At 39.1% G+C, this 288,358-nt stretch overlaps 1 protein-coding gene and 1 pseudogene across 1 annotated transcript; one reads left to right on the top strand and one right to left on the bottom strand.

The window, feature by feature from the left end:
• Nucleotides 1–21,124: 21,124 nt before the first annotated feature.
• ZC3H3 (Zinc finger CCCH domain-containing protein 3) lies at nucleotides 21,125–130,594 on the bottom strand. Its single transcript, XM_067142302.2, has 8 exons — nucleotides 130,473–130,594; nucleotides 128,310–128,389; nucleotides 111,188–112,748; nucleotides 110,560–110,735; nucleotides 100,342–100,582; nucleotides 62,075–62,230; nucleotides 32,834–33,029; nucleotides 21,125–23,509 (listed from the first exon to the last, which is right to left on the bottom strand). Exons 2-8 carry the CDS (start codon nucleotides 128,350–128,352, stop codon nucleotides 23,087–23,089), a joined length of 2,796 nt encoding a protein of 931 aa, XP_066998403.2. The 5' UTR covers nucleotides 128,353–128,389; nucleotides 130,473–130,594; the 3' UTR covers nucleotides 21,125–23,086.
• LOC136857674 (zinc finger protein 397-like) lies at nucleotides 99,060–99,949 on the top strand (annotated as a pseudogene).
• Nucleotides 130,595–288,358: the final 157,764 nt, after the last annotated feature.

Genomic DNA, 288,358 nt, shown 5'->3' on the forward strand with positions numbered 1-288,358 from the left:
GCCTCAATGATTTTTAAGCTATGTTTCTCTCCAAAAAAGTAATTATTCCAAAGAAGGCAAATGAATAGATGTTTAGTAAGTATTGATATATTTGGGACAAGGTATCAATTGGAATTTGGCAATTTAATATGACTTTTGGTAGTAATGATGCTGTTCAACACTAGCGCTAATTATGTGCACTATTCTCTGCTGCCTGGTTAAATTCCTGTAAGGGCAACAGATGGCAGGCACATACTATTACAGTTTTCTTACCCCAACAATACGACTTGCGACAGACTTGAGAGAGAGTGGCATACTGCGCATGCCTACACCACGGATATTCTTTTCTGCGATATCCAGGTCTTGCTTTAATGCTGACAGACTTCCCCCCGCACCTCACTGGTCCCTTCGCCTAAGTACGGACGGAGATGCAGCCTTGTATGGGGGTTCATTCCAGACGAGTCTCCAGCCACAGACTATGCGCAGCTCACATGAATTAAGAGCCAGTACGAGTATATTACGGACAGATGGGCTTAGCACGAGCTTTGAGAATGACAAGGGAATCGTGAAAATTAAGTAGCTGAGTACAATTTGATATAAACTGGAGGTGCATTGCTCCATTGCGCTATACCAGAAACCGCCACTGCCCCATCCCCTCTGCCAACGATACGGAGTAATATGAGGACTTTCAGTTCTACATCACCACTACTACTGAACGAGTTGGCTACGTGTTTCGCAGTATATAGCTCTTAGCTTGCATTCGGGATATAGTGAGTTCTAATTCCACTGCCGACAGCACTGATAGCTGGTTTTCCGTGGTTCCCATTTTCAAATCAGGCAAATACGGGGGATGCTGTGCCTTAATGCCACTGACACTTCCTTCGCAGTCCTAGCATCCCATCGTAGCTAAAAGGCGTGTCTGAGTGGGTGCTACATAAGGCAAATAAAAATCGGCGTTACCATAATCTTCTTCCAAAGATAATCGAAGTGAATTATTCAGGAAAGTTAACTTATGTGGTTTAAGATCATTATCACAAGAAGAACTGTTCTCTTTTTCAACAATTATTTCAAATTGTTTATCCTACAAATTCTTGTTATTTTATTATTATTATTATTATTATTATTATTATTATTATTATTATTAAGGGATACTTTATTGCACCATTGTTCACTTCAAACCTTGTACCCCACGGCTCTAGAATACTTATTTTTCGTAAATTATTATTAGTTTTACGTCCTATTAACTACTTTATCGGATAAGCCGAGGTGCCGGAATGTTGTCCCGCAGGAGTTCTGAGGGATATGAGCACCTTCAAATACCATCGTACTGAGCCAGGATCGAACCTGCCAAGTTGCTTAGTGTTGGCTCCTTGGCTGAATGATCAGCGTGCTGGCCTTTGGTTCAGAGGGCACCGGATTCGACCGGGTTGAGGATTTTAACTGGGTACAGGTAGTCGACAGTTAATTACTCTGGATCCGGGACTGGATAACCTTCTTCTTCATCCACACACAACAGAACATACTACAAACCACTACAAAAACATGCAATAGTAAATACATCACTCCACCTAGGGTCGGCGTCGTCAGGAAGGGCATCCGGTCGTAAAATTAGGCTAAATCCATACAAAATTCCAATTCCAGGTAAATGGAAAGATACTAGGATTTATTATTATTATTATTATTATTATTATTATTATTATTAAAGTTATATGAATTATTTCTCGATGTTATATTACTTTGCTCAAGGTTTTCTGTTCTATATTATCATTCCCTGTAAGTGGGTCTAAATTTTTGGCAATGTCTTGTGATTTGTTTTGTAATTCGGACTACTAGAAATGCGCTAATTTTCTTTCTTTATACAATATGTAAGTACGTAGCCTGTATCTTGTATTTTTAATGTCCTTTTAAACACACATTGCGCATCTTTGAGTGCTTCCCTAATAAAAAAACTGTGAAACGGTATTTATTCCCGCAGCCTCTGTACTTGCTTCATCACAAGCCCACTCGATTTGATCGCTTACAATATGGCGGACGTGGCTTTCAAGTAGATTCAAATATGGTGGTCGAATAGCCACTCTATAGTCCTCTTTCTAGCTCGTTGCCACAAGCTAATGGGCATGGGAACTGAAAAGGACAGCAAGTATTAAAAAAGTTATGACCTCACATCTGTGTTGAGGTTACATTCTATGACCCTTATATTAAGAAAATCAATCAAATACTCTACTGAAATGTTAGTGGGACGTAAAACAATAATATTAACATATATGGAACTCTAGTATACTCAAACTTGAGGGTCTACATTGTCAAACAGTACCATAAATTTCACAAACGAAAACTTGTGGGCCTGTAGTGTAATGGTTATCGCGGTAGTCTTGAAATTGAAAATTGAGGGCCATGAGTTTCGAATCCAGTCATTTTTTTACTGTAAGAAAATAATAATAATAAAAATAATAATAATTTTCTTTACGTCCCACTAAGTACTTTTACGGTTTTCGGAGACGCCGAGGTGCCGGAATATAGTCCCCCAGGAATTCTTTTACATGCCAGTAAATCTACCTACACGAGGCTGACGTATTTGAGCACCTTCAAATACCACCGGACTCAGCCAGGATCGAACCTGCCAAATTTGGATCAGAAGGCCATCGCATCAACCGTCTGAGCCACTCAGCCCGGCGTAAGAAAATTCTTCTTCTTTATCTGTTTACCCTCCAGGGTCGGTTTTTCCCTCGGACTCAGCCATGGATCCCACCTCTACCGCCTCAAGGCAGTATCCTGGAGCTTCAGAATCTGGGTCGGGGGATATAACTGGGGAGGATGACCAGTACCTCGCCCAGGCAGCCTCACCTGCTATGCTGAACAGGGGCCTTGCGGGGGGCATAGGGAGATTGGAAGGGATAGACAAGGAAGAGGGAAGGAAGCAGCCGTGGCCTTAAGTTAGGTACCATCCCGGCATTTGCCTGGAGAAGGATGGCCACTTCCAGGATGGCTGAGGTGGGAATCGAACCCACCTCTATTCAGTTGACCTCCCGAGGCTGAGAGGACCCCGTTCCAGCCCTCGTACCACTTTTCATTTTCGTGGCAGAGCCTGGAATCGAACCCGGGCCTCCGGGGGTATTAGCTAATGACATGAACCACTACACCACAGAAGCGGGCAAGACAATATTTCAGTGTATTACAGGCATAGGCTTGAGCACCAGTCCAACTAATTTCAATACGTGTGTATGGTAATGCTTCATGCATAAATTTGTGAAAGATACTTTAGGAAATTCTGAACACTTCTTCCTTGTCAAGAACATCCTAGTTCACTCACCGTAACCCCAATGTATTATAGATATTATGTATTTCTGTCTTCAGAGGTAAAACAGAAAATTCAAAGTACAGCAAAAACGAGAGAGCAGCGTGAGCTGAGTTCTCCTGTAGCATTCGGGAAGATCGGCCTATCGAAGAGGAAGAAGAAGAAGTCAAAATAATGGATCAGAACTCCTGTTCCTTAATTACAGCTTCTCTTTCCCAAAATTGTTATAAATCATTGATGTTGTTAAGTTATCTGCCCGCTCTGGCGCTTTGGCTGAATGGTTAGCGCTTAGTGCCCCCCCGTTTTTATGATACCTTCATTCTTCGGAGTGTTGGATCTCTTCCATTTCCCTTCTGATTAGTGTCAATAGAGGATGGCTGGCCAGTTGTACTTCCTCTTAAAAAATAATCACCACCACGGACAGGTCAGCATACTGGCCTTCGGTTCAGAGGACCCTGGTACGATTTCCGACTGAGTCGGAGAATTTATTCGCGTCTGTTATTTCCTGTAGATCGGGGGCTACGGGTTTGTGTTCGTATTCATACGCATCTTCAAATATATACAACACATCACACGAGAAACAACCACAGAAACACGAGGTAGTGAATATATATCCCTCCACATACGATTGGTGGTAGGAAAGGCATCCGGCCGCAAAACTAGGCTAAGTCCATACAACGTCCTTCGCCAGGTTAGAAAAACTGGAGAGAGTAGGTAGTTGTTAAATATTTCCCCCAGAGGATGGTTGGATCCTCAAACAAATGCTTCTTTTAATTTTCAAGACATAGCGAAAGGTACGGGTAACATAATGCTCGTTTGGAGGTTTATGAAAGAGGCATTTCATATTTTAAAATGTCATTCTTAATTATTATGATTATTCAATTTATTATTTTAACAAAAATATTTCCAATGAGTGTAGTGCATTCCTCTCAGCTGTAGCATAGACGAGTATGCAGTTCACACCAACACGCTAGATGTCACCACCATCGCTGTTCGCACTCGACTCAATGCTTTTGAGATAGAGCTGTCCGGTATTGGTGTATTAAAGTATTTGGCCTCCCGTTATTCTAGCTCGTTGGGACTACCAAATTGAAGTGGAACTCAAATACAGTTTCATGGGCCCAAGTTTGGCTGAAAACACTGTACATATTAAACTACTGTCGTTACTTACAAAGAGTCTCTAGAAGATGTTTAATTCTATTGGCAGCTGCCATGACTCAGAATATGTCAGATAACTTCATCCCAATTATAGGACAACTACAAGTCTTGTTCTTTCAAAGCTTTCACAAACTTCATTAATCTTAACTTAAATACGGAGTAGTGACAGTAAACATTTTTCTTTCCATCAAGGAGATGAATATTCTCCACTCTGATTCATTTTTCACCTATGAACCAGAACCTAGATGTCTCTTTCACAAAGAACTCTAAACAAAGTGGATATTGATATATTTAACTGCTCATTGTCAAAATTTAGAAATCACTTACATAATCTCCAGAATTGACTATTACTTTCCTGTGCTTACTTGTAATATAACCTGTGCACATATCTGTACATATTTTTCTACTTACTCCATTGAACTTTCCTTTTAGTGTGTTTTGTTTTGTCTATTCTTCTCTACTGTTATGGAAAATGGTATTGCCATTAATAAAGTATTATTAAATTCCCAATCATTGTTTGGATTACATTTAGTTTTCACTGTATTTTACTCTCAGCCGAGTGTGCAACTTTTGTTGCATTAGAGGGTTTTTACTGGAGTCTTTACTTTCAACAATGGATGTAACGAAATACCTCGTACTGTGATTTTAAACAAAAAATTTGGAAGACAAACGCTACAAGGTTTCAATTTTGCCTTCCTTTCTTCTCTTGAGCAGGCAAACCATTTTCCTGGAAAAGTCATAATAAAGATTCTTTTCTTGATTTATTCAAGTACCTACTAGCTGATGTACCCGTGCTTTGCTACAGAATTCTACAGTGTATACAGGATTTTATGTTAGGTAGTGTACATGCGAATAAGATTGTATTAAACTGCATGGCTCTTAACGTTATCCCAGAAACGCGATGGGGATGTCACCAAACGTCTTTTCTTATGTGAAGACAGGGTTAGGAAATTTTGATCGTAATGGTAGGCCCTCTTGCCTACCATCAGCCACAATCAAGTTGGGGAGTTCTCATTATAATCGCAGACACTTTCCACCTGCATTTTTCAAATCCTCAGAAAAACTGCCATCATGGTTTTCCTAACTGAATTCAACATAGGTCATTACAGTGACACCAGTAGGAATGTCACAGTTAAAATCAATGCTATCATATGAAATACTCGATCAAATGAAAAACCACACATTTTCTCACTTTTAACGAACAGTACTCCAAGGGCAAATTTTTTTCTCCAAGCCAGAGGAGAAACCCTCTCTTCGCTGCTAATTTGGAATAAAATGAATGTAGAATTTAATAAAAGTGAAGAGGAGGAAGCTTTTCTTAAGAAATGTCTCTTTTTAGAGTTGTACTTTTGAGTTATTTAGTGAATTGTGGTGCTATAATTTGGAAGAGGCCCAAATTGTAATTCTAGACCAGGTCATAAGTGAGCCTCTGCCATTATTTCATTAAGTACGTACACTATTTATTCCAATCAGCGCATCTGAGTAGGGATCAAATAGCTGTAATACTATGATGAACCAGTGTGTTATGTACCAGCAGTATCAGAAAATGTATGAACCAGAGGATTGGCATGCTAAAGCAGGAGGTCACCCTTCCTCAGCTATTTCCCGCCAATATTCAGGCAGGCTGTTATACTCGGTACATAGCAGTGATCCCATCTATTGGAGACGAGTGGCAGCATAAGAGACAAAGAATATCACAACCACCAATGGTCAATGTAATGTTATTCTTGATCAATTTTATGAGCCTTAGATATTGCAGGCCTTCGCTTTTAGATTTCTTCCAACTCTGAAATAACACTCTTATCTTAGTCGGTATGGGAAAACTGAATAAAACATAAATGATCAGAAATTGTATTCTCTATAACTTTAGTTATGTAGTACTTTGACAAGACCAATAACATAGGTATTTAAAAATTAAATTTTAGGTGCCTTCCCCTGAACTACCATTTCATCCAGGGTGAATAAAAGTGTTTAAACCTTAGACTGTAGTTTCTTATTCCCTGACTCTGTATACTGATTTTCATTAAATTCTATTGGAGAAGATCCTACATCAAAATGATATACAAGGGCAAAGGGGGCATGGGAGATCTAGACGCGTACAGACGTGTGCACTCGAATGTACTCTTTTCAAGGTAATGACCAAAATTCTCACTGATAGGCTAACAACACTTGTGGATAAATATATACCAGAGCAACAGTTTGGCTTCAGAAGAGGTAGATCTACCATGCAAGCAGTGGAATGTTTGCAACAAGATATTGGGAATGCACTAAGAGTACCAGGCGGGAAGCTCCACACAATCTTTGTTGACTTCTCTAAAGCTTTCGATATGCTCAATAGGAACATATTCCTGGCAAAGATGGAACAGTTAATTGGTAAGAGTCACTACTTGACGGTTATAATTACAGACATTCTATCCATCAATACAGTGTTTATATAGGATAACATACCAATATCAGATGCAATAGCGCAGACCAATGGTGTACTACAAGGAGATCTGCTAAGTCCTCTTCTGTTCTCAATAATCACTTCGGATGTGACACGGTGCATCAAAGATGGTGTAAAGTTGTATGTATAGTCTACTGCAATGGTGGAGAACTAACAAGAGTTAGTCACTTCAAATATCTGGGAGTCATATTGCAAACTAGAGGTGACGTTTTCACAAAACACATAGAGAATAGGACAATCTCGGCATTTAAAGCAGTGAACAAAATCAAAGATTATATGTAAGATGTCAGTTAAAGCAGCGGTACAGCTCTTCAATATTAAAGTTGTGCCTATAATCACCTATGGTCTACAACTCATCTGGAAATACCTAAACATTAATAGACTACGACGAATAGAGAAAGTCAAAGCCGCATACTTAAAGAGAGCTCTGGGGCTTTCGAAATATACACTATCTCAACTTCTATATGTTCTGACGAGGGAATCTTTCCTGATTGAAGAGCTACGCTTCAAGATGTCATTACCATCCATGACAAATTACGACTGACTACTTACAGAACTGAAACAGAAAAGAGAAGACATTTGGTTAGAATTCCATACAACGGATGCTATGACAACGTGGGGATGGATGGAAGCGAACTACGAATTAAGACATAAGTGACTAGATTGGCCGTTCATGGTTTTCACTTTAAGCTTTGCAGAACCAAAACATTTCATGAACCTGAATTTGGATGCATATGTAAACTGTGCGATCGTGAATGTGATAGACACCACGTCTTAACATGTCCTAATAGAGGGAAAACGTTGATTAAGTTCTAAAACTATTATTATTAAATTCTGTTCACCCATTATCTTGTGGCTCAGCGTTGATATGGACTTAGCAACAAAAATGCAAATTCATGAATATCTCCATTATCATAGCCAGTACAGCAAAAATGTATAAGACATAAATGATCGGAAATTTAATTCTATATATAACTTTAGTTATGTTATTATTTATCGATAGGACCACTAATAATATAAATATTTGAGAATTATGTTTTAGGCCTTCCCTTAAATTACCATTTCACTCAGCATGAATAAAATTATTCATAGCCTAGATTGTAGTGGCTCATCCCCCGACTTTACATACTGTACTTCATTAAATTCTCTTAAGCCATTTTCTCCTGATGCACATACGTACATACAGACAGAAATTACGGAAAAGTAAAAAGTGCATTTCCTTGTTACTGTGGACATGACCAATACAGAAATACCATTCTTTTTAAATTTTGAGCAACGTACAGACAAAACTCTTATTTTATATATATATATAAGATTGCTTTATATCGCCTACTGTTCCATCCGGCATTGGTGGTTTGCCACCTGAAAGGATATCAAGAATGCTTCTAATCCTACCCTCTAGCTTTCTCATGAAACTTACAAACTGCCAGCCTTGCTGGTTATATCCCTGTGTGGAATTTCTTCACAAATGTGACAACAGAGCATATCTGTGAACTACCTAACACCACCTCAGCAAAAGAATGAAAGACAAAATAAGGGAGAGAAGACCAATGTCTACGTAAGATAGGCAGTGCAGTGTGTCACTATCGTCAACCTTATGGTTACATGTCACCAAACTATTTTCCTTCTTATTTCAATACAGTGAAACCTCGGAATGCGAGTAACTTTGTCTACGAGTGTTTTGCAAGACGAGCAAACGTTTTCAATAAATTGTAACTTGATAAGCGAGTGAGGTTCCGCAATACGAGCGTCCCATGTGCCTACGTTTTCCCCTCCCCTGTTCGTTTGTTGAATGGATGAATGAGGTCTTTGGTCCTGTAGTGAAGAAATACCTTTTAGAACATAATCTGTCGCTCAAAGTCTTGCTGGTTATGGACAATGGTCCTGCTCATCCTCCAGGCCTTGAGGACGACTTACTGGAGGAATTCAAGTTTGTTAAGGTTAAGTTCCTTCCTCCCAACGCTTCTCCACTACTCCAGCCTATCGATAAAGCCTGGGATGGAGTCACCAAGAGAACTCTCACTTCTGCTTGTGGAAAGCTGTGACCTAACTGTGTTCTTGGACGTGACTGAGGGGATTGTTGGTGACAATGAGCCGCCGATTGTCGATGAAATTGTGTCCTTAGGGAAGACTATGGAGCTGGAGGTGAATGACGTGGACATTCAAGAGCTGGTGGAAGAACATAGCCAGTAACTGACCACCAACGAACTGATGGACCTGTATCACGAACAACAGGAGGAAGTTATGGGGATTTCGTCCAGGGAAGAGCAGGAGGAAAAGTCAATGGAATCTCTCACTTCAACTGAGATTCAGGATAAGTGCAAAATGTAGGAAACGGTGCAAAATTTTGTAGAAAAGCACCACCCGAATAAGGCTGTAGCAGTGCAAGCGATGAATCAGTTCAATGACAATGCAATGTCACATTTTCGTGAAATCCTCAAAAAGAGGCAAAAGCAACAGTCATTGGACAGGTTTCTCGTTAAAGTTGCACGAAAAGAAAACAATTCCAGTAGCCAACAGATAGCAGCGATTCCGTTAGTGAAATTTGTGCTACACAGTAACTCTTCTCAGGTCATCTCTAGTCTCCCTCACACCAACAATGATTCTATTGTAAGGAAAAGTGCACTTTAATTTATTTTACGTTATATTTTTTTTAGAAATGGTATGCAAATATTATATTTTTTGTGTGTGTGTGTTTTGGACAAATCATCCGCGGTTCAACTGTTTCTTTGATATATGAGCGCTTTGGATTACAAGCATGTTGCCGGAACGAATTATGTTCGCAATTCAAGGTTCCACTGAACTGGAAACAAATTTTTTGTCATAGTTGTATGTTTCATAGTTGTACATTTAAATAAATATGAAATGTTTATCAGGCCCATTATTATCTTTTCATATACAGACATGGACAAAAGTATTCATACCTTCCAAAACAAAATGCTTTATTGCTGGACCAATACGGAGTACAGGTCAAAATTACAAACCCAAACGTATAGCTTGTACAGCAATGTACATTAAAAAGCACAAAATAAACTGGAAGTAAATAACAGTACATAACAAAGCAACAAAACCGTACTCTATGACACTACTTATCTGGACATAAATATTCATACCGCATTTCAGAAGAGTTCACAACGCAGTGAAGAAACGGATATTACCAACTTGATCAGTGACGCATTTGTTTGCCTTTCCTGTATATTACTTCTTTTAACCTGCTGGGCATTGAGAACACCAGTTTCTTTGTTAGTTCAAACGAAATGTTCCCCCATTTTTGTTGTAGTAACTGTTTCAAGTGTGGTTTACCTGTTTTGTGGTGTTTTCTTAGTCAGGACTCCAATTCACTCCATAAATGTTCGAAGGGGCTGGTATCCGGCGATTCGGGAGGCGTATTTAACTACCCACAAACGAACAATTTCCACCGTATTGTCGTGTTGGAAGTAAAACTCATTGACAATCCCAAGTTCTTCGGCGCTTTTGCGAACGTTTTCTTTCAGAATGTTCAAATATTGAAATCTGTCCATAAATACCAACTCCTCGACACCTGAAGCGGCCACTGAGCCCCACACCATAACTTCACCCCCGCCGTGCTTCACAGTGGTAACGAGGTTCTGCTCATCGAGCTCTGTGTTATGGCGTCTCCACAGTAAAATGCGTCCATCACTTCGGAAAATATTAAATTTACTCTCATCTGTAAACATCACTGTCGACCAAAACGAGTTATATTTCCTCACATACTATTTCGCAAATTGTAGTCTCTTCCCTCGATTCACTTCCGTTATGTCCGGTTTCTTTCTTGGGACCCTAAATTGATACCCAGCACGATGAAGGACCCTCCTTACTGTTTTGTGTGACATTGCATGATGGATATATTCTGCCAGCTGCGATGCTATTGCCGAAGATGTAGTGTGTGGTTGTTTTTTAACTGTAGTTACTATGAACCTTTCTTCTCGTGCAGTCAGTTTCTTCGGACGTCCACTTCTTTTCTTGCTTATAAGAACATCCTGTCCTTCTAACCTTTGTATGATGCTTTGCACAGTTAGTTTACTTCTTCTAATGATGTTTCCGATATCGAAATACGATTTTACTTGGCGGTGAGGGCGTAGAATAAGTCGTCTCTCTTCAACAGACGTTTCCCTAGTTTTCCTCGCCATTGGACTAGTACCGTCTATGACTAGCTGATCAGCCCGTCTCTGTCTGCATCCACTACACAACTAATGCTACGGAACAACACAGGTTTCTGTTTACTTGTTCAAACCTCAATTTTACACGCAAGGTATGAATACTTATGTCCAGACAAGTAGTGTCATGGAGTATGCATTTGTTGCTTTGCTGTGTACTGTTATTTATTTCCAGAGTATTTTGTGCTTTGCAATGACCACTGCTGTACAAGGTATATGTTTGTGTTTGTAATTTTGACCTGTACACCGTATGGGTCCAGCAATAAAGCATTTTGTATTGAATGGGTAGGGGGTATGAATACTTTTGTCCATGTCTGTATGTTTATCCCCAAAAATCACTGCGTGTGTCCATCCAAATGTATGTATACACATAATGCCAACTTTCCGATTGATATTTTGTTTTATGGGTCATTAACATTTGGATCAAATACTACCCCACCACTACACCTAACAAAAATCATTAGTTTCCTACATGATTGTTCATCCAGGGTATTCTTTCAAGTTTTAACATTCTAGAGAATTTTTCTCCCCAGCTAATTATATAGCAACTTGCTTAAAGATAATGCAACAGCATAACAGAGTATCATCAAAATTGTGTGAAATTAGGGACAAGTTGGAATTAAATAACCGTAAAGTCAAGGCATTGAGGTAAATAAGTAAACATTTATTAAAAATTTTTAATACAATTGTAAATAACACAAAAATATAAAATCAACAATAAAAATACATTTTATTACTTTGTACAGATATTTAAAAATAACATCTACAATTTGTACCTTCATCACGACTGGATATAATGAGCAGTGATAATCACAAACATGAGTGTCTTCATGATCTTCTTCAGTGGCAGGAGAATAAACAGTTTATTTTAATACCAACTCAATACTACTTCTCAGATCTATTGAGTGTAAATGTGCTTAAACATTTAGTACACTATTTAAATTTAAAAAAATAGAATACGGTACTGGGTTGTTATTTTTACACTGCATTTTGTCTGAAAACAGGCTTTTGTTAAAGGGATGGAATTCATTAGAATAACATTACTCAAGAAAACTTGAATACAATAGATCCGAATTTTCATTACTTACAGGATTCAATAGAAAACCATTAGCATCAAATTAACACTACTTATCTGATATGAATGAATGCACAATAATTAAGAAGTCTCAAATGGAAGGGTTTAATTAAAAAGGAAAGCAGCATAAATCACATAAATATAAGAATTTTCAAGGTGGAAATTCAAAGAAAGTTTTTATATGGATAGGGAGGAAAAATTGATCATTCAGGTGCCATACATTTTATAAATGATAACTCTGAAATCGAGGGCTCATTCTGAGTAAGGATTATCGTTTTTACAATGAAATCTACAACATGCACCATAGCTGAAGGCACCAATCCCAGTATCCACAAGGAGAAAGGGGAAAATAAGTTTAATTTCAATTTATTTCCTTTTAATTCAAGATTAGAATAGGAAAAATGATTGTTGCCTTTTGAAGAAATGGTAGCTAAAATACAGAATATGTCAAACCTTAAATTATTATATGACAACAAGCATATAACAGAGAATAGGATAAGAATTATTATGACAAAATTCTGTAACCTATTGCATTATTTTGTGAATCTGGTTCTTGTCAGGTAAAACTTTTCCATGAACTACAAACTATTTCTGGAATGCACGATCGGGGCAGAACAGAATTTTTAAAATCCCATTCTTTAACCAAAATGCTCTTCTCATTACACAAATAGAATCTGATATGTGGTCAAATTTTGATTATCGTTTGAAGTATTATTTTTAAACAGTTATCATTAGGGATCAGACTTTTAGGTAAATACATATTTTTTTCCTAGTACTTACGACTTCCATACTTACAGGAAAGCCAAATTGAGACCTCTGAATTCAAAATACCAAGTTTCATATCACATAAAAACACATCATTTCGATTTTTTTATTTAAATAAATATTTGTGATAAAGTAAATAGAAAGGTAGGGGTAGACCAAGGTATGAATAAGAAAAGCAGATTAGAGCAGATATAGGATGCAGTAGTTATGTAGAAATGAAAAGGTTAGCACAGGAATGGGTAGCATGGAGAACTGCATCAAACCAGTCTATATACTGATGATTCAAACAACAACAAATATTATTACACATTTTTGCCATAAAAACACTGATAAATGAATATTATGACTGTTTTTTAAGTTCTGCCACATTTAATATTATAGAGCTGCTGTTATCCTTCCAGCCAGTGCAGCAATGCAATGCTTGCATCATTATTGGGACTTCGCATATCAGGAATACCCGACGTCACATGTATCTCTAACCCACTGCTTTGGCATTGTACCAGTCAGTTAATGAGTTTTCAGTAATCAAGACGTTGTTCGCGGTTCAGAATGGGAAAAGTAAAGAATAGTGATGCTACACGTTTACAATAATACATAAGTGAATTCAAAGGTATATTCAGAACAGACAAAATTCTTTTCTGTAAGGCGTGTGTAAAGAACGTGGTTGCAAAACAACGTTCTCAAGTCAATCAACGCTTATCATAATTTGCTAAATATTCCACACATATATTCAATGCATTTATTTCCACTGACATTCTGCTTTCAAAAATCAGTTATCCAGTATTTAGGGGCTTTCTTCAGAAATATATGCATATGGATCCTCCAGACAAATCAACATTACGTAAGTACTACCTACCTAAGTGCTATGAGGAAACAATAAATAAAATGAGAAGACTGTGTGAAAATGAAAACCTTTGGGTGTCATTTGATGAAACAAGTGATAGTAGGGGAAGGAAAATTGTTAAGTTATAATTGGAGTTCTAAAAGACGATGAGGTGCTGTCAGCTAATTCTTTTTCCTTTAAAATGTTAAGAAATGTTTGCAGTGAATCACACAACTGTAGCATGAGTCTTCAATGATGCTATGGATATTCTCTGACCCTGGTGGTGTAAATATGATAATGTGTTTGTACTAGTTACTGATGCTGCTCCTTATATGATTAAAGCTGGAGAGGGACTATCAGTGAGCTACCCTAAAATGATCCACGTTACGTGTTTAGCGTATGCTGCGCATAGAGTCTGTGAAACAATTAGTGTACTTTATCCAAATGTGGATAAATTGATTGCTAATACAAAAGAGGTATTTGTGAAATGACCAAGTAGAACAGAATTATTTAAAAGCAGGGTGCCTAATATTCCACTCCCTCCTGCCCCGGTCATTACCCATTGGGATATTTGAGCAGACACTGTTAAGTACTATGCAATGAATTTTGAACAGGTTTATTCAAAATTCTGTGATTAAGGAACTTGATGGAGAAGATGCATCTTCAATTGCATTACTGCAGGACATATTTCAAACTCCGAGTGAACTAACCGCACTTAAAACTGATTTAGCCTTCATTAGTGCAAATTTCTGTTTTCTCTCGCACTGCATTACTAAGTTGGAAAAAATATGTCTAAAATTGAAAACAAAATGAAGTCTGTGGTTCAAAAGTCACTTTTGATCTATTTCGAACTAATGGTACAATAGCAAGGTGAAGCAGTCATGTTTTTCAGTTATATAATGAACCAAGACCATACTTTAAATTTTTACCCGCCAGATGGCAAAAATTCTTGTTACTACTGAAATACAGCCAATTCGCTTTCAGATTTATAGTGGGTCAAGTTCACTGTAGGTTTCTCATGCGAAAGTATGTGTTTGTACACATGATGTATTTTGTGATTTAAAGTATTTTTATGAACAGTTACACATTTGATTGCCTTTTAGTAGTTTAAAGCACTACTAGGACATATAAGAATGTCATTGGATGAAAACTGATTTAGCCTGTGAAGGTAAATTATTAAATTTATGTTTGGTACTTTCAGGTCAGGTCTTGCTGAAAATACTGATGTATTCTTGCTGCTTAAAGAGTTTATGCTCCCTAAACACTCGTAAGCACTGTATTAAAGGTTATATAACATTCCCTGAAAACTTTCAATTTTATTTTAAAGTAAAATTAGAAGTTTATAAGGCAGTGAACTTATTGATGATACAATTACGAACACATATGCATTGAATATTTGTAGCTATTAAAGTCAATGGAAATTTTTGTTAGTAAAGTCCTGTATTTATTAGGCAAGGAAGAAAATGAGTTAAGAACATCTTACCACCAACCAAACAAAGTAAGCAAAGTCTTCATGTAAGTATATCTGAGAAAGTATGGTCACCTATACCAGAGCCAATGACAGCCTGTAATGAAATTCCATTTGAACACATGCAGAAACAAACCAATGTTGAGGGCAAGGCTGGGATCAGAGATCTCAACAGAGTGTCATGGTAGAAAAAGGGCTAGAAATGAAGACCACTGGGTACAGAACAAAACAAAGCTAAATCGCAATAGTGATAAACCATAAACTACTAAAATAAATGCTTTGGTTCTGTGAAGGACATTTCAAAGGAATTTCAATAACCAGGAAATGTCCAGAAAATTTTTTCTAAGGCAGTTTTGGAAATGTTCTCATCATTTTGAAAACTGGAAGATTATAAATAGAACGTGCTTTTTTGCACGGTATAGTGCAGAGCTTGAAGGACATCCGATGAAGTGACGGAGAGAAAATGCAAGATCATAATGGGGCTCTTGGCCCAATACTTGGAAGGATGATGATGATTAATGTCTGTCTGTAGATAAGATGACTGTAAAATACTATGGTCATAACAGCCTTGAGCAGTTTATTTGTGCCAAACCGGTTAGGTTCGGCTACAATTATGGACTCTTTGTGGATGAAGTGGATACTACTTCAATTTCAGACAATATTGTGGTAAGGACCTAACAAGTAGTGGTTCAAGGGTGATTCTAAATATGCTGGACTGTGTTGAAGGCCCAGATAGTTGCTGTGTCTGTTTTGACCTTTCTTTTTTTAACAAGCCATGATATTATGGTGCATCTTCGTAGTACAGTGAGGGAGAAAAAGTCCAGATCCTACAGCATAAAATCCACTACAGCCTTGTGCATTCAGTGCTTTGCACCCTACCACAGCAAATGAAGACATACAGTGGACAGATGTATGCAACTTGTACTGCAATATGTTATTCACAGAAACTAATGCATTTTTCGTAGTACGTAAAGTGAATATTGGTAGCCTTAAGGCCCAGTGTCCTATTTTGAGTACAGCACATACTTCTTGAATTGAGGAAAAAAGTTCAAAATTGTATGTATTGTGCAAGTAGCCATAATAATGTAAACTCATGTTCATAAAAAAACAGAACACCTTGGGCACTGGCATTATTCTTTTTTTTTTAAATGTGTGCATGTTCCCTTAGCAACGCCTTGTTTATCCCTGATCCCGGGCGCCATGCTTGCGCATGCCTCCCTTTCCTTGATCTTTGGTTCAACCATATTTTACCTTTCGCTTTTTTTTTTTTGGAAACCATTGTCGTGTGGCATCTCACGGAATGGCTGTGTATCGCGATCTGTAAAGACTCGTCCTGTTGATATGGATATCAAATAATTTCTTACTTTGGGCTGAGGTCTGCATCATGGTGTTATTCTATTTTGTTCCTAACATAACAATTTCCTTTGTTATGTTCTGAATAATTGTATTTTATAAATGGTTGAACCTGTTGGCTTGATCACATTATGGGTCCAGGTTAGGCGGTCAAGATTACGAGCAACAACAGCAGTATACACACTAGTAAGTGTCTGGCTGGCGAACGGGTAGGCTTCCTCCGCTTCAACACTTCATACTAGAAGAACATATTCAAGGACATAACAGGAGGTTCGTTCTGCTCTGTTTAAAAAATCCAGCCCAACAACAGTAAAGCCCGACTGCATCTGGCCTGATAGCAATAATACACAACTAAATCTTAAGGTGTTTTATGATTTAATAATAAATCAGTGCTTCCTAGAAAGGATTTTAACATCAACAAAATTTAAATTTGACAATAAGATAGTTGATTTTTAATGGGCCTACGCTTAAATGGCAACAACAATTCAAATAGTGACAAGAAACTGTTTATCTGTGGCCGATTCAACTAGTAAATCCATCTAAGGTTATGATACATATTTGTAAGAGTTGTACAATATAGGAGGAATATTTAAACTTTTCACGAGTGTTTTAAAGTGTTCTAGTATGTGTGAATGTGTTACATTACAAACTACATTAACAAGAAATGAACAGTGTGTATATATATATATATATGGGTTAGAATTAATATTAAATCAGTTCTTCCCAAAAAGGATTTTAACATCAACAAGATTTAAATTTGACGATAAGATAGTTGATTTTTAATGGGCCTACGTTTAAATGGCAACAACAATTCAAATAGTGACAAGAAACAGTTTATCTGTGGCCGACTCTGCTAGTAAATTCATTTAAGGTTATGATACATATTGGTAAGATTTGCTCAATAGAGGAGGAATATTTGAACTTTTCACGAGTGTTTTATTAAAGGGTTCTAATATGTGTGAATATGTTACATTGCAACAGACGTTAACAAGAAATGAACAGTGTAATATATGGATCAGAGTTAATATTATATAATGGCAATGTTTAATGTAAAGACTCCCAAAATATGTACGTGTGAAACACTGTAAAAAATCAAATACTGATAATATATTGACAGGGCGGACTAAACAATCACCTGTTGTACATTATTGTTACAAGTCAATACGGACCAATAATGGTCAAATTTGTCGACATTATGGGTAGGCACGATGCTGTGACAATAGTGAATAGATTATTAGGCTTATGTATTGTTTCCATCAGGGCCTGTTTTCTTTCTTATTTTATTTCTTCCTGATTTTCATGTGGCCATTTACTATTTTGATTTAATAATTACCTGTATTTAATAAATTTTGTTTTGTACTCAGTGTTGTTATTGTAGAAGTAGGAGAGGTAGCCTTTTAAATTTTACCCTTTTGATTTAATAGGCTCGAGTTCAATTCATGACTTCGTCTCTGGTTATTTTCGACCTAATTCACATGAACATGACAGCTAAGTATTCATTTATTGCCCTGTTACCTCCGGTTGATTTTAGCTTCCACCAATTTTTTTGGTTTTGATTTTGTTATTCATTTTCCGTTATCTTCCTGCCTGTGTATGTGTTGTGTTTTCTGGCTATTTATTCCTCGGTGCTCATCGCGCCCAGACCGGCCGTGGGCATGCGAGAAGAATAACATGGGGCTGGTCTAACATAACAACATATCGCATTCATCATATAAATCTACTGGATTGCAAGGGGATGCAGAAGGCATATAGGAAACACATTTTTACAGTTTGAGGAACATAAAAAAAATCTATTAAACTCTATTCTGCAGGTGCACAAAGTGTAATAGGCCTATGTCTGAGATTAACATGTTAATAATAATAATAATAATAATAATAATAATTTCCCTACTGGATGAGTTGGCTGTGCGGTTAGGGGCGCGCAGCTGTGAGCTTGCATTCGGGAGATAGTGGGTTCGAACCCCACTGTCGGCAACCCTGAAGATAGTTTTTCATGGTTTCCCATTTTCACACCAGCCAAATGCTGGGGCTGTACCTTAATTAAGGCTACAGCCGATTCCTTCCCTCTCCTAGGTCTTTCCTATCCCATCGTCGCCATAAGATCTATCTGTGTCGGTGAGACGAAAAGCAAATGCTAAAGAAAAACTCACTTTGACCAAAAATGTGCTGTACAGTGTTGTTCGGTGGCATGCTTCAATTATTAGGAGACACTAGTATCCTATTTAAAGCAAGTAGTAGGAAAATTCATGGCACTAGTTCTAATTAGGTGGAATAACTGGTTTCAGGCTGTCTTTCAATTAGATATCTACTTCTGACATACTGTCACTTTTCAAGTTAACAACTATCAATAACTTACTGTAGCATTAGCTACAACAATAAGTAAGACTTAAGACAGACTAATGATCATCCACAGATGATTTTTGTCAAGGATCATGCTGATTTCTCTTCTCCCACTACTTGCTGTGTCCCAATATGTAACTTTTCATCTACTACATCCCAAATTTGAAAACCTAGATGTTAATTTAGCTGCAGTTTTTGAAGGGAAATATTCTGTAGCAACTGATAACTCATGATGCTTGTTGTTTAAAGGGGCCTAACATCTAGGTCATCAGCCCCTAATGGTACAAAATGAAATGACAAATTAAAAGCCCAAAAACATCTACTGACCACAATTCAAAACGTGAGGAGGAAGAATGGATGGATGGATGGATGAATATGAATTTAAAACGATCAGTGGAACCGACCCACAGTGCCTCACATGCACAGAAGCTGGCGTAGAACAACAGAATTACTGACCAAGGGACTGCTTCCATAGCACAATACTGAATCGATGATACTTGTAGTTGAAAGGAGTCTAAAATCAAAGTCAGCGGCCCCTCACAATGGTACTTATCACTTCAAAAGTAGAACCATGGTATTTGTCATGTTGCGGTACTAATCAAGAGTAGTGTAAACTCGTGGTATTCAACACATTATGGTACTACTCACAGGTAATGAAATTTGCACATGTATTACAGACCTACGCTGTTTCGCACATTGCGGCGCCATTTATAGGCAACGCAAACCTAGGGTGTTCATCACATAAGGGTACTAACCACAGGGACTCTTACTATCCTGTGGTGTTCCTCATATAGTGGGTACTAATCATAGGCAAGGCAGAACCATGGTAGCTATCATCCCATGGTCTTGCTCATATGGTGGTACTAATCACAGGTACTGCAAAAGCCGACCGCATGGTGCTCCTGTGTGCTACTAATCACAAACCTAGTTGGTACCTAATATAGTGGTACTATGCGCAGGTAAAAGCGACCCATGATGTTCTCCACATGGTGGTACTAATCACAAGTAGTTTCATGGTTCCCATCGCTTGGTCGTCACTTTTAGTCGCCTCTTACGACAGGCAGGGGATACCGTGGGTGAATTCTTCGTCTGCGTCCCCCACCCACAGGGGGTACTCGTGGAGTCAGCCTACTCCTTAAGAACAAGGGGTACGTAAAGATGCAAGGAGTAATGATGTTAACGATTTTGCATCCAACCACTTTTAGAGTTTTTGGAAACACCAAGCTGCCAGAAATTTAGACTCACTGAGTTCACTTATGTGCCAGTAAATCTACTAAAACAAGGTTGCCATATTTGAGCACTTTCAAATACTGTTGGACTAAGCCTGGTTCAAACATATCATCTTGGATTCAGAAAGCCAGCGCTCCACCATCTGAGCCATTTAGCCTCACTGGAATTTCTGCAACAACAGTTCATGTACCCCCTAAAGTCACAGTACAGAAAGGAGTAAACCAAATGCATCATGTTACCTTTGCTGTACACAGTGTTTTTAAAGGACAGCTGGCAATACTCTTCTAGTATATTTGGCATTTTCACAAAAGCATTCCCGTAACTTCACACCTAACAATTCAACCACTGGTAGTGTGAAGAGTTGCCGATTCAAAACTGCTAGTAACTTTTCTTTGGAAATAGAACAGCTCAACAAGCATACCATGTTTTAAAAACAATCTGTTTTATATTTAAGTGACTTTAAAGAAATAAAGAAAGCAAAGGATAGTGCAGTTCCTACAGCAATTCTCTTCCTTCCAAACAACACACATGTATACACACCTACTCAACCCTGATGTCAGGGTCATGACAGCTGAGTCTGTTGGCACTAACTTCTTACCAGGGCATCTGTCAATGGATGTGTAGTTTTTAACACACAAAGTCACAAATCTGTCACTAAGATTCCATATAAAACTAGACGTCCTGTGATCATTGTCACTAAGAGTTAGTCTCTCTGTAACTTGGTCCTCCCTTTTCCCATGTATAGAAATGATATAGTCCAGCTCCATGGCTGAATGGTCAATGTATCTGCCTTTGATTCAGAGTGCCCTGTCCGGCTCCATGGCTAAATGGTTAGCGTTCTGGCCTTTGGTCACAGGGGTCCTGGGTTCGATTCCTAGCAGAGTCGGGAATTTTGACCATCACTGGTTAATTTTGCTGGCACGGGGACTAGGTGAATGTGTCATCTTCATCATCATTTCACCCTCATCACGACGTGCAGGTCGCCTACGGGAGTCAAATAAAAAAGCCCTGCATCTGGCGAGCCGAACATGTTGTGTAATATATATATTGATTCCCATAAGGAACCTGAAATATTTTTACCGAATGAGCAAATTTATAATTTGTCATGTCCTCGGACACTCCCGGCACTAAAAGCCATATGCCATTTCATTTTATTTCATTTCAGAGTGCCCCAAGTCTGACTCTCAGCTGTGCCAGGGATTTTAGCCACATTTGGTTAATTCCTCTAGCTCAGTGACTGGGTGTTTATCTTAATATATACCTCTCTTCATCTACACAAAACACACCAGTCCACCACCACAGAGCACATAACACAACTGATTATATTTATTTTCACAGTGGAAGAAGAAGGAATTTTTGTTTGTTGTACAAGACATCTAACAGGGGAAATTTTCCAAGGAATAGACAATATGATACATTTCCTCCAATAAAATTACTTTTCATATAATCTCTATACAAAATAATAATGCAATATATAATTAATTTTTAAAATGAAATATAGAACTCTGAAAACACATACATTACATACTTAATAAAGTAATAGGCCTATATGTTTCATGTTCCTTCAACTATTGTAAATTAATTTTGTTCTAACATGTCAGTAAATCTACTGACACAATACCTTTGCATTTTTCTTAAATGCCAAGTAACTACACTGACATTTGATATTCCAAACTTGAGTATAGAAGGCAAAAATCTAACCAACTTTGCAATGCAACCGGTCAGGTATAAATTACTGTGCCGGACATGTAGCTCACCACATGTACATTTCTATGTCTCTTGTATGTTATGAACTTGTTAGCGAGTAATCTACACATGATGTTGGGACATACATTACTTTAGTTAACACTCACATAAAGCATTAAAAAATTACTATTTTGTTCCAGTACTGTGGGACTGACTTTGCATCAGAATCCTTCAGGTTTACATGTCATTTGCCTTACTATCCTAGACAAAAATGTATGCAGAAGACAATAGTTGCCTACCATTTGTAAGTTAGCTGTAAACAACTTAAGGATAAAAAAAAAGGAGTGCTAGAAATATCTTACCTGATACAATGAAGGTTATGATATGAACGGTACCAAATATGAAAAGTAAAAAAATCAATAAATTAAATAAATATGTTGATTCTTCATTTACAAACCTTACAAATGTGATGCATGGAAAAGCAATACTCTGATCTCACATGAACCAGAAAACTTTCAAATAATACAAGAGGAACTGAATTCTGTACATGTGTACATGCCACAAGGTCTGATAAGCTACTGTAAACCATTTACTCATAACACAAAGGCATTTTAGTTTAATTTCACAATAAACTCTTATAGAGGAAATATATCAGTACTGTTTATAATGATTACATTTCTTCTGGATCCTATGCTAAAATTTTATATATAATCAGTAGCATACAAATACCAGTAGCTATAGCTTTTTCATGTTATAAAAATAAGTATGGTACGGCATGCAAAAATACACATCAAGATACTTACAAATACTAACATGAGGAACCTTAACTTAGAACAAACCAGTATCACTTCTGGATGTGAGGGATCAATTTGCAAACAACTGAAGACAGTCAAATTTTTATGCATAAGCTGATGGTAAAATGGTGTATGCATTGTTGTACCACATTACAGCATCAAATAAGGAAAGAGACTGTAAGTTTCAGGGTATCTCATATCAGATACTGCATTTTAAATTATTCCATATTCGACAGTCCTTGAAGTACCATGATATTATAAAAACACACTTAAAAGACAAATAAAATGAAACTCCAATATATTAGGCAATATTCAAAATTGCACTTTTATTCTATTCTACAATAATTTAAAAGTTCATGTATGGGTTAAGTTCAAATCCTGAACAGACAGCATTAAAAAATAAGGAATGGGGCAGTGATGTCTTCTTCTGACTTAGCACATTGTTACTTCAATCATTACATGACTATTTGAGCAAATCATAAGCTTATTCTCAACTTCAGTTTTCTTCAAAGTGAGGCTCCTTTGAATCTAGAGCAATGTACGAAGGAAGCCAACCCATTTTTGGTCTTTTCCTTTTTGGTTCATCACCTGAATCTTCACTGAGGTGTACAGACTGACTTGAAAAGTGAGAAATATCTTCACTACTTGAATTCCTAGACTTGACATTCTTCTCATCTTCCATGAGATCTCCAACGATGATATCCTCACTACTCTTGTTTTGTGATTGTTCGTTCTGATAGTAGCGTTTCCTATCTGACTCTGGCTCTCTCCCTCGGTTGACTGATTTCTTAGATTTTTTAACATTCTTACGGATAATTTTATCACCACCTGTTTTATGAGGATAGGGGCAGTACTTACCTTTACGACAAGTGCCTTTCTGGTCAAACTCTGGACACAGGTAAACATGCCTCTTCTTACACTGAAAGAAAAAAGAGGAAAGAGGAATTGATAATAAAACAGAAAGAAATATAGAATCAGAAAGAAACAAAGTATACAAAGTAAGGGTAAGATAGTGATAGTGTGATAGTGAGTCCATGATACCATGAACATGAAGTCAATCTAGATAATCCTTTCGCTGACTATACAGGCTGGAATATAATAATGATATGCTTTAATGTCTCTGTTGTCCGGCTGCATGGCTAAATGCTTAGCGCGCTGGTCTTTGGCCACAGGGGTCCCGGGTTCGATTCCCGGCAGGGTCGGGAATTTTAACCTTAATTGGTTCATTTCTCTGGCACGAGGGCTGGGTGTATGTGTCGTCTTCATCATCATTTCATCCTCATCATGACGTGCAGGTCACCTAGGGTGTCAAATCGAAAGACCTGCATCTGGCGAGCCGAATTTGTCCTCGGACACTCCCAGCACTAAAAGCCATACCCATTTCATTTTCATGTCTCTGTTAACTGCTAATGGTCTCGAATTCTTAAAATGTACCAGTAAATCTACCAACTTTCCTTATCTCACACATCTTACAACATAATAAATAGCTTTGATTACAGAGAACAGGCTTTCTGAGCCCAAGTTATGAAGCTTGATACCAGCTCAGTTCTGTGATATTTGAAGACGCTCAAATACACCAGTCCCATGCTTGTAGATTCACCAGCACATAAAAGAACTTCTGAGGGCAAAATTCTGGCACTCTGGCATCACTGAAAATTATAAAATTAACATGAATAACACTATTATAAATCATCTATCCCAGGTGCCTTGTTCCTACTCAGGTCTCTCTCTCTCTCTCTTATATATATCCCCCTTTTTTTTTTTCACATTAGAATGGCCAGCTCACTGCCACTCCTAGAACGGCCATGGCAGCCAATCTGCCACTCAATACATGCTCGCTGATTTGAAAGATTCTATGTCTTATTTTAATAATATACCATATTTATTTTTATAACAAAATCCTAGGGTGCATCATTTTTGCAAGGAAAAATTTGTAACAAAAAACTGAGATGTATTAAAACATGCAGCATCTCAAATGTAAAATAATAGCTAACTAGTATAGTGACTATAAATAGAGCCCTGCGCAGATATACAAAATAACATCCGCATCCGCAAGTGGTTATCTGCATCCGCAAAATGGTTATCCGCGGATAATTAAAATATTTAACTACAGTATATTACACCCAAGGTATTCAAACGGATAGATCTGTTAACATAATACAATAGGCCTGACACCTGGCACCAGAACCCCTACAGTCGCAGGTTTATGAGGGATTTTCTCTTGTGACAACTACCGACGTATTGACCTTTGTTCCTTCCTTCCATTAATTGCGGGCAGGGGCCAGTTAGGCTTAGGTCAGATTTACGGCTTTATGGTTTCAAGGCTCTTTATATATCACTATTCTCCCATGCCAATGTCAAGAGTCGCCTAACCACAAACAAAAACTAGAGTATACCTGAGTGAAAATCAATAAACATTATTTAGAAATTATCAGCAAAATTATCCGCATTGCCGTATATTGTGTATCTGCCAAGATACACTTCGCGGATATCTGCATCCGTGCAGGGCTCTAACTATAAATGATATCTCGATGGTCTTGCTTACAAGAGTTAAACACATATAGCATACAGAGTATCATAACTTAAGACTGGAAATGAAGTACAGCAGAAATCAATGGTAAAACAAAACATTACCAATATTTTACTGTTACTGTCATCATTAAACTTCCTGTGTAACTTTAATACTTTGATTTATTTCTATCCATTGCAAAAACAGTGTTCATCAACACAACTGACTACTGCAGGCATTCCAACAACACCGGGTTATTAGCTGTTGAGTGCATTTTGTGCATGATAAAAACGACCAATCCTGATTAAGGTTTTCACACACTGTTGTTTAAAAACTTGAACTTGAACCCGACTCTTCCGCCCTTCATTCCTTATGACCACCAATATATACTGCACACTGTCATCCCCTTAATGCATATGCTTTTTAATTTAACTTATTCAAGACAGGCTCCAATGAGCAAAGCTCACTGCATTGGACATATGCATAATATACAAGTGATAGAATGGGAACAATTTCAAAAAATATGCAAAAATCATTGCTATCCTTCACAGAATATGTATTGTATTATCAGCACTGAGTCTGCAGCCATTAATCAATGACAGTCACAGTGCAATATATTATGTCTTGCTGCAAGCGGCTCTGTGGTTACAATGCAATATATTGCGCGTCGAAGTTCCCAGTGTCATATATTTGTTTCTCTATGTCTCTGAGCAATAATTAAAAAACATATGGTATTTGCCATCTATTGGCTACATTACTGAAGCTTGGACTTGTTGGCAACATCACAGAAAGTGCTGTAAACTCAGTTTTTGTATGTAAATGTGTACGGTTTTCAGTAATCACCCGCTAGTTGACAAACATGGCCGCTCACAGTCGTGCTGGAGTAGTGTTCAAAATTTTATTGAATGATGGAAATGAGAGTTCTGATTTTGCCCATACGAATGAAGAAGTTCATGATGACTTCTTCCTGAAAATATCGTAATTAAGGGTGCAGGAAGAAGTGATAGTGACAAAGAAGAATAACAACCACTATATGCAAAGAAGTGAAAAACCTGTATTGTGCACTGCCCATGGAAAATAATTATCCATAATAATACATATAATAATACTGCCTGAGTCTGAGTAAAAAAATGGACTGCATTTATTTTTAGGAATTATTACACAGATGGGTTATGTAAACAAATATACCATAGAAGAAGAATATCAAGTTGGCAGCCTTGTAGGCCATTGCGATGTCAAAATCGTCCATGTTGTGTCTGACAGTTGTGACAGCATCCGAGATGCACGATGTTGTTTGACTAATGTCTGCGACATTGTCCAAGAGGTGCCATGTTGGATTTGTTCCAAACCGGGCACAGAACGTAAGTTATATGGTTATTTATCAAGTTCAGACATGAGCATTTATGGTTTATTTTATTATTGTTGCATGACAATATACCACTATATATTGATGATGATGCTTGTTGTTTAAAGTGACCTAACATCTAGGCCATCGGCCCACTATACATAGTTGTTCTAAATTACCAACATTAATTGTGATTTTTTACTTCACACAAATCATGCACAGAAATGCTCTTTCTTAATGTTGCCAGCACATTTGCTACTCACTACCTTGTTACATGGTGAGCACACTTCCCTTATTTTGTTGCCATTTTACAGTGCTATTCAACAGTGATGTTGTTTCTGCTTCTTCCTTGTTACCATGAGCCATTCCTGAATCTTAAATAAATTGTGCTGTTGTTCATGGTTTGTATGGTTGTGTTACAAGTGTCTCAGTTCTTCTATGATCTGAAGCAAGAATGATTTTCGATTAACTATTTTTCCTGTGACTTCTGTGTAAAGCACAAGAGCACTGTATTTTTTGCTGTGAAGAGCCATCTGATCTACAACATCCAGTCCCTATTTTGGGGCAATGTAAAACTATGTAGATGCTGACAGCTTTCTATGGCGAATGTGTATGTCAGAGGTTTCCAAACTTTGCCTCACGCTGGCACTCTTTTACACCACCTGATTTTACATGGCACTCATCAAACAACATTAATTATTAATCATAATAATAACAATTACAAGTTAATGGTCAAAAACTTTAAAATACATTTCATGTAATACATCTTCAAGGCAAGAAACATTGCATTCAAAAATTTCACAAGACTCACAAATTTTACAGATCTCTTTTATCTAGTCAGATGGCTGACAAATTCACAACAGATTTTTTCATCTCACATTTTCCAATTTCCACATTTCACTCTTTGTATTCATTTTAGTTGAAAAAGCACTTTCACATGCATATACTGCAGAAAACTACATTCAAATAATTAGAGCACATTTAATAAGTCAAGGAAAATCATCTTGAATCGATATCCAAAAGCTGTTTAACTCTGATTCTAGGGAATTCAGTTGTAAAGTAGGGTTGGTCCTCAGGTCTGCCAGCACCTCCTCTTCAAGAAGTTTAAGTTTGCTAGTGCTGGAGGATTCAAAAAGGATTTCTTATCCAGTCATTTTCATTTATACATTAATTCATTGTGGAAAATATCCTTTCAATTCTTTCAATTGCAATAAGTGATCACAAATCAATGACTTTATATTTTTTCATTGGATGATTTTTTTCAAACATTAAAAAAATGTCCATTGCTTTCCTTAACTATATGTCTATTTTATCCTCAGTATGACTAACATAAAGAAAACTACCTTAGCTGATAACACAGTTAGAAGATGTGTTAAGGGTATGTCTGAAAACACTGAAGATACTGACATTAGAACTCATATTAATGAAACAAATGTTATGTTTGTAATTCAACTGTATGAATGCACCAATATCAGTGGCTTGCTCAACATCTTTGTTTTATTCATTCAATTAAGAAGATAACATTGTTGAGCAGTGTCTCTGATGTAAACAAATGCCCTATACCACTAAAGGAAACATTTTTGAAGCAATAAATGAGCACATTGGGATAGTGCATTTGTCATGGGATAATGGGGACATCCACAGATGGCACCCCATCAATGAAGTTCAATAAATGGACTTTCATCTCAATGGAAAAAAAAAACATGACAACACACTGTTTTCTACATAGGGAAACTCAGTGGCAAAATTGACCAGAGAAGATTCAAAGTCAGTTTTGGAAAAGATTGTTCATATGATAAATTTTATTAAAACTAGACCTCTAATTCCATTCGTATGTATTCAGATATGAGACCAATAAGGAACCTATCACAATAATCTCTTTCTCCATACAGTGGCTATCTAGAGGGCAAGTGCTTAGTCGCGTGTATGAACTAAAGGGTGCTATGTTGGAATTATCAGAGTAAGGAAATAAAACATAATTTGCAGATGCACTAAAAAATGACCTATGGCAATCTAAGCTAGCTTTACTTATGGATATATTTAAATCAACAAGACAAATGCTAGTCTATGAAATAACAGGGCAAAATCTTCTGACAGCTACAGATTGCAGCTTTAGGATATAAAATATCCAATTACCGTATTTCTCCGAATCCAAGAAGTCGTTTTTCCCCAGAATCTGAAGTGAAAAATAAAGGGTCGGCTTGCATTCATGATCTAACAGTAATGAACACTGGCAGTTACCACGGTAACCATGCTGTTTCTTTTCACCCCCCTGAGCGCACGCACATAAAACTCGTTGACAATCAACATCCGCCTCTATTTTACATTGCTAGTTGCGCCAACCGGTTGTACAGTACCTCTGTGGAACGTCACTGGATCTCGAGAAATAGTGAAGAGAGAATGACATTCTAAGAGCCTCTACAAAAATCTTTCTCAAATCCGCAGAATGGCATCAAAACATGTGAGCCTTCGAACTCTAAAAGGCCACGGCTACTCAGTGGCAGAGTTATAACGAGTCTACTGTACCGGAGGCTTAGTAAAATTAAGTTTTAAAGACAGCAGGAATATTTTCCTGATGGATCGTCGTATTGTAGACACACATGGAACAGGTATTGCCGGCAAATTTTCAACGGTTTCTCTTTGATATTATGATGCCAATTTTAAGTTAATGGTTATTAAACATGCAGAAATGAAGAATAATTGTGCAGCCACAAGAAAATACGGCATAGGCCTAACTAAAACCAATATTCGGCATTAGCATGAAGACAAAGATAGTTTAAAAAATGCATTCAGTGGCCCGCAACAAGGACGCTTTAAAGAAGTCTAGGTATGTGCATGAAAAACGCAAGGGCAGAATGGCCATACCACAGAGTAATAAACTCGTTGACCTTCGTTATTGGATTATACACTGCTAGCCGAACCCGGCAAGTGATACGTGCATGTAGCAGCCGGTTGTACTTAACGCTAAGTAAAAGTAACAGTTATATAGACAGCAGGAATATTTTCCTGATGGATCATCATATTGTAGGCACCTGTGGAAATAAAGAATAATTGTGCAGCCGCAAAAGAATATGGCATAACTAAAGCCAGTGTTCGGTGTTGGCGTGAAGAGAAAGATAGTCTAAAAATGTGTACTATACAAGAAAGGAATTCATATGATTTTACAAAGCACTTTTTAAGCCTGATTTCATTTTTTTTTTTAAGAAAGCAGGGTCGTCTTTGACTCTGAGAAGTATGATATCAATGGACATTGCCAAATAGGATGAACAGGGAATCCTCAAGTGTTGATTATAATTACGGTGTCCTATAGGCTAATATACTGGTTGAATATTATTGAATGCAGTTACATCAGTCTATTTTTAATACCAGAAGAGTCATGGGAGCTTACTATTAGTTTTGCTGCAAACTTTACATCAACTTCCCAGTACCCCTGATATTAAAAAAACACGGCACCTTTGAATTCTGTGGCACTCACTCTGGAAAGTTCTGGTCTACCTATGTGAGGAGATATATAGTACTCAGAATGATAACATTTTTGCACTTTTTCCCTTGATGCACAGTGAGAGCAGTCTCATCACGTAGGTATCAGTACTGTGGTGCTATTTCATTCACCACACAAATTCCTTACAGCATCAGAAACTTCCTGTCATGATTTGTTTACTCTAGTCACAGCACTGGTTTGCTTTGCTTTTAGTTTTTTTTGCAAGGCTCACTGACATAAAGAAATTGTTGGTTGTTACGTTTCTTCCCTTGTCTAGAAATGGAGTAACAATACTTAAAACTACATTTTCACATGTGGTTTGCCCTGATTGTCATAATTCGTCCTTTCCGAGAAAAGGAAAAGCATTCAAGACCTATTCTGATATTACATCCGTGTTAACCCAGATTTTGATATCAAATTTATCAGGTTGTTTATCATATTGTGCTGAGTACATCTGCTTTTGGTTTTAGAAGAAAATAACTGGCCATTGACGCATGTTTGCATCTGGCTTGTAGCTGAGTAGACAATTATCTATAAACTCATTCCACACCACAGAGATTCTTTTCCATATGACCTATGGAGAGGCCGTTTGCAGGTCTTTCAAGTTGATGCCCTTGGGCGACCTGCATATCTGCGAGGATGGGGCCCTTCTTAGGATAAATTAACCATGTTGACGATAGCACACATACTTAGCCCCCAACACAGAGAAAGATATTTCCCAATAAGAAATTCTTGGACCGAAGGCCAGCATGCTAACCACTTAGCCAAGGAGCGAAACACCTCTAAGATAAGCACAAACTTATCATTCTCTAGATGCTCTTTGTTGAATTCAAGTTGAAATGCAGAAATATTTTTGAACTTCTGTCGTGATATTGTCTCAAGAGAAAGATACTCTCCAGACTTTTGACCAAAGAAAAGTGGACAGATAAGAAATGCATCAGAGAGAGAGAATATGACTTCTTCAATGTGACATCATGTTAGCATAATGATTTAATTACAAAAAGAACAATGAAAACTACACGGTAAACACCACAACTGCAGTGTATATCAACATAGGTACATTAATAATAAACCAATATACATTATTTTATAAATTTTACTAACCCGATATTTCTGTATCCTGGGATGCATGGTTTCTACAGTATTATTACACACAGCAACAACATCGTAACTCAGTTTATTTTCAATTAATTAATTAAATTAATTAATGTTATTTGCTTTACATCCCACTAACTACTTTAACGGTTTTCGGAGATGCCGAGGTGCCGGAATTTAGCCCCGTGAGTTCTTTTACGTGCCAGTAAATCTACCGACACGAGGCGGACGTATTTGAGCACCTTCAAATACCACCGGACTGAGCCGGGATCGAACCTGCCAAGTTGTGGTCACAATGCCAGCGCCTCAACCGTCTGAGCCACGCAGCCCGGCAGTTTATTTTCACTAGTGACGTACTTTCACTGTAGGAATTACTACATACCATAGGTGGCATGTACTTTTTAACTCAAACCGATCTTCAGAATCATCGCCTTCTTCAGACCCAGACATCTTCAGCAATGTCTTTCAGTCAACAAAGAAACTCCTTTTCATTATGTCTACAAGTATGGTGAGACATTCTGCTGCTTGTAGTACAGAAATATCAATGCATAGGGGTAGATGTGTTTATTAGGTTGGGACAAACACTTCACTGTTTTCTTCAAGACCTACTTCAGTTGTATAAATGTTTACACAATTCTAACAAAGTATGCTGTTCCATTATTATCCATTATTTTATTCTGTAGTACTGTAAAGACATCAGAACTCTCACACAATTCCAGCACTCATGAAATATTACTGGTCAATACGACTGCTCCAGCTGTTCTAGGCAGGTGGATGATAATTACTACTGTGATTCATCTTTCAGTCTAATGATAATGTGTATATGTGGAACACAAGAAATTCATAAACCGCATGGCAATTGCAAAATTTTGCCACCAGTCAAAATTATTACTGACCATTCCAGCGTTAAGTAAAACACAGAGTTTATCACAAATCATACTTTTAACTTCATCTCAAACATAAGTTTTAATGAATTATGAACATTTGTGCTGTTCTGATTCAACATATACATTATTACATTTTGCCTGTTAAAGAAACAGAGGTCAGATTGGAAAGAGCCTGACACAAGTAAGTGGAAGCAATGCCAGAATCAGCTAGGGGATCCGTGGTCCACCAACCCATGCTCCCAAGATGAAGTACCCTGGGTCCCATTTTAATCAACTCTTAAAAGCAGTGAATACATGGGCATATTCTACTGTAAGAACAGCAACTTATTCAGTAGGAATACATTAATAGTAACAGAAAAAGCAAAACATCACAGAGAACCACAATTTTTTATACAACCTTGTCTATAAAGGGAAGAACAAGAATGTTTCACCCCATTGTTTTGTTTCAGGACACTACTGCAACTTCCTTCCAGATCTAACTGAACAAGTCATTGACATCTCAAGACCTGTACTATCAATATATATCTTCTTCTAATCAAATCTTTCTTCTTATTCCTCTGTTTTGGCCATTACTACACTCAACCCAGTAACCTTCTCAGTGTGTGTGGTTTTCTTATCAGTAGGATCAGTGAAGCTTGAAGGAAATGTCTATACCAAAGACCATGAACCGCTGCTGTTAACGTGTGCTATTCTTCTTGGACAAGTTCTGACATACAAGCAACACAGGAGATTGTGATGTCGGAATATAACCGACATAATAGTGCAAAGGGTTAATTGTTTCATTTCTGTGCAGTCCTCTGGACATGCAAGGACAGGCTTTGGATATATCTTCCCCTTGTAGTTTGACAGGTAAGACTAAATAATATATTGCTATTTCAAATATACAAGCACTTAAAGGAGTACATTTCATATTAAATTTGTCTTACCTTAGAACCATCACTGCAATAGCCTTGCAAGAATTTGGAACATATCGCTGCTTTTGAACTAACTTTTACATGCAGATATGGACAGCTATCCCGGACGCATATGCCTTCCAGAAAGTATTTGCATGTTGGCATTTTTTCTGGCACAACACTGTGAGACAGTAGACACCCTGTAATCTGGCACTGTCCTTGTAAAAACCTGCAGACATTATTACACATCAAACAGTAAAAGAAATAACTAGAAAGTATAACACGAGTTAAATATCATCCTCATAAAATAATGTGTAATTACACAAATATTAATTGGTTTATGGGTTTTCAGTTATTTATTCTCAGTTAGGCAACAACTTAAAGACAACTGAAACCTACAATCTAAAAATAAAATTCACATGAAGCGTGAAATAATTAAAGCTCTTGTTGCAAATTATCTACCAAACCAGAAAACCTACCATTACCAAAAATGTAATCTGAAAACGGGGAATAAGAAAATCATCGCTGGATAACCACTTACAGACTCGGCAACTTGTATCTTCTTCAGTCACCAGCCTGTAGTTAGGTTCCCATAAGGAGGTGTCTTGAGACAGTCCTCCTGAAATCAAGTTGTTTGTTTCTTACCTAGTAAGTGTTGAATGCACAGTAATGTAAAGTAGATGATCTAGTTTGTTAATGTAATATTTGCAGGACTAGCAATGAGAGTCTCACGTTTCATGGCAGATATTACAGAGTAATTCCAGTAATCTAGTGCAATGAAGAAAAGTAATGATCAAGGAAGCATTCTATATGAATAATGGGAGATCAGACAGATCATCAAAACTCTGTGTTATCAGTCGCACTTTGTGGATTGTAAGGACCAGAAGAAATACAAAGATGGAGAAATAGTTGACTATGTCACAATAAGTAACAATATGCACCTCTCCCACAGGATTGCATCAGCTTTTGTCAACTTCCTTATAGATTACAACAGCTTAGGGTTTCACAGGCAGTGCCTTGATGAATATGGAAGAAATTATTTACCAGGCTTGTAGGTTTGAAGAAATTAATGACTTCAATTCCTAAATTATAGATAATTGCTCAGCTAGAAATAAGGCTCTATCATCATAATTTCTTTGTGTCAGCAAGCCGGGTGCGGTTGTCTACGAGCATCTTCCAGTTTGTCCTGTCCATTCACAGATGTTGTTCATATTTGTGATGCCAGTTTATATCTCTAATTTCAAGGTCCTTGAAAATCTGCTTTTTCCAAACAGCGTAGGGTCTTCCTACTGGTCTCTTCCTAGGCACACTGTGGTCAAAGTATGCTCAAGGAGTCCAGTGGGAAGCTGTTCTTTGCATGTGATCATACTACTGCAAGGCTCTACCAACACCCACAATTTACAATTTATGATCAGGTTAACAAGGATAGCAGGTAGCCCTTGATTGAGGCAGCTCCTCTCAGGGAGTGGAGACCCTGCCCACCCTTAGTTGAGGCCTGGCATTGCTTCCACTTCTATGTGCCACGTTCCTCACTTTCATTTATCCTATCTGACCTCCCTTGGTCATCTATCAACTCTTGTTCTATTTCCGACCCCAACAGTATTAGGACTGTGAGGCCTAGGGAGTCCTTCCTTTCCATGATCTTCATGGCCCTTGCCTTTCTTTTGCCGGTACCTTCATTTTTCGAAGTGTTGGACCCCTTCCATTTTCCCTCTGATTATTGTCAATACAAATAGTTGTCCCTTTGTACATCCTCGTAAAACAATAATCACCACCACCACCACCATCTAAAAGGAGTTGGCATCATACTGGGTACACAAGAAAATAATGCAGTTAAGGCCTTTTCTGTTGTAAGACAGAGTTTTATTGATCAAGTTTAACTCAAAACCTTTTGATATACAGATCAACCACATGTGTACTCCCACATGCAATGGGACCGATGATGATATCAACAAATTTTGTGGAGATACTGAAGAAACCCTAAAAATAACAAAACATTACAAAATAACCATACTAATGGGAGATTTCAATACAAAAGTGGGAAAATGTGTATGTGAGCACATAATTGGCAATTATGGCTTGTGTGAGAGAAATGCTTGCAGGGACAGGTTTGTTAAATTTTGTCAACAGAAGAGCTTTGTCGTGACAAATACTTTCTATAAGTTACCAGCACAGAGATTGTATACCTGGAAATCAAACGCTGAAACAGAGTCAAAGATTATGAGGAATCAGACTGATTACATCCACATTAAAAAGAGATTCAGAAACTGCATTAAAGCAGTGAAGACTTATCCTGGTGCTAATGTTTCATGATATTATAACTAGAGGGTGGATCCATATGTACTAAAAACAGCAAAATATGCATGAAACTATGCACTAAAAACAGCAATATATGCACTGTTCCATACTCTGCAAAATATTTGTTTTTCCTCTAAGGCTGGTTCTCCAAATATAAACTGCTGAAGCAAAATACTTTTAGCTGCTTTTATTTTTTATTTTTGGCATGATTTCTAGTGGTTACTGGACTTCATACAATAAAGAAATGAAAGTATAGGTCATAGATCCAACATAGCGGTGGCAATAGCTCGCAATACACCAAACAGGCTTGCCAACATCGGCGCATTATCCACAGATACTGAATAACATGAAAGATGAATGGTAAAGATAGGTTAGAGATAAAATATTGGTTTCGACTGGTTAGGTCCTACTAGTGACAAGACTATAGAAAAGAAACGGGTGGCATTATTTAGTTTCAGGCTGTTTCTGTAATTCCTCTATATAAGTAAGAATACTTCTGGGGTGGGTAGGTTGGTCCCTACCAAGTATCGAGGAAGGATCTCTCCTCTCTGCTACTTCAGGTTTCGTAAAACATTATTTTTCTATGATTCCAAAATCTGAACCGAATACCAAAATGTGACCAAAAATAATTACACATTGTCAAGCTCTTTATATATGTAGGCCTATATACATACACAAAGGATTATTTTAAAAACAAAAGAACCAACCTCCTTTATTAACAGGCTGTCATGAATAACAAGGTAATATGGATCGCATGTGATGGAGATTTTACAAAGAAATAAACACAGAAATTACATCATTTTCAATATTCTTATCAATAACGACATTATGTGCTAAATAATACCAATTCCAGTTAACTCATTCCTGGTTGCCAGCGTTTCGCCCCCATGTGCTAGGCTGGACTCGTCAGTTGGTACCTAGCACACCTACCAATACGCTGGCCAGTGCATACCGTGGAGGCCACTGCGTAGGCTAATTGTTGCCACCGGCAGTGCCAATGCACTATGAGAGATTTTGTCTCATTACCAAAATTAATGCCTGCTTGGTCATCAGATGATATAGACGTTGATTCACATAGGGAATCTGAAATATTTGTTCCGCCATCAGGCATTAATTTTGGTAATGAGACAAAGTCTCTCATAGTGCATTGGCACTGCCGGTGGCAACAATTAGCCCACACAGTGGCCTCCATGGTATGCACTGGCCAGCGTATTGCTAGGTGTGCTAGGTACCAACTGACGAGCCCAGCCTAGCACACGGGGGAGAAACGCTGGCAACCAGGAATGAGTTAGCTGGAAGATTTATAATGTCCAATAACGGACCATATATATTGGTATTATAAATTTACTCATTCGGAACAAATATTTCAGATTTCCTATGGAAATCAACATCTATATCATTTATGTGCTGAATACGTGGTGCCTCAGGAGCCCAATGGAACCTTGAAGGGCTATCATAACTATTTCGTGAATGCCCTCCATGGGTAGTTGGAAACACTTCCATGTAAATACAAAGTATGTTACAAGTGTTTATTTATATATCCACCTATTCAATACAAAGAGATCTTTTTAGAAATTAAATATTATTATAAAATGTTAAGGGACATGTTTCGCCCATATTAAGGGCATCATCAGCCTCAAATCCAAACCTGTATGGTGAAAAATCAGGATCCTAATTGCTCTTACAAGCCATAAAAAGATGATATGATTATAGGTGTCAGTCTAAACATACAAAATAATAGAATGTCCTTGGCTAAAATTGCAGTATCAAGCTGCATTTCATAAGTTCACATGAATATACTTTCCGGAGTGTTGAAAAACTTGTTGGGGTAGGGCAGTAAACAGCTGTCTTTATAATGAAACAGAAATGTGCCTCCTTGAAGATGATAAGAAAAAGCAAAGCTGATACACTGTTACAGATGTCAATATCGTATGTTGTGCTAAGACAACAGATCTCTTAAATGGCTGTTCAGCTGCCTATAGTTTATTTAACTGGCTGAAGGAGTGAAAGTCGAATGTGTTATGATAAGCTAACAGTCTTCCTTACGTAATTGTGGGAGCAAGGAAAAAGCATTCGGTTGTCTATAGATGTATTTATCTTATTTGAAGGACGAAAGTCGAAGGTTTATCGACGTTGATAGAGCTCTTTGGTGTGAAGTCTGTAACAAGAGGAGAGTGAATGATTAGGAAGGTATTTTTGAAGAGAATGTGGGTTTAAAAAAAAAGGTAAAACATGGAAAATGTATAAAAACACTTACCCTTTCGTCTGTGAAGATGTAAATCAGTTATGGAAAGGTTAGTTGAAGAAAAATAACGTTATTTGTAGGTTCATTTATTTCTTTGACTGTTAATGCAGTTGCTATGGTAGCGTTGAATGACTGACACTTGTACTTCTGGTATTGTATCAATGTGAGATTGGCGGAGGAGGGTGTGGTTGAGGGGAAGGGGTAGGCGGAGCGTTAAATTTATGTGTTGTTGGTTGCGAGAGATTTACATGGTCGGACAGGGAGGGAGTCGTGTTGGGTTGAGGGAGAATTGTGGGGGCGGGCATGAAGGGAGTCAAGTTAGTTAAAGCAGTGGAGGTTCTAGAAGATGTTAACTTAAGATTTTTAAGAATGTAGTTATGTTTTGAATTTAGAGTTCGCAATAATTTGGGTAAACTTTCGTATAATGGATTCTTGACTTCAATTAAATCATTGAGGTTTAGATTTTTGTTGTAGTGTTGGTCCAAAAATATATAGATGGTTTCAAGTTCATTCATCAACTTTCCTTTGTCTACTCTTTTAATAATTGTGAGGTCTCTTTCTATTGTTGTGAAGTGATGCCCTGTTTCTTTCATATGTGAGCTCATTGCTGAAAATTTATTGTGCTTAATGGCATTATAGTGTTCTAAGTACCTAGTTTGAAAACTCCGGCCTGTTTGACCAATATAAGAGGTGTTGCATTGCGTGCGCGTGAGCCTGTATATGCCTGATCCTGAGTAAATGTTCTTGCTTGAATTGACTGTGTTGTGATTAAAAAATAATTTTTGGTTAGTGTTTGTTGTTCTAAAAGCTATACTGGTATTTTTGTTTTTTATTGGGTTCAAGATCTGGTGAACGTTTGGATTGTTGTAGATGAAGGTAACGAATTTGGATTTTTTGGGTTTGTCAGGGATGAGGTTTGTTGTTAATTTGAATTTGACCTTATTTATTAAACAGTTAATCATTTCAGGTTTATATCCATTGATTTTTGCTAAATCCATGTGTCGGCGAAGTGTCGAGGTACGGTGTAACGTGCTCCAACGATTAGTTCTATTACTTCAGTCCCTTGAAGATTGTATTTTGACTTGTAATAGGGAAATGTGGGTTTGTAGATCTGTTGTTTCTATAGGTTTACCTTTTCTGATTGGCCTTTGTGGTATTCAAAACCATACAGTTGGATTTATGATGAAGCCTTTTGGGCTGTGTTCTCTGAAGGCCATCATGTCGATACGATGAGAACTGCCGTTCATAGCCAATCCGTGAACTTTGTGAACATTAAAGGCCTTCTTCCTCAGTTCTTTGGCTATCAACGATCTAATTTGATGGTGTTGAGTATTTCCGCAGAAGTTCTCCATGTTTGCAGGATCCCAGGACATGAGCGCACTGCAGAAATGTTTGTCATAATTTTTATTGCCTCTCGCCACTCTATATCAGACAGGCCGATATGATTTCTGACCCTAGAATTTGCTGGAGTATACTCTTTGTATAGTTCTGCTCCAAGATCTTTCAGTTAGTGAATACCAAGAGGAGAATTCATGATCTCTTAATTCTTGTCAAATTTTTTAGTATGGTACAGACTGTTCTGGACATTTAAGGTTTTTTGAGCATCGATTTCTGAAATGTTGAGAAGTTTCAAACATTCCTTACTTTTTGTATGGGAATCTTGAGGTGTGAGCAAACGGATTATCGTATGTTACACCATTTATCAAGCGCTGTCGACTGTCAACAACAATGCACTGTGAAGGCTTCCGGTGGTGAACAGAATTTTTATACATTCCTTTCTTTGCATTGTTATACCAATGTGAATATCAATATACAATACTGTATGTTGTTTTATGCAAAATAATAATAATAAAAATTGCAATTATACATTTATATGCACGTATGTAAATGCGCGTATTCCGTATATATGCATTTGTTGTTGTTGTTTGTCTTTTTTTTAAGAGGCCTAACATCTAAGGTCATCAATATATGCATTTACATACACTATAAAACTGCCATTTGATTTCGAATGGTATATTTATATGCATATATGTAAAGTATATGTGCGTATTCCGTATATATGCATTTGTTGTTGTTTAAAGGGGCCTAACACTAAGGTCATCGATATATGCATTTATATGCACTATAAAACTTTTCTATTTGATTTCGAATGGTATGAATTGCATTTATTTCTTATGGGCATATTATATCTTAAAATAAACAAAACAGGGTCATATGCCAAAATCTGTCCTCCAATAATAACCCACTGGCCGCTAAAATTAAGCTGATCGGGCAAGTTGGCCATGAGGTTAGGAGCGCGCAGCTGTGAGCTCGCATCCGGGAGATAGTGGGTTCGAACCCCACTGTCGGCAGCCCTGAAGATAGTTTTCTGTGGTTTCCCATCTTCACACCACTCAAATGATGAGGCTGTACCTTTATTAAGGTCACGACCGCTTCCTTCCCATTCCCGTCCCATCGTCGCCAAGAGACCTATCTGTGTCGGTGCGACGTTAAGCAACTAGAGTCCTGAACTACATACTGCACAACTCAACGATACAAACATTAACACATTGACGACCGGCCCCAGAGATCTCCGCAGTACTGCAACCAGTGGTTGCCGATGGGCCCTGGAGATCTCTGTTCTTACACACAAGCATCGTTTGTATCTTGTTGTACTATCTGTTGGTTACAGTGTAATTTTAACTACTTTCAATCATGTCATGGAGTAGAGGGATCGTAGATTTTAGTGTCTACGTATTTGTTTTAATTGTAGAGTCTTTGTAGCCATGGAAACTTCGTATAAACTCGAGAATCATTGTACAAGATGGTGCACTCAAGGTAACGAGGCTTGTATGACAACAAAATATTTCACGATTTATATGCAGATTCATTATCTGATGTGCCTAGTGAAGTAGAGAGTGTAAATAGTGATAATGGTAGTGATAGTGGAAGCGATTTTGGGCAGTTGACATCGCCTAATCGCCAGAAACGTCTGCACGTTTTGGTGAGTGAGAGTGATTCCAGTGATGAGGAGGTAGAAGTGTGTTTACTTGGATTGGATACTAGCAGTGGCTATACAAAGGACAATCCTGATATAAATTTGGAACATTTGTTCCCGATGATCCTTATAGTATTTCAGAGGTTGTAAATTGGTTTTTTGGTGACGAGTTATTCAATATTTTTGTAACCCAATCTAACTTAATACCATAGTCAGAATGCGCATAAGTATAAAACATCCCCCAAGACACTAAAGTGGGCCGACGTTTCTGTCATTGAAACAGTTTTTGACAGTAATAATTTTGAAGGGACAGGTAAAGAAAAACACTATGAGGGATTATTGGTGTACAGACCCTTTGACTAAGACTCCTATTTTCAGATAGCTGATGAGCAGTAATCGTTGGGAGCAGATATGGAATGAATGGCATTTTTCTGATAATTCAGTACAGGATGATCCAGCAGACAGGCTTCATAAGATCAGACCTGTTCTCCAACATTTTGTGGATCGATTTCAGACCTTATACAAACCCAACCAGGAAATATAACTTGATGAGGCCATGATTCTGTGGAGAGGTCGTCTAAGATTTAGGACCTATAATCCTGGAAAATCCGTAAAAATATAGCCTACTAGTACAGATGGTGTGTGAGGCCACTACAGGTTATATTTGTAATATGGAAATATATAGTGGGGAAGAAACTTTTTTCTGTGTCGGCACCACACTTACACCTATGGCATCGTGTCTACCAGGTCAACTATTATAACAGTGTGGTAACTGTAGATAATTTGCTTGCAAGGAAGACAAAGGTTTGTGGGACTATTAGGGCCAATAGGAGACTTCCACCTGAGTTTTCAGGTGCTGGAAACGGTATGAAGAAGGGGGAACGCATGTATTGCCAGAAGGGAGATGATGTTTTACAACGTTGGAAGGACAAGCGGGTGGTGCAAATGGTTAGCACTGTACATCAAGCGTGTGGAAACTAGAAGAGGTATTGTAAAGAAGCCTGGCTGTATCATTCAGTATAATAAATACATGAAGGGTGTGGAAAAAACAGACCAGTATTTGTCATACTATACAATAGTGAGAAAAACCATCAAGTGGAGCAAGAAAGTAGTTCTCTGGTTGATCAATTGTGTCCTCTTCAATGCATTTATAGTCTACAGAACCCCGAACCCTGGAAATGCCAAATACATACCTGCCAACTTTACAAAACCAAAAATCAGGAGATTTTGATTTTTAAATCAGGAAAAATCAGGAGAAATCAGGAGATACAATTGGTCAAAATTGCTTATTCTACATGTCTTGCGCAACACAGTACTACGATATATTTATAACACTTATTGTCTCAAAGCCCGACTGTTGCTATACGAGGCTACAAGGCTAAAAATTACACATCTCTATTCCCTCACAGGAAGTGCGTGAGTGGGATGATCGGTCTCTGATAAGCCTACCGAAAATAGTATGAACTCATGCTCCAGATGTGTGAATCAGTCATGCACTTAGATGCCATAGATTAATATATTGCATCAAGCACCCGCGCAATTATGCGAAGCGTAATGCTATTTGGATCAAATAACTAGCTGATGTACCCGTGCTTCACTACGGAATTCTCAGAAAGACTGTCCTTATAGTTTTCCCAACTGAAGTCAACATCTCATTACAACGACGCCAGTATGAATGTCGTGATTAAAAGCAATGATTTCATACGAAATATTCGATAAAATGAAAACAGCACATTTTCTCACTTTTAGCGAAAGGTACTACAGTGTCAATCTAACAGTTCAAAGTTTCAGAGCTAGAATGACCAGGCTGCAGACAGTCGCAAACACTCTTGTGTAATTATTCTGTTTAAGTGTGCACACTGCTCATTCAAATCACTACCTCCGAGTAGGGATCGAATAGCTGGAATACTATGATGATCCAGTGTGTAAAATACCAGTAGTATGAGAAAATTTATGAACCAGAAGAATGGCATGCTAAAGAAGAGAGATCTAACTCCCCACTCCCCAGCTTCTTCCCGCCAGTATTCAGGCAGGCTGTTATACTTGAAACCCAGCAGTAATCCCGTCTATCGTAGATAAACGGCAGCAGAATACACAAAGCACATCACAACAAACAATGGTCAATGTAATGCTATTGTTGATCAATTTTATGAGCTTTCTATATTGGAGGCCTTCACATTTAGTTTTCTTCTGAATCTGTGATATTAGAGCATCTAATGTAAAGTGAGTCGTCCTTTCTTTCATGACTCCCACTTGTGGTATTATTCAAGCGATCGTTCCTTCATGACTCTTCATTATTATAATCTTCAAAATTTAATCACCATCACCACCAATATTATTGTAGTCAGAACAGTAAAACTGAATAAGCAAATTATCACAAAAATAATTTATTCTATTATTACCACCTATTCAATACAAGCCACGTGCTTCGTGGATGAAATCTACATAATACTATATACACTTCTCAGGGACATGTTTCGCCCCTTGTTAACGGCATCATCAGCCTGTAGGTAACCTTAAGGTCAAATGTCTGAAACATTATCTATCCATATATGGATTACAATGAAAAGTATGTTACACATTAATCCATGTATGAATAGATAATGTTTCAGACATATGAACTTAAGGTTACCTAAAGGTTGATGATGCCCTTAACAAGGGGCAAAAAATGTCCCTGAGAAGTGTAAGCTATACGAATCAATCATGAGAAGTGTCTCTTGCAAAACTGAATAAGACAAATAATCGGAAATTGCATTCTCTGTAACTTTTGTTATGTAGTATTTTTCAATATGACCACTAAGATAGGTAATTTAAAAAAAAAAAATTGGCACCTTCCCCTAAACTACCATTTCGAACAGAGTGAATAAAATTATTTATAGCATAGACTGTAGTTCCTTATTCCCTGACTTTACATACAATTCTGTTCACCCATTTTCTCGTACATCGGCGCTGATATGGACTTAGCAAATAATAATAATAATAATAATAATAATAATAATAATAATAATAATAATAATAATAATAATAATAATAATAATAATAATAATAATAATAATAATAAATCTAAATTCATGAATATCTCTGTTATCACAGCCGGTACGGTAAAAATGTATAAGACATAAATGATAGGAAATTTAATAATATATAACTTTAGTTATGTAGTATTTATCATTGTTGTTGTAGTTTGAGTCATCAGTCCACAGACTGGTTTGATGCAGCTCTCCATGCCACCCTATCCTGTGCTAACCTTTTCATTTCTACGTAACTATTGCATCCTACATCTGCTCTAATCTGTTTGTCATATTCATACCTTGGTCTACCCCTACCGTTCTTGCCACCTACACTTCCTTCAAAAACCAACTGAACAAGTCCTGGGTGTCTTAAGATGTGTCCTATCATTCTATCTCTTCTTCTCGTCAAATTTAGCCAAATCGATCTCCTCTCACCAATTCGATTCAGTATCTCTTCATTCGTGATTCGATCTATCCATCTCACCTTCAGCATTCTTCTGTAACACCACATTTCAAAAGCTTCTATTCTCTTTCTTTCTGAGCTAGTTATCGTCCATGTTTCACTTCCATACAATGCCACGCCCCACACAAAAGTCTTCAAAAACATCTTTCTAATTCCGATATCAATGTTTGAAGTGAGCAAATTTCTTTTCTTAAGAAAGCTCTTCCTTGCTTGTGCTAGTCTGCATTTTATGTCCTCCTTACTTCTGCCATCGTTGGTTATTTTACTACCCAAGTAACAATATTCATCTACTTCCTTTAAGACTTCGTTTCCTAATCTAATATTTCCTACATCACCTGCCTTCGTTCGACTGCACTCCATTACTTTTGTTTTGGACTTATTTATTTTCATCTTGAACTCCTTACCTAAGACTTCATCCATACCATTCAGCAACTTCTCGAGATCTTCTGCAGTCTCAGATAAAATAACAATATCATCGGCAAATCTCAAGGTTTTGATTTCCTCTCCTTGGACTGTGATTCCCATTCCAAATTCCTCTTTGATTTCCTTTACTGCATTTTCTATGTAAACATTGAAAAGGAGAGGGGACAAACTGCAGCCTTGCCTCACTCCTTTCTGGATTGCTGTTTCTTTTTGAAAGCCCTCGATTCTTATCACTGCAGACTGATTTTTATACAGGTTGTAGATAATTCTTCGTTCTCGGTATCTGATCCCTATCATCTTCAGAATCATAAATAGCCTGGTCCAATCAACATCATCGAATGCCTTTTCTAGATCTACGAATGCCATGTACGTGGGCTTGTCCTTCTTGATTCGATCCTCTAAGATCAGACGTAAAGTCAGGATTGCTTCACGTGTTCCTACATTTCTTCTGAAGCCAAATTGATCTTCCCCCAACTCAGCTTCAACTTGTTTTTCCATTCTTCTGTAAATAATACGTGTTAAAATTTTGCAGGCATGAGATACTAAACTAATAGTGCGGTAGTTTTCACACCTGTCAGCACCGGCTTTCTTGGGAATAGGTATAACAACATTCTGCCGAAAATCGGATGGGACTTCTCCTGTCTCATACATCTTGCACACTAAATGAAATAACCTTACCATGCTGGTTTCTCCTAAGGCAGTCAGTAATTCAGAGGGAATATCATCAATTCCAGGTGCCTTGTTCCTATTTAGGTCACTCACAGCTCTGTCAAACTCTGACCTCAAAATTGAGTCTCCCATTTCATCAGCATCAACAGCCTCTTCATGTTCCAGAACGAAATTATCTACATCGTTACCTTGATACAACTGTTGGATATGCTCCTGCCATCTTTCTGCTTTGTCTTCTTTCCCTAGAAGTGGCTTTCCATCTGAGCTCTTAATATTCATGCACCTAGATTTCCTTTCTCCAAAGGTTTCCTTGATTTTCCTGTATGCAGCATCTACCTTTCCCAGGACCATACAGCCTTCGACATCCTTGCACTTCTCCTTCAGCCATTCTTCCTTAGCTACCTTGCACTTTCTATCCACTTCATTCTTTAATCGCCTGTATTCTTTTCTGCCCTCTTCATTTCTAGCATTCTTGTATTTTCGTCGTTCATCAATCAGATCTAGTATCTCCTGAGTTATCCACTGATTCTTAGTTGATCTTTTCTTCCTTCCTAACATTTCTTCAGCAGCCCTACTGACTTCATTTTTCATGACTCTCCACTCTTCCTCTACTGTGTTTCCTTCGGCCTTTTCATTTAGTCCTTGTGCAACATGTTCCTTGAAACGATCCATCAAACTCTTTTCTTTCAACTTGTCTAGATCCCATCTTTTTGCATTCTTTCCTTTCTTCAATTTCTTCAACTTCAGATGGCATTTCATGACCAACAAGTTGTGGTCAGAGTATACCAACTACATCTAACTTTAGCCTATCCATCTCCCTTTTCAGATTCTCTAACCTACCACAACGATTCAAACTTCTAACATTCCACGCTCCGACTCGCAGAATGTCAGTATCCATCTTCCTGATGTTCGCCCCCTCTCGTGTAGTCCCCACCCGGAGATCCGAATGGGGGACTAGTTTACCTCCGGAATATTTTACCCGGGAGGAAGCCATCATCAGTACATCTTTCATACAGAGAGAGCTGCATGTCCTCGGGAGGTGGTTACGGCTGTAGTTTCCCGTTGCTTTCAGCCGTGTAGCAGTATCAACACAGCTAAGCCATGTTGAGTATTATTACAAGGCCGTATCAGTCAATCATCTAGACTGCCGCCCTTGCAACTACCGAAAGGCTGCTACCCCCCTTTCGATGAACCATTCGTTAGTCTGGTCTCTCAACAGATACATCATTTATCATTAGGGCCAATAATAACAAATATTTGAGAATTAAATTTTAGGCCTTCCCCTAAACTACCATTTCACTCAGCGCGAATAACATTATTTATGGCCTAGATTGTAGCAACTTATTCCCCGACGTTATATACCGATTTTCATTAAATTCTCTTCAGCCGTTTTCACGTACAGACAGACAGACAGACAGACAGACAGACAGACAGACAGACAGACAGACAGACAGACAGACAGAAATTACGGAAAATTAAAAGTTATTTCTCCTTGTTAATATGGCCACGACCGGTACGGAAATATCATTCTTTTTAAATTCTGAGCAATGTACAGACAAAACATTTTATTTATATTGAGATAAATTAAAATTAGTCAGAATTGTCTCCAAATGGCTTCTAAAATCTCTAGAAAAGTCACCCGTCGTTATCATTGAAATTATGTCACTATATTACTAAGAAAGCGACTAGTCTCTAGAATCGACCAAAGAGGATGGAATCGACTAGACTGACGTGAACGAACACGAACATAGCACGCGAGAACGAGAGATTGACAATCGATATGCGCGTCGCGATATACAGGTTTCAATAAACATCGCACATTCGCGCACATTTCTCGCATTAATAAACTTCGATATTTCGTTTGAAAGCGGCCATTGAGCGAAGGACTTCCGGCCACTGACGTAAAAAAGCTGAAATGGAGGGATTTGAAAACAAATGTTTGAAGTTCACCAAAAAATCGGGAGAAAAGATAGAATATTCGGGAGGCGGGAAAAACTGTCGAAAATCGGGAGTCTCCCGCCTGAATCGGGAAAGTTGGCAGGTATGCAAATATAAGTCATTCCTACTGGAGACAGCCAGATACTGGGCATCAACACAGCAGCCAGATGTTCAAGAGGATGAAGATGGAGAAGAGCAAGAAGATCCCAGGAAAACACCCACATCTTGAACACTGAAGCTGGACCATCTTGGAAGACTATCAGGGGATATGAAGAAACGAAGTGGAAGCTATAGTAGGGTCAGGAAACAAGAAATATCCTTCAAAGCCATGCAAAGTCTGCAGTGCACACAAGATGAGAAAGGAAACCCGTTACATCTGCTTATTCTGCAAGGTACCTCTTCATAAAGGAGTGTGCTTCGAGAGGTATCATATATCACAGAACTACTAGACCCTCTGGTGAGTAGGATTTCAAAGGTTCATCTCGATATGACTAATAGAACAGAACTTATGACTGTTTTAGTAAATCAGTGCATTCTAGTAGTTACATTCTGAAATCATCCGGTCCACAGGGGGGAGTGGCTGAGTCACCTGCCCGATTGCCAATGCGTTAAGAAAATAATACTGAAAGACCTGAGCGAACAGCTAACTGACCAGAATTAAATGCTGAAGGACATCAAAAACCAGTTGGAGTCAATTCAAAACAAATGTGCTGGATATAGAAAATCGTCATCTGATACAAGAGAAGCGAATTTTTAAAAAACTCACCACCATATAGATGACGACAAAATCCTTGAAGCTGCTTAAAAAACAAAAAAAGTGGAAAAGTATACAAAACTCCAGATCAGGGCAAAAACCAAACAGATAAATAGCCAATGTAAGGAAATAGAATAATATGAATCTAAGCATGACACTTTTCACATGCACAAAAAGGTTAACACACCGAGGTCGAAGGCTGTATGCTGTATGGGACTTTTGTCCCTAATTGTAGAGAACAGTGCCCGTATGATGCATGCTGTCTGGTTCTCATACTTGTTACGAAACAAACTTGCTATGTGCGTTGATCAGCACTGCAGAGTAAGATTTGGTTCATATAGTTCTTAAAAAAAAAAAAAAAAAATATATATATATATACACACTACAACTCTACGCTTCATTTACTTCTTCCTTTAAATTTATAACTGTTAGGTTCTTCAGTCTGCCAAAACTAATTCTTATGAATAAATAAATTTAGAAACTATCTGAAAAGGGAAACATATAACAGAATTATACCCGACAAAGAAACTACTATTTTTAATTAAGTAGTTTCTTTCTTTAGCCTAGTATAGGTGGACTATTCGTAATAACGACGATGATGATGATGATGATGATGACTGTTGTTTAAAGGGGCCTAACATCGAGGTCATCGGCCCCTAAAGGTACAAAATGAGATGAAATGGAATGACAAATTAAAAGTCCAAAATTCTCCACTGACCAACGTGAGGACGAACTATGAATGGATGGACATGAATGTAAAACAATGAGTGGATGTGACCCGCAATGCCTTACATTCATAGAAACTGACGTAAAACAATAGGATTACTGACCAAGGGACTGCTGCTAAAGCATAACACTGAATCGATGATGCTTGCAGTCTAAAGGGGGTCCAAAATCCAAGTTATCGGTACCTCATAACAGTACTTATCGCTAGGAAAGTAGAACCATGGTATTTGTCATGTTCCGGTACAAATCAAAGTAGCAGAGACTCGCGGTATTCCACAAATTATGGTACTACTCACAGGTTATGAAATGCAACCTATGGCTTTTCTCACTTTGCGGTGCCATTTACAGGCAACGCAAACCTAGGGTGTTCATCACATAAGAGTACTAACCACAGGGACCTGCACTATCCCGTGGTGTTCCTCATATAGTGGGTACTAATCATAGGCAAGGCAGAACCATGGTAGCTATCATCCCATGGTCTTGCTCATATGGTGGTACTAATCACAGGTACTGCAAAAGCCGACCGCATGGTGCTCCAGTGTGCTACTAATCACAAACCTAGTTGGTACCTAATATAGTGGTACTAGGCGCAGGTAAAAGCGACCCATGATGTTCTCCACGTGGTGGTACTAATCACAAGTAGTTTCATGGTTCCAAGACAATCATCGCTTGGTCGTCACTTTTAGTCGCCTCTTACGACAGGCGGGGGATACCGTGGGTGTATTCTTCGTCTGTGTCCCCCACCCACAGGGGGATTCGTAATAACGTCCAATAAAGTAAAGTCCTATAATACCATAATGATGCCCTGAAGAAAATACTGTGCATTGTAAACATGGCATATTATTGGCAAATGGTGTTAATTACCATTGAAATCTACAATTATTAAACAGTTATTTATCCTAGTAAAACTTTCCTATTGGGTTGGCAACAGAGATGTTAGAAATCCAACATGGCATGGTGCACACGACGTCAAAGTACGATGCACAAGTCTTGCCAACATCAGTGTGAAAAGACCATTAGTCTGGTTTGATTAAGTCTAGTGAGTGACAAGACCCTTGGTCTGCTTTGGCTTAGGTTAGGTCCCAAACGTGCAAAACCAGCAAAGGTTGGCTGCAGTATTCCCATGGGACAGCAGCGCATTCTGTGTTTGAGAGTGGACAACACTTTGCGTTTTCCTTATTTTCACAGAATGTGGCAGACATGATGTGAGCTCCATTGGAGACAATAGCAGACTGCTCTTCTTCACAGCCAGCCGATAGCAACACAGAAAATGGTTGCATTTTGAACATTTACATAGTCCTGTGCCCGTTCGCACGTCCACGACAGATTACAAAATGGCGCCGACTGAAGGTATGGGCCATGTAATCTATTGCAAGCAAGGAATAGTCACCTGTTGTGATGTTATAGAGGGCCATATACGTCATGGAATGGTCAAGTATTCGGGTAAAACGGACAGTGGACGGTCTACAGTATTGTTTTCAAAAAAATAGAAAAAACTTGATTATTAAAAAAACTTCATCTTGAATTTTCACAACGTAGAGAGCGGACGCAATTACCGTCAGCGGAATAATTCTTTTAGGAGAAGCAAAGGATCACGCATAAGAAAAGAAGTATTTTCCAACGGTTGAATAAGAATAAAGAATAAGTTTTCGTCAAGATTCAAAAGCAGTTCAGACAGAAAATAGACGTACTGAATTCATTATCTTACGAAATTGCGGATACGTCGGAGAGCTACGAAGAAAAATAAAAAGAAATAAAATTAAGGATTAGAGACGTCAGAGAAGAATAGTAAAATGGCTGTATACTGCAATATAATCTTCAACTTTGAGACTGACAAGAAGATGATGAAGATGATGTGCTAAATACACATGATGGACCAACCTGGGAACAATTCATCTTACCATACGACCAGTCAATGACGAGGAAGGCGACGGGTAACCATCCGACCGAGCCATGACGAGGCAAGGCAACGGGAATCCAGATAGTACTTCCAGAACGAAGGAGCGGATGATGTACCATTTGTTCAACCCGTGACCGAACCGAAGACCCAACTACATCCATTTGGGAACCGAACAGCTGAACCAGGGACAACCATGAGCGAGCTAAGTCATTCACAATATTTTATCGCATAATTTTTGGTTTGCCTACACATGTACCTTAGGTATGTGCCGATGGGCTAATTGTAGACCGATAAATATGGCAATGCAAGTGAGGATTACCAACGACGTGTGAGATAATTAAGTTCGTAGTTACATGATTTAGTAATATAGCAATAGTTTATGCTATATCGACCAGAATACTTGTATGAAGCGTGAGGTTTGAAAGAGAAGTGTGAAACAGCTGATTTTAATGACATACCGGGAGATTATGGAGATTTCATAGAAGTAATGTTTAAAGTTGACGTCACGAGTGGTTGTGCGCGGTGTAGAAAGAAACAAATGGAATTACGCATTGTTTGGTTCATAGAAAGGGCATTGAACTCATCCGTAGGTTATGAGAAGCAGCGACTTGTAAATGTTATTAAGAAACAGTGTGGTATTTTGACGTAGTCGTGAAGTTGGGAACGCGATAAATTATTATGGAGGCTACGGTGTTAATATTAGATGGATGTTGTAATAAGGATATGATTATGGTAATTGGATGAAAGATTCGAGTTATATATAGTGATATGAGAAGTTTCTCACGATGCAGGACCAACGAATACTTGCAAGTTAAGTTATGCCACACTACAAGTTTATTTTATGATTTGTTTACGTAAGATTGCCCACACCGCTGGAGCTACACAAGCCAAGGTATGAACTGGGTTTACTATTATAGATGTATGCTCGTGACGTAATCGTATGTCAGTGTAGATGATTTATAATGAACATCAGAATACTACGATACTTTGAATAGCTGTAGTTAACCAGATGCATTACGACACCGATGTTTATGAGATTATGTTTCTAAACCTCGCGGCATAGCGCTTCCATACTAATTGCGAGAGAGAAAAGTAGCTTGCATTGTAGTTGAATGTTATTGGAATATAACTAAAAAAAGGGACATTGAACCTAAAAGGACATGTGTATGACAGCCAAAGATTATGTTGAAAATTAGTTAGATAGCTCGATCGATTAATATTCTCCGTTTGAACGTACATTTCTGTAACGAACTTCAGCTAGGGAAAAGGATAGAGTAGGAGCCGTATTTACCAGGCACTAGGAAAGAATGCCTTAGTTCGTAAGTAGTTATCCACGCACAACGAGATCGTTGCAACAAAATCATGACTTCGGATTTTACTCAGAATTATCTTGATTTACTCAAATCTATTTTCGATTTCCTTTGATTTATTCAGGTTTATTTACATGTATTCAAATTTAGTCAGACTTAACTTATTAGTGTATTCGAGATGCATTTCGGCTGGATATTGTGTCCAAGTGAGACTGGTTTAATCAGACTAAAGAAAGTGAACTATCGTAACAAGTTAATTGTGTTGATGTTATACTTACGTTCCAATTGTAAGGTGGACCTCAGATGTGTCCAGTGATCTATTGTAAATGTGTAAATATTTAACTGATCCTCTTCATAATTTAAATACTAGATGTTATTTTCGTTTTATTTTACGAGCCAGCGCTGACTCATTCTCCATACTTATTTTCAGTCAATTTTAAATAATGCGTCGCATAATATGGTAATTTATTAATTAAATATTTTATTAATAAATATCTTGTTATTTTTCTTTAATTGCTTGTGTCATGAATTCTTCTCTTACTGTTTAATTCGTAAGTTAGTTGATAGCTAAGAGTGGTACTCAGTAATCAAGTGTTCCAATTAATCATGGTGAGTTCTCTCGAAGTCAATATTCTGATAAAGGTTGTCGACGATTATTATTATTATGTCGTGAGTGTCGGTAGGTGTCACCCGTGAGTTGGGATTCTCTTGAACTCACGTAAAGCGAATTCTACAGTAAGATTACATGTCTTACTTGCCATAAGAAAACCCTGAGGTATCCGCTGAGCGACTCCATTTCGTCAAACTAGGCTACCCAACGACGAGTAAAAAAATGGAGGTATCGGGTAAAGAATGTAATCCGTCTACGTAAGCAGTTACATTTAATTGCCGCACCAACGTGGGCCAGAAGAGAAAGACACCGTGGGAATGTGATACATTTAATTGCCACACCAACATTGACTAGAAGAGAAAGACACCGCGGGACCATTACATTAATTATCGTTTCAACGTGGATGATAATAATTTATAATAATTTCGTGTGGCTATTACTAGCCGAGTGCAGCCCTCGTAAGGCAGACCCTCCGATGAGGGTGGGCGGCATCTGCCATGGGTAGGTAACTGCGTGTTTTTGTGGTGGAGGATAGTGTTATGTGTGATGTGTGAATTGCAGGGATGTTGGGGACAGCACAGACACCCAGCCCCCGGGCCAATGGAATTAACCAATGAAGGTTAAAATCCCCGACCCGGCCGGGAATCGAACCCGGGACCCTCTGAACCGAAGGCCAGTACGCTGACCATTCAGCCAACGAGTCGGATGATTAAAGAGAAATATCGGAGAAAGGAAAATAAAGGAGCGCCAATAAGTGCTTACATTTAATTGCCTCTCCAACGTGGCGCAGAAGAGAAAGACACCGCGGGATCGTCAAGAAAGAGATTGAATATCAGTATATTTTAGCTAGCTCCCATACTGCAGGCAAGAAGAGAAGACACCGTGGGAACGTATTGTAATGGAATACAATAAGTACAGATAATGTGGATTAATATAGATAGTAATGTAGAAGTATTGTATGGAAAAGATTCATTAGGATTATAACATTTGCAAGACATATGACGAGAGTTTGTGAAGGAGAAGTAGGTGTAATATATATGAGTATACAGTTACATCAAATGAAATGAACAATGCTGAGGAGTAAATGAGGATTGTCAAATGTTAATTTTTTTCTGGTCATGTTAATAATAAGTTAATTTTAAGTTATTTTTAATGAATACTGCACATGTTAAAGACTATGTAGGCTTGTGAATATTGAATGTAGGTTAGATGCCTTGAGATGCTTTGAGATCAGTTCCGCAGTGAACTCAAAATGATAAAATCCGAACTCATGGTCTAGTTGTTCATGGTCTACCTGGTAAGATGATGCTGTTCTCCAGCAAGGTCCATCAATATCATAAGTGTTTGGAGACAAGAATCTTTGAACTAGTGTACCAGAATAATATAGTGGACTATTCTAGCATAAGTAGAATAAGGAATTGGTGATTGTGTTATATATATATATGTGTGTTTATATCCTGTGAACTTAGAGAATTGCTAGGAAACCTAGAGAACCTTAGGAAAAATAGGAATTTAGAGAAATCATATTAAGTAAAATTACACTTAACGGAAATATGGCGATGCAAGGAAGAGTACAGACCAGAAGGGGACAGGAAGAAGAAATGAGAGAAATACAGGAAAGACACGAGGGAACCCCAATATGGTTCCTAGAATATTTGAAAAAGCAGGAAGATGAAAGAAAAAGGCAGGAAGAAGAGAAGGAAAGAAGACGAGAAGAAAAGGAACGAAGATTAGAAGAATGGCAACAAAAACAAGTTGAGGATAGAGGAAAGGAGATACAGGAATTATATAAGAAACAAGAAGAGTGGCAAATGAAGCTAAAGGAGACTTTGGAGGAAATTGTTAGCAGAATAGAAAGCGAACATAAAGGGATGATCCAAGAATTAAAAGGGAAACAGGAAAAGATGACTGAAGAATTTTTTGGAGTCAGAAATGAAATACAAGGTTTGCGTGCCGAGTTGACTGAAACCATGGAAAATAAAAACAAAGAGATGCGAGAGCAGATAAACAGAATGAGAGCAGAAGTGGCACAGAATCCAAATATTATCACAGCACAGGTGGATGAAGAAATTGCCAAATTGTCTACTAAAATGGAGGAAATCAAAGGTAGTAATGAGAAGAAATGGGAAGTAAATGAAATAAAGAAAAGGATAACAGAAAGTCAGGAAACTATCAAGAGGTTAGAAGAAGAGAAGATAAATGAAATAACGAAGGGAATGGAAGGACTAAGCCTGAAACAACAAGATTTAGTAGGAAAATTTAATCGAGCTTCAGACCAGGTAGCTGACAAAATAAACGAACTAAAAGAGAAAATAGAAAATGATAAGGCTGATTCGGAACGGAAGATGGAAAAGACCGATGAGGAAATGAAGCAAATAAGGAAAGAACTTCAGGAGATGAGGGTAGAAAACCAATCGGCGAAATCCGTGTTTTTGAACTCAAGCGAACGGCAAAGAGCTGTGGAAACACAAGTACAGGAAAGAGAAAACACACCTTCAGTAATAATTGACTCGACCAGGCGAGATATGGAAATGATGAACGGAAGCAACCAGAGTGATAGCACTCCCATTAACATCATTAAGAATTATGATGATCGATCCAAACACTTCGACGGCTCAGCGAAGATCTCTCCCAAACAATTCCTCAGAGATATCGAGGAATACTTTAAGGGAGGGAGGATACAAGAGGATAAGAAATTACGCATAATCGAGAAGCACTTAGATGGGAACCCGAACATATGGTTTCGAGCATTTAAATACAGCTTTCGCACTTACGATGAATTCAAAGCTGCTTTTCTGAGAAAATTCTGGGATTCAGAAATACAGCAGCAGTTGAGGTTGGAACTCTACTCTAGGAAATTTTCCAATACAGGGCAAACGCGCTACAGCAATTTCTTTTCTTACCAATTTCACCGTTTCCAAGACCTAGATTGCACACCGAGTGAGTTAGAGGCGATCAAGACTATACAGAGACAATTACCGTTAGAGGTGCAGAGGTTGTTAGCCGCCACGGACATACAGACCGCTATAGAAATGGAAAAACGGCTGAGACAGATTGATTTGACATCATCATGCCTGGTAGAAAGAAACCCCAGAAATATCAGGCAAGTCGAAGCGATCAACACCATGAGCCCTGAAAGCACGAGCGGTGGAGTGAGCAGATCTGATCAAGACAGGACGGAGAATGATTTCAATGCTCAAGATAAAGCATGAAAAAGACATTGTTGTCGATGCAGCGGAGAGCAACCTGCGAGATGGGAACAAAGAGATAACAGAAGTAACCCACAATACAGGATCAACATTCGTTATAATAGAAATAGGAGCCAACCGTATCCCAGAAATAGAAGATGGTATAACGGAAAACGACGGCCTAGCGAGTATAACAGAAATGAAGAAAATAGAAGATATATACAAGAGCTCAGAGAGCAAAGGCAAAATAAAACCCGGTGGGAGGATGCCATTAGAGACAAAGATATCAATGGAGACCTCGAAGGGGCAGAGAGTCTCGAGCTCCAAGATTACAAGAGGAAAAGAGAAGAGGAGAGATGGAGAGAAAATAATACGCAGAGGGGTACGACCGATTCCGAGCCATCGGAAAGAAAAAAAAACGCCGATGGAACAGTAACTCAGCAGGAAGATGTAAATAGTCAGGAAAACAAAAACATTATCAAAATTAGCAGTTGGATAATAACACAATTTGATCACTGGGACATCCGACCAGAAGACTTGGTTCGAAATGAGACATGCGACACCAAGGAACCAGTACTTAAATTGCCAGTAATACTAGTTAGGGTAGCAGATATCAAGATATATTGTTTGGTTGATTCCGGGGCCAGCATCAGTGTCATGTCAAATACATTATTCCAAGAATTGTCAAAGAGGATGGAAATACCAATAATACCCGTATCTGGAGTTAAGATCAGGGGTGTCATACCAGATAAATCAGTAGAATGCAAGACTCAAGCATATCTAACAATAAAAATAGGCAGACACGAGTTCGAACACCCATTTCTGGTAATGAAGAAGATAAAATACAGTATAATATTCGGAATAGACTTCATGATGACTTCTCAAATGACTATAGATATGGAACGTTATGAAATTCGATTCTCTATCATGGAGAATGATGGGAATAAAATAATAGAAACGATCCAACTTAAAGACACGTTACAACCTGAGGAATACTTGAAGATTGAGGGAAAGGAAGTCGACTTATTAAGTAAAGAGGATCCAGCCTTGGTAGAGAAAGACGATGAGCAGCAATTAGACATCGAAATGGCAAAAAGGATCGAAGAAATCATAACTATGGAGGAAGAAAATAATGAAAAAACAGAGATCTGGGAGGCACTTGCTCATGCCGATGTACCATCAGAAGGAAAGCGAGTATTGTACGGAATTATCAATAAATACATCGACGTTTTCGATGATAAACCAGGGCAAATTCCGAACTTCAAATACAAGATAATAGTAAATGACTGGACTCCATACAAGGGCAAAGTATGTGACGTACCAGAGAAGTACTTCAGCGAAGTGAAGACGATTATCCAGCAAATGTTAGATGACGGAATAATCATTAAGACCATCACACCCTACGTGAATCCGATCGTAATTGTAAGGAAAAACAACGGGAAACTGAGAGTGTGCCTAGACGCGCGTGGTCTCAACGGGAAGCTAATTCCTGAATATAATAGGGCTCCTAAGATCAAGGAGATAGTAAAGAAATTTCGAGGTCAGAAGTACTTTACGACCATGGACTGCACGGCCTCTTTCCATCACATTGTCCTCGAGGAAAGGTCACGGTTATTAACCGGGTTTATGTTCAACAACCAGACGTATGCCTACTGTCGTCTTCCATTCGGACTGAAGAATAGTTCTGCTGTTTTGGTAAGAGCATTGGACAGAAGCCTTACTAGCGAAGTGAAAGAATTTATTAATTGTTATATTGACGAGATAGTTTTCGGAAGTTCCACTTTTGAAGAGCATTGCGTTAACCTAGAAAAATTGCTGAACAATCTGCAGAAAACTGGCTTCAAAATAAATATCTCGAAATCAAGATTTTGCCAAAGCCAAGTACTTTTTGTCGGACACGTAATCGATGGCGAGGGAATAAGACCTAACCCTGTCAAAATTAAAGCTATTTGCGAGTTTCCTCGACCGACAAAGGTCAAGCACGTCAGACAATTCTTAGGAATGACAGGATTTTTCTCAGACCACTGTGAGGGATATACTGAGACAGCCGCACCTCTACACAATTTATTAAGAGCCAATAACAAGTGGAAATGGAATGACGAGGCTGAACAGGCTTTCAATAAGATGAAAGAAATGATGAAACAGAGCATAAAACTAGGATATCCAGACTATGAGAAAAGATTTATAATTCAGGCAGATGCATCGGGTATCGGTGTAGGCGCATGCCTGTATCAGGAAGACGAAGAAGACCAGAAAAGAACATATCTGGCATTCACCAGCAGGAAATTAAGGAAACATGAAATGCACTACACTACCACCGAACTTGAACTTCTAGCGATAATCCACGCGCTACAACAGTGGAGAAGGATCATTTATGGGTACCCAGTGACCATAAGAACTGACCATAAGGCGTTGACTTTTGGGTTAAAGGCAGTCATGGTAAGCGAGAGGATAACGCGTTGGATGCTGTACACGCAGCAATTTGACTTGAAGATAGAGCATTGCAGTGGTAAACAAAACATCCTAGCTGACGCATTGAGTAGGAACCCTCCAGAACAAGAAGAACACATCTTAGAGATCGAGTTAGATATTCGAGAGCAAGAACTACTGAGAAAGCTCGAAAACCTAAAGGAATTCCAAGAGTCTGACAAGGAATTAAAACATATCATCGACAGGTTAACAGAGAAGGAACCGGAATCTGAATGGCAGAACAATTATGAGATTGTAGATGGAATACTGATCAAAATTATGGGCAGAGTTGACCGAAAGAGGATTATAATACCACAAGTATTGCAAAAAGAACTGATTTGGCACACCCATAACATCACGGGACATGCAGGCATAGACAAAGTGATCAATACGTTAAAAGAAAAATTCACTTGGAAGGGACTATGGAAATCTGTCAGGAACCTAGTTAAAACTTGTGACATATGCCAGCGTGTTAAACACAACAACTATGTATGCAGACATAAACCAGTGCCAATCATTCCATCAAGATCGCACGAGTTATATATGCGGTAGATATCTTTGGCAAGCTACCGACCGCAAAGAGAGGAAAAAGATACATACTAGTGGTTGTTGACATATTCTCCAAGTACATCTCACTTCAAGCTATACAGAGAGCCAATGCTAAACAAGTCATATGGGCCCTAGTGGAAAAAGTTTTTCCTGAGATGGGTAAGCCAGAAAAAATACTCACAGATAGGGGAACACAGTTTACATCTGAAATATTCCGTGAGCGAATGAAAAATGAAGGTATCAGACATACGATGTGTTCGGTACGACATCCAGAAGCGCACCCTGTAGAAAGATACATGAGGGAAATCGCCAAGTTCGGCAGAATATACTGCAACCAACAGCATTGGAAATGGGTGGATATATTAAGTATTATTGAAAGGAGCTTGAATAATACCATTAATCAATCCATCGGACAGATTCCCAGCGTAGCTCACAAGAATATACATCCTGAAAGGAGTTGGGACAGAATATTCACTATGCCCTTGGAAAGGAAGCCAGATCCACAACAAATAGAGTCTATGATAAAGGAAAAACTACAGGAACAATCACGAAAACGATTAAAGAGGATGCAAAACAAGAAATTCCATGCACCATACAAACGAGGTGATCTTGTATTAATTAAAACAGTGCCAATGTCTAGCGCACCGAATAGAGTATGTGCGAAGTTCCTACCATTATACAATGGTCCATATAAAGTTGAGCGTGTGCTAGGAAACAATGCATACGAATTAGCAAGCATGAATGGAAAGTACCGTAATGTACACAATGCCTGTAACATCAAGCCTTATTACCAAGAAAATGAGACTAATGAAACAACAGAACTAGAAGAACAAAGGGGCCAAGAATGTATAAACTACATACCAATATCAAATTATCATCCGCAAGTCATTTGAAACTTCGATTTATTACGTTTATTAAAGGAAAGAATCAGCTGATCATATGAGCACAGTTGAGTATAGCAAAGAACATCTCTAAATCAGGAGCGATAATAACCGGTCGATATTTTTAAAATCGATTAGCCAGTCACTATACGACAATGAATCTGTATAAGAAGCGAAGGCACATTTATGATTCGAGTTTAAGAAAGGAAATATATTGTGACCAATATATTTTGTCCGTGACAGGGGGCAATAAATGTGCCCGTTCGCACGTCCACGACAGATTACAAAATGGCGCCGACCGAAGGTATGGGCCATGTAATCTATTGCAAGCAAGGAATAGTCACCTGTTGTGATGTTATAGAGGGCCATATACGTCATGGAATGGTCAAGTATTCGGGTAAAACGGACAGTGGACGGTCTACAGTATTGTTTTCAAAAAAATAGAAAAAACTTGATTATTAAAAAAACTCATCTTGAATTTTCACAACGTAGAGAGCGGACGCAATTATCGTCAGCGGAATAATTCTTTTAGGAGAAGCAAAGGATCACGCATAAGAAAAGAAGTATTTTCCAACGGTTGAATAAGAATAAAGAATAAGTTTTCGTCAAGATTCAAAAGCAGTTCAGACAGAAAATAGACGTACTGAATTCAATATCTTACGAAATTGCGGATACGTCGGAGAGCTACGAAGAAAAATAAAAAGAAATAAAATTAAGGATTAGAGACGTCAGAGAAGAATAGTAAAATGGCTGTATACTGCAATATAATCTTCAACTTTGAGACTGACAAGAAGATGATGAAGATGATGTGCTAAATACACATGATGGACCAACCTGGGAACAATTCATCTTACCATACGACCAGTCAATGACGGCGTTTGCCGGAAAAGCCATCCATCTAATTTTTGATCTGATTTTTGATATGCTCTATTGGTGGAAAAGAATCTAATTCCCTCCATGGGAACTTAGAATTTCCATTTGGAATTGCTAGGCGGGCATTAATTCCATTGTGGAGTTTTATCTCCCGTATGCAGTTATCAGACTGTGCTTCATAAATAAGCTTCTGATAAGTTCACCTGCATACACCCCAGCGTCAGTGGGTAGGGTCTGACACATCCCACTCTGAAGAGTCTAGTGTCAGACCTAAGACGAAACGCTGGTTAATAGAGCAAACGCCGGAAAAGCCATCCATCTAATTTTTGATCTGATTTTCCTAACCAAGCCATGTTCACGTCACACGGAACAGTTTACTATGATACGCAGACCAATTTACAAAAAGTTATCAGAACATGGACAATGGAGTTCGCAGAACAACTGTATCATAACAACAACGATGACAACAACTCGCAAATTTAGTAATTTCAATGTACATATGCACAAATAAATTCTTTATGGAGAATTTGGTGCGGACCGCACAAGGCAACACGAGACAGCTGTTGGACTGCCGCCTAGGTGCGACTACCCGACTGGTGTGAGACCGCATAAAAATGAATAGGACAGCAATAATCACATCTAATATGAATGGAATTAGTTTTAAATTATGACAGTAGATGGCAGAAGTGATTAAGAACAGGCAGACGCCTATAGGCTGCTAACCCTATGTAAGAACACATTTAGAATTACAAGAACGCCTAAAGGCATCAAACCCAATACTCCTGCGACAGCTGTTGACGCCTTTAAGCGTCAAATCCAGTTAAGGGGTTAAGCAACAGATCAGTTTGTAGAGCAGTGCATGTCTTCAACAAGAAACTACCATTGCACATTTTCTTAAGGTCTTCCAGTCCACCATACACGCTTTCAATGTGTCTTCTGAAAAGAATGTACTTAAACAGCTTGAATTCAAGCCCATTGCTTCTGGTAGCAATCAGAAACCTAGGGAAGCTGGATCCCATACTTTCAGGCTGTGCTCGTTCCCACGGAGTTGACGCCCTGAGGGAATCGAAAGTTAAAAACATGGGTGGCAGACTGGGCAGACTGTAGAAGTTTGTTTCTAGCCATGCTCGAAAACATCCTCCCTGAATGCCACCAATTCCCATCGGGGGCCTCTAAACAGAACCAAGCTAAACCAGTTATTGCCCTGAATTCGATGTTGGACAATGCCTTAATACAGGTTGACTGAAGTAATGAGCATTAGGACTCCCTTCCTCAAATCAACTGTAATAGCAGGTAGCCCATTACATATAAAAAGTAATAAGTATAGATAAAAAAAATAATTAATAATAATATCTCCTGGAATTCGGCTATGTGGGGACCTGCGTCGTCAGGAAGATATTACTGCTGAGTACATGGGCACTCCCACCCCGTCTGGACTTTTGAGCACATTAAGAGGCCCCTCTCCAAGCAGCATGCACATCAAATTTTGATTTGGTCTACAACTAACCCTAAAGAAAATTTAAAAATAAAGAGGAGACCGATGACCACATAACCCTTTTAATCACCTTCTACGACAGGCAGGGTTTACCTGTGGATGCTTTCAGCCCCTCCCATCCACAAGGCGTACCAATACATGGTACCAAAGCCACAATCCATTTCCATGTCTAGGTCACCCCTTACGTCAGGCAGGGGAAACCGTGGGTATATTCTTCATCTGCCCCCCCCCCCCCTCCCGCACATAGGGGGTTAATCCAATTAGGATACATTCTGAAAATGAACTATGAACATTGTGACAAACAAATTTACCAATTCATGGGCATTACAGCTAACTGAATCTGAAGCACCAATAGTTTAGCTGAAAAGATTGGACTGAAAATGACAATTTTAGTCCCTCTTAACACATGAGAAATTATCCAATTACAACAGTTATATTAACAATGATCCCGTTTCATAATACAGAGATAACGAAGTAAAATCACAAAATACTCACTTCTTACATATTGCAATATGTTTTGGATCATGAACCAACTGACAGGTGCCCTTCTCATGCCTGGTACATTTTCCAAAACGACGATATATCATACAAGGTTGGTTATTTTTGCGCATTTTCCTTGTCAGTAATGCTATGCTTCTCTGTTTTGCTTGACTGAAACAAATTAGGATTGGATATTAGTAAAAGATATAAAATCTGAGAATAAAAAAATTGGGATGAATGAAATAAGAAAATCCTTCAATTATCCAGGGAGCTGTCAGCACCAAGCATATCAGAATATCTTGAAACCATATGGTCCCAAGTTACATACCAGAACCATATAACAGGGACATTCTATTGACAGTACTCAATTAGCATCATGCACATGATAGGATGCAACATGTCACTTACCTCAATGTAACTATATAAGCAACTTCAATGGAGTTTTAAGAAATGAGTTCAGCTCAGGACTGAAGATTTAGAGATTTTATCTACACAGCAAGATTTTAAAATTTTAAGACAAATTATATATCAAGCAAAATTCAAACTATGTTTCAGTTTTATATAATTAGGATTCAAATGAGACCCACTGTATCAATGTTCAATAACTTCTGTTCATAATATTACTGGATTGAAAGTTATGTACTTTTTAAAGATTTAAATCCACTGAAGGTGACTTGAAATATGCGTCGAAACATGTATGGTAATGTAAAAACGACATCTTTATAGATGAAGTATATTATAATGTATTGAACGGGAAGATACAAAAATAGTTATTATTTATAACATTACCATATAATTTTATTAGTATTTTCATTTAGCCTATTAATCTAGATATTTCCTAAGGAAGAATACAGTACAGTATCACTACAGTTTTATATTTGATCATCTTTGTAACTCCAATCATAAAAGCAGTTTCTTAGAAATTCATGAAAGTTCCCATCAGCATAGTTGTTCATACCTGCCAACTTTACCAAACCAAATTCGGGAGATTTTTATATGAAAATCAGGAAAAATCAGGAGAAATCAAATTGGTCAAAACTGCTTACTCTACACGTTTTGCACAATACAGGAGTATTATGGCATATATTATTATTATTTTTTTTGCTAGTTACTTTACGTTGCACCGACACAGATAGGTCTTATGGCGATGATGGGACGGGAAAGGGCTAGGAGTTGGAAGGAAGTGGCCGTGGCCTTAATTAAGGTACAGCCCCAGCATTTGCCTGGTGTGAAAATGGGAAACCACGGAAAACCATTTTCAGGGCTGCCAACAGTGGGGTTCGAACCTACTATCTCCCGAATACTGGATACTGGTTGCACTTAAGCGACTGCAGCTATCGAGCTCGGTGGCATATATTATAAATTATAACACTTATTGTTTCAAAACCCAACTGTTGCTTTACGAGACTACAAGGCTAAAAAAATTACATCTCTATCCCCCCACAGGAAGTATGTGAGTGAGATGATTGGTCTCTGAGAAGCCTTTCAAAAACTCATGCTCCACACGTGTGAATAAGTGAAGCACTTAGATGCCATTAAGCCATGAACAGATGAGGACATTTATTGTACAATAGATGGCACCACGTCGAGAGGTCTCCGTGTGTACTATCTACTGGCATACCAGGAAATTGCTTGTAAATGTTATGCCATTGGAATATTCTATATTTCTTAGCATCTGACAGCCATTTTGAGCAAGAGCTGTGTTACATTACCATGTAATTCTGCTGTATTTTTATTGTTAACTATTAAATTAACTATATATTGTTGTTTCTTTTTTATTCGTTTTTAATTGTTATGGAGTGGTCTAAAGTCGTGATAGATGTCCTGATTGAGGCCTACAGCAGAAAATCGTGCCTCTACAACTACAAGCCGCCCTTGTACCAGAATAAACATGCGAGAAACATGGCTATGGAAAATATGCGCGAGGCTTCAAAAGAAATTAGACCATCGGCAACAAATGGTGACAATTTATAAAATGAAAAGTTTACATACCATGCTTGTGGCAGAACTAAATAAAGTTAATAATTCAAAGAAAAGTGCTGCTGGGATGGACGTATACAAACCTTTAATTTGGTACTTCAAAAAATGTTTTTGGAGGACTATGTCCAGCCCAGAAAAGGGACTAGCAGTGCAGCTCTCTCCGGAACATACGATTCTTCCCAAGGAACAACCAGTACAGTAAGTACGGTAATTTGTTCATTTGTAAGAATAGGATATTATTATTATCTGACATAAGAGTATACCAGTATATATGCTAACTTTTTACAATATAGTAGGCCTAGTAACATTTGAATTCAACTGGAAGCCATTATAATTTTCATAAAATTAATACTAACATTCTATTGCCTATGTTCTAGTATTATATTATGAAAAATTATGGAAACTGAAGCATGAATCCAACATTTAACAGTTATTCTTTGTTTTGGGTTGAATTTACATGCGAAGCTATTCCATCCCTTGATGAAGTCCCTGTAGTTGGAGACTGGGAAGTGATGATGCCAGTTCCATCAACATCTAGTGATGTAACACCACTGTTAATTGCTTCACCTTCACCATCATCACCAAATCAACCATCACCACACGAAAGGAGCATATCAAGAGGCCAGAAAAGGAAACTAATTGTGCAAGAGGAAGACAAACTCCTTCAACAAGCCACTTCAGTTCTGGACTCTGTGACAAGGAAAAAACAGCTGCCATCTGATCAAGAGGCCAGAAAAAGAAACTAATTGTGCAAGAGGAAGACAAACTCCTTCAACAAGTCACTTCAGTTCTGGACTCTGTGACAAGGGGAAACTAGCAGCTGTCTGATTTGGATGCATTTGGTTTGTTTGTTTCTAGTTCATTAAAGCAACTAAAGAACAAAGCCCATGTCTTTCAAGGGAAGAGAAAAATATATTATACTGATGCCCGGTTTCACCAACCTTCGTCAAAATGTCTTGATGATCATCAAATATGACGGTCGATCAAGGTTTGACGATTCGTTAAAATGAGAAGCGTTTCACCAACGCAGATTGGCTTTATTTGAGGCTTCGTCAAATATGACGCTTCGTCAGAATAATATTTCGGTTTCCATGACAAATTAATGTATGTTGGCCTTTCTGATTCGCTCGTAAAACAAAAGAGGGTTAGGAAGCAATATAATTCAGTTCCCGCGAGTTATGTTATGTTTCTCTATTGAATTAACTCATATCTAAAAGTTAGTTATTTAATATTGTTTTGATAACTACTAAGAAGAAATGGACAAGAAAGAAACTTTTAAGAAAAGGGGAGAGAATTTCTCCAAAGAAGAGAAGGCATTAATGGTAAGGTTAATTGCTGAAAAGAAGGATGTAATAGAAAATAAGCGAACTGATGGTGTGACTGTAAAAGAGAAGGAAAGAGCTTGGGAACAATTAACAGACATGTTTAATGCTAGAGATTTTGTTAAAAAAAAGATCTACGAAGCAGCTGAAGTCATTTTATGACAATTTTAAGCGCAGGTCGAAACAACAGAAGGTCCAGGATAAGATCAACATGCATAAAACGGGAGGTGGAGCAGCTGAAACCTCATCATTAGATGAAACCTCTTCTCAATTATTATCTATTATCTGTGAGCAAGTGGAGCCCATTCCTAACGAGTTTGACTGCGACGCTTTCTATATAGATAAAATAGATAACACCGGTCGCGAAGGATGCTGTGGAGATGAAACAAGTGCGACACATAACCTCTCTGCTATGTCGGAGATCACACCTCATGAAGAATCAGTGACGTCAGCTGTTTCTCCGATTCCTGTTTCTACCCAGGGGGGTGCACTCAGCCGTGCGCAGAAGGTGTTGCATTTTCCTCGTTTAGCGCATGACGTCACAGTGGAACAGCTAGCCACGCGGGACCATGGTAGACCGCGGCAAATCCTTCAGTTATCACATGTATCGGATGTATTTGTTTACGTTTACAGTTCGTGGCTGTTCAAAAGAGTGTCAGAGGACCTAGTTTCTTTTTTCGTTTGTGCTGTTCGACTGTAACTTACGCGGTACAAGGTATGAGATAATTCTGAATTGAAGCCGTAAAGTGTATTCACAGAGACATCGCTTAACAGGCGGTCGTGATACGGTGGCGACGGTTCTATTCTTCTCAGTGCTCTAAAATTGTGACAAACAATGCCGGGTTGCGCTGTAGTAAACTGTAAATCCCACAACCGAAACACCAAAGAAAGTGAAATAGTTTTGCATGCTTTCCCGCGTGATATTAAACTACAAAAGGTTTGGGTATCGAAATGCTGCAGAAAAGACTCGGTAAATATTAAAAATGCTCGAATATGCTCTCTTCATTTTCAGCAGTCAGACTACATAAGAGACTTGAGGTCTGAATTGTTAAATTTGCCTCGGAAGTGGGTGCTCAAACCCGGTGCTGTTCCCTCACTTATGTTGCCATGCATTAACACGAATGCTGTTTTAGTGAATAGGAATGATAACATGCCTGTAGTTAGTGCCTGCATGATCTCGCCTACTGCAGAAGAGAGGAAAGAGCGGTACGACAAAAGACTAGTGCAGAAACGAGCTCTTGAGACTTTGAAACAACTATCACCCATTAAGAGAACAGCTGACAAATGTACTGACACACAAGATAATCCTACTACCACTTCAGAAAAGGACAACTTACTAAAAACTATTGCAGCTCTTGAAGCAAGAAACGCTCGGTTGTCTGATGTAAATATGAAGTTAAAATTACGAAACAAAGGACTTGCGAATAAGCTGTCACTTTCACAAAGAAATGTTTACAAACTAAAGAAGAACATGAGTGCTTTAGTGTCTGAAGAAGTCAAACGAATACTAGGGAAAATATTTTCACCCAGCCAAATAAGACGTCTGTTAAATGGTTCTAAACGAGTTCAGTGGAATAAGGAGGACATTTGTAAAGCGATTACTCTACGTGCTGTTTCGCAGAAATGCTACACTTACTTGCGAGAAAAAATGGGATACCCACTGCCTGCAGTTTCAACGCTAAGAACATGGATAAACCGCTCCTTTCGCTGTCGGCCAGGCATATTGCAAGACGTTCTACTTCTGATGAAAATGCAAGCTGAAAGACTGAGCGACAAAGAACGAATCTGTGTTGTATCATTCGATGAAATGAACATCGATAGCAGAATTTGTTATGACTAAGAAGAAGACAGAATAGTAGGCCCACATAACAATGTTCTCGTTGTTATGGTACGAGGGTTGTTTTCATCTTGGAAACAACCTGTCTACTTTGATTTTGACGTTCAAATGACAGCTACGCTTCTGAAAAGAATAATATTGGCCTTAGAGTGCATCTCGTACAGTGTTGTAGCTACTGTAGCAGACATGGGAGCCAAGAATGCATCTGTGTGGAAAGAACTTGAGGTAACATACCTAAACACTCATTTTTCTAATCCTCACAATGCGAGTAGAAATGTGTGGGTGTTTGCTGACGTACCTCATTTATTTAAGTTAATGAGAAATCACTTCTTGGACAAAGGTATTGTACTACCTTGCAAAAAACAAGCAACAAAAAATGTGATTGAAAAATTATTGGTTCTGGATAGTGGTGAATTTAAATGTGTCCTAAGCTTTCTCAGCATCATATTAATGTGGTAGGCAGGGAGCGACAGCGTGTACGATTAGCAGCTGAGTTGTTTTCTAACACAACCGCACAGGCTATCCGGTACTTGATGCCAGAGGAAGAACATGTTAGTGCGTTCATACAGCTTGCCGATGAGACACTAGACATTTTGAATTCTAGAATACCTGAGAGTGACAAGCCACTTGCATGTGGGTTTGGCATTCATCGCTATGAACAGGAGAAATGCCTCACAGAATTTTATGAATGTTGTGAGAACATGCGTGTTGGCTCTGCGAAACATATGCTTCCCTTTCAAAAAGGATTTTTGAAAAGTATCCGTTCCCTGCTTGGCCTTTTCAAAGACATGGAATCTTTCGGCGTTAAATACATTCTCACAGCACGTTTGAATCAAGATTGCCTGGAAAATTTCTTTTCGCGCCTAAGAGGTCTTGGACATTTTTACGATCATCCATCTCCACCTGATGTCAAAAATAGGATCAGACTGTTGTTGTTAGGAGCCAATTCCAGCGATATTCCTCTTTCCAGTGTGGCACCTGTAGCTCCTGCCGAAGGAGGAGAATTTGTTACGTCGGCTATGTTTGGCAACATCCTCCCGGATATGACTGAAGCTCTGGCGATGACTGAGGGTGACAAGGATATTAATGACATTGAATTGCCAGCTGTTGATAGTGATGATCTATCCTTACAGGAAGATACTGACTGTAGTGTGGAGGGATTCAAATACGTTACGGGGTTCATCGCATATCGCTGCCGAAAATTTGACAGGTCCCTGGGCACGCCTACAGGAGAGTTGTTGACACCGCCTGATGACCCAAGTCTGGGGTGGATACACGTGCTGTCTCGGGGAGGTTTGCTCGTCCCTTCCGATGATTTCATGGAAATGATCACTAAATTCGAACTGATATTTGCTGAAGTTCACGGACGAACAGATTTGAACAGGGAACCAGAAGTTGTGAACAATATGTTTGTGAAGCTGAAAAGCCGTTTTCCTGACGTCCATCCACAAGTCTTGAAAACATATGCTAAGATCCGAACCTTACTCCGTTTGCGTTGGTTGGCTGCAAAACAGAAATCCAAAAAAATAGAGGCTGCCCGTAAGCGAAAAGCGAGAATGTGGCATTTATCAACAAAATAAATGTTTTCAAGGTCAAGAAATGTTCGTTACCGTTGTATTTGTTATTTTAAACTTCATGTGAAAAGCCACGGGAACTTTACCTTTTGCACAGAACTCGGAAAAGAACGTATTTCATACCCTGTCTTAATTTCATCAAATACGATTCGAACTGTAGCCCTTTTGATGAAAATCGAGTAGGTAGTGAATATACTAGACTGTGATACTCTTCTTGACTTATGTAAACGGAAAGAAAGACCAACCATTTATTTGATGCTAGTGTTCCAAGACTTGAAGTTATTACATTTCGCAATGTGTCCTGAAAGTTTTCACCGTGACGTGTTGAACAAATTAACTGTGTTTGTGATATAAAACAAACCCCATTTGTCAGTCACAGTAAGGTGCAGATTCCATGCATTTACTCGCACTTCTGAGTACCTCTTATTTTGTAGCGCTACGATGTTACACATACTTTATCTTGTACAGAATGTATGTTTCTATAGAATACAATGGATGACGTTCAAAAATGATAAAATATCGCTTCGGTATATTATTAAAATATGAAACATTACCCGCGCGCTAATACAATCTGCCATCAGCGGCTACCAGCGATGTTCCATGGTGACGTCACAGCGACAGCCAATGGCAGCCCGTAACGCGGAATGACTAACCTTACTGTTCTCTATTAACCTTGTTTCTACCGAGCAAGTACTGATATCGCAGCTGACACCAGTGACAACTACTTCGAAGAATCCGTGGAGTGCAAGGAATAGGCCCAAATTAAATAAAGTGAAAAAGACAGAAGCTGCCAGAGCCCGTGAGAAACTTTCCGAACTGTCTGAAGAAAGACGAAAACTGTGCAACCTAGAGCTGAAGAACTTAAAAGAAAAACATGATTCAGAAATGCGGCTTCTTGAAATGCAGAAAGAAACTGAACACATGAAACAAGAAAATGAAAAGCTTAAAACATCTGTGTTGCAAGCAAAACTTGCCAAGTATTTGAACAAGTAATTATTTATTAATAATGTAGTATCGCTAGTATTTAAACTATTTTTTTTTATTTTTCTCTCGTCCAATACAAGGGAGTGCTAGAGAACAATAATTTGCATCTCTGCATTATGTGACAAAATACATATCGGTGAAAGTAAATTGACAAAAATTACATTGATGTAGACACAATTTAAATTGCCAGTAAATTGAAAGCAAATTAGTTAAAATGTAATAAAAATAAGTTCATATCATTGTGTAAGAACATTTCATTAAAATGCTTGCGAATTTGTTTGTTTAACTTGACTACTTTCTTAGAGGAAATGAGTTTCGACAATCCTTTCACGAACAGCAGCAGGCGCACCGTCACGAAGAACATCTACGGCGGGGACAGGTACCGCATCAAATATAAGATAATTTCTGTCATGAGCTCTTTTCTCTTGCAAATACTCACGAAGCTCTTGATCCTCCTCTCTAGTTTGTATTGCAATATTGTGAAGAATATCAGTGGCTACTATGATGGTTAATGCAGTTCTTACTTTTGTTCTTAATCCTAAAGATAGAACAGGAAACCTCCTTTTCCACACCCCATACTGTCTCTCCACAGTGTTTCTTGTCTCCACATGAACTTTGTTGTAGTTTTCTTGACCTTCAGTCCTTGGATTCAAAAAGGGAGTTAGAAGATAGGGGGCTAAACGGTAACCATTATCACCCAATAAATGCCCTTCTGGTATTCCTGTTTCGAACATCATTCTGATTTCTGAGTTATCAAAAATGAAGCTATCGTGTACCGAGCAGGGCCATCGTGCTACTACATTTCTAATCAGTAGATTCGCGTCAGAAATGGTCTGAACGTTAATGGAAAAATATTGTTTTCTGTTGCGAAACATTTCCGCATTATGACCGCCAGGAGACTGTATTGGTACATGAGTACAGTCAATTGTCCCTATTACACCCGGAAAATTACATATACCATAAAATTCCTGAATAACAGCACGTACTTCATCTGCGCTAGGAAAACAAACATAGTGATGTCTTAAATAGGCGATTGCTTCAGACACATTCTTGATATATCTACTTATTGTAGCTTTCGAAACTCCATTTGTATCTCCAATTACTATTTGAAAAGAGCCAGTAGCATAAAAACGGAGTGTCAGAAACAGTTGCTGGATAGGAGTGAGTGGTCTATTCCTATTAGTGGGATATTCAAGCCTTGCTTCAATTTGTTCTAATAATTTCAAAGTCACTTGTTTAGAAAGCCTGTACCTCATAACAAATTTCGAATCGTCCATCGTGTGGAAATGGTCATTTCGTTCCATAATTACTCTTTCAGGTCCAAGATTCTCCAACAGTCCTATATACATAATCTCAGCGTCGAAATTCTCTCCCATTTTGCACTACGAGTTTTAACATATAAATGAGCACAATAATAATTGAAAAGAAAACCGGTTTTTCACTTAGTGCACTCACGTTCTCAAGTAAAATTAAGAGAGGAAAAACATTGAACGACAAATAATTAGGGAGTAGATACAGTACAATATCAATGTCCAGAATAAAACTATCGTATTCCTCCACTTTACAAGGCACTATTTAACAACACTCCAAATGACGACTATTCTCACTTCATACGTAGAGCAAACCTGTTATCACGAAGCCATTGCACTGCACTTCAATTCATCGTACACTAGCACTGCTTGTATTGCCGATGCGCAATACCGAAGTAATAATCATCCTCCGTTGGAGCTATAGTCATAAAGTTTGCTGTTGAGATATGCGATATGCAGCGGGCCTTTTCTTGACTTCACTTGTGGTAGCTCACCTCGACTTAACGACAGCAATGTTGTTAGTTATTTATTTCGCCTGATCACACTTCCTTGAATTTACATCAAGTCTGTGACCGTTCGTCAGTTTGACAGGAGTAGATATGTCTAAATTGCAATGAACATTACCATATGTTTACAGCATGGTAGCCATTTTAATTAACTTGAGGATCGTCAAGTGAGTTGACGAACGAAAAACCATTCTTCAAAGTTGAGGAAGGATTTGATGATCATCAGTGAAAATGGATGTTGGAGAAACGTAAAAAGTGGATTTGACGGACCATCAAATATTTGACGATGGTCATCTCCCTTGACGAAGGTTGGTGAAACCGGGCATGAATCTGCAAGAAGACGACCTGAGGCTGAGTGAGTAATAAAGGAAGACTGGTTTTAGATGTTTTTAATTTAATACTGCAAGTTTTTCTTTATTATGTTACTTTCTTGTAATCACACTGATATGATTTTTCAGATACAACACAGTAAAATTAAAATACCAGCACATATAATTATGGTACATTTTTCAGCCTTGTTTTCCTTCCTATTTATTATGTTAATTTATTGTAATTTGCACTTGTATTATTTTTCAGATACAGCATAACATAGTAAAAGCTAATTAAAAAATAAAATACTAGCACCTACATATGGAATGACAGAAGCATAACTTAGATTAAAATATGAATTACGATACATTTTACTATTCTAACTTAATTAATACAAGAAATTAAACATTATGAACATTTAGTCAAATTTCTAGGAACACCACATTCCATGTAGTTTAAATTTATGTTATTCACATTTATTGTAAGTTATATTTCAAAATATACTTCTGAAATGTTAATAATTACAATTCTTTATCAACTCTCACTGCCATGGCATAAAACCAGTACAGTGGAACAGCAATTCTCTGTTTTTGGAGGGACCACGAAAAAGAAACGTACAACATGGGAAAACAGAAAATCCAGGAATGAATGAAAACCATCAACAATTTGGATAAACATCACAAAAATGAAATACGTATACAGCAGAGTCTCGCTTATCCGACACTCCGTGTTATCCGACACTGGTAGTCTTAATTTGAACTATAGGTGGATGCAATTCTGGGACACGGGGTGTGGAGGGTGCGACTGTGGGACAAGCACTGGCAGTCATGCAGTAGGATTGTTCAATGTAGTACTGGTTGGGTGCGGATGTTATAGTTTTAATATCCTCTGTGAGTATGGCGAGTAAACGTAAGAAAGTGATTGTTTCTGTGGAAGACAAGTAGAGTGGGTTAAAGAGACTGGACAAAGGGGAAACTCTCCAAAAAATGGCTTCAGATTATGCTGTTGGACGTGTTACAGTGGGAGACTGGAAACATACGAGGGAATAAATTGAAAAGTGGTACTCTACCAGAGCAACAAGTGATGTACTGAAAATTAGAAAAAAACCAATGAAAAATGGAGTACGAAAAAGTAAGTGAAGCACTATTTCTTTGGTTCACTAAAAACCAGGAAAAGGGCTTGTCAATATCTGGCCCCATTCTGCAAGAAATGGCGGTGTATATCTAGAAGGAGTTTAACACGTTGGGTGCCACGTGCCGCCATATGGCGTCACGGTGGTCTTCAAATTTGAGATGGAGTGACGCCATATGGCGGCACACCGTTCTTGAAATCAGAGTTGGCGTGACGCCATATGGTGGCACAGTTGAGTTTCAGGCGATCCACCATAGATAATCAGCTGTGACATCTATGCGCGTAAAACTGGTACTACGTGAAAGGGCGAACATCAGGTTCTATTCCACCTATGTATTTTTACTCTATGCCACCATGTGGCGCCACAGTATTCTTCCGAAGCCACTGACTGGCCAGTGGTCATTGTCACAGGTGAAAGCGCGCCAGGCATTGTTTATTCCTCGTTTACCTACGTATTATCACTCACTTTATATAGTTGTGCAAAAATATAAAAAATGGAAGATATTGGTAATAATCTTACGAGGGAACACATACATGTGTTACACTCGGATTCGGTTGAAATTTGGTAGGAATATTCGTGGGAGGCAGTAGAATGCTAAGGTGAAAACTGCATGTACCCAGCGCAAGTTTAAACACCAAAATTGAACAAATAAATAGTCATAAAATTAGAAGTGCCGCGGGAGTATCGAGGTATGGCGGAGAGGTAGGGAGGAACGAAGCAGCGGACGTGAACCAACCGGGCTGCGTCGAGCTGCGCTAGCAGCCAGGTAGCGTATAGTTAGCACGTTCCCCTTAACTTCCCAATCAGATGTGCAAAACGTAAATATGAAAATAGCACATGAAACAAGTGTACAATGGACGATGTTAGAACAACGATGCCAATAAGGTTTGAAAAATTACAACGAGTAACAAGAACTCGGGCGTGACGAGACGCATATTTTCAATGTTTGATGATGATGATGATGATGCTTGTTGTTTAAAGGGGCCTAACATCGAAGGTCATCGGCCCTTTTCAATGTTTAGAGTTATCAGAAAACTGTTCACAACAATATGTAATGTAAGTACTTGTTTTGCATTTTACTAGGTTTTCATAAATATTGCGTTAATTTGAATTAGCAAATAAATATCCCGTATTTGAAATTCGTATTGCACATTCCATGACAAAAATTTCTGTGACGCCATACGGCGTCACGCTATATTTTATATTTCCTAAAAATTGATGTGACACCATATGGCGTCACACATGACCATGGTATGGTGAGATAAAATTAACTTAGTACATCATATAAATACATCCCAAGATTATATAAACAGGCTACAACGCGTACAATTGCTTTGGCACCAGCGGAATGCAATTCAAAAACATGCCTGGCACCAGTGGAATAGTGTGCACTCAACGTGTTAATAAAGGGACCCTAATTTCACTGCCAGTGCTGGGTGGCTTGATCGGTGGAAAAAACGGTACAGCATTGGGCAGCTTAATATCTGTGGAGAAAAACTGTCAGCTAAATCCAATGAGGTTGTGAAATTTAAAAGACAATTTCAAGAAATAATTCTTGCTGAAGGATTATCCGGTGATCAGATTTTTAATTGTGATGAGACTGGGCTGAATTTCAAGATGCTGACATCAAAACTCTTGCAGCCCAAGCCAAGACGTCTGCACCTGGCTACAGACGTAGTAAGAAAAGAGTACTGCATCTACTATACAATTGAATTAATAAGTCAATAAATAGAGTCCCGTAAAACATAGTACATAATACAGTATAGCCTTCCTGTTTGTTTTAGTTCACTTTCAAAGTTATTCCGTATTATCCGACATTTTCGGTGATCCGACGTACTCCAGGTCCCGTTTAAGTCGGATAATCGAGACTCTACTGTAATTATAATATTACAAACACTCCTAAACCAAACCAAACCAAACTACATCCCCAATGGGCCTTTGCCTGCCAAGCGACCACTGTTCAACCCGAAGGCCTGCAGATTACGAGGTGACGCATGGTCAATGTGACGAATCCTCTCGGCCGTTATTCCTGGCTCTCTGTCTTACCGTTAGACAGCTCCTCAATTAAAGGTAATTAAGTAGACTGAGTGGATCTGGAACCAGCCCTCATATCCAGGTAAAAATTCCTGACCTGGCCGGGAATCAAACCTGAACCCTCTGGGTGAGAGGTAGCCAAGTTAGACCGCGGGGCTGGCTTCAAACACTAATTACTGGCACGTGAGTTAAACATCTCGATACTTTACATTCAGTTTTACCGGGGAAACTTTGTCAGTTTCCTGTGAAAACTTATTTCAGTTCAGCAAGTTTGATCAGCCAAACTTCAAAAAATCTAATAATGCCAAGCCAAACAACAACTGACCACAAGTAGTTTCTAATTCTTTAATCTAATAAAATAAAGCATAATAGATACAAAAGCGCCCAACATGATGGAAAAACCCCTTCTTTTCTTAATCTTCTGTTGTTATCTGGTCTCCAGTATACCGGTCGCAGTCAGTTTCTGGAAATCTAGAACCGCGTAAATTAGGCCTACATCAACTTTTAAAGGTTATGTTGAACTCGAGACTATGGTTTCGAATGTAAGTATCTATTTTCAAAAGTTCTCAAATGCATTATATTTGGTTCTGCCCGTCACTAATATATCATATATCATCAAAACTTCAGAAATTACAGTTATTCGTGACCTTGACCTCAGCTGAAAAGCACGCTCGCTGCACAAGTCAGTACGAGTTGGAGATGGTACAAACTATTTAAATGTAAGGTGCGCAAATAAAACGACTGCGGTTTTCATGACATTTTAACACAGAAATGTAAAATTCCCAGTCTTATATTAGGACCAAAACAGTAACAGGCAATCCCAAGACCTCCCATGGCTTTTTGTATATGTAAGGTGCAACATAATCTTATATGATATTAAAATACTAGATTTGTGTTAAGAAGGAGCAATTTCGATTCTTGCCTGAAAGCCCAGTGACTATACAGTGCCCTGAGGAAATTGCCGGAAACCTGTTCGGAAATACAATTGAAAAAATTAAAAATATAAACATGTAAGTCTGGACATAATGTGGACGTTTTACAAGTGTGAGCATTTGACGAAACTCGTTCCGTCTTTAAGTAGAGTTGTCTACATGCTGTCTTCTTCCAATTGTTGTGGCCACCCTCTGCTTTATGATTTCCTAGGATTCTCTAAACAATTCCACCTGAATGCGATGTTAAGATGGTCCCTTATGCAAGTTTACCACCGATCGATTGCTTTTCCAGTAGAGGACTTGTTCTAATTATCGCAATGACGGGGCGTTAACGCCCAAATCTAGAAGTATGCTGTAGCCATTCTTTCGTGAGATACAGTTTCTTGAAAAATGCTTAATCAAGGATTTAGCGTTGATGGGACTGACATTTCTGGATGGTTGATCCGGGAAATTGTTTCTTCGAGGAACGGATAATGCAAGATTTTTACAACGTGATTTAATTAAGATGCTCGTGGGACCACGTAATTTGAATGCATAATCTGGAAAAATGTACTTTGTGGGAATGGATAATCGAGGTTCCACTGTAGTATTAAAATATTCCTGGTAAGTATCTCTTACGCTCCTAGCATCTTCTGCAGAGCTCTGCCTCCCTACCCTCTGTAATCCTACAATATTCTCATTCCTCCATCCACCAGGAACAACTACACACTGTTCTGTATCTTCCCTCTCTTCTAGATGCCCTACATATCTTTTATTACCTGTAGCTAATAAAAAATTGTGCAGTGCACAGGCAGATAATAATATTATTTCAACTGTCTTCACAGGAAGCTCAATTTTTTTCCAGTAAAATTCTAAATCTATTGCACAATATCCCAAATGCATTTTCTGATGTACGCCTAGCCCTGCTCAAGCAATAATTAAATATTTTCTGCTGCTGAGTGAGATTCCCTTTGTAATGCTTCATGATCTTTTCTTGTAGAGGGAAAGCATAATCTGCAACTATCATAAGGGAACTTTGACAGTGCTCCCTGGTAACTGTTTTGACAAAGGGAAGTTGGCTAAATTTTTGTCCATTATTGTATGTAATATACTATTTCTCAACACATCCCCATCACTTATTCGTCCATTGCATCCTACATCTACATAAAGAAATTTATATCCTGCATCAACTAGAGCAAGTAACACTATGCTATTTCTTCCTTTGTAATTAAAATAGTATGAACGCATGCACCTTGGTGGCCCAAATTCAACATGTTTTCAATCAGAGCACCAAGGCAATTGGGAAAGTTCCGTATTTCTTCATACTGCTTTGATATTTCAAGCTACTCATTTTCTGTTGATGGCATCTGAAAAACAAAATGGCCCTGTGTAAGTTCCATTGCAGAGTATAAATATAATAATGGAGCCTACAAACTCAACAAATAATGCTAAAAGCCTGTAGCATGAAACATTCATTTATATCACAGTTGAAATAAAACATAATTTGTTTTGAAAAATATTGGTTTACATGTTGCAGAAATTAGGCCTACTGTATAGTAGGCTATAGCTGCCATAAGCTGATGAAAAATATAGATACTATACCACATATCCCTGGTACCTACTAAGCATTCTAACCTCTACCAACCTAACATGAGAATAATTACATCTGTAGACCTACCTTCAAGTATTCATCCTTCAGGCTTTCATATATAGCTTTACATGTTTCTAGAATAATTGATGAGATAGAACTCGCAGAAATACTAAAAGAATACATCAAACTTTTGTAGCTTTCTCCAATTGCCAGGAACCTCAAGGTCAGTACTAATCTGCTGAAAGGGAAAACAGTGTTAATATTTCAGTTTTAGGTTATGTAGGCCTATAAGATATAGTGTATTTTAAATATGAACCATGTAACATTCATATATGTACCTCCTTGATTCTGAAATGCTTTCTCGCATGTTGGTGTTCACCTTTATGATTTGGGGTTCTACCAAATTTAAAAGCTTTGTGAACTGTACTTCATCCATTCTCAAGAAATTTTTGTAGGATTCTGAGTCCAAGTCGTAGCTCGTTATTTAATAAGCTGTGCAATTCTCTACCATCTTCATCATGCCTTTGAATCTGTGGTTGAGTCCATCACCTTCTATTGTACCATCGTAACTTTCTTTTCCTGCGACATCGAGATATCACGTCAATAATAACTGCAGCTGCAGCGGCTATCGTCCTCATATATTCAGCGTCAGCCATTTTCTAGCAATACTTGCCACAGGAATGGTAAGCGTGTGTACAAGCTCCTGTACAAGATTGCATACAAGACAGTGGAGCAAAAAGTTGTGCCATCGCATGGCGCCATCTGTTGTACAATAAATGTCCTCTTCTGGTCATGGCTTTACGTAGCAATGCATCGATTAATATATTGCATCACGCGTCCACGCGATTTTGCGAACCCCAATGCTGTTTTTATAAATTAATAAATTAAAATTTGCCAGAATTGTCTTCAAATGGCTCTTAAAATCTTTAGAAAAGTCACTAAGCTGCTATCTTTGAAATTCTGTCACTAAATTACTACAAAAGACTCCAAATCTAGCGACTAGTCTCTAGAATCGACTAGATTGACAATCAATATATGCGTCGCAATATACAGATTTCAATAAACACTGCACATTCGCGCACATTTCTCGTATTACTAAACGTCAATATTTCATTTGAAAGCAGCTAATGAGCGAAGGACTTCCGGCAATTGATGTACAAATCTGAAATGGCAGGATTTGAAAACAACAGGATTTGAAAACAAATGCTTGAAGTTCACCAAAAAATAAGCTAAAATCGGGAGAAATAATAGAATAATCGGGAGGCAGAACAACTGTTGAAAATCAGACGTCTCCCGCCCAAATCAGGAAAGTTGGCAGTTATGGTTGTTGCTTGATACTGCTTCTCCTTAAAAAAGCTTCAACTGCCAGAGTGAAAATAGCGCATGATGAAGAAACCATGTGACAACTGCAAAACGTGTGAATAACATGATTACGAGCTGGTATGCACATGATCCCATTTTGGTGTTTGTATTTCACCAAACACCAGCAGTTACGCTGCAAGCACTGACCAGCAGTCTTATAAACTGGTGTGTTGTCAAAACTGCATTAATGCGAGAAACACCAGACGATAGCAAGCAAGTGTACAGAGTGAGAAGGAAGCCAGGAAGATGCCAAGGACTGTCACTTTACACAACTAATGGACTTTTAGAGGGGACACATAACAGGACTGAAAACAGCAGGTTAGTTGTATCACCGTATAGCCCATCATGTGGATCACTCTAAACATACTGTCTGATGCTGTTGGGAGCAGTGGATATGTAAAGGCTGGACTGACTCACGACAGATAAGGCTGACGACCACTTGACAGGATCTGACAATTATAGGCTCATCTGCCTCAGAACAACATTCAGCGTCTGCTGAACTTACGTGTTGCAGGACTAAGCACAGTACGAAACGGTGCGACACACGAAGATGACCTGACTGTGTACCAGAAATCCATGTGTAACTGACCTGCTGTTCTGCTTTTGTGATCATGTGAATTACTAATAATGTTATTGGTTTTTCGTCCCACTAATTACATTTTTAAACGGTTTTCAGAGATGCCTGAATGCATCACAGAAAGGGAACAAAGAGAAGGATATCAAAGAATTTCTAGAGATACTAGAAAAGGAGATAACTGATGTGGAAGTGATTGGGTATAATGGGAGTCTTAAATGCACAGGTAGAAAATAAGAGACCAAGAAGGGAAGAAGTGGACCATATGGATATGAGAAAAAGAATGAAGAAGGAGAGAAACTAGTTCAGTTTTGTGAGAAGAATGGAGTGACTGGGAGCAATGCATAGTTTCGGAAAAAAAAAAAACAACACAAAACTCACAAGATAATATCGGGGTGACAGAAGAATAAAATCAGTAATTGATTACTTTACGGTGGAAAGGACAAGCCACGGACAGTTGATGGATATAACAGCTTTACTAGGAGAAGAATTTGATGGAGATCATAGAGTTGTGATAGAAAAATTGAGAGTGGGAGAAAAGGAAAAATTAAAGGAGATCAGAAATTGTAAAGTAAAAGTGTGGAAATTAAAAGATAAGGAAGTATAGGAAAAATTTCTGGAGAAACAAACAATTTCCAGTAACTGAAGTGGGATATGCAGAAAATTAATGGTCCAAGTTTAAAAAGACATTTGTAAGAGGGGCAGAACATTGAGATTGAAGGAAAAGGAGACTGTGGTGGAATGAGAAAGTAAGAGAAGCAGTGATAGAAATGAAGAAATCATGGCAAGAATGGAATAGAGATTATAAAGAAAGTAAAAGTATTTTAATAATGAAAGGAAATGTAGGAAAATGGTAAGAGAAGTTGGAAAGAATATACACAAAAGATGGAAACTGATGGAGCTGGCAGTAAAAGAATGATATATGGAATTATACGAAGTAATAGGAATGAAAAGGTTTATACAAAGCTGATGAAAGAGGAAGGTGGAAAGTTGATAAAACATATCCAGAAGAAATTATGAGAAGATTAAAGGAGTAGTTTGACAAGCTGTTAAATGTGGAAAAATTGTGCAGAGGAGACTGTAGTAATACGGTGTGATGACAACAGCAGAAGAAGATATTACAATGTTAGAGGTGGAATTAGCAGCCCATAATGTGAAAATGGGGAACGCACCAGGAAATGATGAAATCAGTGTGGAAATGATAAAGGCTGCAGGACCTGTTGAACTACAATGGATGTACAAGTGCAAATGAAAACTGAAACGTGTGCCAGATAACTGGGAAAAGGGAATAATACCAGTCTTTAAGAAGGGGGACACAAAAGTATGTGAAAACTATAAAGGAATCACACTCTTGTTATCACAAATGGAACAAATGCTGGAACGGATATTAGATAGGAGAATGAGAGGAAAGGTAGGAGAGCTGCACAAGGAACAGTACGGCTTTCAAAGTGGAAGATCTATGTTGTTGTTTTTTTTTTTTGCTAATTGCTTTACGTCGCACCGTCACAGATAGATCTTATGGCGACGATGGGATATAAATGGCTTAGGAGTGGGAAGGAAGCGGCTGCGGTGTTAATTACGGTACAGCCCCAACATTTGCTTGATGTGAAAATGGGAAACCATCTTCAGGGCTGCCGACAGTGGGATTCGAACCCACTATCTCCCGGATGCAAGCTTACAGCCGCGCACTCCTAACCACGTGGCCAACTCGCCCGTTAAGATCTACTGTACAGTGCACTCAATCTTCATTAAGAAATAATTAATGGAAAACAATGGGAATATGTTTTGTTTTTGTTTTGCTATTTGCTTAACGTCGCACCAACACAGGTAGGTCTTATGTCGACGATGGGATAGGAAAGGCCTAGGAGTGGGAAGGAAGCGGCTGTGTCCTTAATTACGGTACAGCCCCAGTTTGCTTGATGTGAAAATGGAAAACCACGGAAAACCATCTTCAGGGCTGCCGACAGTGGGGTTCGAATCTGCTATCTCCCGGATGCAAGCACAGCTGCGCAAGCGAAACTGCACGGCCAACTCGCCCGGTGTGGGAATATGGAAGGAGCTGGTCATGACATTCATAGATCTAACAAAGGCATACAATAGTGTTCCCAGGGAGAAGGTTTGGGAAACCATGGTCAAAAAGAGACTGAGTACACAAACTGTAGAAATGGTGCAGGTAATGTAAAACTATGTCAGCAGCATACAGGATGATTAGCCTGTATGAAAATCATACTATTAAGAAGATTGAAGACAAGAATTCTTAAGTTTAAGATTCAGAGGGTAGTTTAGATATAAAATATTAATTTTGGGGATTAGTGAAAAGAATTTTTCTTTCCTCTGAGTTTTAGAAGAAAATCTTAATATTGGTTTACAAGACCAGTGTTTTTATTAAACTACTAAAACAATGGTAATAAATATAAGTTGAGTTGTCTTGATTTTAGTGTTTTTGATAGGAGCGTGAACTTTTTGTTCTAAACGTAAGCATTTATTATCTATATTGTTGAGTTTAGAATTTATTGTGTTGAGTTTGTTTGGGTTACTTTACTTATATTTGAATTTTTTTGATTATGAATTGTATTTTAGTATAGTTTTTTTAACATTTTCTGTCTGTGAAGGGGCTTTAGGATTATCTGTGTTGGTTTCTATAATTCGAACTCATGGTAATGATTTTTTTCAAACATTTAGAGTATTACAATGTTAAAATTTATATTTATAATTGTATTTTTAATCCCTCTATGTTTTTTAATTGATTATTGATGGGTGGTTCAGTCTTTGATGTATTTTATGACATTTATATTTTTTGTGGGTTGTACCCTATCAGGCGATTTTGGTAATTTAAGCTATAGTTTTGGGGGGGATATTTTATCTTATGGACTAATTTTATTAAGATTTTGAATTTGCGCGTTGATGATTACAGCTAGAGAGTCGGTTTATCGTGTTAAGTTTTATAATCAATTATTTCAAGTTTATGTTTTGTTTTTATTATTGATATTATACTGTACTTTTAGAAGTATAAGAATATATTTTTTATTATTTTTTTTTTTGAAAGTAGATTAATCCCTACTTTGTTTTTGATTTTAGGTTGAGGATATCAACCTGAGCGATTACAAGCTGGTGTATATTTATTATTTTATACTTTATTGGCTTCTTTACCTTTATTGGTAGGGCTATTTAATGTCTATAGAATTTATGGTAATTTGGATTTAAGTTTGTTGAGAAATGTAAGTTTGTTTAATGTTATGTTTTACTTGGTTTTGATTTTGGCTTTTTTAGTAAAAATTCCAATATTTCTCGTTCATTTATGATTACCGAAGGCACATGTGGAAGCCCCAGTATCTGGGTCTATAATTTTGGCAGGTGTATTGTTGAAGTTAGGAGGATATGGACTTTTACGTGTTTAACTGGACTGAAGACAGGGAAGTGTGCTGTCACCTCTTTAGTCTCTAATGGTTATGGACGAATTTGTAGAGGAAACAAAGGCAGCATATGGGAATAGGGAGATAAAGTTATAATTGCAGTGAAACCTCATTAGTGCGTTCCTTATTGACATGTTTTCCCGCTTAGTACGTTGTAAATTCAAAGTCCCGATTCTCATTGTATTGAATTTATATGAAAGCACCTCACTTATCACGTCACGAATTTTCGGTATTACCGCTTAGTACGATCAAATTTTTCCTAGCCCTGAAAATGTTCATCATCCCTAGTGAAAGGAACGTGATATTCAAATCAGGTAAGAGCCCTCGCAGCAGGTAGCAGGTCTGGGAAAGTTGCGTGATAACGGGGAAAGGCCTTGGAATTCCTGAACTTCACAGGGTAAGATGCACCTTTGGGGAGCAAGCCATCAGCCTTAGCAATCTTCACTTTTGCTTGGCGGTTAGCAGTGATTATGCTGAATGACCCAGTGAGCCTGTTTGTGCTTGTATTTTGCTTTCCATTCAGAAGTTAGACATTTATTTTGTGTTGAGGGGTACAGTAAAGGGTAGCGAACACTTGTCGCATGAATATGGAAAAGGTCATGAAATTCCTTACTAAGAAGACAAAATTTAAATTCTTCATCTGCATCTATGCATGCAGAGGTGGCGCGAATGTGGAAACTTGCACCTTGCATGACTCAAGTTGATTGAAGTTCTGTCAGATTCAAAATGGCAATGATTCGCAAATGGCTGAGTATAACCTCCAATTCAGTGTCCAAGATAAAATTATGTTTAACCCTTTCCTGCCCACATTTTCACTCCACTTATCACCAGGTTTCAACCTACTATTCAAAAAAAAATGATGCAGAGCACATTGTTTCAGATAAAGTTAAATATAATAAAAACTACTGATCACAATGTACTCAAATTTTCAATAATATTAGAAAATATACCATCACATCCATTTCCCTATTCATAGAGTCATACGGTTCTTGGTTCAACCCCCCCCCCCCCCCATTCAGGTGATACTCAACACAAAGGTAGGTTGCATTTGTCACATTCTCACGTTGTCTGAATCCCACTAAACCAATAATCGCATGATTTTGGAAATGGAATGATGCCCATGTATATACAATTATATTTCCTCTGGACAAGTGTCTTCCCATTCTGTATGTATTTTACCGGAATGTGCCTGTTTGAATGCTGCATTGATATATAAGCAATTTGCTATGTCACAGAATAGTTCGTCTCCTCCTAACGGATGAAAAATCAATCTATTTCTTGTAATACTCTTTCCAAATTATGGACAGGTTCAACATCATCCATATAAGCATTCGGAGTAACAAAAGGTTTGTGTTACCTGAATTAAAGCGACACTGCCATCAGGTCCGATTTCTCGATATCCGTTTTCACTTATATCATTGTTATCACGTAAACTGTCATCTTTGATATGTTATTCACTCACTAGAAATTCACCTCCACCCCTACTCAACGATTCTGTGACACCTTCTTCGCCTATATTCATCTCAGTTTCAATATCCGCAGTATTCAATCCTGCCGTGTATACGAACAAAACCGATGACCTGTGCTCGCAGAAGTTTAAGACTGTTGCCTAGGCAACTTCAAGACAGATTATCGCATTCTTTTATTTCCTATGCCTTGTAGGTTGTATTGCGCGTTCATGAATGCCTTATAAACACTTCAATGCTGAAAGAATACAGAACTATTGCGTAGATAGCAGACGTGTGAAGATAATGCAGCCGGGTGCTTTCAGGCGCAAAGGAACAGAAGGCAAACTGAACAGGTGGGCGCTTTTGGGTGCTAAGGGCAGGAAAGGGTTAATAACTCACTGGTCCAAAATATAAGGCTTCTACCAAGTTTTGTTTTAGAATGAGTGTGATCTGTAATAGTACGTTCATATTTTTATGGGCCCCACTGTAAATGTTTTCAAATTTGTTGCCTGTTGTTTTTCACAGTTTTTGTTGTTATGGATACACAACGTAAAATGCCCTCATGTCAGAAAATAATTGTATCTAGTGTTCCCACATCCCTGTTGAATAGTTTTTATTCATGTATTCAGCAAGTTTTCTCACGTACCATATTATTTTTCCATGTCCTCTGCAGAAACGTCTTAATGAGGTTTTATTTATTTCTGTCTTTATTAAGTGGCGAAGTTAGGGCTCTTGGCCCTCTCTTACACTTAACCACATACAATTTTTTTTATTTTTTACAGTATTAATCTAAAATATCATTGTAATCAATTACTGTTATTAAGATATGTAAGTCAGATAAGGAATTACAATAATACAATTAATTAAGGTTACTACTGATGAAAAATTATAGGATAAATAGAGAGTGGATAACAAAAAAAAAAAAAAATATATATATATATATCAACCTAAAGAATATATCTACAACTAGCTTAAAGGAAAACTTATTCAAATATAAGGCTAAAATAAGTTAACTGAATATTAGTATATTACAGTTGAGCGTACTAAAATCGATGTTACTATGTAGTCTATTTCTACGAACAGTTTATAGCCTTAAATGAGAGTAGTAAGAACGTAAATGGGATAGCCTAAGAATTTAAATCTAGTACGTAATTTTTGGTTTCATTCACTCTTACATTCATTCGAGTCAACTGTATGTACTCTGGAGGGATTTACGGTAGGCTGTTTTAAATGTCCTAGACGAGCAAGACTTTTTAATATCTTCCGGTATCGTATTCCATAACCTCGAAGCAGAGACCAGGAATGAATGGCTGTAGGTATTTGTTCGATGCGGTGCTATTTCAAGTAGCGATCCGGAACGAGTGTTAATTTCGTGGAACGAAGAAAGAGGCCTAAAATTAGACGATAGATAAGTGGGGCTGTTTGAAGAAAGCAACTGATAGACGAGGGTCATTTGGTGCGTTTTTCTACGGTCAGTTAAACGTAGCCATGCCAACTTTTTGTAGTATGGTGTTATATGTGCATCATGTCGGAGCTGGAAGGCATATCGAATGCAAGAGTTCTGTACACGCTGTAGCTTTGTTACTTGTTCACAGGTTAGGTCAGTCAATAAACTGTCACAGTAGTCAAAGATTGGAAATAGAAGTGTTTGTATGAGTTTTAATTTAAGGTCCAGTGGGAGAACATTTTTATGACGCTTCAAAGAATACATGGATACATGTACTTTTCTGCACACATTAGTTATATGCTCATTCCAGGTCAGAGTCTCATTTAAGGTGACCCCAAGGTTTGTAACAATCTTGGAGTATGGCATTTCGGTATCATCAATGGTAATTGGAGGAGGAGTGTGATTACTATTTAGAGCACATAGTAATTTTTTGTGTCCAATTATTATGCTTTGGGTCTTTCGTGGGTTGATGAGTAAGGCATTGTCCCTGGCATACGTTGTGAGTCGTCGTAGGTCTGTATTCATATGCTGCATCGCTTTGCATATACTATCTACACTGGTATGGTAATATACCTGTAGGTCATCAGCATACAGATGGTATTTACAGTGGACAAGTGGGGATGAAATATCATTGATATGCAGGCTGAATAATAAAGGTCCCAGCACAGATCCTTGAGGCATGCCAGATAATCAAATAGCCCATTTGGACATAACATAGTTTACTGAGACACACTGACGACGATTTGTGAGGTAGGATATAAAGAAGTTGAGCGCATTCCGGTCGACGCCAAGGGAGCACAATTTTGAAAGGAGTAGTTGTATGTTGACTGTATCAAATGTACTGCTAAAATCAAGGAGCGTGAGTACCGTCACCTGTCGCTTATCCATAGCAAGCCCGATATCATCTGTTACCCGAAGGAGTGCCGTCGTCGTACTGTGGCCCTTCCTGAAGCCAGATTGCAACAGGTCTAGCAGTGAATGATTTGTGAGATATTCAGTTAGTTGCTCGTGAATTAGTCGTTCAAGGGCTTTCGCAAGCGGAGGGAGTATTGATATAGGGTGGTAGCCTGATGGATAATTTGATGTGGTGTTCTTTAATACAATGTCTCCTAGTGAGATGTCCAGTTGTAGCTTATCCCTGATGAAGTCCGTAATTTTTTTATACACGTCTTCATCAGGTTCCTCGGCAACACCGTGCAGTGGGAGGCAGTTACGACGGCTATACTGAGCCAAATCGTCAATCATTTCTTCATGACGGGTTAGAGTCTCGTCCATCGTCGATATCTTAGTCCTTAGTTCGGCAATTTCAGTGGTCACTTGGTCCTTGAAGGTTTCAAAGTCGGCAGCCAGGCTCTGTATTTCTTGTCGTGGGTTGGTAGTAGTGTCGCCAGCACTGGTGGTCGCTGCTGCTAGGTGAACTTGGAAGTCACTTAGTTGACTTTCAAAGACAGTTATTCTTTGGTTAACTTCTTTAAGTGTCATGTTTTAGTGATATAATTCAACTAGAACACTGTACAAATGTTTTCCGTGACTGAGTTCGTACCTAGAAGCGGTTGTTCTTGCTGTTTTCGCAGGATATAACAGAGAGCACTTAACACTCACACTGCACCGGCCGCCATTACTTCTTAACTGTATTTGCGAACGACAGTGTGGTCTGGAGAATGAACAGCAAAGAAATACAAAAACAACTTGATGCAATGAACAAGAAAGTTGAAAAATATGGTATGAAAATCAATGCAGAGAAAAACAAGACCATGGTGACATCAAGAGGAGAAAGACAACGAAAAGGGATTGTGAAAACTGGGGGTCAAAACCTTGAAATTGTGGACAGTTTCAAATACTGCAAGAAATAAATTTCATAATAAATCCGTATTGTCAATCTCAACAAGAAATAAGGTCTTTATCTTAAGGAAAAGTAGAAAAGAATATTGTATTGTAAAGGTGGAGTCACTCAATCAGTAAGACCTTATTTCTTGTCAGTTTCAAATGCTTAGGGAGTGAATTAATGCAAAATAATTTTTGCTAGTTGCTTTACGTCGCACCGACACAGATAGGTCTTATGGCGACGATGGGACAGGGAAGGGCTAGGAGGGGGAATGAAGCGGCCGTGGCCTTAATTAAGGTACAGCCCCAGCATTTGCCTGGTGTGAAAATGGGAAACCACGGAAAACCATTTTCAGGGCTGCCGACAGTGGGGTTCGAACCTACTATCTCCCGAATACTGGATACTGGGCGCACTTAAGCGACTGCAGCTATCGAGCTCGGTAATGCAAAATAAAAGGCTGAATAGGGAGAATAATAAGAGGGTGCAACAGAGCAATGCATTCTACCAAAGTGTAAGAAAACTTGTCTGCAATAAGGAAGCATAAACAGATAATGTATAAAATGTATTATCCCCCCATACTGACCTATGCAGCAGCCCGTGGCCATGATTGTTAAGGCGTTGAAGACTAAATGATTTGACACCGTGGTTTATCCAGTTTCAGCCCTGCTGACCGAAAAAAATTTCACCATCAGAATGTTGGCTGGCAGGGTAGGGGAGGTAGTGGTATACAATTTCTTATCACTAGATTGCACACCAAAAGCCTGGATTAAATTCCAAACCTCTCTGCAGTGTTCATATGGAGTGAGGACAAATGACGCTGTTAATGGTGATTCATCCGTCGGATGGAGACTAAGCCTTGAGCAGACTCCTTGGTGCTACTCGACAGGAGTAGGCTATGAGCTGATACCGGGTTTCACCCTGTCCCTTCCTACTATCATATATCACGTCATTCATTTCATCTCATTAACTCCTCTGATGAGATTGATGTCAGGAAGGGCACCCAATCAAAAAACTTCCTATGGAGATTCATCTCACTTCATACCTGACCCCGGAGAGAAATGGACAAGGGTTGGACATACATAGACTTATGCGGCTGAGACCTGGACAATGACAAATAGGGAGGAAAGTAGAAAGTAGAAATACCTAAAAAGTATGATGGGAAAGACAAGGAAAGAGAGTGAGAAACAAAGTTGTTAGAAAGGAAGTCTGAATAGAAAACCTACATGAGAGAATTGATAAGAATAAACTAGGATGGTTTGGTCCTGTAAATAGGATGGAGGAGACAAGAATACCAGAAGAGATGATGCAGATGAAGTTTGAGAGAAAAAGAGCGAGAGGGAGACCTACAACAAGGTGGATTGATCCAATAAAGATGACTGCAAGAAGAAGAAACCTGGATTGGGACAGGAGAGAGGAAGGTGGTGTAGTGCTATAAGTGGTATTTCCACTGCTAGCAATGTGTTAAATCTAGTTGTCTGCACTTTCAAAATTACATCACTCACGACCAACGAACCACTCATTTTCAGCAAAAATCATTTACATAAACACTCTTCTTTGCTGTCCTAAATCACTTTTGACAGAGTTCATAAATAAACGTAATTGGTCCACTTCATCATCCATAGACTGCTCCTTGTAACATCCCAGTTTCCCTGAATAGTTTGATTTTGTTTTTTCATTCTTAATTTGTTCAATAAATAATTTTTAACCTATCCCTCACTGTGTAATTCTACCCTTAGCTAGCCATTGGTCCATTCAAACTGCTAACTGCCAAAATTTCTGAATTCATTAATGATGAAACCCACATGTACTAATGTATTTACATGAAAGCTATGGCTTGAAATATATACAGTACGACATGTACAAAGTTCTTCCAGCAGTAATGAGTTCGTAAACTCACAGCTCTTTCTATATTTACTTTCCTGAATTGAATTTAATTAAACATTATCTTGGCAGGGAATATGAAATCATTCATGGAATATCCAACTGTAAGTACAATGAGCCGTGGCATAACAAGTTTTTCTAAGCAAAATTATAAATTGTTTTATAAAATGTAACATTTATAAATAATAATGATGAGCAGAAGAAGAAGAAGAAGAAGAAGAAGAAGAAGAAGAAAGGTGCACCTAATGGGCACAGGAGTACATTACAACTTATTCAAAACAGAATTGTCAGTGATGCTGTTCTGTTGGTACATTTCATGACATATTTTTCACACATTTTTACGCACAAACCGCAAATACACTCATCCGTTGCCTCGTGGAACAACTTCAGACTGCAAATTCGGGGGTGGAAACCACGCGTTGCCAAACGTGTCACTAAGTGCCTCAGCTGGTAATCTGCTTCCATCCAGTCTTTGGTTTGCATAGCCGTCTGTGGTCATGTAAAATTCGTCTATGTTATTCCTTTTCGCTTGCAACTCTTGTGGGAGCTCCGTGTATGCAGCTGTAGCTGGCAAGAGCAATTCTAGTTTCAGGTCCTCTACTAGAAATGCTTTCCTCACCAGTACTTAAGTGTAGTACGACTGCGTGTATTTTGACAGACCTAGTACCGTTTTCAAGTATCTCGCTTTTAAGTTTTCAACCTCCGTTAATTGCTTCTTCGGTAGGTGTTTCCATATTAATTCCAATCCATAAGGAAGCACAGGAATCACTCTGACTTCAAATAATTTCATTGCCGTGGCTACAGACATTCTCGATATACGTCTGATGTCGCTTATGCTTTTTACAGCAGCAGCTAGTCTTTCCCTTATATGGATTGTAAAGTCTGATGCGGTTACTTGGATGGTGATGCCCAGGTACTTAAGGTGATTCCTTGGAGTCAGCACTTGTCCTTTGCATGTTATACTTTATCTTCTCTGTAGCCTACCTCCTTTTCTAAAAGCTACAAATTCTGTCTTTCTTTCATTTAAAGTTAAGAACTTAATTTTGGTCCGTATTGAATCTAGATTTACACTATAAATTGAGGATAATTATGTCCACCTTTTCAATACAAATACAACGTAGTGCTTGGGGTCCGTCTTGGATCGAGATATTTCTAGAACCTCAAAGACCTTGAATGTAATGCTCCAAGAAATTCCAGTTCACCAGTCCACTCCTGTTAAGTCGATCTATATTTTAAGAACACTAGCAAGACGGAACATTATGTATATGAATATTGCACAACATCATCATATAATGAAATAAGAATTTCATTCTATTCAAACCCCAAAACAGAGTGAACTTGTAATCAATTCTAAAAGAAACTGTTTTGCCCACTAAAAATCTTTACTCAAGGGACCTCTACAATGGACAAATAATGTTTTAAAGTCTAAAATAATATCAGCGGAACTTATCATTTTACTCGATTTGTTGTTAAATAACCAAACTGCATTAACGCAAGACATTGAGTTACCAAAGACTTATGCTGTAACATATCTCTACACCTAGTATAAATAGGTTACTGTTTCCAATTTGATAATAGGTCAACTCATTTTAATACATGTCAGTTTTAGGTATTTTTGACCAAAACGCACAATTGCTTTTAAACGCCTAGCAGTTATTAAAATTCTCAAAGATTGAAATTTTTTTTAACTGGATGCTAAATCAGCATTTTAGTAATATTTAAAGAACCTGACAAACTTTAGTCAAAATTGTATAGAAGTAATAAGTCATAATATGTTGCATATAATATGCTACCAATTTTAATCTTAAGTTTTAAGGACTACACCAAAATTTTTGTTTAATAGTTATGTAAGAATATGGTCAATTTTTATATATATTCATGTTGTATGTTATGTTAATATTGTACTTAAGCCTTGTCACAAAGTTTCCTATGGCTGATGATGGCATACAAATAATGCCGAAACCGGTCCCAATTTTTTGAAAGGTAATAAATTTGTGATGTGTTAATAACGTCACATTGTATTTGTATTGAAAAGGTGGACATAATTATCCTCAATTTTTAGTGTATTTCCTTCATTTATCACCAAGTCATTCTCTTTTGTTAAAAGTAATAAACTTCATTGTTAGGTTCCGTATTGAGTTGAGACTATGCTTAAAGTAAATACAAAATTTTAATATTCCACCTTCTCAATACTAAAAAATCATTTGATGTTTTTACAAAAACATTACAATGATATTAAAAGGTACTAGTTTCGGTCCACAGTGGACCATCATCAGCCTAGCCAAATTACAACAGTAAAAGTCCACTCTGTAATGAGGTCCATCACTTTCTGTAGATCTTCTGTTTTCTGAGGCGAGAGCCATATCATCTGCATAAATGTAGATGCTTGTGTTTGGTGCGCCTTCCTCGACTCTGGTGACTACTTCGCTCGTGTAGATGTTAAACAATACTGGATTGAGTGGATCGCCCTGTAGCACACCAACCGTTTGACTTATCCAATTTGATTTTGATAGCCCATCCCACACCTGTATTTGATTTTCAGCCAGTATATTTGTAATTAGTCTTGTTAGCTCTGACTGCCCTACTAGGTTCTCCAGTTTTTCCATAAGCACACCCCTGTTCACTGTGTCAAACGCTCTGCTGAGATCGATGAAGATGGCAAACATCTTCTCATGATCCTTAATGTTCTCTTGAATCTCGGTGAGTAGGTTTCCAACGGCCATCAAGGTAGATCGACCATGTCTAAAGCCACTTCTGGTAGAAGCGGGTCCATTATGGTACTCAGCCTTTGAGTCAGTAGTCTTGTTAGCAGTTTAAAGGGCTCTGATTCTAGTGCTATTCCTCTATAGGAGCCAGGTTCGCTTGTGTCACCTTTCCCTTTGTACAGTAATTTGATGATCGATTTGCACCAGTCAAGTGGAATATGGCCTCTTTTAACACACTCATTAAGGAGTTCTGTCCAGATGTTTTCCAGATAGGGTAATGATAGCTTTAACTGTTCATTGCTGATCCCGTTTAGACCATTACTTCCACTGGTGTAAAGTGCATGCCATTTTCCATTATACGAGTATCATTGAGTGTTCTTGCGCTAGTTTTATCAATTGGGCAATTGAAATCCCTGGATACGATAATCCTTCCATTGTCTGGCACAACGTTTATTGCTCTTTGTATACTGTCCATTACATCTACAGGGCTATAATTTGGTCTGAAGTGAATGCTGATGATGGTCCCTATATTTGTTCTCACTACCAGTTGGATATAAACGCCATGGTTCGATCCGTATTGAATTGCAATTACAATATAATTATTAAATTAATGTCGTAATGATCCACCTTTCAATACTATAATAAGCAATATTCTAAATTACATTAATTAGGGACTAGTTTCGGCCAGAGCTGGCCATCTTCAGCCTTAATGGAAAACATCTAATAACTAAACAAATGTACATGCACACAATTGACACAAAACAAATGAAAACAAATATATACAAATTGACATTTAAAAAAACTGGGATGAAATTATGAGTAAATGTGAAAATAACTAAAGGTTCTTGCATCTTGAGTATGCTCATCATCGAGACTCTTTCATGTATTAATATTCACAGAACTGTTAGTTTTAATACTGCTAATCATTACTAGTTCAACTGTAAATGGAAACTGGTAAATGTTGATCCCGTAGTTCATCACCAAATCTATTTGAGTGGTGTTAGCCGTATGGAAGCCATTGGATGCCGCTGTAAATAACCACCAGCTGATGGAGAACTGCTAGATGTTGTTTTAATATCAATCAAAGTAATAAATGAGATGCTCTCATGGTGCTTGTTAAATCATGCTGAAATGTTGCTGGACATTGTCAGGACGGCACAAGAAGATATGGTTAAAACAGATACATTCTGTCTGGTATAAAATTTGCAATTCATTGCAGTGCCCATGAAGTTAACGTGAATAAATTAGATAAAATTAAATTAATGAATTGAATGAGAGAGTGTGTTAGTTAGATGGCATAGGTTATATGAGACTTACCTCTCAATACGACATGTGGTGTGTGGCCTATTGTTGTGTGTGCTTCAGACTAACTGTTGTGAGATTCAAATGAAAGGAAGGGGCGGGCAAGGAGAGAGAGGCAGGGCAAGGCGTGAGGTCATGGTGGAGAAGGGAGGGGAGGGGAGGGTCGTGGAGGAGAAGGGAGGGGAGGGGAAGGTCGTGGAGGAGATGGGCGAGGGAAAGGGGGGAATTAAGGCGGGGCTGAAGGATGTGGGAAAAAGGATGGCAGCTGAGGAAAGGTGCTGTGAATATTATGAAAAACTGAATTATGACTTGCTGCTTTGACGTTTCTGAAAATGGGAATTAGAAGGTCAAAAAGGATATTTGGCTTTTCTGAAATTTCATTAAGATTATGATTTGGGTTGAAATATTGATCTAAATGTATGAAGCAGCTTTCGGTAATGTTAAGGAGGGCTCCTTTGTTAATGATTTTGAGAATTTCCATATCTTGTTTTATGTCTGTGAATTTGTGATTATAGTCATGGATATGCTGTCCTACAGCTGAAAATTTATTGTATTTCAGCGCATTGTCATGTTCCGAGTACCTTATTTTAAAATTTCTCCCGGTCTGTCCTACGTAAGAAGAATTACAACTGTTGCAAATGATCCTGTATACTCCTGATTTTGAATAACTATTGAACTTGTTTATGGATGTGGCATTATGCAAGACTTGTGTGTTTCTATTATTTGTTTTGAAAACTACTTTTACATTGTGCTTTTTAAAGATGTTGGTGACCTGGTAGATTTGTTCCTTGAAGGGAAAGAAAGAAAGAAAGAAAGAAAGAAAGAAAGAAAGAAAGGGAGGAGTTGTTTTTCTTATCTTTTTTCAAGGTGGTAGAAGGGTGGTATTTATATTTATTATTTTTTCTATTAAAAAACTGATGTATCCATTGGATTTAACTATATTACGAATAGTGTTCAAACATTTTTGAGGTCTCTTTTAGACATTGGAAAACTGAAGGCTCGGTATACCATGCTGTTATATGCTGCTCATTTGCGAATTTGGGGGTGTAAAGAATCTTGACGGATTGTAGTGACTGTTTGGGTGGGTCTTACATCTTAAGTAGCTTGGGTGCCTGATAATAGTTAGGTCTAAAAAATGTATTTTCCGTTCAATTTTGGATTCAAGTGTGAATTTATTGTGTGGGTCATTGTTATTTAGATTAATGAGGGTGGTAGCTGCCTTTGTAATGCTCTCATCCATAATTACTATAGTGTCAACTACAGATCTTGCCCAGAAAAGGATGTTTTTAAAGTTATTATTATTATCAATTTTGGTGTGTGCCAAAAAATCCAAGTAAATCTCAGTTAAGATACCCGAGGCCGGCAATCCCATAGCCAATCCTTCTTGTTGATAAATAACATTACTCAAAATGAAATAGTTGCTTATAACTAGGGCTTGGATTCGAGCATATTAACATATTTCTTTCCTGAATAGTACTCATTGAAAGAAGCCTTTCGGTGGTATTTTCATCTCTCTGGGACCAATAGAATTTAAATTTATCAAGCATATAAATGCATAAAACCGTGGTTTTCAGAACAGAAGCATATAAATGCATATTATTGTGGTTTTCGTCTAAATAGTTTGTTTTTCTTCAAATTCCCTACAAAATTCGGGCCCTGACCATCCTTCAGGTTCGAAAACAGAAATAATTATTGAAAAGCCTATCTGGTGCGAATAATAGAACCACAGGTTTATAACCTTTAGTGAGGTAATTCACACACCCTAATAAAATTGTCCTCTGCCGGACTAGAGTGCGACTCGTCAGATAAGCTCTGGAAGCCCCAAGCTTCCTTTCACTTTGAAATGTGAGGTATTTTAGTGGTGTGCCTATTTTGGGAACCAGTATTGTTTAGGTGGCTTTTCCCATGAAGTGGTGGAAGATCCGACCCGGTCAAGTGAAGTTTCTGCATTCTACTCTCAGTTCTCAGTTCGTAAATGTATCCGTACGTACCTATTGAGTTCTTGTGATTTCTAAGTACGCGATGCCCAAAGTTAAGGAATCTCTGAGTATTTTACTCCGACGATCTGCAAAGGAAGACCCAGACTAGTTTTCTGCTGACGGGGTGAAAAAGAGGTTTCTTATTGACATTTTCACATCTACGTTCCTAAAGATTTTACTGGTCAAACAGTTGAAATTTCAAATAATCCATATGTGCAGTATACAGTGCCTACCTACTAGGTAAGTAGAGAGAAGCGTAAGAATTCGGAGTGTAGACCCGTTAGATCTTCAGATTTTATATTTCCGAGGTGGAAATTGACATTTGGATTTGCTGGTTTTTCATGGGATCGTTGAGAGGGTGCTCGTATTTCTACTGCAATATTTGAAAATAATTTCATAGTCCAAAATGCTTTATTTTTGTTCATTCAATGTATTTTTTCTCACTTATGCGGACCTACCTATTTATTTTCAGATCAAGATTTCGAAGGGTTTTCAATTTTCCCAACATAAAGCCACAAGTGGGCACTCAGCAAATGTCGAAGAATTAAAAAAAAGGAAATCGAAGAAACAAGCGCTGATACAACCTTTGTTCAATCAGCAACAGCAATCGGACGAGTTTTCTTCCAGAGTTTGTAGGGCGTTCGTGAGTGCCAACATACCCCTCTACGAGGTCGAACATGCTGAGATTAGAGCTCTCTTCAAGGACTTTGCAGGAAGAAGGTTGCCTCATGAGTCGACTCTACGTAAAAAATGTGTTTCTTTAGAGTATGAAAAGGTATGAATTCATGCACGATTGCCGTATTCCGCATTCTCGTTTAAACAATTTAGTAATTTTAACATGGATCTGGCTCTGTCGTAATGAAGGTACGCTCTCGATAATAGCTTCATTCCATGAAGAATATTCATTCAGGTACTTATCTCACCAGGTTCTAAACGCAATCAGGGACGACAGCGGGAGCCACCCAATTTGGTTATCTATCGACGAGAACACAGGCAGTTATGGAAGACACATTGCCAACGTTATTGTTGGAAAACTCAGTCCCCGTGAACCGGGGAAGGGCCACCTAATTCTGTGCAGGGAGCTATATGTGACAAACCATGGTACCACTATGCGAACAGTGCAAGCAGCTCTGCGTAAGCATATTTTTGTTAATTTACTTTTCGAGCGATTTGCCAAAGAAGAATAAATACAGTCTGGCTATAATTTCAATGCATTCTACGTATGCTCAGTGAAGACTCTGATGGTTCTGATAGTTAAATATCTCTTACAGTCGTACGACATGTCAGAATCCCATTAACTGAACAGTTCACCCTTCAATTTATGCATTCCTCTTTCAGGCTTGCCGTGGCCAACCTTTTCAGATGAGGAGGTAAACAAAGTACTCGCATTGGTGACTGATACTGCTCCCTCCACGATCAAGGCTGGAAAGAGCCTCAAGCTTCTCTACTCGAAGATGTTTCATGTTACTTGTCTTGCTGATGCAATGCACAGAGTTGCTGAGGAGCTGTGCGAAAAATCGTCCAGCGTCAACAGCGTCATTTCTTCAGTGAAGAAAATTTTCGTCAAGGCTCCTTCTCGAGTCCGTGCCTTCAAGACGATGCATCCAGAGCTGCCTTTACCTTCTGAGCAAATATTGACGCGATGGGGAACTTGGATCTTGGCTGCCCTGTATTACGCTGAAAATTATAGGGCAACTGAAGAGGTAAGACTATTTGAAATGTTTAAAATCTTCTCATTTTCGAGGTTTTCTTTATCATTCTTTTCATACCTTTTATGTTTACTCCATCATACGGCACCTAATTTTGTAATTTTCTCAGTTATTCTCCTCGGCTAATGTTTTTCAATTATATTTTTTCCAGGTGTTCAATATGTGTGATGAGGCGGACATTAAGTACATCGCGAAAGCTAAGGCTGCTTTTAAAATGAAGGGCTTGATGCCATCCTTAACTTTCATAAAAGCCTATATGAGCGTCATTCCTGAGGCCATCCTAAAGTTGAAATTGCAAGGGATGGAGTAGTTTGAAGTGGTCGCTACATTACAAGGAATCATCGAAGAAGCCAACTCGTGACCTGGAGAGACTGGTAAAACCGTGAAACAAAGGATGGAGTTCGTGCTGGCTCGAAATCCGGACTGGAGTGCAGCGTTGGACTTGGAGAGGATGCTGCGTGGCAAGTCTGCACCGTCAGAGGATTTTCCGAACTACTCTGCACGAGAAGCAGCACCATTCAAGTATTTATCTCTCGTATCAGTTGACGTCTGAAGATCGTTCTCATCATTGAAACTTTTATTGACTGATTTAAGAAAATCATTCAAAACAGAAAACATAGAAAAAATTCTTGTTGTACAGACCAATGCAGATCTACTTCATTGACTCGCCTAATTCTGAACATTTTATAAATGAACTTTTAAACTGCAACTTTTATAAGAAAACTTCTCATATATATATACTTGAAACTTGAATGCGAGTATATCGCAGTGTATCACACATACAATTACAAAATAAAGCTTGTATATAAAGATATGTTATTGGTGTTTTTAGTTTCACTTTCCTTTCTATAGTTTATAACTGTGTTTTTCGAGCATATTCTGTATATTTAACAGCATATAATGTTTTTTCGAGCATATCTATCGAGCATATAACACATGGTTTTCGAGCATATCTGGAGATTTTATCGAGCTTATCGATCCGAGCCCTACTTATAACTGATTTAAGCATAGACATGAAATCCTGTTCTCCCAGTTCTCCAGTCATCAAGAACCATCTTACATTCAGAACAGAACCACATTAATTTGCTTTTCGATGACTTGAGTGCATTAAAAGCTCCCACTCCCATACCAATGCATTCTCTATGGAACCATTTAACACACACGCCATCACATCCGACTGCTTCTTTTGTTCCTATCTCCATGTTAAATGCTGGGCAGAGATAGATAGATATCGTTAGCAATACTATCACTTCTGTCCGGCATGGCAACATTTTCTTGTAGTGACTGGCAGTGATGGATACAGTTGAAGATACCCTACTCGTGTGGGAAGTGAGGTTATGTAAATACATTGAACCTTCGAGCATACAAATAGCACTGAACCTTATCAAGTGTACAAGTCCTATATCAGATATCTAGTGTTTCAAGCTTTATATACAGAGAGATCCCAACATTTGAGCAGCCTGTTAGTCACACTGGTGTATTGAACATTGCTTAGATATATGCGTGAAGGAGGCGATCATGTTGCAAAATAAAATGTCACTAAGGGATAGGTGCCTGGTTTTCATACTCGAACATATTACTTTTAAATATATGTCACTCCAACAAATCAATCGATAACGAATACTAGTTAACACACTTCTTTATACCTGAGGTGGACATTCAATATTTAGCTCGTCACTTTCATTAATTATGAGTAGACATTATCAATTGTGCCAACAGCCGATATTGCTTGGGTGGTTCATTGGTTGAGAAGAGTTTTTTTTTTTAAAGGCGGTGCTATGAATGTTGTGTCCCCTAGTATTTATATTGTGTTTCTTTTTGCTGTTTAACATTTGAACATAAAATTTGAAAGTTGCTGGGGCGATATGTCACAGTCATGTGATAAAAACGAACATGTTTGTGTTCTCTGTAATAGCAAACTGGAATCTGAGAGTTCCAGGAACACTTCCGAAAGCATGCTAATAAGGGTCAGCCTGTGAGGAAAGGAATGTCTACAACAACTGATAAGCAAGCTACTCCAGCAACTAAAATTAGTTCTCCTGGTGGTAATTCTGAAAATAATTTAGGATCTGTTGTATGTGACGTTTGTGATCAGCAGTTTAATTCCATTACTGTAGCTATTCAGCAAAAGTTAAGAAAACATCCAGACAGTGCATCAAAGCATTTTTGTCCATTTTGTGGAATGCGTTTCCAATGAAAGTCAACCACGACAAGCACGTGTTAGATCATCCAAAAGAAGCCCCAAGCCGATTATTCCCATGTAATGATTCTGGAGTTGTGTTTTAAAATGAAGAAGCTTGAAGTTATCACTCTAAGTCTACATATACTAGGATTGTGGCTCTGTTCAAAGCGGTAGCCACCCCTCCTCCCAGCAAGAAGATAAAACAAAAATAATGCGGAGAAGCACAGTCAGTGTATTACTGTCATTTATGTGGGTTTGAGTACATTGTGAAATTTAATCTGCAGAAGCATCTAGAACAGAGAACACACCGAGGAAGAACGCAGTTTAGTTCCTGATTATCTCATAAGGTGTACTACCTGTGATGCATTATTCTACAGCAAGAAAGCCTATGACAATCACAATATGCAACATAAACCACAGGATTTGTATGTAACCAGTGAAGAACAGAAGCTTCAGACTGTAAGTCGAGTCGACCAGGATTTTGATACCGGCTGCGTCCAGTCTCCTGCTGAGAAATATGTCCCTGTTTATCGGCTACGACCTCATTCAGAGAAAAAGACTGGTTTGAAATGAAAAATATCATGCATTTTATAACGGATACTTTTTTATCCGGTGGAGAGATACAAGAAAGACTGAAGTTGTGAAGGAAAACCAAGGTCTGAAACAAATTGAGATTAACTGAGAAAGTGAAAGGTGGAAGAATGCCATTCTACTGCAATAGTTTAATTGATTTATCAATCTTGTAAGCCATCATCACTGTGTTGTACAGCAAAACATCAGAATTATCTACATTATTTTGTCCATCATTCCACATAGCAAGCAGCTAGTATATAACTGATCACAAAGTCATTCATGTTCTACATCAGCAGTATTACTGACTTAACTCCCCACAATCACAGTATTGGCAATCCTATCTAGCCCAAAAATGGACTAAACAAAGAAGAATATACATGGTAGGAACTTACCTTAGTAAACTTCTGGTATTATGAGTGTTGGTCCTCATTAGTAAATCACATGATTTTTGTACAAATGTAATTCCTCCAATATCTACCCTCTTGATGGCATTTGATTTAACAGGAATAGTCTGTTGCCCATTGCCATTTGCAGTATTGACAGTATGAATACGTCGCAATGTCTTTCCTAAAGGATCCATCAAAAACTTGTTGCCTCTCACGTATACTATATGGCCACAATTACGTCTTCGCTCTGCAACCATTATTGAGAGTTACATATTACTACATAATATTGAAATCAATTTGATGAACAAATAAAAATAAACAGAACTACATAAAAATATTAGCATCCAACAAGTGTAGTTGAAAGAAAACGCCTCGATATTTTTCCACCATAAACTTAACCAAATCCCAATGTAAACCCATTTTGGGTTAAATTATGACTTCAAAATACATTAAACAACACTTTTGTGTGTATTTTTATTATTATTTTATCTGTAAGTTTGGCTAGTTAATGAACACCATGAGGTAGTTTTAACAGTTGTCCGATTTTTCCATAATATGCATTATAAGCAGCACTGAAAAAAATTATAAATACTGGTATTTCTCTGTCATACATACAAGATATTAGCCCAAGTCCATTTCTAGTGAGAGATAATGTTTACAGTGTGCATTATGTCCTATGGTATGGGTTAGAACAAATATGTTACTTCCATAGATCTGTTGTCTGTTTCATCTTTGACTTTAACAACTGAAAGTGACCAAGGTATGAGCAATGCCAGTAGCACCATTCCTTATACAGTCCTGGAAACGAGTAGTGTGAAAGTGTCTCTCATAGGATTGGTTGGTGTAATGCATTTCAGTGGGCTTGGCAAACTGATATGTAATAACACCTTCTGCCTCAGTGAGGAAAGCAATGGAAAACTACCTCACTCACCATTTACCTAGCACACCTCTTCGGTGATGTCTAGGTCATCCCTGAGCATAAAATTAATCCTTATTTTAAGTTCCCTAAGGAATAACCATCTATGAAACATTCACCTAAATCTGTCAACATCTCCCACAACTTGATCATATAACAATTCTGACAATCTACTAGATTGTGGAATATGTAGAATGCCATTTACCATGTCATGTGAAAAATGGAGTAATTGCCCAAAGTGATAATTTTTTCCTTCATAAGTGCTCAAAACTTTGCATTTTTTAAAATTTGGTAAAACAGTTATACATCCTTTTGTAAGACAAAATCTTTGAATTACTGCATAACAGGGTTTTACTATGTTCTTTTTTTTTTAACATTGCACAAACACATCGAAGATTTTGAGCAATCCTAGGATGTGAAAGCGCTAGGATTGAGAAGTAGCGGCCATGGCCTTAATTAAGGTACCAGCATTCTGCGTGGTGTGAAAATGGGAAACCAAGGAAAACCATCTTCAGGACTGCTGACGGCAGGATGTGCACCAACCATCTCCCGAATACAAACTCACAGCTACAAAACCCTATCCGCATGGTCAATTCGCTCAGTTTACTATGTTCTATGTAGACAAGAGGTGTTCATGCTGGGTTTTTCATCCCACAGGCACACAGCATATACGGTGAGTATGCATTGTAAATTATTTTAGTTCATATTGTTTCTCTTTTCTTCGTCCTCAACAACTAATTCATTTTCATTTTTCTTTACAAATTTTACTTTGACAAAAAAAAAAAAGGCATTCACACTCACTTGACTTTCCTTTTGTACATTGTTGGCACTAGAAACACAACTATTTTAAGACAGAGATTTTTAAGCTCCTTCAGTGATTCATGCTGTTAACTTATCCCAAGAGTTTGAAAACAAAATGTTTTTGTCATTTTACTGCAATAAAAAGAATAAGTGGGCCTTACTCTCATACACATTCTATGTTCATCATCAAGAGTGTTTTTAATAGACATCCAACAACATGGAACATTCTAGAATTAAAAAATTAAGTGAGTTTTTCAGTTTGACACTCAGCTTTTAAAGAATTGTAAAATATGTTTTTTGCAAGGCTTTCTCAAGATATTTAATGCACATCACCATAGTAACATGCATACATGAACAATAATAGCTGAAGGTCTTACGTTATAGAAAAGTACTATTTTTGTGTCTCAATATTAATTAGAGTTGAAATGATAGTATATTGTACCGGTACTGAATAGGTGGAACAAGATACTATTTTCCAATAGGGGAAGTTTTCCGTGCATCATCTTTTATCTCGCCTTAACTCTCTTCCACACCAATAATGAACTTTTCAACCTTAAATAGTCAACTGAATGGTTAGCATACATACATACATACATACATACATACATACATACATACATACATACATAGCATTCCTAATGTCTTCAACAGGGAACGACAGTCTGACCCCAAATTATGAAGTATTCCATCTATTATCACCCATACTACACCACACAATGTCACACTGCCAAATATGCTTAGACCCACTATACATGAACCAATAAACAAAACTATGAACAAGTGAATTGGCCGTGTGGTTAGCATCGCGTAGCTATGAGCTTGGACTCACGAGACTGTGGGTTTGAATTCCACCATTGGCAACCCTGAAGATGTTTTACCATAGTTCCCCATTTTCACAACAGACAAAACCTTAATTAAGGCCACAGATGCTACCCTTCCAATTCTAGCTCTTGGACATCGATCTGTTTGCAGAGAGATTCTGGTGAACTCAGAATATATTTTTCATAAATTTGTTGAGGCGCTTCAGCAACTCCATACATTGGGGCTATCTCATGTCAGGTCTGGACCATCCATTGTCCAGATCCAATGTTCTCTTTCTGTTGCACTTAAGGATGAGATGAGGTGAAGTGAATGCCAGCTTCCAGTCTCTCTTTGTCGAAGGGATCACAAAAAATTATCATAACAGTTAAAAACCATTTTTCACAGTGCTGGTGGTTTTATTGCAGGAATCATGTTCATACAGGAATTTATATTCAACCAATAGCCATGGAGTATAGTCATTCTGGAACTTTTTTTCACATCATATTCTGGTATCCAGCTCCATGGCTAAATGGTTAGTGTGTTGGCCTTTGGTCACAGTAGTCCCGGGTTCAATTCCCAGCAGGGTCGGGAATTTTAACCATCATTGGTTAATTTCGCTGGCACGGGGGCTGGGTGTCTGTGTTATCTTCATCATCATTTCATCCTCATCATGACGAGCAGGTCGGCTACGGCCGAGCCATACTTGCCCTCGGACACTCCCGGCACTAAAAGCCATACGCCATTTCATTTCATCAGATTCTGGTTTGGATCTATAGTAGACACTGTAGTATTTAATATCTCCATGAACTATGACTCGAAGTTCTCTTGAAATTATACCTCTGGCAGAAAAGAACTCTCCAGAGTCTCACTGATGCAAATACTTCACACACGATTGGTCTGTGCTGCGTGTTTGGTATTGGATCTTGAAAATTATGTAGAATGATGATACAGCATACTGTATTTACAAACATTATTGTTGATTTAACTTGAAATAAGGTTGAATCCTACAATGATGAATTAACCCATTATCTCACCCACACGATATGAACAGTCTATCTAGAATTGGTCAGCCTAGTATCGTACAGTACAGAAAACCTACTGACTAGGTCAAAGCGTGCTGTTGGACAGTAGTTAATATGTAAATAGTAAAACTGCAATACAAAACATAAACAGTGCAGTGTTCAGCAAATTGCCGTGATGAATTCCTTGCAATTGTATTTTTATACTGTCCCATGATATATGGGTAGTTGTGGTCATAGATTTATTGCCCTCCTTATTTTAGAGTTTTAATCCTGATTTGATCATTGGAATGGGATCCACTCATCCCATTAGTACACATGAGATCCGACTGGTATGAGGCAGTGAACCCTATCATAAAAAATAAGTCTAAGGGGGTCTTGACCATATGCTACCCTCGGAATATGATGGGGCAGCAGTTGTCTAGGCAGACCTAATTAATATCTTTTAAGGATTTGTAAGAGGCACATGGAAATATTGTTTGTATATTCAAAGAACATGACAAATTCAGAATACTTTGTGATATGGTATACCACCATGATGAGTTGTGATGAACTCGACTTCTTCTGTAAGGATTTGTACCACCAGACCTGGAATATGGGTTTGAAAATTGTTTCTGTAAGAGAGATTTGGCAAGAATTTAGAACAATTTCTATTAAAAAATATGAGAATACTTAATGGGGCTTAGGCCAGAAGAATATTATGCAAAGGAATTATTATTATTATTATTTCTTTGTTTTTTTACAATTGCTTTACATCGCACTGACATACAGTAGATAGATCTTACGGCAATGATGGGATAGGAAAGTGCTAGGAGTGGTGTGAAAATGGGGAAGCACAGAAAACCATCTTCAGGGCTGTCGACAGTGGGGTTCAAATCCACTATCTCCCAAACGCCATTGCAAGAGAATAACATATCACATACCTCAGCTAGAAGGGTGGAGACATGTGCAAAAATTGACTTTCTCTGACCTTAGTATCATGATGCAACTAGCCGAACTACAGTAGACACCCTCCAGTTCGGCTTTGGTTAGTTTGGCCACTGGATAGTCCGGCCAGCACCTTGAGTCACGCTTCTCTTCCTTATCTTGCGCCCCGCTCAGACAGACATAATACCAATGTAGTTGGTCCGATATTGGACATTATAAATTTTCCAGCTAACTCATTCCTGGTTGCCAGCGTTTTGCCGCAATATGCTAAATTGGGCTCATCAGCTGGTCAACAGCACACCTAACAAGACGTATGGCTAGTGCATACCGTGAAGGCCACTGATGAGCCCAGTTTAGCACACTGGGGCGAAATGCTGGCAACCACAAATGAGTTAGCTGGAAAATTTATAATGCCCAATAACAGACCAACTACATTGCTATTATAAATTTACTCATTTGGGACAAATATTTCAGGTTCCCTATGGGAATCAACATCTATACCATCAGACAGACATAGGTCACTACCTGTCCCTCTAGTTTCCAGTTACAATCAGTTGGTTGATAGTTACGTTAATGTGCAGACATAAGTAGTGTGCGTGTGTTTTCAATACTGAACAGCAATGAGTGTCAAAAGGAAAAGTACGTGTGTTAGTATGGAACAAAGATTAAACACCCTAGAGCGTATTGATAAAGGTGAGTCAGTACAAAGTATTTGTAAACTTCTTAATGTTTAGAAAAGCACGGTCAATGATTGGCATCGTAAAAGAAAGTATATTGAGAGTTTCTGTACTCGAATGGAAAGAGAAAAGGCACTTTCAACACATCACACCTTAAGAAAACTGAAAAAATGAATTCTTACACGAAACGTTATGGGTCTGGTTCGTGCAGGAGCGGCAAAGAGGCACTCCAATAAGTAGTCCAACTTTAAAAGCTATTATTCTACACTCAAAACTTCAAAACAAGCGGACATTTTTGGCTAGTGATGGATGGCTTACACGCTGGAAGAAACGTCATGGAATTCATCTCCTTGGCATTTACAGTGAAAAACTTTCATCTGACAACAGGGTAGCAAGTAATTTTTTCAAAAATATTTACTGACATAAACCAAGCAAACCTTACTCAAGAGCAAGTACACTGACTGGCCAAAAGTCATGGGAAGAGACTGAATGTGATGGTAATAATGAGTTGCTCCTCTGCGAGGCCTCAAAATGGCAGCAATATGGTGAGGCATCAAATCTACAAGGTGTTGGAATCATTCTGGAGGGATCTGGACCCATGCATCTTGCACTGCTACACACAATTGGTCTTGTGTAGTTTGTGCGGGGTTCATGGAGCGTACATCAGCATCGACAGCATACCATAAATGCTGGACTGGATTAAGATCCATGGTCATAACTTCACTGAAGTGCTTCTCCAACCACCTGCGTGCCACCACAGAGTGGTGACATGGTGCATTGTCCTACTGAAAAATGGCATCGCCATCAGGGCACTCTAGGGCCAGAAATGGATGCAGATGTCTGAAAGAATGTCCACATAACATGCACCTGCCAGCGCTCCCTGCAGCCGGACAATAGGGCTTAATTGCGACCATGAGAATGCCACCCAGACCAGAACCAAGCCACCTCCTGCCTGGACACAACCTTGTTGACATGCAGGATCCATATCTTCATGGGGCATACGCCACACTCTCACGTGCCCATCAACTTGATACAACTGGAACCAGGATCATCGGACCATATCACACACCGCCACTGTTCCATGGTCCATTGCTGATATTTGCGGGCCCATGCACGTTGTTGAGCTCTGTGTCGAGGTGTCAGCAAAGGGACACGACTTATAATACCAATATAGTTGGTCTATTATTGGACATTATAAATTTTCCAGCTAACTCATTCCTGGTTGCCAGCATTCGCCCCAGTATGCTAATTTGGGCACATCAGTTGGTAAATAAGACACCTACCAAGACACATGGCTACTGGGACACGATCGGCTGGTGAAACCTATGCGGTGCAGTTGCCTCCTTGCAGTCCTGGTAGAAATGGGTTCCTGACTCTCATCATTCAAATGGGTGGGGATCTGACTCTCAGTAACCAGGTGAGCGCCCAGCACGGTTCTGCGGAGGCGACGTGATGCCTGTTCGTTAAAAAGTTGTGGTTTTCACGTGCAGCGGTTTATGCAGGTGGCAACATTCTCTCTGCGATATTGAAGATCCACCCTTGAGACTGTTGACCTCGGAAACCCGAATTCACGTGTAATCTCTGCAATGCTATGACCCATGCGCTGTGCGCTGATGATCATCCCTCAAAGTCTGTTAACTCGCGACGTTTTGCCATCTTAACAACACTGGTGTCTGTGACAAACTGCTTAGCTACGCCGCAGCTAGCCACAACGCTCGGGGTCATACACAGCACATTTTCTAATAGGACACCCCTTCCCATTACTTTTGGGATAAATTACAAACTTTTGCTGGTGCTAAGGAAATTTCAGCCCCATGTTTTAAGGACAGTAAGGAAAGAATTACGGTTGCGTTATGTTTAAATGCCTCAGGGAAACATAAGCTGCCCCTTTGTGTGACTGGAAAATTGGCAAACCAAAGGCTTTTAAGAACTTGAACATGTCATCCCTTCCAATAGGTCACAAACATCAGCTTGGATGGACTCTTACCTGTTTAAAAAGTGATTTATAAGTGAATTTGTTCCTAAAGTGAAACATTACTTGATGAGCTTGAAGTTGTCAGTAAAAGCATTGCTATTGCTGGACAATGCACCCACCCATCCAGAGGAACTTGGATGCAAAGGTGAGAGTGGTATTACACTCTTATTTCAGCCACCAAAAGAAACGAGCATTGCACAGCCAATGGACTAAGGGTCATTGAATGTTTTAAAAGGAAATACCGTCGAAAGCTTCTTTCAGAGATTTCAGTAAAGCTGGATAATGAAGACAACATAAATTTGATTGAGGCCTTGAAGAAAATCAACATAAAAGGTGTGATTTACATGGTGGCTACGGCATATATGGTGAAATACCACCATACACACTTGCAAAGGCTTGGAGAAAAGTCTGGCCAAATGTACAATGATCATTGAAGAACGGAAAGAAGAAACCCTTAAAAGCATACGACAAGCCTAATCTTCAGGATTATCAACAAGATGACAATTATTATTAGCGTATGGTAACGTACACAAAACAATACAAAGATTAAATACACAGCACAAAATATTATATACATAATTACAAGATCATAACATTGAAAACAATCGTGCAAGCAAAAGGGTTCAAAGAGTTAGATCTAAGTTCTCTAGCCATTGTATGGCCTCAGAAGAAGCCACCACAAAGTCCTGGCTGGATCCAGCGAATGCCCTTCCAATGCATTCGGTGACAATATGGTTGATGGTCTGCTTAACTGCACCACAGTCACAGGCTGGAGATGATCTCATACCCCATTTAAACAACATTGATCCACATCTCCCGTGGTTAGTACATCCTCTGTTAAGGGCTACCCATGTCTTGCGGGGCAAATCAAAGCCAGCTGGAAGATTCTTATAATTGAACAGTGTCTGCCATTGAATCGGAGCTACACTGTTCCACTCTTGTTGCCAATCAGTTTTTGGATTGAAATCCCTCCTAACAAGTTCCTGTCCTGTTTGAATAGGAGGAGATCTTGATTTGAGGCGAGTGAATCTTGACGTTAACATCTTTATAGATAGGGAGATCAGGATTGGTTAATACCTTATTGTATTCTCTATACAAGTTGTTCAATCTTCTAATTCTAGGAGGTTCTATGTGGCTGAGCACTGGCAACCAGAAAAGAGGAGTAGATTTTACTGTGCCACTTATGACACGCATTGTTTCATTCAAGACCGAGTCCACCTTTTCAGTATGAGAGCTGTTGATACAAACTGAAGAACAGTACTCAGCTGTGGAAAGCACCAGCGCCATAGCTGAAGTACGCAAAGTAGATGCAGAAGCTCCCCGTGTGAAGCCAGCAAGCTTGTGGATGATGTTGTTGCGTGACCTTAATTTGGCCGCTAGGTTGGTTAGATGTTTACTGTATGATAGCGTTCGGTCGAGAGCAACTCCAAGATATTTGGGGTTAGCACTGTGTGGGAGAAGACTTCCATTAAGTGACACTTTCAAGGTGATATTCGCTTGTCGGTTATTTAAATGGAAGAAGCAGGTTTCCGTTTTACTAGGGCTTGGTTTCAAGCACCACGTTTTGAAGTATGCACACAGAACATCCAGGTCTGCATTTAAAGTTCTCTCTATCACATTAGCATCCACATGCTGACTAATTATTGCCAGATCGTCGGCGTAAGCAAATTGATGAGAGCTCGTGACAGGTATGTCTGCAATATACAGGTTAAACAGTAATGGACAGAGAACAGATCCTTGAGGTAGACCATTGTTAAGTACCTTTATTTTGCTGTGATTTGTATGCATGACTACCTGGATAATTCTATTTGAGAGCATATTGTTAATCAGACGCGACATCTGACCACACTTTGTCAGTTTAAAGAACTTATACACAATACCTTCTCTCCAAACTGTATCATATGCAGCTGTTAGATCAATAAACACTGCTCCACTCTTTAATTGCTTTTTAAAACCTGTCTCAATATGTGTTGTCAGAGCAAGCACCTGATCTTCACAACTACGTTGAGGTCTAAAACCAGCTTGTTCGATTGGAATGATTCTAAAAATTAGAGGGCTTATTCTATTGTAGATGAGCCGTTCCAAGAGCTTCAAGCAGACACTCGTTAAGGCAATTGGTCTGTAGCTTTCGACAGAATCCGTAGGTTTACCAGGTTTTAAGATAGCTAGTATCTTAGTTCGTTTAAAATCTGAAGGGAGTTGACTTGTTTGGAGTGTGTTAGAGAAAAACTGCACTAGCCAATGCAACTCTGTTATACGACCTACAGCAACTGCCTAACTCAGGTGATCTTGTAGTACAAGACATTCTGGATTGATAGATGGTGAAAAAGAACTTGACAACAAAATATTAAATGACGAAGAAATTGTGCAAGCTATTATTCAGTAAAACAAAGAAGTAGAAGAAGTCAATGATGGAGAAGAAAATGAAGGGGGTAAAACGAGTCACACTGAGAGAAGTGCAGCTTTACAATCGGCAGCGACATATCGAGCAACAGACAGAAGCAACAGCAGTTGATGTAATATTTGTAATTAAGTGGCATGATTTTACTTCTAAAAAAGCAACTGACACACACAAAATAGAAAAAGATAACCGATTTCTGTTAAGTTTTGAATTCTGCAGATTTTATGACACAATACTATACTGTAACGTGAGTTTCTTTTGTTTACGACACTCTGTGATGTTAATACGAGGTGTTACTGTATCTTTACTAACTAAATTCTGAGTTTTTGTAATATGTCTTTCTGCATTTAATTTTCCACCACGAGTGTATGCCTCATCGGGAGTGAAAATTCAATAGTGTATGGAGACATAATAAAGACATCAACTCATTTTGGGTTAGTATACTTGGTAAAGACATATTAATACTATTTGCCTTATTATAGGTTATTTATGTAGTACTGTATTTCACGTAAGCTAAATATTGGTATTTATAGCATATTGTCGGTTAATCCGACCTAGAGTCCGGTCCCGAGGTGGCCGAACTAGAAGGAGTCTACTGTATTACATTCTATTTCATCAACACTCAATGGTAATTAATATAGACATTTTTCACTCACAATCATCAAACAGCAAGCTCTCTATACCAAATAGAAGAAGTATCAACTTACTTTTTATAATAGTACTGGTACTTAATTTACGTTGTTGTGAAACAGTAGTAATAGCAGCACCAGTTGCTTTGCTTCGGGTTAACTTTGTGCGTGATGTTCTATAAAGAACTCCTCCAATTCTTACTAAAGCTGAACTATCCTGTACTTTCCTCGTTCTTGGATCTGTACTGTTACCACTAAACAAAACAAGAAATAAAACAAACAATATATAATACTTGCTTATGATGGCAGAAGTAGCCTAATATTCGTCAAATACATAGAAATGTCAATTTGAAAAATCAGTTATATTTCATATCATAAAAATCACCACATCCAGGAAACTGGAGATGGAAAATAATCATAAAAATGTCAACAATAGTTTTCTTTCTTTTTTAAGAGCCCCATAAATATATGATATGTATTTTTTGCACAAATCATAGTTATTTTGCTATAAAATAAGGTATGTTCAGATTAAACATGTTTTTGAATGTTCAAAACTGTTCTTTCAAACTGTGTATTTATAATACTGTACTGCACCCTGAACAAATCCTGTTAAATTATGCACTTAATTCTCAACGTGTGAATAAGCTACCATGACGGTTAAAGCCCAGCATAAAAAACAAGTCACAATAAACGCATTAATACTTACATTCGAGACAGCTTCCGATGAGAAATAACTATTTTCCTTGGTTTACAAAATCCAGTATTAGACCATACTTTGTTACTACATAACAGTCTATTTGCAGAGAAAAACAGACTTCCTTTATTTCTCGAAGAAAGTGATCTTCTGGATGAAATTCCATGTTTCACATTTTCATACTTTAAGGAATACTTCTTAACTTTCTTCAACCGTTTATTTTTCTGAAGCCTTCGATCAATTTTATACTTTGTGCCCAAGCTAGAAAGAGGTTTACTGACAGGAGTTGCAGAGCGGGATTTGGTACTGGGATTAGAGGCGGGGTGATTTCTGAGCCTGTACTTGGAACAAACTAATCTTGCCATTTTCATAGAAGACGACAATTTTGTTGCTACATATGTTCTGCGAGTTCTACTTAATGAAGTATATTTCATTCTTAAAATGCTTCTTCTAATAATTTTATTGGAAGGAATCAATGGAGCACTAGATGTAGATGATACAGTTGATTTAGTTTCTGATGATCGTGCAAGTTTACTGATAGATGATTTTCTTAGTCGAGATGGCACACGCACTAATTTTGTTCGACTAACAGCGAGTAATGTATCATTTTGAGAATTTTTTACTTGTCTTCGGTTAACAAGACTGGCTGACTTCATAATAACGGGCGTGACACTTTTCTTCACAGCAGATGTTGAGTAGGGTAAATTCAGTCCAACATCATTTACTAACTTTCTTTTACTACAAAATATATGTTTTCGTTCACCTTGCACTATTTTTTCCACTGGCATTTCTTTCACATTAGATATCTGAATGTTAGGAGAAGGTATCTTATTGGCTACAATTTGATCTGAATTGTGATTGATAGGAATTTCAGGTTCTGTAGACCTATTTCCTTTGCCAGACTTCATTATATGAGCAAACAACTTGGGATTTACATGTACTTTAGAGGTAGAGGGAACTGTCTGATGACAAGTAGTCCTGTTTTCTAAGCAATGCAAATCTTGTCTGCCTAAAAACTGACGATTGATATGAACACATGATGCTTTCTCTTCAACATTCTCTCCAGGGACTTGCAAATTTGATTTACAATGTGTTAAAGGCCTTATAATTGATGGTGGGACTGATTTAGTCATCTCTATTTTTTGCGTTCTACTTACACTGGGAATTGCATTGGAACTCACAGTCAAAAGGGCCTTCTCGACCCCCAATTCTTGAGTTCTGTGTTGATATAAAGGAAGAGGTTTGCTCTTAGCTGGGCTATGAAGGAGAGAGATACATCTTTCAGTTGGCTGTTCATTTAATATATGAGGCTTGCCATCATATTTGACAGGATTCACTTTCTTATATTTTGATACATTTGCTGAATTTTGCTTTGGAACAGTAGTAGGTTCAGAAACTGTGCTCTTGTAAGCAGGATATTGCATCATAGAGTGTTTCTTATTTGTACAATCCAAGTTCTCATACTTTGCATTATGCTTGTACAGAAAATTCTGTCCTTTAAATGCCTGTCGGTGAAAATTACACAAGTCAGTATTTCTTTGCTGATTGTTGTGTTTATGTTGTCCAATCAAACCTGAAAATAAAACAATCAATTAATAAATGTAAAACAAATTTAATTAATAAGCTCTTCAAATATTTACTCTGAAGCCACACAAGGAGAAAAATCTCTAATTTCTTTGAGGAAATGATAGTCTAGTTGTACTTTATCTTAAAATAATTATCACCACCACACTTTAGTTACTACTAAATACTGACTAAGCTACAATATTTTCTTAAATAGAATATTTCTGTTCATTTACTCTGAAACTAAACAATTTGGATAAGATTGGTAAAATGTAAGTTGAATGACAATTTGTCTCAGATTTGACCTTATAAAAGACAATGTCGATGAACATTTTTTTCTTTTCTTTTACAATATGCTTTACATCGCACCAACACAGATAGATCTTATGACAACGATAGTAATGGACAGGCCTAGGAGTGGGAAGGAATTGGCCGTGGCCTTAAGGTACAGCCGCAGCATTTGCCTGGTGTGAAAAAGGGAAATTACAGAAAACCATCTTCAGGGCTGCTGACAATGGGGTTCGAACCCACTATCTCCCGGATAGAAGCTCACAGCTGTGCGCCCCTTACCGTACAGCCAATTCGCCCGGTAAATGTGGATGAGTAGGTGCCACAAAACTGAAAGCTACATGCAAATGAATGAACTATCACTAAGATTTATAATACAAAAAAATCAGTATGGTATTCTGGCTGTTTGTAACACGTTACTGAAAATTCAGAACATACGTAAGGTGGAATGCCTGGCTGAACTTTTCCAAACACATTTTTGAAAATTACTCTTTACTAGATGGAACACAGCTGGCTTGACTGAAACGGCAAGCTTCTTGGGTAAATGTGTCATGCCCTCCTTAATGAGAGGTCCAGTAGTGTATACACTATATTCAACATACCACCACAGAAAAAAATCCAGTGGTGTTAGGACAGGAAATCTTGGAGACCTAGTGGCATGGCAGTTTAGTGAGACAAATCCACTGCAGGAACCTTCTGCCTCTCACTATCTCCACCATCAGTGGACCTTTGATACACCATGACCCACACGAGTTCTGCAATTCTGCAAAATGCCCAGTCAGCCTTAGCAACCCCATTATACACCCATGCTTGAAGTCACATAATTCCAGAATAGCTGCTTGGCATTGCACACACACACAATAGATCTCACATCTAACTACACTCTTCATGTTGTTAGTCAAACAAAACAAACACACACACACACTCATTACTCTCTCTCTATGTGCTGCAAAAAACTCATTCTGATAGGACAATGTGTACTGAATGCCCTATTACTCATTTCCACCCGTGGAAGAGGACACGTTCCAACAAGTTCAGGACTCACAAAGTTGATAACAGTTTCTTTGGCCTCATTTTGCCATAATCTATCTATATATATAAAATAAAAGTTTTGTCTGTACAATGCTCAGAATTTGAAAAGAATGGTATTTCTATATTGGTCATGTCCATAGTAACAAGGAAATGATTTTTTATTTTTCTGTAATTTCTGTCTGTATGTATGTACACGCATCACGAGAAAACGGCTGAAGAGAATTTAATGAAAATCGGAATGTTTTACCTTGTTCTTAGCGGCAGCCTGTAAATACAGGTCTTTCCAAAATAAATGGAAATTATATATATGGGCTATAAATTATTTTATTCATGCTGAGTTAAATGGCAGTTTAGGGGAATGCCTAAAATTTAATTTCACCGGGCAAGTTGGCCGTGCGGTTAGGAGCGCACAGCTGTGAGCTCACATCTGGGAGATGGTAAGTTTGAATGCCACTGTTGGCAGCCCTGAAGATGATTTTCCGTGGTTTCCCATTTTCACACCACGACCACTAATAACATAAATAACTTATTTGAGAATTACATTTCAGGCCTTCCCCTAAACTACCATTTTACTCAGCGTGAATAAAATAATTTATAGTCTAGATTGTAGTGGTTCATCACCCAACTTTACATATTGATTTTCATTAAATTCTCTTCAGCCGTTTTCTCATGATGCGTGTACATACATACAGACGGACATAAATATTTGAATTTTTTTTGTGCTATTTGTTTTACGTCGCACCGACACAGGTAGGTTTTACGGCGATGATGGGATAGGAAAGGAATAGGGGTATGAAGGAAGCGGCCTTGGCTTTAATTAAGGTACAACCTGGTGTGGCTGGTGTGAAAATGGGAAACCACAATACCATCTTCAGGGATGCCGGCAGTGGGATTCGAATCCATTATCTCCCGGATGCAAGCTCACAGCTGCGCGCCCCTAACCACACGGCTAACTCGCCTGGTCATATCGAGTGTAACAGCCTGCCTGTATATTGGCGGGAAGTAGCTGGGGAATTAGATAACTTTCTTCTTTAGCATGCCATTCCTCTGGTTCATACATTTTCTGATATTACTGGTACGTAACACACTGGTTCACATAGCATTCGAGCTATTCAATCCCTACTCTGAGGCACTGATTGGAATGAGTAGTATGCATATTTAATGGAATAATGACAGGAGTGTTCACGGCAGTCTGCGACCTGGTTATTCCAGCTCTGGAACTTTGGACTGTTAGATCGGCACCGTAGTACTGTTTGTTGAAAGTGAGAAAGTGTGCGGTTTTTCATTTGATCAAGTATTTTATGTGATAACATTGCTTTCAATGGCTACATTCCTCCTGACGATTTTGTAATGACCTATGTTGAATTCAGTTAGAAAAACCACCAAGTCAGTCTTTCTGAGAATCCCGTTGTGAAGCACGGGTACATCAGCTAGTGTACAATATAAAAGATGGCATTCCTGCATCCAACAACTAAAATATTATTCTGGAGTCAAATTAAGTACTTTTAAATATCTCAGGTGCCATCAGCTACAATTAAAGCAATTTGTCGATCTTGAAGGCATTAATCCCCATTGTCATATTTAAATTCGGCAAATTCACAGTGCGATGGTCCCCAAAGCCAATTCATGCAATTTACTTACTTATCACATAGCTTTTAGTGCCGGGAGTGTCCCAGGACATGTTCAGCTCACCTGGTGCAGGTCTTTCTATTTAATGCCCATGGGCGTCCTGCACATCTGGATGTTGAATTATGATGAGGTAGGGAGAGACTGAAACCCAGTGTCAGCGTATAGCCTACTCTTATATAACAACACCAAGGGGTCTACTCAAAGCTTTACATCGACGTTCGACGAACGAATCACCATCAACAGCGTCATTGCACTCACTCCATATGAACACTACAGAGGTTTGGAATTGAATCCAGGCTTATGGCACACAATCTAGTGATTAGAAATTGTATAACACAATCTCTCCTACCTTACCGGCCAACATTCTGATGGTGAAATTTTTTAGCCAACGGTACTCGAACCGGCTAACCACGGTGTCAGACCCTATAGACTTGACGTCTTAACAATCCCGGCCAACAGGCAGGCAATTCGTGTAATGAAACTGGACAAGTAATGTTAACTGCAGCATCAACAAGTGAAACACAAACATTCTATTTAATTCTGAGCATTTCAATGTGCACACTAAATAACGATTAGTTAAGATGCAGTTCAGTTCATTCTTTTAATAATACCTATGGTACTGATCATTATAGATTCTTTCCATCAGGGAATTTTAGCACTGAATGAAATGGTGGATGGCTTTTAGTGCCGGGAGTGGCCCAGGACATGTTCGGCTCGCCAGGTGCAGGTCTTTTAAATTGACTCCCGTAGGCGACTTGCGGGTCATGATGAGGATGAAATGATGATGAAGACGACACATACACCCAGCCCCCATGCCAGCGAAATTAACCAATGATGCTTAAAATTCCCGGCAGGGTCGGGAATCAAACCCGGGACCCATGTGACCAAAGGCCAGCACACTAACCATTTAGCCACGGAGCCGGACAGCATTAATAAATCATATTAGAAAAACTTTTGGTGGGGCGTGATTAGCTCAGTGGCTTAGCTGCTGGCTTCACACCCAGAAGGCCGAAGTTCGAATCCCGGTCGATCCTGGATCGAGATTTTCATCTGTAGAATCACGTGGCGTCAGGACGGGCATCCGGCCTCAAACCCCCGGCCAAAACTAAAATAAGTCTGGGAGGTTCCAGCTACCTTAGAAATAACTGGGACACGCTGAAGGAAGATGATGATACATACATATCCCACGTCGTTCCATCTTAAGCGATGGGTCGGTGAAAGAGGCTTCTCCACCAATTGCGGTCTCTGAACTTCTCTCCTTCTTCGATGCTTTCTTAGTATGTCCTCGCTGTTCAACGTCAATCTTCACCACTGAGTCTTGGTTGCCCTCTTGGTCCTTTTGTCTTCAAGTTTTAGATCATACATTTGATTTGGTAATCTGTTATCTTCCATGCGTCACATGTCCATACCATCTCAGTCGCTGCACAGTTATTCTGTCCTGCAGTCTTACAACTTGAGCCTGCTTGCAGATTTCCTCATTACAGACTCTGTCCCTCGGTGTTTTATCAATCATGCTGCAGACAAATCTCATTTCTGCTGCTTGGATTCTACTAACATCTTTATTTCTCATGGTCCATGTTTCACAACCATAGGTCAGGATTGGTACGTAATAGGTTTCATATATGACTCTCTTACATTTTGCTGGTATTTTCTTGTTCCATATTATGTCTAACTATTTTGTAAAAGTTGCCACCTGCCTGAATTCTGTGGGAAATTTTCTTGTGTATAGAACAAGTATCAGAGATAATGCTTCCAAGATATTTGAATTGATGGTTCATCTGCAACTGTTTCCCCTCCATTTCAATGTGCCCCACTGGATGTCCGTATTTCATGACCATAACCTCACTTTCCTCTTGGCTGAAGATGAGTCATATTCTTTAGCAGCTTCTGTCTAGGAGTTTATTTGGTTTTGAAGGTCTTCTTTAGAGTCTCCCCACAAGCACAGATCGTCAGCGAACAAGATAGCTTTCATTTTCTTACCTCCAATGGTTCGGTGAACTTTTCTCTGAATCTTGTTCATCACAGTGATGAAAAGAAGAGGAGACAAAACACCATGCTGTCTTAACCCAGATTTTATATCATAGGTTTCAGTCATTCGTACAGGTGTTTTGACTTTACTTCGGGTATCTTCATACAAATTCTTGATCCTGTGTATCATGTCATCCTGTATTCCAATTTTCTGTGTTTCCCACACCTTCTCTCTGTTCCCAGCATCAAATGTTTTCTTGATATCCAGAAAGGCTAACCACAAATCTTGGTTGTGTTCGTAGTATTTTTCCATTAACTGACGGACGGTAAAGATTAAATCAGTTGTTGATCTCCCCTTCCTGAATGATGATATTAGAAAAAAATTTAACAGTTAACAAAGGTGGTGGTAATAATTGTTTGTGAGGACACAAGAATGACATTACTAGGCCCTTATGGTACATTCAATAGATTAGAAATTAATGTCTAAGAAATTAATTTTAAAGAAAGTAAATAAAACCCACAGCAACAATACACTTGCCATGGTTACATCTATGAACTGAGAAAGAAAGCACACAAAATTCTTGATATTATGATCACAGTCAAGCAACTCTAGTTTTATGTGGAATCTAAACCACAACAACATGACTTTTCATTTCAAAAATTCCACTTGCATGGACCAGGATTTGAAGTGAGACCACCCCAGAGAAGCAGAGAGATCCACAATCATAATGCTGACTTCTCTTCTTGGGAGAAAAGAGTGCATGGATCTTCCATGAACTATCCTCAACCCAATTTTTTTTTTGACAATTTGTTTTACGTTGCACTGACACAGATAGGTCTTATGCCGACTATGGGATAGGAAGGGCCTAGGAGTGGGAAGGAAGCAGCCGTAGCCTTAATTAAGGTACAGCCCCAGCATATGCCTGGTGTGAAAACGGGAAACCATGGAAAACTATCTTTAGAGCTGCCGACAGTGGGATTCGAACCCACTATCTCCCGGATGCAAGCTCACAGCTGTGCGCCGCTAAGTGCATGGCCAAATCTCCTGGTCAAATAAAACTAGCCTCCCTCTCGTGAAGACCAGAAGGTTGGGAGTTCTGATAACTAGCCACTCAGACCCCCAAGCTGTCTGGATGATTCAGCACACCTGAGAATTAATATCCCTGGCAGGCACATCCACAGATCTAGGTGGAAGTAATACCACCTCCTACGTAGTATGGTAGGCTAATTCATTTAAAACTTGGTACAAGAAAGCAATGAAATGTGGTAAAGTACAATACTGTTATCAGGCTGTGGAGTTAAGTTCAAGTGCAATAATCAGTACCTTCTTGCCTCGCATAGTCCCGGGAAGCCGACATCATTAACAAGCATTTTTGAAGATCCTCACATTACACACTCCCCTTGTTCATTAATGATTCCTGGAACGTCCTTCTTGGAACCTGTTTCTGCCTTAAAATACCTATACATACGCTTCCATTTTTCACTAATATTTGTATGACTGCCAATTATGCTTGCCATCAAGTTATATTTAGCTGCCTTCTTAGGTAGAGTCAATTTCCTAGTAAGTTCCTTCAATTTCTCCTTACTTCAACAGCTATTTCAAGTTCTCGAATGCATTATACTGTATTTAGTGGCAGAACTATAGAAAGGGGCATGCAAGGATTAGTAACACTAGTTCTGCCAGTCACTAATCAAAATCAAATTGGAAAGAGAAAAAGTATCATTAACACTTCCGAAATTACGATTATTCGCGACCTTGAGCTCAGCTGGTAAGCGCGCTCGCTGTACAAGTTGGTACGAGTGCGGAATTATAAAGTTTTCAAATGTAACGTGCACAAATAAAACAACTGCGGTTTTTGTAACATTTTAACACAAAAACGTGAAATTCTCAGTCTTATATTAGGACAAAAACAGTAATAAGCAACCCCAAAACCTCCCATGGCTTTATGTATGTGAGGTGAAACATCTGTTCTGGTGTCGATAACATAATCATACCGGTATACGATAATATTAAAATACTAAATTTGTGTTAAGAAGGAGCAGTTTCGATTCCTGCCTGAAAGCCCAGTGACTATACTGTCCCGAGGGAAATGCTCAAAACCTGTTCAGCGACACACTCGAAAACAAAAAACAAAAAAAACAAAAATCTAACCCTGGACATAATGCAGATGTCTTGCAAGTACGAACATTTGACGAAACTCGTTCCGCCTTCAAACAGAGCTTACAAGATATTAGAATCATTCCGTATTGACGGTTTTCACTTTACAAAGGTGAAAAATGAGAGTATCCTCCTAATTCAATACAATAAATATTCCGTCATTAGATGGAGCAAACAAATTCAAACATGTTTCGGCTCGTTTGAGCAATCTTCAGTGAAAAATGAGGGGAGTTTGAAATAATTTACATAATATAAGTTGAAAAAATGCTAAAAACCATAATGAAAGAGCAAATGAAAAAACAAACAAAAGAGAGCCTAGACGGAAACAAAATTAGCATAAATATAGCCTACAATATTTACATCAATATGTGGAGCAAAAAACAACTCACTGAGACAAAATTCAGTGAAAAGGTGTTAAGTTAAAATAATAATTGAAACTAAAATCTCTCTTCACCTTTGTAAAGTTCAAACAGAGGTGTCGAAATGCGCTCTGTCTCCTTTGAATTGTCGTGGGCACTCTCTGCTTTATGATTTCTGAGGATTCTCTAAACAATACTACCCGAATGCGATGCTAACATGATCCCTTACGCAAGTACACCACCGATCGCTTTTCCAGTACAGTACTTCTTCAAATTACCACAATGACGGGACGTCAACACCAAAATCCGTAAGTATGCCGTAGCCGTCCTAGATACAGTTTCTTGAAAAACACGTGATCGAGGATTTGGCGTTGAAGGGACTGACATTTCTGGACGGTTGATCCGGGAAATCATTTCTTTGAGGAATGGATAATGCATGATTTTTACAACGCGATTTAATTAGGATGCTCACGGGACCACGTAATTTGAACGAATACTACAGAAAAACGTAGTTTCCGGGAACATATAATCAAGGTTCTACTGTATAATCTTCATTAAAGACTGTTTAAGCATTCAGTCTGCAAGCTTCTGTAAATTTACTTAACATTTAGTTCTATACATCTTATATCTAAATCATCAGAAACCGGGTCTAACCACTGTCATCTTGATATCACTACTTCTCTTACCCTCCATGACAAAGTCCATTATGCTCCTGGGTAACCTGTCCTCCTCCATACACTTTACATGACCCCTCCCACTGAAGCTGGTTTATACGTACAGCTTCATCAATCGAGTTCTTTCTTCGTTCCTAACTTAGCCTTCTCATTATGAGTACCTGCCTGCCATTGTTCTCGCCTGTTTGTACAAGCAATGATTCACAATACTATCATGTCTGTTACTTCTAACTTGTGAATAAAATATCATGAGTCCACCCAGCTCCCACTCCCATAAAATAAAGTTAGTCTTACAACAGACTGGTGTAAAGATAGTTTTGTCCAGGAGCTGACTTCATTCTTACTGAATACTGTTGATCGCAACTGAGAACTGCATTAGCTTTGCTGCTCCTTGATTCAATACTACCATCTTGGGAGAATGAAAATCCACAGCCTGTTTCCAGTCATTCGACCAGGTCAGGAATGGAATGAATGAAGCCCCCACCTAGCAGCGAGGATAGGAATTGTGCCAGCTGCCGAAGCCTGTCGCACTCCTCTGGAGGAATGATTAATGAATGACAGATGAAATGAAATGATATTGGAGTGTGTTGCTGGAATGAAATATTACAGGGAAAACTGGAGTACCCGGAGAAAACCCTGTCCCACCTCCATTTTGTCCAGCACAAATATCACAGGGGGTGACCGGGATTTGAACCACGGAACCCAGCGGTGGGAGGCCGGCGCGCTGCCGCCTGAGCCGTGGAGGCTCCTCTTGGGAGAATACACATTCTAAATACTTCAAATTATCTATCAGTTCCAGCTTTGTATTCCCAACCTGACATCCAATTATTTTAGGTTTCTTATCTACTGATAACGCTTTGGTCTTGGAAGGACTTTTTTTCATGCGCATTGTACCTATTTTCTAGTTACAGACCTTCAGCACAATATGCCATTAAGACCTAGGGAGTTGGCATAGGCCAAAATGCTTAATACAATTCAACTAAAGTGAATCCTACCCTGCCACTTTCATTTTCTCAGTAAATGATTCAAGTAAATCATGAACAACAAAGGAGAAAGATTACAGCCTAGCCTAACTTCTGTAAGTACCTTGAACCACAAACTCATTCCACAATCAATTCTCTTTTTTCTTTGCTAGGGGCTTTACGTCGCACAGACACAGATAGGTCTTATGGCGACAATGGGATAGGAAAGGCTAGGAGTTGGAAGGAAGCGGCCGTGGCCTTAATTAAGGTACAACCCCAGCATTTGCCTGGTGTGAAAATGGGAAACCACGGAAAACCACCTTCAGGGCTGCTGATAGTGGGATTCGAACCTATCTCCCGGATGCAAGCTCACAATCAATTCTCACTACAGCCCAATTGTCAGTATAAATGCCTTTGATTGCTTTTAATAATCTACGCTGAATACCATAGTCTCGCAGTACGGCAAACATTCTTTCCCTCGGTACTCTGCCGTATACCTTCTCTAGTTCTACAGCCCAGCTCCATGGCTAAATGGTTAGCGTGCTGGCCTTTGGTCACAGGGGTCCCGGGCTCGATTCCCAGCAGCGTCAGGAATATTAACCATAATTGGTTAATACCGCTGACATGGGGGCTGGGTGATGTGTCATCTCAATCATCATTTCATCCTCATCACAACGCAGAGATCGCTGACGGGCGCCAAATCAAAGACCTACATCTGGCAATGATAAAGATGTAGATTCCCATAGGGAACCTGAAATATTTGTCCCGAATGAGTAAATTTATAATACCAATATAAATAGTCCGTTCTTGGACATTATAAATTTTCCAGCTTACTCATTCATGGTTGCCAGCATTTCGCCCCAGTGCGCTAAGTTACGCCACATTTACTTACAATAACCCAGCCATCCACCAGATCGCGAACACACTGAAGAAATATGATATTAATATTGCCTTGAGAACAGTAAATACAAATCAAAGTATATTTTTTAACCATAATAAAGTCAATTATAAAAACAGCCGTTTTTCGAGGTCTAGTATTTACAGACTAACTTGCGCTCAGTGTGGATTTAGTTATATTGGTCAAACTGGACGGAGCTTCTATACGAGATATATGGAGCATTACAATGCCTTCAAGCATACCGTAACAAATATTCAGCGATGAGCTCACACATGAGTGAAACAGGACACCAGTTTACATCTACTGAAAAGGATCTCACCATTTTGAAATGTATAGGCAAAGGGAAACTTATGAATGAATTAGAAAGTCTTTACATCTTTTTAGACCAAGCCTATAACAAAGACCACAATCTTAATGATGCCACTTAAGGCAAAAAAATCCTTTATATGAGTTACCTCCAAAGTTATTAGATATGGTGAATTCGAAACATAACACAATCCCGCAGACTTTTAGAACTTTTTGCTCTAAAGCTCCCATCACCTCGCCAAATGTTAGGCCCGCCCATCCTACCCCTAACAGCCCTCTGACAACAACACCTGCGCGCAAGGATCCGCCTACCCTTCCCCCCTTCGTGTCCTTCACCACCTCAGCCACATCATTATAATACTAGAAGTAGAAAGGTCAGTCAAGCTAGCGCTGTTGGAACAGTCCGAAGTACCTAACACGTACTGTACGAGTAAGTACCGCCTTAGGCATTTTTGACGTATGGGAAGTCTCATACACAATACCATTTAACTATCTCTCTTTAACATTTTGTTTCATGTAAACTTGCTCAATCATGATGATGCTTGTTGTTTTAAGGGACCTAAGGTCATCAGCCCCTGTTTCATGTAAAAACTCTATCATTCTTCGAATAAACATTTCAACAGGGATAACAATACCCCCTTGACCATCTTTTGGATCCAAATGATTACCATACTAACATAACTAAGCATTGACATCAGCTAGCTTTGAAACCTCAACATTTTATCATTAGCAACGTCTCCTACAAGAAATCCCATCTTCTTTTCTATGACTTTCTGATAAATCAACCACATAAATTTTAACACACTTGATACGTTCACACTTCTATTTTAAATATATTTGACAATGGTCTCATTATCTTGAACTCATGTTATGGGAGTGGAACAAATATCCCCCTTGGATGACTGTGCTTTCACACTCAAGGCCGTCATAGTCCTAATGGTGTATAAGAAGAGGATCAATTTTGGTTTTAAACGTTCACATATTTGAGATTAACCACATTATAGTTTTCAAAACTGTTAATATACAGTATTTTTAACAAACTTTCTGTGCACTGTCCTCATTTTAGATGTTATTGTATAACATTTCATGAAGTCATTGTTCCACATTTTATTCTATAGTTTATAACATTAGAAGCTTTAAGATTGATATACGCTGATGATGGAGATGCCCATAAAAAAGGGTGAAACATGTACCTATGAATTCTAAGTATTATGTATAAATTTTAACCACATGAAATAGTGGATTGTATTGAACAAGTGGATCTAATTATTATAATATTTGTGATTTACATCATCTTCAATACGGAACCAAAATGAGAATAGTTACTTGTAACATACCACTTATTACATGTTATCTCATTTTTGGTCCATATTGAAAATTTACAGTTCAACAACAATAAGGTGTTTTAATTTAATCCACGTATTCAATACTTTTATTTTCACTTATAGTGGTTACATAAATAGACTCACAGTTAAATGGGACATGTTTCGCCCTCAATTAAGGGCATCTTCAGCCTAAAAACAATCATCAAGAGTACAACTAATATTAAAAGTGGAACCTAAAAGTTCAGCCAGTTATTAAAATTTGGGACATAAAAATGTAAAAATGATACAATATATAAAGATGCTAATGGAAACACTGTCAATGATTAAACTATAATCTTGTCGGAGACTAAAACTTCTTCCATTAAAATTCAAATTAAAACAGTTCATTTAAAATGTTAGTGGAAAACCAAAGTGGTAATAATATAAAGCCAACAACATGAGTATTACCTACCGGTGCTACGGGCCACTTACAATTTTTCAACTGATGCTTCTGTCTCACTTCATGCTGACGAATTTCATCAGCGGCCTTGGATATATTTTATTTTGACAATCATGTTAATGCTTGTGTTCACGCCCTCATGTCGTTGACTTTATATTATTACCACTTTGGTTTTCCACTAACATTTTAAATGAACTGTTTTAATTTGAATTTTAATGGAAGTAGTTTTAGTCTCCGACAAGATTATAGTTTAATCATTGACAGTGTTTCCATTAGCAACTTTATATATTGTATCATTTTTTTACATTTTTATGTCCCAAATTTTAATAACTGGCTAAACTTTTAGTTTCCACTTTAATATTAGTTGTACTCTTGACGATTGTTTTTAGGCTGAAGATGCCCTTAATTGAGGGCGAAACATGTCCCATTTAACTGTGAGTATATTTATGTAACCACTATAAGTGAAAATAAAAGTATTGAATAGGTGGATTAAATTAAAACACCTTTATTGTTGTTAAACATACCACTTAGTCAAGCAGCTCATCTTCTTTCTCCCAATTCTTCCCAGCCCAAACTTTGCAACATTTTTGCAACGCTACTCTTTTGTCGGAAGTCACCCAGAACAAATCGAGCCGCTTTTCTTTGGATTTTTTCCAATTCTTGTATCAAGTAATCCTAGTGAGGGTCCCATATACTGGAACCATACTCTAGTTGGGGTCTTACCAGAGACTTATATGCCCTCTCCTTTACATCCTTACTACAACCCCTACAAACCCTCATAACCATGTGCAGAGATCTGTACCCTTTATTTACAATCTCATTTATGTGATTATCCCAATGAAGATCTTTCCTTATATTAACACCTAGATACAATGTTCCCTAAAAGGAACTTTCACCCCATCAATGCAGTAATTAAAACTGAGAGGACTTTTCCTAATTGTGAAACTCACAAGCTGACTTTTAACCCCGTTTATCATCATGCCGTTCCCTGCTGTCCATCTCACAACATTATCGAGGTCATGTTGCAGTTGCTCACAATCTTGTAACTTATTTATTACTCTATACAGAATAACACCATCCACAAAAAGCCTTACCTCTGATTCCACTTGTTTACCCATATCATTTATATATATAAGAAAACAAAGGTCCAATAATACTGCCCGAGGAATTCCCCACTTAATTATTAATTACAGGGTCAGATAAAGCTTCGCCTACTCTAATTCCATGAGATCTATTTTCTAGAAATATACCCATCCATTCAGTCACTCTTTGTCTCGCATGATCCACCCTATCAAATGCTTTAGACGGGTCAGTCGCGATACAGTCCATTTGACCTCCTGAATCCAAGATATCTGCTATATCTTGCTGGAATCCTACAAGTTGAGCTTCGGTGGAATAACCTTTCCTAAAACCAAACTGCCTTCTATCGAACCAGTTATTAATTTTGCAAACATGTCTAATATAATCAAAAAGAATGTCTTCCCAAAGCTTACATGCAATGCATATCAAACTGACAGGGCTGTTATTTTCGGCTTTATATCTATCACCCTTTCCTTTATACACAAGGGCTACTATAGCAACTCTCCATTCATTTGGTATAGCTCCTTCAACCAAACAATAGTCAAATAAGTACTTCAGATATGGTGCTATATCCCAACCCATTGTCTTTAGTATATTCCCAGAAATCTTATCAATTCCAGCTGCTTTTCTAGTTTTCAACTTTTGTATCTTATTGTAAATGTCACTGTTATCATGCGTAAATTTTAATACATCTTTAGCATTAGTCTCCTCCTCTACCTGAACATTATCCTTGTAACCAACAATCTTTACATACTGCTGACTGAATACTTCTGCCTATTGAAGATCCTCACATACAAACTCCCATTGTTCATTAATTATTCCTGGAATGTCCTTCTTGATATCTGTTTCTGCCCTTAAAGTACCTATGCATACCCTACCAATTTTCCAGCTCTATAGAGCTCATTTGGTTTTAGCAGCATCACGTCCAGGATATTTTCCCCTCTAGTTGGTTCCATCACTTTCTGATTCAGCTGCCCTTCCCACATTAGCTTATTTGCCATTTGTTGGTCATGCTTCCTATCATTGCATTTCCTTCCCAATTGAAAGTGGGTAAATTCAGATCTCCCGCTACAATCACATTCCTTTCCATGTCGTTTTCCACATAGCTGATTATCTTATCAAATAATTCTGACCCCGTGTCAGTGCTACCCTTTCCTGGGCTGTACACTCCAAAGAAGTTGCCTATTATCTTTAGAAATGAGCCTTATACATAGAATTTCATGTTTGATATCTTTAACTTTTTCGCAGCTTACAAATTCTTCTTTCACCAGAATGAATACTCCTCCTCCCACCATTCCTATCCTATCTCTTACCATACACACTCCAGTTCCGTGAGAAATTTCTGCATCATTATATCATTTCTCAGCCATGATTCAACTCCTATTACAATACCTGGTAAGTATATATCTATTAAATTACTTAATTCTATTCCTTTCTTTACAATACTTCTACAGTTCAACACTAATATTTTTATGTCATCCCTACTTGACTTCCAGATCTCTGTACCCTTTTCACCACTCCCTAGACCACCCCGTTTCCCTGAATGTACCTCCCTATTATCATTCCAAACAAATTTCCTAACTTATACCTACCACTGCGGTTTAAGTGAAGGCCATCTGAGCACAGGTCCCTATCACCTACCCACCCATTAGGATCTAGAAATTTCACTCCCAGTTTCCCACATTCCCACTCCATACTCTCATTTAAATCCCCAATCACCCTCCAATCAGTATCCCTCCTACACAGTATTCCACTGATACAATCTCCGCTTTCTTCCATGTACTAGCTTGAGAATTGTATGCTATCAAAGATATACGCCCTACGTTTTTGCAATCAAATACACGGGCTTATGGGTTTCCTGACTGACCTGCAAAGAAAACTAGATTAAAACTGGGCAAAAATCTATGGCACAGATACTGTGCTCAACAGGGAATGGATGAAGCCAAACTATGCTTTCAGACATGCAATGGCACATTATGCTGCATATGGATTCCATCATAACCATACGCAATGTGAAGAAATATCATACTGACCATCTATGCGTGTGCAAACTGTGTAACAACTACTGTGGTCGATGTCACACGCTAGTGTGTGCTAAAAGACTGTTTTCATTGACAAAATTCTGTCGACAATGAATGCACACAGCATGCTCGAATATGATTATAACCCACAGCCAAATCACTGTTTAGATATCGTAAGCAATAATGTTTCAATACTGTAGTTTCATAAAGAGTATAAATATTTTGGACACTGACTGCATTAAGTTAAATACTACTGTATGATTTAATGATTTAAAAAAATTGTAAATAAAAATGAGGGCAACTACAGTCACAAAGGGTAATTAAGCAGATAACCTATATCAAATACCTGACAACCACCATTGGTCTGATTTTTTAATATCAATTAAATTCTCTTCAAAATTTATTAAAAAGTGACCGTATCCAAATACTTACGTGACAAATAAGTTATCTGTTGAAGGAGGAATTTCTCTTCCATTTCTCGAGTTCCTGTTTAAAAAATCGATCTCTAAAACCTGGAAAAAGACACTCAAATTAGCAACCAACTATACCACATCCAAACATAGTCTCATACAACATGTCTCAACAGCCTTCCTTTGCATACAATCAAACTTTCATACAAATAATGAAGCTCGAACAAAAGTAAGTAAAGATTCAATGCAATGGTGCAATGAATACGTGATGGCCTTAAATAAGCACATCAATTAAAAACATATAACCATGGCAACATACTGTAATAATCAGAAAACTATCATCCTCTTTTCATTTTATGGATCTGGAGTATCTTAAATGATCAGCATCGTAAATTAGTAAATATGGAATGTGCTTGTCAACCTGAATTAGGAGTGTTCACTGCAGTATGTAAAACCATAATTATCTGTGTCTAGAACTGGAACAAGTGCCTGACAATCAGATCCACAACTAACTCTGAAGTAATAGGGGCAAAAGATCTTTCTAGGTCGACACCCCGAACAAATACCATTTAAAAAAAAAACCCCTGCAGCAATTGTGGAAAATTCACACTCAAGATGGCCACCACAAGTTATAAATGCAAGAACTATCAAACTTCACCTTCCCCTCTTTTCAATGCAAAATTTGTCACTATATTGGGTTAAAATTTGCTTTACATCGCACCGACACAGATAGGAACGGGCTAAGAGTGGGAAGGAAGCGGTCGTGGTCTTAATCAAGGTACAACCCCACCATTTGCCTGGTGTGAAAATGGGAAACAACGGAAAACTATCTTCATGGTAGGGTTCGAACCCACTATCTCCCGAATGCAAGCTGATAGCTATGTGATCTAAACAGCACAGCCACTTGCTCGGTACCAAGAGAAATTAGCTTCTCTATGATCTCTGATATTTATTTGTTGTACAAGGAACTGTCAACCTCACCTGTTCATTTCTAATTCTGTAATTACATTGATAGTAATCCCTATCTTCCTTTCTAAAATAAATTATTTTGTAAAAGTGGCACAAAAATAGCCTATACTTCTCAGGCAGGACTGTGATAAATTCGTAATTTCTACAACTAAGAGATTGTAATATTTAAACAAATGTAGGTGTAGTAAGTAGGTGTGTAAATGCTCCAAACCTTCATATTCACTTTTAGGAACAACAAATGCCTATCAGTATTCACAGATTGTATGTAAATAGACTTATATCCAACTTAAATAAACAGACCTACAAGCTAATGCTACTCAATAATACAGTAATGCTACAGTTTGTACGTCCCACTAATTACTTTTGACGGTTTTCGGAGACACCGAGGTGCCGAAATTTTGTCCTGCGGTTCTTGTACGTGCCAGTAAATCTATCAATACGAGGCTGCCGTATTTCAGCACCTGCAAATACCACCGGACTTAGGCAGGATCAAACCTGCCAAGTTGGGGTCAGAAGGCCTCAACAGTCCGAGCCATTCAATCCGGCTAATGCTCCTCATTCATGGACCAAAGAGGAACGTAGCATTTCTTTTCTGCTAGCTGCTACTTCTTCAAAGAGTTCCATTTCACAGAATTATTCCTTCATATAGGCCTAAAACTCCAGCAGAGATAAACTACTGTATGTGTAAGACTTGAAAGTTGTTGCAAGGGGCAGTACCAATGTCTCCTACTATATAAGATTCTATCTACAATAAACCATTAGTGTAATCGGTAAGAACATCTAAAAGGGAGACACATAACAGTAGGAAACCACAGTCGTGTTATATAATATGCTCCAACATAAGTTATGTTTAAACAAATTTATTTTCCACCAATCAGCCAATCATTACTGATCTGCATTTACGGCAGTCGTCCAGGTGGTAGATTCCCTATCTGTGGTTTTCCTAGCCTTTTCTTAAATGATTGCAAAGAAATTGGAAGTTTATTGAACATCTCCCCTGCCACTCAAACTTATTCGTCTACTAATGTCATTCCACGCCATCTCTCCACTGACAGCTCGGAACATACCACTTACTCAAGCAGCTCGTCTCCTTTCTATTAAGTCTTCCCAGCCCAACCTTTGTAACATTTTTGTAACTCTTTTGTAACGGAATATCATCGGAAAATTTAAAAAAAACTAACTTTATATAAGAAACTACAAAAAAGCACACACTCACAATTACACTTAAACAGTTCAAAAATCTCATTCGCTCAATCAATTCATCTCGTTCTAATAGCATTAGATGTGATCAGATGTTCCGAGACGACAATAACAAAATGCAATGCATCTATACATGCAATCTTAGCTTACAAGGAATACAAAGCCTGCTCACTCGCAGTGTTCTTCTTCTTGGTTAGTTGTTGGACATCGTCGTAAGACGCTACGTCCAGTCACTGGTTTGCGGGTTAATGAATATCAAATACAGTCTCTACTGTATTTGTGAATATCTGGGAGAGGTGCCAACAGTATAAGAAAGTAATACACTACGAAAGAGAAGGGAGAGCTATGTAAAGAAGCGAATTGCAACGGTTAATAATGTAACTTAGGAAAATACCAATGAGATATAGGCTAAACGATTAGGGAAGAACACAAAAACACTGGGGTACAGGGTTCTAATTCTTCACGTCTGTGTGGTCTGTCACGACGTCTTACTACAAACAAACAAGACCGGACCACATATAAGGGTGAGTATGTGCAAGTCCGGACCTAGAGGAAAGGAAAAGGTTACAAATGGATGTTACAGACAACGAAAAAATTGATGATTAAGTCGACAACGTGAAAAGTCGGTTAGTACACTAAACACGAAACGTTTAACGGCAGTTGGTAACCCTCATGAAAAAGCTTACCTATGAATTCGCGACGGTGATGTTCATATGTCTGACAGTGAAAAAAGATGGGAGTTACAGTACTGACTGCTCGGCCACATGGACAGAAGGTACTGTCAAGAAAAGTAAGGCAAGAGAGATGTGTAAGCTTAAAGACACGATTTAGGCGGAGACGGATGTGTGGAGAGCTACAATTCTATTACAATATCCGTATGTTTTACTTGGAAGAAGTGTATTGTTCCAATAAACGAAGAGCATCTACCTGGAATGACTTTAACAAATTCTTCAAGCGGACATTTTGTCCTACATCTGCTATTAAATCGTCAATTTTCTTAGAAAAGTTGCGACATTGGTCGGTATAAGTAACATTTGAATTACCGTGTAAAGCCGTGACAGAGGGAGATGCGGATAGGGTGCTTGGGAATCCGAAGGGTGCCCGTGGGGACTTGACTTCCGTGATGTAGATGCAGGCTCGTTAGAAGTAGCATGTATCAAACGCACGACTGGAGTGCCAGAATGTTCTGGAACCGTCTTCGGATGACTTAGCAAATTGAGATATGATGCCTTGTCATAACCTGGTTTAACGGGTGGGCGGGAAGGGTTACTAACCACCATAGTAAATTTACGCTTTCTAGGGAGAGTTTCTTCCGATGGAGATGGTCTATTGGGTAAAGGAGGAAAATGTTGTGGCATCAGAAGGGGGTTGGATAGGGACTGTAATGGGGCAAAATAGTTTTTCACTTCTAAATATGATTTGTTTTCAACACTCATAATGCGTTTAATTTCTTTCTGTTGTTTTTGGATTTCACAATGTTCTGCTCCCGCAGGATGATTTCCGCCACAATTAGCGCATTTAACTACTTGATGAGTGCAATCTTCCGTAGAGTGAGTAAGGGAACATTTTCCACATCTCGGCTCCCTGGAACGACAATTAGTAGCGGTGTGTCCGTACCGCTGACATCGTTTGCAGATTAAAGGAGAGAATATAAAGGCCTGGACCTCTAAAATGACTTTAAAAATGGATACACTTTTCGGAAGTTGTTGACTTTCGAATACAACCTTCACAGTTCCTGTAGGGATATATTCAGTTTTTCCTTCTTTGGATGAACGTCTATTTAGACGTTGTACTTTCACTACAGGATATGGTGAGTCTAAATAGGTGAGAATGTCGGATTCGGAAAGAGTAGTGTCTACTCCCCGTATTACCCCTACTCGCTGAATATTCGAGGACGGAATAAAAGCTGTCAATTTCTTTTCTTTAAGAATGGGATGAGAAAGAAAGGCGTTTGCAGCCCTACTAGACATGAAAGTAACTTGGATCCTATTTCTTCCTTTCCTATGGATGGCCTTGACGTCACCAATTTGCCTCTCGTAGAAAATCCTACCCAGAGTCATAGGGTGAATATGTCCTATTTTATTTTGAGATTCGGTCGATTCGACAAATACTATGTAGGGGCCAAGATGAGTGTTAGAATAGATAGATACAGGAACGTGCGGACGCTGATCCATGTCACGTATTGTATCTTGAGAACTGTCTCGTTGGGTATCGGTATTACTAGCGTCCATGTGTAAGTCCTCACTCACGGCATCTTTACCAATATCAGGAGGTCTTCCTAAAGGGCCACCGCCACTATCTACAGACATAGTACTCCAAAAGGGGATGACACTATACTAGCACCGAAACAAACACAAAAGAAAAATTACTAGGATACAAACACAAACATAAAACACTCTACTTATCTACAGACAGGAAAAACCCGCTGCACCAGTGACCGGAGCGAGACGTGTGCACTGCACAACAGCCGAACACCGAATGCACTCGCAGTGTTGTCTTGTCTTGTCTTGTCTTGCGGATATTTATTTGGGAACCAAATATATTCTTTCCCAGAACTCGCAGTGTTCTCTACAGAAACAGTGTCCGCCTGGCAGTGCGCGTCTTGACCATTGCAGCGCTAGTATACCATCTCACATCAACACTGACCAGCATTGCTAACGGGAGTTAAAACCAGCACAAATTTACCTCTACACTATGCTTCCCGTATATTATATACGTTACTGAGCAGAATAAAGTAGAAAATAATAAATGTTCACCTTTTACCCCTAGGAGTTCAATTCAGCTGTGGATTTTCATTTCAGATAACACAGATAACTGTCGAAATTTATGTCTGGCATTTGAAAATATATAAGGTCTGCACTAGATATTTTTACTAGCGCACCATAGATTTTCAGTGAAAAGGAACGATTTTAACAATTTTTCTAGCTATTTTCTTCTCACAAATTGTTTTTATTCTAAAGAAGTATTCTCAGCGATACCGTTCCCATCTGTCATGCCATTAGCGTAGTTAATGACAGAGGGGCGCAGAAACTTCTGCAGTATTATCCTGCTTAGTTCCTCAGGATGATCACTTTTCCCACACTGTAGAATAGGATTGTTAGCAACATGTGGCAACAGTATTTCGGTTAATGTTTGTGTTATTTTTGAACTGCCCAGCGTTACCGATATCATTTCGTCCCTAACTTGCCCCAGTTTCATCAGGAGTGAAACAAAACTTGGCTTTGGATACCTGAGACCTCCTCTGTCTTTGATTTTTATTAATGACGTTAATGGAGATGGACTCTGGATACTACAAATTTTATCAACATACTCTTGACATGGCATGTGGTCTTCGACAACTCTCACTAAATACCCTCCAATATTTGCCATTGCAGCACTCGACATACAAACGCATGGCGTTCCTACGGCTTCCTTTTCGATGCTTTCCAGTTGTTTGAAAATCTCTTGCTAACTCAGGATTCGTTGCTGCCGGTTCATCCGCGAGTGTGATTTGTTAACTAATTAACGGTTGCAAAAGTTGGAAAAGATTAATTTTATTTATTTTGATTCAAAAAATAAGAAAACCATTTTGAAGATTATAGGAGACCATTTATTCCTTTTCTGGTTATTTTTCACGAATAATTGAAAGGTAAAAATGAACTACTTATATAGAATGTCACTTTACGTCCCACAACTATTCCGCTCTTCCTTTCGCATAGACGAGCACATTAACTTACGCACCGTGATAAGAATGGGCAGCTGCACTCTTCGAATATTCCAAGGTTCAAATCACAGTTTAGACACTGGCAATTCTCAATGTGAGTTTCTTGTACAATATACCACGGAAATAATGGAAGTATGATAGAGGGTTCAAGTCCTGAGGTACCTACTCCAATATTTGTGCCAAATACGATGGCCGTGACACCCAAGGAGTCTGGCATTGCTCATACCTTCCCAAATAATATGCTAATGTTGAGGGATCATGTAACTAGTAAATATTTATATTCCTCCCCTGAAGAGGGAGGCGGGCTTCCTAGACGGTGACACCGTCTCTCAGACCAGGAGATTTATATCGAGATAATATTATCATCGGAACAGGAGCAATAATAATAACCTAATTTTTTGCCGTCACATGGTCTGATTATTTACTGTACCATACCTTGCCTGCTTATTGCTTTAATCCATAATTACCTAGTTGGCTCTCGGCAAGGGAATTCATTGAAACTAGTTCCAAGAACTTTATTTCTAGAGCCTTGTTTAGAAAACAGTACACAACAGTACACCATTGTAATGTAATTGACGTATTTCAACAATACGACGTCACCAGTAAGCATACCGAGGCCGACGAGAAAGACAGGCCGCAAAGCGCACGTCATACACTGAATGTCAAGTGACTTGGCCGGTCTTACTGTAGAGAATACATCCTCAGGCTCGCGAGAGACTTTCGTAGCGTGGTGAATAATATACATTTCACTGTATTTCAACCTACTAAAATAACACTACTGAACTACAGATCAAATGAAACATAGTGTCTCTTACTATCCTTGGTTGAACAAACACTAAAAATCTTACTCAGGTACAGATATGCACACTCAACAACGGTTAATGTACAAGTAATCCTATATTCGCAATAACATTCATGTACGAAATATCTTACTGAATCCAGGGTGAAAGGTAGGCCTATTGTAAGCTATTTACAAGCCTCACATTTGTTCCACTCAGTGCCTGGCTTCAGCATCATATCTAACACGTAAGTTTTGCTACCTTCGTGGAAGTTACCTTGGAACCACCCTATTCTATTGGAAATTCAATAAAATAGAGTGTATCTTACTAGCCTTGGTTGACAAAATCTAAAAATCTTACTGCAGTAAAGAGATGCACACTCCGATAAGTCAAATGTTGCTAATGAAAGTGGTTAATGTACAATTAAGCCTATATTTACAATAACATTCATGTAAGGAATATCTTATTGAATCCAAGGTGGAAGGTAGGCCTATTGTAAGCTATTTACAAATCTTATATTTGTTCCACTCCATACCTGACTTCAGCATCATATCTGATACTTGAATTTTGCTACCTTCCTGGAAGTTATCTAGGCCTATTTTAAGCTATTTACAAGTCTTGAATTTGTTCCACTCCATACCTGGCTCCAGCATCATATCTAATAATTAAATTTTGTTACCTTCCTGGAAGTTGTCTTGGGACCACCCTATTCAATTAGAAATTAAATGAAATAGAGTGTATCTTACTAGCCTTGGTTGACAAAATCTAAAAATCTGACTGCGGTAAAGAGATGCATATGTTGCCAATGACAGTGGTTTATGTACAATTAAGCCCATATTTACAATAACATTCATGTAAGGAATATCTTATTGCATCCAGGGTGAAAGGTAGGCCTATAGTAAGCTGTTTACAAGTCTTACATTTGTTCCACTCCATACCTGGCTTCAGCATCATATCTAATACTTAAATTTTGCTACCTTCCTGGAAGTTATCTAGGCCTATTGTAAGCTGTTTACAAGTCTTACATTTGTTCCACTCCATACCTGGCTTGAGCATCATATCTAATATTTAAATTTTGTTACCTTCCTGGAAGTTGTCTTGGAACCACCCTATTCAATTAGAAATTAAATGAAATGGAGTGTACCTTACTAGCCTTGGTTGACAAAATCTAAAAATCTTACTGCAGTAAAGAGACGCACACTCAGATAAGTCAAATGTTGCTAATGAAAGTGGTTAATGTACAATTAAGCCTATATTTACAATAACATTCATGTAAGGAATATCTTATTGAATTGGGGATCAAAAGTAGGCCTATTGTAAGCTATTTACAATCTGGTTTCAGCATCATATTTAATACTTAAATTATGCTCCCTTCCTGAAAGTTATCTTGGAACCACCCTATTCAGTTCGAAATTAAATGAAACATAGTGTCTCCTACTAGTCTTTGATGACAAAAACTGAAAATCTTACTGCAGTAAAGACACGCACACTCAGATAAATCAAATGTTGCTAATGAAACTGGCTAATGCACAATTAAGCTTATATTTACAATAACATTAATGTAAGGAATATCTTATTGAATCCAGGGTGAAAGGTAGGCCTATTGTAAGCTATCTACAAGTCTTACATTTGTTCCACTCCGTACCTGGCTTCAGCATCATATCTAATACTTAAATTTTCATTTTCATATATCTGTAATTAAATAGGATATGAATGTATTACCTCTAAATCCTCAGTACTGGTGTTGTAATTTATCCAACTCGTGTACTGCAACCCAACATTGATGAATAATGTGAACAACGTTGAGGTTATATACATATTTTTGTAAATTAATACTTACTTACTTACTTACACTTCCGCACACAACACTATGGATGTAAGGAACTGTTGCACAACACCAAAATATTCACATAAACACAAAATCTCCGTTATTTCCTTCCGTAACCCACTATAAACTAGCAATAACACCGCAAGAACACATGTAATAACCGGCTTCACTCTACCATTGCTGGGACTAGACTTGTCACGTGACTTTAACGGACCATGGCCTGTATTTCTCGTCGGCCCTGTAAGCATACAACGTGTAGAAATACCGCCAACTGAGGTGTTGATGTGAGGTTGAATTGCAGTGCCTCTACCGGCAGATATAGCACCCACAGGGCGGACAGCTATGAGTGGCTATTGGGCAGGCCTTGTATTACTTTGTAGACTAAGATGCAATGTATCTATCTCACCAATCACCTTCAAGTTCTTCTTCTTATCCTTCGCTGTTGATTGGACCAGCGCCGTCTCAATCTCTATGTACTGTCTGCTCTTTGACGCGAAAAATGCATTTACAGTGACAATACAGATGGCAGCACTTACCGCACCCTGAACACATGTTGGTTAAATGACAGTTCATCTATAACACCCACATAAAATGACAAACAATCCTTCTCATGTCACTAATTGAGAAGATAATGCTCGTACGGAAATTAACATTTCAGTTTTGAACTTGATGTAATATATAGAAACGTAAAATATATAAATTATCTTACCAGTAACATTATAAAACAGGTGTATCATCATCACCCCACTGCTGCATAGTGCATCACACCTTCAGATATTTTCTCCATGGTGTAGTTAGGAATGATGATGAAAGAGAAATTGATTTGCGTTATGTCAACTTCGTGATAGTGTAAATACCATGTTTACCGATGATGGTTCCCATTCTCCAATGGAATGTTAGAAGTCTCTTCTATAAAAAATATGAGGTAAAGATTTTATTTAAGGAAACGACTCCACAAATAATAGCATAGCAAGAAAAGTGGTACTCACCCGCAACTGATTTCCTTTTAAAGGATTTTAATATAGAACGGCATGATGATAATGATACCCACGCTTCTCCTAGCACTGCTTACACTTACTTGTGCCAGGCTCCTCACTTTCACCTATCCTATCCGACCTTTCTTGGTCAACTTTTGTTCTTTTCCGACCCGATGGTATTAGGTTCCCGAGGCCTAGGGAGTCTTTCATTTTCACGCCCTTCGTGGCCCTTGTCTTTCTTTGGCCGATACTTTCACTTTTCGAAGTGTCGGATTCTTCCATTTTTCTCTCTGATTATTGTTATATAGAGGATGGTTGCCTAGTTGTACTTCCTCTTGAAACAATAATCACCACCACCACCATCTCCCTACTCTTCCTGAGATTCCCCGTCAAGGCTATTGATCCCAAAAACCCGGTCACATTCGAATTCCCACAGACCAACCTATCCCCCCCCTTGCCATACCTTATCACCAGTCCACTACCACCGCATTCTCATTCAGCCCACAGACCGGCCACCTCCAAGGGGATGGACTGTACTGAGGTAAACCCTTATCTTCAATCCACCCCCACATTCTACAATACACCTCCCACATAATCATTCTTAGGCGATACAGTTCTATGTTTACCATAGACACAACTCATCATTAACCTTACCGTCTCACCATTTACAATTCATCTTTAACTATTGTAACATTTAACTCTGTACCATCACACTCATTCATAACTTAATATGTACATGTAGCTCAGTCATCTCTGAAAATGTACGTAACGGTCATCCTCATCCTGACATTGAAATTTTATCGTATGATTGTATGTTGTTTATCTGCTGAACATATATCTTTATTCTATGTGCTGAATCAGAAACGTTGTAGTATATCTTAACAAAAAACTAAAATAAAATAATAGTAAAGAAAATCAAAAAACACAAAAACGAAAGAGAGCGAGAAATGCCCCCACCACCATATTATACCTGTAATACTGTTATCCCTCCATCACGTCCCACGCACCTCTTAAAACTACCCCAGAAATCATTACACCATTCCATCCATCTCACCTATCCATCACTTCTCCCATACCACACCATCTCTCCTGGCCAGAGAGAGGGTGTTACCTTCTAGGTGGTCCGCCCAACCCTTTCAGGGTGGGGATTGAAAGCATTTAAAAATGATGATGGTAACGGTGGGGTTACCCTGTTTATTGATGCCATGCTTCCATATACCCTCTTGCCCATCCAATACCACATTCCCAATGCCTACGTTATCGGAATTATTTATCATCAAACATATATTGTTAATCTGTAGGCCTACTGTCCGCCTGATATTTATATCGCACACATCCAATGGATGCAATTTTTTCATCAGTTTTCATATGCCCACAAACTCCTTATTCTTGGCGATTTCAATTTATACCATACTCAATGGGGTGTGCAGTGTCGATACCGCTCAAGGCTTCCACTTACAACGTACTGCGCATAATCATGATTTAGTTATTCTCAACGATGGTTCTGTGGTGATGGACTACTGTATAACTTGTGAAGGTTTACAACTATCGAACTTGATATATACACTGCGACTAAACTTGTAATGGGCCGAGATATAGTATAAATTTAGCAAATATTAAAAGGGTCAGCGGCATATAAGAATGTATAGCACGTAAGTAATCAACGGAAGCCAGGAGACTAGCAATTAGGCAAATATATAAATTGTGATCGTATAGAAACGCAGAGTCCATAAAAAGGAAGCGCGCAGCTAGTAAATAAGAACTACCCAGAGGGAGTGAAAAGTGCAAAAGAAAGAAAATAATACACAAACAAGGCAATAAATATATATATTAATAATCAATATGTGGAAAAATTTAACATCTGTGATAAGATACAAGACACCCAAAGAATATTGCCTAGGAATAGCAAGAGAATAATCTCGAGAAGCGAGCGAATATATGCCACATTTACTATGTTTGAAGAATATATATGCTTCATGAAGAGAATAAAACCAGCATTAAAAGTACAATATAATGAAATCAAAAGAAATCCAATGTAAGATAAGGATAAAAATAAAGCGGAGCATAGGGAAATGGAAACAAGGATGAACTTGGGAAAGATTCCCTTCGCCGGGGTAGTATGTCGTAAAAGTCTCAGATGCGTGGAATAGTAATTCACTTCAAAAAGGCCGTGTGGATATGTAGATAAAAGTTCTCATAGTCCTGGGTAAAATCCGTATTTAACAGAGAGAAGAGTGGAGTCTGTTAGCATAATGTCAATACTGGTATAAGCTGGCAAGAATAAAGAGAAGTAGAGGCAAGATAGCCTAATAAATATGAAGTTAAAGTAATAATTTCATAGTTCTTGCTCACCAAAGAAACATCAGGTGTTATGCAGATGTACGGTGCTCCACCACTCCGATGCGAGAAGACTCAATTTGTGAGGGGTGGAGCCCATGAATATAAAGAAGCAAGGAAATGTCAAGAAGTTTACAAGAATAAACGCCAGCATGTTCGAGAAACACCACGTCACAATCACGTGTTCACAGAGATGTATACAGCACGCATGGCAATTGGCGGCGAATGTCGCAACGTCAGAAGGAGATAACGCCATGGTCACATGTTGAAGAGAGCCGGAGAGCAGCAGGCGGACACATCAGTATAGAGAGAGACGATGGCGGCGAAGCGGTCGAAGAAAATACGGCAGGCGAAGGTAGGATAAAGTGCAAAGTAAGTAGTGGAGATCGTTACAATATACCCACGTGCCGACGAAAAGCGAAGCGTGGATGAAAATACAGAATAAGTAGCGGAGATCGTTACAGTTCCCCGACTCGTTTAACACCTCCTCGTTCACCACCGAGTGCTGTTGATTTATCACTATGTCGATCCAACAATGCCTCTGTCACTACTTGGCGCACATTCGCAGATACGTATAATAGCGATCATTTTCCCATTCTCATTACGTATGGTATCGGTCGGCTCCTTCCTGCTACCCCATTCCCAGTCTACTCTGGCCGTACTCGTTCATTACGACACTTTGATAGTAAATGTTTTATTCATTCATTATGCAACAATTGGAGACTATTCCAGTGAGTTAAATTATCATTTATTATTACAAATCCTGTACAATTATCTTCATATTCATCACCCTTTCAAATCAGCTCATTACCGATCTATAAATCACCAGCATCGTTTACGGTGGTGGGATCATAAATATCACAAGCTCGTTCTTAAGAGAAGGCGATTGTTCCGAATAAACAGAAAAACTTTCTCTCCATATCACTTCTTTCGACTTAAGAGTCATATAGCTCACGCTCGACAGATTTTTAATAATAAGCGACGATACGCTTGGAAATTGTTTATTTCTTCTTTAAATGATCATATTTCCACATCACACTTACGGAATGCCGTTCGTGCACTTACTACATAGTCTCTCATACTACTAGAGTCTCTAATTGCATTCCTCTTACCGTCATAGCACCGAAAATTTTGACAGATTTCCTTACTTCGCTCACCCCCGATTATGTTGTGCCAGATTTCACCCCCCCCGCCCCCTCCCTTCATGCTCGTCTCATCACTTTTCTATACTATTACAACCTATTGAGCTAAGATGCTATATATTGCAACAATTAGAGTAAGACTTGATTATAGTGCCCATGTTCTTGGTATTGCACCCTTGTCTTCTCTGCACTCTCTCAAAATACTATACAGCATCAGGCAATCCGTATCTGTTTTAGGGCATTAGCAACCACTCCCACGATTGCCCTCTTAGTTGAAGCTGGAGAACCTACGCTTCATCTACGCCGAGAGCTCCTCGCCTTAAAGTATCTTCTGAAAATACACTGACTGACAGAGCAAATGCAACACCAAGAAGGAGTGGTCAGAACTTTATGCCAATTGCAGGGTAGACTGACGTCACTGAGGTATGCTCATGATGTGAAATGCGCCGCTGTGCTGCGCACGTAGCGAACGATAAATGGGACACGGCGTTGGCGAATGGCCCACTTCGTACCGTGATTTCTCAGCCGACAGTCATTGTAGAACGTGTTGTCGTGTGCCACAGGACACGTGTATAGCTAAGAATGCCAGGCCGCCGTCAACGGAGGCATTTCCAGCAGACAGACGACTTTACGAGGGGTATGGTGATCGGGCTGAGAAGGGCAGGTTGGTCGCTTCGTCAAATCGCAGCCGATACCCATAGGGATGTGTCCACGGTGCAGCGCCTGTGGCGAAGATGGTTGGCGCAGGGACATGTGGCACGTGGCACGTGCGAGGGGTCCAGGCGCAGCCCGAGTGACGTCAGCACGCGAGGATCGGCGCATCCGCCGCCAAGCGGTGGCAGCCCCGCACGCCACGTCAACCGCCATTCTTCAGCATGTGCAAGACACCCTGGCTGTTCCAATATCGACCAGAACAATTTCCCGGCGATTGGTTGAAGGAGGCCTGCACTCCCGGCGGCCGCTCAGAAGACTACCATTGACTCCACAGCATAGACGTGCACGCCTGGCATGGTGCCGGGCTAGAGCGACTTGGATGAGGGAATGGCGGAACGTCGTGTTCTCCGATGAGTCACGCTTCTGTTCTGTCAGTGATAGTCACCGCAGACGAGTGTGGCGTCGGCGTGGAGAAAGGTCAAATCTGGCCGTAACTGTGGAGCGCCCTACCGCTAGACAACGCGGCATCATGGTTTGGGGCGCTATTGCGTATGATTCCACGTCACCTCTAGTGCGTATTCAAGGCACGTTAAATGCCCACCGCTACGTGCAGCATGTGCTGCGGCCGGTGGCACTCCCGTACCTTCAGGGGCTGCCCAATGCTCTGTTTCAGCAGGATAATGCCCGCCCACACACTGCTCGCATCTCCCAACAGGCTCTACGAGGTGTACAGATGCTTCCGTAGCCAGCGTACTCTCCGGATCTCTCACCAATCGAACACGTGTGGGGTCTCATTGAACGCCATTTGCAAAGTCTGCCCCAGCCTCGTACGGACGACCAACTGTGGCAAATGGTTGACAGAGAATGGAGAACCATCCCTCAGGACACCATCCGCACTCTTATTGACTCTGTACCTCGACGTGTTTCTGCGTGCATCGCCGCTCGCGGTGGTCCTACATCCTACTGAGTCGATGCCGTGCGCATTGTGTAACCTGCATATCGGTTTGAAATAAACATCAATTATTCGTCCGTGCCGTCTCTGTTTTTTCCCCAACTTTCATCCCTTTCGAACCACTCCTTCTTGGTGTTGCATTTGCTCTGTCAGTCAGTGTATTTATTGTTGTAAATAACCCGTTGATTCCAAAGGTACAACTTTTGTCCACATATATTCGTCAATCCGCTACGAGGAGTAGTAGAGCTCATGCATTATTGCAGGCATATCAAACTTAACATTCATTTCAGTCGTCACTTGTTCGAAACCCCGTAGCTTCCTATTATACTATTTCTTATGATGCGCTTCATTATGTCCCTCCAATCATTATATCACGAGCGTCTTGTTTTAACATGTTACTCTATCGGCTTGTACTCCATAACTTTTACTCTAAAAACTCCGAATCTCCCTTCCTAATAGAGGACATCATTTTTATACTGATGGAGCAAAAATCTCTTGTGGTGTTGGTGCAGCTTTTTATCTTCAAATTACTAATCTTGTCGAGTCGTATCATTTATCATACCATTTTTCAATTTTTTCCCCCGAGCTTTTCCCTGTCCGTCACGTTTTATTGTACATAAAAACCTGTTCCATTCAATCTGCCACCATATATACTGATACCCTCAGTGTGTTACAAGCTTTAATGTCCTTTAAAAATACCCTGAACTGGTGTTTGTATAATGTCAAACACCTTTTATATAATTTATAACAATTAGGAGTTACTCTCACACTAGTATGGATTCCTGCCCATAAAGGTATACATACCAGGAAATGAACAAGCAGATCAGTTAGCTAACGGTGCAGCTCTATCATCCTCACCTCAACTCCAAATCGCTGTTCCTGCCTCCGATTTTTATCCCCTGCTCAAACAAGAAATGAATTGTCATTGGCAAGAGCTATGGAATGAATCTGCCGTGTCTTAGGGATATTTTTTACTATAGAATACAACCCACAAAACCATCTAAACCTTGGTATATACTCGCTACTAATACACGTCATCACATTATCAATATAATACGTCTTCGTTTTAATCACGCTCTAACCCCTCAGTATAAATTCAGATTCAATTTGCTTACACATTCATTGTGCGTATGTGGTTCCTCGGATGCAGATGCAAATCATTTAACGTTCCAATACCCTGCATATGAATCTGCCCGTGGCCCCTTTTTTCATGATTACTTAGTCTTTAGACATCCGTTACCTACGAATATGTCTTGTTTATTTTATAAGCCTACTTCAGATATCATTAATGTCCTTAATACAAATTTGGATGATGCACATATACAGTTGTAGCGTTTTTCCGGAGTTATACATTCTGTAGTGCCTTCCTCCGTAATAATACTTTAAACAAAAAAACCTCGTCACGCTTTTTCTACGTTGTCATCTGCGCTACCCCTCATGGAAACACATGTTCTACTACGCTTCAATGCGCGAGCTCCATTATCGGTTCATCTATCTTAGTGCATTTGTTTAGCAGTTGATAGTCACATCTTCGTGTGCGGTAACATTTCGCTGTCCACATGTACATTTTCTGTTCTGATACTACGTTCCACGCCCTTTCGTGTCGTAGGTGTTTTGTAACACTATTTCCCTTTCATCATTTCCTCTCATCTCCCTTGCATGTTGATCCGGTCATGTATGTGCCGTAGTAAGTCGCCGAGACGGTTCATTCTGGTGTGAAGTTTTCAACCTTGTGTCGTTGTGTTATTCCTGTATGTGTATGTTGTAGGTTTGTTAGGATTCCCTTTTTATGCCTGTATTTATACCCCTGTATATATGAGTCCGAACGTTTCTGGATGAGTGAACTGTTACAATATCTGCGTGTGTTTATTTCCCTGTGTGGTGATTGAGTACTGGCGCAAATTAATTTACATCTCACAAAGTCAAGTTGTCTGGTCCTACTAGTTAAAGACATGCTTCATTCAGGATGTCGCTTGTTAGTCTCACTTTTGGTGTGTGATGTAAGATAAAAAAACTGGCACATCCTAAACAGACAAACTGATTGGATGGTTCGTGTGCAATTGTGTTTTTATTTGAGATAGTGTTACTTGTGCTACATTATATTTTATTGTGACTGGGTAAGAACTCAAAGCCCATTAACCTTTCAAGTAGAAGAAGAAGAAAAAGTTGATCCGCCACTGCTGTATTCTTCTTTTTCTTGCGGAGAAATGTTGGTCTCCTTTATTTCACCCAGTCACAAGTCTTGTGGAAAGGAGTACACCCATTTTTGCGCCTCTATAGTCTTCGCTGTCCGCTACCTACGAATGTGTCTTGTTTATTATATAATCCTACTCCAGATATCAATGCGATCAATTCATATTTGTGACAATTCAAACATACACTTGTAAGCTAATACTTCTGGTAACAATGGAGTTCATAGCATTCCTTCTTTCTGTACTTCCTAATAAGTTTCATCAAGTGCGTTCAGGGTTTGATATCCTATGTGTTGGTACGTTTTCTAGGGTCATGAGGTCAAAACTTCCGTTGAGATTGGCGTAATGTTTGAAACTTACTAATTCCTTGTGTATCTCAAGAAGCAAGGCTTTCCGACATGTATGAGATTGGTGATCTGACCTTTTGTGTGTTATTGGTGATTTCTTGCGTCTGTGTAAATGTCCCTCTAATTATTTGATTTGTGACTGGGTGATAGTTATAAGCCCATTAACCTTTCAAGAAGAAGTAAGGAGTACGCGCGCAAAATAACACGAACAACACTTAGCACTTCACATATCAGATCACATATACGAAGGATAACCACTAATCTTATAGCAAAGGAGGGAAAAGTGAAGTACAAAAATATACACCAGTGGAAGCAGGAGTATATGACCTTGAACGTAGAAGATAACATAGAAGCTTACAAAACAATCTTATCATCATCCAGAAACTTATTGGTCGCATCAATTGTGGCGGGAGTTGGACAGTGAAGCAAACAGGAGACGCTGGTTGGGAAGGGGTGCTGTAGACGCTTGAGACGGCATAAAGAATTTGACGAGCGGAAGCATAAGCAGGGCATTGAAAAAATAAGTGTTTGGCATCCCTGTCTCGTGTGCCACATGTACATGTAGAAAGGTTGGTAAGTCGAAATCTGCATTCATATTGAGGCGGTAACGCGTGATTAAAACAAAGGCGAATAATATTGGTGATGTGACAACGGAAATACGAGCCTTTCGATGTTTAGGGGGAATTAATGGCTGTATATTATCATAAAATTTTGCCTTTATGTAAGGCGTAATTATTCCAAACCACCTGCCAAGTACGATAAGCTCTGTTTTTGACACTGGATAATAATCAGTTGGGGAAACTTATATTTGAAGCGGAGGCGTTACCAAACAAGTGGTATGTGTGGCAAAGACATCTGTTTGTTCATTACCGTATATTCCTGTATGACTGGGACTCAGACCAGCGTAAGAGAGACACCTGATTGTTGCAATGTATAGAAGAGGTGTTTAACATTGTATAAGTACCAGTTGAATAAGAAAGTACGGGATGATAGTGATTGTAATACGCTAAGAGCGTCTGTATAGATAGTAGCTTTATGAATTGCATGTTTTCGAATAAAAATAAGGGCTTGTCATATTGCAAAGTGATTTGCGGAAAAATAGAAAAAATCAGTCGGTAAATGACTTTGCACTGTTACGTGTATGTTGGCTATAAAAAAGCTCGTCCTACCCCAATGATATTTTTAGTTCCATCGGTATAGATATCAGTTCCATGATCAGTGAGGGATACGCGAATTTCCTTCGGAGTCGGTTCAATAGCTGCGAGACCGGATGGTGACCAAGAAAGACGGATAGCATGTGGGTTGATGATAGTAGGCATAAAATATAAACTAGCAAAGTAAAATTAATAAGAAGGGGCGGGGATGTTTCTCAAGATCCAATCGCGATAATTATGAAGGGATTGATAAGTAAAATATAATGTTGGCTTTCGGTAGAGTCGAGAGTTAGGGAGTTGATAGTATTCATATAGTGATGGGACCAATGGATTATTCGCCAAGGAAAATATTTTAAGAAGATATTTTGTTGTAAGGAATTGACGGCGAATTATAGGGGAATCACCAGACTCGACAAGAAGGGCGTTGGTTGGAGTGGATGTAATAGCTCCGAAGCAAATTCTTAGAGCTTGAAACTGAATTGTATTGAGGTGTGCTAGGGTAGTAAGAGGTGCTGTATCAATAACGTGTGCACAATAGTCTAGATGCGAGCGAATGGTAGTCATATATAATAACTTAGCTATAGCTGGATCGGCTCTCCAATTTCGACGAGTAACCGTTTTCAATACTTTAATATAAACATCAGCTTTATTACGTAATCGTGAGATATGCTGTTTCCAAGTCAATTTGTGGTCCAATATTACCCCGAGATATTTGTGATGAGTACAAATAGGCACTTCATATGTAGCAAAAGCAAACGGATCTGAATTGAAATTGCGTTTATGGGTAAAAACCATGGCAGAACATTTTGTAATAGAAAGTTGTAGACCATATGAGTGATGCCACATAAGTGCGGTATCCATGACGTAAGATAGATGGTTGTGGCACACATCAATGTCATCGGGGGAAAATCGATGACGAAATCGTCTGCAAATGCAAGTAGGTGAGCTGAGTGGGTAAATAATTGTTCAAAATCGCTCATGTAGAATGCAAATAGTAAGCCATTTAGAATGCCACCCTGAGGGACCGCATGAGATGATTGACGAAAAGGAATAAAATGTTGGGGGCAGATTTAAGAATGAGAGTACGATGAACTAACACTTTTCGCAAAATATGCAAAAAAAACCGAACTGGTAGTCCTTTTAGTAAGAGGGCGTTCCAGAGGAGGTGAAGAGGAACCGAATCATAATCTCCTTGTATATCTAAAAAGAGCGCAATGGTGCTATTTTTACGGTATTTAGCTAATAAAATATCAATGATGAGAGTGTTAACGGCGTCATGAGCGCTACGTCCTTTAGGAAAAGCGTATTGATTTTTCGGTAGCAGATTATAATATTCTAGATCCCACGTAAGTCACTGTAGGAGAAATTCGCCAGACGGACGGCTGGCTGGTGTTCACCTGTAGTGCAATCACCCTTGTACTGAAGTGTGGATTATTATGAACTGCCTCCAGAACGGCCTCTTCTGTTTCACCCTATGTAACGGGCCTATCGCGGACTGGTGGCGGGTTGGAAATCACGCCTGTTATCCTTCGGCATCTTTCAACACGGCGGAATGTCGTAGCAGCCGGGTGTTGCCTGTCGGGATACCGTTCCTGGTATAGACGTAGTGCCTCGCACACATTTTGTCTTGCTTGCTCATAAATAAGGAGCAAGTAAACGTATTCCTCTGTGGAAAACATGCCGAAATAGAGCAGAGATTACAGTACATTTAGGCCCTAACCAGCGGAGTATGCGCAGACTACAAGATGAATAACAGCGTCATTTTACTGTTTGAATGTGGCAGACGTGGGCCTGTATTTACGTGTTCAAAACCGAGCTCGATAGCTGCAGTCGCTGCGGCCAGTATTCGAGAGATGGTGGGTTTAAATCCCGCTGTCGGCACCCCTGAAGATGGTTTTCCGTTGTTTCCCAATTCCACACCAGGCAAATGCTGGAGCTGTAACTTAATTAAGGCCAAGGCCGCTTCCTTCCCACTCCTAGCCCTTTCCTGTCCCATCGTCGCCATAAGACCTATCTGTGTCGGTGCGATGTAAACCAAATTGCAAGAAAAAACGTATTCAAACATCACACCGATGCAAAATTATTTGAACGTTGCAGGATTCGAACCGCCACTGGCACATTCTGCCGATTGCTAGGCGAACGCCTAACCACATCCGCTAAGCTGCACTGCTGGAAACCTGCTGGTAGTACGACGAGAGCAGAGTACATACGCCATCCGTTTCAGTGTTTAAGATATTAATTACTGCACTGTTACCTAGTTCTATGCATTGATTCCCCTCTCCGTTACACCCGGTCATGAAGCACGACACATTAACATAGTTACATGGTAAAATGACGTTGCTACATGATTTCAAGGCGTCATGTTTTGCGAACGGATGATACAACATTTCGCTAGGGTTCAGAATTGTGTGCAAAATGTGCTCACTGAACGTTAGTACTATACAGTACGTCTGCAGGGGAATAGCACCTATATAACCATGTGAACGGTAGTTAGGCTGCAGCAAACGATATTGGAAGGGGCTGCTGAATCACACTGTATACGAAAGATTAAATTGAACAATTCTTCTTCTTCTTTATCTGTTTACCTTCCAGGGTTGGTTTTGCCCTCGGACTTAGCGAGGGATTCCACCTCTACCACCTCAAGGGCAGTGTCCTGGAGCTTCAGACATTGGGTCAGGGGATACAACTGGGGAGGATGACCAGTACCTTGTCCGGGCTGCCTCACCTGCTATGCTGAACAGGGGCCTTGCGGGGGTAGGAAGATTGGAAGGAATAGTCAAGGAAGAGGGAAGGAAGCGGCCGTGGCCCTTAGTTAGGTAACCCCCGGCATTTGCCTGGAGAAGAGAGAAACCACGAAAAATCACTTCCAGGATGGCTTAAGTGGGAATCGAACCCACCTCTACTCTGTTGACCTCCCGAGGCTGAGTGGACCCCGTTTCAGACCTCGCACCACTTTTCAAATTTCATAGCAGAGCCGGGAATCAAACCCGGGCCTCCGGGGGTGGCAGCTAATCACACTAACCACTACACTACAGAGGCGGACTATATTGAACACTCCAAATAGAATTTTCTTGAAAATTTCCGAGCAGTTAGTTGTTGTGTCGGTGATTTATTTATTGCTAACATCTATGCACCAGCAGGGTCCCAGTGGAGATTCACGCATAAACAATTCTATGCTAGAGAAATTACACATCTAATTCAGAAAGATACTGGGAAAATTATGCTAGGCGGTGATTTTAATGCCGTTCTGTCTGCAAAACATCTGCATGGTCGGTTTAAAACCTGTCCTGAATTATCCGAACTAGTACAAGGTCTCCAGCTAAAAGACACATATGAATTATAAAAGACAACAGATCCAGGCTATACCGACTACTGTCCCACTGGTGCCTCACGCCTTGACAGTATATATTGCACCATCCTGAGGGGGTTTCTTTGTTGCACCATATTGGGCGACCTATCAATTGCTCCGGCCATTTTCCCCTCAACCATCCATCACTTCTATAGATCATTAAATGGATCAACGCATTTAATAAAAATGATGCTTGTTGTATGTCCGGCGCTCCCTTCTCGCTCCGCCAGCCAGCTGCACGCGCGCCTGTGTATCATTCTGCTAGCTTCGACGCGCAGCCCTCAGTGCGCGTGCCTGACCATCGAGTGTACTATAAATAGGAGCTCCCTGCCTGCTCACTTGCCCACTTGCCCCGGTGTCCAGCTCCAGAATACACCCTACGTCGAGCACGGAGGCTACTCCTCTTGAAAATGTGCTTCGACCAGGTGGACTGAATTTCTGGCAGTACGAGGTTTCACCTCTGGTCACCGCTCCCTTACCTGTTTCCGCTGCCTATGTTCCGTAATTCTTTTACAAGCCATTTTCATTCCCTAATCTATGCAAGCTCCCTTAGTTTCGCTAGGTGGAATTTCTTCAATCAATTGAACTTGCTTTTTAGGAATTCAGGCACTTCAACAAACAAGGACTCTCATGAACATTTATGTTAGTGTGCCAGATAGTTCTCGACTATCAACGTGTCAATTCACAAAGACTATCTTTTCAAGATAGAAGTGTATATAAAGACTGCAAACCTGTACATATTGTATAAAGACAGACTTTTCTCAAGATTCAATATTCCTTTTTGCTTCAAAATAAATTTCAGTTATTTGTGTAAATATTATAAAGTGAAGCAAATAAAGTTGTGTTCTGTAAACTTCAACCTTGGTTACAACACAACTCTATGGCGACGAGGTAAAAAAGCAACAAACTACAATTCTTCGACCCCAGTTGCCAACTCTATAGCGACGAGGTTAACACGAAACCAACACTACAATTCAACGGGCCAGTTGTCAACTCTACGGCGACGTGCTAAACAACAACGACACTCCAACCAGTTCTGACACACAGCTTACCTTACTCTTTCTTGCACGCATCTCGCAATGGCTACTGCGGAACAACTCGCTACGGTCTTCCAAGCCTTACAGCAGCAACAACAACAGTTTATGCAACAACAACAGGCAGCATTACTTCAGGCTATTCAAGCTATTTCTGTCTCTATACAGCCATCAGCTATTCCTCCGTTCTCTGCTTTTGATCCGGCTAAGGAAGAATGGTCAGTTTATTTAGCCCGCTTGCAACAGCATTTCATCTGCCATTCTGTCACAGATGCTCAACGCCGCCGCGCACTATTTCTTAGTTCGGTTGGCAATACTACGTGTGAATTACTACGTAAATTAAGTCCAGAAGAACACTTATCTGAGGTACCCTTCACGCAGCTCTTAGCCCGTCTCACGGAACACTATGCCAAAGCTCCTCACATAGTGGCTGCTCGCTATAAATTTTTTCAGAACAGAAAGCAACCCCATCAGACACATACTGAATGGATAACTGAATTGCGTGGTCTAGCTAAACCCTGCCAGTTCATCTGCTCCAAGGACGGTTGTGGTTCATCCTACACTGATTCTCTCATTCGGGACATGATAATTTTACATACTCCTGAAGACAAAATACGTTTTGACGCTGTCAAGCAGAGTAACCCTTCTTTAGAAGACGTCCAGCGTATTGCTACGGTTTATGAGCTTACTACCAAGACTGCCGCAGCCATAGCTTCTCCACACGAAGTTGCACAAGTCTCTCCTCAGGCCCGCAAGTCCTCTGCTACAGTGAACCGTAAGGATAAGGCGCTCTCCACCAAGCATTCTCGCCAGGTTCCCTCTCGTAATGCTACACGGAAGCCCAATTCTAAAAGCACCTCGAAACTCCTGCCTTCCTGCCGAGGTTGTTTCAAGCATCATGAACGTCGTGACTGTCGTTTTTTCAAAGCTACTTGTGAACGATGTAATAAACTTGGACACATTCAGACTGTCTGTCAAAGTTCGCTCCGCCCTGCTAAGACTACTGCAGCGCGCCGGAAGCATATACAGCCCCGCCAAGACATGGAAGTTGATCAGATCAATCTTATTCTTCCCACAAAGGATTCTCACAAAATCATCATTCCTCTCTCATTCTCTGATCGATCTGTCGATTTTCAATTAGACACTGGATCACCTGTCTCTATTATTAACCTGACTACCTACCACGACTTGGGTTCCCCTTCATGCTCTCCAGCTGACATCCAGCTCGTGACGTTTAACAAGAAGAAAATTGACATCAAAGGTCAAATTAAGCTTCAGGCTAGTTATAAAGGAATTCAGAAGGCCATTCCTCTTCTCGTAGTTAACAACTACACTGCATCAAACATTATGGGCATGGATCTATTTAACTTATTTGGTTTCCAGATACATGACAACATTAACGTCGTATCTACATTGCATCCTACTTCTGACGTTACCGCTCTCCTAGCGCAGTTTCCTGAAGTCTTCGACTCTCAGCTCGGAACAGCAAAAGACTATACAGCTCACATACAGCTGAAATCCGGAGCTAAGCCTCGCTTCCTCAAAGCACGTCCAGTACCCCTAGCACTTCAAGACCAGGTCACGAAAGAATTAGAAAGATGGATACAAACTGGAATTGTCGTACCAGTTACTTCTAGTCAATGGGCTACTCCACTCGTGGTAATCAAGAAACCTGATGGTAATGTTCGACTTTGTGGCGATTTTCGATCTACAGTCAACGCACAACTCGAAACCGATATCTTTCCTATTCCACGTCCAGAAGACTTATTCCGTCGTCTCTCTGGTGGACAATTCTTCTCTCGAGTTGATCTTAAAGAAGCATATCTCCAGCTACTTTTAGACGAAGAATCTAAGAAATTTCTCACACTCAACACTCCTCTCGGACTGCTACAGCTCCAGCGGCTCCCATTCGGTGTTTCATCCTCAGCGGCTATTTTTCAGCGCTATTTGGCTCAACTCACCGCCTCAATTCCCGGTTGTGCTAACTACCTGGATGATATTATTGTTACTGGAAAAGATCATCAGGAACATCTAACCAATCTCCGCCTTCTTCTCCAGAAATTGAAAGACAATGGCCTACGAGCGAATCTCGCTAAATGTACTTTCTTTCAGCCTCAAGTTCACTACCTCGGACATATACTTGATAAGAATGGAATTCGTCCTAGTATGCAGAATGTCTCCGCGATAGTAAACATGCCAGCACCTCAGAACCTCAAGCAGCTTCAGTCCTTCATAGGCAAAGCGAACTATTATAATAAGTTCATTCCACGCTTCGCTACAGTGGCAGCACCATTAAACGCTCTACGTAAAAAAGGTGTTAAGTTTCAGTGGACTCCGCAATGCCAACAGGCCTGGAAAACAATCAACAAAGCCTTAATTCAAGCTATACAACTCACTCATTTTCAGCCCGACAAGATCATCACGCTAGCTACTGACGCTTCAGACTACGGTGTCGGTGCAGTTCTCTCCCAGAAGGATCGTCATGGACAAGAACGCCCCATCGCCTTCGCTTCGAAAACACTTAATGACCATCAACGTCGATACTCACAGATAGAGAAAGAAGCTTTAGCCATCATCTTTGGTATTCGCCGTTTCAATGAATATCTTTATGGCAACCATTTCCTGATCATTACCGATCATAAGCCTCTCGTACACTTATTCCATCCTGGTAATAAGATCCCAGAGAATTCCCTCAGAAAGCTTCAAAGATGGTCCATGTTCCTTTCTGATTATTCCTATCAGATTGTATATCGAGCCACATCCCAGCATTGTAATGCTGATGCCCTCTCCCGCTTACCCGTTGGTCCTGATACTGCCTTCGATTCTCAAGAATCTGAATGTCTTCAGTTGGACATAGAACTTGAAGATACTGTATCCAGTTTTCCTATTGATGCTACCTGCATAGCTAAAGCTACGGATAAGGACAGTACACTTGCTACTGTACGTACTTACATCCGCAACGGTTGGCCTCTTCAGAGCACACTTCCTGCCCACCTGGCACCTTATCATCGTATGCAGCATCGTCTCACGACTCGTGCCGGAGTTGTACTCCTAGAAGCAGGCACCATCTTCCGAGTGGTTATCCCACTTAGCCTACAGAAACAAGTTCTCGAATTATTACACCAAAGCCATTGGGGTATCTCCAGAACAAAGCAACTCGCCCGTCAACACTGCTACTGGCCCGGTATTGATACCGCCATCGAAAAGCTAATACGTCATTGTGAGCAATGTCAAACGAATCAGAAAGCCCCGTCTTCTGATCTTGCTTCATGGCCTCCTGCTACTACTCCATGGGAACGAGTTCACATCGATTTCGCAGGTCCTTTCCTCAATTCCATGTGGTTAATAGTCATCGATTCACTGTCAAACTTTCCATATGTCGTGGATATGCATTCGACTACTACCACCGAAGCTACCATTCGTGCTCTCCAGAAAATCTTTACTACAGAAGGTTTACCGCAAGTACTCATTTCGGACAACGGACCTCAATTTACAGCTACTGCTTTTCAGAACTTTTGTACACATAATGGCATTCGTCATATCCTAACACCACCTTTTCACCCTCAATCTAATGGTGAAGCTGAACGCTTCGTTCAAACATTTAAAAGAAGTATGAAGAAAGCTGTCTCTTCAGGCTTAACTAAAGACCAAGCCTTGCTCCAACTCTTAAACACCTACAGAACTCTACCCGGCGCTGATAATATCACTCCTGCACAGAAGCTCCATGGACGACCTCACAGAACTTTACTTTCTCTGTTACAGCCTCTTCCGGCCCAGCATAAGACCTCACCAACGAAGTTCTCCCTCAACGACAAGGTCTACACCAGGACATTCAAATCCAACCCACTCTGGATACCTGGAGTCATCTGCAGATCTTTGGGTCATCGTCTCTACGAGATACAGACTACGGAGAAACGTATCTGCCGCCATCAAGATCAGATACGTCTGCGCTACCGCCCCTGTCCAGCTATTGATGCTATTGCTAAACCAGATAAATCTATTGCTGAACGAGCCTTAGATCATTTAATAACAATGGGTTCCTTTCAGGACGAGACAGCGCCACTCCGCCCAGTTCCAGCTCCGGACATTACAACAGAGATATCAGCAGCTCCGCCCCAGCATCGCAGTCGCCGCCAGCGCCGCCGCCGTTTCACGCCGTACCGGCGTATTTAGGAGGGGAGGGTGTTGTATGTCCGGCGCTCCCTTCTCGCTCCGCCAGCCAGCTGCACGCGCGCCTGTGTATCATTCTGCTAGCTTCGACGCGCAGCCCTCAGTGCGCGTGCCTGACCATCGAGTGTACTATAAATAGGAGCTCCCTGCCTGCTCACTTGCCCACTTGCCCCGGTGTCCAGCTCCAGAATACACCCTACGTCGAGCACGGAGGCTACTCCTCTTGAAAATGTGCTTCGACCAGGTGGACTGAATTTCTGGCAGTACGAGGTTTCACCTCTGGTCACCGCTCCCTTACCTGTTTCCGCTGCCTATGTTCCGTAATTCTTTTACAAGCCATTTTCATTCCCTAATCTATGCAAGCTCCCTTAGTTTCGCTAGGTGGAATTTCTTCAATCAATTGAACTTGCTTTTTAGGAATTCAGGCACTTCAACAAACAAGGACTCTCATGAACATTTATGTTAGTGTGCCAGATAGTTCTCGACTATCAACGTGTCAATTCACAAAGACTATCTTTTCAAGATAGAAGTGTATATAAAGACTGCAAACCTGTACATATTGTATAAAGACAGACTTTTCTCAAGATTCAATATTCCTTTTTGCTTCAAAATAAATTTCAGTTATTTGTGTAAATATTATAAAGTGAAGCAAATAAAGTTGTGTTCTGTAAACTTCAACCTTGGTTACAACAATGCTAAGTGTCGGTAGCTATGCTCGCTTCTAATATTCATTGAATAAACAGTTACCGCATCATAAAATTTAAGCGATAACGTAACCTTCATTTTTCTTATCACATTTATTGATATGATAATCCTTAAATTGCCTCGCGACACCTCTCAGGGATAATTAAATTGCATCTGTGAACCGTATAATTTTTACGTGAGGTCAACTGGGACACCACATTTCCTTCTTAATAAATTACCATCGATACCATTCGTCCTCCAGAATCAATATCAAGTTTTCCAAGTCCAATAATTCGAAGAAAAGAAAAGAAAATAAATAACATACTTTTTTAATGAATTAATTCAAAATCATTTATATCATAATGATATTAGCCTATCTCCTGAAATAATAAAATCTAAATTGGATAATCTATAATTTATTTCATGATTCTAGAATCATAAAAGAAAATCTGATAATATGTATTGACATCAATTATCTTCCTCCTCTCTATAAAAAAATTTAAATTTAAATTTTAAACTATCTACGATCTGATTCATCTATTCCTCTTGCATTAATCATGCCCATCACAAAATTAAAGGATAAATTCTCTTAATTACATAAATCGAAAGTACATATTCTATCTGTTGAAAACGTAGTATAACATTTTTGGGTTAAAAAATAAATCTAAGTCCCTAAGCCTTAGTAAACTTCATAATAAATATGCTTAATCTGAGTCCATCAGTTATTGTTTCTTTCTTTAAAAATGCTTATTTTCATCATTTTCAAATTGATATTCTGCCATTAACACACGCGTTTCTTCCGATGTTATAACGTTAGCAATCGCAAGTAAGTTCCAAATATATCTCAGCTCAAAATGGCTATTCCAAATATATATCGTTCATATATTATCTATGAAGACAACAAGTTTCCCTTCTTTTATTTCCTATTTGGATATTTAATCTGAAGACAGTTTACGGTAACCCACATACGAAATCTACGATGTATTTCATTGTATTCGTGTACCACTAACCCAATATATCTCGCATTACCATATTAATATCTTGCCGCATATGTCAAACATCACCATTGGCCAGTAATACGCCGTATTGACCGCCAAAATTATCCATAAGCATATCTATCCATTTACCAATATTAATTGCCATAATATATCATTATTCATTACCACAAATATATCTCAGCGAATAATTATTCGTAAATCCACATCAACATGCCACTCAAATCATAACTTCCCTACGTAAACATTTATCATTTCCAAGAAGGCGGCAGATCATCTTAACATATCATTAATGTACTGCAACGGTACACTTTTGGGTTAGATTTCATATGTAATACACATAAACACGTTATCCTGAAAATGAAACACATATATAAACTAAACAAGTTAATATTTACTCACATGTCATCGCGTCGTAACATCAACCAGATATTAGTTACTCAGAAATCAACTATCTTCTTTAAAAAATATTAAATCTGGGATACGTCTCTTTGTATACGTTGTTTCAATCCCATAATGGTTGAAAATCACACTCTAAATCTCTCCTTGTTCAATTATAAACATTCCTATATTATGACATTGATTGTAAACTCTGGAAGAAATACCTACTCCCATAATGATAAATCAACTAGGATAATCTCATTGCAAAGATAACATCGACTGAGATTTCATCACGAAGAACTAGGTAAGAAACAACATATCAATGTTCACTACAAATATATGAATACTATATCTACGACACATTAATTTCAAGATAATAAAGTAATTCTTTGGAACTTAGCTTGCGGCTGCTGACGTTAGATGACTGGGTTAGGCTTCGATGATGTCATCTTAGGACTGCGTAGATATTCTCAACATCCATTACGTCACCATCAGCTTGTAGTTTCGGGATCCGGGATAGTAGAAACAGCTGGGCGGTCTACGTCGGAACGTCGGCTCTATCTCCGATTTAGCCTCTCATGTTGTAGCCGTTAGTCATATGTGAAAGAAACATTTCCAAAATGGCAATTAATATCACGTCCATACTCTTGAGAATGAGAATATAGATTATATCTTTGTCTCAGGTTATTAAACCAGTAATTCAATGTTAATTTCTTGTCACAGATTTTAACAGGTAAAAATCATCAAATTAGTTTTTAAAATTTTTTATCCAGCTAATCAACCTATAATGCGTTAAACTTGACTTGATATCTCGTAACGGCCTTCGGTCTATACTCCCACTACTGTCTGGATATTATTCAACTTGCTCTGATTTTCCGTCACGATATTTGCTCAGATATAGGTATAATTCAAATATTTCTTCACTATGCAGGTTCTTCAGCTCTTAATAACTGAAATGTCTTCCTTCTTCTTTCTGCGAGGATTAATTTTTTCTCGTGGATAAATTTACGTAGTAGTTTTGCGTACAAGATTTTTTTATTGTTCACCTACGTCTTCTTTTTTAACAATTTTAAAAAACCTTCTATTATTTTTTTCACGGCCGCATGGATCCTTTATAACTTTCCGTTTCACTCCGTGACCTAGGCATACTTAATTCGCCAAATGAACATCTTTGCTGTCACGTGCATGGCCTCCTTGATTTTATACGTTCGTATTATATATATATTCTGAAGTCACGGCATATTTCACTTAATATATGCGTTCTTTTTAGATGTATGGCCCAATTAAGTAATCTTCGCGATCTCATTACCGTGCATGGCAAACTTTTAATGTCGTATGATAACCTTTATTCCGTTATCGGGACGATGAAAACGGTACATTTATCCTCCTGCCATGGACAAATAAATATGCTGCTCGCAGTATATTTATTTCAATTTTTGTTGTTCTAAACTGATGTAGCTTTTCATCGGCCTAACTTCGTTCATTCGTATCATATGTTTTGGATTTTTAGTTAGTATTCTATTCTTGATCTTCTTTATAATATGTTTTCATGTTTGAGGCGTTGTATACGTTTTGATATGTTCCATCTAAATGTTCTACCATATAGGCGTTGTTCCCAAAAAACCTTCTTTACTAAATATGGACCATCATATAAATGAACGAATTTGGCGAATATTCGCTCTGAAACATTAGAGATTGGTACTTTCTTTATCATTACCAGGTCATCAACCCGGAATGGTGGGTGGAACTTCTTGTTTCGGACCCTTCTTCGTCGTTTGTTTGCCTCTTCATTTAACTTGGAGTTTACTATTTGATTAATCTCCACGCAACTAGGTTTTGGTTCTTCGTCTTTCCCTATGATTTCATCCCATGGTCGAGCTGGTCGTTCGTTCAAGTGTACGAGTCTCGGTATCTGGCCCGTTGATTCATGGACAGTGTTGATCATACATGCCTCGATTATCTTTATTACTTCAATCCATCTCCAATGACTTTGGGAGCAATATATCCTACAATATTTAGAGATCTCTCGCATGCAGCGCTCCACTGGATTGGCTGATGTATGTCTTACTGAACAATATATATTTTTGATTCCTAAAATTTGCATTGCGTCCTGGAATTCACTCGATGTAAACTGTGTTCTTCTATCAGTCAAGATTTTTTTCGGTTTTCCCATCTTAGGAATAACGTTTTTGTTTATAGTTCTCAATATTTGCTTTGTTGTTGCCCTCTGTATAGGCTGTAAGACTGTGAATTTTGAGAAGATGTCCATTGTAACAACTATGTATCTGTTCCCTTTAACAGCCGTTGGTAAACTTCCATATAGATCTGTTGAAATGATCTCACGAGGAGTCGTTGGTATTATTGCAATTGGCTCTTGCTTGGTAAGGAAAGGGCTATATTTTGTCCTTTGGCATGTATCACAGGTCTTGATCACATCTCTAATCGTTTGTCTCATTCCTGTCCATGTAAATCTTTCCATTATCGTCCTCACCACCTTTTCTATTCCCCAATGTCCAATTATTCTATGGGAGTGCCAAATTATCCCTTTCTGCAAAGACCTGGGTACTACTATTCTGGTCCTTTTCAAATCCTTGCCGACATACTGCTTCAATATTCCATGTTCCATTGTATATTTAGCATCTTTATTACTTTCCCTCTTGCCATCAAAATTACTTTGTTCAATCCTTGTTATTTCTAGCATTAATTTCTCATCTGCTCTTTGCCACGCCGATATATCCCTTAGTTTTTCTAAAAATTCTTCGTCTTGTCTTACTAATTCAATTTGATTTATAGTTTCTTCTTTTGCCACAGGATTTCTGCTTAATGCATCAGCGAGGATATTGTCTTTCCCACTACAATGCTCAATTCTGATATTAAACTGTTGGGCGAATAAAATCCATCGTGTAACTCTTTCACTTAGCATTGCTGCCTTAAGACCAAATTCCAAAGCTGTATGGTCCGTACGGATGGTAACTGGGAATCCATATACAATCTTTTTCCATTGTTACAGAGCATAAATAATTGCTAGCAGCTCCTGCTCAGTTGTTGTATAATTTACCTCATGGCTGCGTAACTTGCGGCTTGCAAATGCCAAGTATACTCGATCCTCATCATTTTCTGGTGCCTCTTGGTATAAATATGCACCTATACCAACATTAGATGCATCCGTTTGTATGATAAATTCTCTAGTATAATCCGGATATCTTAACGTGATGCTATTTGCCATTAATCTTTTCATTGCCACGAAAGCTTCTTCTGTTTGACTATTCCATTTCCACTTGTTGTTCTATTTTAATAAATCCTGCAATGGCGCTGCGATTTCTGTATATCATTTACAGTGATTAGCAAAGAACTGGGTCATCCCCAAAAATTGTCTAACCTGCTTTATACGTGTTGGCCTGGGAAATTCGCAAATAGCTTGAATTTTAACTGGATTAGGTTTCACCCCATCTCCGTCAATCACATGTCCGACAAATAATATTTCATCTTGACAAAATTTTGATTTGGCCAGGTTCATTTTGAATCCTGTAGTTTCCAAATTCTCTAATAATTGCTTCAGCTTACTACAATGTTCGTCAAATGTCTCTGTTGCAAAAATCACGTCATCGACATAACATTTCACATACTCTTTCACGACAGGTAGCAGGTTCCTATCTAATGCCCTTATTAATACTGCACAACTGTTCTTTAATCCAAAGGGCAACATTAAATAAGCATACGTTTGGTTGTCAAACATAAATCCAGTTAGCAATCTAGATTTTTCTTCTAAAAGTATGTGATGAAACGAAGATGTAAAGTCTAAACTTGAAAAATACTTCTTGCCCTTAAATTTCTTTATTATCTCCATAATTTTTGGAACCTGGTCATACTCTGGTATTAATTTTTCATTTAGCTTTCTACAATCGAGGCAAATTCTTAATTTTCCGTTACTTTTCTTTACAATTACTAATGGATTCAAATAATGTGTGGTAGTTTTTATGATTATACCATCAGCTACCATCTCTTGGATGATCTTCCTTACTTCCTGGAAATATTTTTCAGGTATGTCATATAACCTTACTTTGTATGGTGTCCAGTCGTTCGCGATGATTTTATATTTAAAATTCGGAATCTTTCCCGGTTTATCTTTAAATATTCCTGAATACTTTTCTATAATCGAATATAATTTCTGTTTCTCTTTAGGACCTAACTTCCTTTCTGCGATCTTTTTCCAAATGTCTGACTCTTCTTTTTCTTCATCCTTTATCAAGATCTTCTCCAAGCTATGTATAATTTCTTCCATCTCCTCAGTCTCATTTAACGGTATTTCCTCTTCCATTAGCTTTTGAGTCTCAATAGCTTCAAATTTCATATGTTCCATTTCTTCTGCTTTTCCCTCTAACTTTATACTTTCCTTGGTTATCTTTCCATTATCCTTAACGATTGGGAATCTTATTTCCTGATTTTTCAGGTCTATTATCATTTCCGTTGTTATTATAAAAACCACCCCAAAAATCACATTGTACTTGACTTTGTTCATAATTATGAATGGGTGCTCAAATATAAACCTACCAATCCTGATATTTAAATAAGTTTGTATTTTATATTCAACAGATTTATCTGGTATAATCCCTCTTATTTTCATTTGTGCAACTGGTATAATTGGCAATTTTCGTTCCTGATTGACCTCAACAAATAACGCTTTTGATATAACACCTATAGTCGCCCCTGAATCAATCAAACAATGTGTTTTCAAGCCATTTATTCGTGCGGTAATAATGGGTAAGTACGATTTATTTTCTTTGTTAATTTCTTGCGACTCATCTAGTAAATCATCCGGATCGACATCCCAAGTCTCAATTTAAAATACATACCAACTTTTAATTTTTTACCCATTTTTTCCGAAATATTATCTCTTTTGTTCTCTAAATCGTAATCGCCGTTTTTTACCCTGGGAATCTGTTTGATACGATTGAGCTTCTGGATTCAATTTTTGCCCTTCTCTGTCTTTTCTTTTATATCCATGAAGCTCTAGACTCTCGGCTCCCTCTATGTCTCCATTGATGTCTCGATCCCTGATCGCTTCTTCCCATCTTTCCTTTTCTCTAGTTTCTTTTCTCAATTCCTGGATATACTGTCTGTTCCTATTTTCCGTATTATTGTACCTGTTCATCGGTGCTCCATGATGCATTGACCTCTGTCTGTAACTTCCTCTTTCTCTCTCATTTCTAAATCGGCTAGGCAGTCGATGATATGGCAAAAATCGTCTCTCTTCATTCTGCCTTCCACCATCATGCCCATTTTGCCTGCATCTGCATCGGTTTCGATCACTTGTCCTCTCCCCATCATCACTAATTTCTCTTTTCCTTGAGCTCCTATCATTTTCTCTTTTCTCGGATATCGACTTCTTCTGAGTGTTTTCCCAATCTATTACGTTCACTTCTTCTTGATTGTTTGTGTTCCTATGGATTCTTGCTGCCGGATGACTCGACGTCATATCCAACTGCCTTAGAATGCTTTCCATTTCGATTGCGGAAGTCACATTTGCAGCAGCTTATAATCTTTGAGTTTCCGGAGGAAATTGCTTTTGTATTGTCTTTATCGCCTCTAATTCGCTGGGTGCGGAATCTAGATCCTGGAACCTATGGAACTGGTACGAAAAGTAGTCACTATATCTCGTTGGTCCTACTGACGAATATCTTTTCGAATACAACTCCAATCTAAGGTTTTGTTGTATCTTAGGATTCCAAAATTGTTTGAGAAATGCGACATTGAACGCATCGTAATCGTGGAAAGTATACTTAAATGCCTGATACCACAAATTCGGATTTGCATCTAAGTGTTTTTCTACTATCCTGAGTTTCTTTTCGTCAGGTATTATATTCTCTTTAAAATATTCCTCCATTTCTCGCAAGAACCTCTTTGGTGACATTGCCGCAGTATTGCTAAAATTTTTGGGCCTGTCATCGTACGTTTTTACAATATTTATAATGGCTGGGCTTCCATTTCCAATATTTCCAACTATAACATCCTTACTGCTCTGATCGGTTTCGCCCGAAATTGTCGGTGTTCCTTCCCTGTCATTTATATTCATATCTACAATTCCCTGTCCATTCAACTGTTTTGATATTTCTAGTTTTGTCGTTTGAATTTCACCTCTAATATTCTGAATTTCCTTCTTCATCTCATCGATTCCCTGCTCCGTTCTAATTATTCTTTTCTCCGTTTCATTCTTGTTCTTCTTCATTTCTTCATTTATAATTTTCATCTCTTCTCCAATATGGTCACGTGCCAATATAAAATTACCTCCCAGCGTTTTATTTGCTGTTATTACCTTCTCATAATGTCTTTTAACTTCTCTTCATATTGATTCCATTTTTCTTGGTAATTCACCCTCATCGATTCCATATTTTCCGTTAGCTTCTTGATTTCATCCTCTTTCAATTCTGGATGTAATTTCTATTTTCTGCCAATTCTCCTCTAACTTTATTTATTTCAGTATGGATCTCTTTGTTTTTATCCTTCATTTTTTCCATCATTTCAGTTCGAAGTTCGCTTATACCGGTTTTCATCTGGGAAACTTCTTCTTCAATTTTGCCAATTCCTGCTCTAATCATCTCCTCTTGCCTCTTCTCCATTCTTCTCATCTCCTCAATCTGGCTTCGATGCTTTTCTTCTTGTTTTATTTGGTATTCCTCTTGTTTCTGATTACACTCTTCTTGTTTCTGTCGGTACTCTTCTCGAAATCTTCCAAATATTTCTTCCAATTGCTCTTTCTGTCTTTCTTCTTGTTTCCTCATCATTTCTTGCTGTTTTTCTTCTTGTTTATGATTATATTCTTCTTGTTTACCTTTCATATTTCTCATTTCCTCCATCTGGTTCCGGTATCTTTCTTCTTGTTTCTTTTGATGCTCTTCTTGTTTCCTCATCATTTCCTTTAACATTTCTATTACTCCCTTCTGTTCTTCTTTCGTCTTATAACTCCTCGGTTATCTTGTTTACCTGCTCATCCTTCTGTTTTCGTTCTCCTTTTGCCTTCTCTACATCCTCCATTATTCTATTTATCTCTTCATCCTATTCTTGCTGTCTGTCTCCCTGCTCCTTCTGATATTCCTCAAATTGTAAACGAAGCTGGTTCAAACTCGTCATATTTGCGTTTACTATTATCCAACTTCCTTAAAATTCCAATCTCTAAATTTATAACTTAGAATCACTAAAAATTATATCAATTGCTCAATCAATATGGAAACCGACTATCCGACTTCCCACGCTAATCAGCCATTCTACCATCCCAGTCATTTAAAACACCGAAAATAAGCATTTTTTTCATTACTACCCTTTTACCTATTCTTAAACTGATATAATACAATATAATGATTGGGAACAACATTATAAATTATCTTAACCAATTAATTATTTAAATTATTATTGCAATCTATTTTAATAATTTTTATCCATCTCTTCTTCCTCTTTTCTTCCACAGCCCTGAATTGTTTATCTATCTCTCAACTTCTTCTTTCCTTTTTGGTATCTTCTGTAAATATCCGATGTCAAATAATCATCTATTCTTCGCCTCACTGCTGGTTATTATCTTTCTCAGCCATCCTTCTTCATTATTTTCTAAAATACTCCAACATCGAGTATCCTCAATTATGTTCCAACGGTGAATGCCAATTCAACGTTTGGGCTAAGGCAATTTCAATCTTACTTTACTGCTGGGCATCAATTTACCGTATCCTACAATTATCTTGTCACTGCCCCTGAGTATCCTCAATCTAAAAGTTATGACAACTTAATGTACGCCGCTTTAAGAATCCTCAGTTTTGTTTCACGATGAATCGATTTTTTTAAACAGCTCATCATTTTTCAAACGTTCCCGCGGTATCTTTCCCTTCAATTTCCTCACAGTTAGGTATCAATTTAAATTTGCGTCCGACTGTTACTTTGTAACTATGCTGGGAATTCTCAGTTTTGCCTCACATGGCGGCGTCAATTTTAAATGTTGGCGACCCTGAGGGAATTAATTTCTAGTAGAGTCCCCGGGTACCTTTCCCTTTTGCACCACGTATGAACATTAATTTTAAATTGTACGCCCATTAATTATCTTATCATCGGACTAGGTATCCTCAGTTTTTGCTCCAACGTTTGGCGTCATTTTTTTAAATGTGCGCCACATTGGGTATCCTCAGTTTTGCTTCACATTGCGGCGTCACTTTTTAAATGCGCGCCAAGAGATATTTTGTAATTAGGCTGGGTGTCCTCAGTTTTGCCCCAAAGTTGGGCGCCATTTTTAAATGCACCATCCTGAGGGTGTTTCTTTGTTGCACCATACTGGGCGACCTATCAATTGCTCCGGCTTTTTTCCCCTCAACCATCCATCACTTCTATAGATCATTAAAAGGATCAATGCATTTAATAAAAATGATGCTAAGTGTCGGTAGTTATGCTCGCTTCTAATATTCATTGATCGCCATAAGACCTATCTGTGTCGGTGCGACGTAAAGCCCCTAGCAAAAAAAATATTCATTGAATAAAGAGTTACCGCATCACAAAATTTAAGCGATATCGTAATCTTCATTTTTCTTATCACATTTATTGATATGATAATCCTTAAATTGTCTCGCGACATCTCTCAGGGATAATTAAATTGCAGCTGTGAACCGTATAATTTTTACGTGAGGTCAACTGGGAGACCACATTTCCTTCTTAATAAATTACCATCGATACCATTCGTCCTCCAGAATCAATATCAAGTTTTCCAAGTCCAATAATTCGAAGAAAAGAAAAGAAAATATATAAAATACTTTTTTAAATGAATTAATTCAAAATCATTTATATCATAATGATATTAGCCTATCTCCTGAAATAATAACATTTAAATTGGATAATCTATAATTTATTTCATGATTCTAGAATCATAAAAGAAAATCTGATAATATGTATTGACATCAATTATCTTCCTCCCCTCTATAAAAAAATTTAATTTTAATTTTAATCTATCTTCGATCTGATTCAACTATTCCTCTTGCATTAATTATGCGCATCACAAAATTAAAGGATAAATTCTCTTAATTACATAAATCGAAAGTACATATTCTATCTGTTGAAAACGTAGTATAACATTTTTGGGTTAATTATAAATCTAAGTCCCTAAGCCGTAGTAAACTTCATAATAAATATGCTTAATCTGAGTCCATCAGTTATTGTTTCTTTCTTAAAAAAATGCTTATTTTCATCATTATCAAATTGATATTCTGTCATTAACACACGCGTTTCTTCCGATGTTATAACGTTAGCAATCGCAAGTAAGTTCCAAATATATCTCAGCTCAAAATGGCTATTTCAAATATATATCGTTCATTAAATGAGAAATATTGGTCACCTTGACCATGTCATTCGGTTAAAATATTCAAATAACATCTTAAAATTAAATGTAGGTATCGTGTAAAGATCAATTATTATCGTAGTTCAAATAAAAATTATACCTAACATGATTTATGGTTTTACCAATATCCAATCAGATATCAAAAATTCCGTAGGAATGCATTTGGTAACCTATGTTATTTAATTGTGGTAGAGATTTAAATTATGAAATTATTCTATGAGTTAAATACATTCTCGAGACCAAACTTCAAATAATATTCAGTACAATGTTGATATATTCTCTATGAAGACAACAAGTTTCCCTTCTTTTATTTCTTATTTGGATATTTAATCTGAAGACAGTTTACGGTAACCCACATACGAAATCTACGATGTATTTCATTGTATTCGTGTACCACTAACCCAATATATCTCGCATTACCATATTAATATCTTGCCGCATATGTCAAACATCACCATTGGCCAGTAATACGCCGTACTTACCGCCAAAATTATCCATAAGCATATCTATCCATTTACCAATATTAATTGCCATAATATATCATTATTCATTACCACAAATATATCTCAGCGAATAATTATTCGTAAATCCACATCAACATGCCACTTAAATCATAACTTCCCTACGTAAATATTTATCATTTCCAAGAAGGCGGCAGATCATCTTAACATATCATTAATGTACTGCAACGGTACACTTTTGGGTTAGATTTCATATGTAATACACATAAACACGTTATCCTGAAAATGAAACACATATATAAACTAAACAAGTTAATATTTACTCACATGTCATCGCGTCGTAACATCAACCAGATATTAGTTACTCAGAAATCAACTATCTTCTTTAAAAAATATTAAATCTGGGATACGTCTCTTTGTATACGTTGTTTCAATCCCATAATGGTTGAAAATCACACTCTAAATCTCTCCTTGTTCAATTATAAACATTCCTATATTATGACATTGATTGTAAACTCTGGAAGAAATACCTACTCCCATAATGATAAATCAACTAGGATAATCTCATTGCAAAGATAACATCGACTGAGATTTCATCACGAAGAACTAGGTAAGAAACAACATATCAATGTTTACTACAAATATATGAATACTATATCTACGACACATTAATTTCAAGATAATAAAGTAATTCTTTGGAACTTAGCTTGCGGCTGCTGACGTTAGATGACTGGGTTAGGCTTCGATGTTGTCATCTTAGGACTGCGTAGATCGTCTCCAACATCCATTACGTCACCATCAGCTTGTAGTTTCGGGACCCGGGATAGTAGAAACAGCTGGGCGGTCTACGTCGGAACGTCGGCTCCATCTCCGATTTAGCCTCTCATGTTGTAGCCGTTAGTCATATGTGAAAGAAACATTTCCAAAATGGCAATTAATATCACGTCCATACTCTTGAGAATGAGAATATAGATTATATCTTTGTCTCAGGTTATTAAACCAGTAATTCAATGTTAATTCCATGTCACGGATTTTAACAGGTAAAAATCATCAAATTAGCTTTTAAAATTTTTTTATCCAGCTAATCAACCTATAATGCGTTAAACTTGACTTGATATCTCGTAACGGCCTTCGGTCTATACTCCCACTACTGTCCGGATATTATTCAACTTGCTCTGATTTTCCGTCACGATATTTGCTCAGATATAGGTATAATTCAAATATTTCTTCACTATGCAGGTTCTTCAGCTCTTAATAACTGAAATATCTTCCTTCTTCTTTCTGCGAGGATTAATTTCCTTCTCGTGGATAAATTTACGTAGTAGTTTTGCGTACAAGATTTTTTATTGTTCACCTACTTCTTCTTTTTTAACAATTTTAAAAACCTTCTATTATTTTTTATCACGGCCGCATGGATCCTTTATAACTTTCCGTCTCACTCCGTGACCTAGGCATACTTAATTCGCCAAATGAACATCTTTGCCGTCACGTGCATGGCCTCCTTGATTTTATACGTTCGTATTATATATATATTCTGAAGTCACGGCCTATTTCACTTAATATATGCGTTCTTTTTAGATGTATGGCCCAATTACGTAATCTTAGCGACCTCATTACCGTGCATGGCAAACTTTTAATGTCGTATGACAGCCTTTATTCCGTTATCGGGACGATGAAAACGGTACAATATGTTAGCAAGAATTCACAGAAATATAGTAGTAAGTTCAATCTATAGTATTGTAATTTGTAGTGTTAAGTACTTGAAACACTTAACTTTTGTGCGAATATGTATATAATGACACTGGAATTAGAAAGGTAAATTAGAAGTATTTCTTGCTTGTTGTAATGTTGTTGTTGTAGGGTAATTACGGTTTAACTTCACTTTATTATCACTTATAATGTTAAGCTAGCAGTAAGGTCAACTTATAATATTGTAAGCCATATTGTTAAGCACTGTAAATTGTGTGTGAATTTGTATACGATGTTGCTCGATTTATAATATTAAACTAGCAGTAATTCTTGTAATATTTTCCTTCCATATATCTGCTTCTTGTACTCTTGTTCTTTGCTTGCTTATTTGTTTGTTTGTTTGTTTGTTGTAGTTGGGTAATTATGTTAACTTTATTATTACATTACTGTAAGTGACCGTTGCCACCAGGATAGTTCCCATTTGCAATTTATTAATAATAATGATAATAATAATAATAATAATAATAATAATAATAATAATAATAATAATAATAAGAGTAATAATAATGAGTGACAGGGGTTTAACGTAATTAGGAAGGAATGTTTTGCGTATGATAAATGAGAACCAGGTTAACTATTGGGGGGCAAAGGCGGTCATGCGTAGCGCTAACCACTCTACCCCACCAAGTGCCAACGTTATAGATAGTGGAAGCCTTCATCTTCCACCCTTCCAATAGCTTTCATGGTTTGTACGCAGATGACTGCTTTTTGCTTTTTAAATATTAGTATTCATGTTTATTATGTTTGTTTATTCACACCCATGCTTTGTAATTCAGTGACCATGGAATGGCTCTAAATGTTGTAAATTATATTTATATTTATTTGTATTTATTTCCTTTTTCCTTATTGCACACGTTTGTTGTTATTATTACTACTACATATCGCTTAACATGTAAATAAACTAATATTTAATACAGTAAATAATGGTTATCTGTTTGGATTCATTTTTTCGTTGCATATTCTTTTTGCTATGACAACATGACTCCTTTATGATATAAATAAATATAAAATAAAAGAATATCTTCTCAAACATATTTGTTATACGTGCACCAATCAGAGAACCAACTACGGAAGTACCTCTTACTAAGGTGCATAATGTTTTTGCATACACGTTTAATTGAAGAATTGAAGATCCATATACAGGTAAGTGGGTCGCCCATGTGGTAGGCCTATTACGCGTCGTAGGAAACTGAGTGAACTGGCTGTGCAGTTTGATCACATTGCTGTGAGCTTGGTTTCAGGAGATGGTGATGGAATCGAACCCCACAGTCGGCAGGTCTGAAGTTACTTTCCGCCCGTCATTTTCATTTCAGGCTAGTGCTGTGTCTGGACGATTATTTACATTTTAAACATTTTAAATCCTAGCCCTCTTTCCTATCCCATTCTTGCCTCACAACCTGTCTTCATGTGATTTAAGCTAATATATATGTAAAAAACCGGTAATGTTGTTTGACCCATAGTGCTCCTGTACATTGGTTTCCGTAATGTTGTAAGCTTGAGGTACACCAACTTGTAATCTGAAGATATGTTTAAAATGCCAAATGCAGAAAACCGTAAAAGTACTTACTGCAGTGGCGGCTCGTGGATATGAGCAGTGGGGGGCGCGCCTTAGTTTCATAATTCCATAATATATCTCAAGTTCTTCAAACCATGTCATCAAGATACACACTTCGAACACTATACGGTGCAATGCATATGCAATTATTATTATTATTATTATTATTATTATTATTATTATTATTATTATTATTATGCGTGAATGGTCCCTTTTGGAACACACGAAGCTTTATTTATGATATGCTTTCATCTGTTGACTAAAGATCCTCTTCCTTTCTTACGTCCACTTGGTACCTGCTCTTTTTAGTACTTCATTCTCTGGAGTAAGTTCCCACGTGTCAATTTTCTTTCTATATATGTTTCGATTCAAAATGTCTTCGGGTTGAATTTGTGCGTTCTTCATGTCCGCCTTTGTATTATTATTATTATTATTATTATTATTATTATTATTATTATTAACATTTGCCTGTTCTTGTCCACGATCGAATTATGTTTACGAATAGTTTCGCTGTAGTGATCACTCAAACTAGACAGGACATTGACTTTACCAAGCATTTCAAAGTCCATGGTACTATTGATATCACCCCTGTGGTGATCCATTTATCTCCTTTCCTAGAACGGGAGAATAGCAGGCAAGGAATGCAGTAAAAGGTTTCTGAGATATCACTTCCACATATCCGCGCGTTCTTGTTATATACGTCAGGAGAATTAATTTGTCTTTGGACAGCTCTATTTTCATTTTCCTTGGTCTCCGGTCTTTTCGACGAGAAGTCTGGTGTCGTCCTACCACACTCCTTCAGTTCGACTTTCTTCTCGATAGAAAGAGAAGAAAACGTTAGTTCTTTAATATGTTCGATGGTAATCATACTGTACGAAATGCAAACATAACACTACGCCTACATATAAATCACAAACTTTCTCCTAATTTCACCTCGTCACAGTCACCTCACGAGATCATTCATCAACACACAGCTAAACATCACGCTCTCCAGTGAGTATGGCCAACATGAGTCAAGTGCGAGGAGACAGTAGTTACAGTCGTTACTCGTTTCGTTAGTTAATAATCCTAAAAACTACAAGACTATTTTAAATATATACCGGCACATTTAACTCAGGTAAGTGCCTCAGTAAAATAGTTCCTAGTTTTAGGAGAGAAATTGCACAAACTGACCCCTGTTAAATAGAAATCAAATCAGCAATGTTTCGGGTAGGTTGGCTGCAACCATGGGCCGCGGCAGAAACGCGCCGGAATCTCCGTTAGAACAACACATCTCTACTGTGCCTCTGATTGGCTCCCTCAAGGCCAGTCGAGCGAGACTCGGAGTATTTGGTCCGCTCTGAGAGAGCGCCCTCCTGCGCCGGGCCAGCAGCGCATCGGGCCGTAGTACAGTACAACTCGAGCCCTTGATAATAATAGTAAAATATTTCGCTTGTTAACATTTAAGATTAAAATTCCCTAATTTAATGGAACCCCGTGGGGGGCGCGCGCCTTAGCGCCTCCCAAACTAGCCGCCACTGACTTACTGGGATGTAAAGCTGTTAGCATTATTATTAAAAGGAAGGACATATGTCTTGTGGTAAGTCCTTGAACTTGCAGAAAACGCAATGAATTATACAATCTATATTCCCTCCCCCCTTCCTTTAAGAATGGAGTTATAGTAATGCATACATCAGAATAAAGGCAGGAAATGTTTAAAATTAATTTAAGCGAGTGAAGGAGAGAATGTATGACTAGCTCAGGTTGGCGGATTCGAGTTCGGCGGTATTTGAAAGTGCTCAAATACGCCAGCCTCATGTCTAGATCTACTGGTACATCAAGAACGCTTGCGGGACGAAATACTGGCACATCGGTGTATGTGAAAACGATAGAAGTAGATAGTAGAACTAATATTCAATTTTGCAGTGAGCTTGAAAGCTGACCTTATTTCCGTTGACGTAACTTGGCACATTAGTGTTCCTATATGGTGGGTTCGAGTCCGGCGGTATTTGAAAGTGCTCAAATACGCCAGTCTCATGTCTAGATCTACCGGTACATGAAATAACTCTTGCGGGACGAAATTTTGGCAGTAGAACTTATTACATTATTATTTTCAAATCCGCAGTGAACTTGAAAACTGACCTAATTTCCGTTCACGGAGCTTGGCACATTAGTATTCCTATATGTTTCCTGATAACCTTGAAGATATAACCAGCCTGCAGGCTGAAAATATGCCCAATAATCTCTCTCCTTACTGGTTGAAGAGAGAAAGGAATGTTCGCGCAAAAGAAAGGGAAGTCATTGGATGTCTGGAACTTTCGAAAATCACACTGCAAAGACTTATTAAATAAATTGCATTGTTTAACACGCCCCTCTTTTCAAGAATATGGTTATAGTATGCCTACTGTATATCAAAATACAGACAGATATATGTAACATTAATTTGAGTGAGAAAGGGTGTTTATTTCCTTAATTCCTCATTGAGCGTGGAAACAGACTTAATTATGAATATCTTGATTTATTTCATCTTAACTTTTATCATTTACTAGGGTAGGGAAACATTCATTATCGGTGTTTATATTGAGGTTAGTTTGTTATGGTTATGCCTGGTGATTTTAATATGTAACCAGGCAGGTTGGCAGCAGTGATCAGCCATTACAAAAAAAAGAAAAGAAGAGCATCGGACGGCGATATTTACTTTCTGGGGTATTTCCTTACGCGGCGATTACTATAATATACGAGACGCTGACGTATGCCCAGCAGAATTTTGAGATCATTGTGCTTATATATGTAAAATACGGCAACCGGCGCTTCGAAGGAACACTGCATGGAAGGAGAACGTGGAAATTTAATGAAAGTATTTTCAATAACGACGATCTGAAGGAACCGTTTGACACGAAATGGCTGGAGTGAAAGAAGCACATGCCAGGTTTTCAACATACACTCGACTGTTGGCTGAGGTATGCGAAACCATGAAACGTACAATTATTGAAAAGATACAGTGTGGAACACAGACGTCAACTTTATCACACAACGGGATTCTGCTACAAATGCTTGCGGCAGTTATACAAAGAAGACCCAAAACTTACCTTAAGGTATCAACGCATTAAGACATGAACACAACAGAGCTACTGAAGTACCTTGTCTATACCATCTAGTACGAGAATAAGGACGAGGGCATCAAAAGAGCATTCAGAAACTCGTATCACCATCGGCAGAGGAGGGCACTAGTCATCAGGAAATTAAAGATACTACTGAGGACTACTTTCATTCATTACTTGAAGATACCTCGAAGACAGAAATAAACAATCTAACTTACATAAATATTTGGATATCATCCAAGGAAGAGCAACAAACTGTCAACAAGGATATCTCATCTCCCAACTGAGAAAAGAAGAAATTTTTCGAAGCCATCCGAAAGAGCCTACCTAAGAAATCACCAGGCCCTGATAGCCTTGGTAGAGGATTCTGTCTCACTTTCTGATCATTTATACATGACGAACTTGTCCGTGCTCTAAATGATGCGCTTGAATCGCAGACAGACATAAAACACCTAAATGATGGACTGATTGTATTGATACAAAAGAAATTCAGATTAGTGAAGACAGAAGATTTTATACCCACCTCTTTGCTAAACTTTGGTTACAAATTACTTGCCAGATGCCTGAAACAAGGGATAACTACCTTCATGGGAAACGCTGTATACCAACACGCCATGTGGTGTTCCAGGTAAATCCATCATTAACACAGTGTGCGCTATTCGAAACAGAGTGGGTGAATCCTCGATCAAGAGGAAAAGCGAACTTCTAATCACTCTAGACTTTAACCTTCTTTTGATCGAGTCAATCATGCTTACCTAGCTGAAGCACTTAGAGTCCTACGATATGTAGAGAAATTCATCACAGTCATAAAGAATGTCTTGCAAGGAGCAACTTCAAGGACCTCCTTAAACGGTTATCTAACCCGACCTATAAACACTAATAAAGGTGTATGGCAAGGATGCCCAGAGTTGATGCTTCTGTGTGTCTCTTGAGCCACTAACTAGTGTTCTCACTACTACAGGCAACCCGCACGCCCTAGAGGTTTACGCCTTTGCCGACGACGTCACTACTATTGCTGACTGCAGGCAGGATTCAGAATGGTTACTTAACACAATGAATATAGTAGACATTCTAATGCCAGACTGAACACAGATAAATCGCACATGCTCACATGCATAGGACATTAGAGCTCTCAACAGTTCTTGCAGAACAATGGTGCACCCTGCAAGGAAACTGCCACCTTCCAGCATACTATGTCGTACATGAAGACAAACGTAGAACATCCACCCTACGAAATTGACTTAACCTTGAGGAAGAAGTGAGAGTCTTAAGGGATCACATATTTCAGCCATATTAAGAAAATGACCCAGGGAAACTGGGCATAAAAACTAAAGTCACTCAGAGGCCTATTGCAAAGAGAGAAACATAGATCGTTGTCACTCCATCAGGGAATACAATATGTCAACATGTTCGTCGTGAGCAAGATATGTTATTTAATTCAAATTCTCCCTATACCCTACGTGATATGTACCAAGGTCAAATCAACAATAGGTTGGTTTCTCTGGCAAGGCTCGCTTTTAATATTGACACATAACTCTCTCCCTCTTCCGAAGTCTCTTGATGGTCTTGGTCTCATTAACGTAGAAACGCATGCCAAATCTCTTTTCTTAAATAGCAACATTATGGCATAGAAATGTCTAGGACATTCGAAATCTCAACCGTTCTTACACAACAATGGTGCAACCTGCAAGGAAACTGCAACCTTCCAGCATACTATTACGTACATAATCTAGCTCCTTATACACGCATTCTAAATTGAACTTAGTTATCTTCCCTCTGATGTACTAAAGGATAGGACATCATCCAATTATATGTATATACTTTCACACCCATGTCACAATTACTGTAACTGCTTTTGTGGTTAACTGGGATTGAATCTGGAGGAACACTAATCATAAAGTTCTTCAAAACATAGTATGCGAACACTGGTTTATGGTAGTGCATGAACTAATCCCAAGTAACAACAAATTGCATCATATACGTATGATAGACAATCCAAAAAGAATGGGACACCATAACGCACTGTTTAACATGCTGCACACAATTTCAAGCAATGTGGCGGATGGCGAGAATCTTAATAAGGCAAATAATGGGCCAAAATATGAGTCGAATAGTCCCCAAATGGATCATAAGACTCAACTTCAGCCTCCAGCCAGCACAACTCCTGGCTTCAGTAGTGTTATTTATTGTTGTATACGTGTATTATGTTTCAAGTGTAACCCGATCACAGAGTGCCAACATTGTGAGCCTCCAACTAGATGTGTACGATTATCTGATTAACTGCACAAGAAATCTAAATAATAAACAAATTTTAGGTATTTATGGTGACAAACTATGCTAACATGCAAAAGAACAGCTAAAAAGTGAAATAAATCCATAGGGATTCATCAATTTTTCATAGTAATTATTTGAATCATACCATCCTTTGTTTTCATCACCGTAAGTATTCTCCTTTCTACAACTAATCTTAATATTTTACTCTTGTTATTACTGTAAATTGAATATTGATGTAATAAGAAATAATTAAAGAAAATGCATATTAAAAAAAGAGAGAGTCCGATGGTTGCTCATTCAATGAACTATGTCTACAGTATGCCCACAAGCAAAGGCTAGATGCTCCGCCTATTCGTTTATATCAGGATTAAACTCCCGTGAAAATAGTATATCTGGAGGTTAGTGAGCTACGACTGAGCAACAAGGGACATTGAAATGATCATTTCATGCATTGCTATTTTCCTCAAATTACTTCCGCTGTTGTGCATGCGCCTACTACTTACTCACTGTGAGAGGCGCAAGTGCTGCAACGTTGTGGCTTAGTCGTTAAGGAAAATGTCTCGGCAGCACAGTCTCGCAACCGGCTCTGGCTAACTAGAGGTACTGTTGCAGCGTTGAGTAATTTCAAAGCGTTGATTGCTGCTTTAATCAGCCGAAACAAACTTATAAATATACACAAAACTGTATTTTATGGTATGGAGTTATTAAGTTGAAATTTAAGATTTCAAACCACGCCATTCTCCAGATTTCTGGGGTAGACACTGTCTCATTGTCTCATAACACGCTTCGCCAATGCTTGTATGTACACACACAAGAATATAGAATGTTCATTAAGAACTCGTATTTAGTTCCTCTCAATTGCTATCACACTTTCATATTTCATATCCAATAAAATAACTTCGAATTTCTTCTTGTATATCTCGCACTTGGTATAATTCTAAATTTCCAGATATCTTGAGAAGCACAATTCCACTGTATGAATAAATTCGTGGCCGTATACTTAATAATGGTCCATTATTGGGATGCCGGGCAAGATTGCTCCCACGACGTTTATAACACCACCCCTCAGTTAGACATTGTTCTAGCGCTTGACACACAGGGGCCGTCACCGGCTAAGTTCGCGCATAATTGCCGAGGGAGCCACACCCTCCCTCTGCTTATTTTCACAACTAAGGATTTTCTCTTTCCTCTAGTTCAGTGTATTGTGAACAGAATTACACGCTCAGTGATATAAGTGGATGCTCACAATACTATTGCGTGCCCAGTTTATAATCATTATTTCTAACATCTAAGAGAAAAGGATTATTATGGAAGAAATTATCTACTTACAAATATTCATATTTTCATATCGTGTTGATGGATGCCCATATAATATTGCAATCTGATAAAATATAATATTAAAACTTTTTTATTTAATTTTAACTTTTCCGTGCTAGGATGCGTTATTTGCCTCTTACAACTGTAGCCTATATGGACTGGCCATTTATTTATACTGGAAAATTAGTTATCTTAAAAAATAGACTTACCAAATTAGTTTTACATCTCCAGAAGCGCAGAGTTTAATAATGTCGAAACGCATTTTATTGTTCCCATCGTACGATTCTTCAAGTAAATTTCAGCGCTTAAAGTTTACATTTTAATATCACGTGATAAATTTTGCACAGATTCTGTAAATAACATATTATTCACGCTCAGAATGTAAACGAATATATAACGAAAAACAGAAATTGTCACTTTATATTATCAGAAATATGAGAAACATATCTAAGAGCACAACAATGTGGCAAAAATGGGGAAGATAAGAGTACGAGTACATAATACATTTTTAAAAATTACTTCATGCTCGTGTACTGTAGGTCTGACAAGGATAAGCCTGTGCTTTGATAGGAATTTTCCTTTATGGAGATGAATATACCTATACATATTATATACTAGCTGATGTGACGGGGAAGTCACCAAACTTCTTTTCTCATATGAAGACTGGGTCAGGGAATTTTCATTGTAATGGTAGGCCCTTGCCTACCATCAGTCACAATCAGGTTGGGGAGTTTTCATTATAATGGCAGACACTCACTCCACCTGCCTTTTTACATCCTCAGAGAGACTGCCTTAGTAGTTTTCCCAACCGAAATTAACATAGGTCATTACGATGACGTCAGCAGAAATGGCGCGATTAAAACCAATGCTTTTATATTAAATACTGGATCAAATGAAAAACCACGCATTTTGTCACTTTTAACGAATAGCACTACGTTGCCGATCTAACAGTCCAAAGTTCCAGAGCTGGAACGAGCAAGCCGCAGACAGTCGTGATCCGTGAACACACTTCGTCTTATTTCGGCCGGGTGGGGGTGTCGAATATCAATCAATCATTACTGATCTGCATTTAGGCCAGTCGCCCAGGTGGCAGATTCCCTATCTGTTGTTATCCTAGCTTTTCCTAAATGATTTCAAAGAAATTGGAAATTTATTGAACATCTCCCTTAGTAAGTTATTCCAGTCCCTAACTCCCCTTCCTATAAATGAATATTTGCCCCAGATTGTCCTCTTGAATTCCAACTTTAACTTCATATTGTGATCTTTCCTACTTTTATAAACGCCACTCAAACGTATTCGTCTACTAATGTCATTCCACGCCATATCTCCGCTGACAGCTCGGAACATACCACTTAGTCGAGCAGCTCTTCTTATTTCACTCAATTCTTCCCAACTCAAATTTTGCAACATTTTTGTAACGCTACTCTTTTGTCGGGAATCACCCAGAACAAATCGAGCTGCTTTTCTCTGGATTTCTTCCAGTTCTTGAATCAGGTAATCCTGGTGAGGTTCCCATACACTGGAACCATACTCTAGTTAGGGTCTTACCAGAGACTTATATGCCCTCTCCTTTACATCCTTACTACAACCCCTAAACACCCTCATAACCATGTGCAAAGATCTGTACCCTTTATTTACAATCCCATTTATGTGATTACCCCAATGAAGATCTTTCCTTATATTAACACCTAGATACTTACAATGATCCCCAAAAGGAACTTTCACCCCATCAACGCAGTAATTAAAACTGAGAGGACTTTTCCTATTTGTGAAACTCACAACCTGACTTTTAACCCCGTTTATCAACATACCATTGCCTGCTGTCCATCTCACAACATTTTCGAGGTCACGTTGCAGTTGCTCACAATCTTGTAACTTATTTATCACTCTGTAGAGAATAACATCATCCGCAAAAAGCCTTACCTCCGATTCCACTCCTTTACTCATATCATTTTTTATATATAAGAAAACATAAAGGTCCAATAATACTGCCTTGAGGAATTCCCTTCTTAATTATTACAGGGTCAGATAAAGCTTCAACTACTCTAATTCTCTCAGATCTATTTTCTAGAAATATAGCAACACATTCAGTAACTCTTTTGTCTATTCCAATTGCACTCATTTTTGCTAGTAGTCTCTCATGATCCACCCTATCAAATGCTCTAGACAGGTCAATCGCGATACAGTCCATTTGACCTCCTGAATCCAAGATATTTGCTATATCTTGCTGGAATCCTACAAGTTGAGCTTCAGTGGAATAACCTTTCCTAAAACCGAACTGCCTTCTATCGAACCAGTTATTAATTTCACAAACATGTCTAATATAATCAGAAAGAATGCCTTCGCAAAGCTTACATACAATGCATGTCAAACTGACTGGCCTGTAATTTTCAGCTTTATTTCTATCACCCTTTCCTTTCTACGCAGGGGCTACTATAGCAACTCTACATTCATCTGGTATAGCTCCTCCGACCAAACAATAATCAAATAAGTACTTCAGATATGGTACTATATCCTAACCCATTGTCTTTAGTATATCCCCAGAAATCTGATCAATTCCAGCCGCTTTTCTAGTTTTCAACATTTGTATCTTATTGTAAATGCCATTATTATCATATGCAAATTTTATTACTTCTTTGGCCTTAGTCTCCTCCTTTATCTCGACATTATCCTTGTAACCAACAATCTTTACATACTGCTGACTGAATACTTCTGCCTTTTAAAGATCCTCACATACTCCCCTTGTTCATTCATTATTCCTGGAATGTCCTTCTTGGAACATGTTTCTGCCTTAAAATACCTATACATACCCTTCCATTTTCACGAAAATTCTTATGACGGCCAATTATGCTTGCCATCATGTTATCCTTAGCTGCGTTCTTTGCTAGATTCAATTTTCTAGTAAGTTCCTTCAATTTCTCCTTACTTCCACAGCCATTTCTAACTCTATTTCTTTCCAGTCTGCACCTCCTTAGACTCTTTATTTCTCTATTATAATAAGGTGGATCTTTACCATTCCTTACCACCCTTAATGGTACAAACCTGTTTTCGCATTCCTCAACAATTTCTTTAAACCCATCCCAGAGTCTGTTTACATTTTTATTTACCGTTTTCCACCGATCATAGTTACTTTTTAGAAACTCGCTCATGCCTGCTTTATCAGCCATATGGTACTGCCTAACAGTCCTACTTTTAAGACCTTCCTTTCTATCACATTTATTTTTAACTACCACAAAGACAGCTTCATGATCACTAATACCACCTATTACTTCAGTTTCCCTATAGAGCTCATCTGGTTTTATCAGCACGACATCCAGGATATTTTTCCCCCTGGTTGGATCCATCACTTTCTGAATCAGCTGTCCTTCCCATATTAACTTATTTGCCATTTGTTGGTCATGCTTCCTGTCGTTCGCATTTCCTTCCCAATTGACATCTGGCAAATTCAGATCTCCCGCTACAATCACATTTCTTTCCATGTCGTTTCCCACATAGCTGACTATCCTATCAAATAATTCCGAATCCGCGTCAGTGCTACCCTTTCCAGGTCTGTACACTCCAAATATATCAAGTTGCCTATTATCTTTAGAAATTAGCCTTACACTTAGAATTTCATGTGTCTCATCTTTAACTTTTTCGTAGCTTACAAATTATTATTTCACCAGAATGAACACTCCCCTTCCCACCATTCCTATCTCTACGATACACACTCCAGTGCCGTGAGAAAATTTCTGCATCCATTATATCATTTCTCAGCCATGATTTAGCTCCTATTACAATATCTGGTAAATATATATCTATTAAATTACTTAATTCTATTCCTTTCCTTACAATACTTCTACAGTTCAACACTAACAATTTTATGTCATCCCTACTTGATTTCCAGTTCCCTTATCACCGCTCGCTAGGCCACGCCGTTTCCCTGAATATACCTCCATTTTACGTTTCTAAACAAATTTTCTTATACCTACCACTGCGGTTTAAGTGAAGGCCATCTGAGCGCAGATCCCTATCTCCTACCCACCCATTAGGATCTAGAAATTTCACTCCCAGTTTCCCACATACCCAGTCCATAGTTTCATTTAAATCCCCAATTACCCTCCAGTCAGTATCCCTTCTACACAGTATTCCACTAATAACAATCTCCGCTTTCTTAAACTTCATCCGTGCTGCATTTACCAGATCTCACACATCTCCAACTATGTTGGTACTTATACCAGCTTGCCTTACGTTGTTGGTACCAACGTGAAACACTACCACCTTCTCCTTCCCCTCCTCCCTCTCTTCTACTTTCCTCAACATCTGCCTCAACCTAATTCCTGGATATACCGGGCGAGTTGGCCGTGCGCGTAGAGGCGCGCGGCTGTGAGCTTGCATCCGGGAGATAGTAGGTTCGAATCCCACTATCGGCAGCCCTGAAAATGGTTTTCCGTGGTTTCCCATTTTCACACCAGGCAAATGCTGGGGCTGTACCTTAATTAAGGCCACGGCCGCTTCCTTCCAACTCCTAGGCCTTTCCAATCCCATCGTCGCCATAAGACCTATCTGTGTCGGCGCGACGTAAAGCCCCTAGCAAAAAAATTCCTGGATAACACTGTACCCTGGTGCCCTTTCCTCCACACACTTTCCCCATGTGTCTAACGATGGAATTCCCCATGACCAGAGCCTCAACCCTACCCACCTCGTTTGATCTCCTTCCCTCCTGGTCAGCCCTATCTTCTCTCACTGCTGCAGAAGCTACTTCTTCCTCCCTTTTCTCCTTTCCATGACCCTGTTCCACCTGTCTTTTCGTATCCTCTATTCTACATTTTCCTTTCCTACCTTTTCCCTTCCTCCTACTTCCACACATCTCAGAAACTGTTCCCTGTCCCTCATCTTCCCTCTATTGTTCTACCTGGAGTGACTCGTACCGATTTCGCACAGACACCTGTCCTGAATTCTGATCCCGAATAGAGCTCTTAGCCTGCAATCTCCTTCCCCTTAGAACATTAGACCACCTGTCTTCTACAACTCCTCCCTTTCCTTCCCCTCCCTCTTGTACACCTACTGTAACCTGTACATTGTTTGAGGGAGTCCTATCTTCCTTCCTGTCTTCTGTGAGAATCCTAACTATCTCCCTCAAACTTTCCAACTCATCCCTCATACCCCTCAATGCTTCGCCACACCCACAGTAAGTACACTCGCGCTCCTTAGCCATTCTTTACGGGGAAAATAATGAAATTAAAAATAAAATAACTTATTTGCAAAAAATAAATGAACGGATGGATATATTGTCTGGGATAGTACACAACAATAAGGTAATTAATATACGACTACACTACAATACTATTAAGGCGTGCTCTATTTGTTTTTATCCTACAACCCCTGACAGGATAAAAACTGCTGTCAATTACTGAATATCGAATGTAATAGCCTACACAAGAACTACACAATTCCAAAGTGCAATTAAGCCTATTCTAATTACAACAACAGTATTTTAGTAAGAGTTTCTACGGATACCTCTACTACACCAGTGCTACACAAATATTTTACAATAATAAAATAATCACACTAAATTCTAATAGGATATTACTCGTACACTACTGTACAGTACACTACAGTAAATTTAAACTACTTTCAGACTTATCCTAATTACGATACCGGTACCGTAAGGTATGTCACTAAACTAAGCACAACAGAAGTGAAATTTGCAAGAACTACTGTACTCAAAGATAACCAACGAAGCTAAATGCTTAGACAAATTATTGTTAGTATTACGGTCTAATAGATACACACGAAAAATAATACATGAATATAGCAGGCAAGATACGGAACTATCTAAATGTACAGTATCTATACTACAATGTATCTACACTACACTACACTACACTGCGTTTGGTTAAATGCTTAAGTATCGAAAGGATTGCCGTACACGAAGAAAAACACGAATATAACTGGCAAGATACTATCTAATATATTATACCTTATCTTCTCTACAATTCTACTGAAATGTGGTTATATGATTATTACAGCTGGTGGATTACTATTATTTTCCCTACTCCACGGGACGGTAAATAAAAGTGTCCTTAATTAGGTCTACTGAAAAATACGAGATTGTATACAGTAATTTCTCAAATATTTCTATCAAAACTACTACTACTACTCCAGCGACTTGAACTGCAATTACTGGGATATATGAACTTTATTATTATTAGCTAACCGCTCACAAATACTGAAAGATCGAGGGAGCGAAATATAAATTACGGATACTTTAACTACCTACTCAGAAGTACAAATGAATGGAATACAAGGTCAGCTGATTTTTATTTATATTTACTTGACTACACTAGACCCTTTGTTCACGACTGTAGCCAACAATGCAATATTTGAATATGAGGAGCGACAATAATCAATAACAATACAACGACTGTTAACTATTACCGTGTAATCTTTTTAAATTCTTTTTAAATGGAAGTTTACAGGCGTATCGTGTTTTTTTCATGTAGTAAATTATTACCTTCGCGATAGTTTGAACGGATATCTATACGAAATACCGGAGAAGTTTGCTGTAGAAGTTACGGTACTATTCCTTATGATAATCTGCCTTTGTAAGTATAACCAACGAACCTACAGATATTTACAAATATTATTAAAGTTAATATTATTACCTAAAGTATTTCCTAAACCTAAATTCGAAACAAGGTACACCTAGCTAGCCTACTTAACCTAGAAAACTTAATTTACTGAAGACCAACTGAATTACTTGTTACAAAATTTAAATAAATATCACTACTCCCAATTTCTACCAACAAGCACTAAACACCACTATATAAACATCACTAAATGAATCAGATATACATCAAATTTAGCTATGTCAATAGGTTTTCACTACTTTATCACTACAATAATGCAAGAGCTCTCTCAACAGCCAACCGTTCTCAAGCGCATCCAACAATGCAAGCAAATATGCAATAGTGGAGACTCCCAGGGCAATAACTATGGCATTTTACTAATCTGTTTCCTAGGAGTACCCGATGAGTCGGAAAATCTCAGTTCACTACACAGGCGGCGGAAAAATCTGACTTGGAGGCAGATTTTTCCTTCAAGCTTCACTGCTAATTTGGAATTCAATTTATGCAGAATTTAATAAAAGTGAAGAAGAAGAAGAAGAAGAAGAAGCTTTTCTTAAGAAACGGCTCTTTTCAAGGTTGAATTTTGAGTTATTTACTAAAATGTTGTGCTATAATTTGGAATAGGCCTAAATTGTAATTCTAGACCAGGTCATACTACTACTACTAAGTGAGCCTCTGCCTTAACTGTGCACACTGCTCATTCAAAACAGCGCGTCAGAGTAGGGATCGAATAGCTGGAATACTATGACGAACCACTGTGTTACGCTCCGGCAGTATCAGAAAATGTATGAACCAAAGGAATGGCGTGCTAAAGAAGAAAGTTTTCTAACTCCCCAACTATTTCCGTCAATATTCAGTCAGGCTGTTATACTCGGCACGCACTATAAGACAAATAACATCACAACAAACAATAGTCAATGTAATGTTATTGTTGATCAATGTTATGCGCTTTCGATATTGTAGGCCTTCACAAACATTTACTTTTCTGATTTACCACTCTTACAGTCGCTACGGTTAAACTGAATAAAACATGAATGATCGGAAATTGTATTCTCTATAACTTTTGTTATGTAGTACTTTTCGATAGGTTCAATAATGTTAATATTTAAAAATTAAATTTTAGGCGTCTTCCCCTAAACTACCATTTTATCCAGGATAAATAAAATTGTTTATAGCTTCGACTGTAATTTCTTATTCTCCGACTCTATATGCCGATTTACATTAAATCTTGTTAACCCATTTTCACATGGCTCGTCCTTGATATGGACTTATCAGTAAAAACACAAATTCATGAATATCTGTGTTATCATAGCCGGTACGGAAAAATGTACAAGATAGAAATAATCGGAAATTTAATTCTATATGACTTTAGTAGTGTAGTATTTATCGATGGGATCACTAATAATATAAATATTTGAGAATTAAATTTCAGGACTTCCCCTAAACTACCATTTCACTCAACGTGAATAAAATGATTTATAGCCTAGATTGTAGTGGCTCATCCTCCGACTTTACATACCGATTTTCATTAAATTATCTTTAGCCGTTTTCTCGTGATGCGTGTGCATACAGACAGACAGACAGACAGACAGACAGACAGACAGACAGACAGACAGACAGACAGACAGACAGACAGACAGACAGACAGACAGACAGAGATTGCGGAAAAGTAAAATATGCATTTCCTTGTTACTGTGAACACAACGATACAGAAATTCCATTCTTTTCAAATTCTGAGCAATGTACAGACAAAACTCTTATTTTATATATAGATGATTCATGACAGCTACTTTTATAGGCATGAGTACAGACTTAACATTCAATGCATGTTAAATTACACTTGCAATTACTTTCAACTGCTTTCCTAATTTCATATATTTCATGTCTATTGGCAGATGGTACTCTCCACAAATCACCATTGCTACTAACATTGTCTGATGAAAGAGACAGTGCTTTAGTATGTCCGCGTCGTATTTCAGACATATCGGTATTACTTGTTACTTTACCTCTGTGTGAGTAAATGAGACGCTCAAAAATTTTATCCTTTATGAACCGCATCAGAACATGACGGTAATGGTTATATCCAGTCTTTTCGGGTTCTTCCCGCCCGTATAAATGTGCTTGATAACTCCACGCATTAGCTCTAAATGAATGTTGATGTTGGGACCAGCATGGAGGCGATGGAAATAGAAGCACATCTTGAAATATAAGGCAAATTTCAAAGTGTCCGGATCGCTGTTTAAATCAATTGATGCCTGATTTAAAAATATCCAAAATGCATCTGAATCTTTCTCTTAGAGCAGAAATGTTTTTAAAAAATTTAAGTTTCAGTCTGTTTTCCCCCCTTTCTTTAATTTTACTAATATTTTCTCTCCTAGCGCAGTTAACATGTCAGGAACAGAAAAGTCGAAACTTTGGAGGAAGCATTACTTGCATTCACGTATTGTAGAATGAATTCGGCCATGTCCGACATGAACACCTTAGATTCAATTCCTTTAGACATAGCCTTTTCAAAATCGACACGAATATTTCCATCACTGTCGTGACATACCTGTCAATCAGCATGAAACCTCACGGGAACCCTTAGCATTTTTAGTCGAAAACTAACAGTGTAGTCAGTGCAAATCCATATGAATTCAATCCTTGTGTGTTATCAAGGCAAATATAGTTTGAACCGTATATTTCAAACATTTTCGTCTGTGATTCGTTGATAAGAATAACGCGAAATCCTCTATGTTCAATTGAGGTTTCGCTAAAGGAATGCTTTGTGCCTTGTAGAAACCACACCATCCAGGCTTCGATATTCGTGCAATGACTTCGATATCGTACTGCCTCAGAGTTTAAATTATATTGTTGTTCGATGTTAAACAGGTCTTTGATGGTGAGAAGATGTATTTGATCTATATCGGAACAGCCTGTAGAAAATCGAACAACATCAAGAGTTATATCAAGGTCAATTTTCATGTTAAATCTTCCCGAGCTAATTTTGATAGCCTCGGACGACCCCGTTCTGGTTGGTGATCGGCTTTGCTTATTCAGAAATTAGCAATTGCTTTGCCTGATGAGTTCATTGTAACATCTATTTTCGATGGACAATGGCCGTTTATTTTATTCGTTCCTCACATTTTTCATGGCGTATATTCTGCCCCTTGGTCTTGAAATAATAATCACGATGACACAAAAAGCACTTTTGTAGAACCATAAACTGAATGGATGAAAACCATAACGGTATAAGTGACATGTAAAAAATGGAGTTAAGTGCAGGATGTAACTCCGGGAGGATGTATCCTTTCACCAGCAAAGAGATACAAGTGATAGCGGTAATATTCTGCGCTCTAGTGATGGGTGGTATAACTACAAATAGCATGCTTTATATGAGAGTTAAGATGTTTAAATGCCTTTTCTCTGAATGACCAAAATGTTTCTTATACCGTTATGGTTTTCATTCATTCAATTTTACTTATATATTTATTTCTTTTTTTTTGCTAATTGCTTTACGTCGCACCGACACAGATAGGTCTTATGGCGACGATGGGACAGGGAAGGGCTAGGAGTGGGAAGGAAGCGGCCGTGGCCTTAATTAAGGTACAGCCCCAGCATTTGCCTGATGTGAAAATGGGAAAACACGGAAAACCATCTTCAGGGCTGCCGACAGTGGGATTCGAACCTACTATCTCCCGAATACTGGATACTGGTCGCACTCAAGCGACTGCAGCTATCGAGCTCGGTACTTATATATTTAAAGCGCCTTCCAGCGTTTGAACGCCTTACTACTGGAGAATGAAATAGAAATGTCAAGTTTGTTCGTGTTATCTTGCACCGCATCCATTCTTGGGTCTAATAACTCTGAACAAATTGGGCATCTCACTTTCACTAATGCACTGCCTGAGCGGATTTACGTGCTTCATACTTGGATGACACTGCTGAAACTGGAGAAGTCACATGTAAATATCTTTCCTTCACCTGAATATTTAGTCTTTAATAATAACGATTCAAGTTTTTCTATAATTAAAGGATGAAGAACATACTGAGCACACCAAATTATGCATGACTACTTTAGAATTAAATAGTAATTTCCCTCCAATATTCTAAAAGAAAAACTAAAGTCCGCCTTTTAACAAAGATCATCTGACTTCCGAAAGCTTATCACAGATATTTTCATTTAAGAAATATTTTCATTTTATATTTAAGAAATTGTGTTACGAGAAACTTCTATTACACTCTCTCACAAGACTCTAACAGACACTTGAAGTGCGCCTGCGCTGTGAGTGAGTTTCTTCATTGGTTGTTCCCCCTCCTGTCCTTCCCCTTCCCTTCTCAAACGTAGTCTTGGTGACTGGTTGCATCCAGCGTTAGGCTCTCACTAATTATTTGTCGCTCTCTTGAGCAACTACTGGGAGGTTCCTTTCGAACCCAAGGCTTCTGGGCTGCGAACATCGGAGCGTAAGTCGTGAGTGAATGTTGCATGTGTGTGTATTGAGTGAAAGGTTAATGCTTGTGGCCGCGAATGGGTGTGTGTAAGTGGATTTGAGTTGTGCTTCTGTGTGTGCTGTGCTGTTTGGATGGGCCGGGTTCGTAGTCCAGGGGCCTATGGCCAGTTGAAGGCCGTTTCTTTTCTTTAATGCTAACTACTTGTCTCTGTTATATTTTCTGGGGATAACAGATCTCCTGTTCTGTCTTATACGTAAGAGGCCAATAGAAGTTTATTGGTTTACCTTTAAAGAGTGTTTCAGCTATAATGTTATACATAATGTTGTACATATGTTGTTGTCAGTGAATAAAAGACAAATGGATTTACAGATGGAAAGCTCCCTAACCTCGGTCCACCTAGCTTCCTCTCTGGGTATGTTCCTATATTCCGAGGCCCTAATGTTAGCACCTTCTCAGGTGGTAGCGTCCTCGCGTGGTTTCCATCAGTAAATTCAGTCTTGTCTATTATTCTTTCGTATTTAAAGGAGCAATTATGACTGATACTAGTAAAGATGCACTAGAGTCAATGGGACCCGTTAATGAAGATAAGATACGCGACTGTTTCGGTCTCGAATTGCTACGAATCGAGGAGCTGGGATATGAGTTGTGTATTAGGGGCGTTTCTCCTGCCGGTACATTAGACGATAATATTAGACTTCTTCGTTCCTCGTTACGCAACTCTGTTAGTTTATCGAGCTGTCAACCTTCCATTCTTCTTGAGAGTGCGTTAGGTCGTATCGGGGTTTCGCTGTCTCAAATAGAGTCCACGTTGGACGAGTTTAGTCAAGGTCAAAGTGATGTCACACGAAAGCAGATTCGTCGTATTAAAGCTCGCCTGCTTCATTACAGGAACCGTGTGTCTGATCTCCAGGCATTATTTGGTGATAGTATGGGCGATGATGTGAAAGCCTTATTAGTTTTGTGGTCGAATAAAATTGAGACTCTTCTGGGGATGGGAGATAGCTTGTTTTCTGTCTCCGTTGAAAATAAGCCTGCTGATGTTGCTGAACTTACTGAACAGGGACTTTCGCAACCACCGGCTGGTCACCCCATTTCATCCGGCAATGATTCATGTGAGACAGAGAATATTTCTTCAGTCGTTAATTTTGCGAAGCTACCACATCCGCTGCAATTACTTATTAAAGGGATGAAGTCTTATTCTATTGACTCTATCGAACAAGTTATTGAGTTCCTGCGCACTCTACTTGAATTTCTCGAGCATAGTGCTGTATATGGTGTCAAAGATGATCTGATATTTCAAATTATTTATCCGCATGCTTCTGGAAACTTAGCCAGTCGCATAGCTGTGGCTATGTCTGAACGTGATTCTCTTGGGGATTTCCACGCGAACTGTTACGTGAATGTATTCCTACCAGAGCACTATCTTCTCTAGTGCAGCGACATTTCTTTCGAGTATAACGAAGTAATGAATCACTCTCAGAGTACGTTCGGGACATTAAAATGTTTTCGAGACTTTTCCGCTTGAAATACTCGGAAGGTGAGATTGCGAGTTCTATTGTTGAAGGTCTGACGCCTGAGTATAGGTCTTACTTGTCATTTTAATCAAGGCCTAATTCTTTCCTTGAGCTAGGAAACGCTTGTGTTGCGGCAGAAGGAGTGAAATATGCGGACTCACTCCGTAATATCGATAGATCGTCATCTAGTAGCGCTTCTGTCCCTGTTTCGCCTTCTGTAGACAAAACACGACGTTGTTTTCTATGTAAATCGGCTGATCATCTACGAAATGCTTGCCCTCGGCGGCAGTTTTCTAACCCTAGCAGTAGTGACTTCGGTTCTCAGCCCGTAGAACGTAAGTGTTACGAGTGTGGGTCTAACACACATGTACGTCCTAATTGTCCTGTACTTCAACGAAATCGTACCCAATCATCTACAGGTGATCGCGCCAACAGAAGTTGACTAGGAAAGCTATCATGTAACCGAGTAGCAGAAGGAGTGCCGGACGCACTCAACGGTCATTCGCCGATGTTCATTCCTGAAACTGAAGGTTGTTCTGATCTTTCAAGTTTGTTTGGGTCTCCTAGTAATTTGCGAGATTGGACTCGAGTAAAGGCCATTCATCGACCTCAACTGCCCTATTTGAATGTTAAACTAAACAAGGTACCCATGTCTGCTCTAGTTGATTCTGGGAGCGTAGTGTCCTTGATTGATAAGGAACTTTATGAACTGTTAAAGAGCTCCAATAAGTTTAATAAACTAGAAGCTGTGTCTTCTATGTATGTGACGGCGAATGGCAGTAAGCTAGGTATTCTTGGCAGATTTAGGGTTTCTGAAAGAATAGCTTCCTTTTCTTGGAAATTCAGCTTCGTGGTTGTGAACGAATTATCCTGTGCAGTCATTCTGGGAGCCGATTTCGTTACACATTCTGGGCTAATTCTTAATTTGTCTGCAGGATATATTCATTTTCAGTTTCAGCCCAAGGTATTGATCCCTGTGTTTCATCAATATCCTTTGAATGGAAATGTCAAGTCGAATGAGACTATGTTGTCGTCTGTTGATGTTGCCCTACCTGATGTGTCTCATCTGACGTCTGAGCAAGCAGGGTGTATTCAGAGTTTGTGTGAGGAATTTTCTGATGTACTTACGGATAAACTAGGGCTAACAAACGTCCTCGAGTACAAGATCGAACTTACCAATCACACCCCTGTTAAATCACCACCGTATCGTTTAGCACCGCCCAAAATGAAAGTCCTGAAGGAGCAAATCCAAGCTATGTTAGATCAAGGTATCATTCGGAGGTCTACGTCTGCCTACTCGTCACAGGTATTTCTGGTTCCTAAACCACAAGGTGGGTTGCGTCCTGTAATTGACTATAGGGCACTAAACAGGAATATTGCTATTGAATCTGTCCCATTGCCTGATTTACAATCGTGTTTTGCTTGGTTCAGTAAGGCTACGGTCTTCACTTCCTTAGATCTGAATCAGGCATATTTTCAAATTCCCCTGACAGAGGAATCTACGCATTTAACAGCTTTTGCTACGGACTGGAACCTTTTCGAATTCCAGAGAATCCCGTTCGGATTGGCCACGGGTGCTTCTGTTTTGACTCGTTTGTTAGACACAGTTCTTTCTGACATCAAATTCAAGTTCGTTATAAATTATTTAGATGATCTTATTGTTTTCAGTGAGTATTTTGATCAACATGTCCATCATCTGCGTGAAGTTTTTGGCTGTCTTCAGAAGGCAGGTTTAACTGTCAAACCTACCAAGGTCTCGTTCGCCAGACCACAGATTTCGTTCTTGGGACATAATGTGTCATCTAGTGGAGTAATTATTGATCCTGATCGCACCAAATCAATAAGTGAGTTCCCTCCGCCTCGTGACGTGAAAGCCGTTGCCCGTTTCATCGGCATGTGTAATTTCTTTAGGAAGTTCGTGCCCAATTTTGCTCAGAGGGCTATTCCATTGAACTATCTTCGGAAGAAAGGAGTAAAGTTTGTTTGGGGATCGGAACAGCAAGTTGCTTTTGAGGATTTAAAATCTGCTATTGCTAACCCTCCTGTTTTAACTATCCCGGATTTCTCCAAGCGATTTATTGTTCAGACGGATGCTTCTGGGAGCGCTATTTCTGGAGTTCTTCTCCAAAACACTGAGCTAGGGCGCCGTCCGGTTGCTTATGCGTCCAGAACGTTAACCTCTGCGGAAGTAAAATTCTCTGTGTACGAGCTCGAAGCGCTCGCTGTCTTGTTCGCTTTGGAAAAATTCCGTTTTTACATTGAGCACTCTGAGTTCGACCTTGAGACGGACAATCAGGCTCTCTCTTGGGTTTTACGGAAGCCTCGTTCGACTGGTAGACTCGCTCGCTGGGCCATCCGTATTTCCGCTTTTAAGTTCTCTGTGAAGCATATTAAGGTCCGAGAATGTTGTTGCTGACGCATTGAGTCGTATGTTTTACCCTGGTACTGATGATCTGGTAGAAGAAGAAAAGGTTGAGATAGCTAATTCTGTTCTTCTAGAAATTCCCGAATTGTTCCAGGGATTGCATGAGCATCAAGGAAAAGATGAAACTCTCGCTGGCATTATCCGGAGAATTTCTGAGGGAGAAGAAGTCAAGCCATACGTCATCAAGGATGGTGTGCTGCTTTGTGTTTCTCGTCATGATCGTAAGTTGAAAGTGGTTCTTCCATCTGCCATGCTCCCCATGATTTTCAAATATTTCCACGTTTCCCCTTTAGGTGGTTATCTTGGTATCTTCAAAACTCGAGCAAAGATTAGAAATCATTTTATATGGAATGGTATGGATGGAGATATTCGTAAGTACATTCCATCTTGTACTATCTGTTCCTTAAGTAAGCCAGCTCAGAATACCCGATTAGGTTTCCTTGCCTCTGAACAAGTTAATCGCCCTATGGAGAAGCTGTTTGTAGACCATTTAGGACCTTTCCCGCGTTCCCGGTCTGGCCATAGATACGTGCTAGTTTGTGTTGATGCATTTTCCAGTTTCGTTTGGTTATTTCCCACGCGTGATGCCACAACCAAAAGTACTGTCTTATGTTTGAAACAGATTTTTGGAACGTTTGGTCCTTGCCAGTATCTAGTGTCGGACAATGCTTCAGTGTTCACTTCTCATGCTTTTAAGAAGTTCTGTTTTGGGTTAGGGATAGACCATATTACGACTTCTCCCCACTACCCAAATCCTTCATATGCGGAACGTTTTAACCGCAACTTGAGATCAGCCTTGATTGCCTATCACTCCAATGATCACTCTCGTTGGGACTCTAATTTGGAATGGTTGTCTTTGGCTTTCAACTCGGCTAAGCATGAATCGCATGGGCAAACTCCTATCAAACTCATGTTTGCGTTCTCTCCTAATTCACCATTAGCCAATCTCTGGTCTATCAATGATCTTTTGCCGGAGGTTATTGAACCCTCCTCCATCCGTGAGACTTGGACTAGAGCCCGTCGTAATCTCCTTGCTTCTCACGCTCGTGTGGAACGTTATTATAATAAGGGTCGCAAAGCTGGTAATTTCAAGGTTGGAGATTCTGTCTTCATTAGGAATTATCCTGTGAGTTCTACGGCCAATCGTCAGGCTGCTAAGCTAGCTCCACGATATCGAGGTCCGTGGGAAATTGTGAAGTATTTGTCGCCCGTCACTCTTTTGGTTCGGGATAATTCAAACGGGAAATTGACCCGTGTACATCTTTCTCAGTAAAGGCCACTTAATGCTTTATTAAGAGAATGTCTTGGTAACTGCTGTTTTCGCCAAGTTTCGGTAATATACTATTGGTCTCTTGGTAATGTCTAAAGTTATGAGGCGTTCTGCCTTTAAATATTGTAACTTATTCAGAAGCTGATGACCGAGATAGTAAATGTTTGGACCGCTGACATACAGGTCAATAATGGGATATGTCTTATTCTATTTCCATAAATTTATGCCTGAAGCTATGATTTGTCAGGTCACATTTTGTATATTGTAAAGTATTTCCAGATTACTTACTTTTGTAAGTTCTGTATATATATATATTTCTTAGTTTGACATGTCAATCCTTTGTTTTGAGGCCTCATATTAGATTAAGAATGTCTGTGTGTGTAATGTGCTGTCGTTCATTAGTTTACTACGTTTGAGAAGTATTCCTTGTTCCCCAATCCTTTTACCTCATTTTGGTGCCGCCTTTCTGCTGTGTTTGATTTATGTCGCAGGAATTTCCCTGGGAGCCAGTGTGGTGTTAACAAGACTTTGGAGAATCCTGAAAGCCGATCCTAATGGTTTGAGATGGCCAGTCGATCCACTAGGAGAAGTTTGCAGCCTCCCGCTTTGGTGCTTGGTGCTGTGCTACGTGATGTGGGGACAGCATTGTTCTATTTCTGTAACCCGCTGCCTCATCGAGGATATGCTGTGTGGTGTCCTGAGAGACTGCTTGTCACCACTTCGATCTAGTCAGCTGTCCAGTTGGTGGAGGCTTTAGTCTCCTTTGTGCAGTATGTGATGCCCGCTCTGTTTACCTGCTATGAACTCGTATCCACAGTCGTCACACCTGGAGTGTGTGTGTCGCGTGCTGGAAAAACCGGTTGGGTAACTGACCTCGTCAGCTCCCTCCCAGAAGTCTCGCTACGTGTATATCGACAGCTACTGTGTGAAGTGTTTTCTTTGCTATTCACTGCTACGCCTGTGTGTGTATTGAATCCCCAATGGACTAATAAAAACATCTGAAGTGTGTTGTATGGGCTTGGCCCAGTTTCAGGCGGGGAGGATATCACAGAAATTTTCATTTAAGAAATATTTTCATTTTATATTTAAGAAATTGTGTTACGAGAAACTTCTATTACGCTCTCTCACAAGACTCTAACAGACACTTGAAGTGCGCCTGCGCTGTGAGTGAGTTTCTACATTGGTTGTTCCCCCTCCTGTCCTTCCCCTTCCCTTCTCAAACGTAGTCTTGGTGGCTGGTTGCATCCAGCGTTAGGCTCTCACTAATTATTTGTCGCTCTCTTGAGCAACTACTGGGAGGTTCCTTTCGAACCCAAGGCTTCTGGGCTGCGAACATCGGAGCGTAAGTCGTGAGTGAATGTTGTATGTGTGTGTATTGAGTGAAAGGTTAATGCTTGTGGCCGCGAATGGGTGTGTGTAAGTGGATTTGAGTTGTGCTTCTGTGTGTGCTGTGCTGTTTGGATGGGCCGGGTTCGTAGTCCAGGGGCCTATGGCCAGTTGAAGGCCGTTTCTTTTCTTTAATGCTCACTACTTGTCTCTGTTATATTTTCTGGGGATAACAGATCTCCTGTTCTGTCTTATACGTAAGAGGCCAATAGAAGTTTATTGGTTTACCTTTAAAGAGTGTTTCAGCTATAATGTTATACATAATGTTGTACATATGTTGTTGTCAGTGAATAAAAGACAAATGGATTTACAGATGGAAAGCTCCCTAACCTCGGTCCACCTAGCTTCCTCTCTGGGCATGTTCCTATATTCCTAGGCCCTAATGTTAGCACCTTCTCAAGCTACAGATTTCAGATTGAGAAAAAGCATCATTCCGCTCGGGATCTTCGAGAACGTATCCAAAATTCTCAAATAAAATCTCAAGTCCACGTTTTAACAAACTTCATCTGACTACCGCAAACTACAGATTACGGATTGAGAGAAAGCATCTTTTCGTGCGGGAACTTCGAGAATAAATACACTACAAGAAAGGAAAGAAAGTCTTGTCTATAAATAAAGGATATACCGGTAGAACATAATGAGCACACTAAATTATTCATTACTATTCTAGAACTAGCTAAATTATGATTTCACTCCAAGCTCCTCAAAGAATTAAAGGTGCGAGGACTTGTGACTACACGATGCGTTCAGCATTATAATCCGAGTGACAACGAATATAGCCGATGACGGCTCCTGAGTGTCAGCCTCTAGACGGAAGTTGTAGGTGCGTAGACGCGATGCTTCGATCCTCCCAAAAGTTGTACAAATAGTGCCACCTATGCAACAATAACATGACCTTGGTTCAAAACTGTTTCAAATCTTTGGTGGTAATTACCAAAACGGACAATTAACAATTTATTCACTCCTCACACAAGAGTCCTTTAAAATTCTCTTAATGAATCAATAAGAACTTATAATCTCTACTTCACTCGTGTGTTATTCAAATATTCGTAATGGAATTCTGAACATCCGCATCCAATTTCTAGTCTATATTTTTCGAAATATTAATACTGCTACGTGGAGCTTTCCTAATTGTTCAAATCTCCGGAGGGAAAGTCGATGACAATACGGGGTAACATGAACATCGTAGCATAAGTCGGCGACAAATTTAATACAAGAGTTCTTAGCAGGTTGCAAACGGTATAGTTGTTCTCTTGTGGCATCAATTATTACTACTTTACACGAAGAAAATACAAGAAGGATAAGAGTATTTATAAGCCTAATTCTCATGTTTAGTAGCAGCCTTTTTTGATGATATTTTAGTGGTTGGAGGGAGGAATACACTTTTCTACAGTCATTGGTAAAGTGTTCTCCCCAGTTGCAGCTTTCGCTTATATTTACACCATGATTTCAACCAAGTTTTCATACGGAATATTTTTTACCAGACAAAGTGTGTCGAGGAATGTTTTTGTTCTTTACCTCATTAATTTGTTTCTCTGGCCAACAATAATAGCTTTAGAATTTGAGTTATTAATCAAAATATAGTTTTCATGAGCGTATGCACAAATATTATTTATGATAGAATGAGTATAACCTATTGTTTGATTGATGTCAAATTTGGAAGTGATAGCAGATTCGTAGGTCATCAACATACAATTAATCATTACAGTGTCTTTGCCATGTCGATGTGTATGTTTGAGTCTTCAGTCCATAGACTGGTTTGTTACAGCCCTCCATTTCAGCCTATCCTGCGCTAAACTTTTCATTCCGACGTAACTCCTGTATCATATAACTACTCTAATCCTCTTGCCATATCCATACCTTGGTCTACCCTTACCGTTCTTAGCGCCTGCACTTCCCTCAAAAACAAACTCGACACGTCCTGAATGTCCTATAATTTTATCTCTCTTTGTCGTCAAATTTATCCAAATCGAACTCCTCTCACCAATATGATTCAGTATCCCTTTATTCATGTGCACCGTTCCCGCGTCCAGGTGAGGATACATGAGATCCAGACTAGCTCTTGATAAATGATTCTATCTGATTAATGTTGCTGGGTTGTGGGTTCCGCTTGAGAAAGTACGCCGATGGCCTATGGTAAATCTCAACCTACGCAGAAGGACGTCTCCAACACGCTATCAGTCGGATACCATACTTGCATGTCGCCAAAATTAATCGCAAATTTCAGGTCAATACGATATCTCAACTAATTCGCATGCGTCGCCAACGATATCGCAATCAAAAAATGAGTTATTACAGTCTTACATCTAGTTCTTATACTAAGTAGGCATTAAAAGAAGTATGGAGTTTCATTACTCAACTTTTATTGACTATTCAATTCAAATATTAAGGAAATGCCTCCCATAACGTAGATAGCTTCGTAATATTATAAATATCCCAATCAGTTACAGTTAAATTGAGATAAAGAAAAATAAGTTTTGAAAACTCGTAATAAGTAGCTGAAATCTAGGCCCTAATTATCGATTCATAAACCCTGGCCTGTTGAAAATCTAAGTCATATATAAATAATGTTCGAAGAATCAATTGAAAAATTAAAATATATTAATCAAATAAAACATACTAAATAGAGTTCTAAGAATTAGATGCATCCAATTGGTTAAAAATGAAAAGAAAATTACACTCCTTACTATATACATCCTTTCAGATTATAGTTTCAAACAGAATGGAGAACGCAGTGAAAATAGCCAAATAAATAATTCATTAAGATCTGGAATCTCTTCTCGCTGAGCTGAATTGCTCCTCAAAGTCACTTAAAGTTCTGTCATTTAACCTTTAACTCAAATATGACTAGTGAAACGAATGTCACTTTGTGCTCAACCTAATATCTGTGTCCATATACAGTAGAAAATCATATGGGAAAGCAATGACTGTTTTCTGAGGACTTCAGTTAACTAATATGCTTGAAAGTTCACTTTGTTTTTCATGTTTCATAAGATTTGATCTCCATATAAGCAAATTCAGGTCCGCTCTAAGTCGTGATTGATTCCAAATTAATACTATCATATGGCTTATGTGGTTAATTCACATAATTATTATCTTAATCCATGGTTAAAATTCAATTTAAGTGCGTGTCTGGCTGAATGTAGCATTGCCAAGTGTATTTAATTAACTTTCTAACAAATTATACCACAAGTGGAAAAACTGGCATGTTAGAAGACTCTACCTTCATCTAAAAATCCGTATATGAATGACTAAGTCACCAGTGATGTGTCAACATACTCACATAAAATCAGGAATTAGGTTACCATGTGTGAGTGTACTTGAAAATGGTCATAAATAACTCAGTGAAGGCCTAAATATTATCATTATTAGCCTCTTGGCTCATCTGATGATCCTACATACTCAAACAACACTGTATTGATGGCATTGAGATCGTATCCTAACCTACTTTGTGTATCTGGGAATTAAAAAACAGCAATTGAAAGCAGTACGTTTCAATATATATCTTAGCATGCATAATTTGCACGTACAATCGTCTCACAGAAGACTACTATGACCAACCTCTCAAATAAAAATAAATATCACCATCACAACATCCGCTTATATTATTACTTCATTCACCATTTACCATTTCAAATATTACGTAATATCCATATCAATGCATTTCAAGCACCCATCTCATTAAATACGATGCATATGTGCCATAACCTTCACATACAAGAACATTATCCTTACCGTCATAGTGTCAAAGAAAAGTGTATCACAATACTAAGCTGTACTACTATATTTCATCGTAAACATTCCCTAAATACGATCTCTAATCTCGCTATTCCGATAAAGCCATCACACATGTACACTGACTGACAGAGCAAATGCAACACCAAGAAGTAGTGGTCAGAACTTTATGCCAATTGCAGGGTAGACTGACGTCACTGAGGTATGCTCATGATGTGAAATGCGCCGCTGTGCTGCGCACGTAGCGAACGATAAATGGGACACGGCGTTGGCGAATGGCCCACTTCGTACCGTGATTTCTCAGCCGACAGTCATTGTAGAACGTGTTGTTGTGTGCCACAGGACACGTGTATAGCTAAGAATGCCAGCCTGCCGTCAACGGAGGCATTTCCAGCAGACAGACGACTTTACGAGGGGTATGGTGATCGGGCTGAGAAGGGCAGGTTGGTCGCTTCGTCAAATCGCAGCCGATACCCATAGGGATGTGTCCACGGTGCAGCGCCTGTGGCGAAGATGGTTGGTGCAGGAACATGTGGCACGTGCGAGGGGTCCAGGCGCAGCCCGAGTGACGTCAGCACGCGAGGATCGGCGCATCCGCCGCCAAGCGGTGGCAGCCCCACACGCCACGTCAACCGCCATTCTTCAGCATGTGCAAGACACCCTGGCTGTTCCAATATCGACCAGAACAATTTCCCGTCGATTGGTTGAAGGAGGCCTGCACTCCCGGCGGCCGCTCAGAAGACTACCATTGACTCCACAGCATAGACGTGCACGCCTGGCATGGTGCCGGGCTAGAGCGACTTGGATGAGGGAATGGCGGAACGTCGTGTTCTCCGATGAGTCACGCTTCTGTTCTGTCAGTGATAGTCACCGCAGACGAGTGTGGCGTCGGCGTGGAGAAAGGTCAAATCCGGCCGTAACTGTGGAGCGCCCTACCGCTAGACAACGCGGCATCATGGTTTGGGGCGCTATTGCGTATGATTCCACGTCACCTCTAGTGCGTATTCAAGGCACGTTAAATGCCCACCGCTACGTGCAGCATGTGCTGCGGCTGGTGGCACTCCCGTACCTTCAGGGCTGCCCAATGCTCTGTTTCAGCAGGATAATGCCCGCCCACACACTGCTCGCATCTCCCAACAGGCTCTACGAGGTGTACAGATGCTTCCATGGCCAACGTACTCTTCGGATCTCTCACCAATCGAACACGTGTGGGATCTCATTGGACGCCGTTTGCAAACTCTGCCCCAGCCTCGTACGGACGACCAACTGTGGCAAATGGTTGACAGAGAATGGAGAACCATCCCTCAGGACACCATCCGCACTCTTATTGACTCTGTACCTCGACGTGTTTCTGCGTGCATCGCCGCTCGCGGTGGTCCTACATCCTACTGAGTCGATGCCGTGCGCATTGTGTAACCTGCATATCGGTTTGAAATAAACATCAATTACTCGTCCGTGCCGTCTCTGTTTTTCCCCAACTTTCATCCCTTTCGAACCACTCCTCCTTGGTGTTGCATTTGCTCTGTCAGTCAATGTATATTGACATTCATATTACACTTTAACACTTCACTGATAACGATTAAAAACATCTATTACTTTCTCTCACACCAAATTGATAAATTTGCGAACGGCTTTCACTGGTATATTGCGCCTACATATGGGATTGACAGTAACATCAGATGAATACCTACATCCAGGTAATTACACTTCAATATTATATACGCACGCACAATGTCACAAAACATATCAACACATAGCCAAAAAATAAAGGTTTCTACTTACGAAAAACAGCCATCTCGCTGTTGGTCATCGGGGATGGTAGGCCTCGCTCCATGGTTCTGCTTTAGGTAATCGGGTCCATCTCGTCTTCTCAGCTGACTTTCAATCCTCCTGGGTCATCAACCTCGTAAAGCGCCACCATAGTCGGAGTAGTCTCTGCCTTGATCTTTTACAACATCATAGTTGTCTCTGGTACGTTAGGAACAGAATAATACAATGTATTCGTTAATGTTGTCATCTTGCAATTGATCTTCGTTTCGTAATGCCTATGATATCAGAATAAAAATGTGCTCTGGGACGATTAGTTTCGATATAGTAGTTCTAACTGTGCTGCTATTTGTAAAAACTCTCTCGCTTGCCGAGCGAATGCGATTTTTCCGTGCTTATTATAAATGCACTTGACAGCTGGTTGGACTCTGCTGTTTACGATGTGCAGTATCAGACAAATATAAAACTTCTAAGTCCAGCCGTGACGTATTTGTTGTACAAGACTTGCTAACTCCTTTTTGCTGGTCTTTAAATTTTGCGCAGTTATTCAATCTATGAAGTTGACGTTGAGCGGGCTGCCGCGGATTTTTATTTTCCGTCAATATTTGATCTTAAAATCTGATAAGCTGGCTTCTTTCTTTGCTCAACTCCGTCTTACATGCCGTAGTGCTGAATTGTGTAGAATGTTCTAATGGAAGTCTCTCTTTTCTTAATAATTGGTTTAAATAATCCGCTTATGTCATTCTTTTCTCACAGCCTTCTAAGTGTGGTTCTTTCGGTGACTACCGGTTGAAAGGATCATCATTTCGGTTCGTACCGATGTTATTGTCTTTCACATTGACCTTTTAATGGCTTGAACGCCATTTTTGTTCCTACTGATGCAAATATAGAACGGTGAAATGGCACATTTACTCCTCCCACGTTGATTTAAATATATGGCTTGCTATATATTTATTTCATCTATTTCTAATATGATAATGGGACTTTTCACTGTTCTTTATCGGAGTTTCGAGTGCGTTATTGTAAATTTCTACAGCTCAATTCGTTCGTTCTTGCCGCAGGCAATTTTAGTACTCATTTCTTGTTTAACCGCGACGCTTGATGGACTCTAATCCTTTTGTTCTTTGAAGTACAATTACATATTTGAGGCGTTGTGTACTCCTTTACTTTTACCGTTCAAGTCGTGAACTTCGTATGCGTTGTTCCCAAACGATCGATGTATTGTAAATGGTCCATCGAATAAATGCACGAATTTTGCGAATACTTTAGTTGACACATTCGAGATTGTGGGTTTCTTTGTTAATACCAGGTCGCCTTTCTTCCATTCGGGGTGGAATTTCTTGTGTTGTATAATAACTGTGAATTTTAAAATCTCCTGCGTTCTCAACATTCTCAATTTCGCCCTCTAATCTGAAATCGGCGTTTTTGTTTTGCTTATTGACCTTTCGCTCTCTCTCCTACACTTGAATTCTTTTGTGTTAGGACTGAGAGCCTGTTCTTCCTGTCTTCTTTTCTTATATCTCTGTAGTTCAAGACTCTCTGCTCCTTCTACGTCTGTGTTCACGTCTTGATCTCTTATAGCCTTTTCCCATTTAATCTTATCGTTTCGAGCCTCGTTCAATTCCTGTATGTACCTTCTGTTATAACTTTCTTTTTCTTGGCTATCCCTAACATCTCTTCTTTCGTATCGGGGTCTTTCTCTGAAGTTGTTCCTTCCTCTGCCTTCTCTATACTGGTTCCTAAGTCGCAAATTGGGCCTGTATCTCCTGTTTCCCATATACGCTCCTTGACCATAGGATCCCTTTCTGCAGTGGCATTTTTCTTCCTCCTTTCTTCCACTTTCCTGGTTACCCCATTGTCTTTTTCTGTTTGTGTTCCTAGGTTCCTCCGGAGTATTTCTGCTCGTGTCATCCTGCGTAAGCACATTAATAGTCTCTTCACCGTAAGTGTTCCTAAATATCTTGTGGGGATGTGGTACAGTAGTCATGTCGATCTCCCTTAGCGTTGTTTCCATCTGTACTGCGGTTAATGGGTTAGCAGTAGCTAATAATCGTTGAACGTTTAATGGAAATTGACGTTGCATGGTCTTAATCGCTTCAAGTTCGCTGGGTGGCGAATCCAGATCTTAAAATCGGTGAAATTGGTAAGCAAAATAATCGCTGTACCCTGTTTGACCATTAGATGCGTATTTCCGGGAATAGAGTTCTAACCGTAGGTTCTGTTGTATGTCCGGATTCCAAAAGCGCTGCAAGAATGCTGTCTTAAAGTCATTGTATTCATGAAAGGTGTACTTGAATGCTTGGAACCACAAACTAGGGTTTGCATCCAAATGTTTTTCTATTTTCAATCGTTTCTCTTCAGGAATACCATGTTCCTTAAAATAGTCATCCATTTCTCGAAGAAAACGTTTTGGCGAAATACTAGTTGTATTATTAATGTTTCGGCCTATCGTCGAATGTTTTTTTCACATTAATTATGGTTGGACTCCCATTACTTCCGTTCTCCGTATTCATTTCCACAATACTGTGATTCGAACGCGTAACTGGTATAGATGTAGCTTCTCTCTCATTCATCTGGAATTCAACGTTTTTATGACGCTCGCCGCTGGATATCGCAACGGTTCTTCCCTGTCCTTCCTCTCGGATTTCTCGTATTTGAGCTTGTATCTGCCTAAGCCCTTCTTCAGATTTATTCATCCTCTGATTTAGTTCTTCTTTGTTCTGTTCAATTTCGTCTCTTATTTCCGTTATTCTATTCCCGATCTGATCTGCGGCTTGTTCATATTTCTTTTCCAAATCGGTATTTGTTGTCTGTATTTCATCGCTTAACTTCCCAATCTTCTCCTCACATTGTTTCCATTTTTTCCTGGGAATCTATATGCAGTCTCTCCATATTGTCTGTCAGGTTCTTTATCTCATTCTCCTTTAAAGATTGGAGATAGTTATTATTCCCTATCATCTCTTTCTTGATATCATTTATTTCTTCTTGTATCTTCTGGTTCTTCTCCTCCATACTTCCGCTAATTTCTGCATTCCATTCATCCATGTTGTTCTTGATCTTGTCCATATCTGATCCTATTTTCAAGATCTCTTCCTTCATCTCCGTCATTATTATTTTCTGTCTTTCTTCTTGCTCCCTAGTTACCTCTTCCATCTTTTCCTGATGTTTACTCAATTCTTCCTTCTGCTCCTGATGACCTTTCTTCATCTCCTCCATCATCTGCTTCTGTTTCTCTTCCTGTTTACTAGTGATTTCCTCCATCATTATCTTTGTTGACTGTTGCCATTCTTCTTTCTTCTCTTCATTCATGCTTTCCATTTTCTTCTCCAGTTCTCTGATCATCTCCTGTTGATCTTCTCTCCTTTCCTTCCTCATTTCTTCCACGAGTCTTTGATATTTCTCTTCCCATTCTTGTTTCTCTTCCTTTCTCTCTTCTACCTGCCTCTTTTCCTTCTCTTCTTGCTCTGCCTTCTGTTTTCTCTCTCCTCCCGTTCTTCTTTCTGTTTTTTATTCATTTCTTCCATCATTTCCTTTAATCTTTCCTCTTGCTTTCTCATTTCTTCTTGCCTTTCTCTCTTAGTTTCTTCCTCTCGTTTTTGGTTTTCTATCATCAATTCCTGTTGCTTATCTATTTTTTCTATCATTCCCTGTTGCTTTTCCATCATTTCTCTTATGATCTCCAACATTCCCTGTTGTTCTTCCTTCATCTTCTGTGTCTTCTCTCCATCACCCTTTCTCGCTTCTTCTGACTTCTTCCACCTTTCTTCCTGCTCATTCTGGTACTCTTCAAATTGTACTCTTAAGTGGCTTAACGTCGACATCTTGACTTAAACGTATTATTCCCGAATTCTCTATTAATCCTAATAATACTCTAATTCTGCCCTAACTTCTCTATAATTCAATTTATCCAATATTCTTATACTAATCTCACCCAACTGTACTTGTACTATGCTTAAATATATAGGCTTAACTACTCAGACTAGGCTTTGCTTACGAGGTTGACCCAATTACACTATGAAACATAAGATGTTTACTCTAATGACTGAGATTCCAAATCTTAATTCTGGAATGAATAATTAAAAAGGTTCAAATGACTTAATTTCTTACCATCTGCTTCCTATGTCTAAGTTATTTCCTAATAAATTGCGACTAACATATTAACAACATTCCATACATTCATTTCCAACTATTCATATTTACAATTGTAAAGTCAGCATACTCTACATCAGCTTCCTCTATATTGAAATTCGACTGCTTTCAGTCATCCTCGGATATTTCCTTCAGCTCATCCATCCATTTCTTCTCTCTCCTATTTCTAATTATTATTCTTGGGCATCTACTCGACTTCACAGTTCAATGTACTCCTGTGTGCTCTTCGATCCCATAATAAAAATAATTATCTGGTCAAGCGACAACTCCTTTACCAGATACAACTAAGTTTTGTACGATACTCCCATTTTCATTCAATCATCTCATCCTTACGTTCAAAATCCTTTTGTCAATCAACTCCCAAAATACCTTTCCCTCTTATCAAGATTTCCTCAGTAAGTTTTCTCTCAAACTGCCACATGTTTGCGCAGCCAAATTTTACAACACCCGACGACTATATTTCCTGACCACAATGCCTTTCTCTTCATTGCAAACACGTTGTGGCATAAAATGTACATGGTTTGACGACCAACTTCTCTTTCCCACGGTGTCTTTCTCTATTTACCAACACCTTGTGCGACAAATCTACATGATCTGGCGACCAACGGTTCTTGACCCCGGTGTCTTTCTCTTAAATTGCCACGCGTATGGGCGGCAAAACTACATGCACCGTTCCCACGTCCAGGTGAGGATACATGAGATCCAGACTAGCTCTTGATAAATGATTCTACAGTATCTGATTAATGTTGCTGGGTTGTGGGTTCCGCTTGAGAAAGTACGCCGATGGCCTATGGTAAATCTCAACCTACGCAGAAGGACGCCTCCAACACGCTATCAGTCGGATACCACCCTTGCATGTCGCCAAAATTAATCGCAAATTTCAGGTCAATACGATATTTCAACTAATTCGCATGCGTCGCCAACGATATCGCAATCAAAAATGAGTTATTACAGTCTTACATCTACTTCTTATACTAATTAGGCATTAAAAGAATTATGGAGTTTCATTACTCAACTTTTATTGACTATTCAATTCAAATATTAAGGAAATGCCTCCCATAACGTAGATAGCTTCGTAATATTATAAATATCCCAATCAGTTACAGTTAAATTGAGATAAAGAAAAATAAGTTTTGAAAAACTCGTAATAAGTAGCTGAAATCTAGGCCCTAATTATTGATTCATTAACCCTGGCCTGTTGAAAATCTAAGTCATATATAAATAATGTTCGAAGAATCAATTGAAAAATTAAAATATATTAATCAAATAAAACATACTAAATAGAGTTCTAAGAATTAGATGCATCCAATTGGTTAAAAATGAAAAGAAAATTACAGTACACTCCTTACTATATACATCATTTCAGATTATAGTTTCAAACAGAATGGAGAACGCAGTGAAAATAGCCAAATAAATAATTCATTAAGATCTGGAATCTCTTCTCGCTGAGCTGAATTGCTCCTCAAAGTCACTTAAAGTTCTGTCATTTAACCTTTAACTCAAATATGACTAGTGAAACGAATGTCACTTTGTGCTAAACCTAATATCTGTGTCCATACACAGTAGAAAATCATATGGAAAAGCAATGACTGTTTTCTGAGGACTTCAGTTAACTAATATGCTTGAAAGTTCACTTTGTTTTTCATGTTTCATAAGATTTGATCTCCATATAAGCAAATTCAGGTCCGCTCTAAGTCGTGATTGATTCCAAATTAATACTATCATATGGCTTATGTGGTTAATTCACATAATTATTATCTTAATCCATGGTTAAAATTCAATTTAAGTGCGTGTCTGGCTGAATGTAGCATTGCCAAGTGTATTTAATTAACTTTCTAACAAATTATACCACAAGTGGAAAAACTGGCATGTTAGAAGACTCTACCTTCATCTAAAAATCCGTATATGAATGACTAAGTCACCAGTGATGTGTCAACATACTCACATAAAATCAGGAATTAGGTTACCATGTATGAGAGTACTTGAAAATGGTCATAAATAACTCAGTGAAGGCCTAAATATTATCATTATTAGCCTCTTGGCTCATCTGATGATCCTACATACTCAAACAACACTGTATTGATGGCATTGAGATCGTATCCCAACCTACTTTGTGTATCTGGGAATTAAAAAACAGCAATTGAAAGCAGTACGTTTCAATATATATCTTAGCATGCATAATTTGCACGTACAATCATCTCACAGAAGACTACGATGACCAACCTCTCAAATAAAAATAAATATCACCATCACAACATCCGCTTATATTATTACTTCATTCACCATTTACCATTTCAAATATCACGTAATATCCATATCAATGCATTTCAAGCACCCATCTCATTAAATACGATGCATATGTGCCATAACCTTCACATATAAAAACATTATCCTTACCGTCATAGTGTCAAAGAAAAGTGTATCACAATACTAAGCTGTACTACTATATTTCATCGTAAACATTCCCTAAATACGATCTCAAATCTCGCTATTCCGATAAAGCCATCACACATGTATATTGACATTCATATTACACTTTAACACTTCACTGATAACGATTAAAAACATCTATTACTTTCTCTCACACCACATTGATAAATTTGCGAACGGCTTTCGCTGGTATATTACGCCTACATATGGGATTGACAGTAACATCAGATGAATACCTACATCCAGGTAATTACACTTCAATATTATATACGCACGCACAATGTCACAAACATATCAACACATGACCAAAAAATAAAGATTTCTACTTACGAAAAACGACTCATAGGGGACTTAACTTTGCTTATTGGGCCCTGTTTGCCATCTTGCTGTTGGTCATCGGGGATGGTAGGCTTCTCTCCATGGTTCTGCTTTAGGTAATCGGGTCCATCTCGTCTTCTCAGCTGACTTTCAATCCTCCTGGGTCATCAACCTCGTAAAGCGCCACCATAGTCGGAGTAGTCTCTGCCTTGGTCTTTTACAACATCATAGTGGTCTCTGGTACGTTAGGAACAGAATAATACAATGTATTCGTTAATGTTGTCATCTTGCAATTTCGTTTCGTAATGCCTATGATATCAGAATAAAAATGTGCTCTGGGACGATTAGTTTCGATATAGTAGTTCTAACTGTGCTACTATTTGTAAAAACTCTCTCGCTTGCCGAGCGAATGCGATTTTTCCGTGCTTATTATAAATGCACTTGACAGCTGGTTGGACTCTGCTGTTTACGATGTGCAGTATCAGACAAATATAAAACTTCTAAGTCCAGACGTGACGTATTTGTTGTACCAGACTTGCTAACTCCTTTTTGCTGGTCTTTAAATTTCGCGCAATTATTCAATCTATGAAGTTGACGTTGAGCGGGCTGCCGCGGATTTTTATTTTCCGTCAATATTTGATCTTAAAATCTGATAAGCTGGCTTCTTCCTTTGCTCGACTCCGTCTTACTTGCCGTAGTGCTGATTTGTGTAGAATGTTCTAATGGAAGTCTCTTTTTTCTTAATAATTTTTTTAATAATCCGCTTATGTCATTCTTTTCTCTCAGCCTTCTAAGTGTGGTTCTTTCGGTGACTACCGGTTGAAAGGATCATCATATCGGTTCGTACCGATGTTAGTTGCTTTCACATTGACCTTTTAATGGCTTGAACGCCATTTTTGTTCCTACTGATGTAAATATGGAACGGTGAAATGGCACACATGATTCGATATATCCATCTCACCTTCAGCATTCTTTTGTAAAACCACATTTCAAAAGATCATATTCTCTTATTTTCTGAGCTAATTATCGTCCATGTTTCACTTCCACATAATGCCGCGCTCGAGACGAAATTCTTCATACACATCTTTCTATTTCCTGTATCATTGTTTGAAGAGAGCAAATTCTTTTGTTAAGGAAGTTCTTCCTTGTTTGTGCTAATGTCTTCCGTACGTCTGCCATCTTTAGTCATTTTACTATCCAAGTAACAATATTCATCCCTTCCTTTAAGACTTCACTTCCTAATCTAATATTTGCTGCATCACCTGACTTCGTTCGACTGCACTCCATTATTTTTGTTTTGGACTTATTTATTTTCATCTTGTACTCCTTACCCAAGGCTCTATCCATATCATTCGGCAATTTCTCCAGAGTTTCTGCAGTCTCAGATCAAATATCAATATCAACGGCCAATCTCAGGGTTTCGATTTCTTCTCTTATGATTATGATTCCCTTTCCAGATTCCTCTTTGATTTTCTTTACTGCCTGTTTTATATAAACATTGACAAGGAGGGGCTAAACTTCAGCCTACCTCTCTCCCTTCTGGATTGCCGCTTCTTTTTCAAAGCCCTCGATTATTATCACTGCAGACTGATATTTATACACATTGTAGATAATTCTTCGTTCTCATTATTTGATCCCAATCACCTTCAGAATCTCAGATAGCTTGGTCCAACAATATTATCGAATGTCTTTTTCTAGATCTACGAACGCCATGTACGTGGGCTTGTCCTAGTCCGTGTCGATATATCATTAATATATGTATAACAAAGAGAAGTGGTTCAGGTACTGAGCCCTGTGGCACTCCTGAATATTTCATTATCCATTCAGATGACCTATTCTGAAGAATCACGCATCGTTTTCGTACGGTAAAATATGAGAGAGAATCCTAGAACTGTCTGTCCAAGGTGAAGTGATTTCAATTTAACAACCCGTATTTCTATATTTCTGTGTCAAACGCGCTCCGAAAATCAAGTAGTGCCAGTAATGTCATTTGTCTTTCGTCCATAGCATGTCCTATGTCGTCTGTAACTCTCAATAGGGCAATGGCTCTACTGTATGTCCTTTTGAAGCCCGACTCAAAAGGGTCGAAAGGTGAGTATTTACATAGTCGGTAATTTCACGTGTACTATGCTTTCCAGAGGCTTAAAGAGAGACGAAAGTATGCAAACAGGTCGATAATCTGTTATAAGTACAGGTGAGGAGGTTTTGGGAACAGATTATACAATGGTATTTTTCCACATTGTTGGAAAGAGGCCACTTGTGAGGCAGGTGTTGTATATATGAGTAATGATAATAATAGTGTCAATGGTAAATTTCTTTTATGAATATTGGTATTTCATCACATCTTATGGCAGATAATGTGATTGATATTAGCTTGCGTTTCACGTCCATATCTGTGACTTCACGCAATTCAAAGAATGGTCTGTTTGCTGGTGGTTTATTCAGAAGAGAATTTATATTCTGAGATATACAGTGAAGAAAATGGAAATTTCAACACCCAGAAGGATTGGTGCTACATTGCTGCAATTGAACATGCAGGACGAGTGTTCTGTTGTGATTCCATGATTACACTTTCAGGTCCCTCTGCCCGCAAGTTTGGACAACAATCAATACAGGATGTGCCCACCACGAGCTGCAATACATTGATGAATTCGTCGAGGCATGGAGTCAATAAGGCCCTGGATCGCTTTATGAGGAATTGTTGCCCATGCTTGCTGCACTGCACGGGTCAGTTGTTCCAGAGTTGTGGGTGGCTGAGGACGGTTGGCCAGTTGTCGACCCATCAAGTCCCACACATGCTCAATAGAACTGAGGTCCGGGGATCTGGCGGGCCATTCTAAGGTTGTAATGTCGTGGAGAGCTTCTCTGGAGATGCGTGCAGTGTGAACCCGGGCATTGTCCTTGAAACATCCCATTAGCAATGTTCGCCATCATAGGGACAACCACTGGTTTGAGTACCCTATGAACGTACTGTCGAGCAGTCATAGTGCTCTCAACAAGCACTAATTGTGATTTCACATTAAAGCCAATAGCTCCCCAGACCATAATGCTCGGTGTTGGCCCTGTGTGCCTCTCGACAATAAGATCTGGGCGGCCCCTCACCCCGGTACGTCGGCGCACACGATTCCGGCGATCACTGTGGGTAAGACAGAAGCGCGATTCATCACTAGAGACGACCCTATGCCATTCATCGACCCACGTCGCTTTCTCGACACCAGGCCAGCCTTACACGTCGCTGTTCAGGGGTCAATGGAACACCTTCTGCAGGGACACGGGCTCGTAAGCCAGCTGCACGCAGGCGATTACCAACTGTTTGTTGTGTAACGTGGGGTGCCACAGCTGCTCGAATTTGCGCTGCTGCTGCATGGGGTTCCATCCGGGCCATCCGAATGATGCGGCGATCCTCTCTCACAGTTGTCTGTCGCGCTGGGCCTGTGCCGGTCTACGAGTGTGAGTACCTTCATTTGACCACTGCTGCCATACACGTTGTACCGTAGATGCCTGTCGGCCAACACGTGCAGCGACAGTCCTTAGCGATAATCCAGCCTCACACAGCCCAGTTATCCGAGCCCTCTCAAACGGCGACAGTTGTTGATAGCGTGCTCTTCTCTGTCGTCGAGGCATATTTGACGGGGAACACTTCACTTCACAGACTGAAAGTCAACTACGCTACACCAGAGTCCGTATACTGGAGTTCATTCCTCCGCGAACAATCACGTGGGGAGACCTGTAGCAACAATCCAATGGGTCTGAAACTTTGATCGCTTACATACCTGCATGGTCAATCAATCAATCAATACTGATCTGCATTTAGGGCAGTCGCCCAGGTGGCAGATTCCCTATCTGTTGCTTTCCTAGCTTTTACGAAATGATTTCAAAGAAATTGGAAGTTTATTGAACATCTCCCTTGGTAAGTTATTCCAATCGCTAACTCCCCTTCCTATAAATGAATATTTGCCCCAGTTTGTCCTCTTGAATTCCAACTTTATCTTCATATTGTGATCTTTCCTACTTTTATAAACGCCATTCAAACCTATTCGTCTACTAATGTCATTCCACGCCACCTCTCCGCTGACAGCTCGGAACATACCACTTAGTCGAGCAGCTCTTCTTCTTTCTCTCAATTCTTCAAAACCCAAACATTGCAACATTTTTGTAACGCTACTCTTTTGTCGGAAATCACCCAGAACAAATCGAGCTGTCTTTCTTTGGATTTTTTCCAGTTCTTGAATCAGGTAATCCTGGTGAGGGTCCCATACACTGGAACCATACTCTAGTTGGGGTCTTACCAGAGACTTATACGCACTCTCCTTTACATCCTTACTACAACCCCTAAACACCCTCATAACCATGTGCAGAGATCGGTACCCTTTATTTACAATCCCATTTATGTGATTACCCCAATGAAGATCTTTCCTTATATTAACACCTAGATACTTACAATGATCCCCAAAAGGAACTTTCACCCCATCAACGCAGTAATTAAAACTGAGAGGACTTTTCCTATTTGTGAAACTCACAACCTGACTTTTAGCCCCGTTTATCAACATACCATTGCCTGCTGTCCATCTCACAACATTTTCGAGGTCACGTTGCAGTTGCTCACAATCTTGTAACTTATTTATCACTCTATAGAGAATAACATCATCCGCAAAAAGCCTTACCTCCGATTCCACTCCTTTACTCATATCATTTATATATATAAGAAAACATAAAGGTCCGATAACACTGCCCTGAGGAACTCCCCTCTCAACTATTACAGGGTCAGACAAAGCTTCACCTACTCTAACTCTCTGAGATCTATTTTCTAGAAATATAGCAACCCATTCAGTCACTCTTTTGTCTAGTCCAATTGCACTCATTTTTGCCAGTAGTCTCCCATGATCCACCCTATCAAATGCTTTAGACATGTCAATCGCGATGCAGTCCATTTGACCTCCAGAATCCAAGATATCTGCTATATCTTGCTGGAATCCTACAAGTTGAGCTTCAGTGGAATAACCTTTCCTAAAACCGAATTGCCTTCTATCGAACCAGTTATTAATTTCACAAACATGTCTAATATAATCAGAAAGAATGCCTTCCCAAAGCTTACATACAATGCATGTCAAACTTACTGGCCTGTAATTTTCAGCTTTATGTCTATCACCCTTTCCTTTATACACAGGGGCTACTATAGCAACTCTACATTCATCTGGTATAGCTCCTTCGACCAAACAATAATCAAATAAGTACTTCAGATATGGTGCTATATTCCAACCCATTGTCTTTAGTATATCCCCAGAAATCTGATCAATTCCAGCCGCTTTTCTAGTTTTCAACTTTTGTATCTTATTGTAAATGTCATTGTTATCATATGTAAATTTTATTACTTCTTTGGCCTTAGTCTCTTCCTCTATCTCGACATTATCCTTGTAACCAACAATCTTTACATACTGCTGACTGAATACTTCTGCCTTTTGAAGATCCTCACATACACACTCCCCTTGTTCATTAATTATTCCTGGAATGTCCTTCTTGGAACCTGTTTCTGCGTTAAAATACCTATACATACCCTTCCATTTTTCACTATAATTTGTATGACTGCCAATTATGCTTGCCATCATGTTATCCTTAGCTGCCTTCTTTGCTAGGTTCAATTTTCTAGTAAGTTCCTTCAATTTCTCCTTACTTCCACAGCCATTTCTAACTCTATTTCTTTCCAGTCTGCACCTCCTTCTTAGTCTCTTTATTTCTCTATTGTAATAAGGTGGGTCTTTACCATTCCTTACCACCCTTAAAGGTACAAACCTGTTTTCGCATTCCTCAACAATTTCTTTAAACCCATCCCAGAGTCTGTTTACATTTTTATTTACCGTTTTCCACCGATCATAGTTACTTTTTAGAAACTGCCTCATACCTGCTTTATCAGCTATATGGTACTGCCTAACAGTCCTACTTTTAAGACCTTCCTTTCTATCGCATTTATTTTTAACTACCACAAAAACAGCTTCATGATCACTAATACCATCTATTACTTCAGTTTCCCTATAGAGCTCATCTGGTTTTATCAGCACCACATCCAGGATATTTTTCCCTCTGGTTGGTTCCATCACTTTCTGAATCAGCTGTCCTTCCCATATTAACTTATTTGCCATTTGTTGGTCATGCTTCCTGTCGTTCGCATTTCCTTCCCAATTTACATCTGGCAAATTCAAATCTCCCGCTACAATCACATTCCTTTCCATGTCGTTTCCCACATAGCTGACTATCCTATCAAATAATTCCGAATCCGCATCATTGTTACCCTTTCCCGATCTGTACACTCCAAATATATCAAGTTGCCTATTATCTTTAGAAATGAGCCTTACACCTGGAATTTCATGTGTCTCATCTTTAACTTTTTCGTAGCTTACAAATTCTTCTTTCACCAGAATGAAAACTCCCCCTCCCACCTTTCCTATCCTATCTCTACGATACACACTCCAGTGCCGTGAGAAAATTTCTGCATCCATTATATCATTTCTAAGCCATGATTCAACTCCTATTACAATATCTGGTAAATATATATCTATTAAATTACTTAATTCTATTCCTTTCTTTACAATACTTCTACAGTTCAACACTAACAATTTTATGTCATCCCTACTTGATTTCCAGTTCCCTGTTCCCTTATCACCGCTCCCTAGGCCATCCCGTTTCCCTGAATGTACCTCCCTATTACCCTTCCAAACAAATTTCCTAACTTATACGTACCACTGCTGTTTAAATGAAGACCATCCGAGCGCAGATCCCTATCTCCTACCCACCCACTAGGATCTAGAAATTTCACTCCCAGTTTTCCACATACCCACTCCATAGTCTCATTTAAATCCTCAATCACCCTCCAGTCAGTATCCCTCCTACACAGTATTCCACTAATAACAATCTCTGCTTTCTTAAACTTCACCCGTGCTGCATTTACCAGACCCCACACATCTCCAACTATGTTGGTACTTATATCAGCTTGCCTTACGTTGTTGGTACCAACGTGAAACACTACCACCTTCTCCTTCCCCTCCTCCCTCTCTTCTACTTTCCTCAACATCTGCCTCAACCTAATTCCCGGATAACATTCTACCCTGCTTCCCTTTCCTCCACACACTTTCCCCACGTGTCTAACGATGGAATCCCCATGACCAGAGCCTCAACCCTACCCACCTCATTTGATCCCCTCCCCTCCTGGTCAGCCCTATCTTTGCTGATAGCTGCAGAAGCTACTTCCTCCTCCCTCTTCTCCTTCCCATGACCCTGTTCCACCTGTCTTTTCCTATCCTCTACTCTACATTTCCCTTTCCTACCTTTTCCCTTCCTCCTACTTCCATGCATCTCAGCAACAGTTTCCTGTCCCTCATCTTCCCTCTGTTGTTCTGCCTGGAGTGACTCGTACCGATTTCGCACAGACACCTGTCCTGAATTCTGATCTTGAATAGAGCCCTTGGCCTGCAATCTCCTTCCCCTTAGAACATTAGACCACCTGTCTTCTACATGGGATCGTTCCATATCTTGAAAATCAACACAAACAACCAATGCCTTCATGGTGTTGCAATTTAAATTTTCTTAAGTGTAATAATAATAATAATAATAATAATAATAATAATAATAATAATAATAATAATAATAAAAATATATGTTCGGCACACTTTATTTGGATGCATTTGTGTACGGGATTGAGGAGTAAGGAGGGAGCTGTCCCGATTCCGGTAGTGCAGCCAATTGAATTAAAATGAAATCTGAATTGAATCGAGAATATGATCGATCGATATGAATTTTCTAAACCGTTATTATCTTACACCAACAACTGTGTTACGTACACATTATATAACACTGTATAACATTTCTCGATGCGAATCTTGTTCCTAGCATGAATTCTATAGTTTGACTTTGCTGTGTAAACAAAAACAGTACTAGTACGTACAGTGTACGCAAGATGTCGCACAACAATGCTTAAGCGATTCACAGTTTGTCTTTCAAAGGTATCTTATGTTGTGTCGCAAATGACTGCTACTGGTGGTAGTTACCAGTTGTAATCGTGCAAGCGAAGAGGAAAGTTGTTGAGTGAGTGAGTGCTGGCATGGGGATTTCAATAGAATTGTACCGGGCGACGATAGGTCGTTGGCACGGTAGAGGCAGGAATACGAGACGCAATATGAGTGGCAGAACCGGACAGCAGGTGAGTTTGGTTTCAATTTTGATGGCTGCATCAGTGATGGCAGTGTTGCTGGTTATTGGAGGGGTCGAGATGAACCCTGGACCTGATGATGAGAATGTGGTTGGTTGGGAAGACATGGAGAAGATAAGGGAATTTAGTAAGGCCCAAACTGAACAAATCAGAGAGCTATTACGAGAGCAATCTAGTGATCTACGAGAAATGGTGAAAGAGGAGATAAGAAACGTGACGGAAAGGGCGGTCCAAAATAATAAAGAAATATCAAGTTTGAGGGATAAGGTGAGGAGAATGGAGGAAGAGATAAAAGAGTTGAGATGGCAGGAGAAAAAAAGACAATAGGAAACCCGAAAGAAAATTTTTTTATATATGGGCTACCAGAGAACACTAAAGAAGACCTGGTATTCAGAGTGCTGGAGCTAATTAACGAAAAGAAGAAGATTAGCTGCAGAGAGGCCGATATAGAAGAACTACAGAGAATGGGGAAAACAAAAGGCAAGAGACCAGTGAGAGTGAGATTTGTATCAAACCTACTAGTGAGAAAGATTCTGCATAGTACAAGCCGGTTGAAAGGTGAGAACATGTAGGTCAAACAGGAGATGGAAAAGGAAGCCCTCAGGAACCAGAAAATGCTACAGTTTCACCTAGGGAAAGCTAGACGTGAAGGATTAAGGGCCTACATAAGGCGCAACAAATTAGTGGTGGGGGACAACAACTGGACGAGGATCTGGGGAGTAGAACAGTTAAAGAATATGTACAATACAGCGAGTACATTGGCCGAGGAGGAAGGTGAACGTACCAGGCAGCTGAGACCAGCAGAATGCGGAGCAGCGAGGGACAACCAGCTAGCGATGCAAAAAGGACAGAGAGAGTAAGTAACAGATGATGAGACAACGAATAGCGAAGGCAGTCCAGGCGACCTTCAGAGGCAGCTGAGTGCGGACTCTATGAAAGAAGCAACACCGAAACGCAGACGTGTGAGTATCAAGGACATCTTGCTCAGAGAAGGTAATGCAAATGAGGGTAGCCTTGATAGAGAAGGTGTTAACGCTCTAGATGAGAACACTGAAGATCAAGGTGTAACAAGGATTACGAGGTCCAAGAAGAGCAGCCAGAGTGAGGGACAGGGGAGAAAGACATAACTAGAGATAAGAGTAGGGTGTATCAATATTGAAGGCCTTAGGAGTAAGTTACAGAATGAAGCTTTTAAAGAGTTATTACATAGCTTGCATATTCTCGCATGTGTGGAAAGCTGGATTCCACCGAAAACTATTATAGAAATAGGAGAGTTCACAGTCTATTATAAGTCAAACGAGAGACGAACCGAAAGGGGCAGATACCCGGGTGGGATAATGGTGATGGTTAGAGAGGATTTGCAAGCTAGAAAATTCAGATAGAATCAGAAATGGAGGAAATGATGTGGGTCAGAATAAAGATGTATGATGAAAATGAGTCAGATTTATGTATTGGTTTTGTCTACAACCCTCCTGAAACCTCGCCATTTGCGGAAAGGGTTTTCTTTGATGAGTTGGCATTAGAAATCAATAGAGTACAAAATATTTTTGAGGATACAGGCATTCTAATAATGGGGGATTTCAATGCGAGGGTTGCAGAACAGAAGCCGGTATACGACAAGGAGACAGAAGCTGTTTATGTAAAAAAAAGAGAGTGAGCCAGGATAAGGGTTGTAATAAAAACGGAAATAAGTTGCTAGAGCTATGTGGTACGATAGAACTATATATTTTGAATGGATGGTGGCATGGCGACGAATTAGGGGACCTGACATACATAATGGAAACAGGGGGTAGTAGCATAGACTTGGCGTTATGCTCCAGGAATGCGTTGCCTGTGATAAAAATATGGAGGTTAAGGAATGGGGTGAGTCACATCATCTCCCAATTATTGTCACAATAAAAGTTAGAGAGGGTAAGACACCAACAAACAATATGATAAAATACAAAGAAACGATAGTCACTAAATATAGGTGGAGAGAGGAGCTAAAAAACGAGTTTATGAATTATTATGATGGAGAAATAGGACAGATAGTGAAAGCTGGAATAGAGTCAATGATCGAGATTAACCAAACGAGTACAGCAGTTAAAATAATTGAAAATTCTGTAAAGATGGCAGGGGAGAAGATGAGGATAAAGGACGGGCAGAATATAATAGGAAAAGGCTGGTACAATGACGAATGCAGGCATAAAAAGTATGAAGTGATGAAAGCATTGAAGGAGTTTCGGAAGCATGGGGGAGAAAAACATAGGATGGGATTCTGTAACTTGAGAAGAGAATATAGGGAATTACTGTATGCAACTAAGTCTGAATGGCAGGAGTAGAGAGTTGTCGAATTAAATAGCAATGCAAAACAGAATGATAGTAGAAAAGTATGGAGTACAATTAAGGGGATTTGTGGAACACGGAAGCTGCCGCGGCAGACGGTAATAAGTCAGGCTATCTGGGTGGAGCACTATAAGAAGCTATTAGAGGCTGAAGATAGGTGGAGACCGAGATTAAACGATACCGGTATATCGGTAGGGCTAGGGTGTACTGTGCCGGCATTAGACAAGGAAATATCGAAAGAAGAAATAAGGGAGGTACTAGGGAAAGCCAGGAAAGGCAAATCAGGAGCGATTTCGGGTATCACTAACGAATTTTGGAAGCAGCTGGCACAGAATAAGGATATCCTAGAAAGTATGGCGAAACTATTTAACAAAATATTTGAAGGAGGTGAGTTCCCAAAATCTTGGCAAGAGGGAGTGATCTGCCCAATCTATAAGAAGAAGGGAGATAAAAATAACCCTAACAACTACAGGGGTATAACGTTGCTAGATACATTAAATAAAATATATACAGGTGTGTTAGCAAAAAGGATAATGAAGTGGGCAGAGGGGGAATCGATTCTCGAGAGGCTGCAAGCAGGTTTTAGAGAAAGGATGAGGACAACAGATAATATTTTTGTAGTGAAAACAATAATAGATAGGTATGTAAAAAAGAAAGGAGGAAAAGTATACATTACTACTATTGATTTGGAGAAAGCATTTGACTCTGTGAGCAGAGGGGCGGTCGTGGCCAAGATGAGAGAGATAGGGGTGTCCCAGAAGATGATAACAGCGGTTGAAAATATATATTCAGAAGTAAGTTGCGCAATAAAAACTATGGAGGGCGTAGTATTTGGAGAAATATTCTCTAATGTAGGATTAAAACAGGGTTGTAAATTGTCACCAGTACTGTTTCTACTCTTTATAAATTGTATCTTTCAATCGAAAGGCTTCGAGGCAGGGGTTTACCCAAGTCTTGAGAACCGGGATATTCTGGGCCTCATTTTTGCTGACGACATCCTTCTGCTCACTTTGACAGCCAATAGTATGCAAGGTAGTATAAATGTGATGGTAAATTACTGTCAAGAATGGAACTTAAAAATCAATGTACAGAAAACCAAGGTAATGGTGTGCAAAAAAGGACATAAATTATCAAAGAATGAAAAATGGTGGATGGGCGAGACGAGGTTAGAAGTTGTCAATAAAGTAGAATACTTGGGTATGATTTTAAGTTGAAACGGAAAGTGGTCAGAGCAAATTAAAAGATCAAAGCAAAAAGGCATGAGTGCACTGTCAGCCATTAGCATCCTGGAGAAGAAGATGCCCAACACAGACTACAGAGTGCATAAAAATGTTTTTAATGCAGTAGTTAAATCTAGAGTGTTGTACGGAGCGGAAATTTGGGGAGTTGAAGAAAGGGTTGACTCACTTGATACAATTACGAGTAGATTTGGGAAAATAATTATGGGTCTACCCAGCTGTACAGCTAATTGTGGAGTGAGAATGATGTGCAAAGATATAAGTCAGCGAGTGGACATTATTAAAAGGATAATAAAGTATTGGTTGAGAATGAAGTTGCGAGAAGGGGGCGAAATTTTACAGATAGCATATCAACACCAAATGAAACATCAGAACCAAGGATACTGGGTGGATGGGGTACGGAATATTTTAGAAACGACTGGAATGGGATGTTACTGGGGAAAAGAATGTATAGAGAAGTCGAAAATATGTAACAAAATAGTTCTAAGAATTAAGGATATTGAAAAACAAGACATTGATTAACAATGTAGAAGTAAGTGGTCATTAGAAGAATTTTGTAATATATATGGGAGAATGAGAATAAATGTAGAGTTTATAACAAAAAGGAGAATGAGGGGTATAATATGGTGGTTAATGGGGATACATAAAAATAAAGCATATAGAAGGAACAGGGATGAAAATAAATGTTTAATATGCTCTGAAGAGATGGGATGGGCACACCTTATAAAAGATTGCCATATGTCAAAGGAAATACGAGAAAAATTCATAGACGATGAGGATGTAAAGAAAATTGAGAACGAAAATCAGTTGTATACAATTGTAAAGTTATTGAACAGAGAATGGATGCACCCGGATAAAATTGCAAAATTATTTAACATTATTAGGGGAAGGTGGAGCAGGAAATTGAAGGAAGGAAAGGATGTGATACATGTCAGCCAGGAACCGAATTGTGCCTAAGGTAACCTAGACAATATAACTCCGTTGAAGTCTAGAGCCATTAGGTACATAGGCTTAAGGGATAGCATGAAACTACCTCGTTAGAGTAGTTCTACTAGTTTCATGTATTGTCGAGTAATAATTTCCCTTTTCTCTCTTTTCTTAACAACCTGCAAAGGCAATATTATCTTTGATAATCTGAAAAGATATCACTATAAATAGATGTTTTGGTTTTTTCTGCCATAATACTATATATGAATGGAACTCCAACATTCAGTTTATAGTAATCTATCTCTATTCAATTTCTATGCACCTGCTTTATATGAACATTCATCGCATGTACCAATTATTAACACTATTCACAATAGTTATTTAAGTTGGAAGTTATATTTTATGCTATGTCGAGGTAAGCCGCTATCTGTTTATTCTCAATTTCTGCCTGAGGATTTAAGTATAACAATGTCATTCACTTCTATTGCGAGCATAGACTTGGACACAGACACCACCCCTCCTTTCTCTTTGGCACCGACTTCTAGTTTTACTCCTCTTACCCCTCTTTCTTCCCAGATTCTCTCTTCAGATCTACCTGTTCGTAGTATTTTAGAAACGGAAGTGAAAGCATTTCCACGCGCTTTGTTGTGTGCTCATGTTAACAGCCAATCTGTTGTAGCTCACCATGATGAACTGAAAGCTATATTTGAAAACAGTTTATTTCATATAATTGCTGTAAGTGAGAGTTGGCTATGTAGTTCAATTCCTTCCAGTATGGTTGAAATACAAGGGTATCGTATTCATCGATTTGATAGGATGAGCAGGCGTGGAGGTGGTGTTGCATTGTTTTGTAAGCTTAATCTCAGGAGTACAGGGGTAAAAACTTCTACCACTACTACAAATCCTGTTCCTGAATTTATGTTTGTTGAAATTATTATAGACACTGTTAAAGTACTCATTGGGGTTGTATATAGGCCTCCAAAGGCAGGGGGCATTGGTGAGTTAGAGGACGATTTAATGAGACTTTTACCATCTTATGAACACGTGATTATACTAGGCGACTTTAATACAAATTTGTTAACTCGGACTAGTGAAACAATACGTTTTCGAAATATTTTTCTCTCCTGTGACATGACAATATTGCCCATGGAACCAACTAACCACGTTCATACTTCCACCGTCTCTTCCGATTCACTGATTGATCTCATGATAACCAATAATCCACACAAGGTTCTTAAACACGGTCAAATACTTGTTCCTGAAATATCAACTCATGATCTTATATACTTAGCGTATTCGCTAAGAGTTCCTAAATATAGGTCGAAATACGTGACTTTTAGAGACTTTAAAAATATAGATTTCAATCACCTAAAAGAAGATGCATGCAAATGTCCTTGGGGTGACATAATACTAATGAATGGCATAGATGAAAAACTGGAAAATATTAATTCTCATATTCATGGACTTTACAATAAGCATGCTCCTAAGCGCTGTGTGAAAGTAACACGGCCGCCCTGTCCGTGGCTGACAACTGAAATTAAATCTTTGATGGCTCAGCGTGATTCGTTATATAGACGTTACAAACGAAATTTATCAGCTGACACATTTGAACAATACCGTGTACTGCGTAATCGAATTAAACAAATTATCCGCAATAAGAAATTCGATTACTTCCGGCGTCTATCCAATAATATAAACGCTGGTAGTACTTGGCGACAACTTCGTTCATTAGGTATTGGAAGGCCTCCTGTGAACCATGCTAAACCAGAAATACCGGTTGACGATATTAATAGACACTTTTCAACAGATGTTTTTACTCCTGAACACGATATAGTGCAGGCCACCATCAAGTCTATAATACGACAACAATCATCTGATCGTCCATATTTCGAATTTCGAACTGTTTCAGAGTGTGAAGTGAGACGAGTACTGATTTCAATTAAATCTCATGAAACAGGGGCTGATGAAATCACTATTTTCTTTATTACTAACATTATGGATATAATATTGCCGGTTATTACTGACTTATTTAATGCATGCCTCTCCCGTAGTTATTTTCCGACAAAATGGAAAGATACACAAGTTGTCCCAGTTCCAAAAAGGTCGCCAGCTAATGTAGCATCCGACTTTCGTCCGGTATGCATTCTTTCAGCACTGTCTAAAGCTCTAGAAAAATTGATCTATAGCCAATTTGAACAATATCTGGAAAAATATTCTCTGCGTGACCCCTTCCAATCTGGTTTCAAGAAAGGACATAGCACAGGGACGGCACTGCTAAGAATTACAGACGACATTAGACGAGCTATAGATGAGCGGAAAGTGACTATACTTATTCTACTTGACTTCAGTAGTGCGTTTGACACAGTAAATATTGACATATTATTAGCGAAACTACAAAGATTTAATCTGAGTCTCTCTGCTATTCAGCTCTTTGCTTCGTACCTCTCCAATCGGCGACAACGTGTTGTCATAAACGGCACTACCACAGACTGGAAGACGAAGCAAACAGGTGTCCCACAGGGATCCGTGCTTGGACCTCTTCTGTTTACTCTATATATATCAATGATATATCTTCTCAGTTCAGTAACTGTAAGTATCATTTATATGCAGATGATCTACAAATATATTATCACTGTAAAGCTATTGATATTGAATTTGGAATTCATCATATGAATTCCATTTTAAATCTGATTAGCTCCTATTCTAATAAGAATTGTTTATTAATTAATCCTAAAAGACACAAGCTATTATAATAGGGCAACAAAGGCAGTTAAATATCATTAATAAGAAATTATTGCCTTCACTTTTGCTTTGTGGTGTAGCTATACCATTTCAGAAGACGGTAAAAATCTTGGAATTATCATAAGTGACACACTAGATTGGAGTGAGCACATAACAAGCATCTGTAGGAAAATTCACTCGTCACTTCACCCTCTCAAAACTCGCCAATCACTTCTTCCACTAAGCTTGAAAATTAAACTTAAACCCTCATATTTCCCATACTTAATTATTGTGATATTGTAATGATAGATGCCACCATGGTACAGACACTAAAATTACAGAGGGCAATGAACTCATGCATTAGGTTTATATTTTCAATTAAATTTTCAACTCATATCTCCCCCTATTATGAACTTCTCTCCTGGTTAAAAATCGATAAACTACGACATCTTCACGTTGCTACTCTCGTATTTCGTCTGCTGAATGAATCTAAACCCCAGTATTTATCCTCAAAGTTTAATTTACTCTCCTCCTCTCACGAACACAACACACGATCGACTACGACACTCTCAATTCCTGTGCATCGCTCATCTTCATTTAACCGCTCCTTTCAAGTGTCTGGTGCAAGGCTATGGAATTCCCTTCCAGTTAGTGTTAGGAATTGCACTTCCTTAGCTTCTTTCAAGCGGTCTTGCCGAGATTACCTATTAAATGTATAACCAGCTTGTATGAATGGCAGTATGAATGGAAGAATGAATGAGGTTAGGATTTATATTTTGTTAAATTATTTCATTATTCTGTTTTATAAAGTTTATTAGATATGTGGTTATTTCATTATTCTGTTTTATAAAGTTTATTAGATATGTGGTTAAGTGTAAGAGAGGGCCGTGAGCCTTAACTTCGCCACAAATGAAGGCATGAAGTAAATAAATGAATAAATAATAAGTTACTCCTTCTAATTTTGTATACGGCATGAATCACAAATTATGAAATTATGAAACGATTACAATAAATAATACCCTCTCCCTAATCTATGATTTTCGAGATTAAGGGAGACGGGTATCTTGAATCTTGAATCTTGGTGGTAGTTACTTGTCTCGGATGTCGGCTTTCTCCACGCACACACAAATCCTGCAGTTCCAAACCTTCCCTTAAGCCTTGACAAAGCGTTTCCCGCAGTTTCCGCTACTAGGAGTTCATGTCCGTCCTTGACAGACCACACTGACTGTCTTTCAAAGACCCTCTTATAATGGTGACAGTAAATATTTACAACAGCCCTCTATCAGCTGGTCTGCTACAAATATGCAAAGGAAAGTGTTCTTTTAAACTTAAATTATTCCTCGCCTGTTGAAATGTCATCGCTAGTACTGAACGTAACAAAGACTGTACTGCAATTATGTCGTGATTATTATAAGACACAGAATCTCCTATTAACATAATTGCTTGCTGTTCCACAAATTTATTTCTTTTATCGTTTAATTCCATGATAATCTAAACGACACTGTCTTAAATACTTCATATTATGATTTAATACTGTACTTATACTTGTAAAGATGCACTTTGTTATACCGTATTTGTCCACTATTCGGAGCGATTTTTAATTCACGTCTGCCCGAAGTTGACTCTCACTGCGAACTGATTTGCGAGAATCGTGCTCTCTTCAAACTTGCTCGCGTTGTGGCGGAAAGATACTCACATAGCAGAGGGAAATCCCCGATTTAAAGAGCATTTCTCAATCGTAATAAATGTTCAGTTGATTAATTGTCCAACTTTACTGATTATGGAAAGTGCTTGTCAGAACAATGATATGGTGTGATTATAGAATTGTTCGTAAACTTTTATATAACACTGATGGCGTGGGTCGCACTAATTTTTCTTACGCACTGTGGATCCTAACTAAGTTATGGCGGTAACTACTCATACCTGATATCAACTCATAGCTTAGTGCGTAGTTAATTATTTGTTATCTAATTAATTTTATCTATAACATCGCCATTACCACACTTAAGAAGTCCATCATGATCTTCAAGAACCATGCTTGCGGACCTCAGATAAATGTTTGACATGCCTCACTCGACTGGCTACATTTAACATCATACGAACACATTATCTATTGTATCCACATCCATTATTGTTGTGAAGGTACTCTTTGTCTTTGGGCAACCTGCAGCTGTTGCAGGAAGATTGTATAATAATAAATATTTGATAAATTCAAGTATTCTTCTATTATGGAATCCTTGTTAATTATTTGCAGAGATCGCAGATAAGTTGAATATTCTGTCCTGCTTCTTTCAAAATATATGAATGGTGAATTCTGATTGGGTGAGAGGTATTCGCTAGTCATTTTTACGGACGAGTCCATCACAAATCGAGGGGCCTTCGGGTGTTTTCTTTTTTGTTTTTCTGTCTCTCTTGCACTGAAATATCCTTATACAGCACCATGGAACTTTCCACTGTTACTGCATAGTACCCCTACTCCAGTTCTGAAGTCATCGCCGGGTGTTCCAAGCTTAATTTGCAGAGATAACTTTTTATCATTGAAAACAAACGTGGGCTTCAACATTAATTCATGTAATTTCTTGTTCATTTAAGGAGGCCTTATAAATATACCATAATTATGCAACTTAAATTCCATGTATGAACACTTCACTTCTGGTTTCAAATAAAACTAATTTAAGTTGCCAACAGGCTCAAAATAATAGGTGCAATAGGAGAAGGGAATTCAGGCAACATTCAGTCAAATAGTACGATTGGCCGAAAGGAATGAGCTGTAGCTGAATATGCAAACGTCTGTTTCCATTAGACGAGGTAGCCAAAATTGATTACTTATTTGGGAGACCAAGAACATAAATCAGTACAGCAATTTATATATATTTGTGTGTAATCTTTCAGGCCCATAGCAACGTATTTACTACCCTTGTCAGCGACCGTCTGAACGCAGCCGTGAAAGCAATAAGTGACATTAAGCACCTAAATAGTTTATCGTTACCTACAGCCATTAAACTTTTCCATCTAAAAGTCAACCCTGCAGCTTAGAAAATATTTAGTAATATCTGAGTCAGAAACAACTAGAAAGGTTCGAGAAGATGAACGCAACCTATTTGAAACTGGCTGTCGCTTCCAAATATACCCTCTCCTGCCTTGTGCATAAGTTGTTTAGAGAAGGTATTCTACGTGGAAGAGCTCAAACTTCAGTTGTTACTGCCAGCAACGTCTGCATATATGCAAATGTCTCGAAATTTTCGATCCAAGAAAGCCGATATACGGTGAAAGATTTACTGAACAGAAACCATGATGAATGATGAATGGAGACAAGCTGAATATAATCTACGTACCGTACATTATGACGAGGCTCTCCGTCCAAGGGTTCCACCGAAAGATGAGTTGCATAAAGATCTACCATGAACCAGGCCTGACGTGCATCTGTTTGAGGTGTGGAAACCAGTATCTATCTATCTATCTATCTATCTATCTATCTATCTATCTATCTATCTATCTATCTATCTATCTATCTATCTATCAATCAATCAACCAATCAATCAATCAATCAATCAAACAAACAAACAAACAATCCTGATCTGCATTTATGGCAGTCGCGCAGGTTGCAGATTACCTATCTGTTGATTTCCAAGCCTTTCCTTAAATGATTTCAAAGAAATTGGAAAAATATTGAACATCACCCTTGGTATGTTATTTCAATTCCTAATATTTGCCCCTATTTGTCTTCTTGAATTCAATTTTATCTTGAAATTTTTACGTTTACATGGGGATTGAGATCGATCTGAATACACTTACCGTATTGAACACGATCTCCGTTTACATGTAGTAGGCTATTTGATTATCGTATTTAATCCGCCAGGCAACATCGACGTATACGAACGATGCAGAATTGTAGTAACGCCAAATGCAGTAGAAGCTCAGGAGATAACTTTCAGTTTTGAAAGTATGTGTTGTATTCCAAATGTAATGGATGCAATAGGTGGAACGCATATTCCAATTCTACCCCCAACAGAAGATTATCGTGATTTTGTTAATCGCAAGGGCTGGCCATCTTATAATATGATTGCAGTTGCTGATCATTTATACAGGTAAATAAATATATTCACTGGCTTATAATATTTGTTATTTCGACAGAACTTTGAATATGATTTCGTCAGAACAAACATGTAGTGTATGCACAGTCGTTTTCAATACGATCTCAGTACGATCCGCGATTACATGGAACTCAATTCGAACCGAGTACGATACGATACCAGATTTTTCCTATCGACTTTGAGACTCAATACGGGAAGTGTACTCAGATCGATCTGAATCCTGCATGAAACGTACTTATTGTGACCTTTCATACATTTAAATACACCCCTCAACTTATGCGTCTACTAATGACAGCTTGGAACATACCACTTAGTCGAGCAGCTCGTCTCCTTTCCCTCAAATCTTCCCAGCTCATATATAGCAATATTTTTGTAACGCTACTCTTTTGCCGGAAAACACACAGAACAAATCGAGCTGCTTTTCTTTGGATTTTTTCCAGTTCTCGAATCAAGTGATGCTGGTGAGGGTCACATACACTGGAACCATATTCCAGTTGGGGTCTGCCATGAGACATACCCTCTCCTTTACATCCTTACTATAGCCCCTAAACACCCTCAGAAACATGTGCTGAGATCTGTTCCCCTTATCCCATTTATGTGATTACTCCAATAAAGATCTTTCCTTATATTAACACCTGGATACTTACAATGATTCCCATAAGGAACTTTAATCCCATCAACGAGGTAATTAAAATTGAGAGGACTTTTCCTATTTGTGAAACTCACAACCCGACCCTCAACCCCGCCTATCAACATACCATTGCGTATTGTCCATCTCACAACATTATTGAGGTCATTTTTCAGTTGCTCACAATTTTGTAACTTATTTATTACTCTATACAGAATAACATCATCCACAAAAAGCCTTACCTCTGATTTCACTTCTTTACTCATATCATCATTTTATATAAGAAATCATAAAGATCCAATAATACTGCCTTGAGGAATTACCGTCTTATTTATTACGGGGTTAGATAAAGCTTCGACTATTCTATTTTCAAGAAATATAGCCATCCACTCAGTCACTCTTTTGTCTAGTCCTACTGCACTCCTTTTTTGCCAGTAGTCTCTCATGATCCACCCTATCAAATGCCTTACACAGGTCAATCGCGATACAATCCATTTAACCTCCTAAATCCAAGATATCTGGTATATCATGCTGGAATCCTACAAGTTGAGCTTCAGTGGAATAACTTTTGATAAACCCGAACTGCCGTCTATAGAACAAGTTATTAATTTCGCAAACATGTCTAATATAATCAGAAATAATGCCTTCCCAAAACTTACATGCAATACATGTCAAACTGGCTGGCCTGTAATTTTCAGCTCTATGTCTGTCACCCTTTCCTTTTAAACACAGGGGCTACTATAGCAACTCTCCATTCATTTGGTATAGCTCTTCCATGCAAAAAATAGTCAAATGTGGTACTATATCCCAACCCATTGTTTTCAGTATATCCCCCTAAATCTTATCAGTTCTAGCTGCTTTTTAAGTTTTCAAACTTTATATCTTATTGTAAATGTCGTTGTTATCAGAGGTAAATTTTAATACTTCTTTAGTATTAGTGACCTCCTCTAACTGGAGATTATCCCTGTAACCAACAATCTTTACATACTGCTGACTGGTGAGGGCCTTTTGAAGATCCTCTCATACAAACTCCCCTTTTAGATACTGTGTGTAAAGTTGCAGCTGACGCCTGTAATCACTTGCAACATTTTGAGTTGGTGATTAAAGAAAAAAGATGACTATGCAAATTGTGAGCAAAAAGTTATTATTATTATTATTATTATTATTATTATTATTATTATTATTATTATTATTATTATTAATCATTAGTGATCTGCATTTAGGGCAGTCTCCCAGGTAGCAGATTCCCTATCTGTTATTTTCCTAGCCCTTTTCTTAAATGATTGCAAATAAATTGGAAATTTATTGAACGTCTCCCTTGGTAAGTTATTCCAATCCCTAACTCCCCTTCCTCTAAACGAATATTTGCCCCCATCTGTCTTCTTGAATTCGAACTTTATCTTTGTATTGTGATCTTCAATACTTTTAAAGACACCAGTCAAACTTTCTCGTCTACAAATGTCATTCCACGCCATCTCTCCACTGACAGCTTGGAACATACCATTTAGTCGAACAGCTCGTCTCCTTTCTCCCAAGTCTTCCCAGCGGGAAATCACTCATAACAAATGGAGCTGCTTTTCTTAGAATTTTTTCCAGTTCTTGAATCCAATAATCTTGGTGAAGGTCCCATACACTGGAACCATACTGTAGTTGGAGTCTTACCAGAGACTTATATGCCCTCTCTTAGTAACGATGTAACGATTACAAATAACAGGGATAAATAACAATAACAAGAACTCACAGGAACTTTAATTGAACTAGGAAAAATACGCTCCAAATGTACCGAACTGTAATAAGACCTATGATCCTCCACGAAATAGACTCTCTTTCATTCGAAGACATTTCAGCTTTTACAAATAGACTCCTTCGTATCATTGTTCCATAGAGAGATAAAACTCTCAATCTTCAAGACCTGAAGAGTCTGGCTATAAGTCACCTTCTTCATTTATTCCCAGAGGGGAAAATAAGCCTTCAAAGCTTACAAGCTTCTAGAGGCTTGAACTCGCTGCACTTATTTCTCAGGAAAGCAACACAATCTAAATTTGCTTCAGAAGGATCAAGAACAAACGGAATCAGAAGCTTCTGAAAACACAGGCCAAACAGCAGAAAAGGGGGATTCTGAACCAACTCAAGAAGTCCCATTGCACGATCACAATCAAACGCAATGGGGCAGAAGACCCGGTCATTCTAGCCCGTGATTAAGAGGGAAAACTTTAACCGCCGAACATGAAAGAAGAGAAATGTAGCATTTTAAAAAACTTGGTGACAAATAGTCAAGAATCAACAAGGGAAACGAGGGTCCTTATGACATTGCACTCACTCGGGTGGTTGATGATGAGTTGATTCAAAGGTCTCAACCATGAAACTTGGCTGCAGACAGCATAAGGGCCAGTATGCTGTATTAGAGACCCCAGGCAGTAACCATTATTGTACCAGTCAAAGTAGCACTGAGGAAAGTTTGCACGAAGGGACAGGGTTGTAACGTACTCCTGCCATAACTCTTCGATCTACGTCCTACAAGCTTCTCGAACCATCGTCGCATCTACGTCTCCATATACTCTGCAATATCTATATTTCTACTGGACTATATGCTTTCTACTGTTATTATTCTCTATGTACACTGACTGACAGAGCAAATGCAACACCAAGAAGGAGTGGTTCGAAAGGGGTGAAAGTTGGGGAAAAAACAGAGACGGCACGGACGAAAAATTGATGTTTATTTCAAACCGATATACAGGTTACACAATGCGCACGGCATCGACTCAGTAGGATGTAGGACCACCGCGAGCGGCGATGCACGCAGAAACACTTCGAGGTACAGAGTCAATAAGAGTGCGGATGGTGTCCTGAGGGATGGTTCTCCATTCTCTGTCAACCATTTGCCACAGTTGGTGGTCCGTACGAGGCTGGGACAGAGTCTGCAAATGGCGTCCAATGAGATCCCACACGTGTTCGATTGGTGAGAGATCCGGAGAGTACGCTGGCCACGGAAGCATCTGTACACCTCGTAGAGCCTGTTGGGAGATGCGAGCAGTGTGTGGGCGGGCATTATCCTGCTGAAACAGAGCATTGAGCAGCCCCTGAAGGTACGGGAGTGCCACCGGCCGCAGCACATGCTGCACGTAGCGGTGGGCATTTAACGTGCCTTGAATACGCACTAGAGGTGACGTGGAATCATACGCAATAGCGCCCCAAACCATGATGCCGCGTTGTCTAGCGGTAGGGCGCTCCACAGTTACGGCCGGATTTGACCTTTCTCCACGCCGACGCCACACTCGTCTGCGGTGACTATCACTGACAGAACAGAAGCATGACTCATCGGAGAACACGACGTTCCGCCATTCCCTCATCCAAGTCGCTCTAGCCCGGCACCATGCCAGGCGTGCACGTCTATGCTGTGGAGTCAATGGTAGTCTTCTGAGCGGCCGCCGGGAGTGCAGGCCTCCTTCAACCAATCGACGGGAAATTGTTCTGGTCGATATTGGAACAGCCAGGGTGTCTTGCACATGCTGAAGAATGGCGGTTGACGTGGCGTGCGGGGCTGCCACCGCTTGGCGGCGGATGCGCCGATCCTCGCGTGCTGACGTCACTCGGGCTGCGCCTGGACCCCTCGCACGTGCCACATGTCCCTGCGCCAACCATCTTCGCCACAGGCGCTGCACCGTGGACACATCCCTACGGGTATCGGCTGCGATTTGACGAAGCGACCAACCTGCTCTTCTCAGCCCGATCACCATACCCCTCGTAAAGTCGTCTGTCTGCTGGAAATGCCTCCGTTGACAGCGGCCTGGCATTCTTAGCTATACACGTGTCCTGTGGCAAACGACAACACGTTCTACAATGACTGTCGTCTGAGAAATCACGGTACGAAGTGGTCCATTCGCCAACGCCGTGTCCCATTTATCGTTCGCTACGTGCGCAGCACAGCGGCGCATTTCACATCATGAACATACCTCAGTGACGTCAGTCTACCCTGCAATTGGCATAAAGTTCTGACCACTCCTTCTTGGTGTTGCATTTGCTCTGTCAGTCAGTGTATTAATGGTTTAATCATATTTGGTGCTCACCCGTCTCTCGTCCCTCCCGTGTCTCACTACATACTGACTGCCATTCTATGTTTACATTCTACGGTCTACGTCAACTGCTACGTCACCCTAAACTTCTCGAAGTTACTGGGCTTTGGCGTATATATAATGCACTGCCGTGCTCGTCTCACCAGCCTGACATCGAATTGTATACAGTGTGTGTGTGGAGGGGGCCACTGTCCTTGTGCGGCTTGCTGTATTCAAGCGCAAGTCTTTTCCGTCCACCTGCAAAACATCGTATCGTCGGGACACTGGGTGAGCAAACATTTCACTTCTAATTTTGCAAGAACTAAATTCGCCCTTTCAGGCACTTGTCTGTTTATTCATTCTGCTTATTGGAGACCTTATTTTGTGCCTAATTTTTTTCGATGTTCTTTGGGCTTAAAATTTTCACGACATAAAATGAAGATGAAAATCTAAAATTTGGACTAAGAGTGACCACCGTCGACATGATATGTTCAAACCTTTTAAATAGCACAGTAGCCGGTGAAAGAACTCTAAGTATTTCGCAGTCGGATTCCTGTTTTTCTTTCATCCTTGTTATTTTTCATCTTCCTCCTTTCCCTCCCGTCCCTCCTTTGCTTGCATTATTAGAGTTTTGTAAAACACCCTGGAGGTGTTAGTTATTTAAATCGTGGCCAATAATTATGGTTGTTATGCTAAAATGTTGCTTTATGAAAAGTTTATCATTGTTATCCTAAAAAGGAGTGTTACGAGTCTACGGTATGTGTAAATCGTTCTAAAGTTTGTGAGAAGATTTTGGGTAGCAGTTTCTTCCTTTGTCTTGATTGTTCGAACTCTGTGGCTTTTACGCAGAATCTTGGCCTCATCAACCTTGTTAGGAGAATTGTTTGTTTTGGAATCATCTTGTTTTTCAAACAGCGCCGATGTTAATATACTATGCCAAAATAATTTATGTTGCAAATTGCGATACAGGGTCTCGGGAGCGATCATCAACTGGACCCACACTGGTGATGAGTGGGATACAGTGAGATAACATAAGCCATCCGAAGTTCTAATGGGGGCGGAAATATAGCATCACTGGGCGACAGAAAATGTTGGTTCTTAGCAGTTTTCAAATGTTGAGCATAGACGATAGGAGTTTTCAGCGGGGCATATAGTTAGTTGCGATGCTGGTAATTGGCACGCATGACAATAGGTTAGGCGGCTGGGGCAACTCTGTGGAATTTATGTGGCTTCAGGCTGATTTACAATTTAGACTACCGTACATAACAATTGAAAAATGGGGGAATAAGGAAATTCTTACATGTTAAATTAAAATGGGCGCACCCTAACAGTTAGTAGGGACTAATGAAGGGCTAGGGGGTAATAGGACGACGTTGTTAAATGAGAAAAGGAAATATCGAAACAAAAACTTATGAAAGAGATTAGAAGTAAATGCCTCAGAGTTATCAGATACAACATACTGACAAGGCACAAGTGAAGCGAAGATCGAATTTAAACAAGAAATAGTGGTCTAAGTATTGGCAAGCTTATTTGGGAGTAGCCAACCCGTCCACGCACACAAATGCGAATTATTCCCTACTCCTTTGGATTGCGGGAACGGTCCCACAGTGTCGATATACAGCCGTTACATTTGGCGAGAGGCTTGAAGCGATGATAAAAGCCCAAACTTGGTGTACAACGGGGGATTACTAACCAATCAAGTTTTACATGCCTTAACAAGTTCGTTAACTTTGCCATCCGTAGATTTCCAAACTAAAAACTCTCTAATCTTTTCTCTGGTCTTGGTCTTGAAGATACCGAGATGCCATCCGAGAAGTATTTCATGATAGTACTTAAAGATCATAGGTACTAATACAAACGGGATAACAATTTTCATTCTCTGATCATAGCGAGTCGGTAATTACAAAACACAGTTTCTCAGCATATACTGGACAACGTGTTTCACAGAAGATTGGGTTTCGATAATAAGCCCAAGCACAGGATCCTCACGCTGGAACTTAGCAGTATCATGATATAAATGTGGAGTATCGGAAAGAATAGCAAAAAACAACTAAGCTTACAGCAAAAGAAGGTTGAGAAATCCCTACAGTATCGGAATTACCAGTGGAATCACCAGAAAACTTTCCACTCAGACTATCAGCAACAAGATTCTCACAGCCGCGAATGTATCGTACATCAAATTGAAAAGCTGAAATACGAACAGACCAACGAGCAAGCCGTCCGGTACGGCGAAGTTTGGCAAGAAACCAGAGTATTTCGCCTCTTGGGGTGACAACGTTAGATGCACAGGCAATAGGCCCCTATCGTGTTCGGAGTCTTGTAGAAGAAAAGCTGCAAAGTCGGATGAAAAGGCGTCGGACTAGGCAAAAAGAATCCTAGAAAAGTGTGGCATTGCCAAGATTTGCGCATTACGTAGTGGTAACTTAAGGTCTTCAAAGGTAGACTGTTGGGAAGGAACCCACTCAAACTTGACACGTTTCTGACGAAGTAGATTCAACTGAGATGCCCTGTTGGAGAACTTAGTGATGCATTTTCTAAAGAAATAATCATTCCGATGAATCTAGCTACTCATTTGACATCCTTAGGCGGTTTGAAGTCACTAATTGCCTGAGTCCTAGAATGGTCGACCGAAACAATTTATTAGGAGAAACAACATGCTCTAAAAGGACACAGAGGGTTTAGCAAACGATACTTTAGATACTGTAGCTTTACAATCAGACCTGACTTCGTTCAACTGGTAGAGGTAACCGAAAACCTGGAAATACCTTTTGAGGAAGTGGCAAGCGGATACGGGAGATTATTGAAACAATGCGAAAAGATCGGCACCAGGCACCACGGGTGGATGACCAGAAGGTTCAGCAGACATAAAATTTACGAAACATGGGGGAAGTCGTTGGTGTCCAACGGGGACACCAAATTGTTGTTCATATGGGGCAGACACATGTTGTGTTCGGCTGATAGAATACATTCAGAGGACTTGTTAGGATCCTCTCCTGCACTAGACACAAGTGGGACAACATTATCACTCCCCCGGTGCACCACTTGCTTGACAACAACGAGATTCTTTGGCACAAACCCTCAGCAGCTTTAGAATGTCCCTCACTAAGATTTAGAGACAATAGATCCCTAACTCTATTACAGAAGTGAAACAGCCTAGCCTGAACACTTTTAAGGGGAGACCAACACTTTTGACCGACTATTTTTCAATTTATTTTTTCATTTAATTTTGAACGTTTTCTCTTTATAACAGTGAAACATTTTGGTTAGTATCTCCAATACTATGACCAACAACATGAAGTCCTCTCCCCAAAGTAAGCCCTTTATCAGCAAGTTTGTTGCTCGTTTTCCGTAACTTTTGTTTTTCAGAACCGTTTCCCTGATAAGTCTGAACGTTTTTAGGATATTAAAATGAAACTTTGCATTTATGCATATTTCATAGAGGAGAAGAATATATACTAGAATTATTGAGCTAGCTTCATTGTTTAAGTTTTTTTAAAATATTTTGTAAATGAAAATCACTTCTTGAAAAAAATATGTATACTTGATGGACTTCACTGGCTCTAGTACATGTTATAGCTATAGCATTATTAATCACAATAAAAAAGAATCATAGAAAAATATTCATGTATTTGGAAATTATCAGGGAAACTGCAAAATAGTGGCCGTGATACATCGCCATTTGGAATTATTAATTATATACAATGGCATAGGTTTATATGATTTCTAAATATGTAGGCATATTGTATGTTGCGTATTCAGCCCGAAGGCTGGTTTGATTCTCAACAGCTCCACCAACAGCTATCATAAATAGCCTAGGTGTCACTGAAGAGGCATACTAGGGAATTGAGGAGTGAGGTAGTTTCCCGTTGCTTTCCTCACTGAGCCAGAAGTTGCTATTACATATCTGTCTGCCAAGCCCACTGAAATTCAGGCACCAACTGACCCTATGAGTGATGTTTTCACACCATTCATAACAGGGACTGACTGTATAAAGAATGATATTACTAGCATCGCTCATACTCCAGTCGCTTTCATATTGTCAAAGCCAAGGACGAGACTGAGACAGGTCAATGAAAGTAACAAATTTATTCTAGCCCATACCAGAAAACATAGTGCACTGTAAACACTGCATCCCACCAGCAAAGGCATATTATAAAGTAATAATGTGTTTGTCATACTAAGTTTACTTTTAGTATTCATTTCCATTGATGTGGAAAGAAAGATTAATAAACCTCATTTTGCTATGTTCAAAGTTGTAGGTTACCCTTAAGTTGGTTAAGCGATGGTTTCCCAACTTAAAGAACTAACTACAGAAGCAAGTTCATCTACATTGTTGGCGATAGTGGATAGTGACTCTCCGACTTCTTTCTCCCCAACAACAGGGATTGGTGGTGGTGGTGGTGGTGATTATTGTTTCAAGAGGAAGTACAACTAGGCAACCATCCTCTATATAACACTAATCGGAGGGAAAAATGGAAGGGATCCGACACTTCGAAAAATGAAGGTATCGGCCAAAGGAAGACAAGGGCCACGGAGGGCGTGAAAATGAAAGACTCCCTAGCCCTCGCAAACCTAATAGCGTCGGGGCCGGAAAAGAACAAGAGTTGACCAAGAGAGGTCGGATAGGATAGATGAAAGTGAGGAGCTTGGCACAAGTAAGTGGAAGCAATGCCAGGACTCAGCTAAGGGCCCCGTGGTCGCCAACCCACGCTACAAAGTTCAGAGCCCCTGGAGCCCCTTTTAGTCGCCTCTTACGACAGGCAGGGGATACCGTGTGTGTTATTCTACCGCCCCCACCCACAGGGGGACAACAGGGATTGAAATCGGTAATTCTAAAGAGTCCTTAAGCAGTGACGCATCTATATAAACCGTGCCACCACGTGTGTGTCGACATCATTGCTGCTGCCAGTAAAGCTGAACAGTGACACATTAACTGAATACGGATTTAACAATCAATGTTTTGTTTCTAGGCAACGGCTTTTCTTTCGACGAAAAAAAGAAAATATATCTGTAGTGTGATTGCAGTAAGTTAAACATGGCAGTCAAAGCAGACATGAAGAAACGACATGGAATGTCTGATGACCGCTGGGTCATCAAGGACAAGCTAACACAGTATCGTGGCCTAGTCAATCTTTATAGTAAGTAAATTATCCTCAGAATATGCCATGTTCTGAATACATCAATCACTACTGATCTGCATGTAGGGCAGTCGCCCATGTGGCAGATTTCCTATTTGTTGTTTCCCAAACTTGTCTTAAATAATTACACAGAATTTTGAAATATGTTGACCATCACCCTTCGTAAATTATACCAATCCCTAACTCACCATCCTATAAACGAATATTTGCCATTGTTGGATGCGCTTGTGAATGGTCGGCTGTAGAGAGTGCCCTTGCATTATTGCAATGATAAAGTCGTTAAAACCTATTGAAATTGTTTAATTTTATGTGTGTGTGATTCATTTTGTGCTATTTAAACTCGTATGTTGGTGTTTAGTGCTTGTTAGTAGAAATTGGGAGTAGTCGATATTGGGAGTAGTGATATTTATTTGAATTTTATAACAAGTGGTTCAGTTCGTGTTTAGTAAATTACGTATTCTTGGTTAAGTAGGCTAGCTAGGTGTACCTTGTTTCGAATTTAGGTTTAGGAAATACTTTCGGTAATAATATCAAGTTTTTAATTTTTTTAAAATATCTGCAGGCTCGTTGGTATAATAGTTACAAAGGCAGATTATCATAAGGAGTTGTAACTTCCGCAGTTTTCTGGTATTTCGTATAGATATCCATTCAAACTATCTCGAAGGTAATAATCTATTCAATTAACTAACACGATACGCCTGTAAATTACGATTTAACACTGCAGTGGTCGCGCGTTCTACGTTGTAGAACAGGTCAATCTTTTCCAGCCCTCAGCGGTTGGCTAAACCTGTGGCCTTGAGTGTCAATGTACCTTCTCTCACACCCTTCCACGTATTCCAGTGCAGTTTCGCGCGTCTAGCTGTCACGTACTCAGCTTGAGCTGAACAACAATGTTGTGTTCTATTATTGTAGATCACGCGTCCACTCCCGTACCACTTGTGTTTCGTAATTCTCACGTGTATTTTTTCTCTCTATGTCCCTTTTGATAATTGAGTGGTTATATACATTTGAAAAATGTCGGAACGTGACAGGGAGCAAGTACGAATGTGATTGGAGGAGGCAGAAAGTGTTAATGAAAATGTGCTCGGTGTTGAGGATGAAGACGAACTAGAGGAGGATTTTGTAGAAGAAACTGCAGAACACAGTGATACTGACGACACACCAGGACCAATAGTAGAAGAAGAAGAGGATGCAGAACCCGTGCCGATACAGCCTGCTGTTGGGGCAACACATACAAATGCAACATCTATGCGTATACGTGAGTTTTACATTGGTAGAAAAAATAGAGAAAGGAAAGAACCATCTTGCTGGTATCTACAACCCTTAATCCCACGAACTTGAAGAACACCCGATTTCAACATAATACCGGCTTTTCATAGGCTTGGGCCTCAAGGAAATGCAAAACATGCAACAAGTCCATTAGCGTCATTGTCGTGTCTTATCGATGATGAAATGATTCGACATGTAGTTTCATACACAAACATATATATCGATAAGATAAGAAATGCATTTAGCATAGATAGAGATGCTAAATATACAGAAAGGTTGGAAATCAAATATCTGCTAGGCATTATGTATATGTGCGGTGTTTTAAAATAAAGCAGGCATAACCCTTTCAGACCGAATACGCACAATTGTGCGGGTTCGTATTTTAGTTATCCTTGACCGTATTTGATGTTTTTTCGGCGCTACACTGGACTGCAGTGATTGTGCAGGACACGTGGCGTGTATTTCAATTGATTTTAGTATGCGCTTGACCGCCAGGGCGAAGGAAGAAGAGTTTGAAAAGCACAGTTGATCGGCGAGATGGCAGGAAGCAGTAGTGCCGAAAGTAAGTATTTATTTACGGCGTTTATATTAATCTAGAAGCTTTACTGAATACCGAAATATATTCAATGAAGTGTGTGCATTGGTTAGTGAACGTAAATTTTGAAGCTACACCATCGTACGTGATACAACGAGATTTTGAATTTTGATACGCACAATTGTGTGGGTCCTGTTTTTCGGATGTTAGTTTTTATTTTGTAAAATAAACTATTAATATGTGTATTGAGGAGCATTTTAGTCAGTTCTTGACGTACAAACAAAAATTCACACCTCCAGTTTTCTTTCAGGTCTGAAAGGGATAATGTGTTTGAGCTCTGGGACAATAGTTGTTGGGCTGATTGTGAGTTGATCTATGTCACGATGAGTAAGCATCGATTCAGATTCCTAATTCGACGTTTAAGATTTGATGACGTACGTGACAGAGAACAACCTAGAGCTCTGGATAAGTTAGCTGCTATTGGGCTAATTTTCGACAAATTCATCTCAAACTCTGCTAATGTGTTCAAACCGTCTGATTATCTTACCGTAGACGAACAGCTTGTGGCTTTTCGTGGAAAATACCCATTTCGGCAATATATGCCAAAGAAACCCGCCAAGTTTGGAATTAAGGTTTATGCCCTAGTGTCTTCATCCAATTATTATACCACTAATCTAGAAATTTATGTAGGGCAACAGCCAAGAGCAAGAGCAACAAGGTAAATGATCTCGTGTGTCGTCTGGTAGAACCGATAGTTAGGTCACACAGAAATATAACAGCGGATAATTTCTTTTCATCGATCCCTTTAGCTAGAATCATTCTGCAAAAATCTCTGACTTACGTGGGGAATTTGAAAAAATAACCCGAAGATTCATGAATGTTTTCTGTCGAACAAAGACAGGGAACCTAAAACCAGCCTTTTGGGGGCCGATGACCTTTGATGTTAGGCCCCTCAAAACAACAAGCATCATCAAACCAGCCTTTTTGGATTTCAAGACAAGTGTGCGCTTGTATCCTATGTTCCACAGAAAAACAAGGCAGTGTGTGCTATATCAACCATGTACTACAACAAGGCAATTGATGGTGACACTAGAGATAAGAAGAGGCCTTGCATCTTCACAACATACAACCAGACCAAGCATGGAGTGGACATTTCAGATAAAATGAGTCGCCTCCAGGAATTCCCGCAGGTGGCCGCTAACAATCTTTTTTCATGTTATAAATGTTACGGGTGTGAACGCTATCAACATTTACAAAGCTAACAAGAATGATGCAAATATCAGTTGCATGCAATTTCTGAAGGATTTGGCATTTGAACTGCTGGAACCGGCAATAAGATGCTGTGTCGCCATGGAAACCTTGCCAAAAGAGATTCGATGAAGAGGAAATTTTTTGCTTCGTATCCCTGAATAAGCTCCAGCGCCAAGAGTGCAAGCTGGTACAGTAGGAAAATGTTTCCTCTGCGGCAGGCGTCATAATAAATCAACGCGGAAGACTTGTGAAACATGCCAGAGATGGGTGTGCCCGGATCACCAGAAAGTCATGTGTGATGATTGCTACGAACAGACACTTTCTGTAGCAAATCATTGTTCCTCAAAGTGGCATTAAAAATGGTGTTTCATTTTTTAAATTGGATATCTTTGGACACTTTTTCAGTTGTATTAAGAAAAATAATGCTGATATGACGCTTACAAAAACACTTATCGTGTATTTTTTCTACTTATATGTGTTTATAAAAATAAAAAGTTTTACTTCATAACATGAGTTTTATATCGTATATTTTACACATCAAGTCCAAAATAATTGATACAGTTATTTTAACAAGTGTAAAAAATTAACCTGTGTTCTACAATAGTAGAACACCCGACCGTTCACGTAACGCGATGAGGCGCGACTACTGCAGTGTTAATATAAGTTAAAGAGAATACACTGTATTTCACTGGATAATTACGGTACTCAACAATCTTTGGATTGTTGACGATTGTTTCTGCATTCCGACGAATGCATGCACGCGGTAGTTGTGTAAATAAAATCAGCTTATTAGGGCCTACTGTATTCCCGGCATAGTTTACAGCTGGTAAATTACTATTATTTTTCCTAATGCGCGGGACGGAGAATATAAGTGTCCTTAAATTCTGAAAAATAAGAGTTTGTCTACAATAATTTCTGTCAAAACTACGCTGGGGGCTTGAATTGCAATATTATTGGGATATAGAAATTTGATTATTAAGTTTTACTCGAGAATAAACGAAGATGGTATATTCAGGGAAACGTGATGGTCTACGGAGCGGTGATAAGGGTACAGGGATCTGGAAATCAAGTAGGGATGACATAAAAATGTTAGTTTTGAACTGTAGAATTATTATTATAAAGAAAGGAGAAGAACTAAGTAATTCAATAGATATATACTTACCAGATATTGTAATAGGAGTTGAATCATGTCTGAGAAATGATATAATGGATGCAGAAATTTTCTCATGGAACTTGAGTGTGTGTCGTAGAGATAGGATAGGAATGGTGGGAGGGTGAGTATTCATTCTGGTGAAAGAAGAATTTGTAAGCTACGAAAAAGTTAAAGACAAACATGAAATTCTAGGTATTAGTCTCATTTCTAATGATAATAGGCAACTTGATGTCTTGGGAATGTACAGACCAGGAAATAGTAGCGCTGACGCTGATTCAGAATTATTTGATAAGATAATCAGCTATGTGGAACACTACGTGGAAAGGAATGTGATCGTAGCGGGAGATCTGAATTTACCAAATGTCAACTTGGAAGGTATTGCGAACGACTGGAAGCATGACCAACAAGTGTCAAATAAGTTAATATTGGGAGGTTAGCTGATTTGGAAAGTGATATAACTAACTAGAGAGACGTGTTGCTGGCAAATCTAGATGAGCTGTCCAGAGAAACCGAAGTAATAAATGGTATTAGTGATCACGATGCTGTTTTTTGTAGTTAAAAGTAAAATTGATAGAAAGGAAGGTCTTAAAAATTAGAACTATTTGGCAGTACCATATGGATGATAAAGCAGACACGAGGGAGTTTAAAAAAGTAACTATGGTCGGTAGAAAACGGTAAATAAAAATGTAAACAAAGTCTGGGATGGGTTTAAAGCAATTGTTGAGTAATGTGAAAACAGGTTTGTACCTTTAAAGGTGGTAAGGAATTGTAAAGGCCTGCCTTATTGTTATAGAGATAAGAAGGAGAAGGAGGTGCAGATTGGAAAGAAATATAGTTAGAAATGGCTGTGGATGTAAGGACAAATTGAAGTAACTTACTAGGAAATTGAATCTAGTAAGCATAATTGGAGGTCGTACAAATTTTAGTGAAAAATGGAAGGGTATGTATGGGTACTTTAAGGTAGAAACAGGTTGCAAGATAAACATTCCAGGAATCATTAATTAGCAAGGGGAGTGTGCATGTGAGGATAATTAAAAGGGAGAAGTATTCTGTCAGCAGTATGTATAGATTGTTGGTTACAAGGATTATGTACAGATAGAGGAGGTGACTAATGCTAAACAAGTATTAAAATTTACCTATGATAACAATGACATTTACAATAAGGTTGTAAGGAAATTACGTATGCAAAGACATTCGGACCGAACATGCAAATGATTAAAATATCGTTGCCAATGAATGAACAGCGGGAGCTCCCGCACATCTGAACTGCTAATGCATCTGGTGTATACAAGGCGCGGTCCTGAATCGTATGCTCCAAGTAGCTGTTGAATTCGACTGCGCTATCTTAACGTCGGTTGTACGAATGCCACACCGAAGTATTCGTGCTCATTACGAGCAGTTGTCAAAGTTTGAAAGAGGTCGTGCGATCGTATTGAAAGAAGCTGGTTGGTCGAATCGAGCTGTCGCTGGACATTTGGGTCGAAGTGATGCGACATCAGACGGTGCTGGCAAGCGTGGGTTAGCAACCGCAGGCATCAGCGTCAGGACGGCAGTGGTCGACCGAGGGCTATATCAGCACGGGCAGACAGAGCGATTGTGAGAACAGCTGTCACAGCACCGGAGTCGTCGTTATCAACGACCAGCGTGTGACCCGCACAGATATGTCTACCATGACCATCAACAGACGCCTGAGTGAGAGGAATTTGCACTCGCTCCGCTTGTTACGCCGCTTACCACTCACGCCTGTTCATCGTCAAGCCAGATTACAGTGGTACCGCGCTCGAGCAACGTGGAACTGCGCTGTCTGGGGACGTACAGTCTTTAGTGAAGAGAACCGTTTCCAACGGTGCCCTGACGATTACCGCAGACGTGTTTGGAGACATCCAGGCCAGCGTGGGGACCCTGCCTTGACTATCGCACACCACACATCCCCACAACAAGGGGTGATGGCCTGGGGTGTCATCTCCTTTGATAGCCGGGCCCCTCTGGTAGTCATTCCTGGCACAACCTAAATACTTAAAATACAATTATCGACCTGTTGTAGATTTGTATCACCAATCCTACTTTCAATTCTGTTTAATTTCTTACCTACTGACATCAGTTTAGACTTCGAAAGGGAAATTTTCATACCATACCCATTGCACCTATTTTCAAGTTACAAGAGATCTGTAACCTTAATTTACAATCCCATTTATGTGATTACCCCAATGAAGGTCGTTCCTTATATTAACAACTAGGTACTTACATTGATCCCCATAAGAAACTTTCACCCCATCAACGCAGTAATTCAAATTGAGAGGACTTTTCCCATTAGTAAAACTCACAACCTGACTTTTAACCCAGTTTACCATCACACTATTCCCTGCTGTCCTTCCTAAAACATTATCGAGGTCATTTTGCAGTTGCTCACAATCCTGTAACTTATTTGTTACTCTATACAGAATAACATCATCTGCAAAAAGCCATACATCTGATTCCACTTCTTTACTCATATCATAGATATATATAAGAAAACATAAAGGTCCAATAATACTGCATTGAGGAATACCCCTCTTAATTATTACAGGGTCAGATAAAGCTTCGCCTACTCTAATTTTCGGAGATCTACTTTCTAGAAATATAGCCACCCTTTCAGTCACTCTCTTGTCTAGTCCATGTTCACTCATACCGGGCGAGTTGGCCGTGCGGTTCAAGGCACGTGGCTGTGAGCTTGCATACGGGAGTTAGTGGGTTCGAACTCCACTGTCGGCAGCCCTGAAGGTGGTTTCCCGAGGTTTCCCATATTCACACCAGGCAAATTCTGGGGCTGTACCTTAATTAAGGTCACGCCCACTTACTTCCAACTCCTAGGTCTTTCCTTTCCTATTGTCGCCATAAGACCTATCTGTGTCGGCGCGAAGTAAAGCAACTAGCGAATATTTCACTCATTTTACCAGTAGTCTCCCATGATCTATCAATCGCGATACAGTCCATTTGACCTCCTGAATCCTAGATATCTGATATATCATGTTGGAATCCTACAAGTTGAGCTTCAGTGGAATAAATCGAACTGAGTACTATCGAACCAATTATTAATATCGCAAACGTATTTAACATAATTAGATAGAATGCCTTCCCAAAGCTTACATGCAATACATATCAAACTTGTTGGCCTGTAATTTTCACCTTTATATCTACCAACCATTTCTTCATACACAGGGACTTCTGCAGCAACTCTCCATTCATTTAGTATAGCTAATTCATGCAAACAATAATCAAATAAGTACTTCAGATGTGATACGCTATCCCAAGCCATTGTCTTTCGTATATCCCCAGAAATCGTGCCAATTCCAGCCGCTTTTCTAGTTTTCAACTTTTGTATCGTATTGTCAATATCATTGTTATCATATGTAAATTTAATTACTTCTTTAGCATTAGTCACCTGCTCTACCTGGGCATTATCCTTGTAACCAACAGTCTTTACATACTGCTGACTGAATACATCTGCCTTTTGAAGACCCTCGCATGCACACTCCCCTTGTTCATTAATGATTCCTGGAATTTCCTTCTTGGAACCTGTTTCTGCCTTAAAGTACCCTTCCATTTTTCACTAAATTGTGTATGACTGCCAATTATGTTTGTCATCTTTAGCTGACTTCTTTGCTGGATTCAGTTTCCAAAGTAAGTTCCTTCAATTTCTCCTTACTTCATAGCAATTTCGTACGCTAGTTCTTTCAAATCTGCACCTCCTTCTTAGTCTCTTTACTTCTCTATTATAATACAGTGGGTTTTCATCATTCATTACCACCTTCAAAGGTACAAACCTGTTTTCACATTTCTCAACAATTGCTTTAAACCCACCCCAGAGTCTGTTTGAATTTTTATTTACCGTTTTCCACCGATCATTGTTACTTTTTAAAAACTCCCTCATGCCTGCTTTATCAGCCGTATGGTACTGCCTAATAGTACTACCTTTACGACCTCCCTTTCTATCATATTTATTTTTAACTACGACAAAACCGGTTCATGATCACTAATGCCATCTATTACTTCGGTTTCTCTATAGAGCTCATCTGGTTTTACCAGCATCACGTCCAGGATATTGTTCCCTCTAGTTGGTTCCATCACTTTCTAAATCACTGTCCTTCCCATATTAACTTGTTTGCTATTTGTTGGTCATGCTTCCTGTCGTTCGCATTGCCTTCCCAATGGACATTTGGTAAATTCAAATCTGCCTCTACAATCACATTCATTTCCATGTCGCTGATTATCTTAACAAATAACTCTGAAACAGCGTCAGCACTAGCCTTTCCCGGTCTGTACACTCCACACTTCTGAACAATATAAAGTAATTCGTGTGGTTATTACTAGCCGAGTGCAGCCCTTGTAAGGCAGACCCTCCGATGAGGGTGGGCGGCATCGGCCATGTGTAGGTAACTGCGTGTTATTGTGGTGGAGGATTGTGTTATGTGTGGTATGTGAGTTGCAGGAATGTTGGGGACAGCATAAACACCCAGCCCCCGGGTCATTGGAATTAACCAATGAAGGTTAAATTTCCCGACCCGACCGAGAATCGAACCCGGGACCCTCTGAACCGACGGCCAGTACGCTGACCATTCAGCCAACGAGTCGGACAGCATGTTCATTAAAATTTAGACTCGCATTCAATGAGTTAAGACAAAAGCTCCAAAATAAGTTGCCTGGGACTTTAGGTATATTTTTAAATATGACCTTAGATGTTAGGCCCCTTTAAACAACAAGCATCATCATCATCATCATCATCATCATCATCATCATCATCATCATTAAATGAGGCGTCCAGTAGCAAACTCTGAGTGCAGCAGAACATTTTTCAGGAAACACGAAAAACTTCTTACTTCCTTTGGCTGGCAGATATTCAAAGTACCTTTTTGTTGTGGATTTATATTCACTTACGGACTACTTTTCAGACAATCTTTAAAATTTTGGCGTTTTATTTCTTTAGTTTTGCCAAAAATGGTTTGGATTCACCGAGTTTTGCTCCTGTTTTCAAGGATCTAGATAGGTCTTCTTCTGTAGAGATATCATCATAAGGTCATTGTATAGAATAGGACTTAATGCTGGTTCAAATGAAAAGGAAATCATTTATTAACTACAAGTAAGTATAGTAGGTATTAGTAGTAGTAATAGTATTAGTATTAGTATTAGTATTTATTATTGAATATAACGGGCGTTCAGCCCAAATACATGTTCACAATGCAATAGCAATAATAATATAAATAAAATAAAAATCTATATACTAATTGGATACCTTAAATAAAACTAATCTAGCCCTTCTATGGCCTTACATTCTACACATATGAGTTACAACAGAATGTTGCAGCAAGGACCGCCGACTTCGCGTTTCAACATACTCACCACGTGTCCTTGTTTACTCAGCTACTTGCTTCGCATTCCTTGTTCACTGACTCATTACTCCTTGAATTCTAGTACACAGACTGTCAAAAATTACATATTACCCTGTCATATCACGATCAATAAGGCCTCTATAGTTGAAAATACCACATAATTCACATACTCCTCTAACTCACCAACTCAATACTCTTCGATATAACTTGGTCATACTTAAACACCAGGCTAAAAATCTACCTTCTCAACTATGTACACAACTCCAGTACTCCACTTACCATTAAATTTACCATACAAACTCCATCCACTGGATATCATCAAACTATTAAACAAGCCTCCAATACACACACATTACCATTCCAAACACATACCCCAATATCTCCTCTAAGCTATAATTCATCATCTTTGAATTTACGACACATACCTCCAAACCACTTATCACCAATCATTTCGTCATACAAACACACACCACAACGCATCTCCGAACTCATAACCACCTTAATTCTTACCATAAAGGCTCCAACTCCACACACCAATTCCGCCTCCTTATACACAAATCTCACTTTACATCCTTTACACATACGCATATTCATCCTATGACTCTTCGTCTTTCATCATTCTCTCGCCGGATTTTTATCGCACATAGGTACGGTACCTGTTCAACTCTCCTCCGTCTTCCCATTGCTTGATAATCCACCTTATAATAATCTGCTCATCCCCTTTTCCTAATAGTTTCCGATATTTGGCACTCAATAAACTATTTCTTATCTTACTTGTTTCTTTACAATTACCTATTAAGCGAAAATCGTCATTCACTGCCCCACATAGAACACACACTGTCTTATCCCTACCTTTTAATCAACCCTTATTCTTGTGTATACCCATCAACCACCATACCAACCCACCCCTGTTTAACCTATCAACACGTCTAATATTTATCCTCGTTATTTCCTCTACTTTATTAAAACACTAATGGAATTTCTTAGCCTAATTTCTTCCAATAATTTCTGCCTATGCATATCTCTAATTCTCCTCGAAAGCACCTTCAGCCCTCTGGCTTCTGTCTTCGCCCACACAACCCCCTACGTGTACCCCAAGCCTATCATCTCCAAATATCGTTTAATATGTTCTAGCCAGCGTCCCTTTTACATGCTCCTCAGTTGTTGTTCGTATGCGGCTTGTAACACACTCCCGCCTTCTTGTCTTTTCAGCATCATCCAGTATTTAACTATTCTCTTCACACACTCAAATTCCAAATCTGCCCCACATATTAATTCAACCCCTGGATTCGCTGTGCACTGCGGGAGCCGCATCACCGATTTACCGAAATTACTAATAATTCGTCTTAATTCCACTATTTTCCCATCCAACCCCAAAACTTCTGTCCCATACATTATTCTATCAAAAACCACCGATCTTAAAACTAACCTCAAGGTGTTATAACCGATATCCGGAAATTTAGTCAGCAAGTTTTTGACTGAGACTATGGCGGCCACACCCTTGCTTCTCGCTCTTCTAATTTGATCCCTAAATATTCCAACTTACTTATTTGTTCCAAATTTTCTCTCTTTAGGATCCATTTCCCATCCTCCTTCCTTCCTATGTGTACCTGAACAACTAGCACTTTAGATTTTTGTTTCCGTTAATTTTCAAGTCCCATTTCTTTGCGAAATCCGACACTGCATTTAAGCTCCTCTGCATCACACCTGAAGTTAGAATCATCAATATCACATCATCAGCAAAAATCAATCCCTGTATCTCCAACCCATTAATCACCGGCATGGTCCAGTTGTTTCCCCCGTGTCCCTCCAAGATATCGTTAATAAATAAAATAAACAATAACGGCGATAATTTTCACCCTTGCTTTAAACCCACCTTAGACTGAGGGTCTGTTCAAACTATCATCTCCCAATTTTACACAGCACCTGACCACCTTATATATCGCCTCCACTGCCCGTATCATCTTTTCCGAAACCCCCAACCTACCCAATTTCTCTAATAAAGCCCCTCTATTCACCTTATCAAACGCCTTTTCAAAAAGTCGACTGCCACTACTTACACCTTACCGCTTGACCTGCTCATATACTTCTCCAACACCGTCTTCACTATCATTATAATGTCCACTGTTCTTTTATTTTTTCTAAACCCCCCTCGGCAATCTGACAATACTTCGTTTCATTCGGTTCGCTAATACCCCTGTATAAATTTTACTTAAGGATTCTAACAGACATATTCCCCTATAATTATTCATACTGGTTTTGCTACCTTTTCCCTTATATATTGGATATACAAATCCTGTTTCCCACTCCATAGGGTACTTCCCCTCATCAAAAATCGTATTGAATAGTTTTACTATGCCCTCTATTATTGACCCATTTTTGCTAATTTATTTCCAAAACTTATCATTGATACCATCGCAATCCCCCGCCGATCTGCCCCTGATTTTTTCTTATCACTCCCAAAGTCTCTTCTCTTGCAATTTCCTTATCTAGTTCGTAAATTGCCACTCTTCAATTCCTCCAAATTGCTTCTTCTCCCGTCTCACTCAAACATACCTCCCCACCGGGCGAGTTGGCCGTGCGCGTAGAGGCGCGCGGCTGTGAGCTTGCATCCGGGAGATAGTAGGTTCGAATCCCACTATCGGCAGCTCTGAAGATGGTTTTCCGTGGTTTCCCATTTTCACACCAGGCAAATGCTGGGGCTGTACCTTAATTAAGGCCACGGCCGCTTCCTTCCAACTCCTTGGCCTTTCCTATCCCATCGTCGCCATAAGACCTATCTGTGTCGGTGCGACGTAAAGCCCGTAGCAAAAAAAAAACATACCTCCCCCTTCCCCCGAGTAATTCACTAAAGTAGCTCACCCACTGTACATCCTCAAAACTCGTTTCCTCTAGACTCCACCCACCCTTAATTATTCTTTTTATCCTTCCCCGAACTTTTTCAATGCTGATCAACTTACGTTCTTTATTTATGGCTTCAATTTGTTCCTCTAAACACACCTTTTTTTACCTCACAAATTTTATTTTTCTAGTCTTTCCTTAATTTACAGAATACCTCTCTTTCTGCATTTCCACCGTTTTCCTATATTCTCCTAACGCTCCCAACACCCTCTTTCGCATTCCTTCACACTTTTTATTAAACCATACTTCTCCCTCTTTCTTTTTTCTCCTTCTACAGTTTTCCGACTGAGCTATAATCTTTATTGGACGTAGCAGCAATTTCTAGGCTTTATCAATATTATTCTCCTCTAACGCTCTTTCCATCCATATTTCAGTAAGTGTAATTCTTCTTTCGCTACCATATCCCAATCCCGTTCCACTTTCTCTGTCAATTTGTACTTATTATACCCACTCCCCAGTTCATCCTTCATCTTAACTTTCTTATTTGCTTCTCCTCCCCCTTTTTAACAGAACCCACACTGCTTCCCTGCTCTGAAACATAGGTCAATTTTCCCGTACTGTCACGCTCCTTCCATCAATTCAGAATATATAAATTCCCTACTGCGCACAACTCTAGGAGCTTCTCCCCATAGTTGTTTATAATTTTATCCTCACTTCTACTTATCAACATACACCTCCCTTCTTCCATACTATGTTCCCCTATTCTCGCGTTCCAATATTCCAATAGAAACATGTTCTCTTCTTCTGCAAACTTCTGTCTTATCATACTAATATCCACCAATAGCTCTTTCAAAAAGATGCTTATTTGTGTACACGGAACTACTAGGATGGCAATATACGAATGCTATATCAATTTTCTTCACCCTTCCCTCTACCCATCTCATATTAAATCTCATCCAGATAGCTTTTTGCATATCTGTCTCGATATTCTTTATTAGTTCACTAAAATCTTCCTTAATTAGTACTACAGTCCCCCCTGGGGCGCGTCACTTATTCCTCTCCTTTCTTCTATATTTATATTTAATCACAAACCCCTTCCATGACATCTCTTTCCCTGTTTCCAGCCACGTCTCCGAAAGTGCCACAACGTCAAAACTTTCTACTACCTCCCAAATCGTTTTATTTCCTAGTTTGCTTATTAGCCCCTCAATATTCACACATTCTATTGTCCATTATAATGTTAACTTTTCCTCACTCCTAAATTTCCTCCATTCATGTATATCTCGTCCCCTCAATCCCTGTTTCCATTTCTCCTCTTTTAACATCCTTTGCCGTTCCATGCCCTCCGTATCCTCCATCCCCTTGCACACTGTACCCCACAACTTTTAGGCTCCTAGTTCTTCCTCTGTTCATAACAGCTTTACCTTTCTGTCGATCACTCTTCTCATGTCCTTTCTTGCTCTCTAAGCCACTGCACTCCACTCACACCGGTTCTCGCAGCTCACCCTCACTCACCCCTTCGCTCCTCTGTTCTTCTATATCCACACTGCATTGTCCACTTCCACCTGGTTGATCTCCACGCCTTCCTCCACTTCACCCCTAGTTGTTTCTGCTTCCTTCCTTCCTTCCTTCCTTCCTTCCTTCCTTCCTTCCTTCCTTCCTTCCTTCCTTCCTTCCTTCCTTCCTTCTTGCACTGCCATCACTCCCCCCTCGGTACTGACATGTTCGTCCATCTCCTTCAGCTTCGACACTGAATGCTCTCTAACCCATCTTCCATTCGTCACCACTGGTCTCTGACCTCTTATGCGGGCTTTTAGCCCTTGCTGTCTCGCTCTCCAAAGATACCTGTTCAAAATCTTCATATATTCACCGCCCTGTAAATTGTTGCCATTCCTTAACACAATTTCTGCCATTAGGGTAGAGAAAAACTGTACCCTAATTGGTCTACGTCCTTTAGCTTTGCCCACTCTCTACACATCGTCAACGTCAGCTTCACAGAAATTTATCTTCATCCTATCCCGCATGACCTCTACCACCTTATAGATTATATCAATCTTGCCTTCCTTCTCACCTTCTTCCACACGATATATAAATATGGATTTCTTCATTCTCTCCTGCCTTACCTCTCTGCTTCCTTCATCATCATCATGACCTCCTCTTCTAGATGTTTCATTTTCACTGTTAATAACTCTATTTCTTTCTCATTGTTGCACGCTCTATTGTTCGATTCCTCAGTTCTCGTTTCTAACCGTTTCTTCATGTTCCCTATCTCCTTTCGCTGCTCTTCCATCATGTCCTTTATTTCTTGCACGTTATCCCATTGACAATTTTCTTGTATCACTTCCCTCACTAACACCTTAAGTGCTGCCAATTTTTCCACGCTGAATTTGCCACTGGTGTTTAGGCATGGGTTTAATTCCACCCCTCCCCCTCAATAACCAGAAGCACAGATAACACTGCTGCTACCAACACCGCTTTACCCAACCTCCTCTTTTCTTATTACCAGTCCATTCTTGGCCTCCTGCCTCTGCTTCAACTGCCACCTCCCAATCGCGGCCCGGTACAACTCAATACCAACCATGCTCACGTCACGCACTGCATAACGCAACCTCGCTCCTCGCTTGCTCCAGCAAGACTGGACTACAAGTAAGTGTGATAAAAGTATATGACATCAAATGAAAGTCTCCAAGATGTAAAAAGGCGGTAACATTGCAAGTCCTGTCCTGTTCCATCGAAATTACACAGGCAACTCATTGTCTTTCGGATGAATAAGTCCTCCTCTGCATTCTTCACAACTGTTTGAGAATCACTCAGATTCTTATAAGAAGCAAGATCTTCGTTGTTTTTTCAAGTCCCCACGAAATGCTTTCTAAGCATAAAATCAATGTCCCTAACGTTGTTCCTTTAAGGCTTTTCCAATCTGGATAACATTCGGCTTCATAGACGAGTAGGCTTTGCCTCGTCTGCATATCCCTCTTCCTTAACCAGCGTCCAATCTGCAGGCCACTTCACCTCTTACTAGTAAGTTTCCGTGTTTACTCTTGGTGATCACAACCCGTTTTAGAGGAGCAAATTTGAAGTGCTACTGACCACAGGGCTTGATGACATCAGCAACTGCATCTTTCCAACACCGATTGACGATATCTTCTCCCAGCTGGAAAAGTATTCCGTGATCCTTGAATACTTCATGGTATACACTCGGTAATATGACAGTAACTTTCGTCCTGAGAACTTTTTCTATTCGACTAAAAATTATATCGGGTGGTAGAAAAGAATGTCCAACCATTGGATAGAAGATCTTCGACCGTTTAACATTGACATGAGCTTCTTGTGTTAGTCAAAAGCACAGCATACCCAGCATTGTCTGGTTCTTGTTTTGCCCTCCACAGAGGTTCGACATTAGGTGGATGGTATGGATGCCATTCAGATCTGTTGATGTTAACCTGTGATGCACATAGGACACAATTTCATTAGATCACTTTGCAAAATCAGTTTCTTTCCACGTGTAAATAAACGTATTTCCCTGGTTTTGCCGCGCACCTGGTGGGCCTTGACAGATCGTAAAATTTTACACATACATTTGGCGTGTATAATAAGCCCTTTGATCTTTTAACTTAGGCAATGTACGGTTTTTCTGGCAATCAAATGTGAAGGTTGTTTCACCATTGTCCACAACTTTCAGTACATCATAAAAAGCTTTTGCCTTAGCTTTGTGTGAAGCAAGTTGTGTTGTCAGTTCTTGTTTCTTAACCTCATCTCCACCTGGTTGCATTTGCTTTATTTGTTGCTCTAAACTGATGCACACTGAGCAGCAGTCAGTTGCTGGGAAGAGAAACTGATATTATATTCAGGTACAGAGATAGACCTGAAAAACTCGTACGTAACTTTATCCACAGTTTTCTCTGGATCTTCATTAAACATTTTCCAGGGATTTGGAAACGATAATTCGCTGGACATAAACAATCTAGTAATGTTTTCTCCATAGCATTAGTGTGACTGAACTGGTTTCAGCCTCTCAATAAACTATTTAACAGCACCCCTTTTTCCCTGATAACTATTTGTCTTTAGGTCTCCATCACTTTTTCAGCTGGAGCATCTCCTGTCTCTAAGTACCGTTTACAAACTCTCTGTACTCTTGCTGTTGACACACCGAGAACACTAATGAATATATTCGGGCACACAAGCAATTGTCCACTTTTGTTGCCTACTTTCAGATGTTGTAAGTAGTACCTAATGGAAGTACTTATATTTTTCTTGAAGTCCGTTGTTTCTACCCGCCACCACCTCGGCTATTCGACTGCTGTGTGTAAAAGTATAAACTTATCCTGTTGAATTTTGCCTGGGACTTTATAAAAGGCTTGGTGTGCTCTCCTTATATCCTGAATTGATAATATTTATTATGCTGATGAGGCCCCATGCTTGCAGTGAGATCGAACCGGAAACCCACTTGACGAATATCTAGAAAATAGCAGTTCCAATTAGAAGAAAACCTAGATAATTAATTCGGATATTCATGTGCAGCATTTTCCGAAACACATGATTATTAAATGCTTTATTTTTAGTCTGTTCGAGGAAATCGTTCCTGTTTGTGGCCATATAAAGCAACCACTTTTGACTTTAACTTAAAGTCTGACCTGTCATAGTGTAATACCGTATGCGGTTTACGGATAATGCTGCTAAATGAAGTTCTCGTTATTTCCATGCAGTGAAGTAGCGCAAAATACTTCAGTTGACGATTTAACCTCATGCGTTTTGCTTTGTTCCTCTTCTAGTCAATAGGATTTGCTAATTTCTTACGGCTTTTCCAACTAGAAACTGTTTATACACGTATTCCCTTAGTAACATCCATTTTGTGGAGGAAATGATAACGTAATGTTTATATTTTGCCCAACAAAAACACTGCAAACTTTCATAATACATTCAGAAACAAGCCAAGAAAAACACGCGCCAATATGACTAGTTAACAAGTGGCTTACTACTGTGTCTTCTTGTATCACGGCTGTGTGACATAAGCGCAGAACTAACATCCATGGAGAAAAACTTGTAAAATAGCATTATTCAAACACAGGATACAGTGCATGGCCGGACTACACTAAGACCGTGACATTGGATATCCAAAAACGTCGCTTGGAGTCAAGCATATGACTTCTGTGTTCGTAAGTTGTAAACAAGTCTAACGTGGTGTATCATTATATTTTGTGTCCAGCTCCATGGCTAAATGGTTAGCGTGCTGGCCTTTGGCTACAGGGGTCCTGGGTTCGATTCCCGGCAGGGTCGGGAATTTTAACAATCATTGGTTAATTTCCCTTGCACGGGGCTGGGTGTATGTGTTGTCTTCATCATCATTTCATCCTCATCACGACGCGCATGTCACCTACGGGAGTCAAATCAAAAGACCTGCACCTGGCGAGCCGAACCCGTCCTGGGATCTCCCGGCACTAAAAGCCATACGCCATTTCATTTATTATATTTTGTGTTGTGCATGGATTAACTTTATGAAATTATTTTAAATTCAGGGTATACTGAAGATATTTTATGTGTTATAGTTTAAAACATTAACCTACACGTTATTTGGTATTCTAGAACGTCATTAATTTACGGGAAAGGTGAGCTTTCTCATGTTGAAGTATGTATAATACTGAAAATCCATATAATGTTTAAAGCCATCTGTGTTTGTATTTTTAGAATTGAGTTGTTTAAAAGATCAGCATCATTGTGTTATTTTATTTTATGTTGCACGAGTATGATAACCACAACTAAAGCTAGGCTGAATTTCAGATGCACTCTACTCCTGAAGATGTAAAATTATTTGAGACTTATTTATATTTGAGACATTGATCACAATGGTAAAAGGAAAACAAGGAAAAAGATAGGCCTACATTAAAGTCTGGTGCTCTCCCTAGGATTTTCCCAAACCTTCTCTATTATTTAACCAAGAGAGGAGGAGTAATTTCGAAAATTTGTTGAGCAAGACAAAATTGTAGATTTTGTAGCCTTAAAGGATTTTAAAACCCTCCTTGTCGACTGTTTAGGAAACAGATGGTTCACAGAAAGTAGTGAAAATAAATTTGTATTTTACACTCTGTCGGTCAATAAGGTAGGAAAAGTTGAGGTAGCAATAAAAATGTCAGTGTTGTTGGAGCTATCAGCGTTTGTGAAAGGGGAAAATGTTTTTAGGTAAGGATGATCCATTAATAAAGGGAAAGTTACAGAAGTGGTCACAACTCAGGAACATTCTGAACAATTATTGTGTATGCCATGCAAATAATGTACTGGAATCTCAGATGCATTATAAGAAAATGGTTAACCATATCAAAGGCCAGCTGTCAGATCTTGAGGCTTTCATTGAATCTCACTCAAATGAATAATTTCCAAACTCGAATCATTGACTACAGGTGTTTTAAGCCGTCAGTTTCAACACCTGTGTGTGTCCAAGAAGTTATATTCCTGACTTCTTCTTCAGTTTTCATTTCTAATTTACTACATATCTTTTTCTTGCTATGCTGCTACTCGCAGTCAAAACATTATGTTCTTTCCTAATTTTAGACATCTCAAACGCATAGCAAATGCATTACATGTGTCACCTGTATGTACAATATAACTATTTATAATAGTTTATTTAAATCCGCCTTGATCAATACACTCATTAAATGAAAGAAACATTATTTATTAAACCACTGTTTAGGCTAGCATATAATCATTTAAGGAACAAAAAGAAGAAGAAAAGAAGAAAAACTTGAAGATCATAAATTTGTATAGTGTTTCTCATTCAGTTCAACCAAAATTGTATGTATTGATCATTTTTATAATATTTCATAAGTTCTCTTTACTCTTTGACATGATGTATTGGGACACAATACTCCTTCAAATTGTAAAACAAAAGATTGTGTCATATTATGTTATTCTTTGATCTAACCACTGATGAAGGGAATGGTTGAGATTTCCCGAAACATGTATGGTTTAATAAATAATGTTTCTTTCATTTAATGAGTGTATTGATCAAGGCGGATTTAAATAAACTATTATAAATAGTTATATTGTACATTCAGACCAGTCAATACGGACCAAACACAATATTAACCTATCATGGTTAAGTTTATTAACAATGTGTCACCTGATCAAGATAATGACAGTTTTCTTAAGAGTATAGCACGTGGTCTTTCTGTGGACCAGTGCCGGATTAAGGTGTTTAGGGGCCCTGGGCTATTTAAAAATGTGGGACCCCTTCTTCGTAACATCACCTAAGACTAGCATACTGAAGTCGTTATAGAACTAGTTCCACTTAAGTTGATGAATAGGGAAGTGTTGAAATAGACTACAATTACTGTCTATTTTTCATGTTAATATTTCATAATGCCAAAACGTACTTTACATTTGTCTCATCATCACTATCAAATCGACATACAAAACAGAACTTAATACGATCTCATTCCCATTATCTTATTGGTATTACATGAATTTCAAATCTTAAATTTAAAACAAAATCAACATGTAAAAAGCTAGCATAAGTGGTATTATGAGATAACGAAGGGCATTGTAGTATTATGACTTGTACTACTTTTTACAAGTCATAATACTACGATGTCCTTCGTTATATCATTGGCAAACTCATTCCTGCCTGCAGTAAAGTATCGATTACCCGAATGTCGATCAATAGAAATATCGGCTAACAGAAAGTGTCCCAGTCAGCAAATTCAAATATCTGTGTTTTGCATATATCCGCAAGTGCTGTGACAAAGTAACGTTTTCTCCTTCCTACGTCAGTAGCTTCGCATCCAAAAATACAGAAATATCGTTAAAATATATTATAATTGTAATCTAGGTCCATTTCAGCCAATCGTAACTCTTTTCATCCAAAGTTTACCCTTTTTTACTCCGACGTAATTAACAATACTACCGTTGCTGAGAGTGGCGCATGAATCTTCACTTGTGGCAGGTATTGAAATGAAATGAATGATCGTACAGTTCGCAATGACGTCTGAAGTAACACAGGTCATTTTATGTTTTTCCGATACATTTAAAATAAACTAGTTAAAGATGGTGTTGGCGGATCAAGATTAGTTCAAGAATTTGGAGCTGGAAGGAAACAGTAACGAACATTTAAATGAAGAGTGATACCTATTCGAAAATTGTAAGTGCATTTGGCAATAAGGATGGAAGTTTGAAACAGAAAACTTTGAAAGTGTTCAGTATCACTGCATCGCTCTTATGGCGTAGGAGCAGACCTTTTCGCAAAACTGATCGGCTACCCGAAAAGTCTCTTATTTGATCGTTCCCATTCCCGAATTCTTTCGGATAACCGATGCTGTGCTGAACTGTCCTAATTGGTAGTTGAATAACTTTTACATTAACACTGTCTGTTTCCTTGCCTTCAGATTTGCAAATGACTGTAAAACATCATCGAATGACAACTCATTTGGTATGTCATCTTCTTTGATTAGTGCCAGTTTTGAGAAAGAACGCTCTGCTTCGCAATTGGTTATTGGAATTACCAAATACAATATCAGTGCCACAAATACATTTGGAAATACACTAATCAAGTAATTTTCGTATATGTATTTAGCTATCTCCTGGCAAGTAACTACATCTACACTTTTAACGAAATCATAAAAATGTTTATTTTTTTAGTTTCAAAGATTCATCGAGATCATTTCGGTAAAATCGTAAACAGTTTTAGGTAACCCATGAGTGAATTTCAAACGTCCTAAACTATCAAAGCTATATTCTTGAAATTTATATCAAAGATGTAAAATGATATCAGAAGACTGTTTATAAGTTTTCAATTCAGTAGCTTTTATGGTTCAGAAGATATGGAAAAAGTTCCTCGTATTGCAAATTTGATTTTTTCAACTCCATATTCTGTCAACATGTTTATCGTGCATGCATTTTTTTAAATTGCCTCTGGTTTTAATGTGCTAATGATAGATAATCCACTAGAATTATTTTAAATTTATGCATTCATAAATTTTTCCTTAAATATTAGCAAAACAAAAGTAATTTGAAAAGGAATAATAGTATTTTTTTCCCAGAAGAAAACTGTTCGCAATTTTAATTCACCATATATCTGTGAACTAATGTAGCAAGTTTGAACTGTCTATCTCAAGAACTGTAGATAGATAGATAGATAAGAAATGGGTGAGCCCTGTTTTCGCAGAGCTCCACACGTAGGTCTATGAAGACCCTTTGTGCCCCTTGAACGGGTTTGCCTAGTCCAGCCCTAGTGCTCCTATAAAGGATACCAGTGTCCGGATTTTGGCATTCCTGATGTCCTCCAGGCTCACAAAATGTGAGCCCAGGAATCGATGTCTAGTGCTTGCAAAAGCCTCGCACTGACATAACACATGCGCGGAGGTCTCCTCCTCCTTACCGCATCTTCTACACATCGGATCCTGGGTGATTTTCATGATGTGTAGGTGTCTCTGTAAGGTATTGTGGCCTGTTAACAGTCCAACTACCATTCTCATTTTGGTCCTATTCATATTCATTAGGACCTTTTTATAGCTTTGACTAGGCCCTTTGATAAGTTCACGTGCCTGTCTTGCTATGGTTAACCTCTTCCAAATATCTAGGTGAGACTGGTTTATCCATTGGGATATTGCCAGTCTCACACTTCGGAGTGACACTCCCAGGAAGGGCTCTCGTCCTATGAAGGAACCCATTGAGCCCTGTTTCGCTAGTTTGTCAGCTTCTTCATTTCCACTGATACCTGTGTGCCCAGGAACCCATAATAGGGTAACTGAGCTAAGCTCACACAGCTGATCTAACATCCTTTGGCATTCCCATACCAGTTTTGATGTTGTTTTAACTGCACATAGTGCTTTTAGCGCTGCCTGGCTATCACTACAAATAGTGATATGTCTTCTGTGTCCAGGCATATTCCATATATTTACAGCACAGGCTAGTATTGCGTATACTTCAGCCTGGAAAACAGTAGCATATTTACCCATAGGAAGGGAGAGCCTTGTCTTAGGCCCCCAGACCCCCGGCGCCTGTGCCCGTCTCCGTCCGCGAGCCATCTGTGTACCACGTACAGCCCCCAGACTTAAGACGGGCCCCAGCGTCCGCGGCCCACTCCTCCCTTGTGGGTATCACCACTGTAAATTTATAATTCAAATTAAAGCTAGGCTTCATCAGATCCCCGATCATCACTGTCATAGGGCAAGTCTGGTGAAGCCTTGTAAGAATATAGGCATGACCTCTATTCGGGTTTTTGAAGGACCATCCTCCGAGTGACCAAAGGCGATAGGCATTCATTCCCGCTATTACCTTAACATATAAATGTAATGGGGGAAAACCTAGGATGGCCTCCATTGCACATAATGGTGTAGTATCCAGTGCCCCTGTTATTCCTAGACACGCAAGTCTTTGGACACTGTTTAACTTGGTGCTCACAGTTTTACTCTCTGAGCCTGGCCACCAAACTATAGATGCATAGGTGATCGTGGGCCGTACAATGGAGATATAGAGCCACTGGACCACCTTAGGTCTTAGGCCCCAAGTCTTCCCGACGGCCCTGCGACAGGCCCACATAATCTTGCGAGCCTTATCCACCTTATGATCTATGTGTTTCTTCCAACTCAGTCTTGCCTCAAGGATTACCCCTAGGTACTTAACCGAAGTTGTCTTAACTAATTTTTTCCCAAATAGGAAAGGCTCTGACAGTCCGTCTAGCCTCCTCCTCTTGGTAAATACCACAAGCTCCGTCTTATCGGGATTAACCGACAAGTCTGTCTCGTGGCACCATCTTTCCACCCTACGTAGAGAGCTCTGTACGAGTTCGGAAACCGTACTGGGGAAATTTCCTACCGCCATCAGGCTTATGTCGTCTGCATAGCCTTGGGCGTATATTCCTCCAACATTTAACCTGGTAAGTAGTTCATCCACTACCAGACACCATAATGTTGGTGATAATACTCCTCCCTGTGGACACCCCCTGTCTATATTAGCTCTCAACATTACAGCGTTGAGGGTAAACAGAACTTGACGGCCCTGCAGTGAGGCCATAATCCATTTTATGAGCATGCTGCTCACTCCTCTTCTCTCTAGACTACGTTCTATGGAGCCCAAAGATGTATAGTTAAAGGCCCCTTCTATATCTAGGAATACAACCATGGCAAGTTGTTGTTGATCCAAGGCACTCTCCAGCCTAGAAACGAGCTGGTGCAGTGCCGTCTCAACCGACTTCCCTGGTTGATAAGCATGTTGGTGGGAATGCAGGGGAAAGTCTCTTAATACTTTCTCCCTGATATGTCTATCCACCAGTCTTTCCAAAGTCTTAAGTAGAAAAGACGTTAGACTAATGGGTCTATAATCCTTAGGTCTAGTATATGAAGACCTTCCGGGTTTAGGTATAAAGACCACCTTCGCCTGACGCCACAAGGAGTACACGTACCCCATAGTGAGACAGGCTCTAAAAATTCTAACCAGGTATGGTATAAGGACTTCTCCCGCCTCCTGAAGAAGCGCCGGGAAGATCCCATCCACACCTGGGCTTTTGTAAGGGGCAAAGGATTCTAATGCCCACTTAACCCTTCTTGGGGTGACAATCTCTGCGGCTTCCCTCCAGCCACTTTTATCGGGTCTGAAGGATCCGCTCGATTCTACCTCACAATTCGTGATTACCGAACCTGGAAAGTGGGCATCAAGCAGTAAGCTCAGGGTCTCCCCCTCTGTGGATGTGTATCCACCAGAAGGAGTCCCCAGTGAGCCCAGCCTTGCCCTTCTATCCAAGGTTAAAATTTTATGAAGCCTTGCCGCTTCATGTTGACTTTCAATGGAGTCACAAAATTGTCTCCAAGATTTCCTAGAAGCCTTTTTGACTTCTGATTTGTACCTTCTTTGTGATTCTTTGTAAGAATCTAGGCTTTCTTGATCCTGAAGTTCCCTGTATTTATTCCAGAGCCTTCGTGTATTTCTCCTCAGGTGTTCAAGATAACTATTCCACTTGAAGCTTCCTGTTACTCTCTTTGCCTTAACAATAGGGCAGTTTAATTCATAAGAGGTAACCAGTGTCCGTGTGAGAAAACTCACACTGAGCTCCAGCTCCTCTTTGTTTTTAATTATGTTTGAGGGTCCTCCCTCCATTCCCCTCCTCACGTCCTCCCTAAAAGATATCCAATCGGTTCTTCTAGGGTTTCTGTAAGACGGGATCTCGATGGAGCCCTCTATATAAAACACAATGTGTCTATGATCTGACAAGGAAGGCTCCAAAGAGACCTTCCAGTCTTTAAATTCCTGCATGATTCCCATGGAACCCAGGGTAAGATCTATGATCCCTTCGCTCCTATTATTAATGAAGGTAGGGGTATCACCAATATTCATGATCTCAAGATCAGTTGTACATAGAAATTCTATGAAGTGCTCTCCCCTTCGGTTTGTATTTTTGCTTCCCCAAATGCTATGATGAGCATTGGCATCGCATCCTACTATGAGGTTTAATCCTTGTTTCCTACAGTATATCACCAGTCTCTTGAACTCCTCCGGCGGGGGTGGAGATTCAGAGTCTCTTGGGAAATATGCAGAACAGACAACCAAGTCTCTTGGCTGTCCGCCCTCTTCATATCTCATTAGGACTGCTACCAGGTCTCTACTAATGAAACCCGGTATAGCCCAAGCGTTATGATCCTTAACTAGTATACATGCTCTAGGCTTCTCCTCTGCTATTCCACTGAATAGTGTGAAACCTGCACATTTTAGTCCCATGATATGCCCCTGTCTAAGCCAGGGTTCCTGTATCAGGGCGACCGAAAACCCGCCTTTCTGGATACTTCTATTAAGTACCCTAGAGGCCGCTATACAATGTTGTATATTTGCTTGTATGAAACTTATCATTCTTTACTTTCATAGAATACTTTACCTTATGCGGTCTCCGGAACTTGCAGCTCCGTCTCCCGCGATGGATCCTGGGGCTTGGCTGGCCCCGGTTCCTGTCCGGGCTCCAGCTGTTTGCCCCTGCTGGTCTCGATTTTTTCCGTGGTGGGGTTGGTCCTCTGCTTGTCACGCTTGCCCTCCACCAAGGTGAAGGTAGCCACATGCACCCCGCAGAAGATCTTCTTCCCCACCACTTTCTCCACATCCCTGGAGTCCATGCTGACCACAAGGCGGACACCTCTCTTCTCCTCCTTGCGGTCGTAGACCCTCCAGCTGGTGGGATTTAAGCCATGGTTCTGGCGTGCCATTCTTCCCAAAAGGACATTATTGTCCTTTGGTTGTCCTGGTATCCAGACCATGACTCTCTTGTAGGAAAGGAGTTTGTCCATGCCCACAATTGTGAGCCTGGCTCCTTCCCACGGTTGTATACCTGCAACAAGACTAGAAAGCCATGCTACAGTTTCGTTGTTCTCTGCTATGATGACGGCCGCACCCCTCGACAGATAGCAATCCAGGAACTGAGGCTTAATGGGCCCCTGCTCCGGAAGCCCGTCTATCAGATTGGTGATAGCCTCTTCCACAGCTTCCACCTGTTTCTCGGATAGCTGCTGGTCAGGATATCCCACAGGTACTATGGCCATCCTGATCCCAGCTTTGGCTATCCTGGCGTACTCCACCTTGGGTCTCTTGCGGGTCTGCCGGTCTTCTTCTGGGGTTGCCCCGACAGAAGTCGTTTCCCCGCTGGCATCTTAGTGGGTGGGGTCCTCTGTGCCCTAGAAGCAGAGCCCTTTTCAGGGTCCCGCCTCTTGTGCCCATTGGATCCCTCCACTGTTGTCGCTGTTGTGATAGTAGAAGTCCCCTCAGCCCCAGGAGTCAGGCCCTCTTTGGCCTGCTCCCGGGCCTTTAAGGCCTTCTTGTATCTCCTCTTTTCAGCGCCAGAGCGCTGTTTCTTCTTCTTCTTCTGGACCTGTAGATTGCCCACCTCTTGAGTGAGCCCTCTAACTGTCGAAGATGAACTATCCGAGGGTATCTCCGAAGAGTCCCCTTCGGTCGTTGTTGTAGAGTTTCTCTCGGAGGCCCCAGAAGGGCTCTCCGGTTTATGGATGGCTACCGTATTCATACAAATCCCACGAGTAGCTAGGGAAATATATGTAGTCCCAGGCAGAGCCCCGCATACCTGGGTAAGGCTACTTACTTCGAGAGGGCGCCAAGTATCTCGAAGGCTCCGTCCAAGACACATCTCCCATGTGCCATGCACCCCATCGGCACGGGTCGCGTTACACCTTAGGGTTGGGCGGTGCTTTAGCTTCCTCCTCCTTGTAAGCCGAACGGTTACCCAATAGGGCTCCATTCGGCATCGCAAGAATGGAGCTACTAGTCCCCCTCACCACGAAGAGGATCTTCAATTGAAGAGGGTAACCAAGGTTAGCCCCCTACAATTGTAGAAGCACACACGAGGGGGTCAAGAACTGTAACGCAAGAGACTTTTTATATACAGGAAGGTACTGAAAATTTGAAGTATGAGAAAACAGCGATTAGATCTGCATGTAGTACTCACTCTAAAATCCTCCTGGTACATATGTGGGGCCCTCAGATTTCTTTTTCTCCTGCTCTCCTGATGCTTTAGCAATCTTCTTCTTCTTTCTCTGGTCCTTTCCACAGGTAGTACCTCGCTTCTTGCTATGGTATATCAAACTCTTGTCGCGTTGCATTGAAATTCTTTTAGCACACTCTACCACTCCTTCATCTTGACCTCTTGCTGAAGCTCCAGTGATTTAACACTCCCCATGTTGAATTCACTGACAGCTCTGGTTACACATAAATCTAGTTTCTTTTTTGAAACAAACACTTCTTTTGGGCATTTGTTCCTTATCACATGGTGGAGCGACTCCTTGGCATTCTGTGTTTGGCCTCGTGTACATCTTTCTAGAAGTGCAGTAGAGGCCAGTCTGAGGTAGATTGGCATAATTCTGAATGCAATATTTTCAGACAACTGCACTTTTCTTTTTGATTGTGTATCAACACATCCCTCTGCAGCCTGCCTGTGGTACCAGCACCAGGAGTCCACCCCCTTTGGACAAGTGCCATGTTGTGGCTTCTCATCACTTGAAATGTAGTGCCTCAGAGTAGCATGAATGTCCCTTTTCATTTTTTCCACATCATTTATGTTGTTGGATATGGCATTCCTATAATAGTTAGTAAGCCTCCTTATCATGCTGTCAGTTCAACTCCCCTGTCCTTTTTCACCAAGTGTTACACCTTTACCCCTCCATTCCTTTACAAGATTGCGAAGAGCAGTTCCTAAACGTTTTGATACATGGTTGATACACTCCTCTTTAACAACACTGACATCAGGACCATAAACTTGAATGTCATTCAGATGTGCATGAGATTTTGCATCCCCATCGGATAACATGTTAGTGTACCTAAGTTTCCTATCCATGATTGACCTTCGCCACAATATTTCAGCTGCATCCTTTTCAATAGCATTGGATGAATCTGAGTAGTTTTTCTTTCAATTTCCATTGGCAATATGGTCCTGATACGACTTCCTATGTTCCAGAGAGTCCTCTCCTAAACATTCTACAGCAGAAACACACATCCCAAAAATGTTTGAAAGAGTTTCAAAATCGACTACAATTCCTGTCAGAACATCTGTTACTATTCCTATGCCATAATTTGAGGTATGTCCACGTTTTTGGAATGTGCCATGATAGGAAACACAAATGACAATGACTTCTTTGTCTTTTAGTGAAGGATCAGACTCAATGTAAGCTGCACGTACAACTATACAACTACGATTTAAAAGTTCTGATTTCACTACCTGCCCTTCTTGAACTAACCTATTCAATAGTTCTGAATAAGGCCTGACCCCATGGTATTCATTCCCATATTCATTGAGAATATCTGCATAGCAGAATGCCCCCTTCCTAGAGATAAAAATGAATCAACCATCCTATTGTTGACGTCAAAAGGTGGCCTCTCAGGATCTTTATCTTTAATTCTTGGTGAAGTATACACCTGAGATGAAATGTTCAAGCAGGCTTTACACTGCACTACTAGTTTCGAGCAGTAACCTAAATTCTCAGATGTGTAAACATTGATACTGTCAGACTTGCAATCACCATACAGTAATCCCTGAAATAATTGCTTCCAAACCCCACTATGTACAAGTGTGTAATCAACACTGGATAGTTCATAATTTTCAGCCTTACCAGTTACTGGAATATTAATTCTCTCATCAAAGGCAACAAACTTCTTCTCACTTGCTGAAAATGAAACAGCAGAGTCAGAATCACACTGATTTGGTACACTATTCACTGAACTAACCAGAATAGGTGGCTCACTCTCACAATTACTAGAAATATTTAGGCCTAACTGTTTAGCTTTAGAGAAAGACAATTTTCCAGCTCTTGATTTCTTAGATGGATGTTTCCTTTGAATCCTATAACCACTTCGCGGTGTTTTCAACCTTGCCATTACTAAATAATTAATTTCAAGGCAGAAAACTAAAAGAAACAAGCACTACTTTCTAACACACACGAAAAACAATCCATATAAACACGACCACGAGGTAAGTACAATGTTTACAAGCAGAGGGAGGAAATAATCAATATAAATACTTCTGCAATTGTATTCATAGTACTCAGTTCTACACAAAATACGTGTTTTTGAAGAAGAATATTTATTTGAGATTATAAAATATCTCTGTAATAAAGGAACTACAGTAAGCAGGGCATTTATTTCATAAAGCGTTCTGAACATGACTAGGTCAGTAAGTATGAGAAATTTTAACTCCAAACACTCCCCATGGCTACAGGAACATTTTGCCAAAGTTTTAGCGCATTGGATTCAAACACAGTGCAACGAAAATGTAAATGAAACTAAGTAATGCATGGAGTGAAGAAGTGGGCGCGGCGCTCGCAGAGATTAAAGCTCCGCGAGACATTTAAATCGCTGCAGGGACTTTAAAAATGGCGGTTGCCATTCGGCGATGCAATATTTCGATAGAAGAAGGTGGGGTATTTTATAACTTCAAAATCAAAATTTCAATTTTTCATCGATTTTCACGAAAATTCACTCATGGTTTACCTTAAGAAAAATTTCGTCCACAGTACACGAAACCTTACAGTCTACTACAAACTGAAACAATGACTGAAATGCTTAGTAAGGCTGAATGCGATTATTAAGTCCACTAAATAAACTGTCAATTATCAACAAATATGTTTCTACTTCAAGTTTTTTCTCCCTTTCAAAATAGTTTCGTTAAGGGCATTACCGTCAGCATCTCTCTTCTTTGATTGTCTTTCAGACTCAGATGTGTGCTCAAACCCTGTGAGATATTTTTCACATAACCTTTTAGCTTCCTCTTCATATTTGTCAAAATTACCTCTTTCATTGATTGTGAATGTAACGAGAGACTCCAGAAGTTTACAACCTGTTAACAAGTCTAGTGTAGGTTTCTGTAAACTCACACTAAATTTATCAAATCTTTCCAAAATTTCATGCCAAAAGACACACATAAAAGACGATTCAAATTTTATGAAATTATTTTTCAGTGATTTTGCTTCTCTCCGGGGCTCATGTTTTTCTTCAGCATTCTTACATATAATATCTAATACACACAAAATATTGTCATAGTTGATACCCAAGGCTTTCCCTGCTTCATAATGAAAACACCATCTGGTTTGACTCAAACCCTGCAGGCGAAGAAGTTTGTAATTTAAGTGCAGTTCCAAATTTCTCGACAGCATAGGCCATTTACGAGGGGAGCTTGAGAAATAAACATACAGTCGTTGCAGGTAAGTAAAAAACTTCAAAGCTTCAAGACAGGATTCAACAGCACTTACTCCGACTAAATTTAATGAGTGTCCTGCCCAAGGCACGAACGGGGCAAATTTATTTTCTTTCTTTAGTTGTGCCTGAAACCCATTGTACTGGCCAGACATATTCGCCGCATTATCACAAGAAAGTCCTTTACATTGACTCAAAGGTGTGCTTTTGCTATCCAAAAATGATTTTACTTCATTAAACAATGAGTTTCCCGTGTGGCTTTCTATAGCCTTAAAACAAAGGAACCTTTCTTTGCCTTCCCCAGAATGCAGATATCTACATACAATTTGACAATTTGTCTACATGAGCATAATCCGGGGAAGAGTCTATTATCAGTAAATTAATTCTTTTATTTCACTTAGGATTGTATTTAACACCTTTTTCCCCATTAAATGAATCAGTTATTCGGCAATTGTTTTTGATACATACGAAGGCTTCCCTTTTCCCCCATTACCGTGTTTTGAAATGTGCTCCTTCAGAAAAGAGTCAAACTGGGAAATTAGTTCAAGCATTCCTAAGTAATTCCCATTAATATGCACTCCAAAATCTCATTTTCTCAAGGAAATGCTAGTCCTCGCACACACAAAAAAATTTTGACTGCCACAATTCGTTTCAACACCTCGCCCCAGTACTGGGACTCTAAAGTTATCTGTTTAACTAACTGACTATCAACTCTTGAGGAAATTTTCTTCCTATACAGCCAAGAATTAATTGCATTCCTATGTTCTATACTGTTTTCATGGCTACTGACAACTTCGTCTGCCTTTTTCCAGTTACAAAAACCATGTGAAGAAAATGCAGACTTCATCTCGTCATTTGAAAGTAATTTGTAATGGTAACAAAACACTTTTCCAGTTGATGGTGAATATACAAGCCAAATCCTTTCAACAGAGTCTACATTTCTGAGTTTGCGCATAAACAAACTGTCTGACAAATAACGATTTTGTGATTTTTGCACTTGTTTGGATTCAAGATACTTTCCCATAACTGAACGGTTTTGGAAGTATTGAGGCCCAAGCTGAATACATTGCTCTCTAAACTCGTCCATTATGCACTCAGGCCAATAACTAGGATCAGCAGAAGAAAGATTTGAAGCAGGACTGTCATTAGCAGAGGCAGAGCTGCAACCAGGCTCTATGACACACATAGCCTCATTCTTGAGTACTAAATCTGATCCTGAAACATAAGGACACAAGTAAAATTTTACTTGTGTGTTCGTGTATTTAGCCAGCCCCGTGGTGTAGGAGTACCGTGTTTGCCTCTCACGCGGAGGCCTCGGGTTCCATTCCCGGCCAGATCAGCGATTTTCAGTTGTACCTGAGAGCAGGTAAGTGGCCCACTCAGCCTGCGTGATTACAATCGAGGAGTAATCTGACGGTGAGATGGCAGTCCCGGGCAAGAAAACGAAGAATAGACCGAGATGATGTGTTGTGCTGACCACACAACACATCGGAATCTACAGGTCCTAGAGGTTGGACAGCGGTCACTTGGTAAGGCAAGGTCCTCCGCGGTTGTAGACCATTGGTTTTTTAATTCGTGCATTTACTAAACAATTTATTACTAAGTAAGTAAACGTGTGACCACTCCGTGTCGGGTCTGGGTTTAATTCGGAGTGCCCTGAACAAGTTAATGAGACCCCATACCAAGCTCCCCTCCCAGGTAGCGTTGGGGAAGGTACCTGGATCTCCGGGGGGTGGCAGGCATTATTGCTACCAATACACCAACGAGGTCGGCAATTTATTATTTACGACTTCGAGTATTCTATACAATGTGACTGAAGTTTAAAATACACATTAGGATTCCCTTTCATTGTTCCTAAAACCATCTTCCTAATGCTCATGCTTTCCAGTTCCGTAAAGACCTAATCTCTCTTAAAACAGCAGTCTTAGATATGACATTATTCGCTTATCTGTGGAAGATTCTAATTCACCAGTAACAGTCTCTTCAGTCGTCGATGCACTTGTAGACTTCCTGACAAAAATTATTGATATTTACGGCAACTTTTCAATTTCTTTCAAATGTTGTTCTTTTAATTTACGTTTTTGGCACCAGTGGGATATTTTCTATCTATTTTACAAGTACATTATTGTAACTTAAGAATGGTTCAATAATCAGAGGTGAACTGGAAGTTATCTTCCTTATGCAAAGATATAGTATAGCATGCGCATTCCACCGTGCTTCCCCTGTCCCCTCCCGCTCAACTTCCTAGACCTCTTCGCTCGTTTCCCCTCTGCCCATAATCGCAAACTGCCAGATTTAAATTTTCGTCAAACCTTTACAATAATTGAAGACATGGATGGAAGAAGGGCTTAAGTCAGGTTGTGGCGTTATTCGGTAAATTGCATATATACGTTCCTTGGAGGCTGTTCTAAATTCTACCTAAATGGCTTCTCGGTAGTGTCAATAGATGGCGTGTGATGTGCTATATTGAGTTGGGCCGTTCTTCCAAATATTGCCCGTGCCCGACTTAAAATACACTCCAATGCTGACTTACGGCGAGCCAGCAATCATCACTAATCAGAAGCGAAACGGCTGACGCAGGAGTAATGTCAGGAGGAGAAACGTCTGATATTTCAGCAGACGACAGTGAATATATACCAAGTGAAACCTCAGATGATTCAGATACTAAACCCTTACTATCCGAATGTTCTGCCGTTCTCAGCCCAGTGTCATTTGCAACACCACAAACAAAAGGACTTAACTTTTCTATTCCAAAGTATGTCACTCACCTGAAGAAACTGTATGAGGAAGCAAGACTTATAATATTACGTTTCATGATACGTTTCAGTTAATGAAGGATATGAGGTCTGTAGATACTTTGGGTAGCTTTCCAGTCCCTCATGTAGGTATTGAACCCGGGAAATTAAAATATGTTAAGGATTTAGTAAGTTTTCTATGCGCAGGTGCACGTGCATGGTTTGAAAATATTTTCCGGGGAGCTGAATCTGTGGGAGTAGGAAATTCTCGATGTAGTGAGTCCCCTAATAATATGTTGTGACCTGTCAAATATTCTAACCTGTAAAACTTGTCTACATGCTACCAACAATGTAAATAATATTAATTTTCAATGAAAATGTTTCTTGAAAACGGAATAAGGGCGTAACTCCAAAATACGAAATTGACAACAAACCACAAAATTTATAAATACTTTTGATGTACATATTATGAAATAATCAAGAATGTAGTTAAATATAATATTCCAAAATTCTGTATTTCTGAGAAAAGTTGTTGTTGTTGTTGTAATTCTTTCAACTCATTTATCTCAAAAGATTGTTTTTTGAGTTACGCCCTTCTTCCATCCATGTCTTCAATTGCAGTGCGTAAGTAGCGAGGATTCGTGTCTGCGGACGGTAGTTGATACTAGCACTGGTGAAATACTAACGCGGACAGCTGATTAGAAGGAAGGAGGAGTGCGTGTTCGATATTTTGCGAGCGTAAATATTCATATACATGCACGGATGTGGAGCAGCAGACCTTTTTATACAATTTTAGATTCGGCCAAAGGCCGGGGCCTTGGCACACGGGGCCCGGGTCTGCACCCCCTTTAGCCCCCTTAATCCGGCCCTGATGTGAACTCATATTGCCAGTATAGGTCAGGTGTTGTGCATGGCCATGCTCAGAATCAAACAGGCAAGTTAGCTAGAACCGTTCACGCCTCTATGATAAGTTCTGTTTGGGGGAGTGTTTCTGCTGTAGTTGCACTGGTGCCAGTAAAAAAATTAACAGGTGGTGACTTAGCTTACTTGACAAAAAACTATAAGTACTGTCCAAAATAGCAGTTTTACTGTGATTAGCATTTTTTCTGATAATAATCGGATAAATCGCAACATGTTTTCTGTTTCTGTGTGATGAAGCTAAAACCTTATTTTATTCCAAATTTGATCCTGTCGTTGGTCATGGTTGTTCAGTTTTCAGTGTTGACAGAATTGTACAACAAGTTATAAGTGTGCCTCTCGACTTAATTACAAGTCAGTGTTTCCATCAGTCATAGAGAGGAAGAACGTGGTTCTTGCTTGTAATATTTTTTGTAACGAGACAATTACAGCAGTGTCTACAAGAGGCTATTCTGAAGTAGCACATTTTCATAACTTTATTAATTAAGTTAGATGGTGGACATTTATGAACATTAAGAGCAAGTCAATTGGAAGCATAAAGAGAGAAGTGGATGCTCCTCCATTCACATCAAGAGATGATATCAGATTACAGTTTCTTGTAGAATTTATGAATTGGTTGAGGACATGGTTTAATATGACCTTGCAATACGGTCGCCTTTCAGTAATCACTTTCAGGGCTTTCATATAAAACACAAGTGCCATGATTGAAATGATAAGCTTTTGTTTAGATGTTAAGTATATATTGCCAGGAAAGTTTCAAACCAATAAACTTGAGAAGAGATTTAGTTCTTATAGATAGTTGTGTGGTGTGGCTTCTGTTTTACAAGTTTATGAAGCTGAGAAAAACATAAGAGTGCAGTGTTTGCTAGGATTAAGGTCTGTAAAATTATAAATAAATACATTTAAGCAAGGATATGTTTGAATTAGATTCCGATTTATTGAACATAACTGACGAAATAGATATATGCAGTGAATTTTCCAGTGTGCTAGTTAAAGTAAATGAAATAGAAATAGACTTCAATAACATGTTTCTTGTCATTTGCATTTCAGGTTATGTAGCTTTTAAGCTAGCCTGTAAACTTAATTGCAGGTACTGTATCTCGAACTTATCAAATGAAACAGTGGAAAATGACATGTTAATAGCTTAAACAGAGGTGGGTTATCTGTCCCATCAGAATTGCTCTTAAATGTGTGTACAAATTTATATAAGATCATGCAGATTTTAATCTCTGAGGAATATAATGTAACATTCCTTGAGAGTAAGAATCAGGAGTGCGTAGTGATTCAGCTTGCTAGGCAAAGTGTAAGTGATACAAGGGAGTGTTGTTCATACTTTGAAAATACTCTATATGAACTATTCTGCCTATCTTTGCCGTATTTTGCAAATATTTTCATCAACAACTGCACAAAAGAAAAGAAAACTGATGTTGTAATTTGATTCCCATTGTAAAAAAAACACTTTGATGGACATAGGATTGTATTGTTTTTTCTAGTTGTAGCCATATGTTTGTTTATTCTCATATTTACATTGACGTATTTATTTCAATTTTGCACCTTGTTTTATATATATCCAATGAATACTGCTCTTCCAGCAACGTTTTATTTAAGAAAACCATTGAAGGTTAACTTCCAATATGTTACAAGTAAGACTCCAAGGAGTAGCAGTAGAGTGTTGCCAAGTTTCAGCGTCACGGCCTTGGTGTACTTTGGCCATGCACAGTGTGTACTAAGCTAGTTTTGCACCTGCAAACCACCTTACGTAATGGCGCTTGTTAAGGATACACCAAGTTCTGCTTCTTTATGATGAAAATGGATTCACTCAGTTTTGCTTTGCAAACAGAAGTGAATACACATACTTTTGCATCCGTAGGCTGTCTTTGGGGTGCGATATAAAGCAGACCGAAGCAGTTTTGCTTTAGTTTTAAGGGCATAATCAACAGACGACAGCATAGAGAACAAAATGTTGGCAAAAACCCATTTTCGAGCAAAAGTGGATTTACTGCATTTTGTATCTGGACTCCTCATAAGTAAATACGGTACCGTAAATGTTTACATTCCTGCAAAATACTAGTCTAGAGGGGATCATTGTATTATTTACCATGCTCAACTTCAAAGTAACGCAAGTAACATCACCGTATTGAAGAAAAATATATCTATCTTTTTCCAACAGATAGAGACAAAATAAAGGCTATGGAGGATGCATCAAAACTGCGCAAGAAGCAATGGAGGTACATCCACGAACTTACTAAGGACTGTCAGTATTTACGCTCCTTCCTTGCCGATACAATGTATGGGGACAAGCAACGACTGCGGAATGCATTACAAGAATACAAAGCTATCCAGCTAGCGTTTGAAGGAAAAGGGCCTGACGTAAGTACCTTTAAAACAAATTTCTATATAGTAAACATTGATTTAATTTCCTTGTACTATGTCATAAGAAGGTCCAGGGTTAAATCGAATTCTAAGGTACCGGGAGAGTTGGCCGTGCGGTGAGGGGCGCGCAGCTGTGACCTTGCATCCGGTAGATAGTGAGTTCGAACTCCACTGTCGGCAGCCCTGAAGATAGTATTCCGTGGTTTCCCATTTTCACAGCAGGCAAATATTGGGGCTGCACTTGACCCTTTCCTATCCCATCGCCGCCGTAAGACGTGTGTCCGTGCGACGTAAAGAAATTGTAAAAATAATTCTAAGGTGAAATTTCAACAGAAAGAAAAGCACAGCATTTGTATAAAGTTTGTATATATTACCCCCTTCCCGCGACCAAGATTGTTCACGTAAAAGAAATCCCGACCAGTCGCTCAGAGTTCATAAATATATATTTTACGTGGGATCAAAGACACACCGATACGCCAAGTAATATTTCATCTTTCAGCTGAGTTCATGGACGTCTCCATCCGACGTGTCATTGGATTTGCAAGAATATTCGATAATTCGACGTCTTAACTCTAAGTTAACTTACACTATAGCAGAAAATTTTAAATAATACTTAATGTAAATCTTAACTGTTATTTATTCAAAAATAGAAATACTGGTAGAGGAAAATGAAATCTCAAATTTAAAATTAAAATTATTAATTAACATTTGATCGACGGCTTAAAGTATCTATTAATGATGATTATTATTATCATTTATCATCTTTTCATCACAATTGAAATGCGCTATTGTTTCGTCTTTATACAATAATCATAAATTTAACTGGTAAAATCTGCAAAACCTGCATGGGAAACCAATGGTTACGTTAATGTAATATTTATCTATACATATCAGTTTCTGTTACTGTTAACATTCTTAGCCGTTCTTAGGACAATCTATTGAAATAAGATTTATTGATCACTGGTTGGATTATCTCAAGATATCGTCGGAATATCCCACTATAAGCATCCGGAAAAGCGATAAGTTTCTTATTTACTAGCAAACGTTTGCTATGTTATACAAATTCATGTCTTATATTAACTTCCCTTTACAACATAAATTAATCATTGAATATAACAAAGTATTCAGATCCGTAAGTGTGCTTATGTATCACCATGTGAGCTCACGCGTATCAATAAAGTATCTAGGGAACAACATTTTCCAAGACGTTGTGCGATATCAATTCATTTACACCTCTATACAAAGTAACAATAATAAGTAAGCCATAATTAATTTAAGATAATGGGATTTTCACTGGAAATTCTAAGATAAAAGCTGACCAAGTGAAGAAATACTCAATCTTATAGGATTTTGGATGATTTTATCCTTTCATAATATTCAATGAAAATCAAAACACGTCATCGCTATCATAATATATGGAATTTCGACGAAGTATAATGTGATTAAATCATTAACATATGTGATCCTAATTTGCGTCAATCCTCTCAACTCTCTCTTTAAATATTCTATTTCGATATATTATTTCATCGTAGCGACACATATCCCCTCAATCAATCTTTCTTTTCTTTCATGTAACAACATTACATCTTTTTCATTACTCATTTCAAATCATATATCTTCTTATTATTCCACATATTTCACGCATTTACCTTTCTTGACATACAATTAACCCTATCTTCGTATATTCATATCATAGGATCAGTATATTCTTAAATATTGCCAACATTTCTCCTGTCTGCTGTCATTTCCGTATCTAGTGCGATCCTAACTCATTATTATAACGTATCACCAAAATACGTATTAACATATCACTTGGTGAAAACGAAAATCCACAACCGGTTTCAAGTCATCCGACCGGGTCAGGAATGGAACAAATGAAGCCCCATCTAGCGGCGATGATACGAAATATGGCTGCTTTCGAAGACTGTCGCACTCCTCTGGGGCAATTATTAATGAATGACAGATGCAACGAAATGATAGTGGAGAGTGTTGCTGGAATGAAAGATGCCAGGGAAAACCAGAGTACTGAGCCACACCCACCCCAAAGACTATACATACATATTTAAATGCGTGCATCGAAAAGAAAAATGAGGCGTAGATCGCCGACCAGGAAGGGCGATCGACGCAACCCTGAGCTGGAAATTTCCCTCTTATCAACGCAATTCAAGTTAATGACTAATACTACCATGAGTAAAAATCCATATAAATACTAAATGAGGGTTTATTAAATATAAGACAAATCAAATAAATCAATTAAGGGAAAATACCAGCATGGAAACAGGGCAATACATACATGTTTGATGTTGACCGAAATGGAAAACGTGTCACCATTACGTGACCTCATCAAATTCTTTCAAACACCACGCATAGTTATTCATATAACGTTTCCATCGAATAATCAGTGACCTCAAAACATAATGTTGTGATGTTAATATCTTTTGCACGGGCTTAATTTGGTCATTCCATCAGCGAGAAAAAATTAAATCCAAGCGTGGGCGTCTCTTATATTTTAAAATCATTTTTCAATAATTCCTCTCGTTAAAAGATTCCCCCACCCCAAGGACTAGGTAAAAATAATAGTAAATTAAACCAGAGAGTGTACGACCTAGGAAGATTTCATCAAAGGGCATAGAGAAAGCTCTCTGGAGCAATGAATGGAATGCCAATCTCATAGAATAACATGGGCCTGCGCACGCCCACGAAAGAAACGAAATAACAAGGCGCCCTCCAGGTCACAAACGACCAGGACGGACACCAAACAAATAAACGACATCGCACCCAAGAAATAACAAGGCACGGTAAAGAATAAATACAAATTAATTTAGCTGATCGACACGTCATCCTTACACCCCGCTCATTCATCCTCACATTCATTCAAACATACGACTTTTTGCCCTCCTAGGTAAATAATACCAGCAGATTGGTACGAGTAAATAAATCAAGGCAACTCGTACAGTGCAACTCATCGTTTCACAAATTAGGTCTCACATTAATTATAGATACTTAGCTCAGCCATGACAATTGCCAGCAGGACGTTCGTGACCCCACGGTCACGCATAGACCCATCACATACACACTGCGTACGACCAGAATGGATCTCCCAGCCGACACGCAGGGCATACCTCCAACGATGGCAAATATTTCATAGTGAAGCTCATCAAAATAAACAGAGACCCAGCTATTAATTCACCACAATCACGTCCACAACTGACACACCAACCATTCTCGCCCCGAGTACAAAGATGCGTATCGATCGACCATGATACGAAGAAAAGAAAGAGAAAGAAAAGAAAAGAAAAAGTAAACAGGAATGCAGAAATAACATCATTTCAAAATATTATAGTACCTTCAATATCAATCATCGAGGCTTGATAAGGATGCGGTAGTTAAGGTCAGCTTTAAATCAATTAAACACCCATTTGAAATGTAAAAATGTCGCTCCTGTGTGTGAGGTCTCCATGATTAAAATAGCATGCATAAACACAACAAGATTCTTTCCAAGTAGATGATATTAAAAGAGTCTAGCCAAAATAATGATCCTTCATGTTCGCGACTGAGGGAGCTGCCCTCTATCGATTGAAAGAAGACGTACATGAGCGAGGCAGATACATATTCATTGAGACATAGGTAAATCATTTTAGAGAACATGCTACAGTAGCATGTTTCAGTACCCGGAGAAATACTGTCCCGCTTCCGCTTTGTCCAGCACAAACCACACATGGAGTGAGCGCCTGCCTTAGTTCCCGTAACGTAAGCCGATAAGGTTAATAGGTCATAAGCTACAAGATGTGAGTCCCTGAGTTGGCCCTATAGTTAGGTCCATACGAATAGATTATAGCAGCCAAATGGCATAGCAGCCCATGCCTCATAAAGCCCATGCCACATTCTTGAGTGTTAGGCTGATAAAACGAATAGGACATAAGTTACAATACCATCCATCCATCCATCCATCCATCCATCCATCCATCCATCCATCCATCCATCCATCCATCCATCCATCCATGCGGAGTGTGGAGGGAATATTTGGAACATATTCTCAACGTAAAGTCTTCCGGGTGGTATTGCGATCAGCCAAGTTCATGGGGAGAGGAAAATATTGTTGGTGAAATTAGGCTTGAGGTAGTGGAAAGGATGGTAAATAAACTCCATTGACAAGGCAGCAGCAATAGATAAAGTTATACCTGAAATGGTGAAGTATAGTGGGAGGATACGGATGAAATGGCACCATAGACTAGTAATATTAGCATGGAGTGTCGGTAAGGTACCTCCAGATATACAAAAGCAGTAATTGCACCTATCTATAAACAAGGGAGCAGGAAGGATTGCAACAATTATCGAGGTATCTCATTGATTATTATGCCAGGGAAAGTATTAACCGGCATCTTGGAAGGGAGGGTGAGATCAGTCGTTGAAGGGAAGTTGGATGAAGAACAGTATGGTTTCAGACCACAGAGAGGCTTTCAGGTTCAGATTTTCAGAATGTGCCAGGTAACTGAAAAATGCTGCGGGAGGAATAGGCAGTTGTGTTTATGTTTCGCAGATCTAGAGAATGCATATGACAGGGTACCGAGGAAAAATATGTTCGCCGTACTGGGGGACTATGGAATTAAAAGTAGATTATTAAAATTAATCAAAGGCATTTATGTTTTAATTCAGCTTCAGTGAGAATTGATGGTGGCAGAATGCATTTTTTTGCAAGTTGCTTTACGTGGCACCGATACAGATAGGCTTTACAGTGACGATGGGACAGGAAAGGGCTAGGAATGGGAAGGAAGGATTCGTGGCCTTTATTAAGGTACACGCCCAGCAGTTGCTTAGTGTGAATATGGGAGACCACGGAAAACCATCTTCAGGGCTGCCGACAGTGAGGTTCGAACTACCTATCATCCGAATATTGGATACTGGCCGTACTTAAGCGACTGCAGCTATCGACCTCGATGATCGTAGAATGAGTTCTTGGTTTAAGGTACTTACAGGGATTGACAAGCCTGTAATCTTTCACCTTTGCTGTTCGTAATTTACATGGATCATCTGCTGAAATGTATAAAATATCAAGGAGTGATTCTATTAGGTGGAAAAGTATTAAGCAGTCTGGCCTATGCTGACGACTTGGTCTTAATGGCAGATTATGCCGAAAGCCTGCAGTCTAACATCTTAACTTGAAAATTGGTGCAATGCGTATGGTATGATTATTAGCCTTTCGAAGACTAAATTGATGTCAGTAGGTAAGAAATTCAACAGAATTGAATGTCAGATTGGTGATAAAAAGCTAGAACAGGTCGATAATTTCAGTATTTAGGTTATATGTTCACCCAGGATGGTAATACAGTATATTAAGTGAGATTGAATCAAGGTGTAGTAAAGCTAATGCAGTGAGCTCGCAGTTGCATTCATTAGTATTCTGTAAGAAGGAAGTCGGCTCCCAGACGAAATTATCTCCCAATCGGTCTGTTTTCAGACAACTTCGCTTTACGGGAGCGAAAGCTAGGTGGACTCAGGATATCTTATTCATAAGTTAGAAGTAACAGACATGAAAGTAGCGAGAATGATTGCTGGTACAAACAGGTGGGATCCTTGGGAGGAGAGTACTCGGAATGAGGAAATAATGGCTAAGTTAGGAATGAACTCGATGGATGAAGCTGTACGCACAAACCGTGGTGGGGTCATGTGAGACGAATGGAGGAGGATAGGTTATCTAGCAGAATAATGGACTCTGTTACGGAGGGAAAGAGAAGTAGAGGTAGGCCAAGACGACGATGGTTAGACTCAATTTCTAAAGATTTAAAGATAAGAGGTAGAGAAATAAATGAGATCAAAGCACTAATTGCAAATAGAATATTGTGGCGACGTTTAATAAATTCACAGAGGCTTGCAGACTGAACGCTGAAAGGCATAGCAATATATATATATATATATATGTCATTATTTTAGTCAGGGGTTGTATTCCGCTTCAGCAAAAGGTAAACTACATACAAAGGACATTCTGAATTCAAAAGTTTTTAAAAAAAACTGTCCCGTGACAAGTTTATCAGCCATTTCTGTCTAGGAATGTATCACTTGGGAATTCGTGAAACGAAATGCCTCTACTTTTCCCACTCTGGATTTTGCAATACGGTACACAATCAATTAATCGATACTTATCTGCATTTAGGGCAGTCGCCCAGGTGGCAGATTCCCTATCTGCTGTTTTCCTCGACTTTTCCTAAATGATTTCAAAGAAATTGGAAATTTATTGAACATCTCCCTTGGAAATTTATTCCAATCCCTAACTCCCCTTCCTATAAATGAATATTTGCCCCAGTTTGTCCTCTTGAATTCCAACTTTATCTTCATATTGTGATCTTTCCTACTTTTATAAACATCACTCAAAGTTATTCGTCTACTAATGACATTCCACGCCATCTCTCCGCTGATAGCTCGGAACTCACCACTTAGTCGAGCAGCTCTTCTTCTTTCTCCTAATTCTTCCCAGCCCAAATTTTGCAACATTATTGTAACGCTACACTTTTGTCGGAAATCTCCCAGAACGAATCGATCTTTCTTTGGATTTTTTCCCGTTCTTGGATCAGGTAATCCTGGTGAAGGTCCCATACACTCGAACAATACTCTAGTTGGGGTCTTACCAGAGACTTATATGCCCACTCCTTTACATCCTTACTACAACCCCTTAACACCCTCATAACCATGTGCAGAGATCTGTACCCTTTATTTACAATCCCATTTATGTGATTACCCCAATGAAGATCTTTCCTTATATTAACACCTAGATTCTTAAAATGATCCCCAAAAGGAACTTTCACCCTATCAATGCAGTAATTAAAACTGAGAGGACTTTTCCTATTTGTGGAACTCACAACCTGACTTTTAACCCCGTTTATCAACGTACCATTGCTTGCTGTCCATCTCACTACATTATCGAGGTCACGTTGCAGTTGCTCATAATCTTGTAACTTATTTATTACTCTATAGAGAATAACATCATCCGCAAAAGGCCTTACCTCTGATTCCACTCCTTTCCTCATATCATTTATATATATAAGAAAACATAAAGGTCCAATAATACTGCCTTGAGGAATTTCCCTCTTAATTATTACAGGGTCAGATAAAGCTTCGCCTACTCTAATTCTCTGAGATCTATTTTCTAGAAATTTAGCAACCCATTCAGTCACTCTTTTATCCAGTCCAATTGCACTCATTTTATACACAGGGGCTACTATAGCAACTCTCCATTTATTGGTATAGCTCCTCCGCCCAAACAATAATCAAATAAGTACTTCAGATATGGTACTATATCCCAAACCATTGTCTTTAGTATATTTCCAGAAATCTTATCAATTCCAGCCGATTTTCTAGTTTTCAACTTCTGTATGTTATTGTAAATGTCATTTTTATCACATGAAAATTTTAATACTTCTTTAGCCTTAGTCTCCGCCTCTATCTGGACATTACCCTTGTAACCAACAATCTTTACATACTGCTGACTGAATACTTCTGCTTTTTGAAGATCCTCACATGCACACTCCCCTTGTTCATTAATTATTCCTGGAGTGTCCTTCTTGGAACCTCTTTCTGCCTTAAAATACCCATATATACCCTTCCATTTTCACTAAAATTTGTATGACTGCCAATTATGCCTGCCATCATCTTATCCTTAGCTGTCTTGTTTGCTATATTCAATTTTCTAGTAAGTTCCTTCAATTTCTCCTTACTTCCACAGCCATTTCTAACTCTATTACTTTCCAGTCTGCTCCTCCTTCTTAGTCTCTTTATTTCTCTATGATAATAAGGCGGGTCTTTACCATTCCTCACCACCCTTACAGGTACAAACCTGTTTTCACATGCATCAACAATTGCATTAAACCTTTATAGGGCAAAAGACTGGGGGTATTAAAATATATATTTTATGGTTAATTTGTACATGAAGTATATGTATGACTAAGGATGTCTAATTTCCCACTTAAATATATCTATGATAATTTGCTCATTACGTATTAATTACTTTATTGATATCAATATAATACAATAACATAACATAATACATGTTCTATGGAATAAAAAATGATAACGAAACCTCTAAAACGTAATTTTACTTTGGTTATAGAAAAATATGAAAATACTGTCTATGATTTGTGAAATGGTTCAAAGCATGATTTACATAACGCAACATTACATTTCATGTTACTGCATTTCTACTTCTGCTCGGTACTACACTGTGCACAGCGACGATATGTTTTTATTAGCTCAGGTGGATGGCTGTCGATATCTGATTATCTCACTGTATTTTCCATCGTTGCTTGTCCATCAGACTTCTTTCTCTTCCTTCCACGCCCGTTCGCAGGGGAACCAGTGCGTTTCTTGCTCGAAAATGACTGTATCAGTTCATTTACTAGTTGTGACCTAAAATTCAGGTGTGACGTGCCTTTTGTCTTCTTCTCTTTCATTTCCGCTTTGTACACTATGAATGAATTGACAAATAATCTGTGCAGGAAGTAATAAAAAATTTGAGCCACCCATCTTCTTGACTTCTTGACCTGCCAACAAAAGATAACATGAAGCTATAAGGCACTACAGTATGTACAGGAATTCCAAACATAATGGATTGTGTGGGTTGAACATTGTATTTGCCTACCAGAGAACTGGACATAGTCTTCAGCATTAGAGTCTCCAAATTCCTCCGAGTCCATCGCTTGTTCTTACGAGATTTAATCCAGCCAGACTTTATTTGCTTCCATATTCGGAGCAGTAATAATCAGCCTACAATTAGTTCCAAAATAATACTGTATTAATAATAATTTATTATTATTATTATTATTATTATTATTATTATTATTATTATTATTATTATTATTATTATTATTATTATTATTATTATTGCCAAGCTACTATTAGAGGAAACATGCTATACCTATGTTTATGATTTGAAGCAACTTATTAGTACGACTAAATAGCACAAATACTGTTCAACCAAAGTTAGTCCTGGATCTTACATAAAACCCAAGTGCTGACTAAGTGCAAACGACTATAACATCTTTGTCTGTCGTCATAAGAGGAAAGACAGTTTAGAAATAACGAAATGTAGTGAGTTTGAAAAATATGTAAATAATTTTCAAAATAGCACCTTACTAGATTGCAGAGAAACTATGAAATTATCACTGATTCTGTTATAAGTATCCTGAATGACACAACGGATAGATCATTCTTATATCTGTGGCACAAATAGGTTTGCTCCTTGAATAAAACATGTAAAACTGCATCTCTGAAGTGCATACTAACCTTTAGAAATCTTCTGTCTTCAGTATTCCACACCTTCTTCCTCCAAACACTGTTTCATTGCAGGTGAACACTATGAGACTGCCACTGAACGCGCGCTAGGAACCACTGGGATATTTACATCCCACTTAGTGACCTAGGTCGCAGTAGCGATCAGGATATTAAGTTTGAAATGAAACTGTGCAACATTCTTACACTAACAAGTTGAACTGCATGCTCTGGAACAGTTGGGAAGATATTCTCCCTAAAACCGTTACGTATATACAAGGTGGGAAGATAATATCCAAAAGAACTATAAAGAGATCCCCAGAAATCTTATCAATTCCAGCCGCTTTTCTAGTTATCAACTTTTGTATCTCATTGTAAATGATATTCCCATCATATGTAAATTTAATACTTCTTTAGCCTTAGTCTCCTCCTCCTCTACCTGGACATTATCCTTGTAACCAACAATCTTTACATACTGCTGACTGAATACTTCTGCCTTTTGAAGATCCTCACATGCACACTCCCCCCCTTGTTCATTAATTATTCCTGGAATGTCCTTCTTGGAACCTGTTTCTGCCTTAAAATACCTATACATACCCTTCCATTTTTCACTAAAATTTGTATGACTGCCAATTATGCTTGCCATCATGTTATCCTTAGCTGCCTTCTTTGCTAGATCAATTTTATAGTAAGTTCCTTCAATTTCTCCTTACTTCCACAGCCATTTCTAACTCTATTTCTTTCCAGTCTGCACCTCCTTCTTAGTCTCTTTATTTTTCTATTATAATAAGGTGGGTCTTTACCATTCGTTACCACCTTTAAAGGTACAAACCTGTTTTCACATTCCTCAACAATTGCTTTAAACCCATCCCAGAGTCTGTTTACATTTTTATTTACCGTTTTCCACTGATCATAGTTACTTTTTAGAAACTGCCTCGTGCCTGCTTTATCAGCCATATAGTACTGCCTAATAATCCTACTTTTAAGACCTTCCTTTCTATCGCACTGATTTTTAACTACGACACAAACAGCTTCATGATCACAAATACCATCTATTACTTCAATTTCTCTATAGTGCTCATCTGATTTTACCAGCACCACATCCAGGATATTTTAACCTCTAGTTGGTTCCATCACTTTCTGAATCAGCTGTCCTTTCCATATTAACTTATTTGCCATTTGTTAGTCATGCTTCCTGTCGTTAGCATTTCCTTCCCAATCGACATCTGGTAAATTCAGGTCTCCCGCTATAATCACATTCCATTCCATGTCGTTTCTCACATAGCTGATTATCTTATCAAATAATTCTGAATCCCTGTCAGTGCTACCCTTTCCCGGTCTGTACACTCCAAAGATATCAAGTTGCCTATTATCTTTAGAAATGAGCCTTACACCTAGAATTTCATGTTTCTCATCTTTAACTTCTTCGTAGCTTATAAATTCTCCTTTCACCAGAATGAATACTACCTCCCCCACCATTCATATCCTATCTCTACGATACACACTCCAGTTCCGTGAGAATATTTCTGTATCCATTATATCATTTCTCAGCCATGATTCAACTCCTATTACAATATCTGGTAAATATATACCTATTAAATTACTTAATTCTATTCCTTTCTTTACAATACTTCTACAGTTCAACACTAACAATTTTACGTCATCCCTACTTGATTTCCAGTTCCCTGTTCCCTTATCACCGCTCGCTAGGCCACGCCGTTTCCCTGAATATACCTCCATATTACGTTTCTAAACAAATTTTCTTATACCTACCACTGCGGTTTAAGTGAAGGCCATCTGAACGCAGATCCCTATCTCCTACCCACCCATTAGGATCTAGAAATTTCACTCCCAGTTTCCCACATGCCCACTCCATAATCTCATTTAAAACCCCAATCACCCCCAGTCAGCATCCCTCCTACACAGTATTCCACTTATAAAAATCTCCGCTTTCTTAAACTCCACCCGTGCTGCATTTACCAGATCCCACATATCTCCAACTATGTTGGTACTTATATCAGCCTGCCTTACGTTGTTGGTACCAACGTGAAACACTAATACCTCCTCCTTCCCGTCCTCCCTCTCTTCTACTTTTCTCAACATCTGCCTCAACCTAATTCCTGGATAACACTCTACCCTGGTACTCTTTCCTCCACACACTTTCCCCACGTGTCTAACGATGAAATCCCCCATGACCAGAGCCTAAACCCTACCCAACTCCTTTGATCCTCTCCCCTCCTGGTCAACCCTATCTTTCCTGACAGCCGCAGAAGCTACGTCCTCCTCCTTTTTCTCTTTCCCATGACCCTGTACCACATGTATTTTCCTATCCTCTACTCTACATTTCCTCCTAGCTCCACACATCTCAGCAACATTTCCCTGTCCCCCATCTTCACTCTGTTGTTCTATCTTGAGTGACTCTTACCGATTTCGCACAGACACCTGTCCTGAATTCTGGTCCTGAATAGAGCCCTTAGGCTGCAATCTCCTTCCCCTTAGAACATTAGACCACCTGTCTTCTAAAACTACCCCATTTCCTTCCTCTCCCTCTTGTACACCTACTGTAACCTGTACATTGTTTGAGGGAGTCCTATCTTCCTTCCTGTCTTCTCTGAGAATCCTAATTATCTCCCACAAACTCTCCAACTCATCCCTGAACTGACACTAAAAACACGACGGAGACCCAGTGCGGTGGATTTGGTCAAAACTAGCAAAAAGAAACCTGCCAGGAACTGGACCCGGGCCTCTTACAGATAACAAAAATATAAGAGACGCAAATAAATAAAAATATAACAGTAATAAGGGAAATAACATAAATTTATTATGAAGAGAAAATCCAAGAAAAAGGTTGCATAGGTAAAACAAGGGGGCCAAAAATCAAATAGGTAATATTAATAATATGTGGCCCACAATCAAAATACTAAATACACCAGACTCATTGATTATAGCCACTGAAGACCGTGTCGAGTATGCGGCTTAGAGCTTGACCACCAATGGAGATACCCATAGGCACCTTATCAAACTGATACAGGCCGAAAGGAGTTGCGAAGGCAGTAAATTCGCGACAACTAGGATCCAAGGGAATCTGAAAGTAAGGTGAATTGAAGTCGAAGACTGAATAAAACTTGCCTTTCCCGAAGGACTGCAAGGCGGTTTCTATCGTAGGAAGAGGGAAACTGTCGAAGATTACCTTACGGTTCAGCACCCTGTAATCAATGACTAGACGCGCTTGACCGTCTTTCTTGGGGATTAGAAAGGCAGGACTGCTGTAAGGCGACTTCGACGGGCTTATGACACCTTATCCAGAAAATCATTGACGCACTTCCTCATGGCAGCTAGTTCAGGAGGAGAACAAGGAAAAGGAGGGAGTCTAACAGGCGTGTCATCTTTCAGTATGATACGGTATGAAAACTCCTTAGCACATCCTAGCTTTGCAAACAGTACATCAGGGAATTCTTCCAGGAGACTATTTAGCATGAAAGTTTGATTTTTAGTCAGATCACTTAGGCCGATGTAAGATTTGTCGTTAGATAAGGAACACAGGGGCTTGTTTCTGAAGGGACTCTCAAAGGGAAAATTTTCGTTCGACCTAAAACGGAAAGCAAAGGAACGACTGATGAAGTCAATAGACAGTCCAGTAGCTAACATGAAGTCAGTACCTAGGATGAGAGGAACGGCCAAATCTGGGATAATATTGAAGTTCCAGTCCCAACAAAGTTTATGACTTTTCACGTGGGTTCGGATGCGTTTCACAGGAAATACGCGGCGACCGTCCGCAGACACATAATTTTCCGTACAACCAGAATTACGAAGGTGTTTTAATATCATACCATTGACAAAAAATTGATTGATGAAAGAACTAAACGATCAATAGACCCGTTAGAATGTCGGACACTGGTTGGCGACCTAGCGAGAGAAACAGTTTTAGGCGAGGTGCGACAAGCCGTATCGGGAAAAGAGCAATCAGCAGGAGGAGGAGGGGGTTGATACATGTTGTTCAGTTGCAATGTCGATTCAAATTCACGGGCAAGACTGATGATGTCGTCAACACAATTGACTTCCGGCCTCTTTGTAAACAATTTATATTGAGGAGCTAGGTTGCGGTAGAAGGTATCGAAAATTTCAGACTCATGAATTCTAATATCCAAGCGATTAAATAGGGTAAGAATACCGGTGGTATATTCGTCGATGGGTTCATCCTGACTTTGAGTTCTCCTAAGTATCTCTTGCTTTAATACGAAGTCCATATCAGATAACCAAAACCTAACTTTAAGCTCTTTGACGAAATCAGACCAACATTGAATTTTGTATTTACATAATCTATACCATTTGCTGGCACTACCTTCCAACATACCGGGGATGACCGGTACAAATAGGTCTAAAGGTATCGAGGTGCATGCCGCTCTATCCTCGACCTTTTCTAAAAACTCAATAACAGAGAGTCCTTTCTCTTCCCCGGAAAATTTCAGGTTCCATTTACGGACGATATCAAGAGCAGGGCTAAAATAGAGGGACCTGTCGGTAATGGAATGAGGAATATGGAACATAACTCTCACGTGCGTGCCAGGGATACGTTCATGACCACTATCACCAACCCTGATATCCGCATCGATACAATTTGTACTAGCACGAGGTGAAGCACCATTGTTGTTTACATTATTAATTTTGTCGAGTGCAATACCCGGAGAGTCATCGGGTACCATCTCGCTATCCCTACAGACAGGCTTATCCATATCGTTGTCCAAAGTTTACAGATACAATACGCAAGACCAAATAAAGGAATAGTTCAAAAGATCTCGTAAATCAGGAATGAAAGTACAACACTGCACAAAATACAATCAAATTAATGTGCGTAGAAAACAATGTCGGTAGTGGAAGAACATGTATAGTGCATAATAACATGTAGTCACATCATTAAGTATTTTCAGGGGGTTTGACGAGTCCAGCTCTGCTTCACCAAAAATCACCCTTCTGGTGAAACATTTCGACCAAACCACGCTCTGCCTACCAATTGAACTGACACTAAAAAGACGACGAAGACCCAGTGCGGTGGATTTGGTCAAAACTAGCAAAAAGAAACCTGCCAGGAACTGGACCCGGGCCGCTTACAGATAACAAAAATATAAGAGACGCAAAGAAATAAAAGTATAACAGTAATAAGGGAAATAAGATAAATTTATTATGGAGAGAAAATCCAAGGAAAAGGTTGCATAGGTAAAACAAGGGGGCCAAAAATCAAATAGGTAACATTAATAATATGTGGCCCACAATCAAAATACAAAATACACCAGACTCATTGATTATAGCACCTTCACACTCGCTTACCTTCATAAAAGACGTGACGAAAAGTTTGGTACAAGGACTTGGCATCTATATTAATAAATTGAAGAATATTAATTCAGGTGGGTACAAAATATTTCTTTGTAGCACATCGGGTCTAAACAGTCAACATTCTCCCTTTCAGTTCCTCAGATAAGACATAAAACTCCCCAAAATAAAAATCCGTCCCCGAGAATACAATATCAATAAGTAAAAGAGCTTAAAATGGGAGAAGAGGGAAGGGTGCACCGAGCTCATAAAATTCAAGCAGAGAGAAAAAGGGGAATTTACCATGGTTTCACGCCAAACAACATAAAGTATGGAAAGGCAACCCGCAAAGAATAAAACATATTAAACTAGAAAATAGGTAAAGAAAGCCAATGACGGCAATGTGAAACGAGCAATAAATCAATTAGACACAAAAGGTATCACGGACCCAAACGTCAGAACCACCCACGCTCACACAGAGACCAAGGGGTTGGGTCGCAGAAATAAAGGGACGTATAAGAACGTCAACGCACAGCACATAACAAAATAAACAACCGCTCCAGAGCTCTGACAATATGAATCAGAAAGTGGTCCATCAAAGAGACAGAGTGTCTCCAACACCAAAACACACAGAAACAGGCAAATCGCGTAGTTAGCTTGAATACATTCCAGGTCTATGAAGTAGACATGAATTATACAGATCATGCGATAAAATAATACAACATGAGCTCAAGCTGAATGTTAATGAAGCGACATGAGTAAAGGTCTCGGCCGCACACAGCAAACAATCTCATGCACACACACACATGAGTCCGTGTCACCATCTGTTCTCAAAATAAACATAGTGAATCGGTGAAAGAAAATACCAAAAGAAGTGTGTAAAAGTAAAGTTAACACACAAATAAATTAGAAACACATGTAATGAGGGAAACCTTTCTAACCCAACCATGGTGAGCACAAAACGAAGCAATAATAAACCAAGAGAAAATTAAAGAAAACTAAATGCCTCAATTATGTAAACAATTCACATTCTCGAAAGGCCGAGAAGAGTACAGACATCTTGAATGTTAAAATATCTTTTATATGCCACGAAGGCGACTTGGGAATCCAATCCTTCCATCTTTTCAAGTCAAAAACTCCACACACAACCCACCATAAAGATAACCCAACAAGACGGGCAGAAAAGAAAAGCTTTGACCTATGCAAACGTATGAGATGCCATCTACCGGAACAAGGAAAGATTACATAGTGGTAAAAACACATGATTGGAAAGAGTAATAGTTCATAGATACAAGAGTTCGGTAGGAGTCGTGAAGACTTCAGAAAAGGCAAACGAACCATAAAATGATATGGTGCGGTTGATCCCTCACATCCCTCAATGCCTCTCCACACCTC

Source organism: Anabrus simplex, chromosome 1, assembly GCF_040414725.1.
Source record: "Anabrus simplex isolate iqAnaSimp1 chromosome 1, ASM4041472v1, whole genome shotgun sequence".
NCBI lineage: Eukaryota > Metazoa > Arthropoda > Insecta > Orthoptera > Tettigoniidae > Anabrus > Anabrus simplex.

What these genes read in the sequence shown, in the direction of transcription:
- ZC3H3 (XM_067142302.2), bottom strand. Translation starts at nt 128,352, where the DNA reads ATGGAAGAGAAATTCCTCCTTCAACAGATAACTTATTTGTCAC. An exon ending in CATCGGAAGCTGTCTCGAAT is followed by an intron (nt 110,736 to 111,187) that starts GTAAGTATTAAT and finishes TGTTTTGTTTAG; the next exon opens with TGGTAACAGTACAGATCCAA. An exon ending in TACCAGTACTATTATAAAAA is followed by an intron (nt 100,583 to 110,559) that starts GTAAGTTGATAC and finishes TAATGGTTGCAG; the next exon opens with AGCGAAGACGTAATTGTGGC.